This window comes from Dicentrarchus labrax, unplaced genomic scaffold (assembly GCF_905237075.1).
Source record: "Dicentrarchus labrax unplaced genomic scaffold, dlabrax2021, whole genome shotgun sequence".
Classification (NCBI taxonomy): Eukaryota; Metazoa; Chordata; class Actinopteri; family Moronidae; genus Dicentrarchus; species Dicentrarchus labrax.
Genome location: NW_026136701.1, coordinates 23,466,784 through 23,711,193, shown reverse-complemented (window position 1 = coordinate 23,711,193; position 244,410 = coordinate 23,466,784). Strand labels below are relative to the sequence as shown.

General features: G+C 41.4%; 1 protein-coding gene across 9 annotated transcripts; it reads left to right on the top strand.

Annotated features, from left to right (window-relative positions):
• The first annotated feature begins 1,880 nt into the window (after positions 1-1,880).
• On the top strand, positions 1,881-229,329 carry LOC127366928 (partitioning defective 3 homolog). 9 transcript variants are annotated; one of them, XM_051406383.1, is made up of 26 exons: positions 1,882-2,307; positions 38,769-38,870; positions 86,200-86,383; positions 90,785-90,972; positions 91,499-91,642; positions 111,470-111,561; positions 113,557-113,640; positions 116,386-116,511; positions 118,407-118,822; positions 121,535-121,674; positions 122,344-122,472; positions 125,314-125,349; positions 128,699-128,746; positions 137,160-137,348; positions 138,053-138,223; positions 141,646-141,796; positions 150,340-150,526; positions 151,966-152,117; positions 153,215-153,259; positions 159,663-159,893; positions 161,092-161,338; positions 168,970-169,098; positions 176,178-176,465; positions 216,498-216,621; positions 222,954-223,096; positions 228,241-229,329. In XM_051406383.1, exons 1-26 carry the CDS (start codon positions 2,188-2,190, stop codon positions 228,635-228,637), a joined length of 4,263 nt encoding a protein of 1,420 aa, XP_051262343.1. In that variant the 5' UTR covers positions 1,882-2,187; the 3' UTR covers positions 228,638-229,329. The 9 variants fall into 9 exon arrangements, 8 of the variants coding, with proteins under 8 accessions (XP_051262404.1, XP_051262343.1, XP_051262377.1 ...); XM_051406417.1 differs by lacking the exon at positions 113,557-113,640; XM_051406390.1 differs by lacking the exon at positions 125,314-125,349.
• The last annotated feature ends 15,081 nt before the right edge of the window (positions 229,330-244,410 follow it).

The window sequence follows — 244,410 nt, the reverse complement described above, 5'->3', positions numbered from 1 at the left end:
AATTCAATGGCTCTTCTCTCTTTTCATGTTCTCACTAAACCTTGTGTTTCAGCTCTTTTTGGCCTCACGGACAATTCACCCTTCAATCAGGAGACGGAGCAGGGATATCTCAATGCATCCCTTTTTTGTTTTCATTTTAAATGATAAAAATCAGACCCTTTCTATGAATGTAATTGGATGCAATCAAATATGAAAACTGACGTAGAACTTCTGTGTTTAAGGAAAGCTGGAGCAGAGGTGACATACTGACTGTCTTACACTAGCCCGGTCCCTTTGGTGCAGGTGTGTTTGGTGGTACATCCACGTGGAACATGTGCCACAGCAGCTGCTCCCAAAAGCTCCCCGGATGGATATGGACTGGTTTTCATTTGGGGGTTTGGTTTAGTTTCAGACTTGGGTGGAAAGATGGACTGTAAATAGGAAAGGAGCAGGTGCACAAGAAGCCCCCGTGGCTTTTATCTAGTGATGATGTATTATTGAGTGCAGTAATAAACATATATATATCACTGCATAGCAAAATGAAACGCAGGGCTGTGAAGGAGTGTGCACACTCATTGATAGATCATTAGACTTGAATTTCTTATAAATCATCCTCTATTAGCAGTCCTAACCTCTGCTTAATCCTAATTCTAACCTTAAATCTAAGCCCTAACCTTAAACCAGTTCAGAAACAAAGAGGGACCAACAAAATGTGTTTGATTGAAATGACTTTAGAGGACTGTACTGAACTCTCTGTCCTTGTGAGGACCGTCTACAGCTGCTGCTGCAGCTGCTGCAATCTGCATTGATTTTATTATTATTATTTATATATATATATATATAAAACCACTGCTGCGAGGGCAACATTGCTTCCCTGCGCGCCAAACACTACCCATCCTGACCACAGTGGGGGGCAGACTGCCACAACTGTGGCCTTCCCTGCTCCTCTGATGCCTTCAGGGCCCACTCGTAAACTTTAGCTTCAAAGGTTAGTGCAGGCCCAAATACGATTTTTTCCCCCCCCAGTTTTTTTTCTTGCAGAGGGATATTTTCTTTGGTTTATTAAATATGCAGAAAGGTTTTGTTGAGAGAGTTTATTGAATTCCTTAAGATGAACACATTGTTTAATGGGACTGTGACAGGGGAAGGAAACGTGGTGACAGTTTTCTTTTATTTACTTTTTTATGATCTGAAGCATTTATTAACTTATTCACAACAAACTGAAACATAAGCACAATGTATAAGTAATTGGACAGGCAGAGCTACTTAATACTGCAGCATCAAGCAAACAGACGACAGACTGCACATCTGTCGTGTTCATTCATTTATATACTAAATTGCCGCAGCTGTTCTCTCTTTAACATTAAAGAACGGGTTCCATATATACAGACTACAAGACAACATTTGCCTCTAAGGTTTAGTGGAGTAGCGTAGAAGAGAAAAGTTGCATAAAATGGAAATAAACAGAACAAGTTCAACAAAATAGAAAAATTAATAAATGTATAACTGTACCTATTAGTGTATGTCTATTTGGTTTAACTTGTTTATTTATGCTGTTAGTCTGTGTTTGTTGAGATTGAGAGCAAGGTAAAACCGGAGTCAAATCCCTTATATGTGTGCACATACACAGCCAATAAAGTGATTCTGGTTCTGGAAGAAAAAAATCTGCTGCTATCCCAACATCAAGCTTCAAGTTGTTTTTAGGTTTTCTGGAAATAAAGTAAAAGTACATCGAATTTGTACTTAAGTGCACTTAGTTACATTTCACCACGGATCACATTTGAAATCATTAATGACAACTTTCTTGCCCTTTTTCATTCACGTTCCAACATTCTAACATCCTAACGCACCTGAACGCAACACGTGACCGAGCATTAGCTCAGCACAGAGAGAGAGAGAGAGGGAGAGGGAGAGAGAGAGAGAGAGAGAGGGATTGGGACCGAGGGAGCGAAGGAGGGAGCGAGAGAAGCTAAACAGGTGGTCAGAAAACACACAGAAAACAATGTCGTCCGGCGGGGAGAAGCGGAAAGACCTTTAGTCCTCGCTTCTGTCCGGGAACACAGGGACAGCCGCGGAGCTTAACTAACAAACACAAAAACAACCCATGCTCCTTTTTTATTTTCACACGGATTCCTCCTCCTCCTCCTCCTCCTCCTCTCCTCCTCGGTTTTACTCCGAATCTGGGCAACATCTCGGGATACTAAAACCATGAAAGTGACGGTGTGTTTTGGCAGGACCCGGGTGGTGGTGCCGTGCGGGGACGGGAATATTAAAGTCCACACGCTCATCCAGCAGGCTGTCATGAGATACAAGAAGGCGATAGCCAAGGTAAGTGGCGGCTACTTTGCTTCCTTGCGGCTTTTTGTTTTCCTGGAAACAATGTTGCGACGTCCGGAGCGGCGGGGGGGGGCTCTGCAGGCGCACTCAATATGGCGCTAACTTGGAATACATGCAAAGAAGAGGGGACGAGGGGAAAAGGGGGAAAAGGGGGTTGTCTGTTTTCTGCTAGTTCGCTCACTTTATGAGGACACACAGGCTGCGTGTGTCGCTGCTTCCAAAGAAAGGCGCACCGCCATTGTGGTTCTTGTGTTTGTAAAAACCCACCAAACTTCCCTCTGGGATTCGGACTGTGGCACCGAACAAAGTAGCCCGCTGTTGGCTGCAGCTGATAAGCACTGTTTTTTTTTTTTTTGAATAAACGCATTTGAGCCCCAGCACACGTTTGTAGACGTAGTAACCCCGCTGGAAGACTTTGAGTTGATGCCTGTGAAAGTTGCCAGCAGAGATTAGCCTACTAGCCAAGTTAGCCAGCAGGCTGCAAAAGTAGGACTGCACGGTCTGAGGCGTTCAGGCTCCAAGCGCAGAGCAGTGTAATTAACCAGAGGAAAGTCCTGTCTTAGTGCTTAGTGTACACTCTTTTTGATGTATCACAAGAGAACACACACACAAGTTCCACATTGTTGGAATGAAGTCATTGTGGTGGCAGCAGGGAGGGTTAGCTGCGAGCAGAGACAGATAATGAGAGTTAATCAGTGATGCTTCAAATGCAAGAGGAGGAAGACTAGTTTTTGATAAGTTGTGTTGCATTTGTGGGACTATATGGAGAGTATTAGAGGTTCAGCTGCCTCCAGCTGCACGGCTGTGTGAGCAGGCACCAGGCCCTGCAGGAGAGGGAGAGAGAGTGCAGTACCAAGCTCCAGCTGACTGCTGGAGGCATGGACCCTGGCTGACAGCAGAAACCTTGGAGCTAAAAGTGAAGCTAGAAAAACTCGAAGCATGTTGTTGGGATAGCTGCAGATAACCTTTGAACTGCTTTATGTGCGAGGTTCTCTCTGGCGAGATCAGATATGGTGAGATTTGAGTGTACAGGAGCGTTATGTAACAGTTCTGTTGTTCGATCTGTCCCCTCAATCATAGAGATGATGTTTATTCCACCAAAATTCAATGAAACCTAGTCCTTTCTGGCATCCATCTCTTTTCTCAAATTCATTGAAAAGTACAAACTTTCTGTGTGTAAAAACCTACATTTGGCCCACAGTCACAACACCTTAATGGAACTTTTCATAATTCATCTGCACATCTGGGATTCAGACTTCTTTTTTTAAAATTGGAAACCATGATAACAGTAAATTCGGGTCAGTAGTCGATGCCAGTTTGTAATTCGATTCGTTTTTTATAGTCCTTCCTTTTAAGGTACAAATATGTTCCAGCAGCTACTCAAATTTCATGAATAATAAAAAAACGTTGCCCTTCCATGTGCTAAATTTAAGGCAGTCTTTTTTGCTGTAATGATAGTGACCTAGAAGTCATACTGTATCCTCCTCTCCTTTTGAATAATTCAGTGTGAGCAGACAGGAGTGCGGGATAATATCTCTGCGTCGAGTTGACAGGCAGGTAGAGCCGCTGAACCACTCTCTCCACCTCACTTGTACGGAGAAGATGACTAACTTGTCTTTCACTTCATGCACATTTAGATTTATTGTTCTACCCTAGAAAGAGGATGAAAAGACTTGTTATTCCTCTTGGATTTGGAAAGTGTCTGCAGTGTGTACATGGTTTCATAACACAGAAGATTCTTATCATTGTCACTTTTTGTTTTCCTTTTGAAAAGAACTGAATGTATGTGATAGTGCAGGAGTTATGCTGTCCAATAAAAATCTAACTTACTGTAAAACAGACAGTATTGTATGAGAGAGAGAGGGAGAGAGAGAATGTTATCCAAGATGCTGTAATCGTAGAAGTATGAAGACTTGTACATCATCTCTCTCTGTCCAATTGGAAGTGGCTGTGGAGTGGAACACTGCTTTTCAACATGCTTCAGAGCAAAGGAACATGCACCAGAGAGAGAATTATATCTCCTTCAGAGGAAAATAATAAAGTTAGCTACTCTTTAGTAGTGACAGGCCGATTAATCGGGCTGATTATTTGGCATTTGGAGCCCATGCGCTCACAATGCCGATAAATAAAACACGTCTTCAGACACATTTGCAGGCAGCCATGTCAGTGTGGCTGTTACGGAACAATGCTAGTGCTCTTGGGGAATTTTGGGAAGGTGGAGAAAAGTTTCAAGTGCTGTAAACACTGTGCATCCTGCTGTAAACCCATGCGTGGATGTCCTATAGAATATAATTGCACATTTTCTTGGTTTTGATATCTGCATTATAAACCGGCCATCTTCAGCCCAGCTCTCTAAATATTGGCGTACATTGGTCGACCACTACTCTTTAGGGCTGCGCTATATGATATGGTTATCAGCACTTGGGTGAGTGTCAAAGTCAGATATTGCAATATTTTAAAAGAAATGCCTTGATCAATAAATATCAAGGGAAATAATTTGCTATTTGAACATTTGAGCTAGAATAGTAAAATAAGCTCAGTAACCTCCATCCCTTATCTGTAATTGAATCATAAAGGTTTAAGATACATTGCAATATCACAATAACCACATTCTATAAAACATTTATTATTTAGTATCGCATATCACTATCATATTCCTTTATTGCCCAGCGCTAACCCTCTCTTCGAGGTTATCGTCACAATTGAGAGAAATGCAATTGTTTGGAAAACCCAACTGCGCTGCTGTGTACTGCGGAGGCTGGCTTGTGTCTGTGTGCTGGAAATGAGCCCGCACATTCAATTCTCATTCTCTATTCATCAAGCTTTGATCTAAAACCTGAAATAAAATAAAATAATAATTTTAAAAAAAAACCCGGAGCTCCTCATGAACTCCTCACCCACAACCAAACACACTCAAAATACAACACCCTCGTCATTTAATCACCTCAGATCTGCGTTTATTGCTCTCGTCCCACCCTGCGTGCATTCCGTCTGACCAGGGTTGGGCATTCTCACGTCTCGTGTAGCGAGCGTGTCGGGAAGTCTTGCAAATCGCAGATGTTGTGTTGAAGATCGCAGCTTTTTTTGGTCAGCACGTCTTAATAAGAGGCCCAAATTTAGGGCGGTTTTTCTTGCTTTAGTGTTTGTATGGACCTTCTTGTAACTTCCCCTGTCATTAGAGAGGAATGCTTCCTGCAGAAAAAAACCAAAAAAAAAAAAACCCAGTCCACTTCTGAGGGCCTTGAACCGTCTCATAACTTTGGAATTAGAAAGACGAGGACACCAGGGTGAGTGTGTGTACCACACTCCTACTGGACTTGAGAGAGGGAACAGCTTTGCCAGATTCAAAGTCTCTGAACATGTTGAGAAGGAAAAGTGTCAGATTATCCTCCACTGCTCTTTTTCCTTCCACAGATCATAGGGTAGATTCTCAATAACGTTCACCCATTTGACTAAGTGTGGCAAGCGTTTAAAATGACACCCTTGACTGGAAAACTGTCTGGTGGTTTAATGCTCCAAACCCTCAAGTGACGTAAGCAGTGGCACGTCAGGAGAACCACGAGATTTCTCTTTTTTTGACTGTTCCTAACGCTCAGAAGTCTCCGGGGGGGGGGCGGAGATTGATGTGTTCACACCAGCACACGGCCGATTTCCATTCACAGCTTCACACTGCTGGAGTTTCCTCCGGTAGAGTCGAGGCTATTGTGTACATACTCCACCGTTGAGGCAGACAGATTTAACGTGACTTTGACCTGTCGCAGACAATAGGAGCAGGTGTCTGCTGTTGGACCGGTTGTGGGGTTTTCTTCGGAAACATGCAGTTGACAATAGGGCTACGTTGGGCTTAATTCATCCAAAATGTTGGTTCTGCTGAACCTGTTAGGGCTGCAACTCATGCTCATTTTCATTATTGACTTTCAATATTTTTTCATAATTTGGTTGTTTTGATATTGAAAGTATGTCACCAGTCCCCAGAGCCTGAGATGGCGTCTTCAGATTGCTGTTTTTTCTAACCAACAATCCGAAATCTGAATTCATTATTTAAATTCACAATTGCATAAAACAAAATAAAGCATTAAATTCACACATTTAAGAATCTGAAACCAGTAAACTCTGGTTGATGAATTACATAACATTATATCATACCAGGCTTAAGATTCGTTTTGCTGACTTTTGGTATCCTCTAATATTGAAATTGCCAAAATCTCAAAATATTGAAATGCTTTCTACATCAAGAATTTTTTAAAATGTTCTCCTCTGGTTAGTGGCTGTTGTTATGTAGGAGATCATTGGAAAACTATTATTTTTTAACTTTATGTCATGTAGAAATAATAAAAGGTTACATTCAATGGCAGATGTGAAGGGAACTCATGCTGAGGTCAATTTCACAGGTTCCATCTATAATGATCAGTGATTTAAATATAACCAACCTCAATGTGGATTGAGCTCAGAAAATCATCACATTTGAGCTTTGCCGTCGCCGACTGACTCTAATCTGCCGGCCTGTTTTTAATCTCGTCCTGATGTCATTGCTCTGTGCCGTAATGTGCTCAAGATATTACTCAATTCACTACACAAATGACTGTTATTAATTAGTGTGCAGGAGCCTAGGATGGCTGCAGGACCTGGAGATAAGCAGTCCGACATGCTGTGAGAGTTAACCGCTGACGTTACGGTCATACAGATTAACACATTCACCACTAGATGTGTGCCACACGTTCAAAGGAAAACCAACTTTTGAAGTTGGCCCAATTTTGTTCAAAAGAGGCACATAACTGCGTGCGTGAAAGGGACATTAAACTCAGTATGATACTGATGGAGGATCATAGTGGTACGTGTCCAACAGTGTACAGGGCCGAAGGGTGTAGAGCGCTCACACTGACAGAATAAGAGGCATGCGTTTCTAAGGCTGTTTTCACACTGGGCTTGTTTGTCTGAGTCTGAGAATCCGAGTTTGTCTCCCTTACCTCAAACACAATGGTTTGTCGCCGTTCCAGTGTGTGGTTTGTCTAAAGTGTGTCTGTTAACCACAGTTGCCAATTTTGACACATGCACGGTAAACTGAGAGACCAATGTACCGGTGGGTTGGACCCTGGAGTAATACTCTACTCGAGTGCATACATTTTTACAGAAATTAAAAAACAACCACGCCTTGAGCTTGCGTGTTATTCCCTGTATATATATCACTGAAGCTTTTTTATCTCTCCTGTTTTCTGGCTAACAATGCAAGAATGGCACTAATGATGTTATCATGAGGGGATTTCCAAAACATTTACTTGCTTCCACAGTCGGTCTATTGTGCCATCTAAACAGGGGTTATATTGGTCTGTTCCAACTCAAACATGTTCATTTGTACCTGTAGTTAGGTAGAGCAGTGTTGTCCAGGCTGACAAATGATTTCATTGACGTGAACCAAGGTCAAAGGTTAGTTCTGGACTGATTTTTTAAAAAATGTATTTATCATTTCCATCATGATTGGAGCCAAAGGAACATTAAGCGTGATTGCACTGTTAGTGTAGGTGCAGTAGATCTACCTCGTATCAGGTCGTAAGCCCAAATCATTTTACAGTTCATCTGTTTGATCCTCATGTCACCAGGCTGTACCAGCCAGGGGTTCCCGCTTCCAAAACGGGCACAGTGCAGGATTAAAAGCTTCACTGATGATCCCCGGGCCGCTGACTTTGCCCTTGACCAAACTACTGTGAAAAATGTCCTAAAACATGACCTGGCACAGCTTTTCCTTTCCTAAAGGAGTCGGCTAAAGACGCACTGGAATGAACGGAAGAAAATTAGCCATGTGAGACCTTCTGTGTGAAATTGGACAATGGCTTCTTATAAAGATTCAATGTGTTCATCCTACTTATTAGTATTTATCTTGAAGACTGGGAGTTGAGGAAGTTATTTAAAATTACTGACATTACACAAAAGGCTTTGAACAACAGAAAAGATGATTGCAGTCAGCAAAGTATATCGTCTTTTTTTTCCTTAGGACATGAGACATTCTACACGACTGTTTTTTTTCTTTTTGCTATTTGATGATGTTGGCATTACCGCGTTTCCCACAGTGCTGCTTTGCTGTGCTGTGCATTTTAGATGACTGTTTTTTTTTTTACAACTCAATAACCTTGCTTCCATGTGAATCATTTACATAAGTAAGCTGTCATCCTTGCTAGTCTTTGACATCATGATGTGGATGTGATAATAATGAAAAAAACAAATGCCACTTTTGTCATTTGCCGGCGGGTTTCCCAGGAGGAGCGTGAACTTGGCATGGAGTCATTAGCAGAGCAGAGCAGCTGTTTGGGCCTGTTAATGCAGAGAGCGAGCGATGGGAAGTAGGAGGCTGTGAAATGCTGACTGCACTGTTCTCAGCTGGTGGGAAGACCACTGCGCTCCTTTTTGAAGTTCATTTACATTTTAGAAGTTGAGCTCATGCTGGTATTCAGAACTGTTTACAGTAAGAGTAACAGTTGAATATAATTACATTCCTTGATTTGTTAGTAATGGGAGAAAGCTGTGTTAAGGAGTGCAAGGATCCAAGCATCAGCACCCTGACAGGAGATTAAAGAATATTTTTGCAAACTGAAACCTGCCAGGAAACCTTTTTATATTGTAGAATTTAATGTCTACTACAGTATGTTTCATGGGGCATTCTGTTGATTCTAGTATCCTCCTTAAACTGAACGTTTCAATCAACAGGTTAGGACCACACAAATGTTATTCTTTTTAACATAGCAGAGGTGTAGACTTGAGAGTTGGTACACTCCTTAAACAATGAGAAATTAATAAGACAGCGACAGGCAAGACATGCATGGCCATACAGTTTGAATACTAAACTAAAAGTGGGTCGAAGACTCTTCTCAGCGACAAACGATTAAGTTTATTAACTAATTTATTAGGCCTTTGCATTGAAAGAACTTGGTTTCAGCTACAAAACACTGACACAGCCTATGAAAATGTTCAAATACTATGTCAGTTTAATGGTCGGCATTCAGAGACCTGAAAGACTTGAAGTTTACTTGGAAAGTGCCTATGGAGACTTGACTTGATTGATTTGAGACTCCCTTGGACTGAACTGAACATTAGCTGCGTATAATGACCCTAAATGCACAGATAACTGACACACCCGTTGCATGGAAAATCCTGATAATCCCAAACTATCCGCACAGATGCTTTTGTAAATGATCCCTCATTGATAAAGTTTTTTTTTTTTTTTTTATGTCATGTGACGCGTCACAAACTGAACTCTTGACCGTGATTGGGTGGAGGGGTTGCGGGTTAGTTTATGAGAGTCCAGATCATAAGACTTAATGACACATTGAGCTTATGTGGTTTACAGAGTGCTATGAAAACAGATTATTTGAACCATGGCATGCATCCAGTTAGCTGAGCATTGGCACCCCAACCATGTGGACCAAGGCAGGCTACATATGGCGCTTCATCCCCCAGCAGACCCTACAGAAAAAAACAAAATAAGCCAGGCTGACTGACGGGAGCCTATTTTGGGTTGATAGATGCTTCAAAAATTTTCACCAGCACTTGAAGTTCTTTTGATTGAGTGCCTGCATCACAGGGTGGTGTTTCGAGGTCAAGTCACCTCCCCGGGCTGTGGACTTTCTTCCATAAACAGAGGAAGCTCCTGAATGTAAACTTGTGCAGGGAAAAAAGGATCAGGAAGCTTATAGAGAAGTTTATGACATCTCCGCTGCTCTGCTCTGATGTTTCTTTTGTCCATGTTTGTCGACCAGGCCTTCCAGCCGGACACCCTAGTTTATTTATGATGGAGATTGTTACCTTGTCTTCCAAGAACGGTGTTGGTGGAAAATCACAGTTGGACGCTGAGAAAGCTTAGACCACAATGTGAGTTTCAGATTGTGTAACCTCAAGAAGATTTAATGACTTGGATTTTAAATGTGAGACTTGTTGAAAGTAAGGGCTGCAGTATTTTCAAAAGAAAGATATGCTGTGTTCACTTTTCGAAACATGTCACACCGTTAAACATCTGGCATGAAATGAAAACTCACCAGTCCATGTTATTGAAGTTATTAGCAATTTGAGTGATTGCTTACAGAACAGTGTCATTACTTGTGTTGAGAACACTGCGTTGTATTCATCTCTGTGCTCTGTTCAGTCAGCTCAGGTTGAATTTACTCAGGAGTTTTGTGGTTTGAGCCACAGCTACGTTTAAATGGTCTCAACTGATAGTTATACTAAGCTGGCCAAGCATAAATGGGTAGTCATCAACTTTCTCTCATAATAAATATGGAGGTTACAAAGCCCAGACATTTTCTCCAAGTGCCTGCTTAAAGCAACAAGGTTCTCTTTGGACTCTTAGTCTTCTGGTCATTTTATGTCAGCAGCACAAGTATGGAAAAACGTACCTTTCTCTTGCCTTTTCTAGTGTAAAAACCTGAGTGTATCTGTCTGACAGTCTCACACTGAACCACATTGACGTTGCTTCATATGGCTGCCGACTGACCCAGAAATCACAGATCATCTGGGAATACTGTGAACTCAAATCCTTTTATATGGTTGCAACTAAACATAATTTTAACCCTGCTGATTATTTTTTATTGATTAATTCTTGAATCTATGAATACTGAGAAATGCCCATCACAATTTCTTAGCGTGCAAGTTGTTGCATTCAAATTGGTAGTTTCATCTCAACTTCATTCCAAAAAAAGGTGTTAGAGTTACTGTCCTCTAAGACAGGCGTTCTCACTTTGTAGAAGTTAAAACCAGCCAGTTTGATTTAGTGTCTGTCAGTCTACCAGTCTATTAATTGACTTATCATTTCACTTCTGCTAAATTTAAAATAGGAACACCACAATGTAAGAATGTAGTAGTACCAAGTAGCTTATCCACATAAAAGGTGTCAGAATTGTATTTAAAGGATTCTGTTTTTTCTTGTGTTAGTATCACGCTGAGATCCAGTAACATGGCAACAGCTAAAAAAGGAAGTCCATTTGGTCAAGAAACACAAGCAGTGAGGTGATCAGACAGGTTGTAAGCAGATCTCTGGGGTAGCCAATCTTATTTGGAAGAGAACATGAAGGCAGACATTATTCCCAGAACTGTATCAATGTTTCAATTGACAGAAGCGATGGTCACAACTACAAAAAAGACAGCACTTGTAATAAATCTTTGTCACTTAGTGTGTAGGTGCTTAGTTAGAAAAGGTCACAGGTTTTATTTCCTACAACATCCAGTCTGTTGCCATAAAATGACCAAACACCCTGTTGAGAAGTCTCAGTGTAAATCACTGCCTGGCCCATCTGCCCCCCCCCCCCCCCAAATCTACTCATTCAGTGCGAGTTGCTTTAGACCAGAGTATCAGTGAAATGTAAAATGAATGTGCACTTGTTTTCAGCGGGCAGACTGGCCTTGTTCACAGGCCTGAGTGTCCCTTGTCCACCCAGCGGACAGACACTGACTGAAATGTCAAGGACTCGCTGTGTGTGGAGCTCTGAGCACAGGGAGAGGATTGTCTCTGAGGAATGTGAGGACACTGAACAAACAGCAGCATAGCTCAGATACACTGTATCCCTCAGTGCAGCCTGATACAGCCTGGAGATTTGATTAAGTCTGCGGACTTCATATTCCTACTAAACTGTTATTCTATTCCTTCTCTTCAATAGTGACCTAGATGTTGTATTTCTGCTCTAGTTTTGTAGCCCCATTGTTTAGATGCTGCTTTATTATTTTCTTCCTCCCCGCCTCTGAAATTCCTGCGAGATTCTTCCTGCCAGAGTCTTAAAATTTCATTTTGTTCTCCCCCCCAATAACAGAGCCTGTTGTTCTCACCCAGCTGTTAATTGCCAGCAGCTAAACGAGAAACCTGGTGGTTTAGTGATGCAAAGCTCAGGCCACAAAGCATGTTCTCCATGGAAACCCCAATGCATTTCAAGGGGATGCAGGTCTTGCATTGGCATAGTCCAGATTCTTTAAACGCGGTCATACTCGGAGATAAGTGTGCAGTTTAGCTTGGACATGGAAAACCACATGCTGCTCAGAGGATGAAGAGACCACATTAGCATAACCCAAATGATTTATGAGTTTAGATTAATGATGTCCCTTGAAATTGAATTCAGTACTTAGGCTGATGAGGCTTTGTCTGCTAAATATAGGACAGACCGGGCGAGAGCTCTGCCTTTGACAGATAGATGATTATTGGCCTTTGGGCAGAGCAGACATGATGGCCTTGAACTCTTCTTCTTCAGCTGCATGTTGTCTCTCCCTGCTGTCTGCCGGGATGTTTTGATGTTTTGAGGAAGCAAATGGCTGAGTTTTAAGGTTTGTCACCTGATAGCTCAGCTGAACGACACATGTTCAAGCCCATTGGCTAGAAAATGTAATTTTCTGGTTTCAGCTATCACATGGGAGAATTTGCTGCTTTGGTGTCTTATATAATTATATACGTAAGATGTTGGAGGTTTGGACTGTTGCCTGTACTAGACGATGTTGTGGCGAAAGTCGATGAAAGATTAATAGGTGAAGAATGGAATGTCATATTTTGTGGAGGAGGCTGAAGTCACTGGGTTGTTCTTTGCAGCTGGGATCCATCACACACTCCATTGGTTCATTAAGTTGAATTAAAATGTGTGATTTTTGTTTTAATTATATATATTTATTGCACAGCATTTCTGTCGCTCTCGGTGAGCCAGTTTGTGACATCTATCAAACTAACTTTGGATCATTTGGCTAAAGGCATCTGTTAACTAGTTTTTTGCATACATCTAGTAGTAGTAGTAGTATTTAGCCAAATAATCATACAGGGACATTATATATCTGAAGAGAAAAATGTTTTTTTTGAGATGACAATAATTGAGAAGCGTGTGAGAAGATCAAATACACTATTTCAATATTTACAACCTCAAACAAACTGTTTACCTACAAGCTAAAGGAACACACTGTCTCTTGCACGGCACAAGAGGAGAGGGAGAGACTCCGATACTGTTTAACTATTAAAATTATATATGTTACATTATACATAAATATGATCATTTTATTTGTAATGATACATTTCTTTACTGTCCCAGAATTGTCCCCAACACTGTATCTTTGTGTCCCAGGTGCTATTTTTATTGTCTCCAGGATAATGCATGCTTTCTTTCGAGCACAGACAGTTCCACACAGTTTTCCAATGCTGTTTAATTTGATGAGTAAAGATGGCTCTAGCTTTAGCTCTGGTGTTGATAGTGTCGACAGTTTAACATGTTGATATCTGCCCACTGGGTTTAAAGGACAGGCCCATTTCCACTTACTTTACGATAGGTGAAAGACAGGCTTTGATTCCTTGCCACCTCTGTGATTCCAAGCCTTCATTCTCTCCTGGGTGTGTTTTTGACATGGCTGGTCTGCACTTGTCAGAATGCAGCCTGAATAGTGATTTAATATTCACCGTTTACACAGAAAGGCTGTAGAATAATCAGAAAATCAGTGATTCACTGTACCCAATGTGTTCCACAACCTGTTAGGCAGCCGAAAGGGATTTTATGCAACTACTTAAAGGTTTACAGACAGACAAATAATGTAATAAATTTAAGGAGAAATGGTAGTATATTACAGACTCCTGGTTACAAGCAGTTTCTCCCAGTTTCTGTCACATGAGACGATACTGTATATCAGATAAGCATGCTGCTCAACAGGAAAAACTGCTGTCTGACTGACCAGCTGATGATGCAAGATTTAATGCATCTCCGTCATGTCCGAACCTGAGCTGTCAGGAAGACCGCAATGTGTTCTCTCTTTTCTTATTGATGCTGGTTACTTGTGTAGACTTTGGCATGTTGGTGTTTACCTTTTGTTTTCTATGTCTCTAAACCTCCCTCGTGCCCGTAGCACCGCCGCACAGACATCATGTTGAGTGACAGATCCAGACTACAGTGGATGACGCAAGAACTACTCACCTGACCACTCGCATGTGTTTGTGTTGTGAATTTACTGCCTGTCAGACATTTTAAGTGAAATGGTGTCAGATACTGTCACCACGTCTGCCTTTCTGCAGCTTGCAGCAGCATCAGTGCAGCTGGATCTTAGATGCAACAAAACAGCAATTGTATTATGCGTAGGAAGAAAAAAGTATAGACTTTATTTAAAATGCACTTCTTGTTTTCTTCTGTGCTGTGCAGTTTTTTTTCCTTGGGTAGACTGGAAAATGATGCTGTTTGATGTTTTATACACTAATAAATAAGTAAATGCATGAAAAAATACACCATTAAATTAATACACAGTCAATTCAGAGTTCTACACGTGCTACATATATGCTAGTGTCCAAAGTATGCTGCTAGTCTTTTGTTAATTAAATCCAATATTAAAAAAGTTTTAAGCTTTACATGCCTCTACTAGAGCTGTTCTCGAAGAATATGTTCAATTGAGCAAAAGAGTGGTAAAAAGTAGAGCTTCTGAGAGGGGAGGAAGGAGGAGCAGGAGCCAGTCGGACAGCTGAAAACATTCAACTGCGTCAAACCCTCACCCACATCTTGAACTGGTTCCCACTCAACCTAACCTGGCCGATACCAGGAGCCAGAATTGAGCTCTTCTGGCTATGCAGCTGCAAATATGGACACCAAACCAATGTTTCTACAAAGACATTTAGGTACATGTTGAAATGCAACTTTTTGAGTAATGCTTAGTATTTAGTCTGTCACATTGCATGACGCTTTGTCTTGTCTGTTTCAGAACTTTTATTTAATGTAGGATTTTAAACATAGGATTGGGTTTAAAACTGCAGTTTCTGGTTTTGATTTTAAGTGAAGTTGGTTGTTGCTAATGGAGGACAGTTCGGCCCAGATGGGACAGACTGAGGAGTTTGTGGCAGCAGAAGAGAGCTTTCCTTTTCCTGTCCCTCATGATCAGTATGCAGGGAGTCGGTGGTGAGGAAGTGCATCCACTGGAACGGCTGGGCTGTCAAAAGAACCACAACAGTTTTAAATGTGTCTGGTTGATAAACTTAACTTCCAACCTTCAATTTGAATACAGGTAAAAAAAAATATCTGACCACCTGATTCATCTGAATAGCAGAAGAGAGGTGGCTTTATTGCCAACAAACGGAAGTGAGAGAGCAGGAAAAACAGTACACATACAGTAAATCCCACAGGGAACTGTGGTTAATGATCACTAATGTGGTCTACTGAAAGTCAGCTTACTTTGTTACCTTACAATTTAGGAAACATCTGATTTAATTAACTGTAAAACACAGTAAACATTCATTTTTTGGAGACAGTAGAGCAGAGACATTGTGACTTCAAGGAAGCTGTGTACTTGCTGTCTGTATATTCATCTAGCTCTGGTTTGTTCAGACACTTGGCACCAGCGGGGGAGTATGAAGATAAAAGAGGCAGCCATAACTTGGTGAAACCAGAAATAGAGTTGACCAAAACAAGGGGAAGAACAGCAGTGGTGCTGAAAGAACAAATACTGTAGGTTTAGCAGCCATTTAATTAGAACTTGGTCCTGGGGAAACACAGAAGTAAAAAGATCTGTAAAGACAGAAATGTAAAAAAAGCAATGAACAGAAAAAGGGAAAGCAAACCCAAGCAAAGGCATGACATTTTAGACCAAAAGCAAATGATCACACTGTAGGTGCCATTGTGGGAAGACTTAAACAAGTGCAGCCAGTGAGCCTGTTCTTACTGCAGAGCCTCGAACCAACACAGGGCTTAGTTCTTCAGAAAACATGTTGGCAAATGTAATGTTTTGTCTGTAATAATCTGCTGTAGTTTCTTTCTGCAGCAATGATCCTGCATTGCCTGCTCCATGTTATATCACAGTAGCGTGAAGGACACGGTGATAGAACAATAGGACCTTGCATAGAAATTGTAAGATTTGCTCTTGATCTAACATTACAGATTTTCGCCTGTATGTGTGCACTTATGCTGCAAAAATATTTGCTTTTGAGCATTGTTGTATAAATACAGTATGAAGTTGCAGGTTTGAAGCAGCATGGAACGTGTTTGCATGTAAAATTGCTGTTGCCTGTGCAGGCTTCGTCTTCAGTCGTGTTCTGTGTGAGTTAAACTTGAAGAAATCGCCCTTTTGTGATAAACAGTGATGGATTCTGAATGAGACTTGAATGCAGCTTATCACAGTGGTGACAGTTGAGGCAGAAAAGGGCCTTTTGCTGGATGAAAAGCTTACTGTGTGAATGAACTGTGTCAGGTTTGGCCTGGGACTGCTGCCTCTTTTGACGTGATCAGACAAGATTGTGTGTATGTGTGTGTCTGTGCGTGTGTTCAGCTCCTAAGTTTGCCCTCTCGTACACATGAATTAGGACACCAAACCCAACACGCCTAGCATTACAAAGAGGAGGCCATTTGTTGGAAACAAGCGCCCCATTTAGACTATCTTGATCCACGTATTGAACTGTGCCCAGAATCTCTACCCATCTCCTCAAAGCCTGAACTTGTTCACTCTCCTGTTGTGCTCATGTCACCTTAAATGTATAAGCATCCGGTACATGTAAACTAAGACGGCAAGAGTCTCTCCACTGTCAATTCTGAGATTTCTCCTTTTAAGGAAGGAACAGATGGGTATTCATAAAACTTTCAAACAAGGGTATCTAAGTTTAAATGAAATTGGCAAGATATGTGCTAGGGCTGCACGCTATGGTATTAAACATCACATTGCGATTATTTTCTTTTTGTAGACCAGGGCATCTCAGCAGCGCTACAGTACTTCATTATATTGCTGTTTTGTCTCAAATTTGACCTTTTATCAAAAAAATTGCAGCTTCTAGCAATTTGCATATCACACTTGGCCATATTGCGATTTCGATAGTATTACGATTGGTTGTGGAGCTCTACTATGTGCATAACAGGGTGAAAGATAAATGACAGCAGGCAAATATCCATACATTTGGGCATGTGAGAAACAATAATTTGGAGACTCTACATAAATGCAGACGTAGTCATTTTGGGTTCGACCACCTGTATGTCTGAAGGAAGTTAATAAAAATGGCTCAAACAAGCTTTAGTTTCCTTGAGACTGACCTAATGCTATCAAGCAAATAGTGGTGCAGATGGAAGTAGCATGATCCTTTTATGGCAGCAAAAAAGTTTTAGGAGGACAGTCCAAATCTAACCAGACCGTAACCACAGGGATAGCAGATCAAGAAATCCTCAATAGCACCATTTTGGAGCAGTCTCATGGGTCCTTTTTGAAGGCGTGTGTCAGAGTCCTTCCCCTACATCTCCTTTACTTAATCTACATTTTGTCCTGAAATATATGAAATTGATTTGTCTGTTGGAATAGCAGCTGTGCCTTTTTTTTTTTTTTTTTTTTTTAGAAACAAATGTTATCACCGCTTTTAGCTCTCAACATGTGCAGTCCAAAGCGATTCGAAGCATAAACGTTAGAAGCTTGTGTCATTTGATTTACATTTAAAGCGACTGCAGCTTCAAAGTCACATGCCCTACTTGTTTCCCAATTACATGCCCGCTGCAGTGGCCTGGCTTGCTGTGTCACAACAGGAAAGCCCTGAAGCCGCTCTCACAGTTGATGCCTGGTCATTTCGGGACCTCAAACAACTGGCCAGATTCCTTACTGACCCATTCATCTAGCTCACAGATGACCGCTAAATACTTGTCAACATAGACAAGGCCGCTGAAATAGAGCACGTAGGTCTGCGGTGTTTAACCCCATCACTCAATGGTGCTTTAAAGCTTATGACTTTGCATTCTTTTTGTAGAGAAAACTAGGTTGGTTAGTTATGCTACTCAGTGGTTAAACCAGTTGTCTTCCTTACCTGTACAGTCTCGAAAATAGTTAATGTTTGGTTTTTGAGAAATTGGTGTGGTCATTTTCATTTCCTCATTCTTCCTCAGTTTAAAGCCAGGTCTGTCGAGGCACTGTGAAAGCCTGGCAGGGAGACAGAGATGCTGCAAATTCCTCTATCTTCACCATCCAGATTCAATGGATGGAAAAAGCCTCGTTCCTGCCAAAGATTGTGACGGCTGGTGCCTGAGTCCAGCTGGTTCTCTATAAACAGCACATGAATTATTGTCTGTTTTGCTGTTCATTTTGTTTTGATTTACTCCCATTTCCTAATTTTAGAGAATATTATTCAGCCATTAGAGACGTACAAAGATATGGTTGGACCCATTTTGAACATAACTACAAAATTAAGAGCACATCAGTCTTCTGCAGACTTTCCAAAATATTTTGCTTGCACAAATGAATAGGGAGGGATACATTCCTTAAGCAGAGATGGATTATTATTTGTTTTCCAATGTAAGTTTATTTTACAGACAAAGAACAACTTTAAAGACAAATTGAAGCGTGTTAAAGGGTGCCATATTCTATGCTCAGGCCCACAATAATAATGCATCAGAACTTTTTTTTTGGTTTGTTTCAAATTTAGCAACTAGTAATAACATTACAGTGCTGTCAGCTGCTTTGGATATGAAATGTTTTCTGCTATCATGTATATCCATATCTGTTTTCTGATTGGACTAGACAGTGTCCTGACCCTGCGGTTTATCCTCTTACATCACCAGGGTTGGGAACTGCTGAGGGTAAATGAGTGCACCTACTGTTTGTGTACATGTTTATTCCTCTATGCCACTTCGAATGCACACACATCTAAAGTGGAATTTATAATTTTTTTCTCCGTTTGCATCGAGAGTGGGTCATACATGTTTAGCCTTTAAGCTTTCACATGATCCCGAACAGCAATAAAGTAACATATTCCTAATCGTCCTTTGTTGCATATTCAAAGAAGATCTTCAAGCTACACACGAGCTCCACTTTTGACCCAGATGGATGGATCTTGCATACTTCCAAGGTTATGAGGATTTCGTCATATCTTTCAGAGAGCCAAAGGAAACTATCTCATCTCCTCTCTTGCTGTAACTAACACCCCCCTGGTTTCTCTCCAGACTCCAGAGGAGGAAACTACTGCAATCTGCATCATCGTCTCCCAGTGCTCCAACCTCCCTTCTGCCTACATACATCTCTGCATCCCAGCTCTATTACCTCCCCCACCTTCTTCACAGCCCACTTCTTTTAAATAAGCCTGCCTCTCTCAGCTTTGATCCACATAGGCTTGTGTTTGCTCTTTGAAGAAGACAGTTCATCTTCTTTTTCTTGATTTACACAGAAATGCACATTATAGGGCTCTAATGAAGCTGTGAGTGTGGAAGAAGTAATCGATTTGTTGAGAAAATCTCTGGCAGAATCATATCCTTATGGCCTCTTCTCCCATTTTTGAAAACAGTTGAACTGTGCAGCACAAATGTGCGGTTTCCTGACAGTTCAGTCTTCTGCCAGTCGTTGTCTTTCATGCTAAAACGCTGGCACATGTTCATGTTGTTGTGTTTGTGGTTTTATCTTGGAGAACAAGAACTCAAATTTAACATTAAACATTCTTGAGGAAGTAGTAACACAGTAAACAGTCTTGGTTATCATGACAACATTACCACAGAAATGATTTGGTAGATAGGAGTGTAGTGTCTGATGGAATCTGTAACCGTTGTCCTGCCCCGCTGCCCCACACATGGATATGCACTCTTCCCCCCTTTTAAGTCTCTCCATCTCCTTTTCAATAAACTTTGAAAGGGAGTTGTTCAGTCTAGCTGTCAGAATTCTAGCTGTTTTAAGTGCATCCATAAACATTACGCAACAATGTCTGTAAGCCATCAGTGACTGTACTGTACTGTGTGTTCTGCCTGTCTGGGCCTGTCTGTCCCTTTTTGTGTCTGTACAGGCCTCTAGATGTTAACTCATGGGTCCACACACCGCACCTTGACACGCCAGTTCTGCTCAGATCACTGCAATGTTAGATTTGTGAGGATTTGTAGATTTGTCTGACCATACACGGAGTAACTAAGGATGTCCCTAGCTGATGTGCAGGATCGAGAATTGGGTCCGATCCAGGCATCTTAAAGCCAGATCCATTTATCGTCCATCGTCAGTCAGTGCAGGTGTGCCAGCTGTTGTGAGTTAGTGACTTGTGGAGCACACGCAGTCAATAAACAGCAGCCAGCACTGTTGAATTGTTATACAACTGCCGCATTGAGTGAGTAATGCTGGCAGAACCAAATTATTTTTCATGTATTTCAGCCATGCAAAAGACGTGTCACATTAAAATGCTGCTGCTGGTTCCAAACCACATTTGAATTTGAGTACGTTATTTGTTGTTACCTTCTCCACTTTTTTGCCACTGACCTTGAATGTCACCCAAAGAGCTACAACTCGGCTCAACGCGGGCTACACGACTATAAATGTTATGTTATAGATTCTTAAGTATGGCAGACTATTTAAGTAATAGTTGGATTTTGAAGTTCTATTCTTTCTTTGTTGTTTTTATTGCATTTGTCTTTTGATTTGATGCTCCAGTGTCTCATATTGAAACTAAGGAGTGTAAAACATCTTACTGCAGCTCCTCCACAGCAGACCTCCGTTGGCACCCTGTGTGTCCCAGTGGAGTTGTGAGCTTTAGCTTTGGCATGCCTCCTCTGCCTCGCTCTGCTCTTGCAGTTCTGTATAATAGGGCCTATCTCAGCCCACTACAAATAAGCCTCCTTATTTTTGCCTTTTCCATTTGCTGAGTTGTAATCGGATACGGCCGAGGCCATTGGCAGTTATTCCTCCGCACTGTCGAGCTGTCACATGACGCTGGCCGACAGAGAACTGTTTCTGACTCTCTGTGTCAGTCAGTGTTTTACAAAATAATCCTATGCACCGCTGTCTGCCCATTGACCAACAGTTGCCACTACTTCTACCCTCGCAAATCCTCTTGTACAACATATCCCAATCCCTCGGATAACACTCGGCTTCATAACTAGATCAGGAGTGGTATGTGCGTAAGTCGTTTTTATTCATAGACTGGTGACATTTGGGCTTTAGGTGTCACCAGATGCTTTCATAGGAGAAGCCATGATTTTGCTGTGACTCACCTCCTGAAAGCCTTCTTTTCATCTGGCATGGGAGGAAGAACGGCCGAGGTGTGTTTGGCTTCGGTCGCAACATGTTTGTACCTGATGGAACACAAAATGACAACAGCTCCAATGGCCTTTTAAAAGAGAATTTTATTTGAAATATATGTTATGTCTATAATGTATACAAATGGTTCTTTATGTGTGAGAATAAGATGTAGGTATGTATGTGTTTTTCTAGAGAGTGGTGTTTTTTAAATCCCAACCTGAAACCCAGTCTGGAAAACTAGAATTTAAACCACGTACACATCCACTGAAGACTATAATCAAAATCTACCACTGAGAGCCCTTAAGAGGTAAGACGAGATGAAATGTTGTTGCTTGCTGTTGGAAAATTGTCGATTTAGGTCGTCTTGGGTAAACCATTCTTGGGGTCAAGCTTGCGACTTTTCTCTGCAACAAGAGCAGTTTTCATACTGAATACCATGCACAACAAGTCTGGTGAAATAAGGCGAAGAGGCATCTCTACTTTACAGTCTCACTTTGCATGTCATTTGTGCTGAATGTGCAAACAATGGTTGTCTGCCTTTTTTTATGCAAGATTTCTGGTGGATCCACATCTGCTCAATCTCAAGTCAGTCGAGGGACTTGAGATTTAGCACGGGGCAGCCACGTTCAGTCTTCATAACGCGTTCAGTCTCCATAACACACAGCATGTTGCAACTGATAGTAATAAAATGCATGGAACATTGAATAAACCCATTGATGAAAGAAACTGCTTTGTATGAAATCTGGCAACGTCACATTATGACATTAACCAACAAGAGTTCATTGTTATTGGGTGTAGCAGTAAGATTAATGACGTAAGAACGGGAACTTGTGAAACACGAACACAAAAGCTTGAATTATTGCACGGACTAAAGCGATGTCATTGCATTGTGGGAGAATTCACTGTGCTAACGTTTGATTTATTCTTCCCGAGTTATGACAAATCCAGCTGTTATTATGTTGTAGTAATAATGCACATCTGCACTAAGATGATGTTGGTTGTGCTACATTGTCACAGTTGATACTTTTAAGCCAGTTAAGGCCAACTGTTACAGATAATGTTTGTTGACATGGAAATGTGTTTTGAGGCTGCTTTTATTGAAGAACCGGTTCTGCTTTAATTTATTTGTTGCTCTGCTCCCCCTCAATAAACGGTGAGCGTGAGCTCATCACCATCAATCGACCTTGTCAAATGTGAGGAATACATTTCCTACAAGTGCTCCATTTTTCTTTTTCACGTTATTTTTTTCCTTTTATCTCTTCCTTGCATTTCATTTTCCTGCCTTTGCTCTTATTCGTCTTATGTCCCTCGCTAACAGCACCCAGTCCCACCTTCCTTTGTCATCCCTCCCTCATTACATATCCGTCTTTCTTACTCTTGGCCTCAGCACTCTCTGTAGCACTCGGAGTGTACAGTCAGTCGTCCCTTCAGCGCCTGTTTAATCACACATATGCTGTGCGTCAGGTTTAGACATCACCCACTCCTATCGTCTACCCGACACCTCCCCACTCACTCCCCTCAGGAGCACCGGGGACCACAGTTTCCCCCTCACTCTCCCCAGTTCATCCTCCGATTGGCTGAGCCGAGGACTCCCAGTGACCCCTGGGAGTGATGTCAGCTTGTCTCCATGGCTGTGGTTTGTGTTTGTCGTCCAGAGGGACAGCCTGGGATGTGTCACTGTTTGAGAGGACCGAAGCGCTTATTGGCCGAGCTTCTATCAGTGCTGGTGAGCACAAAGCCAAGTTTGAGGCTGCTTTAAAGGAGATTTAGAGGTTTGAGTGTTGGTCTGGGCGAGTCTCTGAACACATGGACACAGCTGTGCTGTTACTATCTGCTGCACAGTTTGTGGCTTACGTCCAATAAAAGGAGTTTAATATAGAGCCCGGCCGATATGGGATTTTGGAGACTGATACGGTTAAAGATCAGATACAGTATTTATCTCCGCTATCGTGCTGTTAAAAGTGATGGGATTAAAGAAAACTTTGCAAACTGTACTCAGACAGACTGGCTCTTATTTGCTTATCTGACTTTGTAATCCAGTATGTATTAAGTAATCCTACAGGCCTTAGAAGCTTTCAAGCATGTCTCCGTGGAATTTTATGTGATCATTATGGGCAATTATTATTTTTTAAAGATAACAAATCAATACATAAAACAGGTTGCACTAGAAAGGACAGAGAAGCCACTTTGGTTGAACCAGTTCTTTAAAGCAGATTGATGTTTTGTCTGTCAGACTTCCACCTCTGACAGACAGGATATCCTCCTGTCACATTCTGCCTGAAACCAGATGAGATTAACCACAAGATTGTGATAGCAGTCAATCCTTGTGCCCAAGGACAGCCTCAAGTGTGTTGTAAAATGACACAGCTCTGACCGCAGTCAGATAGAATCTAAAAATCTTTGCCACTGGTTGAATTTGCAGATAGATGGGGTTGGTTGCATTGAAACAGCTTAGGGTCAGGAACAGAAAATTCCAGCGTGTTGACATGGAAATCTTTGGCTGACTGTCAGAATTTCTTGTCCTGTATTTTAAACTCCACCCATCTAGTACTGCAAGGGGGATGGATTCTCTGCATGTTATCTTACCAAACACTAGCATATTTCTAATTGACACAATCACAAAAGGGTGGAAGACCTGAGTATGAAATTATAGGAGGCCCAGAAACGAACTTGTGAGTGGAACGTGGCTCTGAAGCCTTTAATGCGATGGCTGTGACGGCCTTTCAGCTGCCGATCCTTTGAGCCTGATGGCTTCGCTTTGTTCAGGCTCAATAGATAGTTCATACGATCCGAGCCAGCTGCCTGTAAAGTCTCCTACACCTGTCCGACACTCTCCTTTCTGCTCTACATACCCTCCACATCTGACATTCTCTTCCTATCACTTACACAGATTTGTGACGTTTCTTTGTGGAAATACTGTTATGTTAATCTGAGTGATACAGAGCTGTTGAGATTTAACGTTGACCTTGAATTCAGGAATGTCGTCCTCCACAGGTTTAACATGTTGTGTTGCCCAAGGGAGATATAAAATTGCAACGTCTGAAAATTAGGTCTTCTAAATGAGCAGGTGGAGCAACTTTCATCCTGACAAACTGCTCTACTTGAAGGAATGTAAGTTACACTGGTTTTCACAGTCTAAGTGTGATTTTTAAAATATGATTTCAGAGGACCTTTACACTGAGCCAAGATTACTTATGGAAATATCCTGATCATAGTGAGATTTATGATACATTAAAAGATTATTCACTCCCTGATACAGCTGTCAAAACATGGCATATCAATGCAAATAGGTGCTCAACCCGTTCACTCTGTACAGTTTTTTTGTTGCTGTGCCAGAGTATCAATAACCAGAGACACTGTGGCAATCTGATACACACCGTCTCCAGGTAAGAGAACAGGTTATTGTGTTGCAGCGTGTGTCCCCTCTCAGGTCTCTTTCAAGAGCTAGACTGCAGTTACACACATGCAATTGCACACATGTACGGAAAAGAACACACACAGCCAAGTTACATGTATAAAATACCACATGCACAAACACACACACACACACACCACCTATACCTGCACACACAGGCCATTTTAGGCATTGCACACTGGGTTAGCTGCCTGCTACAGGAGAGGAGGATCAGTGGAGTGTGTGTTGCTTAAGGTACTGATGAGATGTGGAAACACCACTATGCTCTCAAGAAGACACTGAGGGTAGAGTCTGCTCCAGTCAGCCAGGTACAGGTATGTTTGAGCGTTACCTTTCGCCCTCTGTGAAAGCTTGGAGCTCATCTTTTGTGTTTGTTGTGGTGCAACAGAACTCTGGTTGTGACTGGCTTCTATTATGTATTTAGCTCTGTGTAGTGTTAATGCCACGGTCATGTTTTCATTATACACACTTATGCTTACTAGGAATGTCTCGAGCGGAGTTGCAGGATCGGGATCGGGTCTGATCCAGGCTCATTTTGATTGGCTGACACTGTAAAACCTGATCCGTTTTCTGGCCCTCGTTTGCTAGAGTACGCCACCTGTTAAAAATGCGTTACAATGCAGGAGCAACACAGCGCTGAGGGTGGAGGAATGAGTGACTTGTGAATGAACTGTGGAGCGCCCAGAATAAATAAACAGCAGTCAACTGCAGGGACTGATGTGGGCAGGGCTGCTTTAGGTACAAACAAATGGCTAATTTTTATTTGTACTCTAGCAACGTTCTGCAGGTGTACCACATCTTTGGCGTAGTCTTGTTTATGATTATTATTATTATTGTTGTCTGTTTGATTGACAGCAGAGTGCCGCTGTTGTACCGCGAGACAAAGTAAACAAACTTGCACTGTAGTCTATGTGTCATGGGCAGACAGTCCTCTTGCAGTTGGATGATGAAGATGACTAATTCATCCTTCGGGGAATGAATAGAGAATCACAAACATGCCTAATTGATACTATTGAAGTCTCCTCATGTCACTCTTGTCTGCTCTGTGCTGAGGGCACCTTTCAGTCCTGCTTTCTAAAGCGGGTCAGTTGTGGATGAACACACTCGCAGAGGATCGTGTGTCTTTGCTGAACTCCAGATACAGTTTCCAATGCACCGGAGCCTCTGACTCAACCTCTGATTCTATCTCAGTCTTCCTGTCTCTCTTGTTGCTCCTGCAGGTTTCTCTTTGTCACCATCTCTTTATCAGTGTTCCTGTATATACATCCCACTTCTTGTGGTTTTTCTCCACATTGGTGAAGATATCTAGTAAGAATAAAGCAATGTTTTCTCAGATCTGTCTGTCTATTCCTGTCAGTCCTCTTGTGATCCTTTTTTCCCTTGCCTTGCTTCCTCTCTCTCCCTTCAAAGTTTCTTGTCATAAAAGGAAAGTTTTTATTGTCAAACCTGACAAATACAAAACCCAAATTTAATTTAAATGTCTAATAAATGGTTTAAACTGTGTTGATGGATCAGTTGGCAGTAGTCCTCAAAGTCAGTCACCCAGCTCCTTTCTGTTTTTGGGACTTCCCGGCAAATCAATTGTTGAAGCACTTTATCTACCTTTCAATTGAGAAGTTTGTGTTCCACTGTATTAATCTGCAGCCTCCTGAGGGTATTTATTGACTCATGTGGACTCTGCTGCCAGGTTTAGTTCTCAGCTTTGCCTTTTGAAAAGCTGTCTAAAGAGATTCTGGATAGTGCCCGCCCCCCCCTGCTTAGACTTGATTTCAGTTGTCCTTGTTGTTGAAGGATCGGGAACAGTAGGGCCAGGGGCGAACACTGGCAGGCTGACAGCTGGTGTAACTGTACACGCCACTCCGACGTGTGTCTTCAATCTACCCCCCCATTTCTGACCCTTTAGAAAAAAACCAAACTCAACAGTAATTGCCTTCATTCTAGTTTCCTCTGTTGACCAGGAGACTCTTTGCATTGCAAAACAGGAACTCTTTAAAGTGTTAAATAGTTCAAATAAGCTTTGGTCATTTTGTGTTGTAATGGCTGGATTTGTTTTGCAGTGGTAAAGGGAATGGCTTTCAATAGCATTTACAGCATCTGCAGTGATCTCATGTTCTGACAAGGCCAAAGGAGTTCCTTTACACACAGGAATAAATTATCTTTAAAAGTGTGTTCAAAAGCAAAACATTGTCTTGTTGAGTCAATTCATGTCTGATTTCTAAAAAAGTCTCTTTAATGCCCAGAATCAGAGTTTCCTGTCACTGTGCAGGGTTGACAGTCTTCTTTCCGACATTTGGCTTATGTCACGCAGCTTCTTGCCAAATACTGTAACAAACACTGTAATTCTTAGTGTTTGAGTCGAACACTAAACAGGCAGGAATTATTATGTATGACAATATAATGACCACGACACGTAGCGTATTTGACAGGACAACTAGTGAAGATAACTGAATACAGTTGTCTGATGAACAACCTTTATTTCTGCCTGTCTGAATTCTCCTGATGCAAACCTCTCACCTGGCGCTCCAATAAAATTAAAAGGAGCAGCGCGGGGTATTTGCAACTACAGTTACGGTGACCCTCTTACGGCTTTAGCTGCAGCCAAAGAACACTTAGCACTGTGAAAATGAGTCAGTGGTTTATAGTAAAGTGTTTGGGCCTCTCTCAGTAGGCCTAATGGAATGAAAATGACAATTTGCTCTGATAAGGCCTTCATTTGTGAACATTACGTGATTAGATTGTTGCTAGGCTCTTTAGGAAGTGTTCTAACTAACGGAAGCGCCAAACATAGCCCAGATATTTTAGCTTGGGAACTTTCCTAAGCACTGTGCCATGGACATGGTACCGCACAATGAATAATAACCACAGGCTGCTAGTTTGCATAGAGTTTCCTCTTAAATAAGTTGCATGAATCCATTCTGATTTGCCATGCCAATGCTGGTAAATCAAGAAAGACATTTAAGTGTCCCATGACGATGATGCAACTTTTAGGCAATACTCGCTGCTGCACACAGTCAGCAGCAGTGTCAGAGAATTTGCTCTGTGAGTTGCTTTGTATCTGTGGCACCTTAGCTGGCACTAATTGGCATGCAGGCTCCATTGAAGGTAGACCTGACAAATAAAAGCTGATCAAAATATTCTGCTTTAAAAACAAAAATCTGACCTGCTCGTCAGTCTCACTTGTGGCAGTGCAACAGTAGCCATTATAGAGGATATGTTTATGTGTGTTCACTATAGACACAACATAACTCTTAAGACAATATGTTTGTCAGTGTAGTTCAGAGACTGTACTTTCAGCTCTCTGTGGCACTTCGTGATGGCATGGAACCTTAGTGCTTCTCAGCAGAAGCAAATTAAAAAAGGAAAATGAACAAATTATCGACAACTGGTCATTTTTGACAATTGAACATGGTTAGCATACATATGGGTTTACATATCAGGACAATTCAATCAAGTTACCTCACTCTATTCAGTTTAATTTCTATTCCAAGCTTGACCATCCTGACATTTTAATTTACATGTTTCTAAAGAGTATATATAGATAGATAGATTAAGGTAAATGTGTACATTCAATGCACAAAGCAATTTATAATATAGAATGAAACAACTTTTTAAGTTTAAAGAACAGATTCTCTCTCAGCCCTTTGTGCTCTTATCTCTTTCTGCCCGATGTTTGGTGAGAAAACTTGCTCCCAACCTCCCCTCTGATTCCATTGATTTTTGGCATCAGCCAGTTAACGTATAACCTGTGTGAAGGTCACTGTGGCGATGAGCTAGAAGACGGTCTGTTCAACTGTTGATCCTAAATGCTTGTACCCTGCATTCCCTACTAAGCTGCTTATTGCTGTAGCGGGGGCCAAATGCAAATGAACTGATAAAGGTATGTGTATCTTATTGTGTCTTTGAATGAGGCATGGAATAGGACTTATTTTTTCCCTTTTTCATTTTAAGGACATTTACTACAAATCACATACAGTATCACAGCTTATCATGTTGCCAACCCTGCTGTGATAGAAATATGAATGGGCTTTGTCTACAGTTGTGGTGCAGCAGTTGATTTCTACCCGTTTCATGTTTTGTGGAGATGAATTGAAACCATTGGCTGTCTCGAACAGTAGAAACCCCATCTGTACAGTCTATATAGAGTGCATTTAAATGTAATGCAATTTGTTCTAGTGTGTTTACAAATGTGTTGCAAACTTGCACACACATTTGTATATTATTTAAAAAGACTGAAGAAGATTAAAGTTTGGTCTCCATAGGCAGCCACTGTGAGGCTCTAAGAACCAAATGATTGTGTCGGAGTCCAAGTTTTGTTGTAATATAGAAGAAAAAAAAAGAAGGATGTGTATGGAACAACAAAGGAGAAAAGGCAGGGTCTGGTTAATGAAATATCCATCAGGATGGATACCACATTGTCTTCCTAGCGTTGCCAGCCATGCAGGCCCCCTCAATCCGTCCTCTCCGTCCTCTCTTCCTCTCAGGCCCCCTTGGGTTTCACTGCACAGGAGGTGGAAGTTAAAGACACGAGGCGTCCGTGTGATCGTTTATTATTCATTATGTTAATCAGGCTACAGGCTAAGATCTCCTGCTTTTGTCCCGTTGCACCACATGTGAGATCCCCTTTTACATTTTGCACAAGTTGCCTTTTTATTCGTGTTGGTTTGATTCTTCTCATCAAATTAGTAATTTATATGACAAGGAACTCTCTACTCCCGCCGCTGAACACGAACGGTCTTTCATGCTGGAGCTGAAGTAAAGACTCTCTTGTTTGTTCCATTTGAAGCTTAACGTGCTGAATAAAGTCTTCTGATTAATCGTACCTGCCTTGGTCTTAACGTTTACTCGTAGGCGCTGTAATTTTGACTATTTTTAGAGCGTAGTACGTTAAACTGTCAAGCGGTTGCCTGTGTTGATCAGATACAAGGCTGTCTATGAATGGCGACATTGTTCTGTGTGAGGCTCGATGCCATTGAGGTGCTTGCTTTTGCCAGTGTTTCTCTCTGGTTTCTGTCTACCTTTTTCTCCCCCCCCCCACTCTGTTTCTGTTTTTGTGTGACAACGGCTGTAAGATGAGTGGAATTGAAGGGCGAAACATGGATACAGTAGATTAAATGATGGAGACGTAGGGCCTCGAGCATTGACCTTGATGCAATGGTTGCAAGATGTAACTCTGGATCCATTAAGTCACTGGATTTATCATGATTTGAATTTTCTATTGCCAGAAGCATTTTCTGAGCTGAGGTCTTAGTGTTGCAAGAGGACCTCACTAACTGTAAACTGCTGTGATCTGTAGTTTTCTGTTTTGCAGCAAGAAACAAAACTTTTAGATGTGTGGGGTTATAAAGTCTGGCTCACAGAGAGAGACAAGGACACCTGGAGAAAGGAAGAAATTGAGTAGCGAGTTCTTGGGCTCTTGAATGCAGCCTCCTCTCTCCTCTTTGGCTGTTTTTTTTTTTTTTCCTACCTGTCACCTTCATTGACGCCTCTCGCCCCATCCTCCTATTCAGACAGAATATTTATAACCAAGGACCATAGCCCTTTGCCCCGCACATCTACGCACAGCCCAGCACAGCAGGACGGGGCAGTTGTTAATTCCACAGAGTCAATGGCAAGCAGCAAGTCTGGCGGCAGTCCAGGTCCTTGAATTCCACTTGGCACTTACATGGGGAGGAATGTTTGGCTCTTGAATTGACCTGACGGTGCTATACGGTCAGACAGAGTGATGTAAATGCTGACATAGATGGCAAACACACACCAACTGAAAGTTTGAATTTTGTCTGTAGTGATATTCTTTTAAAGAGCTTTACAGTACATTTTCAAGGCTCATTAACAATCAACAAGCCAAATGTTGCACATTTAAAGCTCAGTATATCAAACTGTGAGGTCTTGAAATAGCAATAATCAAATGAGACTGTCTACACAGTGCTGATTTTATATGTTGTGCAGTGCAGTGCAGTCCACACACATACACTCACACACGCGTATAAATATATACTCACAGAGTGGTTGCAGTCCCTCGTCACCACGTCACACTGACACGTGTCTTTGTACAGAAAGCTGTCTGCGGTTTTGCACGCATCACCTTGCACTTGAATGGCATTTTCCAATTTCCTCCTCTCTTCTCACGTTTATACTCAAATGAAAGGGTCTTTTGTTTCTTACCTCAGCCTTGCTTCGACCCTGCAGCGGAGGTCACATGCAGCGTGTAGCCCTGCCGTGGTTGTGCATACACCGAACATCAGAAGAGATTGAAAGGGGATTTGTCAAACTCGATAAGCGGAGCAGGGAGATGTTTGTCTGCTAGATAAAGACAGGTTGTAATATTTACTTGAGTCATTCTGTGTTTGACCAAGGGTTTGAAAAGGTTTTAATCCATCAACTCTTTTTAAAACATTCGCCAAGGCCTCGAGGAAACAAGTAGCAGTTAACCTTTTTTTTTTATTCAGGGAGGGTTCACTTCACTTTTTTCCAGCAGTGCTTCTTATTTTTACAGTCACACCTGAGCTGCTCATTACAACAACAGTCCTTCATTGAGCAGTACAAAAAGAGCCTTTGGGTGTTGAGTTCCTTTTCAGATGTCAGGGCAGTATTACCTCATCAGATCTCACTGACACGAATGAACATATTTTCTTGAAAACATTAATTTTGTTCTTTGAAGTGCAACTTGATACTTACATTTCTTTTCTACTCTTCAAATTCTACTCTTTTAATTCAAATGGAGGACTTTTTTTAGTTAGAGTATCAGGCCTCCAAGGATCAGCCCACCAACCCCAACAGTATTCTATCTGGGGATGTTTGTAAGGATGACTTAAGCTGAGATTTTTGTTTTTTTGTTGTTTTTCTTAGTGTCTTTCTTTGTGTCTTCCTATGGAAAATGGTTCAATGCTGTTTTAAGTTTATATTTTATGGTTTTATATTCTATGTTATCTTGTGGGTATTTATAGCTTGTGTTATGTAATTAGCAAAGGCATGGAGTTCAGTCACATGACTTGGACTTAAATAAAGACTTGTGACCACCGACAGCAACCAGTCATGTTTCTTGAGCGGGTAAATTTTTGAAGGTAATATGTACACATTATAAATATAATTCATTACTTGACTTGAACCCTTTTTAAATTGACAAAAGTTAACCCTAACCCTTCAGTAAGGGATTGTCCTTATAGCAAATAGCCACCAGAGCATTACAACAAGAAGTTGCTTGCCAACACACACACACACACACACACACACACACACACACACACACACACACACACACACACACACACACACACACACACTGGACATTAAGTGACAATAAGCCTACTGTATGTTCCTAATCCATTACTCATTAGTGTAAAGCATGTGTTGCCACAGATTGTATCAGGTCGTGTTTTTGTTTGAAGTCACTGCAAGATTAGTGTCATGTTGTCTTAATTGTAGCAGCTTCCACCATCTCATTGCCTTTAAGTGACTTCCTCTCAGTCTCCATCTGGCCTTGGTTTAAAGTAAAAACCCCTCCCTTCTCTGAATCCTAAACCTACAATCATTTAATTATTCTTCAGATCTTCTGTGTTTTTTCTGCATCATTCATTCTAACCAAATTGAGAGCAAGGAAATGCATTTTTTAGTGATGGGCAGCACTCTGGAGAGTACCAAATGGTGTCACACTAAATTTGCAAATCACATTACACAAGAAATGCGTTTTGATCTGCTTTAAACCCGCATCAATGCAGCACCGCAGGCAGGCTAGATAGGCGAAGGATTCCCAGAGAGGATTCACTGCAGTGTTTCTGAATATGAAACGAATCTTAATGTGTGTCAAGTGCAGGGCAGCATTCTGTGAAAGTTTTATGGCTGTACTAGAAAACAGAATGTAGGTGTAAGAGCAAACTGTTAGGAGATACAGGTAAAAGGACACAGCAGTTTGATTTCAAGTGTTGCTTGTCGCATCAATACATCACAACCACGTCAGTTACAAGAGAACAAAACAAAACCTTTGCCAAGGACACTGCGTGCCTACGCAGGCTTCTACACTCATTTTACATAGTGTACCAGGCTGGATTTGACAGAACATTGCTGCACTCTTTAAGAGCACAAATACATTTTGCTTTGTGGCACAAATAAGGAAAAGTTACTTTTTGGTGAAATTGGTTTGGGAAGGTGTGTCCAGACTGAGTTTTCATTAACTGGAGTCATGCGGCTTCAGGATAAGCACAACTTTATTGCTCAAGCTGAAAAATGTTCAACTCACATGGCCTCGATTTGTGCAGTCTCGGGCAAATTTGTGGCCACTCACGACTTTGCATTAACTTTAATCATGCTACCTATCAAATTAGCTTTGCAGTCTGTCTGAACACATTTTTGTCTGCTTTTTGGTTCTCTCTCTAGTTGTGTCTGTTCAAGGCAACCTCATTTTGAAGTGGCTCTGAATTTGGTCATTTAAAAGAACTTGCATTTTTCTTTTCAAAATTTTTAACGAAATGTTCCAAAAAGATAAGGACGCACTTATTTATTAGCTTCACAGCCGGTCCTCTGCGCCTCCATCCTCGACATTGTTTGTATCGTCTGCATTTGTTATATGTCCATCCGAAACATCTGAGGCAGCAGACGAACTGGAAGACGTACTGGAGGATGAACTGGAAGATGAACTCGAGGAAGAACTGGAAGACGAACTCGAGGACGAGGTCTCAGATGGTGATGCAGATGTTGAAACTACTTCTTCATACAGCTGGACAGCATCCTGTATGCTGCTCAGAGCGGAATCGTAGGTGTCAGAGCTCGACCCATCCTCGGGCGAAGAATTTCTCGAGAGCACGTCTTCAAAAACACTGTCCATAAAGGTGTTCCAGAGAGACTGCTCTGAACCTGCGCTGTCCAGATGGTACTGGATGACAGACAGCACTGATTCGTCACTGTCAGAGTCATAGCCCGGGCCAGCCTCGCTCAACATGTACTGTTAAAAAACAATTTTAAGACATGATGTTGCCTCTGGTAAGTTTAGAATTTGCCATTACTGAAACAGTAATAGTTATACACTTAATCGATAATGGAATAATTGCCCTACCTCTGTGTCTATCAGTTCGTTGTTGTCGTAGATGTGTTGAAAGTACTTCAGGTGGTTGTGCAGTTGGACGAGCTCCAGGTAATTGGGCTCCTCATCGTCGTCTTTTTCGCCATCACTCACGTTCTTTTCAGCCTCACTGTCACTCTCATCTGACTGGAAGGCTGAGTGTAAATCTTCCACAGACATTTTGGTGTGTAAAGGCTGTACATGTGTTAAAATGGAGTCCGAGGCTGTGTATAAGAATTGATCAGGATCAGTGTTGTCATAATAAATTCAGTCTGTGCTTATTGTTCTGGGCAACCAGTCAGTGCTTTGATTTGAAAAGGCTTGTTGAGTTCTGAACTTGCATCAGCTGTATGTAAGTTCTCTCCTCAGTTATTGTGTAAAGTCCAAACTAGAGGCTTATTATTATATTTATATATTATATAATCACCTACTAAAATTGGTTGCACCACAATTACTTGGGCGTAATTTAACTAGTTTGGAAGTCATAAATAAGCCAAGAGTTCCATCGTCGTGGTAACTGTGCGCATTAGCTTTCTGACTTGCATGAGCCACTTGGCTAAGGAAGCACATCGTTGTTTATTGATTTGCTTGCTTGTTTTTTAAATATTATATCAATAAATTAGAGCTCTACTTGATTAATGTGTTGCAAAATGGCTGCAATGAATTAAACCTTAGGGGCATTTGTAAGTATTTAGTTGTTACTGAGAGTTAAGTTGTAACGTATCTCTGTGGTGTAACCGCTTTTGTTTTAATGCATAAATCCCAACTTAGTAATAATGTATGTTATAACGAGGGTAAGTGTGTGCAGCAGGTGCAACAGGCTCCAGGACTGCTGTTGTATGTTCTGCAGGGTTGGTTTGTGGATCAGAATTGTTTTTTTCAATCGTCAGATTTTGTACAAAGATGCACCTTCTTTATCTTGGAATCAAGAGCAGTCACAGAATCTGCAATGATGATCTTCTCCTCCATGTACCTTTTTTTTATTCCGGAGCTACAAACAAAACTTTCTGGCCCAACGTTTGTCACTACACCGTAGGGGATGCTTTTTAAGCCTTGTTTCCATAAAGTTACGCAGTTTCAAATATAGCGGAAGTCTTCCCTCAATCGCAACCTCAGAGAAAATGAATAACAGTGAACTTGTTTCCGTGCCACAGAACAGCAAGGGGTTTTCCATTGCCATTCTGCACATAAATAACGTACAGATTCTGCTGTAAGTTAGAGAAACTAAAAAAAAAAAATGATTTGGTCTATTCTGCTTCCTGTTTGTCAAGTTTGCAGTAAATGTACTTTATTTTTAATACAGCACACTCGTGGTTGCTAACTACATGTTTTTATAGCTGTAATCAAACAGCTTGATGTGCATAGTTGTAGAAACTCCATTTGTATTTAATGAATTTGAAATTATTAACGTGAAAATCCTTCATTAAATGTAGCACACAAGAGAGTCTGTTTCATATAGTGGATTGCTAATATCTTCTAGAGCTTGACTGATACTGCATTCTGAAGGCTTGTGCTTATGTGTAATCTTTGATAAAATATTAGAGTTAATTGTTTCTATGTAAAATATTCTCAGTCAGTAGGCTACATACGCTCTCTTTGTAACAGCTCTAACTGCGTTTTTATGTTTAATATAGCTATTATATATGAAATATATAATATAGTGCTATAATACGATGTATTATTGTACAACACCATGGGGGGCATACTGTTGTTGTGGACACAGGCTCTCTTCATGGATCTTCCTTTTTATGGTGCTATTGCAGAGCAGTGAGTACCTCAGGAACGTCTGTAATGTAGTGCTGGGCTTTCCCCGCAGCCGGCGTGTTGGCCTTGGCCTGCTTCCAGGTCTGTTGGGCCGATGAGGGGCCACAGCCGGCGACGCTGTCTTTGATCTCACTCCAGATCTGTCCCTAGTTTTTTTTTTTACCTTAGATAGGGGCCTGCCAGATGAGCTTCATGGGAATCTCAATTGGGCCCCTAGGAAGCGGGCGAAAGTGAGAAGTTTGTTTTTCAAATATTAGATGAGGCATTAAAGGTAATTGAGTCAAGTTTATGAGTTGTATGGACGGTGGGAATCCATCTTAAACGGAGATGCCCTCATTGGAGCTTTCCGTCTCTGGCATACTATAACCTTGTTTACTATGTGACTCTGTCTCCTGTCTCAAGTTTGGCACCATGACATTTGCTGTGAGCTATTTTTACCGCATGCACTTGGCCCCACAGATTGACACTCTAACAAACAAACATTTTATACAGTCTTTTATGTGGCCTGCCCCACCCAGTATGTGAACTTCATATAGGCAACCACCACAAATAATAAGCCCACATAGACACACATATCAACACTTATGGTAACACCACTTCTTCAGATCTAAACTGGGGACGGCCTTAGGCTAATAAAAGCCTGAGGTCTCCAGTCTGGGATCCTTGTGTCTTATTGTTGTTTGTGTTTATGACGTGTAAGGCTCCATTCAGATATTTTATGGCACGTGATCCGTATACACTGTATGTGGTGTGTGTGTGTGTTATAACTATAGTGAACATATTTTCCTCATGTCTGCTCAATCTTTAGATACATTTTTACTTTTTATTTTTCGATGAAAAAAGCGAAATGTTTTGTAAGTCATGTGACCTATTTGAAACAATGAACATCTAATTTCTCAGTTTTCTCGTGTAATTAATCAACTTGTTTAGGTTTTCAGGTTTTTTTTTTTGGATGTCTCAATTCCTTCAAAACAAAAAACTGAAGTGTGTTTGTAGCTGAATTGGATTAAATCCAGTCATTTGTGGCTTCCTTTCCTACAACACTTCACAGCTTTTGGACCGTGAAAAGAACCGTTGGACATGTTTTCTTTTCAGTAGTTACTTTGGAAACAAGAAAATTACAGACAGCAGCAACTTGAAAACAAGCCCTTACACACACAAACCTACAGTAACTGTTTGCATTGGTTTGTTGACAGATGTAGATCAAGTGGACGCTGGCTACTTCCTGCTTTTCTTTGTCCGATAAGAATTTTACAGCATAGCTTTGATTCGTAGAAGCTCTGATCTGGACAGACCATCTGGTTCATGTTTTAACCTAAAGCTTTAAGTTATATTTTATGTGATGATATGACATTCCTCTACCAATTGTAAAAGAACCAGTTTTGTAAGATACTTCTTACAGTTACAACACAGATGCTTTGTCCATGTTTAATTACGGATTCTAATCTGTATCAGAGTTTGTCACTGTTATAGTCATTTGTGTATTGTGATGCCATAATTCAAAACAGCCTTTCCCATAAGTCCAAACACCTAGAAAGAACCCGTAGTTTATTGGGAGACAGCACCTTTGCAGTGGGGTAGAGATTTGTGTGTAAATTCACATTTTCACACTGAGCTCCATCAGCTGGAATCCACAGGGTCTCTGTGTCGGGGGTTGCACAAAGTGACACAGGCTGTCACAAACCATGACATCTGTCACGGCAGTCTGACAGTCTGTGCGTGGAGCTGACAGCAAGCGACGCATAGAAAATACAAATGCTTTTGGCTCTTCTTTTGCTGTTACATCCTGTCACCTTTGTGGCTCTCCTGCTCCACTTGTAATTTCAGTCTTAAGGATTCACACATTTACAAGTCTTCTCCCCCTGTTGGTCATGCTCGCTGTCAGCTGTGAGCAGCGTGGGTGGTACTTTTTTTGTCAAAATAAAGGTTGTTTTATAAAGTTATTTAATATTTGCATCCATGTTGTAGTTCTACTTAGTGTATAGTAAGTTTACACACTTCTGTTGAACATATGTAACCCACTTTTAGTATGTAGTCTGAACAAAATGAAAAGTCAGTTTTTTACACTCCTCAATAACATTTTCCGGACCTCAGCCCGTCTTCCTCCACCTCTCTTCACCCTTTGATCTTTGTTTTTCTCTACCAATTTAGCTTTTTAAAAGTCTCCCATTTCTCTCTCCTATGCGAGCCTTTTATCTCGTGTTATTTTGCTAGTTCAACAGAACAGAAGTGTGTTATTATCCCTCTCTAATGTGTCTGGTGCCCTTTGCGGTGATCTGTTACAGTGGACTGGAACAGAACAAGTGGGTAATGAGGCTGTAACCCTCGGGGCTGCTGGGTGCGGGTTGAACCCAAACAGTCACGTCTTGACTCATAACTTGGCCAAAGGGCCGCCCACACGCTTACAGTACCTACACGTCTCTCAAACGTGCACTCGCATTAACGTGTGCTCATTCTGTCTTTCGCTCTATTGCTGCTTGCAGTAGAGCGTACGTGTATGTTTGTGCACATGTTTTTGCATGTCTGCATGTAACAACTGTAGTTCCCATTGATGACTGTGTTTACCATGATGAAAGGAACATTATACCTTTTTTTACTCATCGCCCTAACCCATCTGTCACAGTGCTGTTTTTAAAGCACTTTGATCTACATTTTTGAATGAATACTGATAAATAGTCACGCAAGTGGTTTCTGTTCTTGCTTTTTTCTTCATCTCCCCACCTTTACTTATCAAATATGACCTTAGCGTGTGTTTTTTATGTCAAACCATTTGACGAGAAGTTGGACTCGGTTATACAGTAGCTATGGCAGGGATTCCCCTCAGGGCCCTGATGTCCTGCTTCGAGGGCCAACGATGACAAAATGAATGTGCTTAAGTGTCTTTCTGAAAACTTTCCAGGCAGACCTGTGCAGTATTTAAGAAACATCTTTTTTTCCCTTCTAAGTGCAGCTTGTCAAATCACTCTGCAGCCCTTTAATCAGTGCTCATACTGGCTATTTTTTGAACTTTTCACTATCTTCCTCCTTTGTGTGATGAAATCTTTGATTACATATTTCACTTCCCTTGTATTTGCATTCATACTTATTGTCTTTGCTGATTCCTCAGCTAACATGGCCTAATGAGGATCAGTTTACTTTCTTTTTCATGATCATGCTATTGCAATGCACGTTAGGTCCCTTTGGAGGAGTGCCGTTCAAACGCGACAAGTCAGTTTATTTCAAATCATTGTCTGTTTTCACGTTATTTTCCTTTGTTGGTGGTTCTAAACGTCTCTTTCTTCTCGCCCTGTTTTCCAGGATGCCAGCTATTGGCTGCAGGTCCACCGGTTGGAGCACGGTGACGGCGGCATCCTCGACCTGGATGACGTACTCTGTGACGTGGCTGACGACAAAGACAGGGTGAGTGGCTAGATATGAACGATGGTGAAGACACTGATTAAGCAAAGTAGAGGTTTCATTGGTTCACATCCTTTTCAGCGTGGCTCCGTGTTAATGTTGATGGTGTTGGCAACATGTGCAAAATTTTGGGCTCTTGAACGGTGGGTCTCAGGAAAGGGGGTTTGGTGTTTTGCTAAAGTAAAAACAGTAGGGTTTGTATTCAGACTGGGTTTCCTGGTGCTATCCAAAGCAGAGGAAGTACTTCCTGACCAATCAGATAAGAGAAATTATTGTGTACCAGAACAGCCCGAATCAGTTTCTCAGCTTTAATTAATAGCACAGTTAACCATGTCTTTGATCTCAGAATGCCTTTATCTTTACATTAGCCTTGAGTCTCTTCTCTGTAACTCAAAACAAAAAATGGGTCTAGGTCGATGTGCTTCGCTTCAGAGATGCTGAACACTGACTTTGACACTCTTGGGGCTTGATGCATTAAACTCAGAGTCATAAAATCTACTCATACACAGAAATGTGCATACACATTCTTTTCATCAGATTTATAAAGCTGCACGTACGACTGTTTTATAAAACTGAATCACTGTGGAACTGAGCACACTCCCACAGTTAGCCATTGGCATATCAATTCAGCATCAATGTATGGATCATTAACAGGAAATGTGTGACTCAAATCTAGATAAAAATACTAATAAAAGGCATCTCTCATAAGGCTTTGATAGCCATTTTACAGATTGCTGTGTGGATTGCAAAAATAAGTCAATCAATGAAATTGGAAAACAACCTAAACAAACAATGTTTTACTATAAGGTTACGTCTCTCACCTTATATTCGATATCCACCTTACACATCTGGACCCTGGAATGTTACATTTCTGTACATTTTGTCCAAACACTGCACATTAGATCAAATATTACTGTCAATATTAGAAGTGAAGAACTGGAATTCGGTCTCTTGGTTTTTTTTTAGACTGCATGTGAAGTTAGTCAGAAGTTATTTACACTGGTCTGACTTCAGGCCTTGAACTTGTCAGCCTCAGATCCCTGACAATCATCGACCTGGTTCATCCATCGCCTCTGGTACAATTTGAGAGAGAGAGGGAGAGAGGGAGAGGGAGAGAGAGACTCATCCTGACTGACAGCCAGGAGGTCACAGGGTGACATTCTCCACTGTGTTTCGATATTTCAGTTGATTCCCTCAAAAGACTGAAAGGTGTCAAAGTACATGTTTTTTTGCATCAAGAGATCATTATTCGCTTAACATGAGGAAATTACATTAAACAAAAAAAATTGAGGTTTTCCAAGAGGACTGCATGCATAACTTAGGGTGACTGGTTGGATTGGAATAAACGTTTGTGTCACAGAACTGTTTAGTTCTGCAGAGCTGTTGCAAATGCAGCATAAACACCAAATGTGTCTGTGATGTGAAAAATGTAGTGGTTCAATCTTAAATGTGCATAATTGCTGATATTCTTAGTCTTGATGATAGTTTGTAAACTAAACGATCCTTCAAAATAAGGTGCGTCAGCCCTAATGTTAGCAGTAAAAGACAGGAATAGTAACTTTTCATCGTCATGCTCATTTTCTTATGTAAATCAAAACGGAAAACAAATATTATGGAAGCAGTCCTGTTGGAACTGGTTCTTTGTGAAACAGTAGCACTAGAATGCCATTTCAGTCCTCTCAACCGCACACTCATTTCTGTACAGTAATTATACAGTACCAGTACACAGTTAATTTGACACTGTTTGCCTGATGACAGAAAGTCTCATCAGACAATAATTCTCTGAGTTGGTCCATTGAAAGTAGAATTCAGCAGCTGAACAGAAATCCTGCGACACATTATCAGAGTTGGGGGGTATAAAGAGTTAGGGAAATTTTTTAGTCAGGTTTTTGGCAAGAATTTCAAGCCCCCAATGTGAAGTATAACTCAATCAAAACTTAAATTTAAGTAAGAATTTCTACTTGAAGCGTGTAAAAATATGTGACCTCTGCACTGTGAGATACGGTGTTGAACTTAAAGGGATTTTACGCTGTTGGTAATATGTCAACTCCATGTTTATAGACCTCCAGGTGTATGTGTGTGTGTGTGTCTTCATGCGTGTAAACTGGTGTGTGCAGTTGTGTTACCCTCTCGACGAGCTGTCATCAGACCTCTTTCTCCTCACCCTTTCGCCCCTACAGGCGTTTTCCATAGCAGAGAATGTGTACATATCATACATGACAAGTCTTCAGTCTCACCGATACAAATCTACACCGCTGTCACTGATCCGTGTATGTTTTGGTTCTCTGTGCAGTTTGAACATACATATTTAAAAGAAAACACAGAAATGGATTAAAAAATGTAATTCTGCATGGCAGTAAGTGAAAGGTTGAAAGTTCAATCAATCTTGAGTAACATTCAGTGTTTCCATCAGCAGCCAGATGTGCGTAGCAGGGCTGTAATGAAACAGAAATCAAATGAAAATGATCATTATTGATTAATCAGTCAATTATTTGTTCTTTTTTTAGTTTTAAAAATAGTGAAAAAAGCCCAGAGCATGTTCCCAGAGCTCAAGATGATGATTTTAAATAGCTTCTTTTGCCGACCACCACTCAAGAACTGTCCCGCACCAAAAAATTGTTTTGCTTGCTAGATGTTCAGACATGATTTAAGACATAAAATACTCTTTAAATAATAACATGACTGATATATTATTATGCAAAAAATGTTAAATTACCGAATTAAAAGTCCTTCATATGCAAATAATGTTCCTTTCAGTTAATTACTGGATCCAAGATGTATCCTACTCCACTGAAAAGTTGGTTCAGTGTTTAGACGCTTTATGGCTTCCATATGTAAGTTTCCTATTAGACCACATGTCCCCAGATGTCACAAAATCCTGCTCAGATGCACTTGTCTTAAACTTCTAGTTTATTGTTCTAGGCTTCTAGGTTGAAATTACGCACATTGAAGTACTCAGGGCACATACTGTAGAAGCCATACAAAAACTTTACCTGAATAAAACACAGCCTAGAATTAGAGTTAGATCAGTGAAGATACCTTACACACACTCTCTCTCTACTCGTTTCATGTTAATTAAGTAATGTGTTTTGGTGTTATTGACCTTCATCCAATCAGAGAACCTCAATAATTGAGTCAGTTTGTTGATGAAACCACTTGAGTCGGTTAAGGAATATCTAATCAAAGAATAAAAAAAAGACCAAGCCTTCTTGATCAGACTTCCTCCTGCCCTCAGGAGTGCCGTCCTCTGCCCGCTGAAGCTGCACCGGATGGAATCATTAACGGCACGATGGTTGGAGGCAGTGAGATGTTGGCCCCGTATCAATTACGTCTTGCTTTGCTCTTTGTTCGGTGATTAAAATCTAATCTTCGTCTGATTACCTTGGCACATTGTGAAGTTATTGTGGAATTGATACGCACTCTGAGGCAGAATCTGTGGTAATGAGCCGAGCTGGATTTGGGTTATGCCTGCCATATAGCCAGCAGCTATTCAGGTAATGCACAGCCTTCTGGTGCTCTGCCAATCGCAGTCCAAAAGGAATGTGACACAGAACCGGTGTGTGTTGGTATTTCTCTGGTGGACTATGTATGTATTCTTCTAAGGTTGGATCTCAGTCTTGGCACTACACGCCCTGACACACTAAGCTGATCCCGACTAATGAGTGGCGTCAAAAGCAGATTCATCACAGGCTTTGTTGCCTCACTATCATGTTCTTCTAACACAGTAAAAAGTTGCAGTCAGCACTGTAGAGTTTTCTTTTATACTTGCGAAATCACTTGATTCATCGCTGATCCAAAAGGCTTCATTGGCTGAATGGCCACTGATAAGGTCCAACTAAAGCCAACAGTGCCAGACACACTGCAAAAACTGTCACTGACTGAAGTCCAGAGAGACATTTAATAGTGAAAGAGGGTCACTGGTGCAGCCTCGATCAACTGGTGAAGCCGACTGATGGGCAGCAAACTCGCTCCTTTTTAAATCCCACTGTGTGAGTCAGGACCGAGTGTTTGCAGTCTGGTAGAGCCAGAAGAGCACACACTAGAAAGTGGGGCTCTGAGCCACAGTTCATAGTCTCAGCTGGCCCTCATCCCTGCTGTGTGTCTGTGTGTGTCTGTGTGTGTGTCGTGTGTGTGTGTCTGTGTGTCCACTGAGAGCAGCTGTGTGGCTGTCTCGGAGTGTGTGTGCCGTGTGGACAGGCTTGGAGCACAAGTGTGTGCGCAAATGAATCCAGCTTCTGTGTAGTGGTGGTGGTGTGTGACCTCTGACCCCAGGGAGATGCCTTATGATGACAGTCGGTGTTGTTCGTGATGTTAAGCGCAGCTGCTGTTGTGGAGAAATTAAATGAAGCCGGGCTTTTCTTTTATGGTGTCCAGCAATATCAATATGTAATGTTGTTAAAAGTGTGTGTGTGTGTGTGTGTGTGTGTGTGTGTGTGTGTGTGTGTGTGTGTGTGTGTGTGTGTGTGTGTGTGTGTGTGTGTGTGTGTGTGTGTGTGTGTGTGTGTGTGTGTGTGTGTGTGTGTGTGTGTGTGTGTGTGTGTGTGCTGCAGAAGGAAGACAAAGGCAGCAGACAAAGCGTGAGACAGAGGAACAAAATAACACAACCTCTGTATTTGACAGCTGTTTGACCTCCATCTTGTTGATCTGTGTGTGTGTGTTTATGTTCTGTGTTTTACATATACAGCGACATACACTCAGACTTTCACTTCAGTGTGTTTTTAATTATGAATAAGTAATTCTGATAATGTAGACTCGACACAACTTGTGCAGTGTCTTTCGAAACCAATTTTAAAGTGGCTTTGGCAGTCCTGAAATACATTTAATTTGTCTACAAATATCACAAATCCTCAGTGACACCAAAACTAAGTTAGGAAACTGAACCAGAAGAGACTTCTGAACATGATGATTTTACATCAAACGCTACATTTTTGTGTCCATGTGAGAATGAGAGATCTCAGTTTTTTGAAATGTTTTTCAGTGGTGGCGAACGTTAGATGGAAAGTGGATGGAGGCCTAAAACTGACTGAATCAGATGTTTTTTCACATTAATCTGTTTAAGTGTAGACTTGGCCCAAGAAAAGAGGGAAATATGAAGCACGTACGTGTGTGTGGGTGACTCCGTTTGCCTCACTTAACATGACTGGTGGTCTCCTGGCAGCTGTGACTCATCCCTGCCATTCCACAGGAGCTTTTTAAAGACTGGAAGGAATGGCTGGCCCATCACACAAGGACACTTTTATTAGCTTACACTGGAATGAAACACACAGGCTGCATGTAGCGCTCATCTTGGGAATACAAGTATATACACTGTACGTTTTTAGTACTTTTGTCGAGGGTGTGTGTGTGTGTGTGTGTGTGCGTGTGTGTCGCTGCCTCTGCATCTGTTAAAATGGAGTGTAAGAGCGTGCGTCTCTTTTTGTGCAGTGCGTGTATCATCCAATGCCAGGAAAAGTGGCGGCTTGCCCTCGGACTTAAGGAATGTTTTTCCAGATGCCATCTTTCCACCCGTTCATCGTGCTTCCTTCCTCTTCTTCCTTTTTCTTCCACCTCTCGTACTAAGTGAGCAGACTGCCTTTCATACGTAAACGTTTCTGTGACCTTTATTAACCTCGGGCCACTGGCAGGAATGCACTCTTTGGCGGCTGGATCTGCATTCGTCCGTTTGATTGTCATCATGCTGAGGTCATGGAAAATACTTGTCTCTGATTGGCTGGCAGGTGTCCGTTAAAATTGTGTTAATGGACACCTTTAAACATACTGCATCGCTTTAATCACTCGCCTAAATCAGTGTGTGCGGTTTATTATACTGCAGTAACCATAGCAACAGTCACTCAGCTTAGTTAGCCGCTAGCCATGGGTTAAACTTTTTTACAAGCAAACTAACTAACTAAGAATTCATGATGATTTGCACACAGTAAATCTTTTCGCCAAGCAGTCTCTTTTAATTGGCACAGTTCCATTACGCCCCCGGTAAGTCATAAAAGTGAGCCAGCATGCATACCCGGACCCCCGAATGGAATTCAGTTTATTTTCAGACTTATGCTTTTCTCACTATGGCGTGTGAAAATATCTGCTGTTAAAAATGTCTATTCATCTCAATGGATACGTTTTGAATAATATATAGGTTTTGTTATTTAAAGATGAAAAAAGATAATAGTTCCGTACTTACAGTGACGTGTGAACCAGTTAGCAACTAGTTATGAAAATAGGCAGTTTGATTCGATTGGATGAGCAGAAAGGTCAGACTGAGAGATTCATGACGACTTCATTGGTTGGTAATTACACACAGTACCACAGCTTCAAACACACCACCGTTTCCAGGTAGTTCAAGTGCCCATTTCATTGGATCCTTATGTAACATATTAAATGCATGACTGGTGTTTTCACATCGTCGTACTGATTCTTAAGTTAAGGTTCGGAGTGCTTCCCCCGACAAAGTGAGCAATAAATGTTTGCAGATGCAGTGTGTGTATGTATGTATGTATGTATGTATGTATGTACACTTATATGTATGTTTGGTTGAATAGACAGATCTTTATCCTGTGTTGTCCAAGGGTATTGGGCTGAAGGTTTTACTAGCTTTCACACACTTTCCAGCTCAGTTACACACACACACACACACACACACACACACACACACACACACACACACACACACACACACACACACACACACACACACACACACACACTCTCAATGCATTTGCCAGAGCACGCCCATAGATACTTGTCAGATTATACACGTTCATGCACACATACACACAGAGGCGCACACATTTTTGTCATCTTCTGTCATACACTCAAACACACACACACACATTCCCTGACATACCCCAGGTGTCTGGTGACAGGTTGTCCCTACATACACTCCTGCAGCGATGTCACGACCCTGAGTGATGGCACCTGGGCTGTGCCATCGCCACATTCCTTTCGTGTGTGTGTGTGTGTGTGTGTGTGTGTGTGTGTGTGTGTGTGTGTGTGTGTGTGGTGTGTGTGTGGGTGTGGGTGTGGGTGTGGGTGGGTGTGTGTGTGTGTGTGTGTGTGTGTGTGTGGGTGTGTGTGTGGGTGTGGGTGTGGGTTGTCGGGGTGTGCCGCACAGCTGCACCCGCCACTACTCCATCACTGACAAGTCTGGCCCCGGTCAATGTGGTGCCTGGGTGTGTGACAGACATGGAGTTTTTAGCTTTTTGTCCTTCCTTTGTTTTAACTGTTCATATTTGTTTGTTTGTCACACTTTGAACACTTTTACCCCATACTTAATGATTTTCCATATTTTAGAAATGTTACATAGAGTGGACGACTAGTCTATCTCCCAACTCTTTGTTTGTGTGTTTGCTCTTTTTGGGCGGAGGTGACTTCTTCTCATTCTGAACTCTGCGTTTGCCTTATTGAGTTTACTTGTTTGCTTGCGTGTTTGCACTTGATCCAGACGATATCCTGGTCCGGGCCGAATATAGACGCCGCTCGCAGTGTAGGAGACGAGCAGACAGACGGGAGGGGGCCACGAGGTTAAATAAACCCAGAGGAGTTTCTTAAAACAACTCCTTCAGCCTTATGTCTGTCCTGTCACAGAATATCAGCAGACACACAGACAGGCAGGCTACTCTGTGTGTGTGTGTCTGTGTGTCTGTGTGTGTCTGTGTGTGTCTGTGTGTGTCTGTGTGTGTCTGTGTGTGTCTGTGTGTGTGTGTGTGTGTGTGTGTGTGTGTGTGATTTTGATCCCTGCAAGTGAAGCGTCTCAACTGTCCCATAAAGTCAGGCTACTGAACCACATAGCAGTAATTTTGATTGAGGAATTGATATGTATAGCTAAAATAGTGTTTAATCAGGAACAGAAAGGGTTAACAATATGGAAATTGGCCCATCTGCAATTTTGAAAGCAAAACAAACCAAAATAATCCCCAACTCAAACAAACAAGTTAAGATCAGTACAAATCTTAGCAAACATTTGATTCAGGCTTTTGGTACTTGCTTGTTTTTGACACTGCGGTACGAACACATTTCAGTCGGTACAAGAAATGCATCGGGGATAATCCCCGCTCCACACTTCTCTCCACAGTGAGCATCGGATCGAGATTTCATGCACTTTGTATCCTATAAACTGCAAACACATTCAAGTAGTAACAGATGAGGAAGCTGGCGGGAGACTCGTGCTGTAACATCCCTTTTGCATTTGTTAAACTGTATATTGTGTGAAAGATGGTGGCAGCATGCACAGGGTGCGAGAATGGAGTTACATCCCAGACAAGCTGCCAGTCTATCACGGCAGAGAATCATCGGCCTCTTCGCGGCTGCGCTCCTCATCCTCACTTACGGTGTTGAGCCTGTTTTAGCTGACACCCATAGAAACACTGTGTTTACACGTATTGATCTCATCTCTCTGTATTTGGCCTGTTTATTGTGTGTGTAGCTCATATTGATTTTCTGAGTGCAGACGTACAGAGATGGCTGTGAAACGGAATCCCACTGTGCATTGTTGTTGCAGACGCTGACTGATGCTGAATATTGAGATTTCTCTCAGATTCACAACCGGTGGTTTCGGGAAGAAGGAGGGGTCATGTGTCCGTTGAGCAAAACCAAATTTTATGTGCTGCTGCTTTTAAATGACGAACTGAAGGATGTCAGCACAGGCCTTCTCATACCCATAGTTCCTTGTGTTTTGGGGTTGTCATTTCCAACTTGGTCTAGATTATGAACCACACTGCATTTGTCTTGGATCAAGAGCAGACAGCGGGGTGTTTTCAGGTGTCTCGGTCCCGTTATTTGGTGCCACCTGGAGAAGGAAACACTGTAACCTCTTTCTGAAGCCATCTAGGGAGATAGATACCAGAGATAGTGCCGTTGTGAGAAGGATATTGGCCTGGAACGGTGACTGCGTGGAACTCCTCCAATAGCAACATGGTTGGGATGGATGAGAGGTCAGCCAAAACGTGTGTGCTGGTTAAAACAAAAAAAAAAGGTCTCATATCAGCCAGCAGCAGCCAGAGGGATTTGGAAGTGTCGGTTGTAGTGGCTATGACTGCTCATGCATTTCAGCCTGTTCTTCAAACTGCTGCTTTCCCCCTTTTTAAAAAAAAATAAACGACAGGATAATATACACACATTCAGGTAAACAGTAGTAGCACATAATTAATTAAATGGGCCAAAAATAGAAATAATAAAAGCTGATTTAAAAAAAAAAAAAAAAGGAAAAACAGGTACACAATTACACAAACATAAACTTTCAGGGAAAATGTTCCACACTGTTTCCAAAACGTATTACTTGTATTAACTGAGTGGTTTGAGTGTTGCTGCTGCCAGAAACACAAAACGCATCACTTCCTGTGCACTTCCTGTCAAGTTTTTTTTAACCAAGGAAACCTCCATCACTGGAAGCGCTGCAGAACCTACAATGATATAATGATATAATGATATAATATAACGGTCTTGCTGATATGCTGAGTGATTTCCTTTCTTATCTCTCACTGTGCCACACATGGACGGACGTCTTTCTTTCACCAAACCACACCCGGCCGACCCCCTCCTCCTGAGCGAGTGTTAGTGATGACCTCATTTATTCCAGGCTAGCCCTCTTTCTCCTGCTCCTCCTCCTCCTCCCCCTCTTTCTTCTTCCCTCTCTCCAGCCTCCTAATGAGAACAAGATGACAACTTTATACCAGACTCAACCGGGGTGACACAGAAACTTCTTTCTGAGAGGCAGACGGTCTAAGACTGACTGACACTAGATATGCTTTGTGTGTGTGTGTGTGTGTGTGTGTGTGTGTGTGTGTGTGTGTGTGTGTGTGTGTGTGTGTGTGTGTGTGTGTGTGTGTGTGTGTGTGTGTGTGTGTGTGTGTGTGTACATACTGTACATTTTCCGTGTCGGGGGCTGTGAGTAATGATTATTTTCAGTATCCATAAGCATATAAAATGTCAATAAATGGTCAAAAATACCCATTACAATTTCCCCAGAGCCCCAGAGATGTCTTCAAACATTTTGTCCAACCAAAACCCCAAACATATTCAAACTGAAAAGCAGCTAATCCTGACATCTTACAAAACTACACAACTTTACTTTCCACCGTGGTGAAAAACTGTATTTGACTACTCAACTGTATAAACTATTGCAACATGGGGTATGGAACATCAGAGACAGCAACATGTAAAATGATAATAACACTGAATAAGACATGAATGACATGAATGACATCAAATACACACATGCATAGAGTGTATTTATGTGTGTGTGTTCAGGGGGAAATACATTAGAGTACGAGTTGATACAAAAACAACTCACACACACAGACACTAGCACCAGGTTGGTGTTCTGTGTGAAAGGTTCATAATGTGGTTGATAAAATGTGATTAATTCTAAATTGTACATCATTATCACCCCGAAGCACACTGTAAATTACATTCTTCACTGTGTGTCTGAGTACAACAATAGTTTCCCAACATTTATCAACAAGCTCTCTCCGCGTACCTTTTCTGGAGGGCACTTGGCAAACCAACCTTCAACTGTTCTTATTGCTAAGTATCATTAAATCAGCAGCCTGAAACAATGCATAATTCTTCTTTACTTTGATTAATTACATCTAATTGCCATCATATATGAGATTAATGATATGTAATTGCCTAACCATCCACTTAGAGGTGAACATTTCCGTCCAAACAAGCCCTTGCTCTCTCCTTCGTTGTAAATCATTTCGGCTTGTTGTTTGAGGCAGAATGAATTTCTGGAGCGTCTGCATGGGTTTTAACACGTAAAGAAATGTTGCAGAAAAAGATTAAAAGCTGTTTTGAACCGCTGAGGTGGTTCCGCTGCTGTGACTGGTCGTGTTCGAACAGCCCACCTCTTGTGCTCTGCAAACAGTGACACCACTCACCCGACGAGTGCAAGGCCTTATGGGAGCTTCCCATAAGGCCTCTCGGTGGCTAATGGGTAAAAAGGATGCGTGTGACGGAGTCCCTTGTTGGTGTTGGTTGCTACGACAACTGCACCACTGCAAGAGAGGGAGTCGAACACACACACACACACACACACACACACACACACACACACACACACACACACACACACACACACACCGTGAATACTATATTTTCTTAAAGGTAAGGCTTAAATTTAAGGGTCCCTTAACTTTCTTTTAATTTCCAAATGAAGTGGTTTGAAATGGACTTTGCAATTTGGTACTAATTAGAGAAAATAGAGATAATGAGCTGAGACAGTACGTAACATGTAGCCACTCATTTATTTGAGGTTTTTTAAGAACCAGTCTACAATCCTCGTCCCTCAGCGTTTCCATACGCCAGAGGGTAGTGGTGGTGGTAGTAGTTGTTTGTCACAGTGAAGACCCTGAGCTGGATCCTCGTCAGGACCTGTCTTCAGGGCCTGTGTAGTAGGACACTGCTCATAGATCATCTGGAGAGTTCTGTCATTCCTACAATATTTTAGCAACAGACCGCACCCGGCAATAACTTGAGCTTCCAGCTTTATCGATCTCCCGGTAATCCCGCATCAAACGATGCTCGCTAGTACAATGTGACAGAACATTAACAAGCTCCTTTTGTTCCGCACCATAAAGCCTCAGTCTGCATGGTAAATAGACCAGTTGCTGCAGTGTGGAACAGTGCCCCCCCCAGTTCAGATGGCTTACTTTGGTAAAAGAAGGTAATGTTGGAATGAATCAATAGCATATCAAGTGAACCATGTCTCTGTTGTCTCTATAATTATCACCAAATTACACAATCCTTTCCAGGAACCTTTCTAAGAAATTATACTCTCATATCAGTTTCTAGGAAATATTTAGAAAATGATGAGACCCATAAATATAGTGTTACCCCGAATGTTGTTCAAGGTGCTTTGTGTGGAGTGATTACTCAGACACACACTTAAGCAGTCTCAGCATTTCACCTTGAGTAATTGTCACCCACACAATCCCTGAGTCATGATTACTCAATTGTGTGTGTGTGTGTGTGTGTGTGTGTGTGTGTATATATACATACGCATCATGCATGCACTTAATGCATGCACAGTACATTTACACTCAGTGCACTGTGTGTCCTTGGGAGTGTGTTTTCGTGTTGTGGATTCTCTTACACAATTGCAGCTCTCTCCGTCCGCCCCATATTAACCCACCGTGCCCATAAACGCACAGGTTAGCAGTGAGGTAACCATCGCAGGCTGTCATCTCCTTCTGTGGTAACGGAGTGAGGCATCTTCACTTCCCTCCCTTCCTTCCTTCCTTCCTTCCTTCCTTCCTTCCCTCCCTCTATCTCTGCACCGGTCAGGGCCCAGCGACCAGAGAACCCACAACACCTCTCAGCTGGACAACACCCTACATGGACATGGAGAAATGAAGCCATGTGACATTTAACATTTCTTATTGTCAGTTAAACTTTTAGTTTGTGAGACTGTACTGACAGCAGAGATATTTCTGTTGAGCTCAAATAGTCCCTTAAACTAAAAATTCCCTTGTAGGAGCACTGATACAGAAGTACTTTAGTAATTGGATTCAATTCTTCAATCTTGTGAATATCTATTTTTATCCGTACAAATCCTGCAATGTGGGAGAAATGTTAGCTGAGTGTATATCTTGGGTCTACATTGGTCCACATGACAATATATACTGTGTGATTATATACATTTGTAAACTATAGAGATGACAGGGAGAAACTACACGTCCAAAATACCTGGGACATTCACAAGACAGGGACGCCTCACTTTAGCTCGGATTTCTTTCAGTATCCTGGACCAACATTAGTGCAGTGCTGCCTACCCATGCAACCGCCATGTTTTACCACTGGCACCGTGAGCTTTCAGTATGCCAACTAAATACGGACGGAGCTACCTGGGGAGCTCTTGTACTTTGGGTGCTAACCTGAAATGATTGAGCGTAGCACCGACACTGCCAGGTCGTGGACAGACATCCAAACACTCACCTTCAGAGAACAGAGCTGTAGCTCCTCTCTACTCTTTAAGAACCCAGCAGATCCTCGTACAGCCTACACGCCCGACAGTTTCCCAGTGTGGGGCTGTGTTTGCGTCTCCTATAAAGCAGATTGGAGTGCTATTTGAAGCTCTGTTTGGGAAGAAGTTCCTCGCTAATGTTCAACAGTTTTTCTTCATGCTAAGCTAATAGATTCTCTTATGTGCTTCACAGTGCCAAAGTGGATAAAATCAGAGTACTTGGAACATATGTCACATGGGCTCACCCATTTGTGCAATACTGGGGGTTGAGAGACTATTTGATAGCAATTAGGAATGAGAACGACAGAATGAATTACAGGAAAGGACTAATGTTGTCTTTTCAGTGCTGTTTGGGTTTTGCAGAAAGGATGAGAATAAAAGAATAGAGCTGAGAGGAAGAGACTTCTTCTGAAAACTGTAGTTTGAATGGGGGGCGGGGGGCATTTTATTCAAGAAACCACAGATGTAGGTGAAGTTGGGATTTACTGGATTTGTATTGATTTAGGCTTTTTATCTTAATTGTGGTGAGAAAAGTGTCAGGAGGAGACAAAGACATTGTTTGAGGAGTCAACAGGAGTTTCAGGATTACAGCAGCTCACAGCAGATGCAGTGTGTGTGTGTGTGTGTGTGTGTGTGTGCGTGTGCGTGTGTTGGTCATAATGAGATTAGGGCTCCCCCCCTTCTTGTGTGTATCTATTATCTTCTCTCCTATCTTGTCTCCATTCATCTCTCCCTCCCTTTCTGCTCCTCAGTTGTTGCATCTGTGATATTCTTGAGCCTCATTGCATATTTTACTAAAAAAAAAAAAAAGTTGAATCCAGATATTTTTTGTCAAGTCATGAAGTATTTGGCTGGTCCATGCTGTTCTTGACTCGGGCCTAAACAGGATAATGATTTTAAACTTTGATTTTCCGACTCATTTCATACCATCTGTAATGAATCAGTCCGTCCAGTTTTGAGGCTGAAGTGGACTTTGATGCTTTTGGCTCTGAAATACTGGAAAAAAAAAAAGCTTTTACCATCCTGATGCTGAAGAAGAATTAATAGAAAGGACTTCTTCTGCCCTCTTGTGGCAGTATTTTGTCAGTGCAGTGTGCTCTCAGTGCTTTCAGTCTTTGTGTAGAGTAAGTGTGCCCTGGAATCACAGCCTATTAATATTAACATGAGCAACAAAAGGAGCTTTCCCATGTCCTGTTTCAATGCAGTGTTTGAACTGATTGTCAGCAGCCTCCAGAACCACCCCCCCACTCCTTCATGCCACCCATCGCTGCATTTGCCTTAATCAAACTAACTTTGGCAGTTTGACGTGGTCTTCATCAAACTTATCAACTCTGAGTTACTCCCCTTCATCAGAGTGGAGGATTTAGTGCCGTTTCATTTTTATTTTGGTCAGAGGAGGGTGCTAACAGTCAGCCCTGGAGCTTGGAAGAAGGTCTCTCTTTTGTTTTTGAACCAGCTTCTGTGGCAAACTGTCAGCAACCTCTGAACCGCAGAGACAAACACAGACAGCCTGTGCTTTCAGCCGACGACCCAGCATCTGACCCAGCGGGAGCCGTCGGTTCGTTTATTGTGTCGGTCCGGCTCTGGTGCTCAGGGTGAGGGTCCAGAAGATCAGCTGTGATTTCTGAAAACTCATCGTGGGCGCTTACCACGGCAGCAGCACTGCTGATTCTGCACCACAACTGACCACTCGCGCTCTATCCATGCCAAATTTGGTTACTGTTACATGATTCATGAACAAATGCTGTTATAGGATGCCCAAAGATTTAAGTTTGTGATGCGCTTGTTCATTGTTTTGTTCTGTTAGTTAAATAAAATTGCAGCATCAGTGAAGAGAAACTAGTCGACCTCTACTTCCAGCATATTATTCAAGTTCATGATTTTTGCCCGTTTGTCCACTCCTGTTTAAAGTGGCTGGAAACTGAGATGCACATGTTGGTTTGGGCCAAAACCACTTCTTGTGTAAGCAAAACCACTTCCAGTCTGAGCTCAGCATTTCAGCATTTCACTTCTTCGCATCCAAACTTGTCAGCTTTGATCTCTGGGAGCTGCCAAACTCTAGAAACTCTAGTGCCTTGCTCCCAAGCCTGTCAAAAGTCAGACATTTGACACTGACTTTCAACCCAGTCTGGCAGACCTGCACCCACTTTGTGCAAAGAGACATGACAGACCTCGACTTCAGCATTCTGATTCTACATGTGAGAAGAGGAAAACCACATAACTGTAAAAATACTGGACAGGCAAAACCCGTTTTGTCTATGTGTGAAGGATTGGGACTAATTAATTTATATTATTATTGAATTAATTAATTTAAAATGAGGTATAAACTGACGTTTAGAGATTCTGATTCTGAATTATTGTCCCCAATTATCCAAAAGTTGTTGTTTTTCCTGCTACAGGGAGATGTATTATAAACACAGTAAGCAAAGTCACACGGAGCTCATCAAGTGATTTTCACCCATTTTTTTAAAAAATGAAAGAAATGACAAATTGCTGCATGTTTTGAATAACAAAACCAAAAATAATGAGCCCCAAGCAGTGTCAATTAAATACTCAAACCTTTTCTTTCTTTCTCTCTACGTTACTCTCTCTCCCTCACACACACACACACACACACACACACACACACACACACACTACCAGAGGGGTTCTCGCCACAGTGACTCAGCCAGCCCAGCTTTGGTCTGTGGGAACAGGCTGCACAGGCAGGAAGTGGTCTGTGTCTATTTCTGTGTGTGTGTGTGTGTGTGTGTGTGTGTGTGTGTGTGTGTGTGTGTGTGTGTGTGTGTGTGTGTGTGTGTGTGTGTGTGTGTGTGTCACACATCAGCTTGTCTGTTGCGGTGGGTTCACACACCCCCTTCTCATTCTGCCAAAGTGGGTGTTCTGTCTGCTTCGCCTCTAAACCTGACCTATACGGGACGCTGACACAGATCTTAACTCGGCCAGAACTGAGGTCATAAAAGTCTAAAGAGCTGGGCTGACATTATGGATCTCTAACCAACCTAAATGTACTCACATTACAAACTTCAATAAATTGTAGCTGTACAGAAGTCCACCAGTTTTACTGATTATACTACAGTGTCATGGTAACAAACTTCACACTATAAGGAAATATAATGCATGGATGTGTTCAATGAATCAAGATAAGTGTGGCTGATTTTTAAGGATATATTGCCCAGCCCTTCATAGAGCCACAGATAAACCACATTGGTTGCCATGGTAACGGTGGCTGGCACTGTGCTCAACAGTTCCTTGTTGAAATGGATTTGACGAAAAACAGTTTCCACTCAAGGTCCACTTACACTCTTTGTCTGTCAAACACTTTTCACATTCAGAACGAGAAGAGATACATTTCCAGGTGGGACTTCAGTACAGCAACTGCAAAGTTTTCACCAAATAGCTTTACAAAATAGAAAAGATTTGTCAAAGCAGCCATTGCTTTGCTTTTAGTCTATATTCATATATCATACAGACACTCCATGTAATTCCCATTAGCCACTAACGTTTAGCTAATACTCATTTTATAAACTCACCGCTGCCTTAATAAGTGAGTGGAAGTCTGCCTCAGTCACTACCTCCTTTTACCACCAGGGGGCAGTGTGGCTTTAGGTTTAACAAAGCTGAGGCTGAGGTCTTCCTCGTCAGTGTGCTAGCTGTAGGAGGGTGGGGAGAACGGGAGGAAGTTTGTCTGTAAAGCTCTGAGGCCTTACATCATGCTCCCCTGGGTGATTTCTGCCCCCCCCCCACTGGGACTCTAGTTACTGTTACGCTGCTTCAGGAAGGTTTGTGTTTGTGAGGGAGCGCAGGAAGGAGCCGATTTTATGTGTGTGTGTCTTCCTTTGGGAGTGTGTGCATATACATATACACAACATGCTCAATTATTTTTATACCCTAGTGTGTGTTCGTGTGTGTGTGTGTGTGTGTGTGTGTGAGAGAGAGAGAGACAGAGTTTAGTACAGGAAGCATAAAAGGACATATTAAATGTCCTGTGATTTCACCGTGGCTATACATTTTTATTGCTTTGGTTTTACAGTGTGTAACATGAGAATTTCTAGTAAAATGTTAACTCTGATTAAGCACACAGTACCTCGTAGATGTTGCACACCTCTGCCTACCTACAGCCATCATTTTCTCAATTCTTTCTCCACGTGGGTAACGACTGAATTTTAATTCCGACCGCAGGAAGTAGCAGGGATGCAGGCAGGAAGTGAGTGTTAAAGGAATAAGGGAGTAAACAGGATGTTGTGATCTGATCGGCACTGTTTGCGTAGTCACTTCCTTCCACCGTCTGCGCTTTGATGGCCTCTGAAGTCATCGCGAATAATTCAAAGTCGGGATAAATAAATGAATAGTTTTCTCTCATCTGCAGTCCCAGATTGTTCTGGAAAAGAGATTGGCGTTCATCTTCATTCACATTTTAGCTTTAAGGGCCGCTCATGTATCCTCTGGTGCAGTTCAGATAGACTGAAAGCTTGCGTAATGAAGTCATACATTGCATGGATCCAAGTGAGCTTCACTTTCAGGGGTGCTGATTCAGAATGAGCTGCATTAAGTGCAGCAGTAAAAGCAGCATGAGTTGGCAGTATGATTCAAATGTTCTATCACAGTATGTGATAGCAGTGTGTTTTGTGATAAAGTATGTTTTCAGGTAGTTCAACTGAGGAGCCTTTACATGTGAAGTAGCATCAAGATGGAGATTTACAGCTATTTTCATTTAAATGTAAAATCCTTTAAATCTAATTTAACCATGAAACAATCATTCTCACTGATTTATGACACACCCACAATGGTCTGATACAATTTATTAAAGGGATAGCTTGATCCATTATTAATCGTCTAGGAAAATCTTTGAATTTATATCATCTCAGGGTATATTTAGTTATATTGCCAACCCTATTTGCAGTCAGTGAAAGGGAGGTTTCAGACCTCCATCCAGAAAATTATTACTCTAAAAAGATAAAAGTAATGAGCCAGAAACGCGCTCAGAGCTGTGCAGGAAAGCTAAATAGAATTTTATTGAACTCTGTAGCATGTTAGAGCGGAGAAAGTATTCGTACATGGTGTCCTAGATCCAAAACCTATACACGCATATACATACAGCTGATTAAACAATACACACACACACACAGATCAAGACTTCCTCTCAGCATCCGACTGGCAGAGCAGCTTGAAACAAGGAAGAACCTGCACTCACAACAAAACCCACTGACCCCCGAGAATCAGGATCCATTCTAATCAACTTCACTCCACCACGCTGTCGTCTCACATGTCGACACCCCGTCCTCCTATTGTTACAGTGAAGGCAACCCAAACACTGACAAGCGCGCCATTATTCCTGATGAGGTATGGGCAGGGTTTGCTTATTGTTGGGTTTTCGGGTTCTATTGTTACACGGCTGCCCTGTAGGAGCAGCAATGAAGAGGACAGAGAGCCAAGTGTTTGTAGAGATTTGTCAAGTGTAAAGAAAGTATAAAGAAATCCTGTTTTTCACACTGGTCTTGAACAACCTTGGGAGCATTACATTTCACTTCTAAATCTTTGAATCCATTTCCTGATTTGTTGTCGGTATCAGAGCAACAGATAAACAAAACATAGAATTTGAGAATCTGACCAAATACTTGCTGCTTAGTTTCCAGATTTACTGCTGCTAAAGAATGCAGAGTGCATTGCAGTGCTGAAATAATAAGCCAATCAAAATCATTTTGATAATCTGTTAACATTTATCAAGTAAAAAAAACAAAGAATGAATTGCTCTGACTCCTCCAGTGTGAGGATTTGCTGCTTTTCCATGTTCATTACACTTTAAAAACAACCATACTGAAAAGAATTGTCTTTGGGGAAAGTGGGATGTCCATTATAAACTATTTCTTTTCATATTTTAGACTAAAAGATTAAGCGATGAATTGTAAAAGAGTACACACACGATGAAGAAAGACTAAACAACACAAACTGTGTGAAATGTTTTGGAGATCACTGAATGATGAAAGTTGATGAAATATTTTCACTCCGAATCGCACTGAGAGTTATACCAGTCTGCTTTTTATTCAACCTCTACAATTCACACAAAGGTGTCGCGTTGGCGCGGGCCAATTCAAATCCGGTGTAATCGAGTCGATCTCCTGGTGTCTTTTCACATACTTAACCACTGTCAATACAACCACAATAGACTTTTCACACAACACGGTGAACAGCATTCTGCGTGATTGGCAGGGTAAACAGATAGCGACACTATCTGCAGCCCCAGGTTGGGATTTGATGGAGTGCCCTGATATCCTGCCATTCATTCATTCATTCACAGACTCCGGGCATTGGGGGAGAAAGGATAGTACCTCTCCACTCTCAGCGCATGTTAAATCCATTACGGCTAATCAACAAGTGCCAAGTTGGCGCTGGCCTGTGTGTGTGTGTGTGTGTGTGTGTGTGTGCGTGTGCGTGTGCGCGTGTGCGTTGTGCGTGTGCTTTCCTCTTCTTCTTGAGATCTCAGGAACTCTGCATGAGTGTTAAATAAGCAGATTGTTGACTTGCAGCCAGCCGCTCTACTTTCTACTTGTTTTATCTGATCTAAACACAACCTCTGAATCCAGCGAGCAGCAGTTGACCCCAAGTGGCAGGACATCCTGTTATCGTCTGACACATGGGGTAAATGGAGGGGGAGAGGATAAAGTGTGTGTCTGTGAAGGTGCAAGGAGTTTAACTTTATTTGATAGTGTTCAGTTCTGGTCTTTAAAGGACAGTACCAGTGGTTTTGCATATTTTAGACCCATAAATAAATAACATATTTTTTTACATTGCAGCTGACCATTTTACAAACCGTGCTGTTGTGTGTTTTCCTTCAGTTACCTGCAACCTCCATTCAATTCCATACAGTCTAAAAAATTTAAAATTATTATTTACAATTATTAATTAAATTTAAAATGAATGTAGACTTGGTATTTTGTGTGATGGGTTACATAAGTCAAGCAAGTTTCTACAGTCTGCTGATTATTTTTTGTAATGTGCAGAAATGAATGGAAAGTAATGGCTGCCAGGAACAGTAGGAATATACATTCAGAAACTGTACAGCATGCATTCAGAATGGGCAGCGGAAATGTAAAAAGTCTAGCTAAGGCCCTAAAACATGCACACACACACACACACACACACACACACACAGGTTTGATTCAATATATGAAACCAGTGTGTGCAGAGGGGCAGTATTTGGCGAGCCTTCAGGCTACAGTAGTGGAGGAAAGGCGCTTGCGTAATGAAATGAAAGAAATGTTTACTCTTTCCAAAATCACAAGAGACTGTGGCAAAATATTTCCAGATGTCTCTCCAAAAAGATATTCTGGTTTTTCCTCAGAACCTGTGGCTCGCAAAATTAAGTCATGTGTCAGAGGAAATCTTTTGTAATATCTGCAATTACAAGCCGAGTGGTTTGATTGTGCTGTAACTGAAAGGCCAAAGTTCAACCCCTATAGCCGTTTGTGAGTCCGGACCCATGTGCAAGACCTTGAGCAAGACAGTGGACTCCCTACCTGCACAGTTACTTCACCCCCCCCTCACACTCACACACACGCTCACGCACTTGGATTGCAGTCAGTTAGCTCGGTTGCCATAACAGAGGCACTGATGAAGATGATGCAAACGCAGATACGGATACACAGAAGCACACTCTAACACGTTCTGTTGTCACAACAGAGACACTGATAAGTCTGAGTCTGAGCATGATGCAAACAGACACACAGCTCGCACCCACAGACATCTCCACTGCTGCTCATCCTCCGAGTGCTCCAACCCAGCGGGGAAAAGCCAAACTCATTATCAAACACACAGTTGTGACCCTCCCTCGCTCTTCACAGCAAAGACACATATGGTAATCTAAGGAGAGTAATGTGTATCTTTAGTAACTCTGTAAGTACCGTATTTGCATAAAACACAGGAAAGAGGTGAATTGATGGAGGAGCTCGCCTTTTCGCGAACGTATCTTGAGTCATGCAGTATTGGCATCCAGTTCATGGTGTTTAATGTAGCCTGCTGGGAGTAATAGACGGGTGGGTTTTATTGCATCAGGAAAATCAGACTTGATTTATCATTTCTTTCATTACTATTAATTCATTTGTTTAACTCATTTATTAAGAAAACATGCCATCCATTTGCTCCAGGTCCCTAAATGTAAGGATGTGCTGGTTTTGGACTGTAGGTCAGGACATCACCTCTGAATTTGGGAAGGTGTCATCTCTGTGTGTGTTTTATAGACTAAAGGCTTCATTAAGAAAAAAAATGGCAGATTTTTACTCTACATCTACTTTTATGCACTGTGTTGCACTGTGATTCCTTATGCCTGTTCATATAACCAACACATCTTACTTTGAAACTGCGTAGAGCTGAGGCACATTAAGCTGACAAATATACACGCCTTTTTAGCTGAAACTCTCGTAGAAGAACAACTTCAGTTTCCTTGAACACCAGAAGCCTGAACATCAGATTGCAGATTGTTAGTCAAAGCCACAGCGTCCAGAGAGAATGCATATGGGTGTGTATAAAAGATGAGTTCCTGGCAAGATCATATTAGCATTTAGCCCTGCTGTGATGTAAAACCTACATTTTGATGAGAATCTGTGTAATGGGAAAGGCAGTGCCCCCCCCCACCCCACTATCATGTTGTTGCTGCTTAGCTGAGCCTCACTGCAGGCTGCTGCAGTGTTGAGTTAGCAGCAGAAATGGCCGCAGTGTCCCCGGGGTTTGGTGTAAATGAGATTTGCTGGGGGGATGATTGGGTCTGAGGCAGGCCTGGAGATGGACCTTTATGAAATAACCTCTGCAATCTCTGACAGAACAGCAGGGGAGAGAGCAGAGACACTGCAGACTCCCACATATTCCAAAGCACACTGATGCTCTTAAATAAAAAAAGAAAATAAAAAAGAAAAGGTGTGTGGCTGCACAGTGACAGAAAGTAGACCAGACTATATTTGGCAAGTTGGATGACATGTTCTTGCACACATTCTCATACATATATACACACACACACCCTATCATATGATGCTTTAACTTCTCAAAAACAGATGGCTAAATCCCTAAAGATACTGGACATGTGACATTTGTCCATTAGGTTTTGCCATGTTGTTCTTGTGGTTCTTTACCTGTTATTCTGCTGACAGTTTTGGTCCCAAAGAAGGCAGAACTGCAAATAGTAAAGAAATCAAAATCAAACCCAGACCAAAGACCAAAGACCAAAAAAAAAAAAAAAAAAAAACTTAAAAAACCGTCCTGTTCTCACATAAAACACCATAAACCTACAATCCACAGTCCACACAACCACACCCACCATTTAAAACCAGGACCCCCCTCTCCTGTCAGAGATCCCTTTGTGTATTTGTACAGTGTTATTTTCTGAAAGGAAAGTCAACCCTGAGGTGGACCAGACACACAAACCACTGACCCTTTGGAAAAACCTGACAGACCCAGAGTCAGGGGATTTTCCTCCTGACATCGCCATCCTCGGTGGTGTTTTTGCACTTGCTGTCAGAATCGTTTAGAGCCGAGTGTGGCGGCTTACAAAAGACCCCACATTTCCTCAGTTGGTTTTCTAAACGTGTTGGTAATTGCGGGCGCCAAAGAAAGCATCAAACGTAGCCGGAGGCCCCGTCTTATTTTCTGAGGATACGTTTTCATGAAACGTGGATGGCCAGGGTCAAACGTTTTCACACACCTCTGTGGATATTAGAACAATCCTGAGGGAAGTAAAATACATCTCCCATCCCCTACAATGTCCCGCCACGCTGCAGTTTGAAAAAAGAAATTGTTCTGGGTTTTACTACTTCTCCAAAGAAGCAAAATCATCTCGTTGTACAAGCTTCCTTAAATGCGTTTATATCTCCGTCAGCGACATCATTCAACTTTAACAGCATCCATAATAACGGTTATCTGTCAGTGTAAGTGCATTACTGACAGCTAAGCTCAGTGTTGCAGCCAAAAAAGCTTCTTTGTCTGTGCTGTCCTCTCAGAGCATCAGGCTTCACATCCTTTCCCCTTGGACATGGAGGACTACTGACTTGTGTTTTGACACTGATTGATTTTTTGGGGGATTTTTTGATGAGCCTGATGAACACGCTCCTTGTCAGAGCCTCTGCTGTGAATTGTGGGTATAAACCGGTGGACTTTATTGACATCTTATCTTCCTCTCAGTTCAGGATTTGACCCAAAAACTGATTCCTGGTGTCCTACCTTGTCCCCCTTCCCATTTTTGTCACATATGCTCATTTGTGTTTCTGCTCCCATGTGTCTTTCTTAACCTCCTCCCTTGCCCTCGTTCTGTCCGACTATCCTTGTCTCCCTCCATCCCTGTCTTCCTCCTCCTCCCTCCTCTTCTTGTCACGGTAATTGGCTCAGAAAAAATTATGCAGACTTATTTAGCCCTCTGAAATCTCTCTTTGCTTGGCTCACGTAAGATTAATTGCCTAGAGAAGCGGAGCGGCACTTGTTGTCCGTTTGGTTGAATCACCATTAAAACAGACCCCGCATGCAGTTGGCTTTGAACCAAGGCCACTGAGAGCTCCATCTCTCTGTTTGTCTACTTCTTTCTCTCTCTGTCCATCTCTTTCCATAGTTGTCTGTCTATCCTATACTCTTCACTACCTCCCACGCCTTTGTCTATAATGGGGATTTTGCCTTTGACACAGTGCAACTGGGAATAGGGTAAACTTTAGTCTGACGAGACTGATCAAGACCGATTTAGACCAAATCTGTCTGAGTTCAACCAAAATAAGCTTTTTATGGGGCGATGAAAATGATGCAATTATTTCATATTGTATGTAATGGAAGGGGTTTTATGAGTCTTAACTCGGTCATGGGAACTTAGTTTTGGAGTTTTTTTTCACAGAGTTAAGACAATACTCGGGGATGGGGAGTAGCAGCTAGGCACTAAGCAGGGAGATTGAGGGGATGTGATTGGGCATGTTTGCAAATGGATGCATGCACGCATAAATAAACATACACCGTGTTCTCTCTTTCCTTGCTCATTTGGTCATCCAGGCTCACATGCACACCCGAACACTGATTCTGCGAGGACCATGTGTTTCAAGTCAGACTGTGAAATGTTCTGTTTCCATGCCCAGTCGGGGTGTACCTTCTGCTCTGGGGTTTGTGATGACTTGCACAGGCATATCTGCCATGCTTGACTTGTGCGCTGAGCCTGCTAGAATACCAAGCAGATCAACAAACACATTCCCAGGATATCCAGGCACAGCGAGTCACTAAAAGTTTGCAAGTTTATTTATATATATTTTTATATATATATATATATATATATGGACTATTTCTTATAATAAACCTGTTAACTGAATTCATTCACATGTAAACAACTATTTTACAGCCAGTTCTTTTCACCTCTTGCTCTCACTTAGTATGGTACATTAGTACCATCAAAAGTTAAAACCCTGTTCTGCTTCTAGTTGGCTACAAGATAGAAGAGTTTATATTCAAAATTATTCAGTTAGTCTTTTTGCAAAACTTCCAAGAATTATCTGCAATACTGAGGCCACTGTAAAAAGAATATAAATACATAATGCATACTTTCTTTCATACTTAACGGTTTGGGGAAAAGGCTGAAATGATGTCTCAGGGTATTTTCTCACAATGTAGCATTGCTCAGTTTGAATGCTTCCCAAACCAAGAAGCCTATTTTATACTTGCATTGTACATCATTTATCAAACTGGGACTGCCTGCCCGGGTCATCGGGCTCTGCCCAGATCCAGAATAAATCTTCTAAGATTGTAATTTATAGAACATTCCTTACTCATTCGAGTTACACAAAAATTGAATATTGAATACAAACGTTGAATACAAATAAATAGTATCAACACGGTAGACAAACCTCGGAACTCCCGAGTTAGAATATGGATAAAGCCATGACCTTACATTGGAAAATCACTGAAAAAATCAGTTAAAAAAACGTTGAAAACTAACTACTGTTTAACACTTGACAAATCAATCATCATATTAATGCACAGACCATATAAAATATAATAATACACCTGCTTATTGATTTAAAACATTGGCCACAATGGTCTAAAAGAACCATATATTAAACAGTATTGGTCACTGTTGGTAACTTGCACTTTATTCACTATGTATCGGTCATCAGGTGGGAATCCTTTGGTCTCACCTGAATGAAGGTCTACCGAGCAAACCACCATATAATCATGAAACGGATAACACTAATGTTCAGATAAAACAATCACAACCTGGAAAATGTATCTGAGGGACCCGAAGGACAATTGGCTGCCGATCTGTCAGCTCTAATGGTGTTTAGTGATTATAGATGTCTTCAGTGGATACCTCTGTAGACAACAGAGTGAATTCATAAAGGTGACTTAAAATGACTGCCTTTGTTTGCAGCTTTTCTTCAGGATGGGCGAAGGGTAAATGCAAGAGGGAGAGACTTCTGTTGTTGCTCCCATTATTTTGTTTTCTGCAGACTTTTTCCTGTCAACCGTGCAGCGTCTTTTCAAAAAAGATCACAGTCAGACAAGACAGGATCACATGCTCGACTCTAATCCCTGCTCCATCCCTAATGCAACAGAAACGTGTCACTGCAGAGCTTTCACAGACATCCTTTTGTTCACACAGCAAATTAGCCCGTTTGCTTGCTCTTCCCTCACAGCTTTGCCTCCGACAATGGCCATTGTGTAAGGTATCGTTGTCAGATTTCTGCTGCCTGTGCGAGAGTAAAAGTGCTTATTTCAACAACAAGGCCGGCTTAGCCAGCCCCACTCTGCTATTCCCCTGGCACTCCGTAAAGTATCGATGTCTCTTAGGATAAGCATTGCTTTGCAGAGGGTGGGATAATGTACTTTATTTTCCCTAAATGAAAGGGAATGTATAGATCTCAAGAAAATACAGAATTAAATGGACCATCTGTTCTTTAGGTACACTTAAATTATGCATTTGAAGAGGTTGGCTTGTAGATGGACACTAAGGGTCGATGAAACTCTTTTTCTTTTTTATACTGACACAACTTATATGAATTCCTGTGTTTCTTTGTGTTCATGGTCAAATCAAATGAAATCAAACATATTCTTATTGCAAATTAGAAAAAAATGTATTTATCTTATGAAACGTACACACGTAAGCTCTTGTATGAAGTCCAAAAATCATAATGCAGACAAAGCCAGTATTACGATGGTTAATTCCAACAGAAATTTAATGTTTTATGTGTGTACTTGCAAATGAAAAGAGAACTTTTGATGATGCAAATGTCAACAGAGAAGAGTATTTTTTCCCCAGTGGTTGTTATTCGAGAACTGGCATAACAATGCATTTGTTGTTTGGCAATTTAACATTGTGTAATGCATAATTGGGTTTTAAAGCCTGGGAGGAAGATTAGTACACACAGCACTGAATGAAATATTGGCCAATACAAGCCAGTACAGTCCCAAATTCCCTGCAGCTCTCACTCAGTGGAGTGTTAAAAGTTTCAGGGGGCTGTAGAGAAGTGAACCCCAAACAGACTGTGGTAGAGGTCTGTCGGATTCTTGTTGGCTTAAATATCTAACAGACTCTATAAACTCAGTCAGGTGCAAAATGAGGGTTTTAGTTGATTATAGAGCTGCATTGTATTAGACAAAGCACCATCTTTGTCTCTTCTAAGCTACAATACTAGCTTTTTTTAATTACAGCGAGACCAGGGTTAAACACAATTGTTTCTACAAGTGCCAATTAACCTTTATGATGCACCTACAGTAAAGCCCAGAGACATAGATTTAAGATTGATTTTTGAGTGTGAACCAAACTACTACTAAGATTCACTAGATCTTTCCCAAAAATAGTTGGGAAACCAATGAGAGTTAGTTGGGAAATGGCAGTCTCATGTCTGTACGGTAAATATGAAGTAACAGCCGGGAGATGGTTTGCTTAGCTTAGCATTAAGACTAGAAAGAAGGGGGGGACCCACCAGCCTGGCTGTGTCCAGAGCTACAAAATCCACTTACCAGCCCTCCTAAAGCTCACTAATTAACACCCTAAATCTCCTTTGTTTAATCCGTACGAAAAACAAAATGTAAAAAGCGACGCACTGTGTTATAAAAACCGCTCTAATGTCCAAGTTGCTATTGTGTTAATGTAGTTCTAGTAGACCAACTGTTGTGTTTGTGACAACTGAACTAACTTTTTTCTTTTCTCTCTCTCTTCCTTTGGTCTCTTCGTTGTTACTGTCTTCCCTTGAACCTGGTCTCCACTCTTGTCAATGCAGGTAAGTTGGTCTCCATTCCTTACATTTCTGCTTTGACTAACCTGTCAATCTTGTGGAACTTTCCACCCTGTGAGCCCAATAAACCCACACTTCAAATGCAGACCAGATTTCCCTCTGCATTTTACCCGTCCCTCTAGGATTCAGTCTACTATAAACTTCTGTTAGAACTGGAAAGTAATACCTGGGATGGCTTAGATTTATACATCTCAATGCCTCGCTCTGTTGTCTGATAGCCATCCTGGTTCAGGGCACTTTGTGCCAAAGAGTACGAGTGGAAAAAGATGCTTGGCCCCAAAGATATTTTCTCACTTATTGAACAGCACCCAAAGCGATAGCCAATTCATGGCTGCGCACTATATTAAAAAGTAATTTATGTAGCACAGTAGTAAAACAAGGAGAACGGGGAGAGAAATCTACTTTACAAGAGTCAAAGTTTTCCTTCTGGCTCTCACGCCTCCATCTACCACATTCACACAAAGGTGGATGAATTGGCAAATGGATCCATAGACAGTCTGACTCAGACCACTCACTGTACTACAATATTCTACAGTATTATCTTCCAGCACCCATCAACCCTTCAGAGTTCATTTATTTATAGAACACATATAAAAACAATAAAGCTTGACCAAAGTGCTTTACAGTGACAGGAGATGATTTGATTGATGACTACGATCAAATAAAAAGACAGATCTAATTAAGGACATTGATAAGTACATTGATAAAAGCATAGAATAAAAAAGTGAGATTGATGTGTAGATGGGTTTAAAAAGATATCCATGGATTTCTTTTAAACCCAATTTTTTGTGCTTTTTTTTTTTTTGTTTTCGCTTAGATCTTTTTGTTTAACCCGATCAGTCAGAGCAGGTCAATGTGCTTTTTAACTAACACCACATTCATGATTTGTAGACACTTTGGAACAGAAAACATGCATAGCTGTCCAGAGTAGCAGGACTATACAACATACTAACATGAGAAGACTTAAAGGCTTTGCTGCACAAATGCAGCTAAACAAGTCTTCAAATCCAGTTTCATTTCAAATGCTGATTATCATTGATCACTGATTATCCAGTGTTAGTTAGCCGAACTTGCTCTATCAATCACGTCATATTTATAACCATTTCCTCTTTAATAAGTTCGGTTTATGTGGGTGATGAGATTATACTGGACGGACATCAGCAGACTGTGGCGTAAAGGCTGATGGGAACAGAGTTAGCCGCTGCGGCTGCCTCCTGCAAACATCGATGTTCTGCATTTTGAATTGGCGGCAGCATGGCGCAACCCCGCCGTTGCGGCTCCTGGCTAGCTCCAACCACTCGCCGTCTGAAAGCCCCTTTTGAGTTTTAACCAGTCAAGTTGGCGATTTCAAATTCAATATTAATTGAATTACAAGAAACCTGTAAAAACTGAAAAACAGATACATGTAGTTGACGTGCTATTGAATGTGATTCTATGTTGCATACAGTGCTATACTCGCTTCCGGATAAGTGTGTCTCATGCATTTGCCTTCTTTCTGTTAATTGTTATCAACCGTTAACATCAGTTCTGAGAAACATCAGAATTTAGGGAGGCAGACAGAAATTGATACATAGAGCAACAGACTCCATCACTCACCCCTCACAGACTAGAGCCGCCAACAGCCTTCCCACCTCCAGTCAGAGTGGTGTCTGACTGGCCTAATCCCAGCCCAGGTCGGCTCGGGAGTCTCCAGGGTGCACGGAGATCTGCCGAAGCTCTCTGTCTTATTGATTTGTGTCATTCTGTCCCAGCGGCGACTTTGATGTGACAGTTTCATTTGAGCTCTGCTTATGGAGCCTTTAATTAGATTTCAGTGCTGGGGCTCCTCTCCTGGGGATGGAGGTGGTGAAAGGGAAAGAGATTTGATGGTGTGTGTGTGTGTGTGTGTGTGTGTGTGTGTGTGTGTGTGTGTGTGTGTGTGTGTGTGTGTGTGTGTGTGTGTGTGTGTGTGTGTGTGTGTGTGTGTGTGTGTGTGTGTGTGTGTGTGTGTGTGTGTGTGTAACTTTGAGCACTTTTAAGGTAAGAGCTAACTTCTGAGTTGGTGTGTATGTAGGTTAGGGCTCATAAATCGCACAGACTTAACTCCCGTGTGTTTGTGTGTGTGTGTGTTTGCGTGGTGTGAGTGTGAGAGACACACAGTGTCGGGGAAAACCTTGAGGCCTGCTCTACCTTGGCCTGGATTAAAGCCTAAACTTGCAGCTCTAATACCGCTGCATCTCAAATCCACCGGCTCTTACCTCTGACTTAGCAGAACCACTTTTAATCGCAAGTGCAATATCTGTGCTAATGAGAGTCTCTCTCTGAAATCACTGCAGCCCGGGATATTATCTATGCAAACTCCGGGTCTCCAATTATCAACAGTGGTCTTAAAACCAGTCAGTACAGCACAGAAAGTGTTAGAGGAGCATTTGACCAGAAACAGTTCCCAAATGAAATAGATGGAGGTAGTAGTTGAAGTAGAATGATATCTGTGGATCTGTGAAGAAAATGAAGCAATGCCAAATGCAGTATTAAAACCTGTCGTCACTTTCAAATTGTTTTTCAAACCGTCTAATGCTGTTACAGGTCTGTTTACAGCAGTGCCGTTAAACAGCTGTAAAACATTCCCATATCTTAAATTAATATGACCTGACAAAGATGCTAAATGACGTGAGAGGCATCAGGAAATATGTACTTGTTTGTCAGTTAAATGTTCCACCAAACATCAAGAACTCTGAGACTTTCCTCCCATGTTTGTTGTTGATGATTCAGTTAGACAGTGCTTGTTCAGATTGGACATCTTAAAAAAAAAGATTTGTATTTTTTTCCCAACTTGAAGTGCACAGCGCAGTCCTAAAAGCATGTCCAGTTTGCTGGGTGGAGAAAACAGGAAGTACAAGAGAGCATAAGCAGGCACTAAATCCTGCAAACCCACTGGAACCAATTAGAATAATGCACCTTTTACTGCTGAAAGGCAGTCCAGTGTGTTCACCACCTTGGGTACAGGTAGTTATTGAACTCCTCGGTTGACAAGAAAGAACCTTCAGACTAAATCCTCAGTATTGTTGTAATGGGACTCAAAGCTAATTGACACATCAAAGAATTTCAGGATAATTTAGATAATTTTGCAGTTTAATTTGAACAACTGTGTATGACCTCTCTCTCAGGACTCACTTGCTAAACCTCCTTCATTTATCACTGTGTGTGTGTGTCCATTTTAGAGTGTGTGTGTGTGTGTGTGTGGGGGGGGTCTCAAACAGCTGTTAATCTCTGTAGAGTTTATCCTCTCCTATTTCAGTTGTAATATTTCCTAATCCAAATAAGGAGCCGGCGTAATGAAACCATATGAGATGTAATTACTATCAAATGGAGTCAGGTTTTCTGAAAGCATCAGCAGAACTATAATTTCTCATTAAGCGGCCGTCACTCCCGAGGTGCTCCCTTGGTCCTCAATTACAGCGAGGCTTATGAGACCTCCGCCTGGCTGGAGAACGGCTTCGTATGTGGGTCAGTCTCGCATCTGAAGGCTTCAAATCCTTGGCCAGACTTGTGCTCGTAAACTCACAGATGCCTCATAATGACACAGACGTGCAATTTTAAAAGTGTCCCTGAATCCTTCATCGCGCAAAGTGTTACTGCAGATTTTACAGGCCAGAGAAAGGCGCTAACACATATTAGTGGTTACGTCCCCACTGGGGCTGCTCTTATACAAATCTGGCTTTATGTATAGCGGGCTACTCCCCACACAGCTCAGTGATTACAGGCATTCAGCAAGTATTCTTTAATGAAGTCTTTAGAGGAACAATCATGTTGGTGTGGTTTGAATAAGTCCATCCTATAGCGCTCAAAGGCTGTAGAAAGGCTTCTGATGGCAGTGCATGTTGGGTTTTGTGGTGCATTCGTTTCTCTTTGGGACAACTGGACAAATGTAGAGAGCCAAGCTGGATTTTCTCCACCAATATGTATTACCCATCTCTAAGTGCAATTCGTACTTATTCTCCAGGGACTGTCATATTTAGGGCAATGAAGCACCAGTAGAGGCAGGTTGAGAGAAAGTACACTGCAGAAGATCATCCCAGTAGTGGTTTAATTCTCGGTGGGTTGTCTCATAGTAAGACGGTCCAGGATTCTGTTAATAGCAATAATCCACTGTTATTCACCAGAGAACAGCTTTAGAACTGGAGTTGGTTCCCAGAATCATCCACTATATTTATATATATATTTTTTTATTGGTCAATCTCCCTGGGAATGAATGCACTGAAACATAACTGAATACCCGCCCACTGCACAGATGCGGTTCTACACATGACTCTTTCTTATGACTTCATGACGGGGCAAAGAAAGGAATTTCAAACATAAAATTAAAGAAAAATGATCTTTTGATATAAACATTTTTGGCAGTGATCCCTAAATGTAAACCCAAAGAGTCATGACGTATACAAAGGAAGGATATTTTACAGTAGAACAATAAATGTAGCAGCAGTAACTGTACAATGACAGTAGGCTTGATTAAACATTCATTCACAAATAATAACTTTAAATGAAAAAAAAACAAACTCAGTAAAAATATTTTAAAGCCTTTTAAACCTCAGTCTTGGACTTGTGAAATTGCTGTAACATATTCAGTTGTTGGAAGCAGTCCGATTTAATCACTCAAAGTCACAGCAGAATTATGGGCTGTCTGCATTTTTGGAGATGCCTGGCCTTTTAATAGCTATAATGATAAATACAGGCAGTATGTACTGTATAATATCTGTCTGTCTTACTCAGCCTCTGCTTCTCTCCATATGTCTCTCACGAAACTTCAACCTCCTCCCTACCCACCCCGTCTCCCATCAGCCCTTCCTTTCTCCCCGCGTCTCCCCCTCACTTCCCAACTTCTTTAATTCAGCTGATTTATTGCTAAAAAACAGAGCCGTTTCCTTCTGGATTGACGGCCGTTTCATTGTGCAACAGAAACAGCCCCGGCGCTCGGGCCAGCTTGAGCCTTGCCAGCTGTGTTGCTACACACACACACACACACACACACACACACACACACACACACACACACACACACACACACACACACACACACACAGTTAAACTCACGCTACGCTAATGCTACCCCCAGCACCACTTGTCTAAGCCAAGGGAGTGACAGAATAATTCCCGGCATAGAGAGGGGGAAGCTGTCCAGTTCACTGTGTTCTGAGCGCCTCAGCCAGACTCTGTGAAGAAACAGCTCAGTTTAAAGCACCGTTGGCTCGGTCCTGAGGGCTCACTCCCCTCCACCGAGCCTTTCTCACGGCGAATGGTCTGCCCTCTTTCCTCTATTCACCCACTTCCCCTTTCTTCTTCAGCTAACCCCATCATCTCCTTTCTCCTCGCCTTTTTTTTTTTTTATCTATTCCTTCCTGTTTTTCCTTTTCTTTCTTCTCTCTTGGGCCTCTTCCATCTATAATTATCCCCTGTTTTCCTTCCCCTCATCTACTCCACCTTCCCTTTCTTCGCCCCTCCGTGTTTCTGTCCATCAGCCTACCTCTGCTGCATTATTTTCCCCCTCCCTCCCTTCCACTACCCTCTGGGTTGACATTTTCAGCTCTTTTTAGCACAATCATACGTCCAGTAAATGTCTGCTTCCTTTTGTGTCATGGAGGTTAGATGAACAACTTGTTTGTTGTTCTGAAACAGACACAGCTGAAAAACAAGACCTGTGACCTAGAGTACAGTACAATACAGTAGCAGTATGTTTGGTTAACATTGGGTACAGCTCGTGCTCTGTTGTAGGTCAGGAGCAGAGCTGCTGTGTAATGATGATCTAGGAGAGTGATAATGAGGCCATGGTGTTTTTAAGAAACCAAGTAACATTATGGGAACTACTACACTTTTGTTACTGATTTCAGAAAGCCAAAAAAGGAATTTAATTTTAGACCAATTTAACAAAAGAAAACAACCCCTGAACATTGGTAGTGGAAGGTCTGGAACTTATTTGGCAGCTAAAGGGGAAATAAATTACTCTAAGATATTATTTGAGATAAAGTAATGTCCGGTTTGGTTTTATGAAAGCAGAAGCAATGAAAACAAAAATGCATATATCAACCTTGATACAATCTACAGTCCATCCCACGCCGCATTCTAAATAAGCCCTAAATGTTCATTTGCTCCATGTTAGAGAGCTCATTTGTTTATAATTTTAAAACCATAAAGCTTGAAATTAAGTTTTTCTCTGGGCTTTCTGAGTGCTGACAGATTAAAATCTATCACAAACACAACGGAGGCCAAAGAAAACCTTAATAACTTATAACTGGTTGTAACTATTTTGTTTTGTGGAAATTGTTGTTGGGTTTTTGGAGCCCAGTTCAGCAGGTTTTAAATAAGCCGACTTATCTCAGCTTAGCATGAGTTCAGGGCGAGAGCTACAGTTTCCTTCCAAAAGCTATTAAGCCCTTATGTTCATACACAGGTTGTCCTACTTAATTAAACATATACATCCACGCTCATACAGACAGAGACACACACACACACACACACACACACACACGGTCACATTTACAGCAGCAGTGTCGCCTGCTAAGTGTTGATTAGTCTCATGGAAAACAGGTAATTGAAGCTAAATGGCTAAATATAGCCCTTAGTGTGATTAGCACTGAGCGTGTGATGTATGGTGCTCATTAGTGTGCTACCCAACCACCTCCTCACCCCCCACTCGCTCACCTACACATGGGTGTGCTTTGGTCGCCATGGACTTAAAGGAACCATCCTCTGGTTTTCAACCTTACCCTTCCACGTCTTTAATGGTCGGAGTGACGATCCATACAAGGTGTCGAGCCTGTCAGCACTTTCTCCGTCCGATCGCCTATATTTGACTGGTTTATTGTTAGGCCAGTCTTAGTTTTGCTCTTCGTTGAATTTGTGTGTTTTTGTACATTCACTGTCTCTGAATTTAAAGACTGTTATAAAGCTCAGAAAGGTAATCTCCCTGTCACCAGGCTAATTCAAAGGTAGGCGCTGAACACTGCCTGTCACTGACGCCTGCTGTCAGTTAACAAAAAGAGGAAAATATGGCTTGCTAATAATGTTACAAAACATACGAACAAAAGGAAGGAAAAATTCAGGTTAGAATGTCTCTGTTCAATTGAGAGGAAAACCTCCAGGAAAGACTGATAATCAGAGCGTAGCAGCATAAGGCTCTATGCTGTTTTTAGTTTCAAAAGAATTCATTTACCGAGAATTACTGTAGCTCTACTGATTAGGTTAAAATGTCTACCTTTATTTACTATAACTAACTCTACCTTTGCCCCCCAGACTGACACCATCGTGTTTAATATTTTGGAAAGACCAGTGCTCGTCTGACAAATACACACCACATTCACCGGATATTGTACCATAACAAAAAGAGTTAAATTGCTGTTGTTTTGTAGCTTTTTTTTTTTTCAGTTTGCCTTTTAGCCCGGGGCACTGGCTTACCTTGCCGGTTAGTTGTCGGTACCCGTAGCTGGAGTGATAGAGAGCGCTCCCCAGGTAGCACAGCCCTGCAGCCTTCTGTACAAAACAAGCACTATTGGCTGTATCTCACATGGTTTTATTATGCTGGAGAAAGCAGCCAACCAAGGAGGACAAAGTGGAAATTTCACACCAAAAAAAAATAGAAGACATAAAATCTTTTAGTCCTCGACAGGGAAGACTTTGCTGTTGGGAGATGATATTCAGGTTGTAACTTTAACAACTGAATTTGGTCAGATTTTAATTAAAAGAACATTTTGTATCAAAATCACCGTGCAGTGCGATAGATGCTAGACATGGCTAACGCAGCAGCTATTTAGCTGAACAAATATGGGCAGTGTATTGCTTCAACTAGCCCAGTTTTAGAAGGTGTTTGTTTATGAGAAAGTATTATAAGGCTAATTTAATTTAATAATGCAGGTTTTTTTTTCATATAGCAGTCAATGAAAGTGCATAAATAAATCAGTAACAATAGAAACAAAGGTTTTTAAGACCACAAAACAACATTGGGGTTTATCAAAAAGTTTGTGAGGCATAATTTGTCTTGTAGTTTGGTTCAATCTCCTGGTGAAAGCTGATTTGATGGATGTTTTGCTCCACAGTAACTTGAGTGCATTTATTTTTAGTGTAGACAACCTCAGTGGGAAATGAACCCGTACCCATGGCAGTGGTAGTACCTTGCTCCACCTATCAAGCCAGAGGACAATCTCCTCTTACAGAGGTTTCAGAAATGGGTTCACAGTGCAATATCAGGTGTTTGGCCATAGGAAATAGCCTTTCTCTGTGTGTGTGTGTGTGTGTGTGTGTGTGTGTGTGTGTGTGGGCTCTACAGTGGATTTGTCGCACAGTCTTTTCTCCCCTGTAGCCACATCTATCAGCTTTCAGCAGCTTGAATTAAACACACTTTTCACCCAACTGAAAGACTGTCAGCACTCTTCATCTGTGTTTTTTTTTTTAAAGCTCCAATATCCAGAATCGTCAGTTTAGCTGTCGCCACTAAGTGACCGAGCAGATGGGGCTAACTTGAGAACAAGGCATTTCAAATTTGACAATGAAAGGTGAAGCCAGAACGGCTAAATGGAAATTCGAGGTTTAATTTCGGCCTCAAGGATACAAAACTCCTCAGTAGGAACCACTAAAGAAATATTTTATTGCTTTTCATCCAGCGTTGGTACTGAAGACAGATCTTCTTTAACAGTGTTTTTGAGGTGAACATCAAACAGCTACGTAGCAGATTGCTTTAATTAGCAATTACTGAAATTGTTTCCTATGAGAAATTGATCCTACCTACAAAGCGAAGTAATAATGACAAAAAATAGATGGAAGTTTATCTCAAGGAATAGGTTATTAGTTATTGACTTTATTAAATCGCTGTTTATGTAACCTATGTTTCATTTTATTATACTTTTTAAAGATATATTTATTTTTGCCGATGTAAGGGATTTGACATTTTGGAGGCTATTTGCTTAGCTTAGCATAAAGACTGGAAGCAGGGGGATACAACTATAGCTTGTCTCTGTCCAAAGGTAAAAAAAAGAAGAAAAAATCTGCATACCAGGAACTTTGAAGCTCACTGAACAGACTCAGATTTCTTTTATACCTATGGACAGAGTAAAGCTAGTTGTTCCGCCTGTTTCCAGCCTTTATGCTAAGCTAAGCTAATTGCTCACTGACTCTAGCTTCATACGTATCGTAGAGACATTAGAGTGGTATCAATCTTCTTATCCAACTCTTGGCAAGAAAGAGAATCAGAGTAACCCCCAAAATGTTGAACTATTTCCTTATTATTCAAACCTAAGATGACTGCAGGTTTAGGCAGGAAGCACATATGTATAAAAACAAAATCCCAAGCACTTTTTGTATCAGGTCAGTCATTTCTCTCTAAATAGAATGGCTTTAAACTGTTCCTCTCGGGGCATGGAGCCAAAGTTCTGAAGAATTTCAGCAGTAAAAGTTAGTAAAAGGTGGCGCAACAAGACCAGCATCTTTCAGGGAATAGGAGTCACTAACTCAGCACTCCTCTCATTTCGGAGAATGAATCACCTTCAGTGCCTCTCTCCCTTACTCCCTCACTCCCCCGCTCTATCTGATTGCCGTTTTCATTTCGTCAGTTTGGCCTCGACTCAGATGGCCTGTGCTTTCCCCCACATGTTTTCTATTGTCTGGATTAAAGTGAAATGGATATCGGGTCATTATGCTGATTGGAAGTGTTCCACAGCACTCAGTTACAATGTAATCCTAAATCTATGTTTGCTTGGACATAATTGTTGTGTGTTTTGTGTCACTTTGTGTTATGAGGGACAGACTGAAATGACTAGGAAGGTGTTCTGGCAGTAGAAGGCTGTGTGGATGTTTTCGTAGTGTGTGTGAGAAGGTGAGCGCACACCCGGGCAACGTCGTGTCTCATTCTCCTATATTTGATGTCTCCTCCTTCTCCTTCTTATCCTTATCCTTCTCCTCCTTCTGTGAGTGTGTGTCTTTGTTTAAACTCATTGAGGTCAAGGTCACCGTGTGTTCTGCCTTTGCTCACTGTGTAACAGTCTCTGTGGGAGTTTGGGGTTGCGCTGCTCGTATACCAGCCTCAGCTAATCTTAGCCACATCTGTCACACATCCAAACCGCCGGCCCTTTGGCTTCTGCTGCTCGGATTAACACTTTTCAATAAAGTCTCACGAAATAGTTGTTGCAAAACACCTATTTGATTACTGAAAGTACGGTCTGAGAAAGTTTTAAACACCCAATGCATCTTGAACTTTCCACTATTTAATGCAGGCTTTTGAAGTATTGGACACTGGTAGTTCTTTTCTTTGTGTTTAGTGGCATTAAAACTTGGCAAACAAGACAAGTGCAGTGAATTGTGCAGTTTCCCCAAAGGTTGGTGACATTAAATTAGACCCACATGTTCATCAGCTCTTGGATTAATACAATATAAAGTTCTGATGCTATGCAAATCATATTAAAAGAAAGTGTTATGTTTATGGAGAGTAAGCCTACTTTTTTAAATATCCTGTTGTCCTCTTTTATATATCTCATATTCAAATCAGTTTTTGTGGGCTGTTTCTTTATTTTAGTTGTCGAAACAGTCTTAAAGAATATTCCAAGTATTATTGAAAGGTCCAAGAAGTCTTAAAATTGTCTTTCTGAAACTGGCAGATATGACTGTGTGAGTGGATTAGAGTGATATGTGGTGACTGTGAAAGAACAAAGTAACAAAATAACTTCAGAGTGCTATAGCAAGAACTCACTGCACACGCTGTACTTAAATTCCGTCTGAATGCAGAAATGGGACAGGATAAGCTTAAATGTGCGTGTTAGTGTGATAGATGTAGAGTGAAGCTTTGGAGGAAAAGTTGACTCAGATGTCAGTTTGATTCCATTAGAATCTCAAGTTTTGTATAGACAGTTTTGTAAGCAGCACTATTTTAGCTCCCAGACATTTTCCTGCATTTATTCCTTTCAAACATTGTAGATGACTTCGCAGTCAACCTCCTAGTTCCTCCCAAAAGTGTTGGACGGAGTTCAGGTCTCTGTGCAGGCAAAACAAGTTCTTCCACACCAAAGTAGGAATACCATTTCTTTATGGACCTGGCTTTGTGTGTGGGTGCGTTGTTGTGTAGACACAAACTGTTGCAACAAAGTTGGAAGCACACTATTGTCTAAAATGTCATTGCTATAACATTAAGGTTCCCCTCAAGGGGCTTATAGTACAAACAACCAACAACCAACAAACGACCAACAAAAGTAAATCTGGATATTATTCAATTGCTTGCACAAATTCTGCTTGTGCAGCAGCACATTAACACACATGCCATCAATCTTGGAATCTCCAAAGTGGACTACAGTTTGTCTAGCAGAGGTGGTAACACCCTGCGCTGATCGATTGAGGCATTTGCCCCAAATTGAAATAAAAGGTTTTTCAGTTTTTTGTCAGACATTGCAGTATGCTTTGATTAATCACCTTGAAACAATCATACAGTTCCATTGGTCATCTGCTGACCTAACAGACAAATCCTGACACATCTCTCATAATTAGTTTCCTCTAAACCTTTCCCTTTTGTGTAAAGTAATGCCCATGCTTCTGTCCCCTAAAGGTTCATGTTTTATTTCACAAGTACCCAGCCCTTATTTCAAGGCATTCTGTGGTCTGCCGCTGCTATAGAACCAACCATCTAATCTGCCTCTCCTCACCTTGAATTTGTGAGTCTATTAAAATGACTCTTGTTGATGTAGTAGGTGAGATGGAGTCACTGTTATTCTTGCCTGTACAGCTGTCCACCGAATGGCATATGTTGAAAAATGATGCTTTCATGTAACCTCTCACTTAACAAATCAAACTGGATGTATGAAAGAAGAGAAAACACCTTTCCTCTCCCTCTGCGGCCTCAATGCATAGCTTTCGCCGCCCTCAGGTATTTGTTACTTGTAGAGCGGAAACCATGTAACTATAACTCTGTCACAGCATTCAGACCTAACCATCTTTTTCAAACAGAGACTTTATATACAGTCTATTTCCTCCTTTACCTAATCAACCCGTCAAGAGTCACATTCCTCCAACGCCTCAACTCGAGGGGCAAATTTCAAGGAGATTTCCTGAAAAGGTGAAAATAAATGTCATGAAAGAGCAAAACTATGGTTCACTGTTCAAATATCTGTTTTGTTCATCTTTCCAAGCCATGACATTTAGAGAATCTTGTCTGCAAGTATAATCATGTTGTCATCCAAAGTTTAAAGTTACCAACCATCTTTTAAAAATGAGGATTTTTTTTTAATGTTGGGTCGAGTTTTTTTTCCTTCAGTGCTAGACTTTTTGAAACTAGAGTCCTCACATAAACAGTGTGGTATGCTGACCCGGGAGTAACATCGGCCACTGCCTGTCTGCACTCTGCGGGTTTGGCTGCGGCAGGCTGATGCTGAGAGTTTTGATGGCTGTCGCTATTGGGAAAAGGCCTGCTGCAGCCTCACGCTTTCTCCACGGTTCCTGGAGCACGTAACCGAGGAAAATGTTCTAGGCTGCACTTTTCTGACCTAAGAGGAGAGTCGGAACAACATGTTTTGGATTACACAGCTGTGTAGGCGAAAGTGAAGTGGTTACTTCCCTCCGTTTGCTGACAGCTTTGCTTTTTTGCCTTCTCATTCCCTGGCATGGACCTGCTTTAGTGGAAGCCTGGTCTGGAGAATTTGGGTTTCCAGAATCGGGGTCACCTTTGTTTGCAATTTATTTAAGGTTTTATTTTTTATTTAGTTCTTGGTTTCCAGTAGTTCTTTGGTGGAATGTCTGAGGTTGTTGCCATGGTGTTTAAAAAAAGTCCCAAACTGTGTTTTAGAATTGTATTGGCTGTCTTTAGTGAAACCAACCAAATCAAAAACACGGTAATAAGAGGGAATATGGAAGTTTCCCACCTGCTGCACATCAGATAGAGGCTAAAGAAAGAAATAAGTAATACTTATTGTTGTCAGACATATTTATAACTTCAGTTAAGTACTTACTTGTAGAGCCCAATGGTTCTTGATCCGGCCTGAGCTCTCTACAAAGGCAAGGAGAAACCTCAATGACTTGGAAAAGGCAATTACAAAAGATTAATAGAAAATGTGTAATGTTAAGTGAAATATAAAAAGCAATAATTCAGTACTGAGATTTCAATATGTCCAGTACAAATGAGCTAAATACCAAATGGGACTTTCCAAATGTATCTAAGTGCATCCAATGAACTTTCCAATTATATAAACCCAGTGGAATAAGTCCAGTGGAAATAGGTCCATTAATCAGTTAAAATCTGCCCTTGCTGACTACTTTGCTCTCCAAATTAGTGAAAAAAGTGACCCATTGATCCCAGTCTTTCCCTCTTCCTTCTACTGATTCCAGTACCCAAACTTTGCATATTAATTAATCATAGGTTGAACCCATACTTTGAATTATGATGTTTAGATAAAACCAACATTACTCAAGTGAGGCAGGCCTTGTCATTTCGTACTCTTTGTGGTCTCTTGTCTTGTCATTTCTACTGTGTATGATGGGCAAATTCCCCCTCTGTTCAAATAATCATTCCTGCCTTTCATTTTAGATGTTAACTCTAATTGTTAATAAGGTTTAGATTCAATAAATCATACGAAAGAACACAAACGCTATGCAATGTAGAGCTTGACATGAAGGAAAATGCGGTCTATTGATGTAATATAATTCTGTGTGAAATTGTAATGACTTGACGTTATTGCATGTGACGCGGGAATAAATCAAACGGTCGATAGATGGATGTAGCAGCTTGGAGAGATTTATGTTTTGGAGTCGGTAGCCAGAACTAAGGCAACTGTAATTTTTGGACGGCCTCACCGCATAAGCTCAGGGATTTCTGATGAAATAAGACTGGCTGATCGCTGATGTGGTGCAAGCACCGACTGTGCCTTGCTAAATTCGACCCCCTCACCACCACACACCCGTAAGGATTAATTCCCCTTTGAGAGACCTTCGGTTCCCTCTCTCTGGCCCCGCTGCCAGCGTATTGTTCTAGCGAGAGTTATGATGATGATTTATGTGCTGCAAGTGACTGCTGAAAAGTGGACTGACTCACACTTTCCATTATAATTTACTTTTCAATGATTGTTCTTTTTTCTTTTTTTGGCTTGAGTTTAGGCTTGGATGTGAAAGTTAAGAAAGTTGATAAACTGTGAGAGGGGTTTTTCTACACACATAAATACATACATCCATGAGCAGTTACTATACACTCACACATACACACTGATCCCTCTTCATATGTCCTTCTGTGTACTTCATAACAAGCTTGCGTCAAAATGATTGATCTAAAAACAAATAATTAGGAAAATAATTGTTGCAGCCCTCATCGAACTGTGAAAGGTTAAGCTGTAAGTCACAGAAGAAGGTTAGATTCATTTTAAATTGTCTAAACCTTGTGGCTTTTATTGACACAATTTCCCAGGCTAATCAACACCCATTTCTCATGTACGCGTCCTCTGTTTTCCTCAGGGGAAACCAACCCTGCTGATTGGATGTCACCTTTCTCCGAGCTTGTGTGTGTGTGCGTGCGTGCATGCGTGCGTGTGTGTGTGTGTGTGTGCGTGTGTGATGATAGGTGGCAGGGTCAAGGCTGTGCTTGTCAACAAACCTGAGCAATTAGCTTTGACTTGGGGCAGTTTCATAGCGCACAGACAACAGTTCGCTTAGCAGAAATATCCAACAGGAACAGCATCAAGTCCTGAGGGAGCAGCTGTCAGTCATAGCTGTGACCTCTGATGCCCCCCCCAGTATCATTCATTTACAATGAATAGACGAAGGAAACACATAGCAAAACTGATGTTTAGCGTGTTTACCTGTCATTCATGTTCTGCCCAAGCCTTTTTCTTTAACAGGAAGCTATAGAACATATAGAAATGACTAAAGGATGAACTGGAAATAAAAGCAATGAGGACCAAGCAGAGGTTGCATTAGAAAACCAATAAATGTCTGCCTGAGAATATAGCCTGTGTGTGTGTGTGTGTGTGTGTGTGTGTGTGTGTGTGTGTGTGTGTGTGTGTGTGTGTGTGTGTGTGTGTGTGTGTGTGTGTGTGTGTGTGTGTGTGTGTGTGTGTGTGTGTGTGTGGGCACACATAACATTACCAAACAGTTTGATACAGAGGAGCGTACATTATGCATTCCCCCAGAACGAACATACATTTGTACAAAAGTTACAAAGGTTTTAATGCTAATAGTGCAAGTGTAGGATTATCCAGTAACTCAGTAAAAAAAAAAAAATTCTTTTACTTTACTTGGAAAAATTGCCATAAATTGTGTTTACTGGAAACATGTTAATTAATAATTATCGCTGGTTAATTAGTTTTTGTCTCCTGAAAACACAGTGTTTGTTCCTGACAGCTCTAACAGCGTTCAACATGTTTACTATTCAAATAATCAAAAGTTTATTTCCCAGCAATGAACAGAAGACCATCACACTTGGGACATTTGTCTCTTATCTTCTTCCCAGCAAGCATTTGTTATTGTTTTTTAAATTAAAAATCCTTCATTGCCATGTATGCGTATGCTGCATATGAATGTATGTACACTGTTCTGATCTCATGCATACATAATTTGTGTACTGTATAATAATTTGATAATAGGAAACCTCTGGGATCCCTGTGGGCAAACCTCCAGCAGTCCAAGAACGAGAGTTCACTGTTGTAGAAACATTATATTCTGATAATTGCAACTTTTTGAGGGGAAACATATAAATGGAAATGTGCAAATGCTATTAAGAAGTTGTTTGACTATTTCTATGCTATATAATTAAATAGCTCTAACATTTCTGCATCACAAAATGTAAATTAGGTAAAATCTCTTAGTCAATCTGTAATGCCAGATACCTCAGGGCTTAAGGCAGTCTTGGGGCTGTTTGCATAAACAACCACATCATACTGTATCGACCATACTGCCTTTGTTCTGAGATTAATGACTCTCTCTGATCATTTCTAGCATTCAGTGATATCAGATCAGCTAAAGGTTTGCAGGCCTGACCACATTCACAGTGCGCACTGCAGCCTAACTGATTACCATGTAATAACAACCACATGGGCTGTAAAAGCACATGGGGTTGCGGGGGGGGGGTTTCTTCTACTGTGGTGTCCTCAGGGAGCGGGCCTGGGGAGGGAGGGGGCTTGCTGACTCAGCTGTTCTTGCTGAAGTGAGCTCTAATGAGGGAAGAGTGGAGGGCTCTCTGACAGTCACATACAGGAAGTTTTATAAAGACGTGTGCATAAAACATACAGACACACACCCCCTGTCTGTCTCACTGCCTTCTCCCATGTGTCTCACTTAAACTCATACACACACACACACACACACACACACCCTCCCTCCTTTTACTTCTCCTTGTTCTCACTCCTTTCTTTCTTTCTCTTCTTCATCCACTTATTAACACCTTCTACCTACTGCTCCTTCACTTATGTGCACACACACACACACACACACACTCACACCCCCTTCCTCCACAACCCTTCTTTCTGCCCTTTGACCTTTTATTACCCCCATTACTGTGTGTACACATTAGCCCCCGGCTGACGCTAGCTCTAATTTGAAGTAAATGTGTCCACATTTATGTAAAGGGCCTAATGGGAAAAATGAGGTGTGTGTGTGTGTGTGTGTGTGTGTGTGTGTGTGTGTGTGTGTGTGTGTGTGTGTGTGCCCTCGAGAGCCTGTTCCTCTCACCAGGGAGCCTGTCCAGCGTGCTATAAAACTCCACAGCTCTTAGGCTAAATGTGGATGAAATGAAGGTTTAATGTGCTGGAAAACTGGTAGTTGGATATGAATGGTATGAGTGTGTGTGTGTGTTTTAATGGATTGTGTGGGTGTCTCTGTGTGTCTAAATGTAATTGTGTGTGCAAATGTTTCCCTTTCAATATGGTGTGAGTCTGTCCTTTAGTGTGAACATGTTGAAGTCGTGTGTTTTATTCAGATTGATGCCTTATGAGTTTGGCTTCTTTCATTAAGTGAGATTCACAGTGTTGCCTTGAAGGCCTCAAAATCTAAATATTTTCTGTTTGTGTTTGCTGTTTATGTTTTTTATAAGAATTATTCCAGTGGTTTATATCAGGAGGTGTGTAAATGACCACCACTGAGAAGTATTTCCCCTCTTTTACATGTAACACTATATGCAGCATGTTAAAGGTAGGCCCCTTAAAGCAGAATTGGGTATCAGGTAGGTTTTATCGATTCTGATTCTGTTAATCTATTATGTGTCAGTAGGTGATAGCTCTGAGCTAAGCATTAAGTTCATTCATCCTCCATTGAGTGGGACCATTGCAGCAATATAGGCACAAGAATTTCAGCGTCCAGATTGTCTGAATTTGTTCAGTCAAAGGTAACAAAGCTGTGAGAGTTTCCCACTGTGGCTTCTTCGCGCTTTGTCAGCAGTTATAACGGTTATTGTAGCTGCTAATACAATATTTGCATTCCTTAGTACACTGAAATCGACATATAATTAACAGTCATGTATGTACAAATTAAAATTAAAGGTAAAACAGATCCTCCTTGGTCTGGTTCAATATGAGAAAGAAAAGCAACCAAAATGTCTTTTGTTTGTTGTTAAATAAGTAAAAATTCAAATGTTCTTTTTGCAATTGTCTTATTTCCAGGGTTTTTTTATTTTGGACTCACAAGACACAAAGCAGCAGAGACTGCGATATCTTTTAGCTTAACTCTAGTAAAGGTTAATCTCCAAAAACACTGGATATGATTCTCATAATGCAACAAATAGTATCTGTTCATTAGACTGTCTCAACTTTGTAGTCTAGGTTTAGTCGCTTAACCTAAACCAAGATTACTCTAATTACATCATCAGGGTCATTTTTGTAGATTTGACAAAAACTCCTCACACTAAAACGTCCACTCTGTTTTGTTAACTAATGACTCTCTCCCTGCATGAGTTCATTTACTTGCTGTTATTAGACTTTTCTTTGTCACTGCTGTTTGTAGTGTAGTGTAGTGTAGCCCTGCTTGTCAGTATTAGCCTCTGGCCCTATCCTTGTAGATTAACACACATATAACCCAAATGACTGAACTGCTGTACGTCCAAACCTTGCTTTCAGGAATAGATAGGCAGGAGCAACATTAAAGTCTATTATCTATATTTTTGAATTCCTTCTCATTGACGTGGTCAGTGTGCAAACTACACCAAGGGCTTGACGGATTGACGCACAGTTTGCTGATTACAAAACAGAGATATGGATAATGGTAGTTTGGCACAGTGTGTGTGAGTGGGACTAGGGAATTTTATTTTCTGCTATCTGAATTAAAGTTAGTTGTTTAATCATATTGTCCCACAATGCTTCAATGGTATAGCATGCAGAATAGATGCATGCCAGTATCACCGTCATGCATGAATCATACATCAATAATAGCCTAACTTTATGCATGACCCGTGATGATGAAGATACAGAAAGACCGAAATGCAAGACATCTGCTACCTAACATTGAGAGCCTCTCTGAGTCTTCAGCTACATCAGTCTTATTCTTTTTAAATCTTTGCACCTCTACAGACCAAACTCCACTTCGAAATCTAGCACTTTAATGCTAACATGCTTCTGGACAACCACATCGGCTCCTAAAGGGGAGAGCTTCTCAAATACATGGCAAAAACAGTGCCAAGCTCCCCCTGGCTCCAACGTGGTTCAGACCCTGGTTGTGGTTTCAATTCAGAGCTGGTTTTCCAATACCTCTAATCCGTTGATAAAAAATCTCTCTCCAAAGCAAAATGAAACTCATGAACCTTGACTTGGAAATTCTTTTTTTGAGATTTTCAATAGCAACCATCTTTTCAATTTCAGTTTTTCAGGTTTATCATTTTTTGGTATTTTCCTGGAGTGAAAGTCTGCTTTTGATCAGCTACCTCTTGCCACATGGTGTTTGGTGAAGTTTACTTTAAAGTTCAGGGTTTTTCTTTGGTCAGGATCTTGTAAATAAATCCAGATGAACTGCGCTGATATCTTGAAACTGTTTTATCTGTTTAACATCCCTGTTTTTTGGGGTTTTTTTTAACGTGTGTGAGATATTGTGGGTTAGGGGGTTGACTTTTTGAGTAGGGATTTTATCACATTCATGCCTCTATGCATCAGATCTCACCACGAGGGACAGTTAGATCACATCCTATTGAATTGGCAAATGTTGGATGGATTTTTCATTTTCTCCTCGGCTAACTGAAGCCAGCTGAACACACATGTGCGCCTGGTGGGAGTCACAGAGGGATGGCGTGAATCTCATCTTTAATCGAATAAAGGGGCTCAGTAGAGGCTGGAATTAATCAGGTCTGTGAGGGAGAAGAGCTTTGAAGGCAGATGTGGAGGCATTTTGAGTGAAGAGAGGATATGATTGGACTTAATGAGCGCCTCAGTGTCATAACATAAAATGGAGAGCCTAAATCACCTCCATATACGTTTACACTGTATGTGCGGCCCTTATGCATTTGAGCAGAAAAGGACCACCTGTGTTCAAACTGAAAGAAAATGGCGAGTCCTTTCTTCTCCAGCTCACTCTAGAGTTTGTCCTTGCAGCCGATGTCTCTTTAGTCACCATCTATCCAAAGTTACCAAGGTCTAGGAGTGAGCAGCTAACACGGAGCTATCGCTTCTGCACATGCTGCTTAACTTTTTGGGGGTTTAAGCAGCTATTTCTAATACAAAGGCAATACTTCTCCACAAATCGAATATACCCGCTGATCCTTTTCTTCTTCACTCCCGTCTCTTTGCTCTCCCACCCGTTCTTCCCTTTCCTTTTTTAAATCCCTCCATTATTTGGGGGTATTTATGCTCCATTATGTCATTCATTGTAGGATTTGTCTCACATCTAACCTACAGCACTTCCCTTTCGCTTCTTACTGCACATTCACATCTCCATGTCTTTGTCCCCTTTTTTTCCCTTTCTTTGTAACTGTAATTTTCTCTCATAATTCCAGATGATCCTAGTGTATGTTTGGGTATTAAGACTTTTTCAAATACAAAGAAAAAAACCTATTCCATATATGTAATCTACTTTTCAGTATTTTTTCTACTTCTTGCACCTCCCCTTCGCTTTCTGAAACCGTGCAGAGATTGAGCCTGTTTACTTTTCAAGATACACATTTTATGCAATATAAAGCAGCGTGTTTCTTAAATCCAACACCTTCTGACCTCTCCTCTCTTTTACCTCCCTTCTCTAGTTGATAGCTGTGTATGACGAACAGGAGCCCCATCATGGAGGCGATGGTACCAGTGCCAGCTCCACAGGGACCCAGAGCCCCGACCTTTTTGCTGCGGACCTCAGTGCTGGAAGCGGAGCCTCAGCCTTCCAACCCTACCAGACCGCCAGTGAGATCGAGGTCACGCCCTCCGCTCTGCGCACCAGTAAGTCCCAACACTGGAGCTAAAGAAAAAAAAAAAATCAAGGATATATGAGGCTGGATTGAAGACCATCGGGTCCGTAGATGTATTCATTATTTGGATGGAGGGACCATTATCTAAAGCTACAATCAGGGACTAAATTTACTTAACACGTGATTAATAACTTAGTCAATTCCTCTTATATTCCTCTTAAATTACAAATCTGTCATCCTCATTAGCGTCAAATGTCAGCAACTGCTGCAGTATACAGCAAACCCAACAAATTACCTTATCACAGCCCAGCGGTACCTTAGCCCTGTCCATAAATTCTGTTAATTGGACAGGAGGGCCTTTTTTTTCAGGCACAGATAGCCGTTTGATCCCCGGCCAAAGTGGCTAATTGGTTCTATTCGCTGCCTCCTAAATCAAATGTGACGCTGAGCCCGTCCACCTCTGCAGTTTTGCCGGCCAAGTCGCTTCTTCTACTGTAATTACCATGAGTTTGGATGGGAAACCGACTCTTGTAGGTGATTTGTCAATTTGGATCTAGCAAAACCTTTTGCACACAACCACAAGCAGAAGCTAACAGGCACACACTCACAGATACACACAGAGACAAATACATACTCTCACTGTCTCACTCTTATAATATTTCTCTCTTGTGCTAACGCAGTCTTCCTGTGTCCCGCTGGATCTGTATGTTTCTGACGGCAAAAAGTGAAACTTTTCATTTAAATGATTCACTTTTACACCTGGTTGCAAACTTCAAGAACAATAAATATTTAGATATCTTTTGACTTAAAAATATTCTTGTGTGTAAGATAGCTTAAACAGTTTCGTAAATGTGTAATATGTAACATTAAAATGTACCTAAAAGACCCACATTTATAATATAGAATGTTTCCAACGGTGTTCAAACCCAGAAAATCCCAACTTTTATTCAGGTTTCTTACTTGCCTCTGGTTTGCTAAAACGTCCGGGTACCACTCACAGAGAGTGAGCCGAAGTTGGCAAACGTCACTAAACGTTACGTGAATAAAACTTAAATGTACCATCCATGAACAATGGAGCAAAAATAGGTTAAATTCCTGTATCTGAATGGCTATTCTTCTGGGAACATGCTTGTGATAAATCACTTGAGAGTGGCTCTTAAAACTCGACTGGCACGGTGACAGTTTGAAGCGGTTGGGCGTGGTTTCCACTCCACTGCTGTTTATGCTGCTTATGCATTTAAACAATACAGACTGATTAGAGTTGATTTTAAATGGAAAATGTACTGTACTGCCTTTGCCAACACTTAAATACTGTGCAAAGTTAAAAATTAAAGTCAAAAACAATGTCTCCACTCCCTGCTGCTGTTTATCTGCTGATTCACTGTCAAACCTGCTGCCTCATGCACAGCTCGCACTTTATTTAAGTAAGTTTTCTTGCATTTTTTCCTGCACTTCGCTGTAAGGAGGAGTGAGTCCCTTGATAAATGTGTTTTCACTTTTAACAAAGAACACTTTTCCTTCTTAAACATAATTCCCAGAACTAAATAATAAAAAATAATCTCCAAACACATGTACACATTCCCCACTCTCACACTGCAATGAACAAATTAAAGTAAAAAAAACCCAACAAAACGACTTTTTAATTAGCATATTTTATTATCACTAAAAATACCCCACCGGTTGGAGTGTGACTTTATCCACTAATGACCTGTGAGCTGGCATTGATTGACACAGCAGCCACCAAAATCTCCTATCTCACACGCTCACACACAAGCGCACCCACAGAGTGCGAGAGAGGTCACTCCACTCCTAATTGGATTTCTGGGTGAGATGCTGAATGTGAATTTGCGGTAAGAAGTGGAAATCTTGGGCATAATCACACCTGCCAGTTCCGTCCAATTTAACCGTCTCCATAATAAATTCTAACCCTGTTTAATTGAAGACACTGAATCTCATCTGCTGAATTTTACCGGGTTTTAAGAGAAATGTCTGTCATGGAAGAGAAGGAATTTGATTAATTTTTTTTTTCCGTGAGCGCCTAATGAGAATAGCTTTCAATCACTGATTTATGTAGGACGAGATGAGAGGCGCTGGACTCTGTGGGTCTTTGCCAGTTTTCTTGTTCGGCCCACAAACTCAAAAGAGAAGTGATTAAGCTTATTAGACAGAGAGCTCTATTGAAATTCACGAATGGATTGATGTTAGTTTCTTGGCTTTGTTAAACTCAAAACCTCTGCAGACATGGAAATGCTGATGAAAGGACAATACCACTGTTGTGAACATGTGAAGCTTTCAGATGCCAGTTTGAAAAGTTAATTTCCCAAAATGCAAAAATGTATTCTGGGATAAAATAATTGAATCGTTTATCTCTAAAATATAGTAATGTGGTCTCTGATACTCCTTTTGAAGAGCTGTGGTTTCTCTCAGTATCGTGCTGTTAATGTTATTTTGCTTTTAACAATGCATATTTATTGGCTAAAAGTTTTTATTTGGAAGGAAGTTGTCATTAAACTTTAGTGCTTTAAATTTTGTGAGTTATTAAGTCCATCTTCACTGCCCTAGAGGAACCAGAAACAGGCAAAACACACAAACACTGTGCCTCACATTGTGCTTTACAGAGAGCGGAACAATGATAAGTTACAAGGCATTGTTTGGTTCCTTGACTGACTGTTTAATGTAATGAGAGACTGTTGCCTTTGGTGTTTTAAAAATAACACAATATTAACAGATGCAGGGTAAATGCGTGAAGGAGAACAACATTGAATTGTGCCTGCTCTTTCATACATTAGGTTTATTCAAAATGTCAGCATGCATAGTAAGTTTGCATAATTTTGTGCTTTTTAATGGAATTATCCAACAATGCAGCATTCACCTGAAATAGACCGCATACAGGTGAGAAACTGAGACTAATTGTGTAGAAAGTGAAAGCTCTGAGAAACAACCAAAAAATGATTTGTTCCTGAGTAGCAGTCAGTTCCCAATCAGAGCAAGGGGGGGTAAAGTTTAGAGCCTTAACTTCACTGTAGCACTGCGCTCTTTCCCCTCCTGAACTCCATCTCCCAGAGTGCCGCTGCCTCCCACCACACAGGGCTGTTTAGGTCCCACGCTCCGGGTGACCCAACAACACCAGTCAGCCAATTACATGAGTGTATACGCGCGCACACACACACACACACACACACACACACACACACACACACACACACACACACACACACACACACACACACACACACACACACACACACTTCCAGATTACTAACACACGCTCGAGCTGTTGTTCCAGATATCTCCAAATACAAACACATGTCCACTGGCATGTGTGCTCACAAAATACAGACTCATCACTAACACACATTCTCACACACAGCTGATAATGGTTCACAAACCCACGCACACACACTGATAACGGTCCACACACACTGAGCCTCTTCAGATCCACATACTTCTAAACAAACGTATGAAGAGAGCACTGACCTACAAACTTATCAGAGAGTACAGATACATAAACAGGGACACAAACACACACAGATAGACATGCTGGATCTTGTCACGCACTTAGTCTTACAATACACACGACTGTTGACTCAGACACACTCCTGTCGCTGGCCAGATTGCAGTTATTTCCTGTATCAACACGCACCACCTTCCAAAACATCTGACTGTGTTCGAGCAGCAGAACGTCCTGGAAGAGAACATGGGAACATGACACTTGGCGTTGTCATCTGAAGAAGACGCTCCAGTTTTTTTTTTCAACACTTTTTCGTTACTCTCCATCTCTCTTGTGTGGTCCGCTGGGTACATTTCAGCCAATCAAATGTGCCCGTGGGATTTTGGAGAGGTCTGAAAATGGGAGATTTTTAATGTCATAACATTGTGTCTTGTGTACAAGCGCAAGCTGTGGTGTTTTGTGCGCGTTGCCCTTGCTGCAGTTGTTATTTGGACCTCGGCCCACTTCCCACGCACCGCAACTTTTAAACAGAGTGAAGAGTTTTAATGGAAAGCATCCTCTTACACTGCTGTTTCTCAATAGGCTCTTCCTCATATTGTTGTTCCCACACACTGTCTTCTGCTCAGTGTTATAAGGCAGTAAGCTGACAGTAAAGTAGAAACTAGAGCTGCCTGATGAGACTTTTAGTGATAAATCAGATTATTCCACCATGGGATGATAATGGAATCTCGATGATGAATTGCTTTTATTAGCCCACAATGTTTGAGGAACAAAATTTGTTCCAGTATATTTACATCAATCATCCATTTTCTTCAGTCTTATCAACTACAGCAAAGCAGTGTTTGTCTTCTATTCACACATGGCCAATAAAGCTCTTTCATAGAAACAAGTTCAATTAATAGCAGTGATAGCCTGGGGTAGGGGGGGATAAAAAAGTTAAAATACTGCCGCTACAGCTTTGCCCTGTTTCCTGTCTCTCAGATATGCCCCTCCATGTCCGGCGCAGCAGCGACCCCGCCCTGCTGACAATCAACGGGCCGTTTAGCGGCGGCGACGCACGGGTCCAATCGGAAGAGCCGCCATCGAGGAAGAACCCAACCCGCTGGTCCACCACCGCTGGCTTCCTGAAAGCTCGCCACTCCTCTGGCACCAACAGCCTCGAGAGAAAGGTAGGTGTCTGGGTGTCAAAAACAGAGCTAGCCAAAAAAGTGCCAATTCAAAATAACTGTGCACATTCAGTTACAAGCACACCAGAGACAGAGAGCTTTTATATATCTGTTTTGGGGAGAAAGAGCATTGGAAATGATCCTGTGTTCACTAAGATATAAAACTCTCAAAGTGAACTATTATACGCCCTGTAAACCCGGACATTAACTTCAATTTCATATCACTTCACTGGTAGCTGCTGATTAGCAGCTTGTGACACTTGATTTGTAGTTGACAGAAGGTACAAGTCCAAGCCCCAGTCATTATATTTTGGGTAAAATTATTAAATGAATTAGTTGTATCCTGCCACCATTGCCCTTACACCTTTTTTGCCAATACTTTATACATAACGGTATCCGTCGTTAAGACATTCAATTATCACTAAAAGGCAAGTAAGCATACATTGGAAAACTAGAAAACAGTCAGTCCAGGGAAGAAACTGGACATAATGTGGGCATTCAGTTTAAACCAGTTTCCGTGTCTTTGCAGGGTAAAGTCATGGACACGTACCGCAGTCTGCCACGAGATGCAGGGACATGGGCCAATCAGAGAGAGTTTCAGCGAGAGACGGCACGCTCATCACTCAGCGCCAATCACCCCATGGTGGACCGCTGGCTGGAGAGACAGGAACAGGTTGGACCGTGTTCAGTACCTCTGCTTACATGAGTACACGAGGGTGTAGGCAAATTGGACGTACTTGTTGCTGTGTGGAGGATGCTTTCATGTAGTGCCTTTACACTACCACAAGACCGTTGTTTTTCACCACATCAATTTGCAAAAACACTAGCCAGTGTTTTCAAAAAACCGGCTTGGCAGCTGGTAATTATATGCCAACCCTAGATCAGACACAGCATACTTTCTCTGAGGTTTGTCATAGTTTTTTGTGAAATGTGGAAACTGAAGTAGAAGAGGGTGAGACGAGTCTGTAGGAAAATGGGTAAAAAAAGTAAAAACCCCTCCAATTAAAGGAACAAGAGAAAGAATGTATTGATGGCATTATTACAGAACCTCACAGACACACTTTATCTCTCTGCTATATGTCTGGACATGAAGTGAACAGAGATTTACTGCCAGTCTCGCCCTCCACAGTCCGTCAGTCCTAAGCTCTGTGAAAGCCTGTCTGAGTGGCTCCAGATCCAGTCCAGAGCCCGACCCAGTTCTATCACTCCCCTGGCCCTCAGTGGAGAGGTTAGAAAGTGAGGAATTTTCACCATAAATCCACAATGACACATAGGTCATGGAAGGAGAAATAACAATGTTGATACAGTAAATAACATAAGCCACATACAGTACATATGGTCCTGTTTAACTGGATGGATATACAGTATATGGATGTATAGGCCTCTGTTCCCACTGGGGTCATGCACTCCAAAGTTTTGAAAGAGTATGATTATAAAATATGATAACATATCGGTGCACACATGTATCATTCACTTTATATTTGGTCTTTGTATAGGTTGTATTACAAAAAAAGTCAGAAGTTGTTACTTTCATAACATTAGTGAATGCGTCAAACAAATATGAAGCTTTATGTTGTGTAACGCATGCTGACAGACCAATCAGTGTCTTTATCTTTTAGTGGGCTGTTGGTTTTGTTTGTCTAACATCTGTGCTATTGTAAGACATCTGCATTACTCTGTAGGTTTAATGAAGTGGGATTATCCAGCTGTAATATTCAGATAGTCATCTAAAGTGCAAGCTGATATAGATATGTTTGCGGTTGGGACACCCAGTGTGTAATATAGACTGTAAATCAAACAGTACAAGGGGGAAAGAAAAAGTATTTTTCATCCTTCATCTTCGTCAGAAAATGTAGAAACTTCATTCAAGCAGTGAAGTGCAACACACACTTAGTTACATCATCTAACATAACACCACCTGACACCCACAGCACAGTCATCCAGCCTTCCAGCAGTCGATGTATGGAGCAGGGGTATGGGGTATCTGAGGCTGACCATGTGTGGGCTCTCATAGAAAACAATAGGTGCATGTGTTTTAAAGTGTGCTGTGCAAGTCCATGTGCGTTTCCTGTTTAAAAAATTGTTGTGATTGTAAACGGAACTAAAATGATGATTTCTCCAAGAGGGGTGTGATGCCCTTAGACAACACTTGGTTGTTGGGTACCATTGGGCTGTATGTGGCTAACCATCACCTGGAGTTTTTGTGGTGTGTTGTCTGATTGCCTGTTCAGCCCAGTGAATATCTTTATTTAAAGTCATTTCCCTCATTTTCTGCCATTACTTTTTCTTTCTTTTCTTCGTTTTGTGTGTCTTTCTTCTTTGGAGTCCAAATACTGACTACTTACTACATATTACGTCTCATGCAGACACAGAATGTACATACATGTTGGCGGTCAGTTGGCTTTTGGCTGTATGCTGTGTGGTGCGTTGAAGTGCAGCTTTTAGTGCAAGACATGAGGCGTTGGTTGGTCGCCTCTAATGCTCAACACAACCTACTGTAACAGCTCAAAAGTATAGTTTAAAACATGCAAGTTTACAGTACTTAGATTTTCATTTATCATCTTAAGCAGTCAGGGACTCTACTGAGAGCCATCTAACTCAAACTCGTCACTATTTTTGTTGTTCTTTAAGTTCTTTAGTCAACAGTTTCTCCCACAGAAGGGTTAAGCGTACAGCGAGTTCTCACCATCTCTCAGAGTGTAGAGCTGCACCGTTTTCTCCTCATCTGTCTTACAACAGGTTTTAGTATGAAGGGGGGTTAAGTGGTAGAGGTCACTGCTGGATGGTGTAGTCAGTATTAATGACCTGCTGAAGGCCATCTGCCCTCCTCGGCTCACACACACGTATACACACATACACGCATGTCCCTCACCATCGGCTCGTTCTGCTGACAGCCCTCACAGTGACATTAACAGCTACATCAGTCTGTGTGGCCTTCTGGTGTGTGTGTGTGTGTGTGCGTGTGTGCGGCGTGTGCGTGTGCATGCATGTGTGGGGGGTGTGTTTTGTCCTTCTGTTTCTGTACTCGGAGTGTACATGTGTGGCGGCACAGAAAATGACCCGGTCAAATAGTCTAAATCCAAGTTGCAACATTGTATGTAATATTAAATGTATACTTATCAATGACACACACACACACACACACAGTTTGAGGTCTCACGAGCTGCTGCTGTTGGCCGGTCTGGTATATGGATCTCTCTGCTGGCTGTCACTGTTTTATGTCATGTTGATTTAAGCTCCACTTAGCTCACTTAGTTCCAGGAAGGATGTTGCAACTCTGCTGTGATGAGAAAATCCCTAATTTTGTTCCAGATTTGATAATCAAATGAAAAAATAGAGGAGATGGACCAGACTTAAGAAAAATCACTTTGGTTCGGAGCAAAAGTCTATTAGTATGCACTTTAGATTGTAGACAGTTATTGCATTTGATTACTCTCCTCTCTGTCTTATTCTGTTGTTGTGATGGTCGAATAACCCCACTCATCACTATATTTCATTTGGTCTCAATGGAGTTGAACACAGAGCCAGGCTACGGAAACCCTTTGTTGGAGTTTGTGTATAGAAATACACAGACACAGAGTTTGATGTTAACATATGGGACAAAAAGCTGTAAAGTGGTCCAGGTTCTGGAGACAGAAGCAGCTAACACGTCCTGGGAACAAAGGTTGCACTTAAGTAAGGTGCAAATAGAAATGAAGCATAAAGTCTCATCTCCAGTAAATTCTTTTAATAGAGCAGATTTGGGCCATTTCATGCATCTTTAATGGCCGTACAGATTCTGTATACATTCTACTCTACTCCTCTACAGTTCATTACAGCAGCAAAAAGAATACTGCTGTGACACAATTAGCCTAGAGAGCCATTTTCCACGAGTGTATTAAAGCTTTGTTAGGGGTATAAAACAGAATGGTATGGGAGTGAAGAATAGCATAGCGAGAATAGAATATGCGGTGATTTAATTAGAATAGAACCGCTTGGAATGATGAATTAAGCCGTACGATTTCCTCAAGTTAGTTTCATCTTATCTTCCTAAAATGAATAACACGGAATAGAGGAATATGAACCGAAGAGAACAATTAGGATAGAGCGTTATATAATGAAGTAGGCCTGCATCACTCCTGTGGAGAATTTCTGCTTCTCTCATAACAAAACGCAGAGAACAGGGCATTGCTTTCGCACTGAAGTGAGCCAGATTGAATCGCATTGAAATGAATGAAACTATTCTCCGTTCCCAAGTGGGTAATTGTGTGCGCCTGCAGCAGCACCGGCGGCTCCCTGACACACAGCGAAAATTGAACTGCGATAGTTTTGAGCTGCGTTCACAAGCCCCTAAACTCCCAGCCCCCTTTGGCAACAGGTAGGGGGTCGCCATGGCAACAGTGAGCTGTCAGTCGAGTGTGTATTAATGAGAGCTGGTTGGAGGTGCTGAAGCTGTGTAGAAAATAGAGGTCTGCACTGCGCTGTCTGTGTGTCTGTGTGTATATCCATGAGTCATGAGGGCATTTGTGTGTGTGTGTGTCCATCCATTAATGTGTTTGTTGCTCCCTGAGTGTGTGTTTATGCATTTATGACTTCGGCTGTGTGTGTTTTGTGTGGCAGCTGTGAGCATGTGTCAGAAATCCAGGCAGCCACAGACTTGGTTGCAAATCAACCAATTAAGAAGAAAAGCCACAAGCCGCTCAGCCGCATGCAGTGTGAGCGTGGACAGCTGAACCTCTCTCACTCACACACACACACACACACACACACACACACACACACACACACACACACACACAGCCTGCACTCTGCCTGGGTCAGACAACAATCTCTGAGGACTTGCATGTCATAGTGTGTGTTTGTGTTTGTGCTTGTATTTGTTGTATTGTGTATTTCTATTCATTATTTCTTCCCTGTGTTTTGTTACACGCGTTCGTGCGTGCGTGCACGCGTGTGTGTGTGTGTGTGTGTGTGTGTGTGTGTGTGAGTTGTGTGATGATCTCTCTTATTCAATAGCAGCCCTCTCTGGCTGTGTATGTGTGTTTGTGTGAGGGTTTTTGAACATTTCCAGATACGTTACCAGATTAAATCGTAAAGTTTGCTATATTTTTCTCATTCTAAGTCTAGAAGACCCAAAATACATTCTATTACATTTTGTAGTTCATGACATTTAGGTTGGATATACATGGTTTTCACAGGACAGCGGTGTATTTTTGCCTGGAGGTCTTCCCCTGAGGTCTGACAACACTTCTATTCCTGATACCCGGAGCTGGAGCCAGATAACATTAACACAGAGATCCCGGATTCTCCTCTTACACCATTACAAACACTCAAACATACTGTCAAACTCAAGTGCACATAATGATGTGTGTGTCTAAACAAAGATGAATATGCCTCTGCCACTCCGATTAATGATCTTTAAATGATAAATAATTTATTCACTTGTCAGAAATGTTTCCTGCTTCACATGCAAATTTAAAAAAATGGAAACCGCAAAATGCCGACACACAAACACAACCGCGTTCTTAGATTTATGTTGTAGAGTTTCATCTATATATGTACATTTATAAATGTCTAATTTTTATGTTTTGCAAAATGTGTAAACCACAGGTTAGATCCAGCCTAATAAATGTTATACATTTGTTATTATAGTCAAATCAAGTCAGTTTATTTATGGAGCCATCGTTGAACAAAGGGCTCTACAGAGACATTTAAAATACAATTAAATTACACTAACTATGTATAGTATAGTATAGTATAATATAGTATGGTATAATAGTTAACAACTAAGGAGACTTAATTGTACAAAGCTGGGGAGATTGAATAATGGTGATAGATGGTGAAGACCTGACAGTGAGGGGTGTACACCCAATATCTGCTTATAGTCTTTAATGACAGTGATGCATTTTGGGTTTACAGCAGCAGCAGTGGCAGCAGCAGCGGTTTGTTGAAATAAAAAAATAAATAGAAGAAGTGGGTCGTTGGTATGAAAAGCCATAGCTACCATGACTGAGGAGACAAAAGAGCGCCGGCGGGCAGAAATTAGATTTTTTTTTTTGTCAACTGAAAATCCAAAGGAAACAAATGTCACAGCAGCCAGCACGCTGACTGATTGACAAGTGAGGTTTTGTAAAAAAAAAAAAAAAAAAAAAAAACAAGGCCAGCTTAGCAACAACAACAGTTTTTGAGGGCATTTTTAGCAGCGTGACCTTTTTGAAAGACGAGAATGACTCATGATTACTAACTTTAATGGGAATGATGTCTCCCCAACCCCACCCCCCCCACCCCCCACCAATTAGCACCTTGTAAGTCCTCCTCATCAGACTGGGTTTGTGCCATAAATATGTGTGATTTTGTGCTGCAGTTAATGATGATAACTTACTGGAGGTTGGACTTCTTTTCACCGCTGGTAGCGTTCAGTATGAAGTTCAGTTCATCACAGTGCGTGTATCGCAGTGTGTGTATCGCAGTGTGTGATGCAGTGAACATGGTCTTTGGTTTGTATCAGTATGTGTTTGCAGCAGTGTGTGTTTGCATCAGTGTGTGTTTGCATCAGTGTGTGTTTGCATCAGTGTGTGTTTGTATCAGTGTGTGTTTGTGGTGCTGCTGTGTGTCTTCAGCCATTAGACTGCTGAGGGACTGAGTTATCTTTCATGGTGGGATGGAGGCTTCACACAACTCACTGGGGATGTTATTACACAGATGTACTGAAGACAGGTCAGCACTCACACACACATGCACACACCTCCATACCTGTGCAGGAATATTAATGCTGGCGTATGCATGTGTGCACTGTGAGCGTAGTCACACTCAGCCACTCATGCTTTACATGCAGCAGCTAGTTTATAAAGACAAATATATACATTTTGCACTCATACACACACACAGTCATAAACACACTGCCAAGATGCAGCATAGAGAGAGAGAGAGAGAGAACCACACACACATTTATTATGAAAACACTGCATTTGAAAACACACTTAAAACCAAAGTGTGCCCACATACACAATAAAAACACAATTACACCATAAATGTGTGCACTAAAACAAATCTTCATGACCACGTAAGCACGCACACACACACACACACACGCACACACACACACACACACACACACACACACACACACACACACACACACACACACACACACACACACCTACCTCTTTCTCCAGTGCTTCGTAACTAACAAGCCTCCATGCGGTGTGTGTAGTGGAGAGTTGAGTCCCTCAGGTGCACAGTGCAGCTTTAGCAGGATAAATCATGCAAACCTGAGCCGTATACTCATAAATCACCTCAGACTCTGTGTGAAGTGAGTGTTCGTATGTGCATGCATAATGTGCACCCAAACCGGCATGTTCAAGTTTTGTTGAGTAGAAATGAAGTGAGTTGTTGTTTTTATGCAGCTGTGTACGCATACATATGGTTTTCTATGTGAAGTTTCAAGAAATCTGTAAATGTATGCTGTGACAGTGTGTGTACGTGTACGTGTGTTTTAGTGTTAATAAGACAGATGAGAGTGAACAGTCCACCTCTCACAAAGCAGCAGGATCAGTGTAGATTCTGAACATATGACCAGTAGGTGCTGCTGTGGAGCTTAGATCGAAGAGTGTAAGAGGTTTGTGTGTGTGTGTGTGTGTGTGTGTGTGTGCGTGTGCGTGTGCGTGTGCATGTGTTTTGTCCTTCTGTTTCTGTACTCGGAGTGTAGTGTGAATGGGTGGATAAATACTGTAGGTGTGTGTTTGTGTTTTCAGATGTGACAACGGTTCAGTGTTAATCTGCAGCCACCTTGCTATTATGAGCCTTTAGTCTGTCGCCTTCTCTCTTTCCTTCTCTCTATTCCATCCATATCATTTTGCTCTGAAACCTTATGATTATTCTATCTCTCACTTTGTGACCTTTTTTGCCTTTCTTTCTGTTAGTCACGGCTCTCTCTCTCTCTCTCTCTCAGGTGTTTACTCTTTCTTTGCCTCCCCCCCTCCCCCTTTTCTCACCTCCCTGTCCATGTTCATTTGCTGCGTTGCATTGATGTCCAGTTGTCAGACCTGGTTCATCATGATCACACCTTCTAGTAATGGTAGACACGGATGTAACTTGTTACTTTTTCAGCTTCATTCACCATTGTTAATAGGCAGAAAAACTTTGCCAGCACCTTCTTCACGTCTCAGATGATGCCTTGAAAAGTGAAAAGGAACTGAACGATGTATGCTACTGCAGTATACACATAGCAAGGACTATTATGCTTACACTAAATCCTCAACAAAGGATTATGGTCATTAATTAGGTGTTTAGACATATAATTACATGCTGTTTAAAAAGAAAGGCTGCGTTGGTGTCTAGTTTGTCCTGCAGGTAGCTGTGAGAAGATGAACTCATCCAGGAAGTCCGGTTTGAGTAATACATGGGTTTAAAGGCTAATCAGAAACCAAGAACTGCATGCTGGTTTCATCGAGTATCTATAAAAGCTTGGCTGTTTTTTTTTGTTCGTTTTTTTACGTTTCATGCCTGAGACCCCTGGATCAGAACCCCTTGCTCCGCCAGCCCAGCGGCCCCATTAATATGAATGAAGGCGGTCTGTTTTTTAATGCATCGCTTATGTTAGTTTGAACGCGATCCACATTCCAACCCACCATCTTCAGAACTTTAACCGTAACAATTTATATGAAACATTTACAACCTCTTTACAGCCTTTTCACAGTGTTGTAAAATGACCAAAAAGTAGTGAGCATGAAACGACTGCTCTTTAATTCGCTCAGTATGACGACTGCAAAGGAGCAGTGGCAGTCCAGCTTATCTAGAACTCTGTCTTGGTGGTTTAGGTGTTTTCGTTCTTGTCGCTACATAAGTGTTTTTTACTTTGTAATATAAGTCTGATTATCTTAACCAGGGCTCATATTACTACTATTATTTACAGTAAGAACAGGCACCTAATGAAAGTCTTCAGTGTAAATAATGAAAAGGTTTCCATCAGTAGATTTGTTTGTATCAGGCACCTTCCTCTTTGTCACATTCACTCTATACGTATGCATATCATCGAGCGAGTGTCACTGCTGATTGAACTTATTCTCTACCTAAAAACTTCTTAAAAAGCACCAGCCCCCTTTAGAGATTCAGAGTAAAGAATTCAGATCCACACGTCATAACTCATATAAAAATCTTTCCATTTTACTCACACTCTCTTTTCCTCTTCATTGTACTCCCCACCTCTCTCTATTGATCCCCCCTTTTTTTCCCTTTGCTATTCTCATCACCTCCTCACATCATCTCCTTTATTTTTATTCTCTCATTTCTCTCTGTCTCGCTCCCTTCTGTTCTTCTCCACTCCTCATCGCCTTTGATCTTTGGGTTTTAATATGACAGAGAGCTGTGGGAGCCCAGATCCCTTCCAGCTGGGAGGGACAGGGTGGGAGAGAGCAGGAATAGAGAGATGGAGGGAAGATGAAAGACAGCTCTCCCCCTCTTGAAGCTTTGCCATTTCCCAGAGGGGATCTCTACCTTAGGGGTGCAACCTGCCATCAGGACTTTACACACACACACAAGCACATAATTTGCGGTTCATCACCTGTTACCAAAATCTAATTACGCCTAAAATAGACCTGATCAGGTTGGACAGATGGTACCTCTTTCTCCAACTTAATCTACCTCTTCAGCTACACGAAAGGTTAGAAACACATACAGCTTCAAATCAAAGATAAGAATCTCAGTTTTGTAAACCCGCTGCGCTCCACAGGTTTGTCATTAGCGCAGAGAGAATGAAGAAGAGATAGAGACAGTGAAAGGAGAAAGAAGATGGTAGTGTTTTTTGCCGAGGAGTTTATCACAGGTCTATAAAACGATCAAAGGCAGACAAGAAGGATGACAACAGCAGGTGTCAGCTGTTATCAGAGGAGAATCTGAGAGATCTGACAGAAGAGCGATAGAGCTGATTATTGAGAACTGGTGTGCCCTGGCAATGAAATCCTGCAAATGGAAGAGATATTGCTGTGTCTGAAGGGTCAGAGGTTTGATTTTCACAACACCTGAACCCCCCAGCATCTACCCAAAGCACTAAAATAATGGTCAGGCCACTGTTTGCGCCTGGGATATTGTTCAAATGTCTGTAATTCTGACAGAAAAGAAATCATTTCTTTTGTGTATTTGGGTCTTAATCATCCTCATTAAGCTTTGGAGTTGCATTGATTTTAATGCCAGATTTAGATGGAATTTCAGATAAAGTTCATATTAATATTAAACATACCTCGCAGGAACACAATAATCTTGCATGTTAATGACAGATTTTCACCTAAAACCTTTTGTGTTTCGGGATAAAATATTGATGTTCGGCAGTTCCAAAATCATCTACATTGCCTCCACTGGCAATGTGTCAAAACATTCATTTGCATTTGTGAATTAGCTTAATTTTGTTTAGTGTATAAGGAGTTTAAAAACACATATCAGCACATGATAATAAACACAAAATCCCATCAACACCAATTGATAAGATTGAGAAGATGGTCAAACAGCAGGTCAGCAAGGACCTGATTGTTCACTGTTGTTGTGCAGAAGTGTCGGCACATATATTTAAATCTTAATTATATTTAAGTTTTGCCGTATTTTCCTCTGTTTTAAGCTCCCAAAGCAACGGCTACACCGCATTATAATGAGAAAAATCGACTTGGTAATGATAACGTTTTATTATCGGTTTACATGTTCAGCTCCTGAGTCATTGGCTGTGCTGTTACATGTGCAGCTGGAGGAGTTTCTGCTGAAGGTGCAGCACACACTGCTGCAAAGCACTGCAGCAGGAAGTGGAAAAAAGAGGTGAATGTGAGTTTTTTTGCTTCTCTGACTTGTTTATATAGACACACTCCTTTTTCTCAGCAGCAGCCATTACAGTTGGAGTCGGTCACAATAATGGCCTTCACTCTGACAGCCCTGTGTGTGTGTGTGTGTGTGTGTGTGTGTGTGTGTGTGTGTGGTGTGTGTGTGTGTGGCCTGTCACCATTATCCACAGCATCCTTCCTCTCAGAGGGGCATTTTGGTCTGCTTTCCCTGTTATTTTGCTCAATGGTGGCGGCTCCATCGGGGAGTGTCATCTCGGTAAACGGTGCATCGCGTAACAAGCTGTGTGACCGGCCACACTCCACCCGGGTCACCTCTGTGTTTAGGGCACACAGTGAATGCACCAAGAGGTTTAGACCTGCTGTAGCTCCCATACACCTGATGAAACCACACAAAGCTACTCTGAAATGGTTTCCCATGGTTTAGAAAAGTTCTGCCATCTTTGTGTTATTGTATTTCCATTTTTTTAGGTGAAAAGTCTGGAATTGGAGTGAAGATTTGTGATACCTGAACTGTGTTATGGTTGGTGTTAATATGCTCAGTGAATTGAAAAATCACACACAGAAACATCCCACATGCCCTCAACACCACAGCTCTACTCTGTCTACAGGTAGCTGTGGTGAAATATTTCCACTTACCTCACTAGAAATATATCAACATCGTAAATGTTTTATGATTCTACCAGTGTTAGAAAACCCCCGAAACATCCAGAAACCAAATATTCATCCACGTCCTCCCCCTTTCTAACTTTTCAAGATATTTATCTGAAAATGAACTCATCTGCAGAAATTTGACACATGGGTGTAGGCTGTATTTTGCTCACAATGCTTCAGTGTTGCTGCATATATTCATTACATACTTGAGGTTCACATTCTTGACCTTAGAAACAGCAGTTGACAAAGCAATCATCTCACCCCAAGGTCCTCAGAGCCAGCAGTTCTTCTGAAGCTCAACCAATGATTATCTAAGTTGTTAGTGTCAGTTATTGTGTTAGTGTGTTAGTGTGTTTGCGTGTGTGTGTGTACATGCTTGATCCCTTCCAGTCCTGTCCCCCATATGATTTACATATGGTATAAACACACACATGCACACTTTTTTACAAACTTTCCTCTCCTCCTTTCTTTCCATCTCACTTACATTCCACCTACTGTACTCCTCTACTGTATCCTACACTCTCTCTCACTCACTCACTCTCCACACACACACACACACACACACACACACACACACACACACACACACACATTGCCTCCACCTGTGTCATGTTTGGCATTGTCAGGAGAGCCAAGTCAAGCTGATTCTGTCAGTGTGTGTTGGATTCAGGCCTACATCAATGTTCAGCTCTGACTCCGGCTGATTACTGTCTAAATAATCCATCCACACCACTGGAATGCCAGACAGCCTGAGAGGACCGGACGAGGACCTCAGCTGTGTCGGAGGAGGGTATTACTGGTGAATTTCTGCTTCTTAAAGAAGTGTTAGCTCGTATTGAAGCTTTGAAGTAGAATCACCGATATGTTTCTGTGGGATATCAATATGTAAGATGTAATGTGATGAAAAAAATTGGTGAATGGTTTTCTAGAAAACATGTAACTGATGGACAAACTTTTTAGCTTCTTTTTGTCTCTGACAACCAGGAACCAAAGCATAAAATGCCAGAACATCCCTGAATCCCCGCAGATTTCCAGTTGGGACTTTTCCAAGCGTCATTTGTCATCCTTTGAACGAGCTTTGTCATGGCTTTCTGTTCCTCTGCGTAATGTGTCTTTGTCCGTCTCGCTATCTGCCTCTCTGTCATTCTCTGTGAGTCAGTCTCTCTCTGCCTACCTTTCCTCTTTTTTCCTCTAGTCTTTCATTTCTCTGTCCTATCACTCACTTCATCTCTCCTGCACTCTCAGGAGAAATAGTTTTCACTAATCTGTATTTTTTTACCTACAAGATATCTCTATTAAAGATCGGAAAAAATCAAGCCGTAAACATCCCGCTTTGCCCTTCTTAGTGTGCTGAATCAAACGAAAAACAAGTCATTCACACCTCACAATTCTATTTCGAGTGACAATGACTGAGCTCTCAGGGGACACTGGCTTCTAAAATGTGAGTTTTGAAATTGCTTAGATTCCTGATGAGGCCTCCATTGTCTATTATTTCTGAGAAAATTGCAGTGCATAATTTGCTGTGGCGATACCCCTCTACCAATCCCATCTACTTTGATTGAATTGGATCGCAGAAATTGCAGTTGAATTAAGTGGATCGCTACAGCAGCAGTGTGGTAATTTAGGAAGTGCTGGAAGTCTCATTTTGCTCTCGTTGTTATTGCTGTCGCCGCCAGTAATTCTGTGATGTACACAGACGCAGCAGATACTGTATGTGTGCAGACGAGCTGTGGAGAAAGCCCACTTTCTGTACACTGGGTTACAGGTTCTAAACTTAATTTGGCCGAGCATGACAAAGGACAAGGTGTATTACATGGCCAGAAGTATGTGGACAGGTGAACATTACACCCATATGTGATAACTGAACATAATCTGCTGCTATAATATATATATATATATATATATATATATATATATATATATATCCCCTTCTCTTAGAGGACTTTCCACCAGATTTTGCTTGCACGGATATGCTCTCATTCAGCCACATGACCATTAGGGCTGCAGCAAATGCTTAATCTTTCGATCAGTTTTTCAATTAATCACATAGTTGTTTGGTCCATAAATTGTGAAAAATGTTGATTACTGTTTTCCAGAGCCCAAGGTGACATCCTCAAATGTCTTGTTTTGTCGACAACCCTGCAGTTTAATGTTATAGAGGACTAAAGAATCAGAAATATTCACATTTGAGAAGCTGGAATCAGAGTGACTTTTGTTCTTAAAAAATGACTAAAAATCGATTATCAAAATAGTTGGTGATTGATTTCAACCAATCAAGTTCTTTCACACCAGTCTGCATAAACCTTTTCTTTATGGACCTGGATTCGTGCACGAGAGCGTTGCCATGTTGAAACGTGTAAGGGCATTTACCCAAACACAAAAGTCAAAGGTTGGTTTGCTTTAGTGTAATATTTCCTTTAATTGCAACTCGGAGAGGCTGGTTTGAACCATGGAGCACAGCCCTAGACGGAAAGACCGCTACTGCATACGGACAGAGCTGTCTTTTTGGCCATAATTGGATATTTACACAGGCACGATACATGTCAGTGTCAAGTAAAACAATTTAGATGAACTCTCAAGAAGACGAAAATGCTGAAATATTTTAAGAAGGGCTTTTGTTGATATTGAACACCAATATAGACCTATATTGTGCACTTGAAAATAATGGGAGAAGGTCGGAATTACCCCCCCCCAAATGGAGGAGTCGTCATATCACAAAATGAGACCTTTGAGTGGAGATGTTACATGAGACAACCACAGATACAAAAGCTTGTATGTAGATAATAATGTCAGTTAATAATGTCTCCTAAAGTTTCATATATGCAGACATAAGCACTTTCTTTTGTCGCCATTTTCTACATGCCCATTCCTCACAACCAAACACAACACACAAACACAACACACAAACACACGCCATCCTCCAGCCGTCAGCCAGGATGATATAAACTCAGATAACATCCCCTTAGCTCAATGAATCCTGGAGTTATTGACGATGCCGTCCTCCCGTCTGGATCCCATTATCAAAGTGTCTTCAAAGGAGACTAATTGAATTAGCGCAGGGATCTGTAATTGAAAGCTCGCTTTTAATGATGCATTGTGGTCTCGCAGTGAGCCGCGCGTCGACATTCATCAAACGTCTCTCTGTCATGACAGATTAGACTGTGTTGTGCACTGCAGTGTCAACGTTATCAGGGGCATCAAGGTTGCTTGATCCTAAGAAGTGCGCTCTAATACCTTTTGCCACCAAAACTTTGAAAGCAGTAGTAGTGTTTGTTTATTTCCTGCCAAACAAACTAGTTCAGTAACATTATAGCTACATTAAATGTTAAATACGGATCCCTTTCACAGCTTGTATCAGCCTGACATCCTACACCAGCATCAGTAGACCACGGCAGCATCTTTGACCTCAGTGACTGACCCAGTAAATAAGACATAGAAGGTCATGTGCATTGAAGTTTGATCATTACATCCTTTGACACAATGTAATGTGTCTGTGTCCATTCGGCAGGCTGCAGGGAACCTTTCAGTGAGTGTTCGGGTGGAAATCTGAAGATAGGCTGTCTATGAGATGAGCACACCTGAACCTGTGTGTGTTTGTGTGTGTTGGTGTGTCTCACCTCCCAAGAAACTGGTCTGATTTATTTATTATTTTTGCCTCTTCCTGAAAGGGGTCACACACCAACTGACCCAGAAGCTATTTGTTTCACTGGTGCTTTTGTCAATCTGTGTGCTGCTCCTTTCTTTCTTTGAAGTACTAAACTCAAAGCTCTTGTCTTTTTTGCTCTAATTTGATGATCTCACTCATCAATCCTCATGCTCTAGCGCAGTGTCAGAGCTGAAAAAAGTGGAATCTAAAAACCACAGGAGCAGTGATTCCTCGTGGACATTTATATACAAGGATGGTTTTGAGTATTAGTTAAACTCTTTATCTTTTATCTATTGCTCTCTGTTTTACTTAGACCCAGATGGTGTGTAGTAGTCTTCAGGTTAAAGGGTTAGAGGTTATGGCTAATTTATGGTCTCTGGTTCAGTGTTTCATCTGGTCTTGCACATATGGAGCTCTGCTGGAGAGGACACAGATACCAGTCAACAGTGATGGATGTCAGTTTTTGTGTGCTGTCTCGCTGTGAATGTTCAACATGTGGTATATTGTCAGTAAGGAAAGGTGTAGACTTATGAATAAGAGTTACACTTAATGATGTGCATGTGAACACATTTATTTTTATGCACAATTTTATACTTGCTAACATGAGGTGCACCGTAAATAGAAAGCTACTATTCTTTTTTTTTTTTTTTAAGTTCAAATGCGACAATTCTGCATGTTGTTTGCCCTGTTTGAATGGTCATTTAAATGATATTTCAACTAAACCAAAGATGGCGTTTTTTGGTCAGTTGCATTTGAACTCTTAGTCTGAGATCACTCAGACTACCTTCCTCATTTAAGGTAAAAGCCTTTCTCAAGGTAAACCCAGTGAACGTTACACTGAAATTAGCCATTTATCAGGATAAACATTTGCTAAAGTTTCCAGTTTGCAAACTTTGATATTACTCCGCTTGTGATGTTGCTTTGTTTGTGTGAAATTCTACATTATGTGAGACGCCATCACTTTGACTCGGCTTTATTGCCGCTGTCAGCAATCAACTTGACAAGGTGTATCAACGTTTCTCACTGTTGCATCACTTTACATCACTTCCTATTTCACAAAGAAAATGAGCAACTTCAGCATCAACCCTTACGATCAAACACTTCTCATAGTATAACATTTTGGAGATCATTCATATTTAAACAGATTTTGAATTTAAAGTTTAATGCCATTTCAAAGGGATTATGGGATCTAGGTACAATGGCACAATTGAATGTAAAAAGTGTCTGTACTCTAGCTTTGTTACATTTTTTTTTTATTTTTTACAGATTTTAAACATTTATGGAAACTGTCTCATTTAAGATTTATTCAACATCAAAATGTTTGCATTTTGTCTCTAAAGATTTTTGTCTGCATTTTAAAAAAGCTAAGCTCCATTCCTGCAAATAAAGCCCCCTCCTCCCCATCCCTGTCTGTGTGTCTGTGTACGTGCATCCGCATCAGTTTGTGACAGTGCGGTCAAAGTGGCAGGAAAGGGGAGCGGGCAGCACTTCATTAAAGTGCAGCATTACTCCACTCACTCTCTCTCCCATACATACACACACATACACACTAGGCGCAGACCACTTCATTTAGTCTGAGAGATAGAAAGGACAGGCCCCAATGGATTCTCCTATTAATCTTTAATGAGCCCCCGGGCCTGAAAACTGCCCGCCTGCCTCTCCTTCTCCACATCCAGGAAACAAACAATGACTCGGCTGGAAAACACAACGGCCGCTCGTACCTGCATGCCTGCCTGTCTGCCTGCTAGCCATTAACCCCCCAACTCAGCCCTGAATTATTAATGCGGCTATCTATCCCTCTGCTCGCCCGGCCCACTCCCAGGAACGGGAATGGGCGACGTCTTGATGGTGTGGTTGGGAATGTGTGCCGATGCCTCTCTTGAGTGTCTCCTTCTGGACCTTTGGAGGGGGGAAGCTGAAGTAAGAACTGATTGGTCCATCTGTCAGTCAGACTGCTCCAGTCAGTGAGAGTTGCTGCTAATGTTGGGAAGAAGCTGGTATTGTTTTCTTCAACCGATGATACAACTTAATATTTCATAATGTGCCTTATATTTCTCTCCTCTCCTCTCCTCTCCAATACCAAAAACACGGTTCATGTAAACATAACCAATCATTTTAGCAATAGACCATGTTGTTGAACATGAATAAATCATGCTGTGCTCCATTTGACTAATAGGTACAGGGTAGGTATACTGTAATTAAACAGGACATTGTCCACCACTAACAGCCTCCACACAGTTTTCATTCCACAAAGCAAGGTTCTTCCACAGCATAAAACAGGAGCAGGCTGTCATTTTGTTCAGATCAAATAGACCTAAAACCTTTATAGTAGCAGAAAAGTGGAAAGAATGAAAAGCAGATTGAAAAATCACTTCCATCAGCTGAGGTTCAAACTTCATCCCCGACCTTTAGAAGTTTCTCACCACAAGGTTCGTTTGGTAGTCGCTGCTCTGAAGCTTTAGATCACGTCAGAGGAAATTCATCCGCAGATGGATTTGCCCATTTGAATTGTAGATTTTAGTCAATAGTCAAATTTCCATTTTCTGGAAAAAGAGCAAAAGACCAACATGGCTGAGAATTCAATGACAACTAATTCCGTCTGCTGATGAAGATCATGTAGTATGATCAAAAGCTCCACAACCTCTACTACATGAGTAGTTGATTGTTTTCCACTATGTCTGTCTTTGAACAAAATCAACAGCATGTTGGGGAAATCAAGAAAAACCAAACCACTGAATTAGATTTTTTTCATTGGTCTAATGTATTTATATTGTACATGAATGGGTTGTATATAATTGACCAATGGCAGCTGCTATAAATGAATATATAATGCTGTACATTCTTTACCACACATACCACAAATAATTGTGTTTCCTCATCTTTCTCTTTTCAATCTTGCTCTCCTTCTTCTATCTCACACACACACACACACACACACACACACACACACACACACACACACTGTCTCCGGCTGTAGAATAGAATTGTCAGTGTGCAGCCAGATTCCTCAGAGATGATGCGTATTGAAATAAAGGGTCTGTGAGATGCCTGCGTATGCTGTGATGAATGCCGATCTCATTTACTCTTCCTCAGATAGCGACTCCTCTCCCTCTCTGGTGTCCCCCAGCCTCACTTCCTCGTCTCCTGATAAATATTGAATAGTGTTAGATGTGTTTCTGAGGCTCTTTGAGTTGTTATTGTTTCTCTGTCTGTTGGACTTTCTTTTTATCTGGCCTCTGTGTGTGATTGTGTGTTCTTGGATATTATCATAGGTGCACTCCATACATTACTAGTAAATAAATCATAGGTTTGCCCTATATAGTTTTGGCACAGATATTTGGCAATGTAGAGACCCATTTTAGGAATGTTCTCTTTATAAATGTTTGAAGTGCTCACATTTAAACTCTTTTATGGTGCTGTAAAAAGGTTTTGAATGTGGTGCTGCTGTCCACCGATCCAAGAAATGTCTTTTAAGAACCACACTGTCTTCTTTATAGTCTTCCACATGTGCTTATATTTTCAAGTCTGTTGTCAGGACATCAAGGCAGAACAATTTAATGTCCTCCTTCAGAGAGTCATTTGTGGGCTCTTTTAGTGATTCAGGAATGCTTTGAGTACCGAGCAAATTTAGTCTTTTTCACTTTATGCCGTCTAGTAAAGCCTTTGAGTTCCAAAATTTTATTCTGTTCAAACTTTTGAAATTTCTTTGTCCAAGTTCTGAATAAAGACAAGTGGAGATGGTGGTTGGGCTGCATAACTGACTCATGTTAGTTGCCTATTGTGTTCTTCAAGGAAACACTTTGTATTTACCAGCTTTTTAAAGGCCCAGTGTGTAATGTTTAGGAGGATCGTTTTTTCTGAAAATAACAATCGATGTGTTTTTGTTAACTTAGATTGGAGGAGGCGGGGGGTCTTAAGTCTTAATCCTTGTTTCCACAAAGCTGTCGGACCCCACAAGTTGGTGGCTCCTGCTTTTTGGACCCCACGAATGTAGCAAAACAAGCCTACATGCACACACACCATCTATATGCCTTGCACATTTTCATCTCTGTCTGTCTGAAGAAAGCTGCGAGTCAGACTTGTTGTCTTTCTGTTTTCATTGTGACAGTCTGCACTTTTAGCCAGCAGGAGACGACTTCTACACTGCAAGATGGCAGTCAGTGCACACTGTGTCTCACACATGTACACACTCATGCACTGCCCTGTAGCTGTGTGTCCTCCAGGCACCCAAAGTGTCATGGCAACCGTACGGCAGCCACGGTAACGGCAGGCTCATTTTCATACTGATGAGGCGGCTGGTTGCCGGGGAGGCCTGCGCAGCTCCTGCTGCTGCTCGCTCGTCTCTCCTCTCCGGTGTCGCCCTGAAATTTTAATGACCTTCTTTCTCTGCTTCTCATTTTTCTCCTCTTTGCTTTCAGTGCTCTGTCTGCGTGTGAATGTGAGTGTGTGTGTGTTTGCATGTACATGTCATGAGTCTCAGCTTCAGTATTCAAACAGATGCTGTCCACAGTTAATACAAGAGGAGAGGGCAAAGGCAATGTAATTTTGAAGATATAAGAATTTTTAAAGGGCATGTATTTTTATACCAGTGGACGACCTCCTCCGATCTGCTCGTCTTGGCTTCGTCAGGTTAGCCTACTTTTCCACTTCTGAAAGATACTTAAGATTTTTACCTCCTAAACTTAACCAGGAATTTAAGAAACAAACTTGGGAAGTCCTATGCCTGCCCAAAATCACCCTGAAATCGCCTGCTTCTCCAGACTTGGTGAATCAGGAAGGACAATGAGCATTGGGCACCATAATTTGTTATTTCATCCTGTGTCTTACTGGAAGACAGATGATTTTCCATCCTGGAAGCTTTACAAGGCCCTTGGGAAGACAAGCAAAAATAATTATTTGCCTCCTCACAACTGTGAAGAGCTCTGCAACACCATGGCTGTTCAATTTCCTGTCCCTGGAGGTCATTAGGGTCATAAAAACTGCAAGCTTTTAGTCTGGATTGAGCCCAGACTAATAAACTGGGTTTGACATGTTGCTCAGCCAATCAGAACTAGGAACCATCTGGAAAGGCAAGAAATGTTTTGTCTGATCACAGCATCCATTTTTTGTGAAGAGACCCATCGACTAATTGCCAGCCATTTAGTTTGCTGGCAAGGAAAACTAAAAAGCATCTCATGCTACGTTATCTTAACATCCAGTCATCATTGTGTGTTGCCTTTCAACTTGCCACCATTGAATCTCTGGTGCTACAGCAGCAATCGTCTAGCTCAGATTTGCCATTTGATAGCAGCAGCAGTTTAGTTGGACACCTTTTGTACAGTCACTTCATACCAACCCAACAGGAATACTGCTCTCTGAAGCCATCTCACTCTTCCTTTGCTTGTCTGTGCTTTTGTTCTAGGATGAAGAGGCCAGAGAAGAAGAAAATGGCAGGATTGAGCCGGTTGGTCGCGCTGACTCCTGCATGGACCACACCCCTGTGAGGTCACTAGAGTAAGTCCTTCAGTCATGCATCTGCTTCCCCACTTCTTGCCTGTCTGTACCCTCGCTTTCCTGCTGAAACTCAATAACGTACTGACACAGGTGTTACTGGTGATCAAACTGCTGAATATTTAATCAGTTTTATTCCAAAATGTGATATCCACCATTTGGGAAAAGTAACACCTCTTCTCTAAAAAATAACTGAATCTGAACATTTATAGTTTCAATGTAGTTAAAGTTGCACTATTGAAGATTAAGTTCAAGATCAGTATTTATGCAAATGTTTCATTAAACTTTTCTAGATGACAAATGGATAGTTTTGGAATTAAAACTGTTTTTGTTTTTTTGTATCACCAAATCTACGTTTCTTTTAGTTTTGGCCATTATTTCAATAATGAAAACATTGGATTCAACAAATGAATCTTGCTCAGATAGTGATGTTCCCTTGTTTGCAGATCTCAGCAACTGACTTTGCGAGCACCATTATTACCAGTACGAATGATGGCCAAAACTATGAAAAATAAAGTTGTGTAAAACTAGCTTTTCCCTTCAAAGTTGACCTGGGTGAATCTGCACTCTCCTCCCTTTCTCTACATAATTACATACATAAGTACTTTAAAGTTAGACCAACAGGTTCTGTATTGTAATCCAGGTTTGTTTGTAGAAAATCTCATTTCAACCCTGCCTCCTGATTTACATAATTCTCTTTTGTGGGAGCGAAATGATCCTCGTCTCGCCATCAGAGCTCTCCCACGCGCTAACCCATTCAGCTCCTGTTATTAACAACTGTGTTTTGTTTTGTTATTTTGCTCCGTTGCATGCTTCCAGTTTAATATGCAGGTATGGTATTGTTATTATTCCTGTGATTTCCCAGAGACTCTGGCTTCTCCTGCCTCTTAGTTGTCAACAAGGGGCCCATTTTCCCCGAGCTAATCATAGTCATTGTATCAAAGCTGCAGGTCGATTAGATTCGGCATCTTGTAAAATGTGCTTGGGTGCAGATGTTTTACAGACTAACGGGTGAAGAATGCTGCCCCGGAAAAACAAATAGCTGTAACTGTGTTTTGTGGGTTTAAAGGGTCAAATGATGAATAGTCATCCACATACAAATGCATTAAAATTATATACAGCATAGGGCTTCATCGGTAATGCATCTGTCTGAGTAGGAGATTTACTTTTCCTTCCTTTCATTATTAAGTGTTATTGTTTTTCAGCTGTGCATAGCAGTTTGCACATTTACAGTCTCAATCAGTTTAAAGTTTCCAGATACCAAGGGACCATGCACTGACCTTAGGCTCAGTCATTTACACTTGAAACACACAAAACTTTGTCAAAGTGTTCAACTGTCACAGAATTTTACTCAAACTTCAAAACACATCATGTAGTGGGCTGTGATCAGTTTGAATCGCTGAAATGTGACTCAAAAGAAGAAAAAAAACAAGGACATGGTTAGCAGCAAGCTACAGTGTCAAAGTGAGCTTCACGCATCAAGCGTGTTTTTTTTTGAACACTTTGAATTGGTTTGTAGTGCATCAAACATCTGCACATAGGTTGAATGACATCAGACATGTTCTAAAAATGTGACACTTAAAAGAACGGTTTACAACTAATAGATACTGATGTGTCTTGAAGGTGCAGCCCTAAAGAAATAAAATCCCAGTCTGCCTTTGAAGATATGCTTAAGTCTGAATTGTGGGTGTATGTGAGGATTTTTTAAAAACCTTCAGTATTCCTTGTTATCCCTTACATGTGCTCGATTTATTTGGATTGCTCTGTTTTATTGTCTGTTTTCGTCAGTATCCTCCAACGCCTTCTTGCTTTCTGTTTTTATTTATTTACACCACTCTATTGTCGTCATCTTGTTTCTTTCATCATCATCTCATTTCCTGTTTTGTTTTTCCCCACATGGTGTCACCCCTCTCCTCTACTCTCCTCTCCTCTCCACTCCCTCCCCCCAACATTCACCCACCCTGGCCTCTCCATCTTCCATCCGTCACCGTCTCCCAGAGACATAGTCAAACTGGTGGAGGTGTCAAACGACGGCGGGCCCCTGGGAATCCACGTGGTGCCTTTCAGTGGCAGGGACCGCAGGTAAAGAATATCCAGAGCAGAGCCATGGTGCTGTTCAAACAGACTAGAAGAGAGTGAAGGAGAGGAACAGAGAGAAATAGTCTCCACAGGGCCACGAACACCTAAAAAGGTCATAAATTGTTAAATAAATGTCTGAATAAGGAACTTAAACCACTGTTGTATATCTATTATTTGTGTTTAGATTTGTATAAGACAGGTTTGCTGTAGTAGTACTAAATGCAAAATATAATTATGTGAAAACGTAACTTTAACTGCATGCTCTATGAAAAACAGTACCTCTTGTCATTATATCTACTTGCTCTCTATATTAACACTTCTGTGATTTAACTAGCTGTGTTTGATTTGGGAAAGAGAGTTTTGCCAACATTGGATCTCTGCAAAATTTTGGCTCTGACATGACCAAGTGGTTAAAACCTGTCAGCTTTTATATTAAAAAAAGAAAAAGAAAATTGCCCACTTACCCTCTTAGGCCGATGACTTGTCAGCCGTATTATAGACTCATAAAAATGTGCTTTAGTTGAATTTGGTTTCTGGCAAAAATAACTTTTTAAATGTGCTCATTTTGGCTTTTTTTTTGGGGGGCTGGAGAGAAGTGTGCTGAGTGCTCACCTGAGACACACGCACCCACATACAAACACACATGCATACCGGGCATTCCTCTTCGGTGCCGATGTGTAATCACTTCATCACTCAAACTTTTTAAATTTGATGCCATTCGCATACACACACACACACACACACCACACACACACAGAGGTTTGCGTTGTCGGCATCATGAAGCCATTTGCCAGTTTACAGTGATCAATCATGCTTGTTTAGGGTTTGCAGGTGACAGTCATATTTCTCTGTGGCTGCTGTCACATCAGCTTTACATGATTCAAAGGATACATTGAGCAGTGCACACACACACACACACACACACACACACACACGCACACATACACGCACACTGACAACACATTCAGAAGCACACATACACAGCTGGAACAAAGCTGTGAAGGAATTAGAGGAATTTCACATCTGGTTTAAATATTCCCAGAGAGGCGTTTTTTGGAGGTTGTGATTAAAGTCACGCAGCCTTTCATAGTTACAACAAGAATCCGGTTTAAACCCTCACTATAGCTGAGTGCATAGCTTTGTTTTCAAACCTGACATTTACATGAAGGTTCTTATTATTGAAAGAGAATTTATAAAACAAGTGCAGACCAATTTTAGATAGCTCTATTGCTAGATTTTCTAGTGCTGAGATAGTTTCTGCCAGTTGCCAGTTGCGACCCCACGAATGTCCAAACTTTCTTTCTGTGTGACTCAGCCCGCAGACTCACAAATACGATCAGTGCAAACTCACTGTCGTACTTTATTGAAAATCAAGATCATATCACTTTTCTCTCTGCCCGACTTAATCAACCTAAAAGCACATTTATAATGCACTTTTCTTTTATTGGGGAAATGTCAGAGTAGACGTTGTCCCAAGATTAAGATGCCCAGCTTTCATCAGAGAAATAGCCCCTCCACAGCAAATCGCATTGTGTTCTCACTCAGATTCAATCAGTGGAATTGTCTGTGAACTTTCTCAACTCCTGAACTTTTCTGCCCTCTTTGTAATCACATTCCCATTCATATTGAATTATAAGCCTTAGGCGAGGGCGAGTATTAAACCCTAAAATCAACCCAATTTACCTAGGCGACACTCGCTCATACTACCTCAGAAAAAGCCTCGATACACACGGACACAGACTATATACCGAAGAAGACTCGATTAGGTTTATTCCGTCTTTCCTACCCGCGGTTGATTTTCTTCCTCAGGCTCGGATCTATAATCCGCAAAGCGCCCTTTCAGGTGAAGTTAGCCTCTCGCTGCGGCTGTGCGGGGAGGCATAAGCCAGTTTGCCACACCGGATTACAGGGCGACAACGGTTGCAGCTCAGCGCGGCTGAAGTGCTACAGTGCGATAGACCGGCCTCTCTCCAACCCGCCTGCTATCAGTGTTTAATGTTTCTGCTTTTTGTCGCTCTCTGAAAGCACTTTGTTTATCTTTTTTGCTTAGAAAAGGGCCACAGGAGTCTTAGGGGTTAGAAAATTAACACCTGCAAAGCATGAACCCCAGCAGAACTACAGTGGAGTTTTTGAATATGTTGATTGCCTTTGAATAGATGCCTCCCCCACACAGCCTCTAAAGCACCCTGATGTGATGTGGCTGCTTTCTCTCATAAGCCTCATTGGTACACTGATGATGCAAATGACAGGACCACACTGCACACTCTTTTCAAGTACCGCATGATAAAGCAGAGGCAGCAATTAGGCGTAGCGCTCTCTTTTTTTGACTGAAAAGGCTTTTCATTAGCATGGCACAGACTGATAGCCCTGACCATGGGAACAGGAACATTTGTTTTCAAGATTTTATTTTTTGTTCTGTGGCTTTTGTATAATCGCTACCAGAAAAATGCATAGCCTGATAAATACAACAATTTTATAGGCCTTGAAGATGACAGACACTTTGAGTGAACTTTAGAATCCTTCAGGTGAAGAAGAACAGAAGATTTTCTGTTTCACTTTGTGCACAAAGTCTAAATACCTTTTTGCAGAAAAGTGAAATTGGGTTCAAAGACATTTCCAGTGATTTGAATTCACTAGATAATAAGGTTAATTCTACACCTCAGCTCTCTCATCCTACAGCAAAGCAGCCATATTGACTCCTCGGCCATAGCCTTGCATCTTGTTGACATGAACGTTTAAACATTTCAGGACTCTTGGCTTGTTGGTCAAGCGTCTGGAGAGGGGAGGCAAGGCCGAGCAGCAGAGCCTCTTCCAGGAGAACGACTGTATCGTCCGTATCAATAACGGGGACCTGAGAAACATCCGCTTTGAACAGTAAGACAGCAGCTCATGTGACCCACTGCTGAGCTCTGGTGGTCCCTGGACTTCCTGTGTGATTGGCTTTTTGGTCCTCCGCTTCTTCCCTCCTGTTATACCTACAGTCCTAAACCCTTCTTTTATCTGTTATCCTCTCTCCTCATACCTTTTCTAGCCTCCTCTCTGCACTCCTGCCAGTGCACAGGCTCCTCTGCCGCCCGTCACTGTGCTAAGCTAACCTTTCCCTATTAAACTCCTGTAGGTCGCACCCTCAATCGCTGAAGCGGCCCCTGCAATCCTCTCAGCCTTTATTCCCCTGTGTTTCAGTAACTTCTCCGCTGGACTCGCTCCTTCCATTGGAAGGAATGGGAATAAGGCTCCTAACATTCATAGCCTCTGCTTTTCAGCTCTGTTCACATTTCGTGCTTTCATTACCTGCCTAACCGAATCCACCTGCTAACTCCCTTCCCTCTTTTCTAGATGCTATATGCTGCATGCGTACCTTCATGCTGCATATATAATGTAACCTGATGATTACAGTTTAAGAAATCCAGGGATGCATTTATGTTTGATCTTATTTTCACCTGTCAGCATAAGTGCACACTTTTCAACCTAAATATGCAATTTGTATGTGATATAAGGGAACTATCATGCAAAGAACCACCCACATATGTGCCCATACAGCATACTGTATGATGATGATGATGATACATTTCTGACTCATGGGACATTATACACAGTAATTTAAATTGTCTGTTCACCCAAATTATGTTTTATGGTATCTGGCCATGCAGATAGTTTTGCATGGATATATATATACCAGAGCTGCACTTCAATAGCATTATCTCTTCATTCTTGTATTTAGGATAATACAATATAACATGCTGTCAGCTGTTCCAACAAAGGAAGAAATAGTTTAAACTTTCACTTCCATTAGATTAGAGTGGATACATAAATCTAAGGTAAACACTAGGCAAGTCAACCTATACTATAACCATGAGTAAGTGAGAACCATCCAAATAATCCCAGTCATGTTATGATGTCCCCGCCGACCCTGCTGTTGAGCCATAAGTCATGTAATGGGTGGGAATAAGGCTTCCATACATAGTGTTGGTACAAGAGCATCAACAGTTGCTCTTGTTGTTTAACAGTATTTTTATAAGGGAGCAGATCACATCTGCCACTTGATTCTGGTTGAAGTCGTAAAGATGCCGAGACAAGACCATCCTCCTCGGGGAGGGTCATTAGTGGCTGGGAAAAAACTGGCCTGGGATTTCACAATGAAATTCTCCTGGGGGACAAATTTCAGTTGCCATTCATGGGGGACGGGGGACAAGGCGAGCAATAGAAATTCTGGGCCCCCCGGCATTTTCCGAATGTCCGTGCAGCTGTCAGGGGGGCAAGGGAAGAGCCATACCAAAGCCCGCTTTATTGAAACAGGTGGCGCTAACAAGGCTCCGCTGTTACAGGGTGCTGACAGCAAACATACGTTTCCATTCACACCTACTGTACATGAGCTCACACCGAGAGGGGGGTTTAAGAGGATTTTTTGCAAACTACCCGACGGATAGAGGTCTCCTTCATCTGCAGCCAAATGAGGGGATTATGTGATGGAGCTGTCGGGGAGGGTTCAGTCTCTTTTTAGAGCCGCTCACACTGGCAATAAGTATTAATTAACATGTCAGAATGTTCAGGTGGGCGAAGATGGATTGTATATATATAGTATGGGTGTGTATGAGAGAGTAGGCGGAGTGCTTCAATAAGCAAGTTTGTAGTGTATGAAGTATGAAGGCATGCGATTGTTAAGAATGGCTGAGAAAGGTATTTAGGGCTGAAATTAGGTGAATAATCGACTCTCTCTGTCCTCTTTCCAAATCTCTCCCTTAAACTACCTCCCGCTCTTTCTGTCCCAGAGCCCAGAACATGTTCCGTCAGGCCATGCGCTCTCCTGTCATCATGTTCCACGTGGTGCCGTCATCGATGAAGGCTCACTACGAGCAGCTGTCCCACGCCGAGAGGAACCCGGCATACGCCTCGGGCCGGTTCAGCCCCGACTCCCTGACCGGCAGCACCGTCTCCGGCATTGACCACACCCCGCAGAGGATGTCCCGACACGGTTCTCAAAGTCACCCACACTCCCATCCGCATCCGCATTCCCATACTCACCCAGACCCGACTGACGGCTACCCCCCTCTAACTCACCCAGCGGTCTCTGCAGCCAAGCCTCCGACAGGACACACCCACTCGCCTCAGAGGGGGGTAAACTCCACGCCGACTGCAGGATTTACCAAAAAGGTCGGGAGGAGGCTCAACATCCAGCTAAAGAAAGGTGAGACGATAAAAGGTCTCTGTAATACCAATTATGCCTAATTTACGTGGGACTGAACTACTGGGATGATTTACAAGACTTCTTTTGTGAATGTAAACATGTGCAGAGACAAACTGGAAATTGTCCTGCAACAGGCAGTCAATGACTGACAAGGAATATGGGGAACATCCTGATGTAAGACAGCTACTTTTTTTAGGATAGTTTGTCACTCTCCCAGTCTTGCGATGCACTGCCTTTAGTGCACCTTGCGTTTCTCTGTTTGTATGAACAGTCAGCAGACCCTGGGAAGATATCTAAACCTGCAACCACATTTGGAACCAGTAACAGAAAAGTGCTTTATTGTTATTGTGGAAAAAAACATCTGATTCCCTACATGATGTATTACATCATTTTGTTTTTGAAGCATCATCTGATTCTTTCCAGAGGGTCTGTGGAAATCTCCCCTCATGCTTTGCATTCCTCTGGCTTTCAGAAATGAGAGAGATGCTTTGTATGTTCCCAGCCTTTCCATTCCAACTGAATAAACAAGCAATTTCCCCAGTCCTGGCACATCAAAAACAAGTGTAGGAGCAGTTTGTTGAGAAATGGTGCAAACATAGAAGCATGCAGAATGTGAACAATGATGTAACAGGCTTAAAAACATCCAGAGTTTACCATACTGATGTGAGCAGCGAACAGTGGGTGACGAGTCCAATAAACTGCACAGAATCGCGGAGGTGGAAATACAGAACGAAAGGCGATGTTGGGAATAAAACTTTGGGGACAACTCCTCGGTTTAGGCTTTGACTGACAGCTGGCACAGATGGTGCAAACCTCTGCCAACAGGATACCAGGTGTCGGTGCCAGGTCTCAGGGCCAGGGAGCTTGTTGCTAAGCAGCCGCTGGTCCCTGTGTGCTGTCAAATGCCACAGCAAAGAGTCTGACAGGGCTGCACCATATGCCCGTTGAAGTTTTCACCCAAATCTGTTCCCTCTCTTGTGGCTGGAATAAAGCCAGAACATAAAACATAAAAACACCCAGCTGGTTGTGGCATATTCCATCCCGGCTGATAGCTTTTTCCAGTTGTTCCTTCGTCATAGTTTTTTCTTCTCCCCCTCACATCTCTGCTTAGTCATAATACCTAGAATTCACTTCATCCTGTACATGATATGCCAGCAGATCTGTTACATTCTCACTCAGATGCTATCATTTCTCATTCCACCTTTTTTGTTTGCTGTTGTCGGAGAAGACACTTGCAGGGATTAACAGCGACTCCCGAGAGGCCGTTTGGCTCATCTGTTTTGTTTTGAGTACCGACTTTAGCCCGCAGCTTTGAGCGCAGATTAGACTCCCGTATTGTTTATGCGCTTGAATCAGACACCGGCCCCCTCGCAAATCCCGGGGAGTATCAAAATCAATCAAAGAATCCCATTCTGCAGAGGAAATTGCTTAGGTATGTCTTAATCAAGCTAATGGGAGTTTAAAAGATCCTCCTCCCTGTTTAAAGCCAGGAACGCTATAAGCATTTACCGGTGAGTATAATACGGCACCTCGTCTGCCTGCGGGAAGTTGATTGGCTCATCAATGTAGGGGATTAGGCAGAGGATGTGAAACAGAATAGCTAAGTGTTCTGCTTTTCTTTGCATCTGCTCAGACAGGCGTGAGGATTAGGGCCGGTACTCTGATACAGCAAAGATGCTCATTATTGTCCTTATATTAACTTTGTTTGTTTCTTACACACAGTGTCATTTGGCACGGCGTCTGCACAAAGCTCTCTAGAAAATATACGTGAAGTACTTTGACTGGAGTTCACAGTGCAGGATGTGATGCTTGGGGAGAAGGAAAGACTTTACATATGTTTATCATCATCTCAGCTGATAGAGAGGTGGACGTGTAGGAATAAAACTTCCCTCTCCATGACCCCAATATGATCTTACCAGAGGTTGTTTTTCACTTTCTTGCTTCAATTAAATATCAGGCAAAAGTATTAAAGGTCTTCAGGCTGAACTTACTTCCTGGCACCTTGTAATTGCATGTACTTATTACATTGTCCAACATTTTACTTTAAAACTTGCTTTGGCCCACATTATATCTGCTTTATTATTCCCAATAAACCTATTTGAGCTCTCTGCTGACAGGATGCAGGATTTCTCTTCATTTCCCGTATTTAACTTGCTTGATAATTGGAAATTGTTTGTTTGTCTGTCTGGATTATTGATGAAACGAGATACAGGCCTGTGTTCCTAATGGTTCGTAATGATGTACTCATAAGGGGTTGCAGGCAAAAATTGCAAATGTACACAAACAAAATCACATCCGCCCACGTAAACATATATTAATATGCACATTAGCTACATCTTAAGCTATTGTATAGACAGTGCAGAGTCATAGGGAGAGTCAGTAGCATGTTCTCTGGAAATAGGTGGAAATAGAAACCTGGTGATTAAGTGTATGTTGTGCAGTGGCTACTATAGGTTGAAATAGATGCAGAAAGGAAAACTCTTAATAGGTTTAGTCCTGAACACCAAACCTTCCTCAATCAAACTATGCACTTCACTCTCACCACTGTTACGGCCTGAACCCACATCAGATCCAGGAGAAGCATGCCAGCTGGATATGAACTTATTCGCAGTAGCCCGAGCTGCAGGGGTGCAGAGGGAATAGAAGAACTTTAGCTTGTGCCTCAAGATAAAACCAGATTCCATCATCAGACCTCCTCTCCTTGTCCCACAGGTCCCGAGGGCCTCGGCTTCAGCATAACGTCACGGGACGTTCCCATTGGCGGCTCAGCACCCATCTACGTGAAGAACATTCTGCCTCGGGGAGCTGCCATCCAAGATGGCCGCCTCAAGGCTGGAGACAGGTTGCTGGAGGTGAGAGCATGCAGTAATACTTAACACAGGTCATGTGTGTGTGGAGTGGATGTATTCATTGAGAGCAATGTATGATGGGAATTGGATTGTGTTATCTGGACTGTAGACATGCGCCAGGTCATGTTTTTAAAGTCTAAAATTAGACAACCCCCTATATTAAATGTGTCACAGGGTGAATAACTCACATGTACTAATACTTTTAATCCATCAAAAATACCTGTCATCTGTTAAAAATAAAGTGTAACTAAATATTTAATCAGGTAACTTTTATATGGAAATTTAGCCTCCTGGAATGAAATCAAAGAAGACGTTTTCATGCTCTATCTTGTGCCGCAGGACGGAACAGCTTTTGAAGCTGTGTTATCCCACATTACGATCCATTTGCATAAAGGATTACAATGTGTAACTCTGAATCTTCGGGGTTATTGCACAAAACTTTGAATCCTTTGATCCACAAGTTTATTTTTCACTTTAACCTTTTTTTTTTTTGAATAAGTGATAAAGTCTGAGACTAGTTTATCGCTCCATTACACTACAACAATCTTTTGTTTTAAAACTTTGCGATAAAAAACAATTTGAATATTTGCCCCTGGGCTCAAAAAGTAGCCAATATTTGAATCCATGCAGCCTGTTTAGGAGCTTAACCCATTCACCTTGTCTCCTGTTCAGGTGAATAGTGTGGACCTGAACGGGCGGACCCAGGAAGAGGTGGTGTCTCTGCTCAGGGCCACACCCATGGGCGGGGCAGTGGGGCTGCTGGTTCTACGGCAGGAGGACACTTTCCTCCCCAGAGAAGTGGTACGTTTGTCATTCTCCACCTCCCTTGGAACATTCCCTCCACTCTTCATCCTGTCTGCATAATACATTTCACATCATGACATATAAGCAGTCCCCCCCGGCGCATGGATACGTGTAGGTTATAGCTGTGTGCTCAGGCATAGGTGTGAGAGTGTGTCTGTGTGTGCTCCTGTGCTGTCACAAGTACCGTTAATCCCCGCAGTGAGTGCAGTGTTGTCTTCTCATTTCCCAGCTAACACAACACGCTAGCCGAGCATGCAGATTGATTGTCCCGCTCCGTCGCTGCACCTCCTCTCTATTATCAGACTGCGGCTAGCCTCAGAGCAAACCTGTAGAGCTCAATCTTTCCTCTTTATCTCCTTCACCCTCTCCTTTCCTCTCACTTTCACTCCGTCTCTGTCTTTCTGTGTGTCGCCCTCCCCTCCCGCTCCTTTCATTCTCATTCACCAGTTCCCTTTCTTCCTCTCGCTTTGTTAGGTTACCTTCTCCGTCTCTGTATTTCCATCTCTCTCGCCGTGTTTTGCCTCCAAGCTGACTTTCTAGATTGATGGATGTGGGGATCAACAGACAGACGCAGGGCAGGTAGTTGGCAGAGAGTGAAAAACACACTTGGCTTGAATATCAATCAGGCAACATCCTCGCACACAACAGTATACAAACAGCAATACGGAGCTTTGCGCGCTGGCTTTGGATGCTACCACTGTCACTCAGTATAGACAGATGCCATTCACAGCTTGTAACTGCAATGATTCATGCAAACTGCTGCTAATTCAGTTGGTACGTTTGTCACAACTGTTTGCTTTCCTCAAGGTTGTGTTTTTACATGATGCCAGATGTTATACTTAATTATCTTAGCAGAAAATCATATCTGATGTACTGCACATCTGGAGTTCCTGCGAAGTTGTTTGATAAGGATGTAGGCTCAGAATGGCCAAGATGGAAAACAAGGCGGCAGACTGCGGCTTAAGTTTTTTTTTTCCTTCATGTGGGAAGAGCGAACAGCGCTTTAAATCACATTGGTGTTTACTCCACAGCAGCGGCCAATGATTCTCTGCTATCTCTCTAGCTGCACTAGCTGGCATTAACACAGGCCTTATCGAGTAGTAGCATGAGTTATAGCACCAAACAGCCTTAAATCCCCCCCCCCCCCCGTTGTCATAAAAATGGTCTCTCCCAACACCCTCAGTAGTCACTGGGGCCATTACAGGCACACGCAGCCATTCGCTAGCAAGCAGTGTCAATCAAATGGCTGATTGGTGACAATTATCACAGCAAGGGATGCAGAGGAGGCTATTGGCTGGCTGTCGCCACGGGCGAAGTTAGATGAGAGGAACTGCCACACTGGTCGATACTCATCTTTAGATTAGAGCGGGGCTTTGAGTCTGGCTGACTCTGCGTAGTTGGTAGTTAGATGGTAGGATTTATGGGATCGGTGGTTATCAGCTGCAGACGGAGGAGAGGGTGATGTGAAAGGGTTGAGATGGGACTCGAGGGGGAAGGAGTCCAGTGCACAAAATGAGCAGCTTCAGTCTTTATGTCTACGCATTTTTCTCATGGCTTTCAAAGGTAGGGGAGACCAAGCAGCATCCCTGTTAACACTAACAAAAACAGCTTAACCAAAACAGAGTTTCAAGAGTAAACAGCACATTTTCTTGGCACATAAGTATGAATTAAAAATGGCAGTTACTAAGCTTTATTTATTAAACCTAATGTACTGCAATGAAAAAATAAAGTCAACAGCTGCTGTGCCATTTGTGCCGGTGCCACGTGCAGCAGATATAAAACAATATCTTTTGGCTATTGGACAAGCTGGACTGCTTGTTTTATCACTCAGTCTTTCAAATAATGTAGAAGATTGTTTCTAGTGCTTCCCACCTTAAGGGCAGTCTAACGAAAGAATTAGACATCCTATGTAAATTGAAACCGATATGCTAATCTGCTTTTATTAATGCGGTGCACGTTCATTCACATTTGATGAAAAATCAAATTTAGTTTCACTGATACAGAATTGAGATTTAGAGAGAGCAATGTCCCTGGCAGCCTAATTTTTGATATATGTTAATTTCCAGCAGATTGTAAGGAGAATGTTCTACTTACACACCACCAGCTTTAAATCAAAGCATAGATTGTCATAGATTTTCTCCCCCAAAAATATATGGAGAACATGTTGCAGTAGTGTTTTTCCAACCCTGAGTAGGTCAGCCTGTATATAGAAGATCACCAAATAAAACTGTGTTCAAAGAAATGGTCTTTTATAAAGATCGGGAGCTGAGATTCAATGTATAATGATTGGAAAAGCATCCATCATGCACTTCATTAATCAATGAATATTGCACAGTATAGAGTGTGTGAGTGCAGCCCATGAAGCGCTGCCTGTTGCTTGTAAAGCTCATTGCAGCGAGCTCACCTAGGTAGCAATCTGGATGAACTGAGAGTTTGGACAGGAAGAGGACACTTGTTAGAGAGGCTCTAGAGAGTAAATCAATCTGAAACTGTAAAAGTATAGGGTACAAAAATAGTATTTTATCCCACCCCCGGTCCCCAACGGAACGGAGATTGTGACATTTCCAAGATTGTGACATTTTGTCCTTGTAAACGCTACAGTTGTTTCTGGCCCACAGTTTATATTTTAAGTCTGAGTGCACAGTACCCCGCAGTAACTACCATCTGTCTGCTGAGATCTATCATTTTCATATCCTGCATGCCCATTTATTCATCACACTGCTTCCATTTACCCATACGTTCTCCCTTCCACAGCTGTGCTCACATTTTCACTGTTCCTGTCAATAAATATTTTTGCTTGATTACTTTTGGTTCTTGTGTCCCCCCTCCATCCTCTAGAATGCTGAGCCCCAGATGCAATGCCCCAGAGATTTGGTAAGACTCCACCCCAACACTAGCCTGCAATTAAACCCACTTCCCAAAACCGCCTCTTCCTCCTCCTCCTTAACAGCTCCTGCTCCTTTATTTAGCCTGAACTCCCCCTTTGCATGGATATTATTAATCTCTGCTAGGAAAAACACATGTTATCACCCAGTTGGGATGAAAAAACAATAGCTTATGCATTCACTCGGGATCCACTTGTGAACTAGCTGGTTAATCAAAGTGCAAGTCACTAGTCATGCGTATAAATATTAGTCAGTAACACTAATTTTAATCTCCATCCAGAGTTGCTCTAACAAATCACAATTTCATGGTTCATCAGTATGGACTGTTCAGGCTGTGCTGCAGAATAATTCGCTCCATCACTCCCCTCAGAGCTGTATTTGTCAGTGAAGGTGAGAAACACATGGGAGTTTGCTTTATTTGGCAGCTGTGGATAAGGTAGTCAGTCTGGCCTGCTTGCAGCATACTTACTCTGATATGTGAGGTGAATAACAAACACCCTGTTTAGTTTATATTTCACTTTATTGAGGGGAAAATGCAGACAGAGCTGGCTGCGGCAGTCTCAGTGCCAAATGCACACAGAAACTTTGACAACTCCGACGCACAACGCCATCTGTAAAAGAGGCACTTGACATATATAGACTAATATTTCATATCCATAAATACCCAGGCACTGAATGCAAATAAACCTTCCTAATGTTGGGATTGTACCCTGCAGTGGCAGCAGATGTAGTTTTAGTATGAGAATCTACCTTCTGTGAAGAATCAGCTCTCAGCAGGATGTACGCTATCTCCAACTGTTACAATGCGGTCCCGATGGCCTGAACGTGACTCGTCACACATTACTCTAAAAGGTTCTCCACCACAGCAGCTGTTAAAACCTCATCTGTCTTTATTGCTGAAATTAAAAGACTATTCAGATTTCCATCACTCTCCATTTACATACCCAACTTGAGTTGTAATTTAACAACCGCAGACTTCACGTCTTCACGTCTGGCCTAACCTTCAGCTTACATCTGGCCAAGTGCGCGGCATTGGTTGCGTTTTCTGCGTGGCACATTGGAAGTGTAATTGGTCAGTTAATTTGATTGGCGGCCCTACCTTCCAGCTGTGTGGATGATCCTCGTCATCAAGAAAAGTTATGGCAGGACGTTGTCGATTATGGTGACTGCAGCTGGCGCGTCTCACAAGTGCTCATACATGGCGACATGTATCATTCCGTCAGCTTACAGAGAAAGAAACGCGAGAGTGGGCCTTCTCCCATTGTTGTCTTGTCAGTGAGAGTTGCCAACACTGTGGTAAATGTCACATTATTAATTGGCTTGTTATAAGCCACCCTTGGCAGCATTGTACTTTGGCATGCCAAGGTACACCAGCAGTGAGAGATAACTTCAGTTTTGGATGTTTCACAGGACTTTATTGACCAGAAATCATAGTTTTGATTATATTTTCTCTGTATTGTGATGGAAATTAAAATCTGAGCATTCAGCTTTCCGGTTGAATCGCCTACTAACTGCTGTTTAGGAGCAACATTTGTGTTAAGTGTCATCTCTTTCTATTAGTATTTCCTGGTTCTGATCAAGGCAAATCTCCAGTATCATAATTAAAGTAGATCTAGACTAAACACTTATATATTTACAGAAAAATATGGTCTAGTGCACCTTTAAGGATTTAGTGAAGTAAAAGCAATTGTTTCAGTTTTTTATTTATTTTGGACTTTTACCTCCCTAAAAATCAATGCAACCACAGGGACGAGCGCCAGATAGATTGTGCAAATGCACCATGGTCTTGCTGTATCCGCTCTCCCCCCATTTTGTCTCTTCTCACCTCCCTCCTCTCCTCCATTCCCAACTCCAAACCTCCAGTCTCCTCCTCACCCTTTCCCGGAACATCAACCGCCATAATGGATTCAGTGCCTTTCAGATGTTATCTGTTGTCAGGAGCCTCATTTTAAACATCTCGCCGCCGACAACAACAACAGCCGAGGCACCGTGATGGCGTAGAGCTTTAGATACAGGGTGTGGATCTAACAGAACAGGGCAACTTTTAATGGACAATTATCCATTTTCAGCTAATAGATACCTTTCCAGTAGATGACGAGACAATTGGATGTTGAGAGGTTGGGCGGCAGCTAGTGATTATTTTCATTGTTCATCTTTGGATAACTTTTCCCATTCATCGATTAGTCTAAGAATTTCAGCAAATGGTGAAAAATGCGAAACATTCCCAGAGCAAAAGGTGATGCTTTCGGATTGTTTGTTCAAAAACTTTAAAAGTATCCCATTTATAATGATAACATCAAACCTGGCATTTGAGAAACTGGAACCACAAAATGGTTGCCAATTTTGGTTAAGGAATAACTTGAATGACGATTCAATTAAAATTCTTGTTGATTAATCAAATAATAGCTGAATATATAGCCACTGAACAGCCTGACATGTTACACAGTAACAGCAGACAGAGATACGTGGGTAAGATGAGACCCACGTACTGTGTAATGCACACAATAAACAAAATTGCATTCATGGCTCATCGTAATGGTAATAGACTGTTTTATCTATGTGCATACATTAAAGTGAAGTGTCCATTCAGGCAGCTTGCATAAAGAGAGTCGATGTTAAAGTTGGAGTTGAAAGAAGAAAAGAGGTTTCAGTCAAGGTGAAACGCTGGGCTTTACTGGGCCTTAATGGAGCTTAAGTATATCAGATGATTTTGTTATTAGAAAGGCTTTAATCCCTCTGTTTACATCTCTTTGTACTGATCCGAGGAGTGCAATTAATAAAATAAGAAATCTAACAGAATATAATATGTAGACAGCTTGTGGACCTGCAGGTTTGCCGACACTCCAGTTGGGGGGTTTTTGAGGTTGGCACGGCATGACTCATCCAGTGAGAGAGAGCTCTGTCGAGGGTTACACGGCAGACAAAATGCAAGAACTGAAGTGGAAAAAGCACTCACTTCTTGAAATTGGTCCAATGACCCAAAAATCATCCTTTTTTTTTTATATACTTTTTTTTACAGCATTCCACAAGGGGCTGTCAGTTGTGTGACATTCTGTTTTGTGCTATTCAGCTTTCAGGCTTGTGGATGGCTAAAACTTTCACTCATTCCACGTTGATCTCCCCTGCATTCATTATAAAATCTGCTAATATTTAGGTGCATTTGTTTCTTCCAGCTCCTCGGCCATTACATCACATCCTCCATGTAACATATCTGGCCACCTCACTCCATATTTCTGTGGCTCCGATGTCCCCCATCACATTCCTGCAATGAGTTATTAAGTGGTCTCTACCTAAGGGGCTCTTGTGTCTAACCTGTTGACTTTGACTGCTCCCTTTAGCATCCAAGGCAGCCAGTGACAACCGGGAAACCCCATTGGCTGATTGAGGTAACTGCTGCATGACATCACCAGCTTGGGTCATTATGCTGCAGGGGGGAAAAAAGGCATCAAAAGCAAATGAGATACTTTGGGTGGCTTCATAAATAGACTGGGAGTCATTTAAGCAATTCATTGCTTTTCCAATGGTCTGTAGAAACAAAGCACTTTGTTGGGTTTTCTCTCTCTTTCCCAGCAGCTCTTACCCTCTCTTCTCATTGTATCTCTCTTGTTTCTGTCTTTGTTACTTCTCTTCATCTCTTTTTCACTCCATTCTTTCCCTCTTCCCCTCTCTTTCTCGCACACGCACACTTAAGACACACTTAAAGACGCGGATCCTCTTCCCCGCACCTGGCTTCTACAATAGAGTGCTGATCAAAGGCATCCGTCTTTACATGCCTGCCCTGATAGTTCCATAATGGGCCCATAACGTGAACATTCGGCTCCATTGTTTACGCCATTAGTCACACAGGCTTATGGAAAATTACTGCAATGCTATATTGAAAAGCCATCAGCAGCAGTAGCAGCAGTAATGCTGCAGCAACACCGTGCCAAGATGCCATCTATCACACATGCATGTTTCCTCTCCTCTCTGGGCAGAAAGCTGTTATGAAACGGCAATCTGTTCACACGTTGTAGTATAATGATGAAGGTTTTCTTGATGACATGACATGATATGATTCATCATAGCAGAACATGTGTTGGTTGTTGATGACACAGCATAAATATGGAAAAATGTACACTATTTTGATTCATATAGTATGTAACAGGTGTGGTGGCAGTATGTAGAATGATAGTCGATGGATGAAATGTCACAACAGTTTAATACAGATAACACATCTTATCACACATCATAGTCATTAACACAACTTAATTTGCACTTCAGTTTAACACTGTTAGTGTCTGATAATTGTTAGCTTAAATTTGCAAAATAAAATATTGACATTGCATAACATACCATAAGTGATGGAACAGCATAGTGCAGCACATAATAAAGATACTTAAAATGACTGTTAAACCTCTAATAAGAAAATTATAGCTTGTAAATAACTTATATTATATATATTTATATAGTTTATAACTGTTGACAGTTCTTCCTGTGATGAAAACTTAGATGCTAGTTACATGCTTTAAAGCACTTTTACTCAAGTATTTACATTCCCCCTTTTCATGTGTAAATAGACTTTTTTACTCCAATTCATGAATAATGGTACAAAACATAATGATCTTATCAAATATTGTATTGATTATTAACAGTATAAAATGTATTTAAAATGACCACATTGACTACCTACAACATAAAAAAGTGTATATCCGTCATGCATTAGTAATAGTAATCTAATAATATAATGTGTATAATAATGTAATATTCAGAAATAGACGATTTCTTATCATGAGAACTTTTGTTTCTGAAACCTGATACCTTTTCTCAAGTGAAATATAAGACTTTTACATTGTCGTATCGCTGCTCTCACATTAGTAAATGATCTGAATACCTCTTCTACCACTGCTTTGGGTTCATAATAGCGTAGAGTTTTTAACATAACAGGAATCATTACAAGAGTTACATAACTTTGTATCATTATTAGCACAATAGGATAGCCGCGGTGATTAATGGTTGCAGCCCTGTTGTAGCAGGCTCGATGCTGTTTCTGTGCTCTGTAGCGGCCTGTCGGTGACACATACGAGTCAATCAGAGAGGGCCGTTCTACCGCAGAACAGGCTCTCCGGCTTAATTAAAGTGATGTTTCAAGCTGCCACCTGGCCCGTACACACACACACATTACAGCCACACACTCACTGTATACAGTTACATAGACTATACCAACGCCTTTACACATTACCATCTCAAAAAACACACAAGCCATATGGCGTGCTTCACGCAGGCATCTCAGATGCACTCACACACACACACACACTCACACACATAACTTGCACACATAAGTCTACTCAAACACATACGTGGAGTGACATGGAGCAGCTGCTGGTGTAATTGCTCGAGGTTGGATGAGGTTATAAATGGTTTCTAGTGGGTTGCAGAGCCCTGAAGAGCGAGCCACATAGTGTTTGACTGTCCAAAAGAGAGAGAGTGAGAGAGAGCCAGAAAGAGGGCAGCTGATTAGCTTTGGACAGCAAGTGGAAATGTGTGTGTTTGTGTGTGCTTGTGTATCAATCGATTCTTCCCATACGTGTTATAGTCGTCATGTGTCAGAGGTGTGTGTTGGCAGTTGAAGGGCTGTGCAGGCACAGTATATGAGGATGACATTTGCAGCGAGTGCACATGCTGTTTTGTGTGTTTGTATTGACACATATCCACCTATAGACACATATAGACCTGCCTTCTCTCTGTTACTCGCTTACTCTTTCCCACACTCACACACACACACACACACACACACACACACACACACACACACACCTGCCTTCCCCTCTTCCTTCCATGCTGTGCCAGTCTCAGCTCTGCCGATCTCACAGGTATTTGATATTCATGGTCTATCAGCATGGAGCTACAGCGAGACGCATCAAAAAGAGTGAGAAAAAGAGAGAGAAGGGCCGGGGAGGACAAGTGAGGGAAAAATTGGAGGTTGTGAATAGAGAGGAGGAAAAAAAGAGGGGAACGGAAAGAAGGGAGAGAGAATTTAGTTCGGTACACAAAAAACCAGACCAAAAGCCCAGAAAAGTGTGTGGCCAGGTGTGTTCACCTATTTTGGGTCATATAGTGTAGAGATGATAAGGAGTGAGAGGGATTAGGAGGAAGATATGGGGGGAGAAGGGGTGAATGGGAGTGGTAAATGTAGTGATAGAAAGCAAGGGAGGAATAGGGAGAGAGAGGCAGAGTATGAATAAAAAGAGGTAGATTGTGCTACAGTAGGCAGCCAACAATGCTCTCCACGCCCGACTTCCCTCGACCAATTACACCCTTCACTGCCTCCTTCTCACTTCCCTCCCTCTCCCCACCACCTCTCTTTCTTTGCCATCACCCCCCCTCCCCTCCTTTTTTTCCCCCTAATTCCCCTCAAGCGACTTTTCCAGATGCCATCAAATCGACAGGTTTGTACGGCCAAAGTTGAGCCCGCCGCCTAACCCACTAATCGTTTCAGGCACTGCAGCGGAGAGAGGCGCGAGTGTGTGTAGATGAGGAAGAAAGGGAAGAAAGTGGAAAAGAGGGCGACTTTGAATTCTCTCCATGCTAAAGATTGACTCACTCGGTAGAATACAAAGAAGAGTGGAGGCTCTGAGGGTGCGAGACATACATTAGATGTGCAAAGTGGGAGAGGTTCAAGGGTAGAAGGCAAGTGAGAGAAAGGAATGAAGTGATAGAAAGCAGTGGGAGGGAGATGCATGTGAAAACAATGGCGTTTTTAGGTTTTTCTTCTAGTAACAGGATAGTTTTTTGTCCTCTTTCAGTTAGCAAATTACAAAACTTTCCTACTGCCGACCAGCTGTCTGTAATATAAAGACTAGTTTCAGCTTGTTTGACTTGTGATCAGTCCCCTCCTGCTTTGTGTGAGCACCTATACTGTGTTTTAAAACAGCCAAACTCATGATTCAATCACTCAATCTGCATATTTTCTGTTGTCAGACAACTGAACAAGCATAAAATAATAACTTGACCATTGCTTATAGATGCCACCTGTTGACCAGATGCAGAATATTTCCTATGTTGCTGCTCTGAGAAATCCCAAGTTTTGTTGTGTTTACCTTGTCCACATTAAAACACAAGGCTGGAAAGTTGAGATGTATTTTTCTGAAAAAAATCCATTTGGCACAAACATCAGCTCATAGCCAAAAACGATGGCTCCTCAGATCTAGCTGCTCAGAATGGCCACGCTCTTCTCCTGGGGTGACTTAGAAAGAGCAAAAGAGGAGGAAATGGAGAGATGGTGGAAGCTACAGAAAGAAAATGAGGTTTAGAGATGGGGAGGCGGCACAGGAAAAAAAATAAAGAAATGAGCAGAGGGAAATGGTTTCAAAAAAGCCAAAGAAAGTAGAGCGGCATGAAGAGACAGGTGAAAAAAAGGTGGGAGGTGGAGAAAGGAAAAAGATGGAGAGAGGGAGAGCGAGAGATACAGACGTACAGTGAGAGAGGCGGCAGTGTCTGTCTCCTTTTGTGTTCCACATGGATTCATCCCTTTCTGTCGGCCTTTCATTCACACTCCCTCGCTCGCTCACTCTGTCATTGTCATGCTCGCACACTCTCTCATTCTTTTCACCCTTTTCTATTCGACTCCTCGCCTTTTCACCCTCGCTCTATTCGTCTCCGTCCCTCCTCTCGAGCCCATCACTCCTCTCCCTCCCCGCACCTTCCTTCAACTCCCTTTACTTTGAGCTTTCTGCCTGTTGTATTTATTTTCACCCACTCTTTTTGCCACGTTTCCTCTGTCCTGTCCTCATTATCATCGATCAGGTCCTTTCAGAATCTCTGAAAATATCTTGAATCGGCTATATTTAAAGGTAGGGCCGAACAATTTGAGGAAAATATCTAATTTGGATTCTTCCGAGCAATATTGCGATTGTGATTATTCTCTGTCTCTAGGCTTGTTTTAGTCGTCTACATGGTATGAAACAAGGTACCTTTCAGGGCTGCCCATGAAAACTTGATTTGAATCATCAGTCAAGAAGAGCCCGAGTCGACAGCATGGCAGACTGTAAACTTTACAAAACGAGTCTCAAAATGCCTACAAACCACAAAACTAACTGCGATGGAAGCAGGGAAGAGTGATAGTTAATGGAGGGGCAGCAGCGGACTGTCGGTGAAGTCTGTGTCCACTATGAGCAGACGCTCTTTTGGAAATCAGATGTTTTCACATCGCAAATGATGAAGAACGGCATTAAATCGCGAAGTCGGCTAAAACATGAACAGCCACATTTCCACCCCAGGAACTCTTGACATACACCGATCAGCCATAACATCCTGACCGCCTGGGCACCCTGGTGGCGATTCACCACTTTTCCTTCCTTGGGGCGCTTTTGATAGGTACTGACCTCTGCAGACCAGGAACACCCCACAAGTTCTGCAGGTTTGGAAATGCTCTGTCCCACTCGTCTAGCCATCACAATCTGGCCCTTGTCAAAGTGGCTCAAATCCTGACGCTGCCCATCTTTCCTGCTCCTAACAACTAGATTCTATCAATATTGAGGACAAAATGTTCACTTGCTGCCTAATATATCCCACCCACTGACAGGTGCCATGATAACCAGATAATCAGTGTTATTCACTTCACCTGTCAGTGCTAATGCTACTGCTGATCGGTGTAGGAGTTTTGTGTTTCGTTGAACTGAAAAAACGGAACGAATAGTCAAACCTTCGTATCGAACAGCCAAATCAGATTGGACCGACAAAATTCTGAGCGTAAACCAGCAAACTAACTGCTACCTGTTTGAAAATTACAGTGTCACTACCTAGATTCACTACTCTCTTGTGAAAGGCAAAAAGACGACGAGCTGATTGACATCTTTCAAGGTCAAAATAGTAACTTCATGAAACAAGTTTAACAAAGATCTCGATTCCTGCTCACTATCTTTTATCTTTCATGCTATCGAGCTAACTGCTAAGTAGCCAGTTTGATAATTGCACGATGCAACCAACTATGCTGAATACTCTGTTGGTCTTTTGAGCCGCAAAAAGACTTTATTTTGTTTGTTTTCTTGAAAAATTGGCTGAGCGTAAACAGTTTGTAGTTTAGCCGACTCACAGAATGAATGTTGATTAGCTACAGCTGTGCTTGTACCTAATCAAGGTTGTATTTATAGGCAGCGAAATTAAAAATTACCAACTTTCCGTGTTTCTGATTGTGGCATATGGAATGAACTCTAGCAAATCTTGATTTAGATGTAAAAGAGATGAATCTTTTATTTCCATTAATGGGATTATTCATCTTGCAGCGCCTTACATCAGTTAATAGATGTCTTATTTTTAACCTTGAAATGACATCACATCTGCTTTACTGATCAGTTATGTTTTTGAGTTGTAATAATTAATGTTCTATCTTCTTAATCTGACCATTTGCACTTTAAGAGGATTATGTTGTTGTTAGTCACTTTTTAATTAGCCTTAAATTAAATCCCGGGCAGAATGAATTGGACTCGAGGTTCAAAAACAATTAAATTCCTGTTGTCTTGCTTGTTATTACTCCTTAGTACTTCCCATAAGTTGTGTCTGATATCAAATTTTCCTGCTTTGTTTTTAATTTTATCTCAAATTTATTCCAGGTAGTATTCAGTTGTCTTTGTGAAACATGCAGCATGCTCTTCATGCTTGCTTTTTCTTTATCTCCCTTCTTCCTTCCTTCTGTTCCTTCCTTTTTCTTCTTACTCCACACATCCTTGTTTTGCCCTTCTCCTTTTCTTTCTCTCCCCCACCTCCTTCCCCACTTTGCCTCTCTCCACATTCCCCCCCCCAGAGCAATTCCATCTCTCTCCCAGCAAACAAAGGGAGCTAATGACATGCTGACACCGAGCCCGATGATTGAATTCATTAGGCGTGCACAATAATTGCCAGGCGTGAGCGTGCACGCACCCATCTATTCAGAGGACAGCTGTCAAATAACAAGCAGGAGAGAATAGCTTTTTATTGTTGAGCTGGAAGAGAGAGGGAGAGTGAATATAGAGAAAGAGCGAGAGAAGCACCTGTTGTGGAGGGGAAGAGAGAGAGAGAGAGCACTCAGCATGTCAATTAGGCTGCTGTGTTCATGCAGGGTTACTGGGAAGTTTACTGCCTGTTTGACGCACTTGGCATCACGATACAGGTGCATGGCGTGTCGGATTTATTCTTTAGGTAGCGTGCGTGCTTCTGTCTGAATCCTGTTGGAAAACTCGTTGAGTTTAGACACTTGGAGTGAGGACAGTTTCACTTGTAGAAATAGAAAGATCAGAATTAGGTTTTTACTTGAGTTAAGGGCTGAAATAAGTTTACTTAACATCAAAACTATGACCGTCAGGATTAAGGATTACATTTAGTAGTCAGGGATGTTGGTTTGCCTGAGGAGAAAAGCTACTGTACAGTTAATGAAATGTGAACTACCACCTCTGTGGCATTTTTAATCTGACTGCAATCCATACATTTGTTCATATTAAATTGTTTTGTACTTTTCCTGTGAATTCTTGTTTGTGCTGTGGTTATATAATATATATATATAGGAATAGGTTATGGTAATCATTTTAAACACCTGATATGAGTAACATTAATACAGTATCATGTAACCAGCAAAATTGTGTTGACAGATGTACAAATATGGAATGAGGCCAATTTTTGTGAAGCAACAAGTTTGTGTTTGTGACTAAATCAAACATTTGCATGCACAGGATGTTGTGTTACCTGCAGCTGCTTCACAGTGAACTGCGTTGGCTTTGCTTTATGCCTTGCTTTCTTCCCCGTAGCTGGAAAGCTCCGGCTGCATACAACACACACAGAAGTGTTTAGTCTGCCGAGAATGTTATGGCCACTCTCTGTGGTTTGCATATTGTTGAAATTCATATTGAAACCCTGCCCAATTACTCCAGTATTAATGAATTAATTCTGATCGCTAGGCCTGAAACGGGCTCGTGTTATGTTATTTCTGATTGGTGGAGCTGGCTACAGTCTCAACTGGGGAGATGGGGTATCAGTGGAGCTGCAAAAAATTCTGAGGTTTTGGTGAAAATTAGCTTCAGGCTACGCATCAGACACAAACAACACAGACTGTATCTGTTTCATATGTAGATTAAGAGCTTCACATATTAATGCATTGCTTTTGATCTTTACAATCTCAGTCTGCATCAGCCTGCATTACTTTGATTGATTTCCAGTACACATTCACAATCTCTGATTCATCAACACTGAAAACTGAGGCCAACAACAAAAAAAACCCCTTTCTAATTTGAGCCTGATTCTTTCCTAAAAGTTTCAAAGAACCACTAACATCCTTTACTATAGACAAGCATCATGCCTCCATTCTGGAAGCTAAGTCCCTGCCTGCTTATACTAAATACCTGATTTAACACTTAAGAGCGCTGGTCTGTTTAACACTAATAAATCTGATGTAGCTAATGAGCTTGCACTCTGATTTACCTCTGTGCTATCCGCCCGGCTGCAATTTATATGCAAGTACTTTTCATTAACCTCAAGTGGCCAAATGAATGTCCTTTTAACTTTGGCCCTTCGGCTAACCCACAGGAACACCGTGATCGCAGGCAAAGCAGAAGGGGCTTTTGTGTTACTGCTTTAGGCTGGAATAAATGCATGAATGTTTTTGCGTTGTATAATTAAATATACATTATGGTATATGAGCATTTAACTGTATTTAAATGTGAGCTGTATGTTTGTTGACTGTGTAGACTGCTGCTGCTGCCTGTTAGGTTGCTGATTATGCTGTTATATGTTTAGGAAGTCTAGAGTCTAAATCTATCTTTCTCCTTCTCTCTCTCTTTGTTCCCCCTCTTACAGAAGACTGAGGAGGACGATTTGGTCCTCACTCCAGATGGGACCAGAGAGTTCCTGACCTTTGAGATCCCCCTCAGTGACTCTGGTTCGGCTGGGTTGGGTGTCAGCGTCAAAGGCAATCGCTCCAAGGAGAACCACGCTGACCTGGGCATCTTCGTCAAATCGATCATTAATGGAGGGGCGGCCTGCAAGGTAAAATATGTAATTGTGTGGCATCTTTTCCCTATTAGCTAGCTGCTATAGGTAAGATGATATCATTGTATGAATACATGTTCTGTGTAAATTGGTAGTTTCTATGTATGAGTAGCTTATTCTTATTGTTTCTCTCGGTTGGCAGAAGCAGGATTAGACGTTTTGATAGAAGACTTAATACATATTTATGTTTGACCTGATGTAACTAGTGAGCTGATACTCTTACCTTGTCATACTGACACCAGGTCAGTGTGGCCTGCACACATAGAGAGAGACACGCACACTTAAAATGATGTTTCTGTTCCTCAGCAATGAAGAAAATCTCCATCTGTAATAAAATCTATTAACACATAGTGCAGCTTTTTTCTCTCGCTGTCTGTAGCTCTGTGCTTATTAGCAATAGTCTTTTAACTTGATTGTTTTTCATATAAACACGCTTGTGTCGACAGAACATGATAATGGAGTTAAAAGCACGCTCTCTGTTAGAGATTCAATCATGACTAGAAACTGGATACACTGTGAGTGAGATGTTTGATTAGATAAAGATTGTTGTTAAATTAGAGACATGGCTTCTTTTTATCTATCACACAGCGTGTACTGTTTGGTAGTTGGAAAAACACCATCTCTTTTTGTGCTTTTACAAGCTCAAACACCAAAAGAGAATTTAAAAAACGTTTTATGTTTGATTTCTTCTTCACCAACAGGACGGGCGGCTTCGAGTGAACGACCAGTTGATTGCTGTCAACGGAGAGTCCCTGTTGGGCAAAACCAACCAGGATGCCATGGAGACGCTACGCAAGTCCATGTCAACGGAAGGCAACAAACGTGGGATGATCCAGCTCATTGTGGCCAGACGAGTGGCCAAAAGAAATGAGGTAAGGAACGAGGTGAAAGGCGGATTGGGTTGAGACCGGGGGGGGGGAGACAGAATCGTGGATATGTAAAAAAAAAAAAAAAAAAAAAAATGGACTCCATCGTAAAGATGTGTCAGAATGTTCTTGAAAAGTAAAACAGTGACACCGTTGAAAATAAAACCCCAGTACTCGCTCTAATTTTAACTGAGGTCAGTATGGAAATATTGTAGCGCATGTATACATAATGATTCATTCTTTTATTTACCCTGACCGAGCAAATATGACCTTTCGCAGCAGCAGCCTGCTTCACACTCAAGTTTCACACGTTCACACCTCAGAGCTGCCCGTTACAGCTGCACTACTGTACTGTTGACCCCCTGAGCAATTCCAGTGGAAAAAACTGGAATTGCCCAACAAATGTCAACATTTGTTACCGAGTAAATGGGGGGGGGGGTTGCTTTCATTTACAGTTACTGCCCAGATTGTTCTTTACCAGCTGATTGCAGTTTGGTCAAAAGTACAAAAAACAAACACAAGTGTCTTTTGAAAGCCTATTTTAGGATTGCCATTACATGTGACATATTTAATTTAATAACTTTGATCAGATTATCAAGATTTGGGCTGACTGTGATCCCATTTCAGTTTAAAGTGGTTGTAATTATAGTGTTTTCCTGATTAAAAAAAAATTACACTGCTGTCCTAAATAAAGACACTGGTGTGGACACGGAGCATCTCTTCAATAAGACCCACTCTGTGATAAATGCACAACACAACCCAAAGCAAACCACTGGGAAATACCCTCATGAGCAGCAATGAATCGTCTCATAAAATAAAAGTAAGTAGTTTGGTCATAGTAGTTCACCCACCCCTCCCACGCACACTCACCTCCCTTGAGGCAGCTGGAGAGAATTTTTTTTTTTTTTTTTTTTATAAAAACATGGCTGCAAACGGAGCTACACAATTTTTTTCCCCCTCCCTTCAATGTCATGTTTTTACATTCTCTGTACACCTTGGCCTGTCGCCTGCTTGAAAGCCGAGGCTGAGTCTGTGTGCACCACTGCTGTGTGTCTGCGTACGGACGCGCACGTATGTGCGCACGTGTACGCCTCTGGCACTGCCTGGCTTCCCTGCTCTCCTTTTCCAACCTGGTGTGTCAAAGTTTTGATTTCCCCTCGGCCCGTCTGGTAATTGAAAGCAGAGGCTAAGCCTGGAGGTGTGTTTTGTGTTTGTGTGTCTCTGTGTGTGTACATGCACAGGTCTTTGTGTCTGCGTGCGTATGAGTGTGTGCATATGAGTGTGTAGTTTGTGCTTTTGTATATCCTGCTTATGCATGCATGCATTTATTTTCAAGGATCTTTCAGTGTGTTCGTTTGCAAACAGATACCCTGTGTGTATGTGTGTAGCACGGCTGTGTCAAGGCAGTGAGACTTCACAGACAGCATGGTGGATGAATAAAATTCGAGCACTGGGAGTCTCGTCAATCTCTACTTCACATGCAGAGCTGGAGGCATGGCCTGAGGCTGTCCAAGTGTCTGGCTATTTATAAGAAATGGTGTCCAAGCCACTCAGATAGGAGCGAAACAACAATTTAATACACTTATAGTCAAAGACACTGCTCAGAGCTGATTTAGAAAGTCCCTATAGAGTCACTATAGATTGTCAATACACATAACCAGCTGTCCATCAAGTATTAGTGAAAATCAAATAACACCTAATCACTATAGGATCAAATCTGTGGCTCATTTTGACATATTGTCATACCCATACTGACATTTGGGATCAAATAATCCTGTATTTACTTTCTTCCCCATGTTTCCATCCCTTGACAGCCAATCTCAAATCAATCTCAAATGTTTGCCGTTGCATAAATCACAAGCCCAACTGCTCCCGTTCCTTCCTCCATCCCCATAGAAACACAGAGAACCCAGAGCAGCTGACTTCCTCATCACCGTTGGCACCCGATGGGATCGAGACCTTCCCAGAGCCCAATTATCAGCCTGAATATGCAATGAGCTGCTGCGGTGTGATTTGTCGACGCGGCCTCAGTATGGCGAATCCCCTCGGCTATTACTGAGGCATTTCACCTCGGCCCCTCAGCCGGCCTACTCATTAACTGTCTCATTTAAAGTCAAGAGCAGCCGCATGCCAACAGTCACAGCGCCATATGGTGACCTTAGAAATTAGTTTGTTTCCGTGGGTGATTTGTTGTATGTGTGTGCAGGTTCGATTGGATCTGTTTGCGTTCAAGCCTGTCCTTTTGTCCAGTAATTAAGTGAAAATAAGTTCCACCTTCAGTTGATGATCGTATAAAAGTAGTACTAGATCTTTAGATAAGAAGTTATCGTTAAAGCTTTCATTACCCCCATTACAGCAGTTAGAGTGCCTTGCTCATGGACTGGTAACTCCGTGCATTTACCTTAGCTATGGTTGATCATCTTTTAAATTATTATATGTTGTTATAAATGAATATATTCAATAGTATATAAAGTTAAAATCGCTCCACAGCAGCCGACTGTTGTGCTGCTTGTGTGTAAATGCAGCATCTACATTGTGGATCTTATACTTAAACAAGCAGCCTTCTAGTCTAAAGTCCACTTCATCACGCTTCTCGCTTCTGCTAGCCACCTAATGTACCCACATATGTCTTCTCCTGTAAACTGGAGTTGTCTGTTATCATCAGAATGTGTTTGGCATGGGTTATTACAGCACCTCAACCATTTAGTGATCTGAAAGGATCATTGGGCAAAGACCTTCTGCCAAAATCGAATCCCAGCCTAGCTAGTTATAGTCATTGATCGGGCTGAGGTAGCTCCAGTATTAACTCGAGTGTGATAGTGTTATCGCTCGTTGTATGACGCTGTGATGATGGTTATCCCCTTCAGCAATAAACGCAGAAACCATAGCAAATCAATACAGCCAACTATCCAATGGATAAACAATGAGGGTGCAGGCATATACACACAAACACACAACTTCTTAGGCCATGGATGTGTGTTTATGGATGACAGGGCCAGCAAATGGTCTATTTGTCCAGCAAACAAGAGAGTGTCATCATGGGTCCTGAGGGAAATGTCAAGATGCTAGCAAGCTAGCCATCCCCTGCGGGGGGAACACTAGCTCACTTAACAGCCTATTGGAAATCCATGCTCATTCATCCTGGTTATCACACTGCTAGCATTAGCATGGATAGCTGCCCTGTCCATCCATTACTGTTCAACAAATATTAGTGTGGCTAGTTCCCTTCTGCCTCATTCTCTGACTTTTATTTAGTGTTAGTAGGACTCATGTTTGAGTACAGGTCATGGATGGGTTTCAGGTTGCACTGTGCTCTAACTGTGACAGGAGGTGTAGTACATGAATTAATAACTTTCTACAACTGGTCAAAACAGACATTATGAGCATAATCCAAAATAACAAACCATATCACCTCCCTCCTTATTCAGGAGGCACCTGGGAGCCCGCTGGGACCTCAGCAGGCTATGAACACCTCTCTGGACGACCACGAGCGCCGAATCTCCCACTCCTTGTACGGTGGCCTGGAGGGCCTTGATGACAACTTGATGCCACGACAAGGCATGATGCCACGCACAATAGGTGAGATTGACATTTTCTTTGAACGTATTGCCTTTAGCTCGTTGTACTCATCCTGTTGCTACTGATTATAGGGTTTGTCGAGTTCTGTGGGCATTCTTAGCTGGATCTCAGTCTGATACAATGCCGTGTTACTATGCAACACTAGTATTGGTGAATCAGTATAGATTCTAGTTAGACATACACTATAAGAATAGTACTGTGTAGCAGACACACAGAAAAATACGGTAACTCTAAGAAAACAAGTGCAGTATTTATATTTCCCCTCTGTTAGTGAGTGTTTTCCTGGTTTTGATTTGGTGGTCTAACCTGTCAGGTTTTATCAACACAGAGTATGGGCTACTTGTGCCATCTAGTCTCAGTTCCTGTCAAGACTCAATGGCTTTTAATGTCTCGGAAAATGTCAGGGAGAGACAGTAAGAGATGGGAAAACGGCCCCTGGATAATTTGCTGCTGCAGACGCTCTGCTAGTGACTGATTCTTTTTCTGGTGTGTGTGTTTTCTGAAAGCGTGTCTGTGTACTTTTGTTAGTTTGCATACTCATCAGTCTTTAAAGATGTTATTGCTCAAACCAACTCTGAGTTGGTTTGCAAGTGAGTGTGAGTGTGAGTGTGGTGTGTGTGTGTGTGTGTGTGTGTATGTTGGATTAAGTGAAAAAGATTAGCAAGCATATTTGTATCCGTGTGTGAGAGCTCTGCACGCATCTGTACACGATTGCATGTGTGTAGCACTTGAATGATTGATGGATGGGTGGTGAAGTTGCCTAATGTCACAGAAAGGATTCTGTACACCAGATGGTGGAACTGCTCAGCTCGCCTGTGTTCAAATCAAGAAAGTACAAAATGACCCTTTCATTTTTTGTCGTCTGCAGTTGTTTCTTTGCTTTGACTAAGATTATCCACGCTTCCAACTGTTACAGTCAGTCCAGAAAATAATGCACACAAATACATTTAATTGTAAATTAATTAAGCAGAGGAAGAGTTGGTACACCAACTTCTAATCTGTTTTTTAAATTAGCTCCTTCCAACTTTACCTCATTAATCAATGAGACATAATGTGAAAGTGTGAACCTGTTTTCCTTTCATGCAAATTGGTTGACATTGACACTGTTGTTCCTGTAAACAACAGAAAAAAGTGTGAGTTCTGACTGACTAAGGAAGTGTTAATAGGTGAAGTTGGAGGCCGCCACAGTGACTGCCTTCATTCGTGCTTAACAAACAGCGAGGGCTTCTAATGAGTGTACAGGGTCGGGAGTGAAAGCACAAGGCAGATATGGAAGAGATACAGTAGTTGCCTGCTCAACAGTGGCAAACGAGATCATTGTCATCAAGCCGAACAGACGAGCTGATTTCTGTACCTACAGGCCCAGTGCTTTTATAACAGCTAGAGCCGATCAAAGTGCTGTATGAAGTCAGTGAATACATGAAATCACTAAATATACAGTAGGACATCAACATGGAGCTGCCAGCATACATGGACATATCCAGGCACATCTTACTGGCTGTGTTTGTGATTTTGTTTTTGTCCTTAACCAACAGGTGCCCATACCATGGACATATATTACAAGTTAAAACACTTACTAAGACTATAAACAGTCTCTTCAGTATCCCTCTTTATATGATATGAATCCAATTTTCTGATTAGATACAGATGCTGCATTGCTTTCTTTAAATGTACCTACGTATTAAACTCCTCTACTACTTCAACAGGCTGATCATTAATCACAACAAGAGGAAAATAAGGACAGACGTTGTGGTGGCTCACAAAAACTAGCACTTTAGGCCATAAAAGATCAGAATATTACCATAATCTAAATGATAACACCTTCAAATCCAAACTGGAGATGTCCCAAGCTCATCCTAAGGATCAGTATCAACGCTGAAAAGTATTTGGGCCCCATCTGTGAATGATAACCAACACTGATACTTTTCACAAATATGGCAGGTCATATCAGCTGCCACTAATTAATGTTAATACTGTGAGTAACTTGATTAGGCCAAAATTAAACTTTGACATTGGACAAGTTTCATTTTGGCCCAGTTTCCAGTGTAAGTGCTCTCGGCAGCACAAGGACTCCGACCTGGATTAGGGCCAAAAGAATTGATCGGGACAGCCTCATTTAAAACAGTACTGTTAGCCTGTTGCAGGTGCCGGGTTGCAGTTATCTCTAGTAAAAGACAACAAAACAAGCAATAAACAAGCAGAGCAGGAAGATTTTGTGGAGAGGACAGAATGGTTCCTGTATAATCCATGCTTCAGCATTATAAAGCATTTCTGTGTAGAATGGGTAGATAATACCAGATTCAACTTGCTGTACATTTTTGAACAAAAGAATAGATGAATACAAAAAAAGAAATCAGCAAAAGGGCATAAGAAACAGGGAAAGAAAGGAAGGAAAGAAATACTTTAGGATGGACAAATGGTAGGTAAAAAGGTAACAGTAGTTTGGTTTATAGGTTAGGTAGACAGACATTGGTAGATACAGTAGGACTGAAGACTCATTGAGTGACTGCTGCCAGCAAAAAACAGGACGGAAGTAAAGAGAAATCTGATGAATGAAATGCTATGTTATTGCCTCTCTGCCCTCACTCCTCCTTTGAATTAAATGTTATTCAAAATGTGGAGCAGTTGGCAATCATCAGCCTTAACAAGAACAGGAAGGATTATACAAAAGATGGTTCTAACCTTCAATGACCTCACGTCAGTGCTGTCACAGCGTTCAGTGACATCCAACCCTCATCCTCTGAGGATTAAACACACCGTGCGTGCCCCCAACACCTGCTGCTTCTGGGTCCTCTGTCCTGTGTGTTTTTGTGTTTTCCCATCAGGTTGGCAGGGCTAAGCAGGGAAATTAAGATGTCAGGGTGGCTAGAGCGGCCTGTTCCTTCTAATATTTCACCTAACCTCAACAAGGCGGGACACCAGATGCAAGAAACCTCCGAGGTTGGCCTGTGGATGGATGTGCACTATATAATTACTAACTATCACAGACACATGAGACATTTCCCTGCTTATTAAACACTTAATCAGCCCAGTGGAGTTTTTTCCTCACCACCTGAGGGGAAATTTCAACCTCAGTTTGTCTCGTAAAATATTTTGGATCTTCTTCCTCCATGTGGTTTCTTAATCAGTTCAAATCAAGTTGGTAATAAAACTTAAGAATGATGGTCCATTTTTTTCCCCATGCACTTGGCTTGACCTTAAAATATCAAAGCAGCACATTTTTAAGAACATCGCTGCGGTTTTGTGTCAAAGTGAGATTGGAAAGGCAGGGGAAGGATTAAAAACTGTTGTTTAATTTGCCACTGTGGGCTAAGCACAGAGGATAAAGGCCAGTAGGCTCTGGGTTTAAGCTGGTTGACTCTGCTTGATGCCTATCCGATTACCTGGAGTTGTTATTGTTCACTGCAGTGAGCAACCAAAACTACCTGCATGGCAACATACCGCTACAGGTAGTAAAAGAAAATTGGGTGTTTTTGTGTTTAATTTGGGTGAAATAGCCTTTTAAATCACAGTTTGGCAAGTTTGACCAATGCTTGTATTTAAAGTCAAGTCCATTTCTATTTATAGAGCCCAATGTCACAAATCCCAAAGTTGCCTCAATTATAATCTGTACAGCACCCTACAACACCCTATGTCCTTAGAGAATTCACCCAAAAAAACAACAACCCACAGACATGCAATAGATGTCGTGTGTACAGAATGGACCAGCATACTAAAATTACAGTACAGACAATGAGGACAACAAAATTATAGATTTAGTTTATAATGACAGACCAGCTGAAAGGTCTGTAACTTTTAACTTGTGTGGTCTCGGGTTGGAGTTACTGTGGAAGCTAATTTATTGTTGCCACATGTCGTACTTAAGAGTGCATTAACATGAATGCGATGATTCACAAATGTAAACAGTTGTGTCACGACTGGTTTAAATACTGTGGAATAGTCTGGAAAAGCAGACTCCCAGCTGCTGCTCAGAAGCCAACAGTGGAAGGCCGTAGATGCACTTAGCAGCTCCCATATGTGAACGTGTGTGAATACGAGGCAGAGCTTTGCGTGCTCAGCAAACCTCCCTTGAATACATAAAAATTGTGTGTGTGTGAGTGCTGGGGGGGTCTTTCACAGTTGCTTGGAATAATTCTGTATTCTCATTGTAAGGGTGGCACAAAGCATAAATCATGCATTAGGCTTTCTTAGAAGACAACATCGTTCCCATTCAGAACATACCAGCTCGCGTTTTGGCCCGTGCACACCCTTAGATCACTCGCTGGCTTTCTGCACTCCGAAGATGCCAGGGATAAGAGAGCGACTTAATTATTCCTTCAGGCCAATAGCTTTCAAGGCCCAGCACCCCTGGCAATAACCTCCTTACTAATTATGCAAATAGACCGAGACAAGACAAAATGAAAAGAGGGAAAAAAAAACAAAAAAGTCCTGCATTTCTTTCACCTCTTGCTATCTCCGTTTTTTTTTTTTTAATCTAGAAAATCTTTTAAACCTCCTTGTTCCCTCCTGGCCATCGTGAGTCCCCCATTTTTACCCTCAGGTATTCAGCAGTTTTGCATAAAGAGCATCGTAATAGTAATAATAGCCTCTACCAGAGAATCTCAAATGAAATGCCACCTATTGTTCCACTGCAGCTCAGTCAGAAATTATTACAGCCACTGGGATAGATAATGTGTGTTTATTGGTTTGGTTCTCAGGTGATGGGTGTGCGCTCCGTCCACATGGCAGTGCTATTGTTGCTGGCGGATGGCTGCCCTCGGGTGCTGGCACTAAAACAAAGAGGCTTTTTTTCCCTCCCTCCTTTTACCAGGCTAGTGAGTTGACAGATTCATTGGTTTTCTACTCAGTAGCTGCCAGTTGATTGTACTGCAGTGATTCAAACTGTGACATTGATGGGATTCTCAGTGTCGTGCATTGGACTGCTTAGGGAAATGGGATTAAGTGGTTCTGTGAGTGCATGTGTGTGTATGAAACGTGTGTATGTGTGTGTGTGTGTGTGTGGTCTGAGAAAGAGAAGTGACCATGCTGTGCTAGAGGACTCACCCGGACTCCCAAATTCGCAGCGAATAACAAACACACAGCAGGAGGAGGCTGAAGTAACATAAACACACAACACACACACGCTGGAACCTCTGGAACGGTTAATGCAGTAAAGGTCTCACTGTGGTAAGGTCACGCACTCGCACACTTTTGCACATGCAGTTCAGCACACTTACAGTGCATGTGTGGGTGAATGCTCATTTACAAACATGCAAACTCTTCTATCTGATGCACATACATGTATATTTTTTATTAGTTCCTCTTTATATTTAGAATATAATTACCTTTATTCTCCTTTTTTATGATCAGCAGTTTAAGCATATCAACAATTGATCCTTTTACACCATACTTTGTAGAATTCCACAGACTACTAGGACTATCTAAAGTAGTATGAACGTGTAATATGTGTTAGATTAGACTCGACTTTTCAGCCTCTGTTGTCAAAAAGAATTCATGTGTTCCTGTCAGTAAAAACCATCCCAAGCGCCACGAGAATAAACACCTGAGGCCTTAAAATTGTGACGTCTTCCTACCTTCAAAGCAGTCTGTCCAACAGAGCAGTAACTCCTGCTTTCTGTCCAAATTCAACACAGATGATGATGAAAAGTAGTCCATTTGTTTTAATTTAGGAGAGCCACACCCATCTTTGCATATTACACAAACTATTGTGTGTAAATCTATACCACAATACCTGTGCAAACAAAGTGTGTATCCTGACACAATGATCAGTATAACAGGATGGCGTCCCATGTACCAAGGCTGAGTCCTTGCTGCAGCGGCCCAGGTTTCCAATCCAACCTCTGGGCCTTTGCTGCTCTCCTTTCTTCCCCCCTTTCGTGTCACTCTCCAGCTGTCACCTCATCAATTAAAGAATTAAATAAAATAAATATTATAAAACACTTGCTATAACTTCCAGGGAAACACTGGATACCAGAGAGAGTGAGAGTGAGTCCATGTAACGTTTCTAAAACTTTAATTCAACACCTCGTCTGTGAACAATCATATCTGATTTCATCAGTTTAACAGTGACGACAACAACTCCCACGATGCCATGCTATTTCAGGATGTTGTCAATTGTGTCTTTTTGTAAATGTGTTGACATGAGACCCCTAGTGCCATAAATCACATAGTGTGTGTTAAACTCAAAATTTTTTGTATAACAGGTATTGGTGAGATTATTTCTGTAATAAATAGGTGACAAGAGTTTTTTGCAAATTCACAAATGCTCAAACAACAGAAACCTGCTAGCACAAGCCTTACTTCAGTATTTTCCCAAAACAGGGTTAAGACAGGACAAAGTGCATTAATGAGTTAATTTGAGTGAAAGATCACTTTGTAGCTTCTTACTATTTAAGGAAAGTAACAAAGAACAGTGACCGATGACTTTTTAAACAACCTTTACACACACACACACCCTCACACTGTCACACCACCCAGTCCCCCCTCTTTCGTTCCTCTATTCAGCTCCATTTACATCAGGTCATTCACCCACGCTGGCTGGAAGCAGCAGCACCCAGTCCCGCATTGATCCCCTCGGTGCTCCGTTATGAGAAACAAACAGCAGGCCTGGCTCAGTCCTCTGGGTCCCCGTCTTTATAGCCCAAACGCTTTCTAAAGACAAACAAACTTCTCCCTGAGCTCAGTACACAAGGCTTTTATGGAGCACTGAAGCTGCCCTTCTTTTCATGCCGAGGAGCCCCCCCACTCCCAATTTCAAAATACAGATTAAAGACAAAGTCATGCGCTGCATATCAAGGGGAGTTTTTAAGCCTTGCTTTTCAGAGGCAGAGAAAGAGGACTATTTTATTTTTTCGCCTCAGCGCAGGGAAGTTTTTTATCTTTATTTGCGAGGGTACAGCTTGAATTAATCATAGTGTTTTGACATAGGAACACCATTGTGCCTGCTGCCAAACTCCACTTGGTATAAGCTGATTAGCCAGGAGCAGTTTCACTCTGCGTTTAAACTCCAAAATATGTTGCGTGGTTTAAAAAGTTACCCTGTATTATTTTTACTTTTTGTAAACTTGTTTTCCCGTAACTGGCCCATTGAACAGTTACTACAGTCTCGTTGCCTGTTGTCACAAATAAATTCATTCCTGAGGCTGAGAGAGCTGGGTAACTGACCAGCTTTTCTGAGCTTTTACAAGTATTTTTCTTCTTCTTGTAGTTGGCATTATTTTTATATTATCCTGCTAGAACTGAAAGAGTTATTTTGTCAGACCATAGTATTATTTTTTTCCCCATATCTTGACTCTTTGAATCCAGTCGTTAAGGTTTTGTCTTCATTGGCTGTAAAGACACCATAGCACTTACAGATGAGGTAGGTGTCACATGACCTCCAAATGGAAACACATTTTATTTCTAATCACATTTACGTAATTCCCAACCAGCAGCGAAACAGACTGCTGTGACTTGTGCTGACAAAACTGTTCAATCTGTAAATGACTCATAATTTATGCATTATGTAGATGCACATCGCACGTCATTTGACAGTAATTGTGGTCGTTGTGCAGAGTAATCAGCAGCTGTGGAGGTGTTCATCATTGATATTCATCATATTTTTTGTGTACATCATACTGAGCGGTGAGAAGAAGCAAGACCTTAAATTAAAATGCACCTCTTAGTGTTTGACTCAGTCACTGTATAACAGGGTTTGTTATGTGCACCAAGGAGAATGAAAGCAGAATGGAGGTTGAATGAAACCGATTCCTGTTGGAACAAAGAGTGTCCTGATGCTAATGAGGAGTAGTTTGACATTTTGAGAAAGATACTATTAGCAGAGAGTGAGATTAAAGATTTGATACCAGTCTCGTGTCAGTGCATTAACTATGAAGCTGGAGCCTCTGGGTAAGTATGAAGGAGGTGATTAGCTTAGCATTGCATAAAGACTTTTCAGCTTACTGAATAGAAAGTTTGATTTCATTTATTTAATCTGTACACAAACAGAACCAACAATGTTTGGTTCTATAACTATTCATAATTAAAACAGCAGCCAGAAGCAGTGACTTCCTGGAGTCTTACCGTCACCATGAAGTTGCCAGGCAACCAGAACACAGCAGTGCTGGGCAGATGGATGAAAAAAGAAGCAGGCTAGCCGCTTCCCTGTGTTTCCGCTCTTTACAGTGAGCTAAGCTAATTGCCCCTCAACTCCAGCTCTGTACGAACCATGCAGACATTGGTGCCATCTATATTCTGATCTAACTCTTGTTGTATTTTTGTGTAATTCCCAAAATGTCAAACTATGCCTGAGCCTCCATTGTGTTCTGGTCAATTGAATCTGCTTTGTTTGGGATGTTTTGTCTCTAGTATGATGGATTGTTTTGCGTCAGACTCAGGAAAGACGGACCTTTGCTCTTCCATTTTAAAGGACGCGAGAACTTGACATCAGCGATTTCTTCTTGATAGCTGTGTGGTCAATCATAAGAGTGAGATCAGTTTGAGGAACAGAACAACTCCTTGATACAGATGACCGTTGATGATGACGATGATTTTGTCTCCTCCAGGAAACTATCAGCTCTCACCGACCGTCAACATGCCGCAGGATGACACTGTGATCATCGAGGACGACCGGCCGCCCCTCCTCCCTCCCCACCTCTCTGACCAGTCGTCGTCCAGCTCCCACGACGATGTGGCCTTCACCGCTGACATGACGCCGCCGTGGGCCAAAGAGCTGCCCACTCAGAAAGACAAGTGGGCAAAACTTATGTTGTTTTACCTTCAGTCTGTTAGATGTAATGTCAACACTCAAGCTGAATTTAGGAGTGGTTCTCTGTAGTAAATGTGTCATTGCTGTTTGAACTGCAGCACCATTTCTGACTTCAACCCAGCACTCGTTTTGCTTTTGCCTCAAATTAGGTCTTAAACTGTGAACAAAGCTAGAATTCCCTGCATAGCAAGTACATGTTTTTTTTTTTCTTAAAGTCATTTGAACAAGGTCAGTGTGTCTCCTGTGTTATCAGTTGTGTGTATATGTGTGCGGTGTGTACGTTAAGTGTGTTCTTTCCTTGATTGCACTCTGATTGTAAGCAGCGCTCATCGGGGAAGCCCTCTTCCGCACTGACCTCTCAGACTGATGTGAAGGACCCCCGTTCTGACCCAGTGCTGATGAGAGCCTGTTATGTTTTTCCCTTTGTCAATGTCAGACTATTCAACAAAGGAATGGGTGTACAGCTGGCATTATCCAATAATCATTTAGTCTATAAAAGATCAGAAAATAATGAAAAATTCCCACTGCTTGTTGTCCGAGGTGACATTTAAGAAGCTAAAATCACAGAACGTTTGTCCTTTTCCTTGATAAGTAATCCATATTATTAATGCTCTGATTGGTTTCAGCACTAGTACAGTGCCTTTCAGTCTCATATCACGGCATTAGCTCTTTTATCTGTTTTGTCTTCACAGTGAGGTCAGCTGCAGTAGAGACTAAACCGTTGACCATTGTTCATTTTCACAGCTGTAAAACTTCAACAAACCAGGAAGGAAGAAATTTGCCCGTCGCAGATTCTTTCTGAAGCTGCTAAATGAAAGGCATGGAATTGTGAAATCAGGGCCATAGTGTTGGGAATGCTATCAGTGGTGCACAAGTGTGTATGTCTGTGTGTGTTCTCTCCAGTGATGTGAAAGATGAAGGCTCCAGCTATCTGATTAATCTTTCTATATAATGACTCCCTGTGAAAATCTGTTTCTCTTTCTCTTTATGTTTAGGCCTGACAGTCATTTTCTCTTTCCACAATCTCTTTTTAATTTCATCATTTGTTTCTTTTTCTTCTTTCTTCTTTTCTTCCCCTCATTTCTCTTTTTCATATCTCATTTTGTTTCTCTTGTTTAACCCTCCTTCTCCTCCCACTGTCTCCTCTGTCTCTTGTTTTTAATTGTGTTCCTTCTTTTGAACCCTTCACCCATCTCCGACTCCATGCCACATTTTCTTTTTTCTTTCTCTTCCTGAAGTTCCTGTACTACCTCTATTACTTCTTTTTATTTGAAGTCTTTATATTTCATATAGAAGATGCTAGAGATGTTCGTTATCAACAACAATTATCTGCTCTTGTCCTTTCCCTCTAGTCCTGTGACACAACTCTCCCTGTGTAGGATCAATAAAGTCAGTCTTATCTCATCTTCAACCCTCTATCCAGCTCCGTGAGTCCAGACGAAAATAATCCGGACGCTGCTTTCCAAAGGGAAGGCTTCGGACGCCAGAGCATGTCGGAGAAACGCACCAAGCAGTTTGGAGATGCCAGTCAGCTCGAGATCATCAAGACACGCAAGTCCAAGAGCATGGATCTAGGTACAGCTTCCAAACCCTCCATGTTCCTTCCCTAATTTGGGATATTCATTACATTTCAGGGATATAAAACAAGTTGTCCAACTGGGATTCAGTCATTGGGATTAAGGTTTCTCAAAGTTAGTTTGTTATATTATATATTGTTAAAGCTTAGCTACTTTTTTAGATTTCTCTTAAAGCTACAAAATATTGTTTATAGATTTGGTTCTAAATATTACTGCCTGAAAAAAACGAACATGGACACCTTGCATCAGCCAGTCCACCATTTAAGGACCTTCACATCACAAAATAAAAGGTGCTGTCTTTACCATGCACAGTATCTTACGAGCATCTTGAGTTTTCCTGTGATGTGAATGCTTCTAAGTCCTAAACATGGAAACCTTCCCATTGTTACCTTTGATTGTGCACAATGTATTTGCTCCGGGATGTACACGTGGTAAACCCAGGAGCACAAGCCTTCCAAGCCGAGAGGTATAATTCCCTTCTTCCCTGCTATAATCTCAAAATATGAGATGTGTTGAGTTAACTGCATTAAGTATTGAAGGCTTTTGTACACATTATAGAGTCACACCTCAGTTACTTCAAACTCTACTAAACTAAAACCTTAAGATCTGATTTCATGTAACCTTGAGCACATATCCCTGCACGCCCTCCATGTTTCAAACATGTTCCTTATATTTAAATGAACTCCACCCTCTTGCCTCTTTGTATGAATACAGACTCTGCATCTCTCGCCAAAGTCAAGAACTTCACTGTGTTGATTCACCTTGAAATGGCTTCAAACAGTCGCTGATTGCTTTGGCTGCTACAGTCTCTCTGCTCGCACTCTCTATAATCATATCTAATCTTCCCGACCAGATTGCCGCTCTGTGCCGTGTTGATATCACAACAAGTCTGATTGCTATCCTCAAACCCTCTTTTCATCCACCCCACTCCCCCCCTCCACCTCCTTGTCTCGCATGGCGTCCGATCCTAATTGAGATGAAGCAGTTTGTGATGTTTGCAGCGCTACCTGGATGATGCATGTGGAATGTCATGAGCACTAACTGAACCCCAAATGTTTGTATCCCTCCCCTCTTTCCTTCCCCTTCCTTTAACAGTAGCCGACGAGATTAACCTCACCCCTCGTCCCGAGATCAACACAGGTAAGGACCGGTGCACTGAAAGGTAGAATGGAAAACTTTGCCACCATCACCATCACTTTTTCTTCTAAGGGTACATATCTAAGGCCTGGGACTGAGTGCTATAAGCTGTGTTTGACTTTTACGTTCAATAAGAAACCACCAGCTGATCTGGTTTATTGAGAAAGTATCGCTGTTTTATGATGTTACACCATATGATATTTTAGTATCTGATCACATTCAGCACATTATTTGCTGACTTATACACCATAAATCCTTAAATACAAGCTGGTGTTGGTGTAATCTTTTATTTGATGCTAAACTGCTATCGATCAATTTCACATTTTCGCAAGTTCCACACCCTCCGTAGTTCCTCCTCCATGCTTCACAACCCATTCTCATTCTTAGGTTGTCAAACACAGCGGCGTATAACAAACAGATTGAACGAATTGAAACAGGAGCAGAACAGAAAGTAGGATTATTACTAGAATATTAAAGTGCACTTACAGAATTCTTCAATATAGGTCTATTTGAAGACTATTTGACAATGTACAGTTCCTTTGGTTAAGTGCTTGTTTTTGTGAATAAATGTCAAATTTGCCATTGAGAGAGTCTTAAATTATACTAGTCACATAGTTTCATGAAATCTATTTACATATGGGTATAGGAAACTCAATTTTAACGGTAGTTGGTCAAAACCAATGTATAACCCTCTGTCCCAGGTCCTTCACATCATCTCAGATCTACCTTTCCAGTCCATGTTTTCTTCATTTACTCTTTGCATTATGAGATATAAATAGGGTTGGTGTTTATTTATTTGATGACACATTCAAAGGCTCTGGGGAACACTTGTGGCTGCAGAAGTGAGCCGGAATTAGAAGAGGTTTTCATGCCAAGAATTACAAATGAACTGCAACCTGTCTCTGTGGCTTTGCAGAACCGATCGATTCATAACTGGTACAAGACCTGACACAAATTGTACAGGAACAACAATGACAGACATTAAATTGCACATATTGATCTACAAATATAAATTCAGTGACTAACTTGCAGATTATGTTTCTGAGGGTTTATCCACCGCTCCACTCTTTGTGCATTTGTGAAGCGTTCCCTGCGTTTGGTGTTTCGCTCTCTCTTGACAAGACAAATTTGTCAGCGTGCAGAGTGAAGACTGAGTCCTCGCCACAGTTTGAGGTCGCTGCTGAACATGGTTGTGAAAGCAGTCGGGTGACTACAGATTTGATTTTCTCCCTTTTGCCTCAGATGCAGCTGGAGCACTAATTGTTTTGTGTGTGTGTGTGTGTGTGTGTGTGTGTGTGTCAGGAGTTGCACGTGTGTGCGAGGTGAGGGAGAGCAGAAAAAGCACTCTGTCCTTGGTTAAGGCAGTGAGCTGACAGCGAGTCATCCGTCATTGTCATGTCTTGTGTATTTTCACTGTCGCCTCGACTGAATAGAAGGCCTGCCTCTGATATCAGCGACTTGGACAAAATGACGGATCCCACTGAAGGAAGATGTGTAGAGAAGGAGAAAGAGAGAGAGCTTTAGAGTTAAAGAAGAAAGTCTTTTTGCAGTTTATGGTAACTTTTAGGTAAGACTGCGGCTCAATAATAAAGTGTGAAATAAAGTGAGAAAAGTGTGAAAAAAGGATCAAAGGAGATGTTGTGGAAAAGCACAAATGAATTCTTTGATCAGTATTTGTTGAAACCTATCAACTGTGTGGGCGACCACGAGATGGAGAGGAGATTTCTGTTCCAACTTCCTGTCACCTTATGATATCAAGAGTCGGCAAGGATGAGACTGTGTGTTGCATAAAGTTGCGTGTAAGGTGTATCTGCCAAATGGTGGCAGCAGATGAGTCAGCTGCACTATTGCATAATGTGAGAACAGCTAGGAAAAGTTAGACAACTCAGCAGGTCATTGCATCTTCAAACCTAAATGACAAAGTAGGTAAAATATCTAAATGAGGTTAAATCAGTTAAGAGGCTTTGCATGCATCATCACACTGCTTCCATGTTCGCTTCTGAGAGAGGATATTTTGCATGACCACAAGAAATAAAACGCAAACAAAGATTGTTATCGATCTGTTATATGTGGATCCGTTGATAAAATGTTGGTACCAACCAGAGCCGCAGTGTTGTCTTTGAACTGCTGATTTTGTCTTTGTAACAATTTAAAAAACCCAAAGGCAGTCAGTTTATTATGGTATGAAATAGAGAAACCTACTGGCATGTTTATGGGATAGAGGATGATTTGATGAAGAGTTGATGTGGCTGTTAAGGGATACTAATGACTGGACGTTATATGGTTCTATCGCTTTTTCTTTACATTGAAATTCTGAACTCCTCTCATTACATTGGCAGATTTTTATGGCACAGATACTGATTGTAATTATTTTTGATGTAGATATTTAGTGTGAACATTTTGAGAAAAGGAGGTATTTTTCCAGTTTGGAACCTAATACCCATTCAGCTTCCCTAATGTTGTGGGCTAATAGATTTCACCCTGTTTTTTTTTAAGTGTCCGAGGTTTATTTTCACTTTGTGGGCCCCTGGTGTCACTTTACCAACTTTAAACTCTACTTTCCAGTAAGTACAAATGAACCATGGTCCATTTACCAAAGCCAAAACACAACTAGGCTGCTGAAACCAAAGACTGTGACTGCTCTGAGAGATGGGACATAGCAGCCCTCGCCTCCTGTGATTGGCTGAGAGGTTTATTGACACAGTCCGCCTCCATATGTTAGACGAGGACACTTCAGTGACGGAGCACAATGCAGGATTGTTGGCAGTGTCCAGAACTGCATGCAGAGTTTGTCAGACTGTTTTGAAACATCATAAATCCCTGTGACAAAGTGTCCCATAGGTAATCCCTATAAAGTTCACATTACGAGTCCATTTATATTCATTTTGGGAAGTAGGACATATTTCCAGGAGTTAATTATTTGTTTTCCCTGTAACAGGATTCAGTGGTATCATGTTGTGGATTAGTGTTGCTCAGTAGGTGGGGAGTGACCCCTTTAAACTGTCAAGCAGTGTAGAGACACATGATATTAATATATAATATTACTGACCAATACACATTTTTGGAAAAACAAAGGATTTTGACCAAAATAAAAAGTTTGGTAATCTGGATTCTGACCATTAAAGCCCGGGCCAATACGGTAATTTAAATAAAAGCAACTGAAACGTGTTGAGCTTTGGAAGATACTATATTATTGTATCAACCGCCTGACCTTTCTTTACATCCTGTGGTTTTTGCGTCACTTCCGCACACACAAAATGCCCCATTTTGGACAACCAGCTTCAGTTAGCCTGCCTTCTCATTACATAGTGCACTGTGTAGGGACGACAGATAGTGAAATCAAATGATTTCCTTTATGCAGACTGAATCAATAACCCTCCTGATGCCAGTTCCAGGGGAGTCTGGTGTCAACACCAATCGTTTCCAGGTGCTATGTGACCGCTCTGTATTTGTTATTGTAAGCTTGTCACTGCTTTACTCAGGATCATGTTTATCTGCAGATGAGTGAGTGCGTCACTCTGTTTCAAACACACTGACACAGATTATTCAGCAGTGACTGACCGGTTGCCAGATTTGAAATAATCCATTTTGCTGTCCTTTCAATTTCTGATATGAGCTGCATTGCAAGACCTAATTATTTGCAATTTAGCATGTTGTAGCTCAAAAAAAGAAATGCAAAAATATGAGGTTTTTTTTAAAAGTAACAAAGCCCTCTGGCCAGGTAGGTCTGATACAACCAAACACGTAACAAAAATCTCTTTTCAAGTTTTTCAGGTTTGCGACTAAATTCCATCTGTCAGATCTCTAACACAGTGTAAATTATCCTTTTGGGTTTTTTTTTTTGAGTCTGTCACTGAAGTGTGACTATAGTGAATGGCACTGGGCAAAGCCTTTAAATAAAGTGGGTGTGCAGCGTGAAAAGCCTATCAGCCCGGCTCTCATTGAGACGTTAAGGGAACAGGACAGGCTGATGAGAATAAATGGGAGGCCGCCAACCCAGTAGCTTGTTCACTCTGCATGTATTCAATTTTCCATTTACTATTTTTTCCCTTCCTGTCTTTATTCTTTTTTCGGTCAGTCTCACTGTAAACAAGAAGCTCGGCAAATTTTTTTATGCTTGTTTTCAGACTTACTCTTTGAAATGATCCTACAGCCCTGGCAGGTCATTTGAATACATTTCAATATGTTTGTACCCTAATTGACTGTGTGAAGATTGTATTTGGTTTCAAGAAAGCCAAGTCCGTTATGCTTAGAATAATAATTGAAATCACACAAAGCAGCCAGTACAGTAAATATAATGTGACTAAAATAGATCTCCCTCAAATCCCTTTTGTCCCTACTGAAAATGCAAATCTACAAAAAATGGGTCACAAATATATAGTTTCATATTTACAAAAAGGCACACTAATTTCCTAAAAGAGCTGAGCACTGTAGCGTTTAGCTTTCTTCCTTTCTTTCCGTTTTTGACATTCATTTTTCTGTCTCCTAAACTTTGTGCCGTTCCTCTCCACCTCCCTATCTCTCTCTTTTTCATTCGCTCTCCTCCCTCATGGCTCCTCATGTTAATCTGTCAAGCGCTGTGTATTCTGCTACACTAGCTCTAAAGTGACACCACCCAGGGGATTAGGACTCTTCTATTTACCTCCAATACCTCCTCACCTTATCTACGTACATTTATTTGCCACCGTACACATTCTCAGCCTGTGAGAGGTGCCATATGGGAACAAAAATTATGCCCGCACCACTGTACAAATAGTCTTAGTTTAATTAAACTGTCATGTTTCTCCTATTTTGCTGATGGTTATTTTCATTCTGAGCCTCATCTTGTAATGAAATTTGTAGTCAGTCAGGAGGAATGTTTCACACAAACACACACACACACAAATACACACAATCGATCAGTTTGCTTCTTGGTGAAACAAACCGTATCCAGGTTTAAATATGGTGTGCTGTTGTCAGATTGCTTATTGGTCCTCTGAGGTTCGGCATGTTCACGTAGAGCAGGTGTTCCTTCTTAAATCACGGAGCAGAGACACCCCACTGAAGCAATAGTGAAATCAGTAATAAGAATTTTCTTTACCCGTTTGTTGAGGCCAAGGGAGTGACTGTATCAATACTGACACGTAACTGGTTTATATAATGGCTTTAATGTTCACTGGCCGCAGGAGTCGCACTGACATCGGTTGTGCCTCATTTTTGTCGTATTGTTATTTTTATGCAGACCGGTGTGCGTAATTGAAGCGTGGAGTAAACCTTTGAGTGCTTTTATAATGCATCTTCTGAATCATACTGTATAAAGAAAGAGGAAAAAGGAAACATTTAAGTAACATTTCAGCACAGTGGAGCAGTGTCTAGCAATTAATTAAGGGTAAAACATAGGGAACAAACACACTTAACTGCGTGTGCTAATGACATTGTCACTGGACATTCACCTTGAAGGGCCCCAGTGAGGTTGGCTGGAGAAAATCCCAGAATCCACCACAACTAAAAAAATAAATGACTCAACAGTGGAGACTCTGAGGTCATACTTGGACAGCTTGTGTTTCTGGTCATTTGGAATTGGCAAGAAGTGGCCAGTTGTAAAATATGTGTCACATTGCTTAGTCAGACAAAAAGTCTCTCATCCTCTTAATCCATCTTCTTAAATCATCCTGTTAAGTCATATTGTAACACAACTCTCATGGTAATGTTTGCTTCCCTTGCACTACATCAGCCTTTATCCTTGAGAATGTTTTAACACAGCTTTAATCCAAACCAAGGTCAATGTGTACATATTGATTCTGGACAGATTCTGTTATTTATTACTGCACTAAAAGAGGTAAAGGGGGAAAAGTTTTTAAGCTTATGTAAAAAATAGAATAAAGGGTGGAAATGAATCTAAATTGTAGGTTTTTAGTTTGTAATGAAAGATAGATTAGGAAATAGATGGTTTGGTGCGGTCTTTCACTTTAATTAAGCGCTTATTAGTTCCTCTATCTTTTATTCATAGTGTTACATACTTACGATTCTCTTTTATCCACATCACCCAATCAATGAGATGCTCACTTGTTGAGAAGTGTACAGAATTCAAAGTACAAATGGAGCCACTGAAGGCTTCCTGCTTACAGCAGTAACTGCTGCACATAGTTTTGCTTCATCCGAGAGGAAATCGATTGAAAAGATTGATTTACCTCCCTTTTCAGCTGTTGAAAGTTGATCAAAAAAGGCCCCTTAGCTGGTTAGACGAGATTGTTGTAGATTGTTGGAAAAATGGACTGAAGTTTGTCATCGGATACTACAGTGTACAGTACTAAAATATGCTGTTGATGGGGACTTTGACAGGACAGCCATTGTAGACTATTGTAGATTTGGGCAACAAATGTTAATTCATTTCCCTACAGTACATACCTCTGTATCCTCCCATCAGGTTCTTCCACAAAGGATGTGGGACCATCACTAGGCTTAAAGAAGTCCAGCTCTCTCGAGAGCCTCCAGACGGCTGTTGCCGAGGTCACCCTCAATGGTGACCTCCCCTTCCACAGGCCACGCCCCCGTATCATCAGGGGGCGGGGCTGCAACGAGAGCTTCCGAGCAGCCATCGACAAGTCCTACGACCGTCCAGCTGCAACAGAGGAAGACGATGAGGGCATGGAGACATGTAAGACATCCCCCCCCCCGTTTGTATATCGGCCAACAGTTAAGTTAAGACTGTTCTGTTTTTGAAAAATCACAGGTTTGAACCCACAACAGCCGGAGTATCATATCCGTCAGCGTTTGGGAGTCGAGGCCCTTCAACAAGAAAAATCCGGGACACTGAAATGTGAAATTGCACAATGATGATTTGTTACTGATATGACACTAACAAAACAATGGTAATCAATAACAAGGATTGCTATTGAAATTTGGATGTAGCTTCCATACTAATGCATGGGGGTGACAGCATTCTGACTAATGCTCAATATCTGGCAGCTGATTTTATCAGTGCTTGTGGCAATGGCATATCTCTGCCTCAGGATTCAACTATCTACTGCAACACATGTCATCACGCTGTCAATATGAGGCATCTTAAAGAGGATGAGTCAGGAGAAAGTCCTGTGATAAACTAGCAGCTTGTCTGGAAAAAGCCTTCTAGACACAATGCATTACACCACACAACAATATATTCAGAGTCACTCTGTCTTTCTTATATATAATATCATGCTTCATTTTATAATAATAATACAACCTTCAATCAACATCCAGCAAATGTGTAAATATAAGATGACAAAATACCTGCACAATTTTGTCTCGTTCGTGATTCATCTTGTTTTTTAGGTGGACATGACTTTTCAAAACACAGATGATCTTATTCAGGTCTTCTTCCTCCTCTTTTTTTTCCATCACTTGAATGTCATGTCCTCATAAAAACTGAATAAGAATTGGGAACGAGAAAGCGGTGTGCTGATCCCTTTTAATCTTTCAGACCACAAAAGAAACGGTTTTAAGAGTTTTATTCTATAGTTATATGCATTTTAGGGCCAAAATAATCTCACGTCCATCAAATTGCAATTAATGTATTGCATTTCATCATTTTATAAAAGTCTGTGTTTAATGGTCTCTAATGATTACTACTTCATTGTAGAACAGAGCCCTTCAATCACTTGTTATATGTAATTAAATTGTATTAAGCTCCTTTTGGCACTTAGGAGAAATAATTGCACATTTATGAGAATTTCATTGACATTTTCATTTATTAGAGTTTCAAATGGGTTACATTTCTACTTCAAATTACCTGTTCGTTGCTTAAAAAGATGTTCTCCATTCTCCCCATGTTCCGTTCTCTGTCCCTCTCCTTTTATGTCTTTCCCTCCGTCCAGTGGAGGAGGACACAGAGGAGAGTTCGCGATCAGGGAGAGACTCTGTGTCCACGGTGGCCGACCAGACCCCGCTGTCCGGCTCCGAAAAACCCCTGGTCAACGGCACTAACCGCACCAAAGAGGAGAAGAAGAAAGACAAAGAAAAGGGAGGGAAGGAGAAGAAGAAGCAGGACGGAGGGAAGGAGAAGGACAAGGACAAGGGAAAAGCCAAGAAGGGCATGCTGAAAGGACTCGGGGACATGTTCAGGTAAGACTGTGAAAAGAAAATCTTTACCAAACTACTGCTTTAACAGTCATTTATGCCAATTAGTAACAACAGTCTTCTGCCGTAGACCTTTCAGAAAGGCTCCTCAGACTCAGTGCTTTGCTTAAAGGCCTCATGGAATATTGTTACTTGTTCACTTTCTGCAAAAAGAATAGTTCTTAAATACACAGTCTGCTACCAGTGTAAGAGGTAAGTACACAATGTGTTCAGAGCTTATCTTGTGTTGTAAGTACATTGTGTAGCAGAGATATTTTCATTTAACACTTTAACTTATTATCTGCTCGTCGCACGATGTTGGCACAAAACCTTCCTAAACTAGACATAAATGTGCTCCGAATCAGAGATCAGGCGAGGACAGAAACACTAATTAGACTCCCAGACAACTTGACCTTTCTGGTTTATTTTCCCATTAATTATTCTTTCTCTGCAGCCTCGAACATTTCACCTGTCAAACAATCCCTTGTAGCTAAACCCACTCTCACACACATACACACACATCCCATTAGTGTATTGTCTATACTTTTCCTCCCTTTTCTCCATCCCCATTACCATTGGTGTCCAGGTCATCTGATCTGCCCTCCCTCCGTCTGATTGGTCGGGAAGCCTCTGGGCCCGACCTGTAATATAGCTGTATATCATATTAGCCAAAGTGGCGGTGACAGGGAAGAGAAAACAGCGACTTGTGTGTGAGAGAGGGAGGTAATGAGGTCCACAGAGATGGAGAGAGAAATAAAAGATGGGGGAGAGGGAGATGCAGTTGGGTGCAGTGGGTAGTGAAAGAAAACCAAAAAATATTGTCGGAGGCAGAGAGCGAATGGCAGAGAGTGATAGCGTAAAAAGTTTATTCTTGACCTTGGGAATGGCAGTTTGACAAAATAATTTCAACTCAAAGTCCACTTGCAAGGTCATGGATATTAAAAAGGACAACAGAGCAATCTTTGTGATCACTGAACGCTCCAGAAAAGCTACAAGAAGGTAAGAAGGTCCATATATATGTACCAGCTTCCTCATAGAAGGCAGTCAGGGCCACACATACACACACACACGATGAAGTAATCAGTGGGATGCACATGGACAAATACTTCAAACTCGTACATGCAGCCATAGTTCACACTCATGCACACACTGGAATAATTAGCAGGGAACACACACATATATAGGCATACGTGGTGCAGAAATATTTTGAAATGAAAAATGTGCCACTCAGTTTACACACAAATCCCCAGCAAACACACAATGCAGTAATCTCGTGTCCTCTCGTGGACACACACTTCTCCTCCCAGATGATAACAATTGGTGTTCTGTTTGTCAGAACATCAGTGTCTTGGCGCTCTCGTCGACCCAATATTGGCCACATCAGATCTGCTCCATTAAAACTCCGTCTGACTGCCTGTTTGATCGGTGCGCAGTGTTTACTGGCAGAGACATCTGGGTGCTCCAAAATAATGACGTGAGATATATTCAACCCATCTGCACGTCTAGTCTGGGTCGTCACATGCTCAACTTAAAGGAAAAATCCACAAAACTGTTATTTCAGGGTAGACGCAGCAGATTTGTGATTCATGTTGGCGCAGGATTGTCTCTCCTGAACGCTTGATGTGATGCAGTGAATGTTTCTGGTTTGTTATGAATGAACGACAAAAAGACAAAAACCTTGGTTAATTCCCTCCAACTGTTTTTTTGACAAGGTTATAGTTTACTTAATTCTTCATAATATCAATTTAACTCCCATTTAGAAGAAATACACAGTTATTCCTCATCTTAAATGAAGTGGCGCTGTCAAAGTCTATTGGTATTAAGAAAGCCACTTCGGTTTTAAGGAAATTGATGGTTGCTTGATTGCATATTCGTTTATGAAATTCAAACAAATTGCATTTTGCATTACTTGCAAAACTTGCAATAAATCATTCAAACCACACTGATGTACTATTAATAGACCTCATATTTCATACATAATACAATTCATTATACAATACATTTCATGAGATTCACTGAAAACAAAAGGATTATTTCAAGGATTTTTGTACTTAAATCTTGCCTGTAGTCTGTATTTTATATATATATATAGGGAATATGCACAACTCTGGCACAATCGGACAGGGGCCCCTGCGGTTGGGTCCTGGTTTATTACATTTAATCACTGATCAGTGATCTTGTGGAGGGTCCCCCTGTGTCAAAATCTTGTTGCAAAACCTTCAGCATTTCAGTTTTCATTTTCTTTTTGTTTTCTTTGTGTCTAATTAAATGGCCAAACAGTAAACCTGGAAACCTGACTAGGAAGTATTCTAGCATAGGAAGTACAGCATAGAGTGTACAACAGGGGGTTAACATGGCTCCAGGGGGATTAACTTAAAGGAATATTGCCCAATTCTGAACCGACCAAGAACAGAGAAAAGTTGGATTTTATTTTGTCCCATTGCACTATTAAAGACCAAACAATAAATCACCACATTCAGAAGCTCAAAGCAGAATTAACAGAAAATCCAAAGAAAAAAAACATCCAACATCCTTGTAACACCCACATTGTTTGATTGACAGGTGATATGTGGGAGCTACAGTTTAGCAAACACCCCAGCAGCGAGCACTTAGCAACAAAACATGTTACTAAAAGAAAAAAAAAAACCGTCATCAGAATTTGCATGTTTCACTTGTGTTGGTGTCAACATGTCACGATGAAACAGAATGCAAATGTGTGAGTTGTCCCCAAACCACAGAGGGTGGATGTGTCGAGAACAACTTTACTGACTTTTAAAAGCATATAAAACCGCGGGCCTATCGCACTACCAAATGTGATGGGAGCAAGTTAGCTCCCCTGAGTGGCTCTACCGAACATCAAGAGCTCCCGATGAGTGTCGTGTTATTGAGCGAGTGCGAGTGCGAGTGTGTGTGCGTGTGTGTGTGTGCGTGTGTGTGTGCGTGTGCGTGTGTGTGTGTGAGAGAGAAAAGTGAAGGCTTTTGTTGCAGCGGTGTCAGGGAGCTCGTACTTTGATGCGTGTTTCCATGTAGGAGGGGTATATCAGGAGTGGGAGGCCTGTGGAAGTGTGTGCGTGTGTGTGTGTGTGATCAACAGAGCTGCCATTGCCTGACCCTCTCATGTCTCGAAGGCCTCACACTCAGTCCCAATCAAAGCCTCATTACCGTCAACCCCTGCCAACCACACAGCCTGCCAACTCTGTATCCATCTCTCTCTCTATCTCTCTCTCTTTCTCCCCCTCTCTCTCTTGCTCTTTCCCCCTCTCTCTGTATCTCTCTATCTCTCTCTCTCATTCTCTCCTGCTCTTTCACTCTCTGATCATCACTTGGACTCAGAAGCAACACCCAGTCTGTTAGCTTGGCACCGGCAAAGATGGTCGTTGCCCAGAAATTCGAGGGCTGCGCTAATTTTGCAGTGGTTTGTGTGTGTGTGTGTGTGTGTGTGTGTGTGTGTGTGTGTGTGTGTGGGGGGGGGGGGGGGGGGGGGGGGGTGTGTGTGTGTGTGTGTGTGTGTGTGTGGTGTGTGTGTTCCTGTCATAAAAAAGTGAACAAGCCTGAACTTAGAAAAGGATCACGCTGTGACAAGCTTCGTGATGTGTCGCGGAAGAAGCGCTGTGAGGCCTGTTATTGACCGCTCTCGCCGTCTGCCCATGGGTTTTCTTAGAAACTCACACTTACATGTCTTTAATAGAGGTTTGCCACGGATGGCGGGACACTTGTGCGTCATGCTCTGTTCAAGAGAACAGAGCCGAGATGCTAACAGTCAAGATTTACACACTGCTAATAATGTTGTGTTCATCGTAAGTTATTGCTTGTAGTCCCAGCTGTGCATACAAATTAAGACTTGGCTGGTGGTCCTATGAAGCTGCAATGCTCATTACATACCAAGAAGAAAGGTTTAACAACGAGGAAAGTGTAGGTCCTTACCTAGCTCAAATACACCGTCCAGTGGCTGGACGTCAGACTCCGCTCATGAAGCTCAACGCTTCTTTGATTGAGTCTAGACTGGACTTGGTCGTCCAGAGTTTGACTTTAACTTAGCTGTACCTTCAGCTGGATGCCAACGTCAGCCTAACGTAAGGATATTTGTTAACATAACTATTTCAGCACATAATCTTCTTAGTTGGCTAACACACAAATCAGCATCCACTGCATGTTGTTTTTGTTTGTCAGCATCCTTCATCTTGGATTGATCTGGAGTTGTGGACTCCTGAAGCGTTTGAACATTTTAAGAGTTTTTGTCAGGCATTTAAGAACACAATCATTTCATTCAATACTGGTCATGACAAGATGACAAATAAAATAATCACCTTTTTCCCAGCAATTATTTTGTAACCCTAGCTGTCACATTTATCAAATGGTGGATGGAGGTAGGACCACTAGTTTTTGACGTTTTCATGGATGCTGCCATGCTGTAATTATATTTTAGTGACATTCATTCCTGACTTTATCCTAAATTCACCCCTTTCTGATGTACCGTCTGCCCCACGCTTTACTGACATTTTAGTGATGCCGCATATCCAATATGCCACCAGAAACTGTCCACAACACCACCAGACTTGTTTTCACTTTTTGTGCTGTTTAAAAGGATTAGCAGTGACACACGGGTGGTCTGCTGAATTGAATTAGCTGAATCCTTGACATTTTGAAGTTGTCTTTTCTAACCACAGAATCCCGTCAAAGCCTCTTTATCGATGGCATCGGGCTCACAAGACGAGGCGGGCCTAACTGTGCCTGGAATATAAGATTATTAAATGCCCCGGTGTCACGGTTAATACTCTGTCTCGTCTTCAAAGTTTTCCCATTGAGTCATAAATCTTGGTGTGTGTTTGTGGGTGTGTGACAAGGAGAGTTTGGCTGTCTTTTAAGGGGCTGTTAATGAAAGTTAGTGGTGTGGAGAGAGAAAGTGTCAACCGTCTCTCGCCGTGATAGATCACTCCTGCTCTTAGCATTAACAGGGAGCCGTCACTCCGAGCATTTCAGGCGGCCGCAGTTAAATTAATCAGGTAATGGACCTTAGTCTCCAAGCACACCCCACCCCTCCCCATCCTTACTGCGGTTTCTTCTCCTAATTCTCATCTCTTAGTTTTCCTCAGTTTGTCTTTTACAGTCCACAGCATCAGTATCTGTTGTTGTTTGTGGGTTTCTACATGTCAGGACATTTCAGGAGACAGGAGGAAGATATTTAATGCATATTTTTCACTGTTGAACAATCTCCTTTACTTAATCAGTGGTTCTGGGAGAGGTTCAGAGTTCTTCAAGTGGTCTTCCACTAGGAGCAATTTTGAATTGTGAAGTGAACAATGGAAACTTGGGAGCAGCTTATTACGTCATTGGCATAACAAATCGTAAATACCCTTGGGTCGCCACGGATACATTTAATGTAAATGCAAATTTTAATCAAAGACCCTATATCATAGCTACTGCACATTATCTGTAGAATGCATAATCAAAACTCCCTTTTTGGTCTCAGCCTGTCTATTCAATACGACAAAGGTCCGCAGCCAGGCTTGAATCAGAGGTGTTGCCATTATAATGCCAGTGTAATTGACCCTGTGGCTACCTTGACTTTTCTTTAAACATCATTTTAAAAATGAAAAGGTTTATTTATGGAATTAGTCATTTTGTTAGTCATTGGATAAACTTCACACAGATTTACCCAGTACTACAAATCACCAGCACATGCCCTGTTGGAAAACCAGATTGAGCAGTAGCCATCTAATTGTCCGCCTTGTCTATATTTGTGAGAACTACACATGGCGGGCAACAAAAAGACCAGATGCTGAACCTCTGGGTAGCATCTGTGTGCCACATGCACTGGATGCGTATTCGCTCTTCTTGATTCACATTGATGCCAAAGCGAAGCAGGACATGTTCTGAGAGTGCAGGCGTATTCCTGTTGTGTTTTTGGCTTTAGTCCACTGCGCCACCAGGATTCTGCAAGGCAGAGAACTTGTTCCACTCACTTGTCTGGAATATTTTATCACTTTAACAGATAGATCTGAAGTAGTGTATGGCATAAACCTGTTCATTTTTGCTGTAGACATTTTCAGGTTTTCAGATTATGGAAGAAATGCAACATAGTCAACGATGAATGTAGGAAAAGTCATGGAATATCACGGCCAGTTTTCTGGACTTTCTCTTCATTATTAGCATCCTTTCTTTCATTTTCACCTTCTTCCCCTTTCGTCTTTGTCACAGATGATATTGCACCATTCGTTTAGATTGCCTTTCATTTTGATTCCGACACGTTTTTTTTTTTCACTCTCCCATTCATTTTTTTCCCTCACCTTTATTCTCATTCAGTGTTGTTTTCCTTTTTTCTTTTCTATTTCGTTTCTTAGTGTTTCTCACACTCCTACACGCTCACACCACTGGGTTTTCTCTGCAGATTCATGAGCTTGTTTTGTTCTTTCTTCCTGCGTTTCTCTCATTGATTTTACTTTCTTTCCCTTGTTCTCAATTCTCTTTCTTCTGTATTGCTTTTACATGCCCACGTTCACACACCGCTCATTTCAGTGTGTCGTTCTTCTTCTTTTCCTCCCTCTTTCTTTCTCCTATCTGGGCAATTTACACTCTTGGTCTTTAATTCTTAAACACACTCGCGCTCTGCTTTTGGGATTTTCACTTCTTTGTTTTGTGTTTGATCCTGTGACTTTTTCTTTCCTTCACTTTCTTAACTTTTTCTTTTTTCCCTTTATTCCATCTCCCCCTTTCTTCTGTCACTTTCACACACACAGACACATACACTTCTTGAGACTGTCTTTGTATTCTTCTGCGTAGTTTAATTTTCAGTCCTAATGTTTCATGCATTGAGTTTCTCTTGCACGTGTTCATTTTTTTCTCTCTTGTTCACCGTCTTCTGTCTCTTTCATTAACACGTGCACAGCTCTTTGGCTTCTCTCAGCGTTTGTCTCTTTAGAAGTCGTAGATATTCTCTGCAGACCAATTTCCTTGTGAATAATCACGGAGGATCATTGTGGAAGCAAGCGCGGTGCCAAAGTCATTTCTTCAACAGGCTGCAGCTTTATACTGAGTCAATCAAGCTGAAATATCTCTGCAATGACTCCTATTTCGTTAAGCGTACCTCCCTCCCCATGAATATAATTACCGAGATGGGCCTCGTCCACGCCGTCTTCGTTTACCACTCCCCGACTTTAAACGAACTGAATTGGGTTTGAACTTGTGAGAAGTACTTTTCAAATGGTTCATTTGAGGGCTTGATCGACTATTATGCCTGTTGGGTGTTTTTGTGATCACAGACGTACCAACATTTTCAGCCAGATCAGTTGACTTTGAATTACTGTTAAGGTTCTGGAGGGCAGCGATAATGGAGAGAGAAATATCACATATTTTATGATGGTACCTGCTGCTTCACAATAGATGGATGTCTTTGTTTTAAATAATTTAAAAGATTTCCTTGAAATGGTTCCATGACCTTCGCATTTCCATCTAGTCTCTGATCCATTTCATCAGCCTGGGAGAAAATTGATCTGCTCATGCAACAACACCAGTGACTGAAATTTTTTGATTACAACAGCTAAAACGAAAAAGAAATAACAATTATTATTATTTTGGTTAAACCTTAATACCCATAAATATACCAATTGATATTAATTGTGTCTGTTTTTGTATTCCAGGTTTGGGAAGCACCGCAAGGATGAGCGGCCGGGGGAAAAGATGGATCGTAAAGGCTCCAGCAAGTGGAGGCTGGACGAAACGCAGGTTTCAGAGGAGGAGACGATGAAGATGAGGATGGAGCAGGAGAGGTAAGGTCTTCAAAATGTAGCACCTGCTAAATGCTGCTGGTGTTTTGCTACTTTGGGATCAAATATCAAAGAGAGGAAAGATTGTCATAACTTTGCAGCTCTGCTGGGCTATATGAATCAAAGTGAACTAAATGAAAGAAATCATTTATTTTCTCTTGGGGATCACTCACAATGTTTTTAAGCTAAAAAATGCCATGTTTTGAATAGCCTTGATCATAATTACAAAGTGCAAATCCAAATTAAAGCTTCTAGGTCATCTCCCCTTGTTTGCTCCGTTCAGCTTTCCTTCTGTCTGCTCATTGAAGTTAAAGTGCTAAAGTTAGTGGACTACAAAATGAATTTTGGCTGCGGCTTGGTGCTATGTAAATAGAGCTGAATTAAGTCCTCTAGTACTGCTCCTTGCTTTGATAAACATATCTAGTTTGTGTCACACGTTCTTGTTTTTTTCTCTGCGTATGAGTTAATATACTACTGTATGTGATCCAATATGTATGGGCTGTAACGAACTCTACTCCTATGAGAAGGCTTTCCACAAGGTTTTTGAACCTGGTTGCAGAGCCATTCAGCCACAGGGGCATTAGTGAGGTCCAGCAGTCAGCATTCCAGTAAATCCCAAAGGTGTTGGATGGGGTTAAGTCAAGTTCTTCCACACTAAAATAAAACTAAACCTTCCTTCATGGACCTCAGTTTGTGCTCCGGGGGATTGCCATGGTTAAATACAACAAGGGAAGCACACTATTGTATATCACTCTATGCTGTAACATAAAAATCCCATCAGTTTAAAATAAGGGGACTGGCCTGAACCATGAAAACAGCCGTGACCAAAAGTGCACAAAAGCATGTGGATAGAGGTGTCCTGCCCGACCGCAGATTTTACTTCTGCAGCATGATGAGCCCAATGGAGGATTAAAGGGAAACAAGTGGTCTTGGAGGTCCTGACCACAGTTCAAGAAGTGTTTTCACTCTCAAAACAGTCAGACTGAAGGAATTCCCTCTGACATTTTATAGACTAAACACAGTGGATATGCTCTACTATGTAAATAAATGCTGTTTTGCAAAAGCTTTATAACTTATTAATGGTTTAATAAATCAAGAATTTGTGTATTTAAAAAATGAGTAGCTGGTTTGAGAACCCATCATTTTCTGAGTCTTTAACTGTTATCGGGTGAGCGCCTAAAACCAAACAGCCCCAAGACAGCAAGTCTGTTTGTCACTGCATTACTCTCTCCCTCTCTTCACCAAACTAAATGTCAGTCCGGCACTGTGCCAGTTTTCTTTTGGGGCGGCGGTTTATAAATGCCACGGCCATTACAGCCCTGCCAGCTAATTAATTCCCATGCTCTTGGTGTAAGGGCAAGAGCCATTTCTTCCTTCAGTTGCTCGTTATGAAAATTTGGTTTGTAATTATTTCTTTATGCCTGCAGAGCAGATAGTCCAATAATATGATAATTGCCAAGTCTTTATTTTTAATTGGCATAACGTTAACGCAAATGCCATGTCAGATGATTTGGTTGTTATGGTGGATATCGTTAAAAGTTCAGAATGGTTCTTTTGTATGTTAATCCAATCCGTTGCTTCTCTGTTTTTTCTTGTTCTCAAATATCGAAGTCACATGCATTTGTTATCACGATGGAGTTTCAACAAGTTTGCACCACTGAAGCCTATTCAGGATTGCTTAGTGGTATTTTAAAAACACAGATACACAAGTGACACAGATCACATGCACCCTTTTAAGATTTACAGTTAGGTCACACATAGTGCATAACCCCGGTGTATTTAGCTGTATATTTGGTTGTTACATGTTCCTTTTATTTCTTTGTGTGTCCTACAAGATGAAGCTTTTCAATCTTGAAATATTGCAGAAGTTTCCAGAACCATGTTTTCTTTCCTTCTTGGTTTTGTAGGGTTTATTATTGAAATAAAAATCTATTAATCCAGATTTGATTGAATGCTTTATGAAGCCACTACATACTACAGTATGTGATCTAACACTATTTGTAAGAGGTAAGGCTGCCTCTCATTACAAGTAGAAGTGGAAGTGGATGCAGTATTTCCACCAATCGGATTTCTCTTTGTGGCAGAGCCTCTGCAGTAGCTGAGAGGTGTCAGTTATTTGTTCTTTTGTTTGTTAGCGTGTAATGGTTTTGCCATGTGGAGTGCAAGAAAGAGCTATGGGAAATCAGGCAAAATGGTATATGAGAGAAAAAACCCAGCCAAATTAAGGTAGGGTGCATTCACAGAGCACAAACTGTCTTGGGATTGTTCACAATAGTTCTTAAGTCAATGCATTAATTATTTTGTTCAGCATTTGGTGTTTGACTCACTCCACCCAAGCGTACCTCCTCCCTAAGCACCTGCACAAGCATGCTTCTCATTTGTATTTAACCACGAGCTGAAATACACTGATATTGACGGCGAGATCCCAGAGGATGTGGGAGACTGTGGCTGTTTCGGTGGTAAACAATGATCCATTTAGCTGTGTTTCACCAAGCTGCTCTCCCAAGGTTCAGTTGGGAGCTTTGGCACCTTGCTGCAGTGCGCCTATTGATTGGCCACAGCTAGAGGCTATGGTTAATCCAGCTGTGATTGACTAGATGAATGGATTTCCTCACAGTTGTAAGTCTCAGGTCCCAGTGGACTCCAACCCCAAGTCAGACAAACAAATGTAGACAGACAGCTCAGTCAGTACGGTCATGTTTGCGGTGGAAAGTCATTTCAAGAGGGAAATAATGGAGGGAAATGTGGAAATAATTGATCATTGTTCATATTATAATGTTTGGCCTGAATCAGATCAGTTTTCATTGATAAGAAACATTCACAGCAATTTGAAAAATATAGCTTTAGTTTTGACTACATTGGGATGCACCAGAGCTAGACTTTGGATTTTCTTGGTTATAACTGAGGCATTGGCCGACACTGATGCATTTCAGGTTGGTGGATCCCTGAAAAGGCCATGGCTATTGATAATCTCACTCCAGTTAAGAGATCTAAAACCTTCCTTTGCTTTGTACAATGCAACATAACAGATGCTTCAAGGTATTCTACCTGGCATGATTAATTACACCTATTTAACTGACCAGCACAGCAGGTTGCTGGATGACATTGGACTGGACTTTCTTTAGTCTCAACACTGCTTGTGCCTGAATCAGCCAGTGTATGACTTCAGTCAGTGTTTTAAAGAGGCAGCCATATGACCAAAAGGGTAAAAGTTCAGTCTATACAGCAGGCAGTGTGCTGTATATCATGTAATTGGTTCCACTGAACTTCGCTTGACCTAGCTTTCTTACTCAGGGAGGATTAACAGTATCAGCTCAAGTCTTGCATTTCTGTATCATTTATGAGGCACAGATACATGAGAGATTCTTAAGAATGTCCAGATTTATGTATACAATATGTCCTGGACCCTCTATGTAACTGCTTTGGCCTAATGTGAATGATTTGCCGCATTCCCCTTCCACAGCAAGTGCTTCAGAACGGGCTAAAGCTACTTGTCGCCAAATCATGAAACATTTCTAGATTTGTTATCAATCCAAAAAGACTTTCAGCAGCCATCTTATCCCGCTGGACCTTCTCTTTTCATGTACTTCCTGCCTTTCACTGTGGTCTATCAGTTGTGTCAGCATTACCGCTAAGAGGAAGGTTTATTACACAGTGGGTACAATAGCACATAATGGACCATTGTTCTGGCTTGATGTGGTAGAAAGGTCACTCGTCAAACACATTTCTTCTACCATAATGTCCCATCCTGCCATTTCAATACCCTTTTATCTGCTGTCTCTCCCTCTATTTCTGCTATGCACGTTTTTTGTCTCTCTTCCTACTTCTCTCGTTCCTTTTTTTAATCATTTACCCTTCATGCTGAGAGTATTTTCATCTCTCGTCAAGGTTAGTCAGTAGAAAGAAAACGGTTTTCCTTACATAAATATTTTGGGACTGAAAGGGTAATGATGAGGTCAAGTGTAGTTTTCCTTCCTGCCCCATTTCAATCAACGTAATTGTATTTGTACAATTGTACAATTTTAGCAACATTGCTTTTTAAGTGCTTGTCATGTTGACACAGATAGAGGCTTAGATTTTGTCTTAAAGGAATATTCCACTGCACACTTCCTTCCTGCAGACTTTAAAAAGACTTGTGAATGTGCTTCTACACTGTCCTTAAAAAAATATATATCTAAAAAAAAAAAAAAATGTCCTTAAAAAAAAAAAATATCTAAAAACACATGTTTGTGCAGGAAGTGAACGATAAAATGTAGATGGCTAAACGTGCTAGTGATAAATGGATATGATCATCAATATTTTGGTATCTTAATAGTTTTCCTTGGTTTTAATGATTATAATTTACTGTGAAATATTTTTTTTTATCTCAGTATTAAAAACCTGGAGTGCAGACAAGATTTGTTGATCAACTGAAAATGAATCTGCCACAATTTCTATAATCTATTAATTGTCACCTATCAAGCAAAAATCTGAAACTTCCTGCCTTTCTTCATTTTTTTATCATCTGAAATGAAATATGTTTGGTTGAGCAATTGGAAGACGTTACCTTGGACTGAGGGAAATTGAGGTGTTTTTTCACTATTTTCTGACATTTTATAGACAGCATATACATACACTGTATATACACACCACAACTGGTTCAAAACTGCATCCTTCCTCACCCAGAAACTGGCCCTGTTGACCCGTCCAGTGCCTCGGTATGGGAAGGGGCTGCACGGAGAAGGCCAGGCGCTGGATTGGTATGTCTGGCCTTATCTTATCAGCCACTGTGCTTGTGTATACAATCAGTAGCTGCTCCCACTCCTGCTGCTGCTGCTGCTGCTGCTGCTGCTGCTTTCTCTGATGGAAAACACTGTTTCCTCTGGGTTTAAAGATAGATCCCTCAAGGGCCCTGCTTCCTTCTGCACTATTAGATAATTGCTGAGTTCACAAATAGTACAGACACAGCTTGCAAGTCCACAGGCTTTCATCTGACATGGGTTAAGTTGTAGGAATAAGTACACATTTTGCTAAAAAAGATTGTTCCAGATTCAACAAGGGGCTGTTAAAGCCATTATGTTCATTACCAGCCTCCTTTTGAGTTGTAAAGTATTTCCACCCATTTTCCTGTTTTTTTTTAAATCCACGTTTTGTACCTACCCTTCAATGGGGAGCCCTTATTAGACTTATTGTTTCATTATGCACAGCATGCAGATCTTCTGGAGGAAGCGTTTCAGATTTTAGCCCGCTGAGTGTTCAGTGAAGTTGCACCCCCTACCTCGTCACCACTGCGGCTGTCCCATTCGCTTTCCCGCTGCCATTAAAAAGGGGCCTGGAGAAAAGAGAGCAGTATGATAATTGGTAGTTGTAAAGCTCTGATAATTGGCAAGGCTGTAATTATGGGGCTGCGCGATAGGTAGTCCCCCTGCTGTAGAAAATGGTGTTGCCAGTTATTCACAAGATAATGGCCTAAAGAGAAAGAGTGAATGTGTGATTTCTGTGTGTTTGAGTTGTTCTGAGAGGTGTCAAAGGTGTGTGTGTGTGTGTGTGTGTGTGTGTGTGTGTGTGTGTGTGTGTGTGTGTGTGTGTGTGTGTGTGTGTGTGTGTGTGTGTGTGTGTGTGTGTGTGTGTGTGTGTGTGTGTGTGTGTGTGTGTGTGTGTGTGTGACAGACAGAAAGAGAGAACATGGTAGCTATACATTAGCAGCACTCTGTGAATACAAAGTGCTGCACTTGTATGAGGTGTTGTGGGGGCGAGAGACTATTTTACATTGTTTATGGTATTATTCAGTTGGGGGGGGGAGCATAAATAATAGACTCCACATCTTCTCTCTCTTCTGTAATGGAAAGTTAAAAAGGCACAATAAACAATCACTTGCAGATGTTGCAGTGGCTCGTCTGGTGTTTTGTTAATGTGACACCTGAGATTTACAGCGTCTCTCAGCTCCACAGTGTATACACTACAATGCCTCAGCAACAAAAAGGTTTAACTTGACAAAGTGGAAACCAGTAAGGCGGCAGTTTCAATTTCCCATGGAGCAGTTTTAACCATGATTCATAAAGCATTTCACTGCCATTCATGTATTGTTCTTGTACAGTTATAAGTAAGAAGTTTTGTTCTTCCTGTATCTGTGATTTTGTGAATTAACAGAGTATAGAGTCAATTACATAGTTAAAGGACAGTATTCTCCACAAAATAATTTCTCATAATGTGCATCTACAAATAATTTTATTTACCAAAAACAGTATACATCCCTCTAAGGCGGCAGTGTTTTCTGAGCACAATGTAACTCCCAAAAGGAATGAACATGTGTCATTTGCAATCTTGGAATATCAGCCACTGCATTTTGGGGTTGGGCAGTTTAGATTAAAACACTATCATATATCGTTTCATATTGTGATAGAAATATATATATATTGTGATTTAGTGTGTATAATTTATTGGACATTTCTTGGAAATTCGATGGAGAAACTGTTTATTGAAAAAGCAATCAAATGGGAATGTCTGTTCTTGGTTCTACAGTGAATTAAATACCTAACAATAGGGCCATGGTGGTCCAAAGCAACCAGACTTGCACTTGAAAGGTCAGTTTGGTTAAGTGGCTAGACTACCTTTAGATTTAAACTGAATCTAATCAATAGCAGAAGCTCTTTCATTTTACCAAAATCCTCAGTGACATTAACTCTTGCCTTTTCATTGGGCTTCAGCCACTTTATTTCTTTGACTCCAGCTACTGAGGCAGATTTGACTAAATGTTTTCTGCTCAAAAAATATTTGTAAAGCTAAAATACAACACTGTTAGAATATTTACAATGAAGAAAGTCAAGTTTATTCTCCTTTCCATGGTCAGTCAGTATGAATAGAAGTGTAAGCTAAACGTAAATGTTATTGGTTGGACAATAAAGCTTCATTTATTAAACACTAGAAAATCAGATTTCTACAGTGGTACAAATCGATATATTTGGGATGGCAGTATCCAATAAAACAATAATTAATGCATTGCAGCATCAAAACTGCATAGTCGTGTACTTATATTTGACCCACCATAGTCTTGGACTGAAATCCTTGATTTTTAGTACCAACATGTCTGTTACAATCTTCAGAATCCAGGCCAAGACCAGGGAGCTGAGGGAGCGTCAGGCCAGGGAACGGGACTATGCCGAAATCCTTGACATCAGCCGAACGCCGGAGAGGTCCTCCGAGGAGGAGCACCCGTACGCAGGCATCAACCCGCTGAACAGCTCTGTGGACAGTGGGCACAGCCGGCCCCACAGCCCCCGAGACGATTACCCCCACATCCATCCACACCACCAGCACCAGCACCAGCACTCAGACACCCTGTACACCCAAGTCAGCAAAGCCCGCAACGACAGGCCTCCATCTGCAGACAGGTAGGGGGGTTTATTTTATAAAAGTCTTACAGCTTGGTGTTTGGGGTCAATCACTGGAACCAGATTTTTCTCTTAATGAATTTTTTGAATTCTTAAAAAACCCTCAGTTTGGGTCATATCCTTTAGTTCTTCTGTTTTCCCTTGAAAAACGAATTAATTACTTGCCAACAGTTATGAATTCCATTGGAGTCACAATCCCCCTCAGATGCCATTTCCGCCCAAGCCAGGTGACAGGCTGCCATTCATGGTTCGGCAACCTTTTTACCTCCAATTCAAAGCACAACCCAGTCGTGGTATTTCAGTAAAAGGTTTGTCCGGGACTGATTCTGCCTCATTCCCAGCTCTCGTAACTCTGAGGCAGCATTATTGCGCAGAGACAGCAGGCTGGCTATCACACCTGGAGGAGAAAATAATCACAGCAACAGAAGGCAGGCAGTAAATGTCAGCTCGCCGACTGCTAGACACAATGCGCCGTTCTCGGGGGGATGTGGGATTACTCTGGGGAGGCAGTGAGTGAATGGAAACCTTTGAATATCCGTCTCTCTTTCTGTCTCCCTTGACCTTTCTACCTCTCTTTCTTTCTGCCTTTCGTTCTCTTGTTGATTTCACCTTGTTGCCACCTTTTCACTTTGCTGCATTTCCTCCGTTCCCGTTCTTTCTGTGCAGCATTCCTCCTGAGCTACTAACATTTCACACCTTCTGTATCCGTGATTGACGGCTGTCAGTCATTCTAAAATGATCACCCTGTCCTGGCATGGAGATTCTTTTCCGCAGCCAAACGGCATTATAAAGCTTACAACCCAAAGCAAAGTCCACTGCAGAGCCAGCCAGCCAAATAAAAGCTAGAATGTTCTAAACGCCTGCACCTTGTCAGCAGCAGCAGCAGCAGCCCTCAGCACTGCGGGTCTGTGCAGAGTTGCTTCCTAATCCTCCCTCGATCGATGACTGGAGAGATTCGTAGCCCCTAAAATGGATTTGGGAAACTTGAAGCCAGTGGAGGAGAGCCTGCAGTGTAGCAGAAACATACAGTAGGCAGTGCAGGCGAGTACATCCACAGCTGAATGAATGGGTTTGTCTTAGTCGTGGTTTTCACGCATCCCCAGATGGCCCAAGCAGCATGTGTGTGTACTTCAAGAGTGCTGTAGCTCGTATTGATTCATAATTCATTGCGCTGCTGTTGTCGCTCTATTTTTATTTTTTTTCTTCTTTTAATCCCTGATGTGGTCCTATGTGGAGGTATGCAGATGCACAACAGAAGATAATATACCAGCATGACAGATATGGAGTCTCATTTAATTAGGTGAGGGAATTCACTCATGATTTAGAGTCTAATCTTCATTATATTAAAGTTTATAGCTTTTCACCACATAAGCAGTTTATTTTTCCCCCTCAGCACTCCACTATGAGATTAGTAATTTTGTTGTATACCTCTTTGGGGTGAATAAGTTTTGCGAGAAAGCCTCCCCCATGAAGCCCACAGCAACAAAAGCAGGATAGAGGATTAGCGCTGAAATGATTTCAATAGATGTTTTTTGTAATTGTTAAATTGTTTAAGTCATTCATCAAGTTAAACTTGAAGTATTCCCTAGTTCCTGCTTTTTAAATGAGAGAATTTGTCATCTGTTTTGTGTTTTATGTTGTTTAAAATTTGAAGTTTGACTGTTGGTTTGAAAAAGTGAGCAACTGAAAGACATTATCTTTGGCTGTGACTTCATGACTGCAGTATTTGTTTACAGTTATAGGTAAAAATGATCAGCCTGAAAAACGGGTACATTAGGCAACAGTTAAGTTTTCAGTAGTCGGTGTCCTAAAATAGATAATCATGATCACACAACCTCAATTGTTCATTACACTTCATTGCACTCCAGACTGTTCAACTGGACTTCAGAGACATCTCTCTTTATTGCCTTTCATTTTGTTACACCACAGAGAGATGAGGCTGAGGTAATATTGGTCTTTCCAATTAATATCAACAAGTCTCACTTTTATTTGTCTTTGGGGGCTTTTAGAGCACAAAATGTGTTCAAATAATGGAGGAATAATGTTCTTTACTTGACTATGAAGGCAGCCATTATACTTCAGTGTTACTTTTCATACTGTATATCTAGTCCCGTCAGCTAACCACGCTGCCCCAGACTTGAAGCGCCTGCTCTTTTCAAAAGGCTTTGATTACAGCAGTGTAGGTGCCAGGGACATAAACTCCTTAAAGATATTATGTTACTTTCCCAGATCCCCAATGGTAAGAAAAATATACCTCCTGGGAGAACCAGGAAGCGTGTTTCCTGTTTCCTGTCTGCCCCCTACTGAACAGGAAGTGAATTAGACCCTGCCATGCCAAGCACAGGAGGGAGGGAGTCTCACCCGTCGGTGGGAGTGTTTGTTATTATGGGATTCGAATGGCAGCACAGACTGATATCAGACCTTAAGCATTGTGGAGATTCAATCAAAGCAATAACATGTCCATAGAAACTGAGAGTGTAGGAAAATGTTATTTTGTTCCTACACCAACACTTTTTAAATGGCAGGCATGCCATGAAAAGTGAAAATGTTAACGGTCTTAGATTTCCTTTGAGTCAGCTTGCTGTGTGCTGGATTTGCCTTTTGCACTATTCAAATCAGTAAATGTTGAACTGGCTCAATCTGTGGTGGTTATTGTTTTGGTTCATTCGAGAGAGGCAAATTGATCTTTCGTGCTGTATTTTATAATCATTTTAAATGCCAAATCAAGCATGATATGGGCTTCAACATGTCACAGTTTTATATTAGTGTTTGTGAAGCACTTTTGTTGTTGCTGCCATGTTGTGATTGTCACAAGATTATGACTCAGAATGAAACCGAAGGGGTCAAAGCTATGGCAGAGAGATTTGTAAGCCTCAGCGTATAATGATAATAATATTCTGTGGGAATAATACAGGAGAGTAATACGAAGTGAGACTCAAATATGACACAGAGCAAGGCGAAGCACTGCCTTTGTTGCTACTGCCACAACTCTTAACTGTTACCACGACTCCTGCTGCTGCTACTAGGGATAATAATCATTAACATCGTCATTCTGATCTTCCTGAAGCATGTTTTTCCAAACTTGTACTGGCCAAGATATGTATCCTTTAACCCTGGAACTATTCACTTCCTTACACAACCCATTTAACAACAGGACCAAACATTTGTCCAAATGAGAACACCAGAATCACATCACCCCTGTATTCTGTCAATTCCCCCTGGGGCTGTAACACGTACAATTGCCTCTCTTAGCATCGTTATACTCTGCAGTCCAAGTGGAAACAGGAAAAAAAGACAACATGCAGCTGCATAAATATCCATTGGAATTCATTTTTAATTGCCTCTTTTTCCTTCAAACGTAACGCTGTCAGAAATTTCAATTTAACTGCAGAGGTTTAAAAACAAAAACAACTAAAGAGGCTAGAAGGAGCTTCAGAAGCCTTTGGGAGCAGTCTGCCGTTTCCTTTGCTTTAAGGAGCATGACCACGAGGACTGAGGGCTCAAGCAGTCTCATGCAACAGGCCTGAAACAACGTTTAGCTTTTTTCGTTTCAAGTCTGCTCTGTAACATTTGCTTTCAGGATTAGCCGTGTTTCTTAGACGTCTTTTATTTATGTTGGAAGCTACATATTTTAACAAGGCAGTAAACTGGAGGTTGTGCAGGTTTTCACAGAAGCACTTGATGTTTCAGTTGTGTTACCCGTTGTGGTTTATTGTGTAGGTGGTACGGTGTAGTATCAGGTTGGGAACAGTGTTTCTGTTTTGGCTCTCAACCACGTTGCATAACCTTGCTGCTGGGACACTGGTGGTCTTTCTTTCTCCCTTCTCAACTTGCCAAGCAAAATATTGTCCAAAGCTTAGTGTTTTTTTATCTCCCTCAATGTTTTCCCACCATTACAGCTAAAAAAATATTTCTCACTGGGGTCCCGAAGTGTACCGTTGGCATTGGTTAAAATTTGTCGCCATGTTATTTTTCCTAAACGCTCTCAACTGTAAATTATGAAGTCATGGGGGATGATATCCAGTGAATGTCTAACCAGCTCGGGCACCATGTTTGTTTCTTTGGCTGCAAATTAATAAGCTGAATTAACTAAAAACATATTGCAGAAGCAGTCAGCGTGTTACTGAATAGCTTTATTAGCCCTCAACATTTGCTGCCTCACACTCCATCCCTGTTGTGCGAGTGTAAGTGTGCAGAGAGCCAAGTGAATTAGCCACCATTGTTTTATTTCCCTCACAACTACAAGGCAGCAGTGAATGCTGGGAAGGCTCTGAGGGATTTGGTGTGATTTGATTCTCCGCCTTTCCCGAGGAGGCAACGCTCTTATTGAATCGGCTCCATTACATTTCATCTCCACCGGGGGAATAAGGGGGCCTCAGAGGGAGCGAACGCGGTCGTGTTGTATCACAAACACACCAGAAACAGCGACGCAGACAAACAAACAGACAGCCGTCGCCTTGCAGCTTCTCACAGACTGATAAGATTGTGTGTGTGTGTGTGTGTGTGTGTGTGTGTGTGTGTGTGTGTGTGCACTTGTGTGTGTGTGTGTGTGTGTGTGTGTGTGTGTGTGTGTGTGTGTGTGTGTGTGTGCACTTGTGTGTGTGCACTTGTGTGCACTTGTGTGCATGCATTTGCACTTGACTTCATGTATGCTGTGTGCGCACATTGTTTGATAGTGTGTATCTGTGCTGGTGTTTGTGTCGTTCTTTACTATGCTTCGATGCAGGTGCTTCTCTTCCTTTGTTGGTTTTTTGTTCATGTGCACATGTGTATTTGCTGGAAATGTGGAGCAGTGAGAGTGAGTCAAAGGGTGTGTGTGTGTGTGTGTGTGTGTGTGTGTGTGTGTGTGTGTGTGTGTGTGTGTGTGTGTGTGTGTGTGTGTGTGTGTGTGTGTGTGATAGAGTACAGTGGCACATATGCTGCTGCACACAGTACAAAGCTGGTGCCTTCTGTAAGATTCTGTAAGGAGCTCTGTTGACGGTGGATGAAACAAGTGCTAGATTAACCAGCAAGCTGCCCCGGGCCAAAAATACACTGCGGGCCCCCGTTGACTGCGTTCCTGACACTTTCCTGTGCGTTGTGTATGTATGTATGAGTACACATGGCAACTTCATTATAATTTGCCCCCGGCCCCAAACCAACCAGTGTTCATATGCTGAAGTGTTACCTGCAAAAGGTTTGCTGTGTGTCAGGTTTTTGAGCATTTGATTAAATATATGCACCATATAAGCATGATATCAACTGAAATATTGAACAAAAAACAAAAAGCTAGAGTTTGACACAGTGCCTTGCTACAGTACAGGGCCTTATCATTTAAATCACTGTTTGAAGTCAAAGGGGTTGCTTGTTGTAAGAATTATCACTAAACTGTAGTGACCCTCAGCTCTAAGCAGCTTTTTAGCCTCTTTTAGCTCAATGTTTTAATTTTATATCTTGCAAACTTTAAACTCTCCGGCCACAGAAGGCGGCTGTTTTGACCAAACAAAGCTCTGATGATTGCTACAACTGCTCAGCACCAAAACTGCAAATGAAATTAGGCACTAGCTGGAGAACAGTGGAGCATTTAGAAGTAAACTGAAGTAAAATGAGCATGAATATTGGAAAAACCAAGAAATTAAATGAAAAGGGAATTGTTTGCTAATGCTGACTTTCTTTGATTATATAATATGTCAGTTGTGTTTTCCACTTGTGGCCCAAGTTTGGCCCCAAAAGATCCATTAATGCAGTTTAAGGTCTTTATCATTTCAGTGTATATTGTTTTTTAGTGGTACAAATTACGAATTTGTAGTTAATCAAATTATCACAAAGTAATTGTCTGGTTGGTAATCCGGCCTTGGTGAAAATTTAACCAGAGTGTGTGCCCATAATAGTCTTCAGCCCTGCACATGAATAGTAAGACTCAATTTTAAAACCCAGTCCCAGGCAGTTTGGACTGGCTGCATTGCTCTTGATTTAACATACCCTACTTCCATTCATTGTGTAAATGTGAAGCTAATCTGACATTCCTGTCTATTCAGGGGTCCCTGAGACTCCCAGGAGACCCAGTTGGTGACCAAACACATACAGACTCAACTTGTACATGCTCACAAACACACACACACACACACACCCGTCTCCAATTACAGCAGAGAGAGTTAATACTCTGAAAAGGTTCGGCAAGCTTAAACATCATTTTTGTTGGATTTTGTTGGCTTTAGTTATGGCAAAACAGTAGGTGCCACTATTTTCCGTTGCATGACGTCTGTCTCACTCGATATCCCCCATAATCCACTTACTAACAGACATCATCCATGTTGTTCCTATGTTTCTGTAATCCCACACATCTAACTGTAAAGCGCTTCTTAATCTGTTTATCTCTTCTGTTTTCACATTGAAAGGCATCTGCATGCTTGATGATTTAACACATTATTACATCATGTTCATTCTTGTACAGTGGTTCATTTCCTGTTGAACTAGACCACCTTTGCTTAAGATGTTGCCATGCAAAATCTTGTTGAACGCACAGAATCACCTCTCAAATTGTTCTCATTTTCAAAATGTTCTGCATTTAAACAGAGTTGAAAACTAAGATTTGTTTTCATTTTCTACGTGACTGAAAGTCTGACAAATTCAATTTTAAAGCCAAGTACATAAAGTGAACTATTCAGCTGGAAAACTGTGTGGAAAAGTGGTTCGCTTGTTCTCTGCTGTCTGCTATTTTCTGCCAGACTAACCTGGAGTTGGAAGAACTCACAGCTGTGACTTTTCCCCTCTTCACAACCGTAAAAGACCGGGAAAAAAATCAAGCTCAGTCACATCTTTCTGCGCCTCAGCTGCTCTACTATCTGGCTCATAATGTGCGAATAGACCAACAGACAAGATGTTGGCTTTCACTGCTATGCAGAACATGAATGTGTGTTCTCACCACTCACTGAGCAGAACAGGATGTCTTGCTGCAGCTTGGAGAACATCTCTGCTTGAGGGTCATCGCGACTGCCTGGAATTGTCACTCTGAATGCTGATCCAAAGCCTGGTGATGAGAACAGGGACAGTATTTTGATCAGTTGCCACCATATTTGGCCTCCAGTTAAATACATCTACATAACACATACAGACATACTTGAACTTTTGCACCTGAGAAAACTCATCTCATCAGCAGAAGGTAGCTGAGGAGATTCACAAGCTAATCTGCAACACAGATGACTGCCTTTGAAGCCAACTGCATATCCATCCCACCTTGCTGTTCTGTTCTGCCTTCAGGTTTGAATCCCATGGAGAGCCATTAGACATGGAAAAATACATGGAAATTTGAAATCCATGCCTCAATATTTCCAGTTAAGTTTCTGTGGGCATCACCAGATTAAAATGTTACAAGGCCTGGGGGCAAAAATTTGGTGTTGGACACCTTTTGACAGGTGTGGGATGGTCTCCAAATCCCAAAAATGGAGAAGCATCCGTGATCGTGAGTTGCACAGTGGCTGATGATGCAGACAAACTAATTCCTATTGATGTGTGTGAAATGCAATGCTGCAGATGTTCATTCAGCACATAGAAGGATGCATTCAGCTACTCCGTGGTGATGTTGGATAACTGATCTTTTTCATCTGAATGAGATATGGTTTGGGGAGACAAGGACAGGTATTGTCTTTGGCATTAAATGTACTATAGGTTACAAAATACACTATGCACACTAACGCAAACAGTATGACATCTGTTCTATAACATGTACAGTTCATCCAAGTCGAGATCAAGTCAAGATGGCTTAGTTAGGGAGCCTAACCCCTTTTGGGCCGGGCTTAATTTCCATTGTTTTGTCGGTATACTGATCTGTTCCTACATCAAACATCCAAAATGGCAGAAAGTTTTTTGTCATCCACCAGTAAAGGAAGCCTCAACTTTCACATATGCAGTTCTCTATCTTGTGGTTTTACAATTAGCTGATCGCCAGAAAGCCAAAGCGCTTAAAATGAACGAGGTGGATTCTGTCCCTGCTGCTCACGCCTGCTGTTTTGCCAGCCAGAGATCCATTAAAAATAATTTCAAATGGCTGACACCATCATTTAATCAACATGTCACATACAAATGATTATGTATGAGTGTAGAGCGTGAGATAGGTTATATTAAAGTTTGGATCTGTCAGACGCCATCTGCTCCTATATGGTAGAATCAGTTATATTGTATATGAGGAGAGACAGGCCAGTCCTCCTTCACTCCTAATCCCTGGATCAAGGCCAAGAGCTACAGTCGAGAGATATGTTCTGCCCCGGGGAATCCTTTATGGATGTGGGAGAGGACGGCTCAGTGGGTTTTTAGGGGTCGTTTGGGTGTCCTCGGGTTGGAACGAGAGCAAGCGGGTGAAGACTTTATTTCCACAGCGCTCGGTACCCCTGTGGAAAGTTTAAAAAAAAAATACAGATGGCATTGAATGGCAGCCTACAGCTTTACCTTTTATTGCAACGAATGATTTAGGCTTCTGTTATCCTGCCATAACTTGTTCTTCTCTTCTGCTTTTAGCGGGGGATGAAAACCCAACCGAACTTACTGTGAGTTGGTTTTAAATAGAGCAGCAGGGGCACAAAAGCAAACTCACTGTTTTGACTATTCAGTTTCTTTCAAATCTCAAAGGGCTTGTTATTTTAGATCGTAAAAGAAGGAGTTGGTTTTGAATAGTTTTGAAAACAAGGTGGGCTTGGCCCTGTTAGAATCCACACAGGGCCTGTAAATCAAACGTATTATACAGTTAGCTCTTACTTATATTGTGCAGATGTAATGTTAGGTGGTTAGAAATATTAGTTTGACCATTTTCTTGTGTAGAAAACTAAACTATTAATTCAAACATTTCCTTGAAAATGACAGGAAATCTAGAGAAGTATGACAATAAAGTCCTTCAGCCCATCACAAATCCTAATTATCTGCTACATATTTTGAAAAAGGGTAAAGCAACTCTAAATAAACACTGTAATAAGATAAATTCCGATAAATTGTCCAAAATAAACATCAGATATGCAAGAACAACACATTTGAACAAATACTTTAACAGCATAAAAATGAAAGAATGAATTTTTTAGGATTCTGTGAAGCATATTATTTGTGTCTCCACTTCGTTGAGACGGATTAGTTCTCATATTTATACAACAAACACTGAATAATCCCCGAGCAATTCAAAGGGGAATTCCACTACAACTGAGTCTTGTTGTCATCAAACTCAGTCACTTGCGTTGGGTACAATAATAATAACGCTGATGTTTTCTGCACCTTAAATTAACGTATTGAATTATAAACCTGTAAACCTATACTGTTGATACACCACCCAAAAGCTAGTTTTCATTTTACTGTCTTAATCAATTGAGTTCAGTGATGTCATGTGAGCAACATTCCCAAATTAAACCGGGAAATGCTAACAGCTGGAGAAAAATTACAGAATTCCCCCTTTAAGTGCATTATTGATGTCTTAATATTAATGATGAGGATTATGTCTCATATTTATGTAATGGGTATTCAAGCTGGAAACTCCAAACATTTTAATCGCACACAACCTGCTGTGATCACACTAAATATCGGCTTCCTCCGAGTCCCAATCAGAAGCCGAATTAAGTGTTTGATCTGAGCTAAATGAACAGTAATCCAAGATTAAACTGTTATTATTTCAGTGATGTTCATAGTTTTACAGTCGAGGGAAAATAGTCTCAGTTTAACTGGGGTTGTAACTGGGTTTTTAAAACAAATTCACTTAGTCACATGTTCACATAGTCTTTTATGTGCTATCGTACGTTTTAACTTTTCTGTCTCTCTCTCACTTTTAATTGCTGCTTTGGTTTAGGAGAGGTTATGAATTAAACTCTGCATACTGTTGTGCCTACATTGTTTTTAATTAAAATGCCAGTTTAATGAGTGCAATGGACCACAGAGTTCATACGCAGCTCCCACGGGACATTCAATCTGTTAAAAATGTGTTTTATAAATGTAGAAAAGGGTTGCAGTCATTGGAAAAATCCAGGCTGGTTGTGTCTTAAACATGCTTGACAATTAAGTCTGTATTTCAGGACATCAACAAAGCCATCAAGTGAGTCGCTGTCCTAAATTTCATATAGGGATGGCTCAACATCACTACTGTATAGTAGTGTGTGATCAGCAGCTGTCTAAAACTTTTAGAAGCCTTTTATTCCAGAGAAATTGGTTCTAAAGTGGATTTTTGTTTTATTTGGCAGGAACAACAACAGCATAATCATAGTCATTATAATGGAAAATACAGTAAACAAAAGCACCATACTTCATGCCCACCAAAACCAAAATATCAGAATTACTCATACTTTTGGCTCTCATAGAAGAGTTTTTTTTTTCCCTGCTCATTTTTGAGACCGTAACTTTATCTGAATCCCTTCCATTTGTGAGTAATGTGGCTCACAAGGCCGCAGACACAGGGGAAAGCCCCAGGGGATGCTCGAAGGAATTAGACTGAACAACAGAAAGCAAGCAGTGATTAGTGTGGAAACTGTAGCAAACACACACAAACAGTGGGAGATTAGGAGAGAAGAACAGGTCAGCAGCTTCCAAATGATAGAAACAACAAAGTATTGTTAGTATGTTTGAGTGGAATTTTCTAGGGTCGTATTTCTTGGGTGTGTGTGTGTGTGTGTGTGTGTGTGTGTGTTGGCTTTGTGTGTGGTCAGGGACAGTCTGAGGGCCATCTCCACCCAGTATTGACCATGTCTGATAGCGTGATGATGTCATTCTCTTCTATTTGGAGCCAGACTGACTGTCCATCTGAAGACCCTCGGTGCAGATTTTTATTTAAATGTCACACACAGGAAATAGAGCAGTGCTACATGCTGTACACAACGTCTGCAAAGCACAAAGCAAAGATAAAAACACACAAGGAAGAAAAAACGATAAAGACAGCAACCTGAATCCGTGGTATACATGCAGTAATGTATGAGTCATATCTTGCCTTTCATCTGGATTATTAGACCAGTGATGATACAGTAAGCACACAGTGTAGGAGTAGCTTATATTAGAGCAAGATACGGGCTTCATGAAAACAGTTTGTGATGCTGTTGTAGGAAAAAATACAAGAACCAAAATAATCTGCTCGACTGTCCTGAAAAACAAAGACTGTTCTGTTTTTCCTTCATTCATTTGATTCCTTTAACCTCAAGTTTAAAAACATATTTCTGGCAGCAGCCCAGGGATGTAATTGCAAACAAAAGAGTATTAGTCACATAGAAACTCTGACATCCATCTCGTAGAGCTGCCCTGTAAAACCCCAGTCTGCTGCCTGATTAGCTTTGTTGAAGTAGTAAATGCCTTAACGCCATAATGAAGTCTTAAAAAATCTTTTTCCCATTGAGCTCGGCGGCTATGTTGTTACAGCATTCTCATACTGAGTTTTCATATAGTGATTGATATGTCTAAGAATGCATATATATATTTTCTGAAAATTATGATCATAATATCACTCACTTTCTATTTTACATTTATTTTACATTTCGTGTTAAGACAAGCATGAACAATTAAAGCAAATAAAATACAGTCTAATATTGGCACACTGTTTCCATTCAGTGGCAACATGCAGTACCAAACCATTTTTGAAATTTGGTGTTACAGATTTAGTTTGGCACCCAGTTCTACTGTTAAGAAAGGAAATAATGTTTACTTTAAGGTGATTTTTTTCAAGCCAGACCAAAGATTCAAACTGTCAACATCAAGTTCTATTTTTTTTTTTTTAAACTCAAGTCCTCAGTCACAAAAGAGCTGGAAGCCGCGCAGCCATTAATGTCACAAACGTCTCCCTGGAATCCACTTAAGGTATTTAATATTCATCAGATCAAAGAATTTGCCAACATTCTTAATAGCACTCTGAAAGGGCTTAAATGCGACGGGGGCTAACTCTGACAGTATGTTGCACATTAGCGTGACGGTAATGGTGCAGGGCTCGCGTGACGTATTCTCCTTTATCTCCGGCTGGGAATGGGATTCAGTCTGTCGCAGTGGGAGGGGAAGTCGGGGGTGTAAGGGGGTGTAAGTGGGGAACTCTTGGCCATTTGGGTTTAAGCACAAGAGCAGCGTGCGGGGCTGAGAGCTCAGTCTGACCCTAAAAGGCTGTTGACCCACATTTGATGTCATGGATGGCACTTTACCTCACTCAGCTGTCCGACCGGATCCCCCTGCGTATGTGTGTGTTTGACTTACATGTATTATGTATGTAGTATATTGTGCAGTCGTATCTGCCCTTGCTACTTTTTATTTTAGATTTTTAGTATTTTTGAGATGTATGTTGAGTCTGTTGCAGTATTTATTTTAGTGCAGAAACAAGTCGATTAATAGACGATCCAAAAACTCGACAAAGTTTTCGTCAGTCGACCAAAAACATTGTTTCGTTCCAGCTCTCAGATGTGAGGATCTGGTGCTTTTCTCTTCTTTACTTCATTGTACATTTAATATCTTTGGGTTTTGGACTGTAGCTTGGACAAAAAAAAGCAATTTGAAGATCTGGCCTTTAGAGTCTGGCAAATTGAAATGGCATTTTTACTATTTCCTGAAATTCTTTTTAGCTTCCTTGCCCTTACTTTGATTGCAGATATTATAGATTCAAAGCAAACATTGGGAGAGTTGAGGGAATAACATGCCACAGAATTTTCTGGATGGAATGAAACCGAGGAAGTTGTGGTTGCATTCCTCTCCGCCACAAAAAGACAAATGTTTCCAACATTTTAAAGACTAAGCAATAGTCAAGTCAATTCATCAGAAAATATACAAGAGGTTAATCGATAGTGAAAAGAATTATTAGTTGCAGCCCTATATTTGTTTATGTGAACTTAATTGTGTATTCTGGGTATTCAATCTAATGTCCACCATTACTTTTCCCCAGAGACAGCTAACCCGCCCCCACTCTGTGCATTCATTCATCCTAAACTGGGCCATACTGAGAAATATTTGACAGAAGAAAACAGGGGATTATATATAATCTAATAAGCGTTTTGATTTAAGACTTTAGGACTCCAACTCTGAATAATGGCATCGCACACATAAACATATGTACACACTGACTGGAGAGGTCTGGTACTGATAAAAGAAGGATGGATAGAGTGTTTTTGATGATGACAGGTAGGTCAAACTACAGAGTAAGTCACTCGTCTCTGTTTGTGTCTGTAAATGTGTGTGTATGTCAGAGGTAAAGGTGTGTTTTTGTACCTTTATCTGTGTGCCGTTGTGGGTGCAGCCGAAAACGTGGCTCTACCTGGAATGTCCCAATTTTTGGAGGGTTTAAATCACAGCACGATGACCCACAGACCCAGAGAGCCTGCTGGTTTTTATTAGCACAGCCTGTTCCCTGTTAAACCCTCTTCCGCTACCTCTAAAAAAAACCCATGAATGGCTCGTGTCAGTCAGTCAGTGGATACTCAAACACACCGAAACCGCCGCGGTCTCCATTGTGGTAGATATATGGTCCAATTTCAGGTAGCTCAGGGGTGGATTTCACATTTTCCTTTTTACGATGTGATGACCTTATTACAAATTTCAAACACACAGCGAGATGTACGACAATGTTCCAGGAGAGTGTAAGAGGGGACTTTGGTTGTAATCGAGGGCAGGCAACAAAAGGACTTGTTTGACGATGCATATGAAACGGTTGAGTCATTAGGGATGCAGCGGGAGAGTTTGCTTGAGTTACAGCGTGTTGCAACATCCTCTGAAATTTTCACGCTCCTGTTCCTCCTCTCCGTTGCCCTCCTCACTCTGCAACAGTGCCTATTAAATGTATTTATGCACTTCATGTTCCCGTTCTCCTCCCCGCCGTCAAACGCCATCTTTCTTGTCGCTCTCCTTTTCTTACAAAATACCTGGAGCAGCAGGGAGGGTGAAAAGGTGAAGAGAAAGTGAAGATGCTCAAACTTCTTTGCACGGCGTCTGAATCTCCATTATTTACGCCCGTTGACTTACACACAAGACTCCAGAGTCCCTTTACTGACTGCAGCACTGCCGTTCCACACGCATAACTTCTCAACTCCACGATTATTAGATCAGACTCTGCAGGAAAGACGGGGGAAATGAGAAAACACACAAACTCTCACACTCAGGCACGACAGACCACAGGGCAAACTTTTTCATCACACCCTCAGAAGCACAGTCCTCCTTTGAAATAAAGATATTTACGATTGTCTTCTCTTTGGAGAAAAGCGAGCCTGGCTGAGTTTTGATTAGCTGTGATTGTGCTCTGCGTCTGTCTTCTTCTTCTTCTTCTTTTTCTGCTGCAGCTCATTACCAGAAAACACACACTCATCTCTTCGATCTTCTCTGTATTTTCCCCAGCACGTCTACAGCTCTTACATACCCCCTTTCAACAAGACGTGTTCTTACACCACATAAAAATTACATCAGGGCCCTCATCTTTAAATAGCCTATGACATTTATTGATGGGTTGAAGTGTACGTTCTTGGCGCGGTTTGGGCCCGGGGCCTATTAAAGCAATTGAATCCTTAGCTTTTTGTCTTTGAAGTGTTGTGAGAATTGCTGTGCTGTCCGGGCTCTGGTTAATCATTAGTGATGGCAAAGCGCTCCATGTGAAAAGCACTGCTTTTATGGCAGCCACAGGCGCAGCATGGGGCATCTGCTATGCAGCTATAGACGATATCATCTCTGGCGTGTGTGATAAAGAGAGAAATAGAGTGAGAGTTTAATGCTGCAAGCGGACTGTGTGGTATTTGTGTGTTGTGTGTGCCCTTGACTCCCCTGGGGTATTAAATATAGCCCTGGTGATTAGGAATCCTCTTTTGTGTGATGTACGTTTGCAGCCATTAGCACTCGGTGTCATGTTGCTCTCTCTCATAATGTTGTTCTCGATGTGAACTTGTACAAAGCCTTTTGGTCCGTGTTCATTTTTCGATGCTTAGATATGACGCCCGCCTAAGGGCTTTTTCTCTCATGTGATGCACAGCAGCAACAGCTACCGAGCAAAACAGCAGAGCAACAGAGCTCTGTCCTTTACTGGGAAGCACCCGCCATGTGAACTGGCGGATTGTTGTGGTTAGCCTCAGGGGATGTGAGCTTTTATGCTTTGATGATTGCCTGGCCACAACAATTTAAAAATGTGGATCGTGCAGCATCAGCCGTCATTTCTCCAACACATCATTTTCATCAAATAGTGTACCGTGACTGTGACACAGGCTCTGTGTGGATCTGTTGTTGCGTGTGTGTGTGTACACATAATGTAATGATGGATGAACTGGTCTTTGATGGATGGGCTCCACTGTCAGGATGTTGTGGTCTTGGCACAGTGACAAGGGATCAAATCTTTTGTTGTCAGTATAAGATGCTTATGATTTGAGCATCTGCTAAATGCTTAAAAACCAATGCGGCACATGAAAGATCTAAATCTGCATTACTTCACTACAAGTATAGTTCCTATAGGTTCCATTAGACCCTTGTGGGCAATGTTACAAATAACTGAGCAGGATTTGTTCGATTTATAGTGTTTTTGCTTCAGTGTGGTGAATTGTGTTTATTCCTTTTATTTAATTTCATTTATTTGCCAAAAACTGACGCTAATAAAAACAGAAGAGGGTTGCACTCAGTGGCAAGAAGTCACCTTACTCAAAGTCAATGAGTCAAAATGTTAGAGGCCATTTGGCCTTCATCAGTGTTACATTTATGCAGTACAAGTACAATTGGAAAGATGCAGGGAAACCCATTTAAGTGGTACAGACACACCCATCTCATCTATATTTAGATTAACTGTTATACATCGTTAGTTCCTTAATTGAATTTCCAGAAAATGTACGACGTCACAATATATACAAATAGCGCAATTTACAATGCAGAAGAATGTATTCTTATTGCTCATCCCTAATGTGTAAAAGATGATCCTGGCAGCTCATTTGTGTATCCACTGTGGCTTTGTTGTAATCTGACATGGGACTTTTGTTGTTCGTCATCCTCTCGTCTGTTGTGAAAAGCAGATTTTTCACAAGTTACCGGTGTGTATGTTGGATGTACTGTTGGAGTTAGACAACCTTATCTTGTCTGGATATGAAATATTTCAGTTTGCAAACATATTTGAACTTTAATGGTTTTGCTAGAATAGTAAACATTACAAAAGCATTTCCAAAATCACCTTTAGGTTTGTATCTGCTGCTGGATAATGCGTTTTCTGTTCTCCAGTAGCTGCAAATCGGAGTATTTTCAATCTTAGATGCTGATTTGATAGCTGCAGCTGCAAATGTCACTCGATGTGTGTGGTTGTATGCGAGTGTGTGTGATTCCAGGAAATGGAGTTCAGGCCTCCCAGGCTCCTCTTCATGGCAGCGTGCTTCCCACAGCGCTGAGGCCTCAGGTTTCCCACATGGTGGGCAGAGAGTAGAGGGAGTCCCTCTAAAGCTGTCAGCAGAGCTCAGCCAGCAGGAGCTGCAGCCTGCACAACCACAACTGCTTTTTATTTAGTGCAGGGAGCCAGAGATGCCAAGAGAGGAGGTGGAAGCGAGGAGGTTTGGGGTGGTCAAGGAAGACCAGGAGGGGAAAGTTACAGGGAAGGAAAATTGGAAAATGGAGAAAAACATGCCATTAGTTGAGGATATGAGAAGAGCAAGGGATGAGAGAAAGAAACCCCACATGTGTTACCTCTTTCCTTTTCCATATAAAACCGTTTCCACACTGAGCTTTTCTTCGATATTTTACCATCAGGGATATAAACATGTTTTTTCTACAATAAGATTTTTTTCTGTTTTTGATTTTGGGTGCTAGAAAAACATTTTGTGCTTTTTATTTAAAAAGGGATTTTACCCAGAACTACTGGGAACCGACCAAAGCAAGAAGCACATGTTTCATCTAAATTTCCTTTAAAGCTTCAATCAAAGTTTCTGAAACTTATTTGTGAGGATTTATGTGTAGATATGGTTATTCTTATAGTAACGTTGTAGCTATGGAGACGAAGAACCCTCTTTTTTTTTTCACCCAGCATTCTCAGCAGTTTGCTCAACAGCATACCCCCAACACAAAGACTGTTTTTTAATTTGGCGGGATTGCATGCAGAATAAGACCACTGGTTGCCAATGAGATAAATCACAAGATTTTTTTTTTCTCCTTCTGTTCTGAATTGAATTGGACCCCTGTTGTTTGTGGCCCCCCCTTTCCCTCTCCGCTTTAATAAGTGTAACTGCATTTGGGATTAAGAGACCCCCTGTTCCAACGACTTCAGTGTAATCATCCCCCGCCCCCTTCCACACACACACTCACATACACACAGCTCCAAAAGTTGTTTTCTTTATTTAATTAAATGCAATGATTTAACTGTGGTAGAGAAAGAAAAAACTCATTAAACTAATTAGGATTGCCACAGAAGACTCTCCAAGCTCTTTTTAGACTCTGTTCTGAGGATTGTAGCAAAGTGTGTATCTGCATGTTTGGATCTTTTATTTCAACGCTCTGCATTTCAATGGTGATATCTACGATCTATCACCCTTTTGTGGCAGCGTTGAAATGACTTAGCGGTGCTATGAATGAGGCCAACAGCTGCTGGGCGGAGATTTGCCAGAGCAATAACTGTCGGAACAAAACCTAATCACTCCTTTTGGCCCCCATTTGCTTATGCAAATTTACCATTGTGAGGAAGTATATTAATAGTTCAGTACAGGGACACAAGAGGCATGTTTTCGTCATGGAGTTGAGTTGAGACAAGGCATGGAGAAAGTATGTGAGCTGTGAACTCTGGTCCTCTGTGCTCTTATTGTGCTTCTGTTCCCAGAAGGCATCAACTTTACATGCTGTTTAGTCTTGGAATACAGACTGTGATCGTGGATCCTAGTTTTCATGGTCTCAGCTTTGGTTTTTCAAGTAAAAACAAAATTCTAAAAGAAGATTTAAGTTTACATTTCGGGTAATTAAGTTTGCATTAAAAAAAGCTGACTTACATTACAAAGAAATAACTGTGTCAAATGCACTCCAGCTGTTGATAAAGCCATGACAATTCTCTTCAGCAAGTTACCATGATTTCTTGCCTAAATAGGTTGTATTATCTTCCCTTCATCAGGATGTGTGGTTGGGTTGCAATTGTGTTTTATCAAATCTGAATCCAGTGTTGAATCTGTTTATCCAGTGCAGATTCTCTTGGGTCCCTTATTAAATCCATTTTGGCTCAGCTGTCAACATTTGTACCTGAAGTGAAAAAAAACACTTCAAATCAATTCAGATTTGTAAGTTATTAGAACACTGCAACTTTAAGTTGTATCCTAATAAATGTTCACAATCTGTGGCTGTAACTGAAAATGAGATGAGCAGCATAACATATGAATTGCTGATGATTAAATATGCATCAGACCCATTTAAATGACAGGTGTACTTTTTGCATACTTTATATTTCACAAGCTACTAAATCTATAATGCTGGAGACCTTGATTCAAAACTAAGAAGTTGATGAGCTTAAAATATTGATATCATATGCATGAACGTTCAACTTGCAGATTCAGACTGCTGAAATTAACATGATCAGCAAGGTTGTTAAACAAGAGCAGACTCATCACGCTGCTGCCTCACAGCTTAAAAACTCTTTTATCAACCTGGAACCAGACCCAAAACAGAACCTGCTGTTGGAACCCTGTTGGGTGGTTGGCACATGGGGTTGTTTTAGGTTTATTTATTTATGTTCTTTATATTCTCTTATACTTGTATACTCTTATGTATTTATATTCTGAATATGTAAATCCAAAACGTAAAGGTCCAGTGTGTAGGATAACTACAGTGGCCGTGAAATGCAGAAACCCAAATGGTCCTATATAGAGCCAGTGTTTGGTTTGTTGTTTCTGGACTACCCTAGAAACTAGTTGGTTCAAAATGACAGCCTCCTATTTTATTAATGAAAACATAGTTTTCATGCATATCATATTATATTTATGCCAACAGATCTCCCACAATGTCACACACTGGGACCTTTTAAAGTATCATTTTGAACAAAAATAGAATATTTTATCATTTTAACGTATCAGTGGGTAAAAAAAAAGTTTTGGACTAAGGGAGTCATTTTTGGGGAACCCTCACTAACTAATAACTTAGTTAGTAACTTAGAAGCCTCACTGCCCTTAAACACCAAGATGAAGTTCAGGTGTGTTTACAAGACAAACAGACCGAAATATCCTTGTGACTCAACTTCATTTAATCTTCATTCCTTCCTCTTTGTTCTCCTATAAACAAAAACCTACTTAGATTATTTCTCCTGTGAAGTAATGATTGCCTGATGACAGGGCCGTCTCTTTGATGGGTAACCGTGCTCTTAAATCACCTTAAATCACACACACGGAGGAAACATTCTAGATTAAAGGGATCTCAATTAGTCCTCATTACCTGATATTTTCAAGACATCAGGCCACCACCTCTCCTCTTTCTCCACGTATCCCATTCCATATCCTGTCCACTTCAGGAGTTTTGACAAGAACCAGACATCTGCGAGTGGTCGCCCCTTGGCCCCCGAACCGACCACCAGTGTCAGAACTGCCAGCCTGGAGCTCCATAGCTGAGGGGGGAGGAAGAAGAGGAAGATGTGAGGGTAAAGGAGATGGAAGAGAACTTGTCTTGTCTTGTTTTTTTTTCATTCCAAACAGCCTCCAGAGACATTACGGGAGGAAGAGAGTGATAGTTTAGTGGAGGAGAAGGAAGCCGCTATGAAGTGTTGACAGCTTTCTTGCTTGGCGGTGAAGGAGGGAAACTTTTGCAGTCTCTGTGGATGAGCTATGTCATTCTTTCTTCTTAATATATTTTCCTTCTCTGTGTAGTTTTATACATGGGGTTTTCCATTCTTCGAATTAATCTGTTCCACAACTTATGATTGACAAGATAGAAAAGTAAAGTTACGACTTTTTAAGACTTTTTTTCTCATTAGTTACAGCATAGTTTCTCCTCTTTGGGCCTCTAAAACTATTTAAATAAACAGTCTTGGATGGAAAACACACTCTATTGTTAAAGTGCTCACAACCTATAGACAATATACAATCAGGGATGAGGTGCCATTGCTTCCTTTTAAGGGGTCACAAGCCCAAAAGTCTGGGAACCACCACTGTACTAGTCATACTAGGTCATTTTTCCCCCCAGTGCCTTAGAGGAATATGAAGGAGTAGTGGTTTAGTGGACCAGCCAGACCTGTGCTAGACCTATTGATCCTCACCAATAGATTGCCAGCACATCCACCACTACCCCTCCCCCTTTTCCCTCAGGTCCGTTAGTACAAATAATGACTAATCAATATGCGCTGGAGTCCCCGCGAATGTCCTTTTAACACTTGATTTATGTCAAGGCAACACGGCAGCACTCTCACCCTCTTACTTACTCCGTTTACCAGCCAATCAATTGAACCAATCTCTGCAAGGACCCCCTCCTCTCCGTCATCTGCAGTTAAAGAAGTTTCTATAATTTTTTATTTTATTTTTAATTAGACAGCATTAGATCAGCGTGACCTCAGCGAGGTGCCGTGATTGGTTGAGATTATGAAGCGGCGTGGCGCTTCGGTCTCAGGTCTTGAGATTTTATCGACAGCGTATTTGGAATGTGTTATGTAGATTTGTATTGATTGCCGATTTTGCTACCCACAGTTCATCGCTCAGTGTCGGCGTGCAGCTGTCTGCGTACGTGTCCTAATGGCAGGAGATCACTGCATCAAGGAGGGATTTTTTTATTTTTTTTTATTTTTTTGCTTTGTCAAGTCTGTCACTTTGATCGGAGGACGTTTGAGGTTTTATTCATCTGTGCTCTTCGTCCAGAATACCCTTTAATGAGGGGGGAGGTCCAGTGTCTTATTCAAGGACATGTTACAAATATGGCTGCAACTAATGATTTATCAATTAATATGTACATTATTTGTCAATGAATGGGATAATTGTTTAGTCAATAACAGGTCAGGAAATAGTGCAAAACAGCCAGAACCAAAGATGACAGCTCCAAATTCCTTGTTTTTGTCCAGTTCCCAGTCCAAAGCAATCAAAAGAGTTTGTTACTTTATCAATTTAACTGATATATTTGTGTTGTATAGAAACAAAAGTAGAAGAAAGAGATTATATCTGCGAGCCTCTATATTTCTCTTTATGTATACATATACATGTGTGGATGAGAGCGAGTGCCGGGTAAAGAATCTGTCCCACGAGGGGCGCTCCAGTGGCACTGAATCCCATTCTCAGTGCACAGAGGTTGGGGAGGGCTGCCCTGACCTTCCCCTCCCTGTGGATCTGATTTCCGTGGCTGTATTCAGGAAGCAGTGATGACAACCACACGCACAGAAACAATCTCTCTGTCTCAATTGCCTTTTTTCATCGCCGTGTGACTTGACAGTTGGGCCGTTAGAGGAAATCAAGAGTTTCCAGGGTTACATCGTGTCCGCTATAATCAGTCTTCAGCCATTGGAGTAGTTTTTCATTGTCGCAGAAATATAGGTATGAATTTTACAGTCTAGATTGCAGGCTGTGTAATGTTGTTGGTCTAGAGAATGTGGTTTATACTGGTCATTCTGGTAAAGACTTGTTTTTGACCCTGAAAGTCAGTATTTCATTATTTGAGAGAGGATTTTCTAAAGTGGCAGTGATTTGTTTCGTTAAAGAACTCAAATGCACAGTTATTCAGAATGTCCCATTAAAACATAAAACCCCCCAAAACTTTATTGCCTTTATTCCAAATGAAGAAAAGACTCAAAAGCCGAAAAAGCTAAAAGGCTGAACTGACAAATTATCTCCTGCTGTGATTTCCATATTTTGAACCAGAATGTGTTACAAAGTTCTGGCATTTCTACCTACTGGGACACATTTTCCTCTTGCTCACTTGCATGTCCAATTATAGGTCTCCTCCTTGCAGTCCACATTGTATCATTAAGTGACAAGTAATCCTCAAAAAAAAAAAAAAGGAAGCTTATGCATTTTTAGCAGGTATTTCCGTATATTAACATTTAATGCCATATGTATTACATCCAGATTTTGTATGCTAATCCTTCCAAAAACAGTAGATTTGGCTGTGAACGTTCCATCACTAACACTAATCCAGAGACATAAATTCTATTATCCCTGTGATGTTCCCTGAGTTATTTTAAGGGGGCATTTGTGTCAGTCCTGCTTTTAAAAAACACATGTTGGAATTAACTAACCCTTGTATCCTGTCAAATTGTGTGGATTTTCACGCTCCGTGGACCTTGAAAACCCAGTGATCGCACACTCACAGAAGAAGGTATGGCAAGTGGTATTTATATGTTAATAGCTAGTTTATTCTGTAGTGTGCTACAAGCGGTTCTATTCCTACAAACCAGATCTGGATCGTATATTTGCAAATAATTCCAAGTGGTTTGTTTCTCTTTGTTGGGAGTACCAGAAGGGTGGAGTCTATCACTTCAAGGCAATGCAGAGAAATTAGGGACCTGGTTAATCACAGAAAAGTGCACTAAATTGGCCTGTGTATTCATGATACTTTGCAATAATTGCCAGTTATTGCCTTATCCTGTGTGGCAAACTCCACCCATCTTACCCCACCAAGGCTCAAACAAACCCTGTATTTGCAAATACTTCTGTGATCGTGTGTCAGCTAAGCGTTCCTCGACCTTACACTTCATGGAAATGACAAATACCTAACAGTATTTGGCTGGATTTCCCTATGACAGTCAATGAAGTGCTATGTATGCATGTAAGGTAGTACATAGCACTGAACAAATGATGCTGAAAGCTTTTTGTTCTTTCTTTTTGTTTTTCTATTTTTTTTGGGGGGGAACTTCTCAGAAACACACTCCCTGTCTAACCCCACAGTAACTCTGCCAGTGTAACTGTTCAACTTCCAATAGTGGAAAGAAAACTTTACCCACATGTGGATGTGAGTTACTATATGGATTTGTTTCAAGGGGTTTTTGAAGAAGAGAATATTTGCTGAGTAAAGTTCTTTACTGGATAAGTTAACTTTATTAGAAACTCTACTTTCAGCTGTAAGTTGTGTGTGCCATACTGACTTCAACTTTAACTTAATTTTTTAGACACACAAGTTGGAATATTCGACAAACAAAACACATACCAGAAACATTCGCAATAAACCCAACCCAGTATAATGCAAATATATTAAATGTATACATTACCTCTTAATGTACCACATAAAACTTCTCAAATAAAGTGGAAATATAACATATTTGCTATAATCACATACAATTACCCCAAAAAATTACACAAAAAAGGTCATCACATATGTACCATCTATGAATATATAGTTCATTATGCTGTAGTCAATCACATTTAATTACATAAGAGCAATGTAACAAAGCATACAAATGCACAAATACAATGTAAATATATATATATATATATATATAATGTATGTATACGCTACCCCATCAAATCATAAGGAAAAACGATATATATATAATATTTATTCTTACCTAACGTGTTACATACAGGTTGCACTTAGACTGTGATGGCAAGGATCACCTACTGTCCTGTCTTTTGGACTAGCATTACAAATGTCCCTGAGACACAAAGGGAGGGAGGCAGCCTAAGAAATAAAAAGAGCTAATAGGAGAAATGAAGGCGGGAAATGGAGAATACATTACATTTCAAGTCTAATTTGTGGAACTCTAGCAGATATGAAAATGTAGGCATATAATAAATTATGGATAAAGTGTTCTAATATGCACAATCAAGCCTTCACAATACAATGTAAAATATATTGCAAGTGATTGAAGAGCTTTGTTCCACGATGAGATGGCCACCATTAGATACCATTATACACAAGTTCTTACAATATGATTAACAGCACTACAGACAGGGAAGAGGGGAATCATGATCTTGAGACGGGCAGATCCCTCAGGGCTCCTGACTTGTGTCTCGCCCGGCCTCTTGAAATACAGCGCTGCCACAGTGAGGTCACGGCACCACACACAAGCGCACGCACACATCGGTCTATCACTTCAAACAGCTTGGACACACAACTAATGGCAAAAGGGCCTTTTAAAGTGGCACACTTAAGCCCAGCACATCCCCCCCATACCCATAATGCCTTATTTATGGCCCCCTGGCTCACTATAAAACCAGCCTGTGTCAGCAGCTGGCTGCAGGACCTCCAGGGATTAATTCACTTCATACCAGAACGTAGCCTGCACCCTGTCTTGCCTTCTCCTTCATTCAATTCCTCGACGCCTGCGGGCTTAGTCTTCTCCAGAGCAGCATGACATAGACTATGTCCACATTAAGCTGGCTAAAAATTTTTGTGTTTTTAAATTTAGTTGGCTTAGTGTGGACATCCCAGTCTGCATCTCTGCCTCCCACCTCCCCATACACCGTCTCTTCATCTCCTCTCTAACGTCCTCTGTCCACTCTGATCTCTTTGAAGTCTTTTCTGAAGGCCCTCACTGGACCCTTCCTCTTCCCTTTGTGCTTTCATTCAGTCTTATCTCTTCCCTCCTCCTTACTGTCTCCCCTAATCTATAAATATTTCCCTCCTATCCTTCAGCCTTCCTTTCATCCATCCCTTGACTTGTCACCATCTCCCATAACCAGCTCCTACTTAAATGAAAAATGATCAGAATTATGTATTCAGAATCAGAAAGAGACTCCATCTCCCCAGCTCTTTCCTCCTCACTATTTCTCATTCCAGAAATGTGATGTCCACCATCTGAATAATTCAACACCGACTTTAAGGACCCATTCAAACTTTTGAATCGCATCTAGGATGATCCCAGTCACTTATAGATGAAAAGTCACATGAATCAGCTCAAAAAAACATTCTGATGTAGGTGCTCCAGCTACATTTGATGGTGGTCATGTGTATAGTATTAGTATAGTATAGTATTAAGACACATATAGACTGGTGATAAATTAAATAAAAAATCTGAAGAAACATAACAAATGCAGACGTTTCCATCAAACCTCGAGCGATCTCAGAATGGTTGGAGGAGAATTTTTTGTTGTAGCCTTTGAAATTCTGGAGTCCTCTCCATCACCATCATCAACACACTAAATAAATGAAGAAGATATCTTGTGAAAGAATGGTGTTCTTCTGTCCAGCAGAGTTCTACAGTGAGCATGTAGACGGGTCTTGAGGCGTGTGGTGGAGACTTTGTCCTACAATTAAGAGATCACATCACCAAACTAAAAATACTATTCACATATCATGAAACACAACATCCTGGAATCAAACCCAAACTTTTACATCTCATCCCATCTTTACCTCTTTATCTATTTTCTGCCTGGTGTTAGAATAAGGTTGTCCAGGAAATCAGAAATGCATACTATAAAATCTGTTCCACCGAGGCTGTATGTTTTTACATGCCAAAAACTTACCTTTTAGATTTGTCAAGCTGCCGTGGTTTTAGGATAAACAGATCATTAAAAGAAAGTAAAGATGTACAGCGTGTATGGAACAGAGCTGTCTTTCTGTTTGTTTTCTCTCTATCACACCTCTTATCGCATCTTCCTTTGACTCCCCCCCCCACAAACTCACCTCCTTTGTTCCCCCTTCCCTCTGTCTTCTCCACCATCCTTCCTTCACACTTGGCCTGTGTCCCCCCTCCTCATCCTTCCTTCCTTTGCTGTCTTCCTTCTTCACTCCTTTATCTGCCACCCTCAACCCCATCTCTTCCCCTCCGACGTTTTCTCACCGCAGCTTTCAAAAAGAGATCTTGACAGCATTCTCTAGACAGCCACCAGCCCCCCAGAGGGATTTGAACCATGGAGAACCGTGTGACGGGTGTCTGCCAAAAACTGTGACACCCTTTGAGTTTTCCATGGGTGCTTTTTGATGGGCTGCACTTGTATGTCTTTCATGTGCATGTGTGTCTCTCTGTTGCGTCAGATAGAGCAGCGGAACTGTGTGGGTCTTCAAAGAGAATTTTTTCTCAAACAATTGTTTAAAATTAAAATATATTTAAATACCTTTTTTCTTTTCTTTTATTTTTGTTTTTCCACCATGCAAAGCGATACAGGTGACATTTTGATAAAAACTTTAATAATAATGCAGACACTGTGGAATAATACGGGGAAAAAATGCACCTTTCGTTAACCCTTCCTCCGAACAGCAACTGTCCAATCAACTGGAAGGAGGCACCACAGGCCTGTCAAGCTTTAAATTTCTTTACATGTTTATGTGGTGTGCATGGGGCTCAAATGTGTGGGGAATGGATTAAACTTTGGCTCTATTGCTGCTGCACATGCATGTCTGCATAACTAGCTTACTATCTATTGTAACTCCAGCCAATCTTGATGATAGATACCACTGCATTTGCCAAATGAATGTCTTATTCCCAGGGGTTTCATTGGGATTTGTTCTGTTATGAATGGGGTGGTGTAGCTTAGTTCTTATCCTGCTCTCTTCCCAGGGCAATCACACCACTTGCAGCAGCGTTTGCTCCGGCTGGTCTGGCTGGTTAGACCATCCCATGTGATCAATGTCTGCATCTTTATATTGCTTCTTCTGTCCTAAAAATATTTGATTCATAATACTATAGAACGGATCAGAATATCTTAACATATAATATATTACATAAATAATGAATCAATTTAAGCAGTAGTTAAAATTAAAAAAAAGTAATGATTACTACATGAACAACAAGGGATGAAATAAAGAGCAGAGACATGGCATCCATATGCACAAATACACACACACACACACACACACACACACACACACACACACACACACACACACACATCCTCAGTGTAGTCACCCTGTCAACCCTTCCAACAGACTGTCTGTGTTCTCTGGTCCACGTACACTCAAACCCATGTAGACCTCCACACAGTCTCAGTCTCGGAGTCAGCCCTCCGTCAGGGGGCGGCTGCAGCCACTGCTACCTAGTTAGGAGATGTTTTGACAGGAGTCAGGGAGCTTTGTCTGCCAGGAAGCAGACAGTAGCCTGAGTGGGGAGGGTGGGGGGGGGGGGGGGTCCTCCAGTCAGCCGCTCCAGGGGATTTACTGTATCACCTGTCTGCATGAGATGCACTGTGGCCTTTTATTGTTCCATCTATTGAGCTAGATTTACCAGGCAATATTTTTCTGAGCTCATCTCATAAATGAGAGTCTTTTATTGTGTCTTGTGACTTTGTTAGAGGAGTGAAATGGTGTCAGTGTCGCTGTATTTTAAATGATCATCATTATCCTGAGAAAGTGAGCTGGTGAAAAGTGGGTGTGACCGAGGAAAGGGTACGTAAACATAGAAAATATCATTTAGGGCTGTTACTAATAAATATTTTCAATTATCAAATCATGGGACGATTATTTTCACGATAAATTGTTTTGTCTGTAAAATGTGTAAAAATTAAGATTTTTTTTTTTTTCCCACAGCTCATGGAGGTGCATGCTCTTGCTTGTTTTATTTGACCAGCAGTCCAATTTTTCCTGTCTAAATAATTATCTGGACAGCATAAATATTCAGATACCTCATATCTATCATTAGATTGTATTTTGTATTGTATTTCTACTTGTGTTTATGTCAAGAATAGTGTTGTTACAGAATGCCAACCTTGTTCCCCAAATGGTGGAGTTACACTGTAGTCTTAAGCTGTTTGATTCAGATTCTAAATAACTACTCGTATAGTTCTACAACAGTGAAAGACTCTCGGAGCAGCATTTCTTAGCTGGATTTAATTGACTAAATCTCCAGTAATTAAACAAAAAAACTAACTTAACACCTACAGCAGCAACATTATGGCTGGTATTTAACAAAAACCTGTCACTGCAGTCTACCTAAGCATCCCCACTACCCAACCCATACACACTCTCAGAAGACAGATGGTGACAAATTGTAAGCTACTCCACTTTGCCCCCTCGTCTTCAGTTTACTTCTAGAACAAATTTCCCCCTGACTCACCAGATCCCACTGAATTTCCACCTGCGAACAGTCCCAGTGGTCAGCACAATGGGGAGTTCAAGCTGCATCGAGTTGAAAGCCAGGAAGAGGTGGAGGATGGATTGAGTCAAGGGGGGGAATGCAAGAAAGAGGAAGCGTCTGTACCCTGCTGGTGCTACGGGTGTTTCATGGTGGGCCTCCTTTGAAACGTATGTCTGGAGGAGTAGCAGGATATTCTTTATGGGTGTCTGTAGTGGCTGGTGGCGTTCTCAACTGCAGCTGGTTCTGTGGGACCGGTTGGTGGAGGACAGGGAGGAGGGTACCCAGGATTTCCTTTAGGATGACTGCAGGTCTCTGGAGATTTTGGCTAACAGATGTGAAGTTAAACAACTCTAACATCTGTTGCACCAGGAGAGGTTAACTACAAGCTAATGTTTAGAGTCAGAGAGCTGCTGAGGCAGGCATAAATAATCTTTGTGGTTGAGCCAAACCACAGTCTGTAGTGTTGAATAATCACAATTTTTCTAGTGACGTGAAAATATCCAAATTTTAAAAAAGCGAAAGCATATGAAAGAGAAGTAGTGTTACCATCTACCAGCTTAGGTAGGGAGCCATAACAGCCTACAGAGGTTTATATTAGCTGATTATTACTGAATGAAAGGGAAACCTGTCGCTCCTCTCCCGCTTTGCCTTCCAAGTTTGCGAGTTACTGCTCTGCCGGCTCCTTTTGGGTCCACTCAGTGAGCTTTGACTTAGTTAGAATATTTCTACACCTACTGCTCGTCCCCCAGAGAAGTATGTGTTAACCACATATCTGCATGTGTGAAGGGTGGTAATGATGTTAGAGGACCATTCAGTAACACTCATGTAAACTGTTATTATTATTGATCTCATTGTTGCTTAATTGTGCTTTTGTTTTGGATCCGAATTCATCAGTAAATGGAAGTAGCAGAAAGCAGTAGATCCTGTTGAAGGTTCAGGTTCACTAAACAAGTTCGGACAGACAATAGCCCTGCAGGGCAAAAAAAAAAAAGTCCTGTATTCATTTAAATAACGCCATTGCATTGACACAGGGAGGGTGCCAACGCAGACGCTTGCGTAACAGAAATCATCCAAGAAAAAAAGTTGAATCCGCACTTCCTCACAATCCTGGCAGTATTATAAACCGATGTGCATTGTTATGGCGTCTCATAAGCCTTCAGATGCATTTCTCGGTTACTCAGTCATGGACTTCCTGAATCTAATTTTAACTCTCACCAGTACTTAAAGCAACATGCCCCCACCAACACAGTCTTTGAATTTTCTTTTAACGCAGTGCTTTTGGTCTGAACGCCCACAACAGTAACAGTCCATTACATCTCTGGCATTTATTGCAGGGTGATAAAAGCTCAAGGTCTCAAAGAGAAGGCTCCGCTTAGCCTTTAGATATGATATAACAAAGAAGTAATCCAAGGTATTTGTGTTTTGCAGTCTTATTTTTTAGAGAAGCGACTGTAGAGCTTTAGGTGCTTCACAGAAATGTGATTTGGTGTTTTGCTTTTTCAAAAATTTGTTTTGGTGGTTTGGAAAACATGTCCTTGCCTCCACAAGCTACTGTATATTGAATATTTCATGAAGTCAGTGTGAGTCCCAGTTTTTAATGAATGCTTGCTGAACCAGTGCTGCTCTTCAACTCCATTCCCAAGAGGAATTTGTTTGGAATAAACAAATGTTTTGCTCTGTTTTCAGCTATTGTGCATGGGATGATTTGGTAACTGAAATCATTGAGATGAGAGTATACATGAATCACAATATGCTAATTTGACATTTTATGTCTTTGTCACGCCTAAAACAAACAAATGTTTAACGTGTACAGTATATGTACCATCTTAAAATATAATCAGGTAAATATATCTACTTTAAATAATCTGACTGTTGTCGTCTTGTTGATAAAAACATGTATAAAATTCAGTGTCACATCATATCAGCATTAGTGAAAAGTAGCGATATGGGTGGTTTAAGTGCAGACGAGAATGGGCTCATGTTATGATCATGGCTTTGCCAAATTCTAGCCTCTGTCTGAGCAGTCTCCCTGGCATCTAGGACACGCATTACCATGGCAATCATACATCAGATACTCACTCTTTCTCTCTCAAAATTGCCTGCTGTCACAAGATGCCTCTAGTCTCATTTTCCTCCGATGCAGCCCCGAAACAGAGGGAAAAAGGGCCCCCTGCCTCCTGATGATAATGGATCCTAATTTGACTTAGATTATGATTTATCAGATGCTGCTGATGCTTCCGTCGGCCAGCATTATACAGCTCTCTGAAAATGGGAATCATTACAAGTGAGACGTCCATCCGTCACCCCCCCAGTCGCCATGACAGTGAGAAAGAGAGAGTGCCATACGAGCTGGGCCCTGATGCCTGCCCCAGAAATTAGACTGCTCCAATTCGATTTCCTTTTTCACTCTCAATGTCATTCTCCCTCCCCTTCATTTCTTGCTGCTCTCCTTCCTCACCAGTCAAGGCTACACCAAAATTACTAGCCAGTGTTGGAGATATGCATCAGTCAAACCCTTACCTTTCTCACCAAAACTGGGATTGAAATTCTAATTTAGCCTTGCTCTACTTATTTCTACTTCAGCTACAATCGCCTCAGCTGCAGCCCAAATGACTGTTATCGCACTGTTCCTTTCTCTGTCTCATCCCTCATTTCCTTTTTCTGCCTTTAAAGGGTGATCCATTCTGCTGTCATAGAAGATATATTTTTTTATTTTATTTGTGAAGCTTTTCTAGATCCAAAGCGCCAACAGACAGACAAAGATGAATCCTTTATGGGGTTGCTGTGAATAATGTCGCACTCAGACTGCCTGCATCCTAATGTTCAGATCATTGTGGCAGCTAGTTAATGTAGGTTGCGTTGTGTAATTCTTTGATTAATACGAAGATAAATCTGTTTTTTTTTAATATACCGACTCAGTGGATGTCATGCATCCAATAGCTTCAAAGTCATTATTACTCATTACAGTTATTTTTGCACTGTGTTCCCTGCTAAGTCTACTGTTGTCCTGGAGAGAATAGGTCTTCACGTTTCCTCTCAGTTACGACTGATTGGATTTGGGTAAGGACCTTTCCTGTTGCTATTCAGATCTGTTTCAATTGACTGCGTTTTGGATAGGGTCTACTTTTTCTCTGGGTCTCTTTCTAACCAGATCTGACTGTCCTCAGGTCCTTTTCATATCGGAAAAGTGAAAATTAATTTTTGCAGGAGGTTCCCGTTATACTCTGCAGTTCCACCCACTGTGGAGGCACCTTCGGTGGTGTACAGGTACTTAACAGTGCCATTTTTGCACCTGTCAAAGGCTCATTTTGACACCAATTATCTAGGCATGCAACTCCTCCATGGTGCTTTAGTGATTTAGTCATTGAGCATTTGGCAAAATTCCAGCCGTACTTGGTGACTTAATGAGGGACATTTTAAGGATCATTATGATGTGCAAGATTAAAATGACTACTTGGGTCCATCCTGACGAGAACCTCTGCTAAATCTGAAATATTTATTTCCTCCATTCTTTCCTAAACTGTTAAAATGAAGAAAGAATCTCTAAGTTCTGTGATGCTCTGCCAGCATGAAAAGACAAGCGCCAAAGAACTTGTGCAAATGTAGTTTCTGATTCAGACTGAACTTTATTCATGAGTATGAAAAAGTCAGGCCTTGTTATCAATGTTTAGTTTAGCTGAGACCTCATAAAAATGTAAAAAAGAAAGTTGGACTCTTTAATGCCTCCCTAATCCACTGCTGATAAGACGGCACACTCACCCTGCTGGTTTGAAAATCCTCTCCTCTTCCCCTCACACTTTCATCTCACACTTTGCGTCCTCAAACTCTGCCAGTAATTTGCACAACCTGTAGGAAAACACAGCTCTTGTGGGCACAGACAGGTTGAAACTAGTTTTCTCTTCTCTACAGAGTTGTTAAAGCACCACTACAAGTTAATGGGCTAGAAGAGCCTACTTTATGGCCATGTTGACACAGAAAGGAATAATTAGTAGGGTGCGATGCTGGCTGTGGTAAAAACCATTAACTCAGAAGACCCTTTATCCAAACCTTGTTGCCTAGTTACAGTATCCCCAGGTGACTGAATGTGCTGAATCATGGTGATCGGCTATGAATCATAAAGACTAGTGGCCTGCAAGCATTAGTTATGATGGGTGGGATCATAACGGCATTGTGAAGCTCAGATATATTACAATAAGTGGCTTATCTGACAGCACAGATCTGTCCATTGACTGATTGAATGGTGTGGTGTGATAGATGCCGTCTCCTGTTAACCTACAAGTCAGTGTCAGTGTGTGAAGGGGAGAGAGCAATGAAGCAAGGTGCAATAGAGACAGAGCAAGTGTGTGTGTGTGTGTATGTGTGTATTCATATCTTGTGTGTGAGATGAATAGAAAGAGGGGTGGACATGGACATGAACTGAAAGCTGAAAGAGCAACGAAGAATCTGTTGGGTATTTGTGAGGAATTTGGAATTTCTCAAACCTAAGAGAGAAAGTGTTGAAAGTATTAACACAAGTTTATGGACATTTGTACAGTTTTACATGTGCTTGAGTTTCGCCCTCTATCATATTGTCGTCCTGTTTCATCTGCTTGCCTTTATTATGCTTCCCTGCACAGAGGAGATCATTGTCTGTCAATGATGGATGAGATTAGACACTGTTTTGTATCTGTTACATCAAAGCATTACAACTGTGATGGCATGTTAGATTGGGAGTCAGTGTTAACGTGGATTAGGTCAGATATCCATTTACGTATTTAACATTTCAATACAAGGATGGAAAGAGGAATTGCAACTAAGTGCCAGTAAGAAGAAAAAGAATATGGTAGAAAATATTCAAACAAAGAAAGCCAAATAGCTAAAGGAGACAGACTTGCAATGTTTTTGTACTGCAAGACAAATTTGACTTGGGGTTAAAAATAGAGTAATAATAGTGATTAAAAAAACAAAAAATTAAAAAACAACTGCTCCAAAATGGCTCATATGAGCTACATTAGGGATGAGGTTTCTGTAAGGAAAACATTGGTGAGTCGGAGTCAGGCACTTTGTACTCGCAACCATTCACCGTGACCTCTTCCTGGGGATGTTTTGCAGTGCTATAACAAATTAATTCTGTTTCTTCCTTTTTCTACTTGGAGATCATAGTCCTTACTCTCAGGACTGCATGATGTCATTCATCAAAAAAGCATCAACATAGTATTTTTTAGATATTTAAACAACCGACCAATGCAGTTGTTTTTCTGGTGAGAAGTCTCCAAAGCTACATGCTGGTTTCCATGGTTTACTATGTTACCATACCAACATGTCCTGCATCAAGACAGTGGAGTTACTGCTGATGTAGTCAGCTTTGACAAAAGACATTGTTTACTTACAATACTGCATTTTTAAATGATCTGTACAACCGAGAGGCGTGGCAGACTGATCCTGTAGTATTTCCTGCTGAAGACATCCTTGAGATTAGATCCGGTACAATCTCTCCTCATTTCAATCCTGACATGAAGTTCAATCTCAGAGTACATTATAAAGAACGTATTGAAAGCATCTGTGAGAAAATGGGAATCAGAGCTCATGCTAAACCACATGTGAAATGCCCCTGCAGATATTACGGTGACATATTCAAATGTGGTTCCACCACAAAATCCGATGGGGACTTGAGTAATGAAACTTAAATGGCCCACATAGGACAGCATGCTCCCCACCTTCGTTAAAAGTAGGGCAGGATTACAGATATCAGGAACGCAGTCCAATTTATTTGCTTGTAACCGAGCGGACCGGCATCGATACGCTGATGTGTGCAAGCATGAAATTGGCCCATGAATTAAAAGGAGGCATATTGCTGTGTGCCACACCATTACTGCCTCCAGTGGCGCCATAGCTTGAAATCCAAGACCAGTTACCCATCTTGCTTTAAAAGTGTGTGTGTATGTGTGCATACATTAATATCAGTCAAATATTATATTACCATCTCTGACATTTCTGACCAGCAGTGCCCCTGGAAAAATAGAGATGCCCTATAAAACTGAAAACCAATTAAATACAATCCGTTCCGTCGATGGATTCCAATGTTTACTGTCTGCTTTGCACAAGTGTTGACACCCTGTGGGATTGCTAAGGCTCAGAATGAATGCTACTGTAAGTTGCAGGAAGGGATCAGTGTGAGAGCTCCTGCGCTTCATGGAATTAATCAGTTTTAGAGAAATGGCCTACTGTTAAATGGAGGAAAAAAGTGAATTGTTTCTTTCCAAAACACTTCATATCCCTTATGGGATGAACTGCATAGAGTAGGACAGTTAAGCAGTGTTTCAGATTATTTTAAACTGAAGCTCTTCAAGTGATGAAGAAGGAAGCCAAAGTATTTATACAAATTCCCAGTGACTCATCACACATTACTTATAATGTATATTCAAATCGACCTACGTCTCTGTGCAGAGCTGCGGTTGTTGTTAACGCTGCCCAGTGGCTGTTCCTCCTACTGCAGCGTTTCACCAACTAAAGTGCCATATTTCTCTTCTGATGAACACACACACAAATACACACTCAGCCACTAAGCTTGGCACAGCATGTCGGCGCCGGTCCAGTGCTGTGCCCTCTGAGAAGAGAGCGGTTTGATCCGAGCCGGGCCGTGAATGTGCAGATTGTGTCTGATTCGGTCTGGGTTACAGAACGCGTTAGCTAGATTCATTAGCCTCTTAACTTCCCTATTAGCACAAGCTCTTACATAGAATGAAAAATTCTGTTTGGCTGTTTATCTTCCTCTGCATACTAACTGATTTGTTTGTGCAGTCTATCAACATGCAGTCCCACTTTATTCTTACTTAGTCAATTGACACGATGAGGCAAATGCCAAGGATTTGATAATGAGTTGCTAAGTGTGGAGATATTGTATCGATTGGCATCTAATTGCTATGTTTCTGCGGATCAATTTGGCTCTGTCAGTGTTTCAGGGTTAAGCCCATGTAATCCATAGTAAAAGCAAGATCGGGTTAATAAGAGCCTAAATGGCCTCAGACACAACAGGCACGGCGGCCTCTTGGCCCCTCTAATCTCTCCACTGCATCACCAGTGAGGCTGTGAGTAGTCAAGCATCTGAGCTAATCCTTTTCTAACCTTTATATGTCCAAGGAAGATCAACAGAACATGCTTGTTCTTTTTTAGCAATTCACCCATTTACAGTATGTATTAACATCTTTGAAATAATGTAGCATCAAGAAATGGCACAGATCTGGATATTAAATGTAAACAGCAGTATTTGTCCAATTATTCTATTTTATTTTGTGTCACACACATACGAGTGCCTGGCCCACGTTGGCTTATTAGACACCAATTAAACAGCTGCAGTACAACACAAGAGCATAACTCATTATATAAAAGATTGTATTTCAAGCAATAAACTTTGTCTTCTCTCTGAAGTTCTGTAAATACAATTTGCCACAAGAAAGGCAAACTCTTTTATAGGATCTTTTACAGTCTTCCCACCAGAAGTCAGCAAAGATGGCAGACATTTTGTTAAAAAGTATACCTGTTAAATCATCGTATAAAGCACATTAAAACATAAAATGGACTTCATCTTCAGTCTAACAAAAGTAACTAAAGAAACTACAACTTTCCTCTTAAGGTAGCGCTTTAAACCTACCTGTTTCTGTAGCTAATGCTTGTGTACTTCAACGTAACTGTACACAGATTCTGCTTCGCCAGTTCAACACTGCTGTATCCTTTTGTGTGACATTAGCTTTCTTTTTATATACAGAACAGTTTTTTTTGTAAGTGTCACGAATATAACACTGTAATCTGTTTTTAAAATGTACTAAAAAGGTAATTTAATCATTTAAAATAAAGATTTCACTTCACCACTTCAAGGGAGTCCAACCAAAATGTCCTAAACAAAGATATTTTTAGTGTTCATCCCCTACTAACTTGTATCAACATCTATCCCAGATTTGTATACGTGTGTGACTGCTTGAGGAAGCTTCACTTCAGTTGATACAGTAGTAGGGACTCGGCCATACCACAGCCCAAAGATGGAAGGTTAGCCGCTAGCACCGGTTAGCGAGGGCATCAGTCTCCCTCGTAGTTGTCTGTGATCCTTCGATCAATAGACCTGGATTATGATCTTCAGCATCTCAGTTCATTTTTCACAGCAGAGAAAGGCTCCAGCTGCTGCTCTCTCTTTGTCAGAGGATGTAGGGCCTCGTTCCCCCCATCTGATAAGATTACAGAAACTAACCCACAGCTGCTGTGTTCTGCGGGAACACGTATTCACGACATGCGGTGTTCTCTTACTATGCGTATCGCTGCATCAGAAAATGTTTATTTAACAGGCTGGTGAGCTAGTCAGTACAACAGTCACATTCGAGATGGGAAGCCCATGACTAACCATGCCTAATTAAATGTTTAATTAAGACGGTGGCTTTTAATTAAAAAGTTGATTATTATGAATTAAGGATTATTGGCAAATGAAATAGATAGGATATCACAGAATACAATCCGTCCATTATTAAGAGCGAGGTGTGATTTTTATATGAATCATTCTTCTAATTTGCATTAGAGACAGAATAGGCTCTGATAAGATTTAAGAAACACTGACTTGGCTGGTTTTGTTAATAGTCCTTCACGCAGTGCTGCATGCTTGGGGTGACGCTTTCATCAGTGACTTTGAAGTGTGAACCAACAATGCTGTTCTTGTATCGTCAAGGTCACACCACTTGTAACCACTAGCCACGAGGGCCCTCGTCACAAAACATCCACTCGAATCTCTCCACCGTATAGGCCTCCACACTTCGGTGTACTGTACATGCTCAGATGGTCTTTGTGGGCCAGCTGGTGGCTAATGGGGTCGACTACAGCTGTTTCTTTTTTATTGGCCAAAACCATGCAGACACCCTCATCTTTGCATTCATTTCAAGGGCACACTAAAAGTCACCAAGTCCTCTAAACGAGTGCACGGTTCTTAAATTTATGCCCATGTACAGTTGGTGGTAGGTCTGAGGGATGCTCCTATAGGCATGGGAAGAGCAGCCTGTGTGAATGAGGCCATTCATTTATAATCCACAGGATTAGGATTCTGTCCATCAGCTGTCTCTGTCACTTACTGTGCATTGCCCCATAGAGGCCTTCCCTCTGTCTGTTGGCATGCTTTGATTGGGATCCGTGGAAGCAACGTCAATGTCATAGGGGATTTTGAAGTGAAGCACAGATCTGATAAATCCTATTAGTTTGGAGTTAGGTCCAATTTGGACCACTTCCTCCTCTATGTCAAATGAAGCAAGGACTTCTAGTGGCTGTCTTTAATTGCTTCAGTCCTGCTCTCAAAGCTTTGTTTTTTTTTGTGTTTTACGAGGCGTCTTTAGAACATATTGTGGCTTTGTTGTTCTGAGATCAAACTCTGGCCACAATCCAGATCTCAAATCCTACACAAGCACCCTCCTTTCCAGGCTTAAAGGATACCTGGTTTTTACTGCCCTAGGTCTTCAATTCGTACTTCTGGACATCAGTCCTATCAGGAATAGTAACACTGTTCTCACCAAGTTAAATGCTGAGATCTAGGAACATGGCAACATCATTAAAACAGAAGTTCAGCAGGGCAAGAAGAACAAGCGGCCAGATGATCACACATTTTATACAACACTTCAGATTAGCCAAACTTATTTGGAAGAGAAAACAAAGGCGTAAATTTGTAAAAGCGATCATATTCTCAAAGCTTCTTTTTGGCAATCGCTCTGTTTCACCATGCTGCATTAGAACATAGTGTAGCGGTGCAGTTCTGAAATCAGAGTCTGCCCACAATGCAGACATTACATCTTCTCAAAACTCTCTCCTTTCCAGGCTTAAGACCGAGACAGACAGCTTTTCAGGAGGCACGCCCGACCATGAAAGGCAGGGTGCATCTCAGCGTAAACAGTTTTGCTGGCAGCCCAGTCAGCAAGCCACAGTCCTGTTATTGAGTCCCAGAGACACTCCACTCAACAAAGCCACACAGTGACCTTTCAGCCTCATACAGCAGTGCCAGATATTGAGTGAGCCTGTCCAGAGGATGAAGCTCATCTCAGACTAAATCTCAGCCCGCTGTTCTTCCCTGTCTCTGGGGTTTTTTGGCAGTACAGTTGTATTGCAGTGTTGCTCTTTCTTTGATTGATTTGCAGTGTTTTGTCAGACTGGAGGATTGGAGATCTTTGATCCCTTTATTTGAGTTTCTCTTCCATTCAGTCTCTTGGGCAGGATTCCAGCGTATAGGATGGGTCTATAGGTTGCCTTAATGGTGATATACTTTTGATTACAGGGTTGAGCGACTATCTCAGGAGAAGGAACATCTTTTGTCTGGCAAACATTGGACTTGGATTCTGACTGAATTGTTATGCTTCTTCTTCACCGTGGACTGTCTTAATCCATGGAAAACTAAGAAACAAATTTTCAACTTTTTTTTTTTCTAGCGCTACCACATCTGTTTACAGGTTACTGACTATCAGATATCAGCCTTTCTGTTGAAGCCGGGCCTTGACCCAAAGCCAGAGGGTCACATTTGTACCGCCTATCAGGTCAGCTGCGGTCTAAAGAAGCCAAGCGGCTGTGTTACATATCATGGAGATTAGCAGGATCGCAAATGACAGGTTCCTGGTCTTTAGCAGGGCTGACTGGCTCTGGCCTTTTCCATTGTGTGCGTCTGGAGTTAATAGCTGCCGAAGTTGGTGGTGCTGCTGTGTTTTAGATTATAGCATCATAAGCCTACTGAAATTAATTTAGGCTGTTATTGCTGCGATATTATGCCTCGATGGAGTCATACTATGGCCTCATGAAGATAAACTGATAGTCTATTGTGTTTAAACTGTGCAGTTACTGTCATAACCCAGCTTCTAAGGATATGTTTTGTTTATTCCTTTTAAAATTTGTATTTTTTACAGGTGCACGTACCCTTTTTTAATATAATATTTTTCTGTCAACATTTTAATCATATCCCTCAACAAATACCATTCGGAATCTTTACCCTGACCTTAAATTTTTACTTTGTAAGCAGAAAAAGGTTTGCAAAACCAAACATAGGGGAGCTTTGGGACTGGAAAGAGTTGCCGGTTTGACCTTTTGAGTTTTAGAGATAAGACAGTCCCCAGGAATTTCCTGGCAGAGTGAGAAAGTTGAAAAGTCACACTCTGAGTCAACGTTTCCCCGCTGGTCCCTCATCCACCAACCCTGATGCTTCTGTTCACACACACTGCCTGAGAGGGAAAATGTGTTAATTAGTTTCCTCCGTGGGAGGCCATATATATTTAACACTAACCTGTCTTCTCTTTTGATCGTGTAACCTATAGTTTTTCTCCATTTTTGAGCGCAGAGACTAGCAGAACTTCTCTTTGGGAGAGATGAATATTATACATGTCTGTACAGTTGCATATATAACTGTTACTGAGATGACAAGAGATTTATATTCATCAACAGGAGCTCTGATTTGCTTCAATGCCTAAGTTTGATGTGCAGTTTTTTTACCGTTACCAGAAATTGTTTTGAGATTCCAAAGAAAACAACTATCTTTTAGAATTTCAAAATCAAAATGTATTTAATTGCCATGTACACCAAATATATAATGGTTTATCTTTTTGACATTGGAGCTCACTGTGCATGCTGACAACCGGTCTCTAAAACTTTTCGTATTTAATCACTGAACATCATAGAGTCCGTAACGTCTAATCTAGTTACAGTTGTTGAACAAATAGTTGTTAAATGACCAGCTAGAGTGCATTTGTTCAGTGTACCGTGAGCAAGTTACACTGAAGGCAGCATTGTTTGATGTAAGCACCGCAGGGCTGCAACAGACAATAGCAGTGCAGTAGTTGAACGATATGAGGCCAGTAGGGGGGGTGGGAGGGTGTGTGTGTGTGTGTGTGTGTGTGTGTGTGTGTGTGTTGTGGTACTGCTCACCGTTCACCGCTAGTCTTTGTTCATTGTTATGAATAATACATCAGAGGCACATTAGTTTGATTCATATTGCTGTTGGCTCTGCTGTAAGCCCGCTCTTGGCTCTGCCCTCACTTATCATGTTTTATGTTTTATCTGGGTTGAACGTATCTCGGTTGCTTTTCCTGTGTCAACATTGCATTTGATCACTTCGTGGACAAAGTACGTTGGACTTTAAATAACTCAATCCTGCAGGCCATTTCCGCCTGCGCTGATGAAACCAGGTCACTTGCTCACAATGGACCTCTCACACTCATCCATCTTTCCCTCCTCTTTTCTCTCTCCTCTCTCCCCAGTAACCGGCTAGCCCCTAGCAACCACGACCGGATACAGAGGCTGAGGCAGGAGTTCCAGCAGTCCCAGACCGTTCCGGACGACCCCGACGACCGCAGGAGGACCTACAGCTTCGAGCAGCCCTGGGTGAGTGTCTGAAATGACGGGAACCTGTAACTCAAATCGTCTGTCGGCCGGAGAAGATGGCCAGACTTTAAGACTGTTAATGTCAAGAAGCGACCTCTACCAGACCGAGACTCTGGACAAATGACTTCAAATGCTAGCCTGAGGAGAATGCTAACAGTGTTAGCACACGACAGTACCCTGTGGCTAACTGGAGTATGGTGCTAACCATCACTAACCCCACTACTACCAGCCATGAACAAGACTGATGATATCACCCTGTTCCCACCTTAGGATTACCATTAACCTCCATGGGCCTTCCTGGCTAATTGTGCTAATGCTAACACCCCTCACCCTCAAATGTCCCACCACCTGCATGCAGGAGTCTGCACACCTCCTGACGCAACCGTCACTAACCCCACCCATCTGTCACAACCTACTCTACTCATCCATCGTCGCTGTTTGTGTGTGTCAGTCATCCACATGGACCCGCCCACCACCTCATGGACTTGGGTTTGTCTTCACAATGTTTCTGTGTTCAGGGGTCTCATTTGTAAACCCTTTGTTTTAACTGTGCCTTTCTACAGTTTCATGGTGAGAGTTGTGTACATTTTAACTGGCGTTTATGTCATTAAAAGCTTCACTGGCTAAGAAGGGGGGTAATTAGTGCATTCTGAAGCAACATGGGGTAATAATAAGCGAACAAAATCTGAATGCCTTCAAAGTTTTTTGGGGTGATGAAATCGCTTGTCATATTTTTAGTATTTATTTTAGTCTTCCCTTCTTCCTTGCACCACAACTCAAGTGTACTTGGTTTTACGTTATTTTGAATAACAAATTATGATGAACATTCAGCTGTAGCAAAATTTTAAATCTTGAAGACAAGATTTTACTACTTTTTTCTAATTGCTACCATCTCTGTGTAATGTGTAATATATTACTGTTTTATACACTAAAGGAGTAATTTTCACCACATTCCTTCATCTCGTTTGAGACAACACACGTTTTTCACACATATTCTTAACATACTCTAATACAAACACATCATGATACAATATGTATTATAATTAATCAATGTGAGTACAAATGTGTGTTATCCCAAACTAGACACTAGGTGTGTTGTAAATTACATTCTTTACAAATAACATGAATTGTCCTTGTTGGTTGTTTCTATACAAGGTCATTTTGCACACACAGCTGTGTTTTTGTATATTTCTGTATGAGCTCTTTTTACTGCTGGTGTCTACACTACAATTTCCCACTGTAGCTCTGCCCAGTCTTTGGTGTGCAATGGGAGAATTTGGTCCTATGATTTATAATTGAAATGAAATGATAAAGTGAGAGGTCACAAACCAAATCATCTGTGCTCCGGCCTTTCTTTTCTAGCTGATAAATCCAATAAAAATGTATAGCTTTGTTTTGCATTCAGCAGTATTCACCAGATTTGTGCGTTTTAATGGGTTCGGCGGCCTGGCGCACTTTCAGGCTGGCATTGTGCGGCAAAAGTAGGACAGTGTGGGAAAGAAGAGCGCAGGTCACTTCTTCCTTTGTCTCTAAACAACTGAGCGTACTCTCCATTAAAGAGCTCAACAATACTGCAGTATATTGTTTGTTTACGTCAACTGCAGCGCATTGGCTATTGTTGACTAAGTGTGATTTTCCCATGAAAACTCAGTATTACGTAACCCACACTCTGAAAGTTGATCTAAAAGGATTCACTTCACTCACCCTAATCCCTGAAAACCATTTTTCTCACTAGTATTTACCAAGTTAAAACCTTTTTTTTAAAGAGATCTGCACTTGTGTTTTTCAACGCTCTTCTCTCACTGCTGTGGGCAGGACCTTGTTAGAAAAAGGAGATGTCAGAAATACCCATGGTATGGATCTTTTGCTTTGGTTGCCAAAGCAAATCTTAAACCAGAGACAGGTATAGTTTAAAAATGTTCTACATGAGTGCCGATATGATAACTGAGATTTCCTTTCAATACCAAAGGATCCATTTGACGATACCATACTTTGAGAATAAATGTGTTTTTACAGAGAAATATTCTTTAAATCTTACCTTTTGAAGAAGCACAAGCGCACATCTTTGCCTGAAACACTTTAAAATTGGCAAAATTCAGATTTGAATCAAAAGCTGTGTAATCAAAGAATACTAAAAACATTTTTTTTTTTTTTTTGTTTTTGATACTGAATGCCATGAAAGTCGTATCAAAAACCTGAACCTCCATTCCTAGCCCTTCCTTTGCTTGTGCCTATGTTTTTATTCCCAGATATCTAGTGCTATAGATAAATACTTCTTTGACTGGTGGATCTACCAGGAACCCTCCAATGGTCCCTTAAAAGCCCTTTTACTTGTCAGGGTGCAGCTCACACTCAGGTTTGCCATAGTAATTGCCTCTTATTAGACTCATGCCCTGACCATACTGGTGGGCCATATGGAAAACAGGAGAATGTGTCTTTGAAATTCAATTACCTCCCCCATGCATATATTACATTCTGTTGCTTCATCTGAGTGATGTGCTGCAAACCTCAAGGAGCCAGTGTCCTTTTTCTTAATTCACCTACAACTTGCCCCACTTACAGTCTGTGCCAGGGCAGCGCTGCATATGAGACACTGCTAACATTCATATGCTGTGTTTTTTTATATGGCAGAAAAATGGTTATATAATATAAGCAAATGTCAAATAGATCAAATAAATCCTAAGTAGGGTTACAGCGTATAATATCCATTTCTGTGCTGAAATGATTAGTAAAAAGATTGTTCAATCCATAGGGAAGTCAACATCAACAACAATTCTGATTATTATTTTGAGTAATTGTTCAAGCAACATGAAGATTTCCTGCGTTTCTCTGTTGTAAAATAAATTGTAAATAGAATATCTTTACTTGTTTTGCCTAACCAACAATCGTCATCAACCATCAGCTTGGACTGGAAAATTCAGTATATTTGGACATTTTCTAAATTAGACTTTCTAGAATAGCTTCATCTAAAACAAAAATAGAGAGTAATTAATATCAAAAACTGTCATAAAAAAACTGTCATACCAGCTAAACAGATATCTCTGCACAGCCATATAGAAGCACTAATCATGTTGTTTGGACCTTCCAGCCAGGTTTGGGTACTCAACCTCCAGCTCACCTCTTTATATATCACACCTCCAGTGAAGGATAGCTGGATCTGTTCAATCAATCGTACAATTTCACCCTCTGTGCTCGATTCGCCCAATTATCCATTTTCAACACAAGCTGTTTAGCCACATGACTCTCGTCAGTGTTGTATCTCTTCTTTGCAACGGGAGCTCTAGTCTTTTTCACCATAGTTTGGGGAGCAGGGGAGGATTGTGGGTAACACGGTCTAATTCCATCAGGATGACTGATGCCCGCTCTCTCAGCAGCACCGCACCAGCTTTATTGCACTCATTTATACCACTATGGGAAAAGAGGAGTTCATTCACTTGATGGTGGGGGTTTAGAAAGGGCATAATATTGCCTCTTGTATTTTACTGTAACATTTTAATACTGCTATTATCTGGATTCCTTTAGGGTATTTTCCCCTCCACTCTACATCAGCGTGTTCAGGCAGACATTCCTACTGTAGGAATATATTTAGCACTCCTAAACCGCTACAGGGATTTTTTTCCTCATGTGAAAAATATTGGGACTGTAATTTACCTGTGGGCAATTTTCAATTCAGCTATGGAATAAGGGTTGCTCACCCCTCCCTCTCGGCTGTCTGCGAGCCTGTCCTTATTGTCGGCCGAGCTGCGAGGCAGTGCCAATCAATTCCAGAGATGATTGCCCCGGCTTCATTTGGTTTAAAGGGGAGTGTCTCCTTAGCACTCTTAATCGTTTTATGGCCTCCCCACCAACTGACAGTGCTCCCGCCAGGCTCTCAATACGTTGCACGGCCATAAAAGTAATTAGATTGGCTTTGTGTTACGACTTATCCGCACGTAATTATTGAACCCACGCCGCTAATGAACATCGGTGGAGCGGAAGGAGTTGTGGTACCAGTGTGGGCTGGACCTCGAGGTAGTGCTCTGCTGCTGAAAGAGATATTAGCATATGGTTTATATATATGTGTGTGTGTGCACTCTTTGATTTTAGACCATGACAGTGAAGACCGCTCCTCGCTTTTTTAAAGGGCTGTTTCGGTTATGGTTAGCTTCAGGTTCAGTTCAGTAAGGGCTTGGGTTAGGCATGTAGTTATAATGGTTAGGGTTTGAGGGGTGAATATGCTTCAAACAAAGAGCTTACCACTCCAACTTCTGAACTGAGGGGTAGCATCTATTAGTTTATCAGTCTCTGAATCGGACTGCGTCAATCATGCCCACTTTACCCAGAAAGTAGGCAAGATTTGAACTTCTCTACCAAGCTCAACTGACACCATGAGTTCATGAAAGTGTGTGCCATATTAACCCCACTCGAGCCATGAATTCTGTGAGACTACAGTGACCTAGGACATGGAGGCTTTGAAAAGTCAGGGAGAAAATGGGATGCAGCCAGGGGGAGGGCCATAACGGCAGGCTACGAAAAAGGGAACAGGTATAAATACTGTTGCCTTTAGACATGGTTGGGCAAACATTGAACTACTTCTCAAGGATAATCAACCCCTTCAGGGCTGAAGTGAATAAGAGATGCACTAGTACATTTTAATGGACCGCTGAGAGTTTGTGTGTATGCCGGTATAAACATACATAAGATAATAATAATTAAAATTATATTTACTATCATAAAAATCCTTACAAACATTTACAAATGTACATATCACTCAACCTGGCTGTGCCTGTACGCACATACCTACTGTAACCTAATAAGCAGCACAGGAGGTGTTTATGTGTGACCGTTTGGGGGGGGGACTGTCACAATGTCAACAGGCTGAGTGTTGTCTCTTTCATTAACACCCACTAACATCCATCTCGTCTCATCACTGCACCCCTGCTCTGAGACTCCAGCATGGCCCCTCCCTCACTGCCCCCTCCTTCTGTCTGTCTGTGTCTCACCTTCATTTTGACCTGAGAAGAGACGAGCTCAGGGTGTGTCTGCCCGACTAACTGCTGGTAAGTGTCTGTCTGTGGTTTGGACTATTGGGGGGGTTGGAAGGAGGGGGCGGTGGGAGATTTTGTGAGGTATCCTGTGTCAGGGACTGCTAGTTTTATTGGGTTACTGTGTGGACATCTTGCCTGCAGTTGTGGTGATTTTCATGCTTTGAATTGGATCGTATGTTAATTGTTTATTTTTAAAGTCACATCTTCTTTATCAATTTATAAAGATTATTTTTTGGCATTTTTTATCTTTCTTTAATTGTATTGATATTGGTCCTACGGTAAAATATCTGAGCGTTTTACTACAGGACATTCATACGACACTGCTTTTTCCAAACTTGAATTTTTAATCAGAAACAAAATCTTCACTAAACAGTATAATAATATAAGATTTTAATTTGCTCAGGCAACTTAAGACCTTTTATTCATTCATACATAATCTGTTAGTTTTGCTCTTTGAATTCCTCCTAATTATGATCTCTGAGCTTGGTTAATTTATCACAAGAGAGACATTTGAATGTATCATTGGGTCAAAATATTTGATTTTGAAACAGTCCAGTTTTTGACATTGGCAATATATGTGGAACCCACATATTCTTTAATTAAAGCAAAATACAAAAGGAAAATCACCATAAGGGAAGTAAATCAAAAAAATGCCATCCATGAGAAAATATTTAAATTCACCATTTAATCTTTGTATTTAATGTGTTTTATCACTTCTAAAGGGTACTTTTTTTTAATGGAATGTGGCTCATGGTCTTAATTACAGGATCGGTCCAAAAGACAAAAATACATATTTTTCCACTCTTCCATTTGATTTAGAGACGGCATTGAATAAGTATGATAAAAATATTCAATATCAGCAATGTTACTCTGGATTATTACTGACATTACTGTAAACAGTTTTCATAGAGGGTATTTCTTAGCTAGAGAGTAGTTCCAGTAAAAACTGTTCACAGGTTAGGTCTATGAATATCAGTAATACAGCATATAGATGGTCCAAGTCAGTGGGAAAGTATGCTAAATTACTGTGACCCACTGATGTATTCTATTCCTAAATAAAAGACCCTAGAACCAGACATTTCCTTCATTACTTTGCAATTAAAGAATGTCCTGCACTGAGATCGATAAAATAAAATGTAATCCTGTAAACACTCATCATATTTGTCCCACCAGTTCCTATTTCCACTGATTTAATTGGACAGCATTTCAGTTAAATCTGGATTATTGTCAAACAGTAACAGATAGATGATGACGATCACGATGGGGACATCAAAGTTAACCGAGCTGCCATCTTGCTGTTTTCAGTCAAACACCAGCAGCAATGGTCCGGGCGGGTACAACCAGCCGGGTCGCCACTCGGTGTCGGTCGAGGTTCAGATGCAAAGACAGAGACAGGAGGAGAGGGACTCGTTCGCCCAGGCACAGCGACAGTACAGCTCCCTTCCACGGTACGTGATGGACAGAAAAAGTGTGTGTGCATGACAGTCTTGATATGATGTTGTGTTTGATGTTTGTTTCTGTGTAACAATCAATATGTGCTAAGAGCTTCTGTGTGTTTTAGTGGGGCATTGTGCGTGTTAGTAGAGTCTCCTCATGTTCCTGCTGTCTGTCTGTCTGATGTGCTATGTGTCCAGGAGGTTTTCTCTGTGTTTGTGTCCGTTTTAGATCTGTAATTTAATGTAATGATCCATAATGTATCTCAAGAAGTGTTGTGAGTGTATGTGTGTGCGTGTGTGTGCGTGTGTGTGTGTGCCTGTGTGTGTGTGTGTGTGTCTGTGTGTTGTGTGTGTGCGTGCGTGCGTGTGTGTGTGTGTGTGTGTGTTGTGTGTGTGTGTGTTGTGTCTGTGTGTGTGTGTGGGTGTGCGTGCGTGTGTGGGTGTGTGTGTGTATGGCGCTTGTGCAGGCTGTCTGATTATGTCAGATTCATTGTAATAGCCTTGTGACAGTAATGGTAGCAGAATATATATAACATCTGAGTAAGAACAGGGGTCATGGCTGGTCAGTTTCAGACCACAAAAACACACACACACACACACACAGCCTCAGAATGGACAGATCATGTTACACTCTCACACAGATCTGACATGATTGCTTTCCTCTCCCTTAATGTAATTCCCTTTGATCTGCATGCTATGACTGCCTGTTGTTCCAGGAAGTGCTAGAGTGTGTGTGTGTGTGTGTGTGTGTGTGTGTGTGTGTGTGTGTGTGTGTGTGTGTGTGTGTGTGTGTGTGTGTGTGTGTGTGTGTGTGTGTGTGTGTGTGTGTGTGTGGTGAGGGGTGGCGGGTACAGAAAGTGACTTACTGTGGACATGGGAATGGTTTTCTTAATTTGAAAAGTCAATATTTTTTGGTTTTGCTTTGATTTTGGCTTTAATGTTTGGGAAGGTTTTTTGGTCAGTTAAAACCGATAAAGTTGAACTTTTACCTTCAAAGTGAATATTTTATGTTGAAGTTGAAAGTCAATAGACAAAACCTTGATCTCCACTGCATGACATTGGTTGAAGTATGTATATGAATATAAATAGCATTAAAGACTAGATTTTCCTTGTATTTTAAATCAAAAACTCTTTACCTTATAAATGCAAACCAAAAAGCCCCGTTTTTGTTAACTTTCAAAAGCCACAAGGTAGTAAGCGTAACTTGGATTTTCCATCAATAAAACACAAAGCAGGGGCATGCGTAATCCAGTCTGTGAGAAAGGGGATGGCACACCGGTCTTCCTCACAGTCAGGAGGAAGACCGGGGTGCCATCTACATACATTTGTCTTAAAAACCCCTGCTGCTGTGTTTTAGAAAAAACATTTTCATTATTATAGGCTTCCATTGGTTTACATTCAGGTGCCGAAGGTACATTACCATCAGAATGAAGTGCAGCCTTTTAAATCAATCTTCAGCTAAACTTTATTCCCATACAACGATGAAGTAACAATGAAAAATAGTAATGATAGACTGTGACTGATTGAGCAACTCAATAACCTTTTAATAGTCTGCTAACAGAAATGAATGGAAACCAATGGCTGCCTGGAAAGATGTAAAACTTGCATTCACAAATTGACAGAAAAATATACAGTGCACATGTGCTAACCAGTCCTTCCAAAAAATTGAGAGTTTTTTTGTGATTGTTGCGGGCAAAAGTCCTTGATTATGGGGCATGTTTTCTTAAAAAATGCGATGGAATATGATATTTATGCAATTTTATGCGATGAAATTGCGGGAACTTACAAAAACTGCGGTTTGATGAAAAAGAGAATAAAAAGCGATTCCCCCAACACCCTGTTCTCACTAGGCTACTACCTTAATGTAAATAGTCATTTCTTATTACTTCCTATGATAAGCAAGCATACTACATCACAGAAAGTGCTGGGAATATTTAAGTTCTCATCTTGTTTTATTTCAGACCTTAATAAACACATGGCTCAAACTTACAAAACATTGATGAGTCAAACAAGTTCTGTAGCTTTACAAAAGGAATATGCTACAACTTCTGTAAAAATGAATAAATAAAATATAAAAACATAAAATGTGTGCTTCCTGTTTTACAGAGGTAGCTATACAAAACAGACATCTTCTGTTAAAATAAGTGCTTCCAATGCACAAAGTGCAATCTCTTACTGTAACGTAATTTACATACTACTAATATACTTACAACTGTGAGGTTTTCATCGCGGGGTTTGCAGCTTTTCGATGATGTTCACGTCGCGTAATTACGTCACTTCATAACGTTCCCATGGCAACAGGGGAAAATGGCTGCTCTTGAGTGAAGTAAACGCAACATTTTGCAACTGTCTGCTAAGATATATGTGACTTTTTCGCAATGAAAATGCATGGATTATGAAATCATGCAAGCCCCGCATATTTTGCGCGGAAATCTGCAATTTATGCGGTGAAAGTGTGGCGTATTTGAAAAAATGCGGCCCCCGCATAAATATGCGGACTTTGGCTGATTATGCATTGAATTATGCGATCGCATAATCACGTTTTTCTGGAGGGACTGGCTAACACTGGTATGGACCCTTTTGAAGAATTGAATTCTTGATTCAGTTCAGACACAAACTGTCTGGGAGGAAATGTTATTCAAAGTAATTATTATGTTTCCCAAAGCCATCTGTAATTACTCATGCAAACTCTAAAACACCCTGCAAGGTCAAACCAAACAGACCCGTCCTGGTGCACATCATCAACTTGCACTTACCATACATATACAACATTAAATACATTATCTTCTATTACTTCACCATCATACTCTAATCCACTGTTATCGACATAAATCCCTTCCTTGATAAATATTGCAGGCAGCTTCGCTGAAAGATTAATGAACTAGCGTCTCGCTCCAGCGGTCAGAGGCAACATCCTGTGGCCACGTCCCTTCACTTTTCCACTAATTCCATTAAGAAACAGTTCTGTTTGGATAAACCCTGCTGTAGTATCTTGAGAACACTAACTATTGTTTGACTTAGAGCATACCATCGTGTGAAGTCAGAGACTGAGACCGAGTGAATATCACCTTAAAGAGATTGCAGCCGTGATGGGATTCATATGAGCCTGTGGTGTTCATGGAGGGCGAAATTCTTCATGAGAGCATGACTGGATTGTGAGTGGAGACGTGATTAATGGCGGTAGCATTCCTTAAAAAACAGCTTTCATTTTAGATAAAGGTCAGTTCCCTTCTGGGCGAGACCCTTTCCTAAACAAGGGGCTATGAGTGAAAATAAACCGCTGCCATTTAAAAACAGTGACGGCGGACGAAGGGCCCTCATATTCATCACCGACGAGCACCATTGATCTCAGAGCCAAAGTGATGCCATTATGGGAGACCAAAGGCTGGATACAACAGCTGCAGCAGACATTTGGTCTCACTACTGTGTGTCTGCATGCATGCATGTGTGTCACAACCACATGTCTATCTGCCCGGCTCTGCAACCTCTCACGATGTCTCCCTTTTTTCGCTCAATCTCACTCTGTCACCTTTCATCCTTTCTTTTTTATCATCTGTCATGCTTCACAGTGTGCACGCAGAGAATACAGAACAGTATACATCTTTCTGTATTTACCACACATGTACATGCTCCCCCTTGGCACGGCATCAGACAGAGAGAGCGATCTGGTTTGCATTTCTCAGCAGGGAGGCAGACCGGCTTTGGCCTCTTTGTCAACATATGAAATGAAATCAGATGCCGGGGACGCCTGTCTCTGAAAATTGGAATCACTCAACCGTGTGCAAGAATAAACCTGGGCTATATTCTCCTATCTCACCGATCGAGAAGCGTATCCATTCCCAATTGCATTCAATCTCTGTTGAATAAAAACAAAGGTCTTTTCTATTCTCATTAAGGATTTTTTTCTCCTGCCTGCTCAAATCCAAACACAGGAATAATACGATTTCTTCACAGCTGGCTGATAAACCTGCTAATTATGCGTGGCTCGGAGTCAAAAGCCCATTGATGTTTTTGTGTGTCTTCTTCTCTCTCTCTGCTCTGGTTTTGCCTTGCCCTCGAGATAAATGGGTGGAGCTGTCGGGCTTGGGGCACTCATGCATATCGTATGGCCTCACATACACACAAAGGCAGGGCTGCCACAAAGAAGCTAGCCAAGCAGAAATGAGAGGTGATGTCACACATCTGGACCCCCCCCCATCTTTCTGGTAAATGGCGCAGACGCCCCCCAGAAACATGACAACTAACCATGCCTTTAAGACACTTGTGTCAGGTGTCCAATATCAGCCTGGGCATATCCATTGCGGACAAGATGGTTGCCTCGATTTTCCAACTGGGAAAGGTCTACTGTCTGTCAGATCCAATGGTTGTTTCTGTCTGTCTTGAAATGGGCCTAATGGGCTGGAAGGGGGCTTTGACATGGTTAGGTATCCCTGTATGTTGTTACCGTGGGCTGGTACTTGCCCAGAGGCACTCTGTTAGGCTGTAATGGCACCACATTTTCATTGAATGTGATGTCTTGGCTGCCATGCAACTGACAGTATAATACATTTTCAGAAAATATCCAAATACTAGTCCCTCTCCAAAGAGGTAATGGGTTTTGAACAAACATTTTTGTTACTGGCGATATTTCTCACCCCAGACCAGGTCACATTATGTGGCTAAGAGGGTTCAAGAGTGTTATAAGGAAATAGTGTTTGGGTCTGAGAAAGAAAGAATTAGAGAGCCTTTGTTACGTATTTGATTGTCTCAACCCGCATCACCTGATTTATCAGAAATCCCAGTTTCTCAATGTCACAAATCAAGTAAGAAGTCTCATAATGGTAAAATGTTATTTTCTTCAGTAGCAATCATATTCCAGTTGAGGTATGTAGATTAAAAGTTATCATGCAAACAGGAATTGCTTTGAGAATGTATTGTAAACCAACATAGGTGAATTCCAGTATTAGTCCACAGCTGACTCACTGACCTTCATAGCAACATTACACTTAGTTTCCGTCACCCAACTTACTCATATAGAAAGATAATGGATGTCCGTGGCCATATTTGTGTAGTAAAATAATGTGTTGATGTGTTCAGGTTCATGTCTAAGGAATCATGAAACCAAAAGTCAAACCGCATCTCACATTTTCCTCTCCTGTTTCCTCTCTGCACACCAGGCAACCCAGGAAGAACCCCAGCTCCATCTCCCAGGACTCGTGGGATAAGGCGTACCCACCTGGCGAGGGCTTCCAGACAGCAAAGGACAACCCCAGGTACTCCAGCTACCAGGGCTCCAGGAATGGCTATCCGGGCGGCGGTGGGGTCAACGCTCGAGTCCTTCTGGAGGCCCAGGAGCTCCTGAGGCAGGAGCAGAGGCGCCGAGAACAGGAAGCCAAAGGGAAGTTAATGCAGGAGAGCACCGGTAACAGCAGCTATGAAGGGTACTCCACAGCGCACCTGAAGGACCCAGCCTCTCCCAAGGGTCCGTACCGCCACGATGTGCCACCTTCGCCTTCGCAGTTAGCAAGGCTTAATAGATTGGGTTCGGAGAAAGGAAGACTTTTTTATTCTTGAGGAGTATTGTTGGACTGATGGATGAAGAACTAAACGGAGAACTTTTGGATCAGGAGCTGAGGGGATTACCTTAAAGAAACAGCATAAGTGGACTCTACAAATCTTGATAAAGGGACAACCTAGAGGTCTTATAGCTTAGCGATGATCTTAGAGGTAAACAGTTGTGAAGTATACTCAGTATGTGGGTGTTTATGTTCAATCCCTCGCTGTGCTGATGACCTATACCAGTAGTCAGTCCCTCCTACAGACATGAGACGCTCAGTGCCTTCTCTGCATTCACGAACACGATGCTTGTTCACAGTCGTCCAGGAATCTGATTCATCAAGATCTGGCACCGTCATGTACTGACAATCAAATGGGCAGACAGGCAAGTGAGTGGGCGTTCTTTTGAGGCCCACGGGGAGGCGTAAAATTCTGTGTGTGGGTTTGTGTGTGGGCATGTGACAAGGTACATGTTTCATGATCCAGTATGTGTGTCGTGGCTTTACAAAGTGTCCTGTAGATGACTCTTCCCATTGGTCACAAATCACCCTTTCTTCACGTCACTAAAGTTAACATTCAACCCGTACCGCTGCCGCCGCCGGCGTTCAAGCTCTCCCACTTGAGCACTCCCCGGGGAGCAGAGAAAACAAGGCAAAGTGTATGAAAGAAGCAGGGCATAGTGTGTGTGTGTGTGTGTGTGTGTGTGTGTTGTGTGTGTGTGTGTGTGTGTGTAATAAAAAAGCCCCCCTCATAAATGATTCATATCGTGTGTTATCTCCGTAGAGAAGACCCAGGCAGAGAGGGTAGACAGCTCTGATCCTTCGCCTGGCCCCCCTGCACCGCTCTGGGCTTGATTCCCTGGCCCGCCTGCCTGTCGGTCTGGAGCTCTGGCTCCCATCCTCCTTTCGTTCTCCTCGCCTCTCTGTTTATTACCTTTCTTTCTTCTACCTCAACACCCCCACCTTTATCCTCATCTCCTCTCCGCCCCCCTCCTCACTCATCTCCCACCTTCCTCTCATCTCACCCCTCCCCTTCCTCTTACTCTTCCTCCTGCTACCCACTACCACCCTCCTCCTCCTCGTCTCCCGAGTCAGGCTCTGCACTGAATTTTTCATCACAAGCCACCTGCTGCCTGCCAGAGCCAAAGAACGCTGCCACCAGAGGCACCGACAGAGGGCCCGGCTTCTGACATAAAGAGAGGAATAAAAGCAATAAAAAGAGCCAGAGAAAAGATGGGTAGAGAGACAATAAGCCTCACAGTGTGAGATTAGCAGGAGCTTTTCTCCCATTTTTAACAAAAGGCAAAATTGTCCTCAAGAGTTAATTGCTTTCAATTGCTGTAATTGCTTTCTGTATTTTTACCTTTTCAAGCATTTAGCTGACACTCTTCTCCCGAATTTACAGAAATGTTTCTTTGAACTGCTTTCTGCCAAAGAAATAGTTTATATGAAAACATTTCACAGGTTTCCCCAGTAAAGGCCTGGTCACATTAGAAAGTGGAACCATAAAGAACCAGCAGTTGAACTTGAAAGATTTCACTGATTGTGGTTGATTCCACTGATTATTAATTGATTTAAATAATGGTGTGACTGGGCTTTAAGCAGGACAATTAGCTTTTCAAATGCTGTGAGGACCACAGATGAAATTGCATTTACCTCCACTGTATTTAGTTCGGGCCAGAAACCTAAAAACCTGGACAAACTAAACCAAAAATGGCTGCATGACTAGATACCACTGGAGGTAAAAGGGTTTTTTTGTAATGTGGGTGAATCAAACCTTCAAACCAGTGACATTTTGATTATGACTTGGCTTGTTCCATTATAACCTGAGAGTATTTTCATTCCAATCAAACTCTACAGCAGCTGATTGGCAAATGTGTTCACCGAGAGAGCGGGAACTAATCAGTGAAACCAGATGCTGTAGTGTAGGTCTGAGAGAACACCTTGGGTGTTGATGACACATGCTTAAAAATCACTGCCACAGCCCACCAGCCCACTCCTATAATTGTTGCAGTAGGTGGCAACCGATCCTCTTAGTCTGAAACTACCCAACCTGTTTGTGACATGATTGTCTCTGCCTGCCAGTGAGCAAATGAGATCGAGCTGAGGTCGAACTTTTAAAGAAAAGGGAAATACAAAAAAAGAAAAAAATTGCCATCATCAAGCTGTGGAAAACAAACAGGAGGTACGTAATTGTCCTTCACTCCTACACACTCTCCATATGCAGAGTGAAGCTGCATGGCATACATTATCTCCTGTTGGTTAATGGAGACCCTTGCTGGGAAGGATGCAGGCTTAGTAGGGGTAATAAATGATGAACGAAAAAGTAAGAAGATGAAGAAAAAGGACTTTTCAATGGCATTATTCCAGTGTATAAACCCGTGTTTTAACCTGAGGATTTCACAATACTGCTCTGTTAAGCTAAATCAAATGTCCCTGCATTATGTATGGTGTAACAACACAAACACACTATGGTCTCTTGCCAGTGTTGTAATATCCGTACTCCGAAGGGGCTGATGAAAACTGTTACCAAATGAGACACAAACTGTGTAGGTGAGGGTAAAAAATATCTCCACTCTGAATGGTTTTTAGTGAAAAGTGTTGGGTTGTAGCGGCCAGCACTTCCTGCTGTGAACACTAGTGTGTCTGGAAATGCAGACTAGCACATTTAGAAGGATGTATTTGACCTGTGCTCTAAACGCCATGGACTCTGCTGTTCAGCTGTCTAGTTACAGGGTCTGATATCGATAAGTGCCTGAGATGATATCATAATATTTCACACAAAATAGGGACACGATGTGATTTGTTTGTCAGTGACACTACAGCACACAAACTGCAGTGTGTTTTTAAAACATTTTTAATATCATCATATTAAAATGTCATTTTTGGGGTACTCCTTCCTGAACCTTTTTTATTTTATTTACAAGAGCCAACACTTTACAAGCGGTTATCAGTGTATTTGTATCCCGTTTGACATTGCCTTCAACCATGCTGTACTATGATGTGTTTTAAAGTATAAAAAAATGGAAGCTGATGTGCAATTGTTTTGTTTTTTTCCAGAAAACTTTTACATGATATATTAAGAAATGTATACAGCCACTTTTCCTGTACATATCAAATTTAGAATAAAACGGAAGGCTGTTCCATCCTGTTTACAACCTCGCCTGCCTCTGCCTGTCCTACCTTTTCTTTCCTCAGCCCTCGGCTTTGAACCGGGATCAGAGGAGTCTTCAATTAAGCAGGAGGGGCTCATTCTGCTGTCAAATGTCAAATCTGTCTGTGGTCTACTCGCTACGTTGACGAATACAAAAGAGATAACATAGAGTGTGAAACATCATTAATTCCTTTGGGGAAATTGTGCAACAGCTGACGTAGAAACGTAACTGAAACCAACATTTGGCTTGTCGCCTTGTTTCCCTGTGTCACTGATCTGTTAAACACTGAGGTAATCTCCCTAAACACGGTTGTGTTTCCTGTTATTAAGTCCAACCTCAATCCCATTGTCCCTCACAAGGGATCCATTGAGCAGCTCCCTGCTACTGTTTTTGTTCTGAAGGTCAAAGGTGACGTCCTAACCAAATACCGCTAATGCTACTTAAGCCAACCAGCCGTACGTGTTGGAAGAAACTGAGATATGAGAATAGAGGAAGAAGAGGTGGAAGCAGAGAAATCACTTTGCCTCATCCGGTGCTTTCATCCTTCACGGCAGTCTGTTCTTATTTGTGTGTGTGTGTGTGTGTGTGTGTGTGTGTGTGTGTGTGTGTGTGTGTGTGTGTGTGTGTGTGTGTGTGTGTGAGAATCAGAGGGAGTTGTGTATGCAGAAAATTGTGTCACCATGGTCAGATTGAGACTACAGGAGGGATTTAATTATTTTTTTAATGTATGTCTCTTTGAAATTCTGAACCATAAATGGTAAATAACCTTCAGAGCATTTCCTTTAAGGTGCACTGAGGAAACACACGGACACTGGGGTTTGCATTAGCGAGGACATTTGGCACTCATAAGCGTGGATTTACAAGAACACAGGATGCCTTTTCAGCTGTCTCAGTCCTCCCCACATCGGTATTCACAGACTGCTGAAATATGAAACATGCAGTCCTCTGCGGGTTTACTGCAGTTCAGGTGAGATCTGTCAATTTATGTGAACAAACAGGTGTTCACTGGCATCTCTTAGGACTCTTGGCACATATCTTCATATCATATATTGCAAACTATATCCTATACCATACTTTTCCCAAAGGAGCGGTGAAAATTTTACCCCAAAACTATGAAAAAAATATAAACTAGTCTATAGCCGAGGAGATTAGAAGTGAGTTCACGCTGCAGGCATCGGGCATAGGGTTGAATGTTTTGTCACAACTGGAATTTCTTGTCATAAGTGAAGCTGAACTTTCAACACAGAAGTGCAGATAATGTTGTCTCTTAAGATTTGTTAAGTAGTATTGTAGGTGTATTTTAGTACAACAATTTCCTATACTCAAAGCTCCACCTGTTGAATACCGCTCTGCACTTTGATTTAGAGATGGAGGCATGTGTGTCTAATTAAGCCACTTGTTAAACCGCCTACAACAGATTTTGCACATTTTGGGCCACACAGCTGGGCAGTAAGCTGTCGTTTTAACATGACCAGCAGAAGGGAGAAACTGCTGCCACTAAAATGTTGTTTCAGTGATATGATCGTAATACTGGCAGTACGAGGTTGGATTTTTGATATTTAACCATGACAGTTACATGGTAGGGTAAATAAGGTTCTTTATTTTATTACCTCATTTTAGTACACCAACATACGAGGGTATCATGAGACCTTCTTGATTTTAAGGGGTGTAAGAAAACGTAAAAAATAAACACCGTCTATTTAAAGCATTTAAAAAGTACGCAGTTAATAGAACAAACCACATCATTTGTCAAGAAAGACTATTAAGTATGTATGATTGTTAAAAATGATTAAAAAAATACATAATAGAGACAGAGGATTGTATAGAAATATCAGCAAAACTCATCTCTGATCAATATTCACAGGAAATCATTGCTCTAAATTTATCACAATCTCTGGTTTTACACAAACTTCCTGCCTTATTGCGTTCACTGTTTACGGTGTATCGGTTGTTCTGTACTGGTATTGTTATGCATTGAATATAATATGAAATATACATAAAATATATAGTTGGGGGTCAGCAGTTCAGTCAGTGATAGAAAAAGAGGTCCCTTAAGGAAAAAGGTTGGGAACTACTGTGTTAGAATCCTGATGTTTGAGCACCAAGCAGCACTGAGCCTGAATACAGCCTCACAGATCCACAGGCAGCGCTGTAAACTTAAGTCTTTAGACTTGTGTCCAAATTCAGTGAGCTTAGTTAGGATTTAAACTCACAGCCTTGACAATATTCTCTGGTACGGTGCTCTGTGTGAGGTAATACAGTGTAATAAAAGATTTATTACAATGTTCCTATTGCTTGTTGTGAATGACCAGATTTTGCTTCCTTGTTCAGCGTAATGATCCATGAAATAATCAGTACGTACCATGTGTTTGGGGCAGTGTCCAGAGTCCGCATGTAGAAGTTCCCTTAATTAAGGACTTGTTTTTCTTGGCTCCATAGGAGTTACACAACCGCAACCTACTGTTTGTAATTAAGAGTTCCACTGGAGTACTTTTAAGTTCTATTGCCTTGTTTAAAGACTCACTGATAATCTGTTTTTGGAAAGAAAGCACTGATCTCTTACCAATAAAAAGCCCTCTAACAGGTGATCATCCTCATGTAATCTACGTCTGGTTTAGTTCTCTGCCAAAAGCTGCACAATGAGATCCAACAAACACCCGCAAAAGACAGGAATGGCAGCTCTCCAGCCCAAGAATCAACCTCAATTAAATCATATCTTTATTAAAGGTAAACATCAGCCCAATGTGTTTTGGCATAAAAGCTGTCATTGCAGCCTCATGCTCATGATGCTTTGCCAGGTTTTTATAATTCCTGTGAAAAATTATAAATAGCATAAACAGAGTGAGTGTGGGCACTGCTGCAAATTTAATAAACTTGAACACAACTCAATATAACATTAACATCTTTAAGTGTGCATGTATGGAGTCCAAAGTGTGCCAAATATAATAAATGAACAACGTATCCCTTAAAGAAACAGCGTGTAGGATTTAGTGGCAACTATTGGTGTAGTTGCTGACTGCAACACCCTCGCCTCACCCTGCTGTTCCAGTCTTGTAGGATCAACTACTGTGGTCATGAAACTCACAAAAAAATGACTCTGCTCCCTCTGTAGATTGAAAAAGGCTCATTCTAAGGTAACAAAAACATAACGAAAAAAGTTGAATTTTCAGGTGATTATACAATCACGAAAACATACCTGTGAATATTATGTTCCATTTCTGCCAGTAGAGCCTCCTAAATGTTACACACTGGACCTTTGAAAGACGGTAATGTACACTGAAAAACTAAACTTGAATATAAATGATGTGTTAATCATTTAAAGTTAAAGAAAAGTTGCAAGTTAATAATTTTAATCTTTAAATGATAAAGTAAAATTGAATTTCAAAAGGCAATGGCAAAACAAATTTTGAATACTTCTAAATATTATTTTATGTTACCCATTAATATGTTATCAAATTTCATCTCACAATTAATTTGTTTTCTGCTTTTTATAGTTTACATTTCCTTAACTTAGACATGCCACCTAAAAGTTAAAGTTAATTAATTTCCGACCCGAAGAGCAGCGGCTGTTATGTTGGTGTAGAGAATTTAATGATTGTTTTGCTATATGATTTTATTTTTCACTTTGAGTTTTAATGCATAATTTAAATGCAAATATAATTAATCAATTCACAATTACTTTTTAATTATTTGATTTTAATTACACACTGAAAAAGTCTATAATTACTTCAGTGGCACCCCCCAGATTCTACATGCATTTATTATGTTGTTCTTTGAAATGAACCTTTTGGTAATCTAATATGTTTTCTGCTGAGAACAGTAAACACCCTGAACCCGGTCTCACAGACGCATCTTAACAACACAACACAGTGACACAGATACAGCAGGACCACCCTGCTCTGGAGGCCAGTAAACTTTACCTTCTGTATTATTCTCTCCTTTAGCAGCGCTGCAACATTTTAATGCGCTCCACATCACCTCCGGAGCAATGTCACGGATCATTTCAACCGCAGCCCTTTCTGTCAACAGAGAGCCACAACAAGAGGCTGCTAAACCTTTTATTTTACAGCCACCGCTGCCATCCATGCACCGTGTCGCCATTAACACAGCCTATTATTTTGTTTAATGTCACGCTCACCTCGCACAGGGGGTGGTTTAGCCGTTGAGCTTACTGAGGGTTCGGATAAGCGCCTGTTCAGGGGTAACACCTGTTTCTGCTCACTAAGTGGGTTTTTTTCCTTTGACGTTCACTTCGAGGATGGAGAGTTCACAGATGACACCATCCCCCTGGAATTTGGGGAGGAAGCTGGAGAAGTTGCAAAAGCGGGGGAAGAGACCGTAAATCAACTCGGTAGACAAAGGAAACTAACTGAGGAAGTTCTCCAGATTTAACCTCCCTTCCACTTGTCAGACATCTGGAAAGAGATTTTTTAGTATCATGAAGGTTTTGACCCCCCCACATTCTCAACAGTCTCACGAACTCATGTTGTTGACATATAGCATGCACTGAACATTTGTCTGCGAGGCTTTACTGTCGTAAAAGTGCAGATTTACTCTTGGAAATTCGAGAAAAGCAGCCCTACTTTTCTAAAAGAAAAAAAAAGTATTATCTGTACAGAATCTGATGAATGTGTTATTGTATTGATATGAGATCCTGCTGTCATTCCAGCAGATCATTATGTCTCCAAGACAAATTGCTGAACATTTATCGACTCAAGTGCAAGTATGTGACATTCCATTTTTGTACCTTTGCTTCAGAGAATTCCTCAGTGTACTAGTTTCAATCTTGAAGCTACGCTCTCCTGGTGAACTTTATGGAGAAAAGATGTATATTTACAGAGAGAGGGAAGCTTCAGTATTCTAGGGCACTTCACTGGGGGAAATATAACCTTTATTTTCTTTCAAACATCCATGCTGGACCCTTAAACTTGTGGGGGTAATGATAGCATAAAGCTAAGGTGTGAGGGAAAGTAAAAGATGGACAGGAAACAGATTTTTTTTTAGAGAAATAAAACAAGTAACTTTAATAATACAAACAGAACACAGTAGAAAAGTTAACAGATGTCAGGGTGGCCAAGCATGAGATAATAAATGTAACCCGTCAATGTCTTCAACACAGAAAAACTCAACTGGGCCCAAAAGAAACTAATAAACTCCCTGAATCAGCAAACACAGGAACGGACCTCCATCGAGCGTGTAGCATCACCAGCACAGAGCGGTAAAAACAACTTCCAGGAGCCCCAAATCCTACAAGCACTGACTACAACAGGATTCTGTCCAACTTCCCTCTGTCAAATTCTCCATGAAATGACTCTAACACGCCCCACTCTCCTCTGCTTAGCCCCACTTAGCCATGAAACCCCCTTCCTGGATTCCATGCCTCCTGTATCCGGACACTGAGCTGTCTGATGCTGGCAGGTTCCCCAGTCGGCCTCAGGGAAGCCGAGTGGTTCATCTCTGTGGTATCCTAGAAGAATTCTGATCTCACAGGAATGACATATATGTGAGTCAGATAAATGCCACAACCCTCAGACTAGTTATTCTAAGGTGTGGGACTGCACTTAACTCACACAGAGCCACTAAGAAACACAGTCATTTAATGCTCTGATCTCTGCTGAGAACGACAGCATTACTTCCTTGGCAGGACACTTTCAAAGTTGTTATCCAGGAGTACTTCATTCTATCTTTTCTCCATATCTGGTGTTAGCAGGTCTTTGGGTTTTTGCCAACAGCTAGCGGATTCTGGGTGTTTTTAATGGCAAACGTACAGTAAAGTCTTTAATGAACTGAAGATAGGTTGTATCAATATTTTTTTTGTCAATTATTAATGGAGAGTAGCAAAGCAGCCATGAAAATGTTGCAGATCATTACTTTAAAAAAACACAGCTGTGGAAAGTGTGCTGTCAGAAACCCAAAAGGCCAGGTGTTTAATGGTTCTGAAATGCATCTTACTTTTACACAGGTAGGTAATGGTGTTGGGTATTAGGCTTAGTTTAATGAATGACATTGGAACTTTGCAATTGCCTCTTGGTGTTTGGATGTGGCCCTGTGAGGGAACTCATCATCACCCACCTGTTGACCCAATCATCCAATTGAGACAAACAGGGTCAAACATGTGCTTTCTACTGTGTTGAACACAGATGAAGGCCTATAGAGGAAAAACTAAGGAAAATGACCAGTTTACAGGTCAAAACTGGTCATTTTCTTTTGTTTTTCCTCTATAAATGAATTATAACTTCAACATCTGTCCTGTTCCTACATATACAAGTGTCTGAAGTCAGTTTTTAACTTCAGCTGAAGTCAAACTCACAGCTGCTGTTCTCTGCAAACAAGGAAATATTTTATAGCCATTTCTCAAGCCCACAGGAGGTGAGTGTTTTATATTTAAAAGTCAGATTTTGGGTGGACTGTCAGTGCAATTTCATGTTTTTCAGACACTGAACATTGAAGCATATCTTTTCAAACCTACTGAGATTGTAACTGCTGTGAAGGTGCAGTGCAGGAATGGTCACTCCAAGGTTTTCCAGTTGGAACCTGTGAACAATTAAATGCAGCTCATGTGTCGATTCCTAAATGCATCTTATAATACGTTTTCTAGATATTGATGTTGTTGGCTCAGGCTTTGTGGAATGGACGACATTGCAGCTTTGCAATTACACCACCTGAATGATGAGTGCCTGCGTTTGAGTCCTTTTAATCACCAAGAACAACAAATGAATAGCTATTTGTCTCGCTGGCGATGGTGCGGAGAAAATGTTGAGACGTTAAAGCTTCTCTGTTCCTTGTGGCAGAAGACTACACAGTACGTCCAACTGTTTCTATGTAAATGTAGGTTCTATTTGCATTTCTTATTTGGTCTTTGTAAGGAAATTGTCTTTGCATTTTCATATTGCTCGAGTGTATGCGGCTTGCTGATATTGGAGGTGGGAAATACAAATCATCGTGCTGAATTGGATTGTTTTCACTGACTGTTTTGTTATTATGTGCTTCTGGCTGTTGTTATTTCAGTCCCTTGCTGGTTTGAACTGTTTCCGTCTGTACATTATGGTACATTATCGAGCTTCCAGTCACCAGTGTGAGGACCTTAAACGAAGCTTCTAATTTTTATGTTTGCCAAAGTTTCCTTCATTCACATACTGAACAGTTCTATCTGATAACGGGGCTCGATCTGGTTGTGATGTTGACTGACAGCTCCATCTTCCGCTGCTCAGATGACCTCTTGGTCTACTGCGCTGTTGCTCCTGAAGGTTATGCTGAATCTGACCCCACCTGCTGTTTCCTGTCCTAATTTTCACCATCCAGTAAAGAGGCAGAAAAATATGGCAAATGAAGGAAATGACCTCAGGGTCCAGGCCACAGTTTTATTAGACAGAGACAAGTATACGGTGTACAGTGGAACCAGATGTTGTGTGATCATAGGGCAGAGGAGATAGGTGAATGAAGGGGAAAGTACCACCACCTGTGGAGGGAGGCGCCGCTGTGGGTGACCATCTGGTAGAGGTGCTGAAAGTAATGATCATATGCATATAGGCTCTGTGTGTGTGTGTGTGTGTGTGTGTGTGTGTGTGTGTGTGTGTGGGACAAAGATTCATTGCATGTTCTGCTGTGTAGATTAGATCAAAGAGCTACTGCTTGCTGGTGTTATTCTGTATTTTATTACCATCAACAAATCCCATGAAAAGACCAACAATGCATCAGTCAGTCTCTCAGTGCTGTCTGACTTTCCTGCTCTGTCCGTGGCCTCCGCTCACAGCCCATTCACTACTGCTGAAAATGTAAATCAGCAGGAACAATTTAGAAATGGGTCACACATTAATGTTTTTTTTAAAAAGGCTCAGTCATTTCCTAAAACAGTCTGCAGTTTTAGCAAGCAGGAGGAAATAGTGCATTGGTTAAGGGACTACTTTCAGCAGTGATTTAATACACATTTGGTGATTTAGTGAGTATTTACAGCAGCAGGATGGTAAATTTAAGATTAACTTAAAATAAACTACACTGCTGATGTTAATGATGGCACATTCCAGGGAAGGTCTGGTTCATTATTGTGGTTTTATTTGGTTTGTTTTTTAGAGATGGTAAAATTTAATGATTGACATTGGTGCACTGATCTAAGTGTGCACAAGATACAATTTATAATGAAATTGGGATTCAACATTCCCAACATCTCTGCATCGGTAAAATCTGGTTTTATAATTATTAGAAGTGGCCATACGCCTTATTATTTAGAAATGTGACAGATAATTTGGGACCAATTTTATATTTAGATTGATTCCTCCTCTCATTCCATTTGTCAAGCTGCTTGAGAAGAACCACATAAATAAAATCAAACTGTATTATATAGTGCATCGTGTTGAATCAAATCATGTTGAATCGCACTGCTTTCCAATAGAGGTGAATTGTATCGTACTGCTTCATATGTATCTTGAATGCATCGGATCGCTGGCAGTGCAAGTATTAAGATGCAGATGGAGATACTACATCCCTAGTTTTTCTTACTTTTCATTGGAGCTTTAAAGAACAGACAAATGAGATATATCATCATTTTTATTAGTTGGATCAATTCATTGTTGGTTTGTTGACAATAAGAAAAATTTTGAATATTTTAAATCTTTTGACTTTGATGTCATCATGTGCATATTTCTTATTCATGCTGTGAAATGTAAATACGCTTCTTCTGTATATTGTGCTGTAACATTTCAGGCTGAATATTGATTGATTTTACTAATTGAAATGCGTCCCTGCATTTGCATATTAATGCTGTATTGCCAAAGGATAATTGCATCTAAAAGAGAAAAAAAAGGAAAACGGGATTTGCCACCATAATGTAGTTTAATTTTAATCATAACTGTGGATAAATTAATTCCTCTCTTGATTTTTTTTTTTTTTTTGAAGATCCTTGGCAAATTATGTGATGGTATTTCTTTCTAGTAGAATGACAATTCCACTAGGTGGAAAAACCACTGCCAAGCTTACAGAACGGGTTCATCCTCTGTTCTTTTGCCAGTTTTAAGATGTGAATCAAGTTTGTTTTCTTTTCTACAATTCATCGCTTGGTCTTTAGGATTGTTTCTATTTCCTGTTTGTGAACAAATATGTTTAAATGACCTAAACAGACCTAACTTTCAGTAAATATCCTATATGTGTTGACAGTGTGTGGGAGTATATTTTTGATCAGAGAAAGAACATGCAAATGTGTTTATGGGAAATGAATGAATATATTCAAACGTTTCCATCTGTGTGTGTCTGTGCATGTACTGCACCATCAGCCACGACCACTAATGTGCCTCTCTGAGTTTGCACAGATGCCATTATTTCCACTCTTCCTCCCACCTGGTGATTTGAGGTGCTGATAAAAAAAAAAAAAAAAGTACTGCTTGATGATTCATCTCTTTTTCTCCAGCCTGCTTCTGTTCATCCCGGTCTTTATTTCCAGGTGAGGAGCAACCAGACAGGGAACAACTTTATCGTTCGTATCCTAAGTGCAATGTCAGAAGCCGCAGTGCGGCACTCACTGTCAGCGAGCCTCTTTACAGGTTCACAATCCTTTCTAGAGTCAGTTCATTCACCACAATAGACTTGTGGATCAACCCCAAGCAGAGTGTGATTAATTCTGAGCCACCGGACGAGGTGTCATCCTCTCTCTTTGTCCCATCAGTCATCTGATTCAACCAGATGTTAATCACTTCTTGCGTGTCCCTGTGACCCCGCAGATGGTCCATTCTGGTTCTGGAGCCATACCCAAACCCAATCAGAACCTGAGCAACCGGTTCTGCTCCCTTTGTGCCGTTGACAATGAGATGTGTAGATGTTGCGGAGGGCGGACAGGGAGTGAGTTCTGTGATGGTGCCAGTAGGGATGAAGATTAATGACACCACCAGGCCTGTGTCTCCTGTTTAATAATGCTTATTCATCACTGTCGCTGCACGCCGACGGCCCTGCACTCAGCAAACACATACACAAAAATGAGCCAAACACACGTAGTTCCACACACACATACTTCATAACCAGAATGAGAGATTATCTTTTCCACTTCATATTTGCCACCTACTGTTTATGCATGTGTATGTGTGAGCAACCTGACGTGTGAAGTTCCCAACTGTGTGTGCTCATGAAAGTATTTCTTATTGCAGTGATCTGAGTTTATTTGCATACAATTCCACAAAACAAGCTTATCACAGAGACTTGTTGGAGCATGTGTAAACATCTTTTATGTGATTTGAAAGCGCAGTACACAACCATATGCCTCGCAGAAGAGATGAAAGGCAGCTAGAAATGAAGAGAAAGAACAGAATGAGGGAAAAAATAAGGGACCTCTGGCCTTCTACTGCTGTGCGAATGAAAGCCATTTTGTCTTCAGTGTTTCTGCTCTCCTCCTTTCCCTCTCGCTGAGTGTGTGTGTGTGTGTGTGTGTGTGTGTGTGTGTGTGTGTGTGTGTGTGGAGAGTGTGTGTGTGTGTGTCTGTATTGCCCTCTTTCTCTCTCGGCTTTCACTTTTCTTGCACGGGCATTTCTCTTCCTAATGGAAAATAAAGACTGGAGAGTGGCCGAGATAGGGGCTCCAAATGAAAAACATGGAGTCAGTGACCTGAGGCCAAGGCCTGTCCATCTTGGCCCCAAAGCCTGAATCAGCCCGGCTCTTCTCCTCTGCTGCCATTGATGTCCACATGGTTTAGAATATAGATGTTAAAAAGATGTTGGGCAAGGGGGTTGGAGGGTTTCAGGGTTTTTTTCAGGCTGTAGAAATAATGTTTTATTCCATATGTAACACAAATGCATACTTCAATATCTCAGAAACTCTGCAGACACATCTTGCCTCTGTATCTCTTCAATTCTCTGTTGGGATAGACTCTTGTCATGTTATCTCTTGGAAAAGTAGCTTTTATCAGTTTACCCAAAGTTTTTGCCACTGCTGAAAGATAGGAGCTGAATACAATTACTGTGGAGCCACTGAGATTTCAATCAATAAAAGTGCACATTGTTGTAAAAATGTTGTGCTGCAGAGTTGACAGCGAGATCAATTCCTAGTATCCACAGCCAATCTGCAGACGTAACTTTAGTTGAAAGGCGATATCAGAGTGTGGCCTTGCTTTAAGCTATAATGTTTCTTTTTAGGTAATTAGCAAAAATCTGTTATTTGCAGTGCAGAAGGGCAAAAAGCCTTAGCTGCAGCTCACCACTACATGTTTCCTGATAAGATTCCGCTGATTGAGGCAGCTTTATATGAAGAAACCTTGACCTGATTGGATTATACTCACACATTCACATTATCCTCCTTAACATCTTTGTCCATCCAGCCTCCAGTGTTTTAGCAGCCTACTGCACAAACGTGGCTAGTTTGCCCAGCACACTGTCATTGTCCAGATTTGGCCACTAGTCATGGCATGTAATGGCTGAGAGGGTTAGCCTGTGCTTAGCCCACGCATCGAGCTTATCTCGGACTGCAGAGACCGAATGAAACAAAAGACTAAATGAGGGATTTGGCGCTAGTAAGACTGCGGCTAACGATTCCCCTTCTAGTGTACATGCTTTTCCATGTAGCTGTTTCAATCACATACTGTAAGCTATGCTTCAGCCACACCAGAGTTGTTCTTATGTGGCTCCACAGATGGAAATTGTTCCAAACACTAGAGTCCCATTTGTAGCTTTGTGCAAAACTATCAGGCCTTTTACCCCCACTTCAGTTAGAAATGGTAAGGCTTAAAATGTATGCATAAGAGTATTAGCATAAAAATGTCTATTGTCATAAAAAGTGAAAAAATGGCTCAATGAAAATTAGAATGCATATAAACAAACAAAATATATCCAATATGTATCGACAATGAACCTCCTCAACTTTGGATATGGCCAAATATTATCTTACAAAAATATTTTGACAAAATAATCTTAAAGCAAGGTCTACTTATTATATTTTTTTCCAGAGCTTACAACTGCACCTCTTGATATACAAATAAAGTTTACTCAGTTGTCTGGGCACTGGTTTGAACCTTTCCCAGTTGTTTTGGTGTGGTGTTCAAAGACAGCAGGCGTTATCTGTTTCCGGTGTGCATTCAGTCTCTTATCGGGCAGTCGGGTCCTGTCTTTAGGGTGTACCAGCAGAGATCTTGGTGAATTAAAGGTTTTGGTAAGTGCTGGCTCAGGGTGATTTGAATACTCTGACTCTGTTCAGTTCTGCCGGCCCAGCTTTGTCAGGAAGTCCCACTAGGATGATTCTGATGGTCCTCGTTGATTTGAAAGGTGTCCATCATGGTCTTAAAAGGCAGAATTTTTATAATCCGTTCTTTGCACTGGCCTCTAAATCCCCCCTCCCTCTCTCTATCCTCCTCCTCCTTGCTGACAAGATGTTCTACTTTGTGTAGGAGGGTACTCAGCATTGATCAACTGAAGTTAATGACAACTGAGCAAACGCCATTCACTGATGAGAGCTGTGAGATGCAGTTGAAAGCTCCAGAAAGAGCAAGTAAGTGGATTTTGAGTTAAGATTATGTAAAACTACTGTTCCAAAGATCAAGATTGAACTCATATGTTCAACAGGCATGCATACATGCATCTATGTTTGATACAAAGAAACTGGATCCCAAATAAATACAATATATAAATATCCACCACTCTAAATAACAATGGAAGAAATAACAAAAAAT

Coding starts and splice junctions, on each gene's coding strand:
- LOC127366928 (XM_051406383.1), top strand. CDS start 2,188: ATGAAAGTGACGGTGTGTTTTGGCAGGACCCGGGTGGTGGTGCCGTGC. Junction 86,384..90,784: donor GCCCTCCGCTCTGCGCACCA/GTAAGTCCCAAC, acceptor CCTGTCTCTCAG/ATATGCCCCTCCATGTCCGG. Junction 125,350..128,698: donor TGCAATGCCCCAGAGATTTG/GTAAGACTCCAC, acceptor TGCTCCCTTTAG/CATCCAAGGCAGCCAGTGAC.